At 39.4% G+C, this 280436-nt stretch overlaps 2 protein-coding genes across 5 annotated transcripts; both read left to right on the top strand.

Moving 5' to 3' along the window:
- Positions 1 to 63246: 63246 nt before the first annotated feature.
- ITPRID2 (ITPR interacting domain containing 2) lies at positions 63247 to 106581 on the top strand. Of its 4 annotated transcripts, XM_060177619.1 has the most exons (18): positions 63247 to 63606; positions 63994 to 64039; positions 67737 to 67786; positions 68606 to 68662; positions 71306 to 71345; positions 71430 to 71528; positions 73292 to 73500; positions 74981 to 75672; positions 81927 to 81999; positions 86661 to 86749; positions 88871 to 90124; positions 92667 to 92744; positions 92832 to 92959; positions 93716 to 93860; positions 96001 to 96066; positions 97036 to 97500; positions 104858 to 104975; positions 105391 to 106581. In XM_060177619.1, the coding sequence occupies exons 1-17, from the start codon at positions 63393 to 63395 to the stop codon at positions 104960 to 104962; spliced, it is 3810 nt and encodes a 1269-aa protein (XP_060033602.1). In that variant the 5' UTR covers positions 63247 to 63392; the 3' UTR covers positions 104963 to 104975; positions 105391 to 106581. The 4 variants fall into 4 exon arrangements, with proteins under 4 accessions (XP_060033602.1, XP_060033604.1, XP_060033601.1 ...); XM_060177621.1 differs by lacking the exon at positions 96001 to 96066; XM_060177618.1 differs by having other exon boundaries at positions 104858 to 106581.
- A 42494-nt stretch (positions 106582 to 149075) lies between these two features.
- On the top strand, positions 149076 to 279112 carry PPP1R1C (protein phosphatase 1 regulatory inhibitor subunit 1C). The gene is made up of 5 exons (XM_007522147.3): positions 149076 to 150021; positions 151713 to 151773; positions 218731 to 218768; positions 222785 to 222845; positions 278769 to 279112. The coding sequence occupies exons 1-5, from the start codon at positions 149941 to 149943 to the stop codon at positions 278855 to 278857; spliced, it is 330 nt and encodes a 109-aa protein (XP_007522209.1). The 5' UTR covers positions 149076 to 149940; the 3' UTR covers positions 278858 to 279112.
- Positions 279113 to 280436: the final 1324 nt, after the last annotated feature.

The following is a 280436-nucleotide window of genomic DNA, read 5'->3' as shown; positions in this document are numbered from 1 at the left end:
TGCAAAACCCTTTGCTTATATTACTTTAGATTTTTATGTAAGGATTACATAGGATTTTGAAAATCCTAGAACTGAAAAGTACCTTGAAAGTTATTTAGTTGAGGAATACTCACAACAATGGTATTACTAAAAAAAAAAAAGCTAAACTTCGAATGCTAATCTTCTGCTAGGTACTATTTTAAGAAATTTTACCTATATAATCTTAGCCAATCCTTCAATAGCCCTATGATATAAATATTATTAACCATCTGACAGATAAGAGAGCTGAGACACAAAATGTTTGACAAATCTGCCCAACGACATAGACTCACCAAGTGGGAGAGTCAGTACTAAAGCTGAAGAAACACTTGTAAAATTATCCCCGCCAAGTCTACACACGGAAAGTGCACATAACTGTCAAAAGTGTGATTTGAAGGTGCCGGAAGGTCTATCCAAGTGCATCCATTATCTTCAACAGTTTGCCACCTTGCCTCTGATCCCACCAATAAAGACCCATGTGTGAAGAAAATGCCTCCAAATGGCAACAAAGGTATATGTGTGGGGGGAGGCATAGATAGCATAATGGTTATGCAAAGAGATTCTTGTGCCTGAGGCTCCAAAGTCCCAGATTCAGTCTCCCTCCAACCCCTATAAGCCAGAGCTGAGTGGTTCTCTGGTAAAATAAATAAAATATTACCTAAGAAGAGTTGCTCAATAATGTTAGGAGGCTAAGTCATATACAGTCTAGGAAGATTTGGATGATGAAAGAAAAAAGAAACAAAAGAGAACTGTTGAAGGTAAAACCCATAATACACACTCTTGCCAGACTTTGGCAGAATAGAGGAAGGATAAAGACACAATTTATCCAAGTTGGCTTTGGTTGAATATGGAAATTATTGAACTCAAACTGTTTTGTCATTTGGAAGTTATAGTTATACTATACAGATAAAAGTTCATCACTTGCAATCATGAAGTCTAGTTAACAGCAAAAATATTTGTGTGTAATTTATATTTTCTTTACCACTTGCCTTTTTGAGTAGAGATTGTTAATGGGAGGAGGTGGTGGTGGTGCACCTGGTTGAGGGCACAGTGTGCCAATGTGCAAGGGCCCAGGTTCCCACCTGCAGGGGGAGAACTTCACGAGTCGTGAAGCAGGGATGCTGGTGTCTCTCTGCCTCTCTCCCTCTCTATCTCTCTTCCTCTCCATTTCTCTAGATTTTTGACTGTCTCTATGCAATAAATAAATAAAGGCCAAAGTTGAAAAAAAGATTGTTTAATCTAGAGTACCACATATGAATCACTATAAATATATGGAATTAAATACACGTGTGCATCATACTATCTTAAAAAATTGTCCAACAATTTCATCAAATTCAGGTAGTGTAAATGAATTCTCCACCACACAGGTAAGATGTTCAGCGTGAAGTCAGCTTCTTTATATTAACTTTAAAATTACTTTCCAGCTGAGAGGAGGTAACATACAACCTCTTTGAATTTTGTAGCCTAATAAGCATTCAGTGCTACATTCATGCTGATATTTTAGAAAGCAAAATATCATATGTAAAATTATCAAGGCCAGGATAATATTATAAAATGTTGTTCTGCAAGAACCATCTTTGACCTGCGTACTGTGATTCTGCAACAGCAGAAATATTCTGGACTGGAGTTTTAAGTAAGTAATTCACAACAAGGACGTAAAACAGGTGTGTCAATAAAAGAACTCCAGGAAGGGTCAGGCAACTGAAATGCGCAGTCCATTAATTAATTAAAAATGTTTTCAAAGTAAATGAGCTAATTTGACTTTTTGGGTCAGCTACTGGCAGGTTCAGAGGAGGTTTTAAGACTTCTTTTCCCCCTGTGTTGAAGAATAAATGTGGGGCCAATTGCTGTGAGTTTATTGAAAAGGATTGTTTTCTTGTTGCCAAGAAACAGAGCTTTCTTACATGATGCCATTATGCAGGCCGATATGTGCACAGATCAAGCCTTCTGATTTTTTCATTTAGGGTTTAAGAACATAGGCTGCTGTGAGAGTTCGCTGTCCCCTGAGGAGAGGAGTGAAGATCAAGAAGGCTTTCAGAGGGCTGTTTCATTTCAATTTACCAGGTAAGATTAGGACTTGAAAGTGCTACCTCCCTCCCCATGCTTAACTTTTCCTAAATTGCTTAACTGGTTTTCTATGCAGTGAAAGAGTGGATCTGAAATGATGGCTTTGCTTGGATATGCTCCTGTAAAATCAGGATAAACTAATCTTTCAGGTGAAGTTTCTGAGAGAAAATGTAGAAATGAAAACAGGTGACTGAAAGAGGTTTAGAGTTTGTTTCTTTTTGACTTTGGAGTAGTAAATGCTTTCAAACTAAGTTGTGAGTGTATTCAGGGTTTGGCTATTAAGATAATTGTTTTGGAAGAATTTGTTATGCATTTCAAATCTTGTTTAGCAGGCTTAACAGAAATGGGTTTATACTTTGTTAATTTCAAAAGGGAGACTTTATTATGTGCATTGCACTTACTTGTCTCTTAACAAAGGAATGACAGACTATATGCTTTTATTTTTAACATTTTCCCCTTTATTGGGGGATTAATGTTTCACAGTCGCCAGTAAATACAGTAGCCTGCACATGCATAACATTTCTCAGTTTTCTACATAACAATACAACTCCCAATAGGCCTTCTGTCATCCTATTCCAGACTATATGTTTCTATACTTTGTTTTTGTCAACAATCTTCTGGAATGTGTTTTCAAGAGGAAGCTCAAACCTGTGTTTTGTATTCAGGGGAGATTACTAATTAAAAAACACACAGGAGCAACAACAAAATACTGTACTTGCAAGGGAAGAAAGTAAAAAAAAAAAAAAAAGAATAGCACTTTTTGGATTCAACATTAACAACTGTTCACAGGTTTTGCAAAGCAGTGTTTACTATAGGCAATAATAATTAGGTTGTGGCAAGTGCTTGAAAAAAAGACTAACTTCAGTTTGTTAGGTCACATAATTTTCTGACTTTCAAGGAGTTCATACTTGTATGGGCTTAGCTTGAACTGCAGTCTGGAGAACTTACATCACACAGTTTGGATAAATTATACATGAAAATAATAACTGTTGCCAACTTTGTGCAGGATAATAGCTTAGTGTTACTGATCTTTTCTTTCAAAGTCATGTTTCACCTTCTCACTCCCATGGCTTTGCAACTGACAGGAATCTCCCTTCTTCACAAGAAGTTCATCTAAATGGATATACGTCAGGCTAAATGTTGGTTGTCTCATTAGGCAAGTTTCCATTTGTTCAGTTTGAAGACACTTGAGTGTAAATATGACCTATAAAATGTGAACCATAGTTGATCTGGTAAGAAATTATTGCAGCATGCCCTTACCTGGTAATATGACTTACGTTTTTCATGACTAAAATCAATATTTCACTATGACAATGGAGTAAAGTTGAGGAAGAAGAAGATAGCATGCTATTTATTCATTTATTTTAACTTGTCAAATTGGAGTCACCCTTCTTGGATTTCTATACATTTTTAATTAACTAACACAAAGAATCTTATATCCTTAACTTTAATAAACTCATTATACTATAATTTTATCTACTTACAGAGTAGCAAAACTGAAGCGATCCATTTAAATATGTGATTTATGATCTGTGCTGGGTGTGGCATTGTCTTTTAATGGAACTGTCAATGTGTTTACAGGTAAAACATGATAAAAATTTTTTTCTAGTTCTAAAAGTATTTTTTGTATTATTGGTATTATGGTGCTTAAAACTGTTATTTCAAAGGAGTCAGGCTGTAGCGCAGCAGGTTAAGCACAGGTGGCGCAATGCACAAGGACCATGTAAGGATCCCGGTTTGAGCCCCCGACTCCCCACCTGCAAGGGAGTCGCTTCACAAGCGGTGAAGCAGGTCTGCAGGTGTCTATCTTTCTCTCCCCCTCTCTGTCTTCCCTTCTTCTCTCCATTTCCCTCTGTCTTACCCAACAACAATAATAACTAATATATATATATATAATTGTTATTTCATTAAATTTTATTTAGTTTTTTTTTTCCTCAGTTGTAGGAAGGTGACAGAGTGAGTATATAGGTTGGGTGCTGAGGAGTAAGAGTTAGAATGATATAAAATCCTATAGTCAGATTTCTTCTTGTATCTAGAACATTTCTTATTCAGCATAGCAAAGTGACTATGATATTAACAAAATAACTCTAGGAGAAACATTTAATAGTGCAACGAAATCTTTGTTGTATTATTCAGTACCATTTTTATTAAATTTTATTTTTATAACTTTTATGCCACTGAGAATATCTCTTTTAAAAAAATTATTGAGGGGATTAATGGTTTACAGTCAAAAATAAAATACAGTAACAAAAATGAAAAAACAGTAGTTTGTACATGTATAACATTTCTCAGTTTTCCACATAACAATTAGCCCCCTCTAGGTCCTCCTCTGTCATCATGTTGCAGGACCTGAACCCTTCCCCCCACCCCAGAGTCCTTTACTTTGGTGCAATACACCAAACCCAGTTCAAGTTCTGCTTTGTGTTTTCTTACTTTTTGACTTTTTTTTAAAATTTATTATTTGTGATTTAATAATGATCGACAAGATTGTGGGATAAAAGGGGTATGATTCATATAATTCCCACCACCAATGTGTCATATCCCATCCCGTCCATTGGAAGGTTCCCTATTCTTTATCCCTCTGGGAGTAGGGACGAAAGATCTCTAAGGGGCACAGAAGGTCGGAGGGCTTGCTTCTCTAGTTGCTTCTCCACTGGACATGGGCCCCTGGCCCCCACCTGCAGGGAGGAATCTTCGTAAGTGGTGAAGCAGGACTCTAGGTGTCTCTCTGTCTTTTTCCTTAATTTCCTCTCCCTTCTCAAATTTCTCTCTCTATCCAATGATAAATAAAGATTAAAAATAGATCTTTAATAAAAAATAATGTGACTGATTGGCAGTTAAAAAACACAGGTAAATATGAGATTGATACACCTCATAGTGACCCCAAGAAGGTTTTTGATAACAGTTCTTCTGTGGTCACTGTATTTTTTCATTGTTCTAAAATTAGGGGTCCTTACCAAGTAGGACATATCAACCATTTTTAGTATCACCTTTTTTTAAGAAGATATTTAATTTATTTTTATTTTAATGAGTGATACAGAGAAAGACACAGAGAGGAAGACCAGAGCACTACTCAGCTCTGGCTTATAGTGATGCTAGGACTTGAACTTGGGATGTGGAAGCCTCAGGCATGAAAGTCCTTTTGCATAACCATTGTACTAGCTCATCAGCCACAGTATCACCTGTCTTTATTGGACTTAATAATCTTGTGACATATTTCAAATATCATTTCCAAGATTTCTAAAATCATTGTATCTTGGATGTTAATCTTGGTCTTTTGACATACCACTGACCAAAAACCCTAGCAATTCAGAAAAATATATAAATAAAATGTCTTTACTTTCTATTTAACTAAAAATGGTTTCATTATAATATAAAAATTATTTACCTGAATGAAGTATATTCCAAATATCTTAGTAATTCTAGTTATCCTGTCATTTATATATACTCAGTACTAAACTTTATCTTATTCTTATAAGCCCTGAGGGACTTTCTTTTGTTCTTAAAATTGTGAAATTGAAACTTTAAATTCTCAATTGCAAATGGCATGGCATTGGAACTATTCATACATTTATTTTTCTACATCTGCTGACAAGCATTTTTAATTTTTTATTGGAAGATTAATGGTTTATAGTATAAATTAAAATTTGAGGATGTTGTATCTAATTTTTTTTATTTTGGGGGGGAAGTTGTTATTAATTTGAAAATGCTATAGTTATATTGTGATTACTACAACAGAGGGATATGACATTCCTTCTCTATAGGGAGATATTAAAAACCACAGACACAGTGCCATGACACAGAACGAGATCCCACATGGCATTATGATTATGCTAAGGCTGAGAAACAGTGCCTTAAAGGACTCACACATCTTACAGTGACACATATCATTAAACGGTAGATTTTGTTTGCTTGTTTTCAAAACATTCTGAAGCTTTGTGCTTTTATTCCTTTAACTTATAAACGTCACTTATAGGATCATACTAAATTTTTAATACTATTTTTATGGTGATTTAACAATGGTTTCCAAAATGATAATATTACAAGGGAATGGTTTCACACATCCCCCAATGCAATTTATATGCCCCTTCAAGCTCTTTTCTGATACCTAATATAATCTTCACAAAATTCAGTTTAGTTCCTTTTTTGCAAATTCATATGCTTTAATTATATATACTCCACATATGAGTGAAATAGTTCCTTAGGTTTCTTTTACTTTCATGTGTGTGTGTGTGTGTGTGTGTGTGTGTGTGTATAATTGCAGAGTGTATGTCTATATGTGTGTGTGTGTGTGTGTAATGGCAGAGTATATGTCTATGTGTGTGTGTGTGTGTGTATAATTGCAGAGTGTATGTCTGTGTGTGTATGTGTGTGTGTATATAATGGCAGAGTGTATGTCTATATGTGTGTGTGTGTATAATGGCAGAGTGTATGTCTATATGTGTGTGTGTATAATTGCAGAGTGTATGTCTATATGTGTGTGTGTGTGTAATGGCAGAGTGTATGTCTATGTGTGTGTGTGTATAATTGCAGAGTGTATGTCTATATGTGTGTGTGTGTGTGTGTATAATGGCAGAGTGTATGTCTATATGTGTGTGTGTGTGTGTGTGTGTGTATAATGGCAGAGTGTATGTCTATATGTGTGTGTGTGTATAATGGCAGAGTGTATGTCTATATGTGTGTGTGTGTGTGTGTGTGTGTGTGTGTATAATGGCAGAGTGTATGTCTATATGTGTGTGTGTGTGTATAATGGCAGAGTGTATGTCTATATGTGTGTGTGTGTATAATGGCAGAGTGTATGTCTATATGTGTGTGTGTGTGTATAATGGCAGAGTGTATGTCTATATGTGTGTGTGTGTATAATGGCAGAGTGTATGTCTATATGTGTGCGTGTGTATAATGGCAGAGTGTATGTCTATATGTGTGTGCGTGTATAATGGCAGAGTGTATGTCTGTGTGTGTGTGTGTATAATGGCAGAGTGTATGTCTATGTGTGTGTGTGTGTATAATGGCAGAGTGTATGTCTATATGTGTGTGTGTGTGTATAATGGCAGAGTGTATGTCTATATGCCTGTGTGTGTATAATGGCAGAGTGTATGTCTATATGTGTGTGTGTGTATAATGGCAGAGTGTATGTCTATGTGTGTGTGTGTGTGTATAATGGCAGAGTGTATGTCTATATGTGTGTGTGTGTATAATGGCAGAGTGTATGTCTATATGTGTGTGTATAATGGCAGAGTGTATGTCTATATGTGTGTGTGTGTATAATGGCAGAGTGTATGTCTATATGTGTGTGTGTGTATAATGGCAGAGTGTATGTCTATATGTGTGTGTGTGTGTATGATGGCAGAGTGTATGTCTATATGTGTGTGTGTGTATAATGGCAGAGTGTATGCCTATATGTGTGTGTGTGTATGATGGCAGAGTGTATGTCTATGTGTGTGTGTGTATAATGGCAGAGTGTATGCCTATATGTGTGTGTGTGTATAATGGCAGAGTGTATGTCTATGTGTGTGTGTGTGTATAATAGCAGAGTGTATGTCTATATGTGTGTGTGTGTATAATGGCAGAGTGTATGTCTATATGTGTGTGTATATATGTATAATGGCAGAGTGTATGTCTATATGTGTGTGTGTGTATAATGGCAGAGTGTATGTCTATATGTGTGTGTGTGTATAATTGCAGACTGTATGTCTATATGTGTGTGTGTGTATAATGGCAGAGTATGTCTATATGTGTGTGTGTGTATAATGGCAGAGTGTATGTCTATATGTGTGTGTATAATGGCAGAGTGTATGCCTATGTGTGTGTGTGTGTGTGTATAATGGCAGAGTTTATGTCTATAAGTGTGTGTGTGTGTGTGTGTGTGTATAATGGCAGAGTGTATGTCTATATGTGTATGTGTGTGTGTGTATAATAGCAGACTTTATGTCTATATGTGTGTGTGTGTGTGTATAATGGCAGAGTGTATGTCTGTATGTGTGTGTGTGTATGATGGCAGAGTTTATGTCTATATGTGTGTGTGTGTATATAATGGCAGAGTGTATGTCTATATGTGTGTGTGTATGTATAATGGCAGAGTGTATGTCTATATGTGTGTGTGTGTATAATGGCAGAGTGTATGTCTATATGTGTGTGTGTGTGTATGATGGCAGAGTGTATGTCTATATGTGTGTGTGTGTATAATGGCAGAGTATGTCTATATGTGTGTGTGTGTATAATGGCAGAGTGTATGTCTATATGTGTGTGTATAATGGCAGAGTGTATGCCTATGTGTGTGTGTGTGTGTGTATAATGGCAGAGTTTATGTCTATATGTGTGTGTATAATGGCAGAGTGTATGCCTATATGTGTGTGTGTGTGTGTGTGTATAATGGCAGAGTTTATGTCTATAAGTGTGTGTGTGTGTGTGTGTATAATGGCAGAGTGTATGTCTATATGTGTATGTGTGTGTGTGTATAATAGCAGACTTTATGTCTATATGTGTGTGTGTATAATGGCAGAGTGTATGTCTATATGTGTGTGTGTGTGTATAATGGCAGAGTGTATGTCTATATGTGTGTGTGTGTGTATAATGGCAGAGTGTATGTCTATATGTGTGTGTGTGTGTGTATAATGGCAGAGTGTATGTCTATATGTGTGTGTGTGTATAATGGCAGAGTGTATGTCCATATGTGTGTGTATGTATTTCTTTGCCTCGTCTTCTGCTAATGCATATTTGGTTTTCTCATACTGTGGCTATAGCTATTGTGAAAAATGCAGTCATGATAATAGGTAAGGGTACATATATCCCTTTGAATTAATGTTTTTATGTCCTCTGAATATATGCCCAAGAATGGTATTGCTAGATTATGAGGTATTCTCATTGCCATTTAAGGACTCTCCCATAGTGTTTTGCATAGGGGCTGAATTCCCACCAATGTTGTGCCAGAGTTTCTTTTTCTCCACATCTGGACAATACATATCATTTCCTGTTTTGTAGATGTAGGCCACTTTTTTTTCTTTATTTGCAGACATGAGGCAGTAACTCACTGTGGTTTTAATTTATATTTCTCCAGTGAAAAAAGAAGTGGAACATCTTTGTATTTATCTGTGGGATATCTGTATGTCTTTAGAAAACTATCTTTACCAACCTTTTGCCCAGTTTTTATTGAACTTCTTGAAATTTTTATTGTTGAGCCATATGGCTTTTTTATATGGTTGCTATCAATCCCTTGTCATATGTGCAATGTACATATATCTTTTTCAAATTATTGGGTTGCCTTTCTGATATATTTAACCAATGTCTTTTTTCCTTTTCTTTCTTTACCTTTCTCTCTCTCTGTCTCTCACTCTTTCTCTCTTTCTACCACCAGTGGATCCACAGAGTGTGCTCACTATATTCTCTTTTCCTGATATTCTCTCCTCTATCTCATTAATGCTATTTCTTAGACTTCACTCAAGACTTCACTCAAGCCCTGAATGTATTTCTTTACCTTAAGTTGAAAATATGGAATTGTTCTTTTATTATTTTCTAAATTCCTGCCCTATTAAATTCTCCAATTCTCCATATCTCTGGGGCTTTTCTTTAGCCATTCTCTCTGTGACTTCAACCTTAGTATTGCTTAGTGAAGTTGATGCTTTCCTCTGCTTGAGCAGTTAGCATGGCTCTACTGTTGAGCCAACATGTTGGGCTAGTATCGCGGAAGGAAGGGAGAGATGATCCAAGAACTAAGTTCATGGCGGTAGCAATACAAATCTTTATTCATGTGGGTGCCCCAGAGTCGGGCATGTAGGCACCTGGTTAAAACCACTTGGAGCCAAGAATCACAATGGCCGGCATCTGCCTCCCCCTGCATGCCCTCCCCTTTCTCCTCCCCCAGGACCCGGAAGAGCCAAGCCTGCCCCCCAGAAGTGGCTTCACCATCCATACATAGTTGGGAGAGAGGAGGAGAAAAATGGGAGGGGCTGGAAAGGTAGAACCTCCCCAGCAACTACTAGGGATTCAACTGGAGGGAATTAGCAATACCCTGAGGGGACTTAGGAAGGAGACCTTCAGTCATGTGTAAGAGGAGGCAGGAGACTGATATGTAAATAATAAAGTGATGGGCCATTAGGAGCATGGAATGTAGCCTGCTTTGAGGATGGATGTCCCCTCAAGTCAAGCCCTGCCAAGCTCAACCACATGCTCACAGTTTCCCAACACCAACAGGTGTTTATGTGGCTACAGAACTGTATTTCCTGGCTGTGGGAGGTTTTATCAGTGAGGTAGTTTGACTGTATTGCCATCTAAATGGCAATGTATTGCCATCTAAATAATTCTGGACTCAGAATTATGTGGACTAGCTGTCTAGAAGTCATTTCTGGTCTTTTGTTCTGTTTTGTTTTGTTTTGTGAATACTTGAAGGAGTATAGCTTATTTCTAAGCCACTGGCAAGGCACCATTTCTCTCAAACCTCCCTCAAGGCAGGGATGGTCTGCATGATGTCACTCTCAGTTATTAATTAGTTTCCTGCCACACCAGTGATTCTTTATGAACAATCTTGCATTGGATTCCCCTGAGGCCAAGCTCTAGAAGCTCAGAGAATCTTAGTTCTAATGCATAAGATGTGTGTAGCAGTTAAGATGGCAGTGGACACGCACATTTCTCTATTGGGACTCTCCCTTACTCCCCTTTTCTTCTCACTGATCACATGTGCATGTACCTACCTCTGGTTATGTTGTTTCTTCGAAAGTCTCAGCTGTAGTGTGATGGAATTGGTGTATTATTTTGTTGGATTTCTAGTTGTCTCAGAGAGCTAATCAAAAGCTGCTTCCACTTCATAAACATGTCTCCAGACGTCTCTGGGTAGAATGACCATTTTAGTAGTATTTATTCTTTTAATCCATAGACAAAGAAGAATATTCCATTTCATTGTATAATTTTTTCTTTAAAACAAAACAAACAACGTTCTATAGTTGCATTGTACAGGTCTTTTACCTTTGTTAGAGTCACTCCACGATATTTTATCTTTTTCAATACAATTGTTAAATGAGATTGCTTCCTTGATTTTTCCTTCCTCTGACTGGTCATTTATGTGTAGAAATACCACAGATTCACATATATTGATCTTTTACCCTGCAATCTAACCATATTTATTGATAATTTCTAGTAGTTGTTTGTTGTGGAAAATATCTAAAACCATGTTATCTGCAAATAGTGGTAACTTTTCTGATTGCACTGATAAGGAATTCCAAGACTATACTGAACAGTAGTGGTGACAACTTTCATCCCCGTCTAGTTGCATGTTAATTATGGACGTGTCAAAAATGACTTTTATTATGTTGAGAAATATTCCCCCTATTTCCTGTTTAAGACTAGCTGTTTAGCCACTGTGTTCTTGCTTTGCTTTCATCTTCAAAGCCACGGTTTAATAATCATTTGTTGATCTTATTGCTATTTACTGGACACCTATCATGTTCCAGAAAGTATTTTGTGTTGAAAATAAGCTGTGAAGGAACTGGTGAGATATGTCACTTGGGAACATGCTTGCTTTGCTATGAGTACAGCTCAGGTAGGTGTTCTAGTTACCGTGGCACTGGTGTAAGCTCTAGTGCTGTGGTCTCTCCATTCTTCATGTGTATGTGTGCATATCTGAAAATGATCAACCTGGATCACTGAAGCCCAGCAGTGACAAAAAAAAATTAAATGTTATATAAAACACAACCATTTCTTTGTAGTGATTATGTTCTGGCAGATAAGAAAATACAAATTCCCTTTATCTTCAGCCATTTTTATCCATTCGATTAGATGTTTAAAAACAAAATCACCTCCCAGTTCGAGCCCCAGCTCCCCACCTGCAGGGGAGTCGCTTCACAGGTGGTGAATTAGGTCTACAGGTGTCTAGCTTTCTCTCTCCCTGTCTTCCCCTCCTCTATTTCTCTCTGCCCTATCCAACAATGACGACATCATAACAACAACAATAAAAAACAACAAGGGCAACAAAAGGGAATATATATATATATATATATATATATATATATATATATATATGTGTGTGTGTGTGTGTGTGTGTATCCATAGTAACAGTAGAATCTGGTGCCTTTTAAATCATAGAAGGGGTTTGCTCATATAAATATTATTTTTATATGAAGACTCTGTTTCTTAGGGATTGAAAAGAATTTTTTATTAATGTCTGAATTTCTCTTTCTGGCTGAAATCTCTAGTTCTTCCTTGCTTGATTATTAAATTTGAAATAAATCTTGAGTGAAAGGAAATAAAATATTTGATGAATTTCAATAATATGAAAATTGTCAAAAATAGTTTAGAAATAAGCAAATATCTGTAATAATGAAAAATTGTGAGAGAAATGAGGCCAGTCTGGTCTGAAATATATCTTACTTTCTATGCCAAGAAAAAAAAGGAAAGAAAAGAAAGCGGTAAAAAAGAGAGAGTGTGTGTGAAAGAAGTAGCAGTGTGTCTTTCCACTGTAACTGTAACTCAGAGTAATTCTGTCTCTGGTGAAGTCATTACCATTCCTTGAAACACATACACACACACATTTTTAAAAAAAAGGAGAAAGAAAGGAAGACACAAATAAATTGTTTATTAATGAAAGAAGAGATCACAAAAGACACTACAGAAATCCAAAATATAATGTGGGGTCGCTTTCAACAGCTAGATGCCACCAAACTAAAGAGCCTGGAAATGATGGGCAAATTTTTAGAAGCATACAGCCTCACAAAAATGGAACAGGAGGAACTGGGAAACATGGACAAAACAATTACAATTAAAGAAATTGCGATAGTAATAAAAAAAATCACCCTACAAACAAAGTCTATGCCAGACAGAATTCTACAAGAACCTTAAGGAAGAGCTAATATCTGGGAATATGGACTGAAGATCATTATGTAGGTGGGAGGTGTGGCTTCTGAAATTGCTTCTCTGGTGGACATGGGCGTTGACAGTTCAGTTCATACCCCCAGCCTGTTCCTGTCTTTCCCTAGTGTGGCAGGGTTATGGGGAGGTGGGGTTCCAGGACACATTAGTGAGGTTGTCTGCCCAGGGAAGTCTATGTCTCGGAGGAAAAAAATAGTCCTAGACATAGCAATTAATCAAGAGAAAGGAATTAAAAGGATACAGATTGGAAAAAAGCAAAACTGTCAAATAAAGACAACAGTGAGATACTATTTTATGCTTGTAAAAATGCCACACATAAGAAAGGACAGACACAAGTGTTGGAGAGGATGTGGATAAAAAGGAATCATGTCACACACAAAAAGGTGCACAAAGTCACTGGTCATCATAGAAATGCAAATAAAGACAAGAAGATACCATTTTACACCTATGAGGATGTTATACTTTGCTTATTTTGAAGTTATACTTTAAAAGGGACAGTAATAACAAATGTTCGAGAGGATGTGGGAAAAAAGGGACACACCTGCACTGCTGGTGGAGGTGTATGTTGGTTCAGCCCTTAAGAAAAACAGTCTGGAGGTTTCTCAGAACACTAGAAGTGGACATACCTTAAAACCCAGAAATTTCTCTCCAGGTGATTTATCCAAAAACACCCAAAGAGATTTATGTACACCTATGTTTATAGTGGCACAACTTATATCAACCCTAACTTGGAAGCAACCCAGATGCCCAAGGACAAATAAGTGGCTAAGAAAATTGTTATATATACACACAATAGAATACTAATCCATTGCTAAAAAATGATGATATCATCTCCTTTGCCTCTCCTTGGATGGCACATAAAGGAATCATGTTAGGGAAGATAGGCCAACAAAAGAAAGATGAATACCAGATGATCTCCATTATAAGTGGAGCTTAAGAAACAGAGACAAGGAAAACACAAAGTGAAACTTGGACTGGTTTTGCTGTATTACAGCAAAGCAAAGGACTTTAGGGAAAGAAGGCAAGGGGAGGGTGGAGAGAGTGGTTCAGTACTGCTGCATGATGGTGGAGATGGAACTAAATTGGGGGTGAGAGTGTTGTGCAGACACCTATCGCAGGGAGATGAGAAATTATGCCCATATGTCAACAACTGTGCTGTAAACCAATAACCCCTATAAAATGTTTAAATAATAATTCATGGGCTGGGAAGACAGCATAATGGTGATGCAGGAGACTTGCATGTATGAGATTCTGAGCTCCCAGATTCAATCCCCAGCACCACCATAAACCAGAGCTGAATGGTGCTCTGGTATCTCTCTCTCTTCCTCTCTCTCTCTCTCTTTAAAATAAAATATTAGAGAAAGAATTTCTTATCCATTTTAAACTTAATTCCCTCAGTAGTCATGATGAAGTGCTTGGTTTATTCTTTAGGTAAGAAATGGAAGTTCAAATGAAGCATAGTTTTGTAAGTTTAATATTATGATATAGATTTTTTTCCATCTTGAAGTTTCTTTTCCTAATGCTAGTTTTCTATAGAGAATTATCTTCTTAATTTATTTAGGAGTTAAGTGTTCTACTAACATGCTAAAATAAAAAAAGATTTGATGCTCTAAAATTTTAAGACTTTATAAAGATATCAGTTTAAAGTAATCATATAGCTTACTGAGGTTACATTTACCAAAAGTTATGATACCCACCCAACTTCTTCTATTTATTATAATAAATAATTATTCAAATAAGAATTCAACAAATAATTATTCAACTAAGAATTTGTTGTTGTTTTTAATATTTTATTTTATTTTTATTATTTATTTCCCTTTTTGTTGCCTTGTTTTTTATTGTTGTTGTAGTTATTATTGTTGTTGTTGATGTCGTCGTGGTTGGATAGGACAGAGAGAGATGGAGAGAGGAGGGGGAGACAGAAAGGTGGAGAGAAGGAGAGACACCTGCAGACCTGCTTCACCGCCTGCGAAGCGACTGACCTGCAGGTGGGGAGCCGGGGTTCAACCCCAGATTCTTAATGCTGATCCTTGTGCTTTGCGCCACGTGCGCTTAACCCACCGCGCTACCGCCCAACCTCTAGAATTTGTTGTTCTAAGAATTTCAAAAAAACAAATATGATTCTAAATAATGCTTAAGAATCACATGATTCTATTTTCTGGAGCCCATTAAGAATAAGAAAAATATCACAACTGTCTTTTCGTAGCAATGACCTGAAAACAATAATTTTTTCTTTAGAGTTTTAATAATAGTGACAGCATAATTTTGGTTGTTATTGTTATGTGTGAGTCAAACAATGAAGAATTGTTTCTTTTTTTAAAAAAAAAAAATTCTTTGCTGAAGACTAGGCCTTGCCATTTATTAGTGATTTCAATTTAAGAAGATTATTTTGGGGGCCGGGCAGTAGCGGGTTAAGCGCACATGGCGCCAAGCCCAAGGACCAGTTTAAGGATCCCGGTTCGAGCCCCTGGTTCCCCACCTGCAGGGAGTCCCTTCACAAGTGGTGAAGCAGGCCTGCAGGTGTCTGTCTTTCTCTCCTCCTCTCTGTTTTTCCCTCCGCTCTCCATTTCATCTGTCCTATCCAACAACAGTGACAGCAATAACAACAATAATAACAATGATTACAAAAAGGGCAACAAAAGGAAAAAAGGGGGCTCCAGGAGCTGTGGATTTATAGTACAGGCACTGAACCTCAGCAATAACCCTGGAGGCTATATATATACAGTCTGTGATCCTTGATTCCTTCACTGCAAACTGAATAACAATACTTATCTCCAAGTCTCATTATAGAAAAATCATGTAATGATATGATGACTCCCTACGTTTATAATTTCAGCTCCAGACTACCATAATACATCCCATTGCACAGATTCTGAAGGAACTTTAAAAATCATCTGGTGTGTCAAATCTGACGCTTAAATTGTTTATGTAGTGTTCTCTGGGTTAGTAGCCTATATTTTGATAGTCTGATAAAATGTGTTACTTCCTAAGGCAACAGACATTTATAAACATTATGTTGAAGCCTGGAAAATTACCACTTTTATAGATCAAACAGCCCAGTATTGGCAATTTTCTTGAGTCAACTTAAGATATATAATATAAAAACCCAATCTTAGTTCCCCAGACATAATTTTATATAATACAATTGACATACCTTGACAATGCTATAATATAATGTAGTTCTAAAAGCCACTGAGAAATACTATAAAAAGATACTAAAGGAAATATCCTGTAGACATTTAGAGCCTTGAGCAATGATTAACAAACTAGTCTATAGACCAAATCCAGCCCGCCCCATGGTTTTATATAACTCATGGGGTAAGATGTTTCCACTTGTTTTAAAACTTGGAAATTATCAATTAAAGGAAAGCACTCTGCAGCTTGTAAAAGTGGAATATGGGGGATCAAGTGCTAGTGTAACAGTGAGAGCACACACATTATCATGTGCAAAGACCTGAGTTCAAGCCTCCAGTCCCCACTTGCAGCAATAACCCTAGAAGAGGAAGAAAAAGAGAAAAAAGAAAGGAAGAGAGACAGACAGGAAGGAAGAAAAAAATACATATTCCATTGCTCACAAGTAAGACTTTTTGGAATAAACCATGCTTATTATTTCCATATTATTTTAGGCTACTTTTGTCCTGCAAATAGTAGTGGGTTGTGCTGGGTGGTAGACTACAGGTCTTGAAAAAGCCAATGCATTTTATCAGGCCCTTAGAGAAACAGTTAGATGTCCTTTGTCCTTGAATCTGTATATATTTTAAATGTCAACGAACCCACTTCTTGGATCATGATGAACTCTAGTTAACTTCTATCAACCTTTATTTCTTCATCTACAATGGGTACATTAAGAGTACTTATGGCATATGATAATTATGAGTGCCTTACAAATCTCAAGTACACTCAAAAACAGTCTTTAACATTCTTCTATAGTGCTACAGTTTCAGATATAAATGGGTAAAATAAGAAAAATCTATAAAATTTTGAAAAGCTCAGATGAGATGCAATCTTGACATAATCATCTCATGATGTAACAAGCCATCAGTTTTCTGTGGCTTAATAGTAAAATGTAAGGACTTGTTCAGATAAGTGATCCTCATATTTACATGTCTCATACCACATAGATCATTTCAAGTTAAAAATATTTAAGCTCTTAAATTCACGCAAATGCTTAGCTGCAAAGTAGAGAATGTTTCCTCAGGACAATGACCATCTGCTGAAACAATTGGTCCAATAGCAATCGGACCTTTTTTTTTTTCTTGGAATGAGAAAAAGGATCATTGTTTAACTTCAACTCTCATCTCCTAAAGTAAGAAACATTTTCTTTTGGGACTAGATATTTCTAGGATTTTGAGAAGTATACAAAATTGAGTTAATGATTTATTTCTTTTCTTATTTTCAAGTAAGAATAAGTAAAATTTTGCCTCGCATGCCATGTCCTTTTCCCATTTTATGGGAATGTTGTTACATACTTTTCTAAATGATTTAAGATTCCTGTAGTAAATCGATCTTCTCAGTACTTTGTAAGTCTCAGAGAGCAAGATGTGGGGTAGCTGCTGTCACTGAGCAGAAATGGGGTCAAGTTTTGAATGAGAATGGCTTCTGAGAAATAGCTCAGCTCTACTTCTTTTTGTCTGGAAAGTCAGGTGGGTCTAGAGGGCAGATATCCAAAATCTTGAAAATAGAATGCTCCCAAAGCTAAAAATAAATAAAGGAAAATCCAATAGCATCCTAGAGATAATGGGTGGTTTAGAAGAACTACTGATAAACTTCAAGTCCAAGATTTACCAGGTAGGTTACCTCTCCAGCTTTTCACCATTGGCTTCCCTAGGGAAAACTGAAGAGAGGATACTTTGGGCACTGGGCTTTAAAATGTGTTCTTAGGAAGTCTGTGAATAATAACTACTAGAATTCTCTGGGTAAACCAGCAAGAAATCAAAGGTGCTTCTTTTGTTTTCTCACTTTGAAGTAGAGTTTCATGCCCTTGGGGATTACATCAAGAGCAATGAGTCACATCTGAAAGGAGGAAGTGAAAGTGCTATCAAATTTCATGCTGATTCATAAACACAGGCACCAAGAGTTGCTCACAGTATTCTAGAGGGGCAGGGAGGCATAAGGAGAGAGCAGAGAGTTAACATTTGAGCACTGAACAGTTTCTAGTCGCTATAAAAGATGGAAGGACTTTGTTTTCAAACAGTGATTCCTAAATATAAAGTATTTGTATTCCTGGTATTTCACTGTTTTTTTTAATTCATATTTTCATGAAATAGTTGTGTGTAAATAAAGAGAAAATTTTCAGCAACCAAGACCAAAATATTTTTCCACCTGCTATTTCTCTATTTTGCTAGTCCCTTAAAATCTTTAGCATTCTTTGGTAGAAAGCATTAAGATAGTTTATAGGGGGAAGGGATGTTTTCTTCTGGATGAACTGTCAAAGTCTTTTGGATGATAGTCAAACACTTCTATAGTTTCCTTCACCATTTTTAGTTCTGTTTGGAATCTCTTATTTCAAGTATTCCTCAGGAATGTTGAGAAGAGTCCAGATATTATTTTGAATATTTTATTTTAATGTAACATCAAGTTAAAACTGTTCCTAGAGATTTCAGAAATAAAGGTAGAGCTCTTCTTATCTTTTAACAAAAGGTTAAGAATGGAATTAAAACTTGGTCAGTTTCCTACTTATTTTATGAATGGGCATTTGAAAGGGAGATTTGTTCTGCGGCTTATGCTTGTATGGAAGGAATTGAGTAGGAAGGAAAGTAACAGTTGGGGAGCGAGTGGTGGTGCTCTCGGTTGAGCACATATGTTACAGTGCACTAGGACCCAGGGTTCGAGCCCTGGATCCCCACTCTCTTTACAAAAGGGCAGAGCTTTGCAAGTGGTAAAGCAGTATTGCAGGTGTCTATTTGTCTCTCTCCGTCCCTCTCTGCCATCCCTTTCCCTCTCAATTTCTGGCTAATACAAAAAAAATTTTTTTTTAATTTTTAGAAGAAAAGTAATAGAATTATCAGTTGAGTTAGAGCATGTGGTTCAAATATTTGCTTCACGGTCATTGATTCTACTGGTATTATTTTGTCCTGAATATTGACACTGTCAATATTGAATAATATTGAATAATAATACTGGTAAGATTTTGGAAAAACCAAGAATCAAGAAAATCAAGACTCGTTGCAATATCAACTTCATGGTTATTTCTCCAGTTGAATAAGATTACAGTTAGAAATTCTGCCATTGTGAACTACTCTAATTCCCTTCTTCTTCTTCTAGCGTTTGCCCTTCTTCCGTAGCCAGTCAACAGCGTCCGGTTGAGCCTCATGTAAAGTTTCAAGACCTCCTTTGAATCTGGAGAGGTGGCAGTCGTTGACTATAAACAAGTATGTCAGGCTTAGTACATTGGTGCCAGTAGGGAAAGAATGATAGTGCCACCCTCATGAGATCATACTAAAAGCATTTAAAACAGAAGACTCTTTAGTCCAAAGTTTCAAGGAATTTGTTACATTGTCCATTGCATAGGACTAGGATCATAATAATAAAAGAGGCTTGCTTGCTTGCTTTACTGATCAAGAATCACTGCAAAATCAAAGGATGAATTCTTTCCTAAGAAGCTTATGATTAATTCTCATCTCTACAAGCATTCCAGGAACAAGATTTTTTTTTTTTTTTTTTTTTTACCAAGATCATCGTTAAGTGTGACTTCGGCCTAGAAGCTTAAAAATCAAAGCACATATTCTGTGTCTCACTTACTCTGTGAGCCATTTCTGTTTTCATTAGTATCAGCGTGGCATTTTTTTTTTTAAACCCTTGTTACATTAAGAAATGAGGGCAAGGGAATCAGGTGGTTAAGCACAGTGGGTTAAGCACAAGGACTGGCTTAAGGATCCTGGTTCGAGCCCCTGGCTCCCCACCTGCAGGGGAGTCGCTTCACAGGCGGTGAAGGAGGTCTCCAGATGTCCATCTCTCTCTCCTCCTCTCCGTCTTCCCCTCTTCTTCCCATTTCTCTCTGTCCTATCCAACAACGACGACATCAATAACAACAATAACTACAACAACAATGAAAAACAACAAGGGCAACAAAAGGGAAAATAAATATAAAAAAAATTGAAAAAAAATAAATTAGGACAAGTATTTTCAGTGGGCTTACTTGAATTAACCTCTTACGGGGTTAATGTGTTTAGCAAACACACACACCCAGAGGGAGAAAGAGAGAGAGAGAGAGAGAGAGAGACAGAGAGAGAGAACACTGTAATGCCCTATATTTTCTAGCTTCTGTCCCATTATTTTACACTTTGCAATCTTTGACAAGTAATTTAAATTCTTTGGGACTCAGTTTCCTCTCCTGTACAAGACAAGACAATGAGTCTAGATAGCTGAGCTCAATAGTTTCAACCGTCTATCGTGCAATCTGTCGTGAAGCAAAAGCGAAACAGCCCTGTGACCTTTATCATGAAGGAAGGACAGTGGGAGGGAAACATGTTAGGAATTTAGTTTTTCATTTCTCCCACTCTCAGAAAGACTGCAAAGAGCTAAGCTGGTGACCCAAAACTGTCACAGATATTTAATTATTTGAGTAATCTAAGTGCTAATCATGTAATATATTTGTATTTGAAGTTAAGAAGCAAGTGATTCTAAGCTATCGTCTTTTATTTTTCTCATTGTATCAGTTTCAAAGCTTAAAACTTCTTCTGTCCTATAACAGAACATTTATAGCATATCATGAATTCATTTTCAGGAAATAATAACTACAGTGAGTCAATAATTTAGTACTAGTGGTGACCTCTTCCTTCTAGTTAATAAAATACAACTGTCATATTTCTCTATTTTTTTCTGATAAAGGTACTTAATCCCACAAAACTTTGTATTTCTAACGTCTCTGTGGAGCTTCTCCAAAAGTCATTGAAATACTCATATTCCAAAGAGAAAATATTGCTAATGATTTACTTTTATTGATTCCATTGCATACACAGAGACAGAATCCTTTTTTTTTTTTAACTTTTATTTATAAAATGGAAACACTGACAAGACCATAGCATAAGAGGGGTACAGTTCCCACCACCAGACTCCATATCCCCTCCCCTCCCCTGATAGCTTTCCTATTGTTTAATCCTCTGGGAGTATGGACCCAGGGTCATTATAGGGTGCAGCAGGTGGAAGGTCTGGCTTCTGTAGTTGATTCCCCGCTGAACATGGGCAATGACAGGTCAGTCCATACTCCCTGCCTGAGACAGAGTCTTTTCTCTAAGAACTCAACTACTTGTCTACTATTTTGATAGTGGGAAGAGGAGAATATTTTATTATTAAAAGTTCCTTTTGCAGTCCTTCAGGTTGTCTTAAATAGCAGAACAGTTAGTTAGTAAAGACTAGGAAAATACAAAACACAAATTTGGTTAAATATAACTAACAGACATTAGAAAAAGGAGCTAAACACAGGACTAGCTATGTTTCATTTCCTGAATTTTAATATCTAGAAATAGGAACATTATGTACACTTCCCATTTTAATGGAGTTATTACAGAAATTTCCTGCTATCACAAATCTTAGAAGTAGTAAATTTTACTTAAAAGTTGTATATGGAAATCACATAAATCTATAATAAAATACTATGAATCTTGGTTTCATGCAAGAGACTTAGGAATTATGCACATTGTGTTATTAGATGGTATAATTAGAAACTAGCATTACTGGTAAGTTAAATCTTTTCAAGATAAAAAAGTTGTCAAAAATATTTACTTCTGGGGGTCGGGCGGTGGCGCAGTGGGTTAAGCGCATGTGGCGCAATGCGCAGGGACCGGCGTAAGGATCCCGGTTCGAGCCCCCGGGTCCCCACCTGCAGAGGAGTCGCTTCACAGGCGGTGAAGCAGGTCTGCAGGTGTCTATCTTTCTCTCCCCCTCTCTCTGTCTTCCCCTCCTCTCTCCATTTCTCTCTGTCCTATCCAACAACAAAGCAACGTCAATAATGGCAATAATAACCGCAACGAGGCTGCAACAACTAGGGCAACAAAAAGGGGAAAAATGGCCTCCAGGAGCGGTGGATTCATGGTGCAGGCACAGAGCCCAGCAATAACCCTGGAGGAAAAAAAAAAAAGGAAAAAAATATATTTACTTATTTGCATATATGAAAATCACAAATGAAAGGGTACAATTAAAAAAATAACCAGTGAAGATAATTTATAGGTTTTTCATTTATTTTCCCAAGTTTGATGCTAAGTCAGAGTAATTTTCTGGTTTGTGTTCTCTCTCTCTCTTCTCTCATTAATAAATAAATATTTTAAATGTTTAACTTCATTTTCCCAAGTTTGATGCTCAAGTCAGAGTAATTTTCTGGTTTGTGTTTTCTCTCTCTCTGTCATCAATAAATAAATATCTAGAATGTGTAACTATTCATCTATTTTCCCAAGTTTGATGTTCAAGTCAGAGTAATTTTCTGGTTTGTGTTCTCTCTCTCTGTGTCATCAATAAATAAATATCTAGAATGTGTAACTATTCATCTATTTCCCCAGAGCACTGCCAGCTTTGGCTTATTGTGGTGAGGGGGATTGAAGCTGTTTCCTTAGGGCCTTAAACATGAAAGCCTCTTTGCATAACTATTATGCTTTCTACCCCCACCCTTAAAATATTTCTCTATTAATGCACGAAAGTAGAGGATTCTGGAGAGAGGAAGGGTTGGAGGATATGGGGAAAGTGTTGGTGTGCGTGCTGTAGCCCTGGTGCATGGTAGTTGAAAAGGACCAAAGTTAGAAGTGAGAGGAGTTTGCACCTATAAACTGGCGATGGGAAATGGTACCCAGGTGTCAACAAATGTGTAAGGGAACCCCCCGAAGTAAAATGATATGAAGATACAAAAAAAATAGATACAACTCTCTAAAATATTTTCACAGTCTTAGTAGATATTCCAGGCATGAAATACTACTTTTATATTAGAATGGAGACATTTCATTATTTTTTTCATTTATTAGTGAGTTAAGGGTGTTTCATAAAATTATAAGACTTAAGCGTGTAATTTCACACCCGCATAAGGTGTTCATAAGCTACCACAACCTCCATTAAAGTTCCATGACTCCAAAGCCAATCCCATAACAACCAAAGTTCCCACAATGCCCAGCACTTGGGTTATCATTTGGTTCCCATTATTTGCAAATTCCCAATTAAGATAAACCTTTTTTAGAAATGAAACAATCTTCACTTCTTTTATTTTTTAAAAATTATCTTTATTTATTATTGCATAGAAACAGAGAGAAATTGAGAAGGGGAGAGGGATATAGAACAGGAGAGAGGCACCTTCGTCACCGCTTGTAAAGCTTCCCCCTGCAGGTGGGAACCAGATGCTTGAACCCAGGTCCTTGCTCACTGTAGTAGGTGTGTTTAACCAGGTATGCCACCGCCTAGCTCCTTAAGATAAAACTTTCAGTTGATTCTGTAGAATCACTAGAAGCACTAGTAGATCTAGTAGAAGCACTAGAGTTGTAAGATTTTTAAATGCCCAATATTCTTTATATATATAAAGGAACCCCCTGACAAAACCCTAGGATAAGAGGGGTACAACTCCACACAATTCCCACCACCAGAACTCCGTATCCCATCCCCTCCCCTGATAGCTTTCCTATTCTTTTTTTAAAAAACATTTATTTCCTTTTTGTTGCCCTTGTTGTTTCCGCCGTTGTTGTAACTATTATTGTTGTTGATGTCATCGTTGTTGGGTAGGATAGAGAGAAATGGAGAGAGGAGGGGAAGACAGAGAGGGGGAGAGAAAGATAGACACCTGCAGACCTGCTTCACCACATGTGAAGCGACTCCCCTGCAGGTGGGGAACTGGGACTGGAACCAGGATCCTTAAGCCGTCCTTGCGCTTTGCTCCACGTGCGCTTAACCCTCTGTGCTACCGCTTGGCTCCCAACTTTCCTGTTCTTTATCCCTCTGGGAGTATGGACCCAGGGTCATTGTGGGATGCAGAAGGCGAAAGGTCTGGCTTCTGTAATTGCTTCCCTGCTGAACATGGGTGTTGACAGGTTGATCCATATTCCCTACCTCTCTCTTTCCCTAGTGGGGTGGGGTTCTGGGGAATTGGAGCTCCAGGACACATTGGTGGGGTTGTCTGTCCAGGGAAGTCTGGTTGCATCCTGCTAGCATCTGGAACCTGTTGGCTGAAAAGAGAGTTAACATATAAAGCCAAACAAGTTGTTGACTAATTATGAACTAAAGACTGGAGTAGTGCAGATGAAGGGTTGGAAGGGGGAAGTTCTCCGTTCTGTAGATAGCTAGTAGGCATATTTTAGTTCTATTCCAAAGGGCCTGTGGCTATACTAGCTTTTTTGTTTTTTTCCCTGAGCCTGAAATCTGATATGCAGGTGGATCCAAGTTACTATCTGGGGAGATGATGTCATTTCTAGAAAAAGGACCAGAAAGCTGGATCAGGGAAAAGAGTAGCTCCCAAATATGGGAAAGGTATATAAATACTGTAGACCATAAACTCCATTGATTTGATGTGATCTGGGGCCCATAGTCAGCTTAGGAGCCTGTGTGACCCCAATATTCTTTTTAATCCCACAAAATGATTGCCTTGTGTTCCACCACTCAGTGCTTCCATTTCACTGACACATTTCATAGATGATGCAAGTGAGAGTTTTTTCAGTATTGTGAAACGTTAGGTGGAGGTCCAAAATAGCATATATTCGCAAGTAGAAGACTATGTCTCCATAGACATGAAGAATAGGAAAACTTAGCAGTCATAAGTCTGTGAATTCTTTAGCTATCAATATTTTCTCATGGATCATGAAAAAAATAAGTACCTGAGTGACCCCTAGTTATCCAGTTTGCTCAAATCTGTTATCTCTTAAAATAATGGAGTGAAACTCACATTTGCACCTACTCTGGGTTTCACATGAAATATGAAACCACTTTCTTAATTTCCTGATGCCACACCCACACTGCCCTACTTCCCTTTTAGATATATTTATTTGTTTATCCATGTATTGGATAGAAACAAAAAATGAGGTAGAAGAGGGAAACTGAAGAGAGGAGAGAGAGAGACCTGCAGCACTCCTTCACCACTCATGAACTCCCCCTTTTTTTTTTTAGATATTCAATCAATTTCCCCCTCTCATATTAATTAAATAGTGATTTGTATGACTGCAAATTGATAGGCATGTACATAAACACCATTCCCACCCCCAAAAGACTGTGTCCCATCCCCTCCCCCCCACGACCGCCCCCCCCCCCCCCGGCCAACCCCCCTCCATGAAGCTGAACATTCTCCCTCACCCTCCACCCTGGGTTTTTTCTTTGGTGCCCTACTCCAAATTCAGTCAACTCCTGCTTTGAATGAACTCCCCCTCTTGGGGTGGGGGTGGGGCTCGAACCCAGGTCTTTGTACATAGTAACACACGTGCTTAGAGGCGCACACCATGCCCCAGCCCCACCACCCTACTTCCTGAGTAGATGTGGTGATGGTCAAATTTTTCATTCCTACTTTACTTTTTTGTTCTCATTTCCTAACACTGCTGAAGTTTCTCATTCCCATGTTACTGGGGTTTCACTGCTTTGGTCTGGAAGTTCTTCCCCCTCCAGGGTTATTGCTGAGGCTGGGTGGCTGCACTAGGAATCCACTGCTCCTGGAAGCCATTTTCCCCATTTTGTTGCCCTTGTTGTTGTTGTTATTGGTGTTGTTGTTGTTAGATAGGACAGAGAGAAATTGAGAGAGGAGAGGAAGACAGAGAGGGGGAAAGTTAAACACCTGCAGACCTGCTTCACTGCTGATGAAGCGGACAGCCTGCAGGTGGGGAGCCGGGGGCTCGAACAGGGACCCTTACTTACACCAGTCCTTGGGCTTGGTGCCACGTGCACTTAACCCACTGTGCTACCACCCAGCTCCCTTTGATCTGGATTTTTCAGATAGGAGGAGAGACACAGAGATGGTGGGTGGAGACATCACAGCACCAAAGCTTTCTCCAGTGCAAGTCCAGGCCAGGTTGAATCTGCACGTGACAAATCACCCTCCCATGTGAATTGTCTTATTGGTCCAGGAAAAAAAATCCAAATAAATGGGAGAACACCCCATAAAAAGAGACTCCTCCAAGCACCAAGAGTAAGGACTTATACACCAACTTTAGGAAGTGGGGTTGGGGCTGGGAATTTAGAGCTTCAAAGAATGGAAGGTTCTGAAGAGGCTTGTTTTCACAAAATATTTTGGAATGTCCCAGTGCCCAAGGCCAATCAACTTCCTGACTAGAGACTTTCCCAGAGAGGTTGCTAAAGGCAGGTGATTCTCATGACGTTTTGCTTTCGTCAGATAAGGGAACTTCAGATAAGATTACGCTCTCCATGAAAGCAAACAAATAAATAAAGCACTTAGAGGGTTTTCATTACTGAAGGATAATGATTCTAGATTTATGACTTGTCTACTACTAAAAGTCAATGAACAAAGAATAAAATCACATAAATATAACCTGTATGATCAGAGTTGATGTATATGGCTAGAAAGGTAGAGCAAGTAGGTAACGTAATTTATGACAGAGTCCTTAGGGCTATCCCATATTTTGTGTATTTCCTAGATTTTACTTCTTTTTTTAAGCTAGTGGTTGTTTTTTATTGTATTATTACTATCTTTAATGATTTTTTAACATTTCAATTTTTTATTTGGTAGAACAGAGAGAAATTGAGAGGGAAGAGATGGAGAGAGACACCTGCAGTCCTTCATCACTCATGAAGCTTTCCCCCTGCAAATGGAGACCGGGGCTTGAACCTGGATCCTCATGTACTGTAGTGTGTGTGTGCTGAACCAGATGCACCACTGCATGGCCCCAGATTTTATTTATTTTTTTCCCATCTCAAAACTCCATCTTTTCTTTTTTTTTAATTTTTTAAAATTTATTTTAAAAAGGAGACATTAACGAAGCCATAGGATAAAAAGGGTACAACTCCACACAGTTCCCACCACCTGATCTCCGTATCCCACTTCTAAACTCAATGCCTACTGATGAACTTAATATAGTATTTATAGGTGCCGATTTATAAATATAATCTCCTGAATCCTATAGAATATACAATATAATGTTACTTCAAAGAAAAAAGTAGCATTACTTCAGGCAGTATGCTCAGGGCTAAGTTTCCTTAATTTCCTTGAATTTTAATTAACAGTTTGTTTCTCTCAGGTCTTACTGAGATGGTTGACTAAGTGTATAATTGTTATGACTGTTATTTAGTGAATGTACGATCTATTTCCACTCGAACTTTTTAAAATTTCTTTATTGGGAAATTAATGTTTTACGTTCAACAGTAAATACAATAGTTTGTACATGCATAACATTTCCCAGTTTTCCATATAACAATACAACCCCCACTAGGTCCTCTGTCATCCTTCTTGGATCTGTATTCTCCTCCCCACCCACCCACCCCAGAGTCTTTTACTTTGGTGTGATGCGCCAATTCCATTTCAGGTTCTACTTGTGGTTTCTTTTCTAATCTTGTTTTTCAACTTCTGCCTGAGAGTGAGATCATCCCATATTCATCCTTCTGTTTCTGACTTATTTCACTTAACATGAATTTTTCAAGGTTCCTCCAAGATCGGCTGAAAACAGTGAAGTCACCATTTTTTATAGTTGAGTAGTATTCCATTGTGTATATATACCACAACTTGCTCAGCCACTCATCTGTTGTTGGACACCTGGGTTGCTTCGAGGTTTTGGCTATTACAGATTGTGCTGCCAAGAACATATGTGTACACAGATCTTTTTGAATGGGTGTGTTGGGTTCCTTAGGACATATCCCCAGGAGAGGAATTGCAGGGTCATAGGGTAGGTCCATTTCTAGCCTTCTGAGAGTTCTCCAGACTGTTCTCCACAGAGGTTGGACCAGTTTACATTCCCTCCAGCAGTGCAGGAGGGTTCCTTTGACCCCACACCCTCTCCAGCATTTACTGCTGTTACCTTTTCTGATGTTTGACATTCTCACAGGAGTGAAGTGGTATTTCATTGATGTCTTTATTTGCATTCTCTGACAATCAAAGACTTGGAGTATTTTTTCATGTGTTTCTCGGCCTTCTGGAACTCTTCTGTGGTGAATATTCTGTCCATGTCCTCTACCCATTTTGGATAGGGTTATTTGTTTTCTTGTGGTTCTCAGCTATTATGTCCTGAAGGATGTTTTCTTCCCCACCCTCTCTTTCTGCTTCTGTTAAGCCAATAATGCATATATTATTTCTTTTGAAGTCATCCCATAGGTCTCTGTTGTTTTCAGTATCTCTTAATCTCCTTTGAGATCTCTTATTTCTTTTTTTAGTTGTCTCTAATTTGTCCTTGATCTTGCAAATTCTGTCTTCAGCCTCATTTATTCTATTCTCTCTCCCCTCTGCTGTTTTCTGGAGTTTATATATTTTGTTACCCTATTCTGATACTGTTTTAGCTTGTTCAGCTAGTTGTGTTCTTAGCTCAGCTATTTCAGCTTTCAGCTCTCTAATAACCTTGAGATAATTAGTGTTTTCTTCCAGAGTCTCATTTGTTGTTTCTGCATTTCTGATGACAATTCTTTCAAACTCTTTCCTCACTCCTGTGATTATTTCCTTAACTAGTGTTTGGATGTTGACCTCATTATTTTGTGGTTCAACCTTTAGTGGGCTTTTAGCTGGACTCTTGTCCTGGTTCATTTCTCCAATATTTCTTCTTGTTGGTTTAACCATTTTATATAGTATGTTATGAGGTCTCTCTCTTTTCTATGAATAAATCATCAATGCTTATCCATTTATCAGTTAATGGGCATTTAGATTACTACCACTTTTTTCTATCATTTCTATGATAATACTACTGTGAACATTACTGTACAATTTTTTTGGGTATGTGCAGATATGTATCCAATTTTTCTGGGTATATTCTTTGTTATGCAATAGCTACTTCATATTCTGAGTTTAACATTTTGTGGCACTTCCAAGATGCTTACAAAGTGGCTACACCAGTTTATATTCTCATAAGTAATGTATGAAGGTTTCAATGTCTCCACATTGTTGTCAACATTTGTTATCATCATCTTAGTGGGTGTGATTATGTTTTGATTTGCTTTACGAATGACTAATAAAGCTGATTGTGCATGAGCTTCTTGGCTATTTTTAGATATTCACTGAAGACATTTCCTTTTGCATACTTTTCTGACTTTTGTGTTGTCTTTATATTACTGAGTAGTAAGTTCTCTATATATGCTGTGGATGTAATTTATTGAACACATGACTTACAGATATCATTCTACGGGTCATCTCCATTTTTGTTGATTTATTTTTATGTAAAATGGTTTTAGTTTGAGGAGGAGCTTCAAAGCTCATTGGGAGTCTTCTATATGCAAGACAACACTGCCTGACTCAAGGTTACAAAATTTTATTCTTTTCATTTATTTATTTTACTAAATAAAAGGTGGGATTCCTGCAGACAACATCTGATTGGGTTCTGGTTTTCTTTTTCTAATTGGGAGGATTAATGATTACAGTAAATACAGTTGTTGATACATATGTAAATTTTCTCAGGTTGCTGCAAACACTCCCAGCCTAGGTCCTCGTCCACCATCATGCACCAGGACCTACAACTCTCTCTCCCCTTAGAGTCCTTTACTTTGGTGCTCCTATGAGCATAGGTACACACAGATCTCTTTGGATGAGTGTGTGTTTCTGAGCATATATCCTCAGGAGAGGAACTGCATGTTAGACCAGAAACTAGCAAGTACTTAGAGGAAAATATTGGCAAAACTCTTTCCCAACTAACTTTATAGGCATCTTCAATGATACAAATCCAATTACAGCACAAGGTTGTTGGTGGTGAATTCCTTCAGTTTTTGTCTGGGAATCTTTTGGTTTCCTTTTCATACTTGAAGGGTAATTTGGCATGATATAGTACACATGATTGATAATTATGTCTTAAGATTGTAAAAATGACATTCCATTCCCTTCTTGCTTCTCGGGTTTGTGTTGAAAAATCTGGTAATAGCCTGATGGTTCTACCTCTGTATAACAGCTTCTTCCTTTCCCCCAAAACAAACAAAGAAAAATAAACCCAATTTCAAGGAAGACTAAAACCAAAATAAACTATTGGAATGACATCAAATTCTGAAGCTTCTGCACAGCAAAAGAAAGAGATTTCTTATAGAGTAAGAGATCTTTATTTGTCATACATCAGACAAAAGGCTAATAACCAAAATATATAGCTTATCAAGCTCAGAAAAAAAATGATCCCATCCAAAAATGGGAAGAGGATATGAACAGAATATTCACCAAAGAAGAAATCCAAAAGGCAACAGACATGAAAAAAAATGTTCCAAGTCATTGTCAGAAAAATGCAAATAAAAACAATGAGTTACAACTTCACTCCTGTGAGGATGTCATATATCAGACAGACAGTAACAAATACTGGAGAGGTTATGGGAGCAAAGGCACACTCCTGCACTGATGGTGGAAATATAAATTGGTTCAACCCCCCTGGAGAGCAGTCTGGAGAACAAATATTTATTCTTATGTTTTCATCTAAGGGATTTATAATTTCAACTTTTATCTTTAGGTCTAGGGTCCATTTTGATTTTTTTTTTTATATACAGTGTGAGGTAGAATCTTGATTAATTTTCTGCATTTAGATATGCAGTGTTTCCAGAATTATTTATTCAAACTACATGTGCTACTATGTCACACATCACTGGGAAGCTATTATACTAGGAGTTATGTTATTTGCCATTGAGGATAATGTAAAACAAATTCAATTCTGAGAGGACTCATATGTCAGTATTTGTAGGTTTATATACACAGTATATCTATGTCTTTTTGCTTCTGAATATTTTTTGAGGTTCTTTTCTGTCTAATGTAATGGGCATTTGGATGTACTGATCTTCATTAATGTAAATCTATTACTTTTCATATTGAAGGTAAAAACTGGGGAGAATTGTTTCAAGCACTTAATTGTGAATTACAAGAAGCCATAAATCCATCCTTTATTTCCTCAAGAAAAATGTACTTGCTGTGTGGGATATAATGATGGCTGTATAATAACAAAATATAATTCTTGTTCTTAAGAAACATTCTAAAGTGTGCACATTCACAAATAGGTATGTCCAGTGTTCATACATGCTGGAAAGAAAATTAAAGCACAGTTAGAGGTTAGAGAATGATACATAAAGTGGGGATAATTTACATAGAATGGTCAAAGAAGGGTTTGTTTTCCTTTTTTTTTTTCCTCCAGGGTTATGGCTGTGGCTTGGTGCCAGCACTATGAATACACTGCTCCTGGAGGCCTTGGATAGGACAGAGATAAATTGAGAAAGAACTACCCAGAGGTTTACCCCACTAGAGAAAGATAGAAACAGGCTGGGGGTATGGAACAACCTGCCAATGCCCATGTCCAGCAGAGAAGCAATTACAGAAGTCAGAATGCCTACCTTCTGCTCCCCCAAAATATTTTTGATCCATACTCCCAGAGAGGGAGAAGCAATTGGATGAGGAGGATAAGAGGGCCCTGAACTCCAGCTCCATCAGGACTCGAAGAGAGAGGAAGAAAAAAGGAGGGATATTTGGATGTAGTAATAGGGTTATGAGTGACTTGGAGAAGGGAAAAAGGACAGGACCTGGAATAAAAAGGGGGACTTGTGTACAAATGCAGAGATATAATTGTAAATGATAGTTAACCTTTGTTTGCAAGCTTAGGAGAACTGCTATGGCTTGCAATGGAAGGACTGGGGATTCAGAACTCTGGTGGTGGGAACAGTGTGGAATTATACCCCTATTGACATATAATTTTGTAAATTAATATTAAATCACTAATAAAAGGGAAAAAAGAAATTTAGGGGGGAGAAGAGATAGAAAGGGAGAGAGAAAGAAAGAAGGAAGGAAGGAAGGAAGGAAGGAAGGAAGGAAGGAAGGGAGGAAGGGAGGAAGGAAGGAAAGAAGGAAAGAAGGAAAGAACTGTTAAGGGCTGGTGCAATAGCCACTTGAATACTGTGCTGTTTTGTTATGGGCATAGCCCAGGTTTGAATCCAGCCACCCTCACACTGAGGGGTGGTTTCTTCAATGCTGTGAAATTTTGCACTCTTTCTCTCTCTGCCTCCTTTTTCTATCTAAGAAAAAAAAAACTAAATTCATTGAATTTTTCATTGAAAATACATCTTCTCTGTGGCTATTGATTCACAGTTAGAGCACAGTACCTGATCTCCTTATCTAACCTCAGTGAATCATTGAATTGCAATGTGATAAATGGTGTAAGTAATGAACTTACGGTGTAAGTGGGATGGTCTCATTGATAAGTGCCTTGAGAGACAGCAGTTGATGATTGTCACAGTTGATGATTCCCAAGGTAGACGACATGCTGTCCAGATTCCTCAGCATAAATCCCCTTAGCATGGTCAACCTGGTGGTATACACAGCTTTCTTTATAGTTACTATTAACATGCAATTATCATAAATTACTAAGACCTATTATTCACTTTAATTACTTTCAAGTCTCCAAGGAATGCCCCAAAATACAAATTTGGTCCACAAATTGATTTCTTTTTATTTATTTATTTATTTTAAATATTGATTTAGTTCATTTTGTTGCCCTTGTTGTTTTCTTGTTGTAGTTATTACTCATGTCGTTGTTGTTGGATAGGACAGAGAGAAATGGAGAGAGGAGGGGAAGACAGAGAGGAGGAGAGAAAGATAGATATCTGCCGACCTGCTTCACTGTTTGTGAAGTGACCCCTCTGCAGGTGGGAAGCCGGGGGTTGGAACCAAGTTCCTTACACAGTTCCTTGCGCTTTGCACCACTTGCCCTTAATCTGCTGCGCTGTTATATAAAAACAGAGTGTCTTTTAAATAGATAAACTAAATAAAGCAACGACTATGAAACCACTTAATGGTTACCAGAAGGGAAGAGGGAGGATGTGGTGGAGGATTCTAAGGAAGGAGAAATCAGGACAAACAGGAACATATATGTTGATTTTTAAGAATGCACACCTGAAACCTATATAATGTTACAGTCCAATGTTGCATCAGTAAAAGAACGGATGTATGTCAGAAAAAAAGATAGAAGAGAAAGAAAAATTTTAAATGTCATTCTTTTAAGAACATTTTCCTTTGAGGTTTACTTGCCCTGTGATCAGAAATATAATTCAACTTTTACAGAAACCATTGTATTGAATTCTAGTGGCTATTTCCTTTAAATGAGGCTGAAGTGACGGTCTTTAAAGGGTGTTACCAGACTAAAGCTTTGCCAAGGAAAGAAGGCAGAGCTGTGTGGGAATCAGGCTTTGTTTAATCAGGTTGTATAATGTTTTGCTGAGACATGTTGGGAAAGCAAACCTATGTGGACTTTGTATGAAGTCACAGGCAGAAGCACACCTTATAAAAGTTAGAGATCCTCTGTTATTCTTGAAAAATCATCTAGCTGAAATACTGTGGAAATCTTTTCTCTACATGGTGTATCAGACATATTATATAGACACTACATTGTGTGCATATGTATATTCTGTTTCATATATAACGTGTATGAAGTTGGTGGGACTTAAAATAATTCAAATAGAGGTCTGAATGCAATAATAAAATAATAAATCATAGTAAATATCTTGAAATAAAGTATGTTCTACCTTTAAATTTATTTTCATATTTGGATTCTTTGCTACCTTGGAGGTTCACATTTAAAAGGTGGGAATCCTGGTGGGAATCTTGTGACAAAGAATATAGTCAATCCCCCATTTTTTAAGTTTTTTAAAATAATTATTTATTCCCTTTGTTGCCCTTGTTTTATTGTTGTAATTATTGATGTTGGCGTTGTTGGATAGGACAGAGAGAAATGGAGAGAGGAGGGGAAGACAGAGAGGGGGAGAGAAAGACAGACACCTGCAGACCTGCTTCACCACCTGTGAAGTGACTCCCCTGCAGGTGGGGAGCCGGGTTCGAACTGGGATCCTTACACCGGTCCTTGCACTTTATGCCACCTGTGCTTAACCTGCTGCACTACTACTGGACTCCCTATCCCTTTGTTTTCTTTTTCTTCCTTCCTTCCTCCCTTCCTTCCTTCCTTCCTTTCTTTCTCTTTCTCTTTCACTTTCTCTTTCTCTTTCTCTTTCTCTCCCTTTCTTTCTTTCTCCCTTTCTTTCTTTCTTTCTTTCCCTTTTTTTATTGGATAGGATAGAGAGAAACTGAGAGGGGATGGTGATAAAAAGGAAGGAAGAAAGAAAAACACCTGCAGATCTGCTTCCTTGCTCATAAAGTGTTTCCCCTGCAGGTGGGAAACAGGAGCTTCAACCCCGTCCTCACACATGGTAAGGGGTGTTCTCCGCTGGGTGTGCCACCACCTGGCCTCCTCTGTTGTTTTCGCAGCTACAGTTCCCCATTCAACAAGGTTAGAGGTCTCAACAGTGTCCAGTCACATGTACCCACATAACTAGATCAGATCCATCTGCAAACAGTTGTCGTATCCCTCAAGCCAAGAGATATTTCACACAGAAAGAAAAATCCATTCCCAGGAACAGACCCAAGAATAAAGTTGAAAGCAGACTCATGACCATTTTTGCGGTAAATTCGGATACTCCAGGAATCAGAGGAGATATAAAAGGGTCAGAGCTTAGAATGCCTAGAGATGACTTACAGGGAGGATTGTACCTTGCTATGTTGTACTTTTTTTTTTTGCCTCCAGGGTTATTGCTGGACCTAGGTGCCTGCACTATGAATCCACTGTTGCTGGAGGCCATTTTTTCCCTTTTGTTGCCCTTCTTGTTTATTGTAGTTGTTATTGTTGTTATGTGATGCACAAATTTTAAGCTGTGCTACCACATAGAGATGCCACAATATGGTGAGTATCTTGATGATGTGATGTCCCTCCATCTCTGGGTCTATTTGGAGTAAAACAAATGAAAAAAGTCACATTGGAAGCAGTGAAAAAGTCACATTGGATGCATATGTGTTCTGGTGCTGCAGGAAAGGAGAAGGAATATGACTTCAACTCTGAGTGGGCTCAACGCTTTGGCCCTTGCTTCTTTGTTTTGTGCTAAAGGCTATATATAATCAGTGGAAGGACAGAGAGATTCTTAGTAGCACATTGGCCCAAACAAAGACTTCTTGCCTGAGTTGAATTCAGAGCCATATTCACATGTATAAAGAAATTTTAGTATATAATCAGGCGGTGTAGCCCTATATATAATCTAGAAGAGTACACCCTACACTTGTCATTGGATATACTACAGTGATGAGCTCATTGTGGCTATCTGAGTACTTCAAACAAACAAAGTTACATTCTATAATAATGAGGCTGAAGCTCATCTCAGAAATACCTAGAAATCTGTTAAGTTTTTTGTACCTCATTTTATTAACTACTGGATGGGATCTTCATGGGTGTGTGTGGAGGGGATGATGAGAAATATTAATCTCCTAGGGAACGGAGTCTAGCAGGGACTGACAGGAACTCTCCTTTGGATAGACCCTCTTTGCACTGTAGTTTCATTGTCCATTCCTTGGAGTGTCCTTGCTTCTCTTGTACGTACTTTAGAAGGGATATAAGAATTCATAACCATGGAAATTCAAGAGTTACCAGCTATATTTGGCAATAGAATTGAAACTCAAATTTTTGGTTTTCTAAGTAATAAATATGAGTTTTAATGATACTCACTTTTTAATATGCAGATATTGAAAAGTGATAATACAGTGAAGTGTGTAAATTTAAAAAATAAGAAAAATGACTTCTTTATGTGTGGTTATGACTTACTATGTATTTATTTGATTTTTTTATTGCCACCAGGATTGTTTTTGGACTTTGGTATTTGCTCAACAAATACACTGCTCCTGGCAGCTATTTTTCTCTCTTTCTCTCTGTCTTTCTTTCTTTCTTTTTTTCTTTCTCTCTTTCTTCCTTTTCCTTATTTCTTTCTTTTGATAGAGACAAGGAGAAACTGAGAGGAAAGAGGGAGGTAGAGGGGGAGAGTGAAAGACACCTGCTACATGGCTTCACCACTCACGAAGTTTCCCCCAGTGGGTGGGGACTGGGAGCTAGATTCCTGCTCCTCCAGCACAGTAATGTGTGTGCTTTACTTGCTGCATCACCAACTGGTCCCGATTATTATTAATTTTTTTCTTTTTTCCTTTTCCCTCCAGGGTTATCGCTGGGTGCTGGCACTGTGAATTCACTGTTCCTAGTGGCCATTTTTTTCCTATTTTGTTGGAAAGGATAGAGAGAAATTAAGAGAGGAGGGGGAAGGAGAGAGAAAAATAGACACCTACAGACCTGCTTTGCCACTTGTGAAGTATCCTGCTTCAAGTCCAGGGCCTTGAACCTGGATTCTTGTGCAGGTCCTTATGCTTAGTACCATGTGTGCATAACTGGGTTCACCACCCCCAAGCCCCCAGCTATTTCAATTTTAAAAGAGCTAAGCCTCATTTAACATCTATTTCAAATGTGTAATTCAGGACCAGGACATGGTACATCCAATGGAGTGTGCATGTTAGCATGTGCAAGGACCTGGGTTCAAGCCCCCAGTCTCCCTATGTAGGGTGGAAGCTTTAAAAGCTGTGAAGCAGTGCTGCAGATGTCTCTTTCTTTCTCCCTTATCTCTCAGATTCTCAATGTCTCTATCCAACGATAAATAAAGATTAAAAAGTGGAGAAGTCAAAGACTGAGTATCAATAAAAGGAAAAGTCATATCCAGGTATGTAAGGCACAGAAATGTAATTCTTAGTAACTGGAATCAGATGTCTGAGTAGATATTAGGAATGGGCTATCCAGGCATAATACTGTATTTAGTAGTGTTGGATAAGTTGAAGTAGTGAACTTTATCTGTCGTGACTTCATTTGCTGGAATTTGTAATAAGATAAGGCCACTTACTAGTATTTCAAGTGATCTATACCCTAGATTATGGTAATTAAAACTGTTAGTGAGTTTCCTTACTATCTAGCCAAGTTCTCAAGCATTCCTTGACTTTTTGAATGAGAAAGTGGGTAAATGTCACACTTAGAATAAGGAAGACAGTGTGCAAGTTCCATAAGGACAGAGACATCTTTGCAGGGTCACCACCCTCTATCCAGAACAGAGACTCCAGAGTGACGCACAGCAGGGAATAAGGGAAATTATCGCAGCTCATGTGTCAATTCGCCAAATCTAGTCCAGGGATTAATCTTTGCATATGGTTAGTGTTTTGTACGCAGTCAGGTCTTAGTTTTTCTATCATATGTGACTAAAATGAGGGTCAGTGAAGTTAAATAACAGCCTCAGATAACACAGCTTGCAAATGGTGAACTCACCTACCACTACTGTCATTCCTTTATTTCTATGACCTCACAATATCAATACCCATCACAAATGTAAATATGGTTAGTCTTGCTTGCCATATCAAGAGTGTGACAGGTATATATGATCAGTAACTTCCTTTCAAAGTTAACAGCACAGGGGGTCGGGAGATAACACAGAGGGTTAAGTACACATGGCGTGAGGCTCAAGGACCGCAGATCCTGGTTTGAGCCCTGGCTCCCCACCTGCAGGGGAGTGGCTTCACAAGCGGCGAAGCAGGTCTGCAGGTGTCTGTCTTTCTCTCCCCCTCTCTGTCTTCCCCTCCTCTCTCCATTTCTCTCTGTCCTATCCAACAACAACAACATCAACAACAACAATAATAACTACAATAATAATAAAAAGGGCAACAAAAGGGAAAATTAATAATAATAATAAAGTTAACAGCACAGTTTGAAGTACAGAAGTAATCCTTGATCTAAATTGGCAAATGTTGTACATTAAGTGCTCCTGGTTCTTCTGCCTCAACAAAAGAAAGAATTTTTGATAAGACTCCTGACCTCTTTCTGGCAACAATCAATAATTAGGGAGCTGTAATAGTGACACATAGGCAGAAGAACAGAGTGTCACCTGTTCTCCAGAATCTCCCCAACTCAGTTCACTTCCTGGGCTCTGGGCCTTGGATACCTGGAACAATGGCCCTTGCCTGTTGCACTTGGCCTCACCTGACTTCCCGGAACTCAAGCCTAAAATGGAACAGCTTTGAGTTTCTCCAAGCCTTGTCTCTGCCTCTCAGAGCCGGCCCGATGCTCAAGAATCACATCTGTCAGAACCCACCTGGCTAGTTAAACTCTTTGCTTATTCTTTGGGCCAGGCTAACCTCCTATCTACTTAAGCAGGAGAATGCAGAAAACCTTACCAACTCTAAAATACGACTCGAAAGTAAATTAGCTACAAGTCTAAGCTGTATGCTCAGTTCTTACAGTATTTGAGTCTGTTCTCTGACCAGACAGACCTGAGATAAGCATTTAAGAATCCAGTTAAAGGAGGCAGGCAGTGGTACACCTGGTAGAGCTCACACGTTACTGTGAGTGAGGAGCCAGGTTTAAGTCCAATATCCCAACCCATAGGGGAGAAATTTCACAAGCAGTGAAGCAATTCTGCAGTTCTCCTCTCCTCTCCCCTCTCCTCTCCTCTCCCCTCCCCTCCTCTCCTCTCCTCTCCTCTCCTCTCCTCTCCTCTCCTCTCCTCTCTTCTCCTCTTCCTCCCCCATTCCTTCCCCTCCTCTCTCTCTCTCTCTCTCTCTCCCTGCCTCCCTCCCTCTTTATTCATTGTTTCTATCAAAGAGAGAGAGAGAAAAGAAAAACAGTTACTAGGAGCAGTGGAATTGCCATGCAGGCACTGAGCCTCAGCAATGACTCTGGTGGCAAAATAAATACATAAAAAGAATACAGTTAATATCTGGACATACTCAACAATTGAGCAAGAAGCCATGAACATGGAATTATCTTTCCACTTCTTTGTGTCTTTTTCTATTTCATTAAATAATGACTCATAATTTTCAGTATATAAGTCTTCCACTTCTTTGGTCAGGTTTATTCCTAGATATTTTATCTTTTTTGTTGTTATACTAAAGGGAATTGATTTCTGGATTTCTTCTTCTTCCAACTTAGTGTTTACATAAAGGAATGCCACTGACTTTTATATGTTAATTTTGTAGTCTGACACCTTATTATATTGCCTGATTTCCAAAAGTTTCCTGCTGAATTCTTTAGGTTTTCCTATGCATACTATCATATCATCTGCAAATAGGGAGAGTTTAACTTCTTCTCTTCCAGTCTGTATCTCTTTAATTCCTCGCTCCTGCCTCATTGCTATGGCAAGAACTTCCAACACTGTGCTGAATAGTAGTGGTGATAGTGGGCAGCTCTGTCTAGTACCTGATCTGAGGGGAAATGCTTCCAATTTTTCACCGTCGAGTATGATGTTGGCTGTAGGTTTGCTACATATAAACTCCAATATTTTGAGGAATTTTCCATCTATTCCCATTTTTTGTAGCATTTTGATCATAAAAGGATGTTGAATTTTGTCAAAGGCTTTCTCTGCATCTATTGATATAACCATGTGGTTTTTGGACTTGCATTTATTGATGTGGTGGATCATGTTGATTGATTTACGTATATTAAACCAACCTTGCCAAGGTCCCTGGTTATGAAGAACAGTCATTTTAATATACTGTTGTATCCAGTTGGCTAGAATTCTGTTAAATACTTCAGCACCTATAATCATCAGAGATATCAGTCTGTATGTAGTTTTCTTCTTTTGATGTATTCCTGTCTGCTTTTGGTATCAGAGTGATGTTGGCTTCATAGAAGCTGGAAGGAAGTATTCCCGTGTCTTCAATCTTTTGGAAGAGTTTTGAAAGTAGAGGGATTAACTCTTCCTTGAAGGTTTTGTAGAAATCATTTGGAAAACCATCTGGTCCAGGACTTTTATTCTTGGGAAGGTTTTTGATAACTGTTTCAGTTTTGTTGGCTGTGGTTGGCCTGTTCTTATTTTCTCGTTCCTCTTTATTTAATTTTGGAAGTTTGTAGGTATCTAGGAACTCATCCACTTCTTCCAGGTTCTCTAGCCTGGTGGCATATAATTGTTCAACAGGTAGGTGTGTGTGTGTGTGTGTGTGTGTGTGTGTGTGTGTGTGTGTGTGTGTGTGTGTGTTTGAATCAATTTTGAGTTTTGCTGTTGTTAAGATATTTTCATTTTGTTTCAGCTATTTATTTTGTGGAAATGGGGCCTTGTGTATTTTGATTTTACCACCCTCGGATACTTTTTCATTCAGATAGACAGGGGGAGGGGTGGGGGTAGATAGCGTAATGGTTATGCAAAGACATTCTCATACCTGAGGCTCCAAAGCCCCAGGTTCAGTCCCCTGCACCATCAAACACCAGAGCTAAGAAATGCTCTGTTAAAAAAAAAAGTCATGGAGATAAAAAGAAACAGAGAGGGAGTCGGGCTGTAGCACAGCGGGTTAAGCGCAGGTGGCGCAAAGCACAAGGACCGGCATGAGGATCCCGGTTCGAACCCCGGCTCCCCACCTGCAGGGGAGTCGCTTCACAGGCGGTGAAGCAGGTCTGCAGGTGTCTATCTTTCTCTCCTCCTCTCTATCTTCCCCTCCTCTCTCCATTTCTCTCTGTCCTATCCAACAACGACAACAAAAATAATAACTACAACAATTAAAGAACAAGGGCAGCAAAGGGGAATAAATAAATAAAATAAATATTAAAAAAAGAGACAGAGAAAGGGAGAGACACCATAGTAAGCACAGCTTCCTCCACTGCTAGAGCACTTGCCCTGCAGTGCCAGGACTCAAGCCTGGGTCATGTGCATGTAAGCCAAGGCACAGGCCCTACCTGATGAGCTATTTTTCCAGCTTAGATGGTATTTATTTTTTAATTTTTATTTATAAAAAGGAAACACTGACAAAAACCACAGGATAAGAGGAGTACAACTCCACACAATTCCCAGCACCAGAACTCAGTAGCCCACCCCCTACTCTGATAGCTTCCCTATTATTTATCCCTCTGGGAGTATGGACCCAGGGTCATTGTGGGATGCAGAAGGTGGAAGGTCCAGCTTCTGTAATTGCTTCCCCGCTGAACATGGGTGTTGACAGGTCGATCCATACTCCCAGCCTGCCCCTCTCTTTCCCTAGTTGGGCGGGGTTCTGGGGAAGCAGGGCTCCAGGACACATTGGTGGGGTCGTCTGCCCAGGGAAGTCTGGTGGCATCATGTTAGCATCTGGAACCTGGTGGCTGAAAAAAGAGTTACATATAGAATCAAAAAAAATGTTGATTAATCATGAACCTAAAGGCTGGAAAAGTTCATATGAAGAGCTGGGGGGGGGGGTCTCCCCTTTGTAGATAGTTAGTAGTCCTATTTTAGTTATATTCCAAAGAGCCCATAACTATACTAGTTTTTTTTTTCTTTTTCCCTGAGCTTGACATCTGATATGCAGGTGAACTTAGATAGGTAATTTGCCCCTAGTTTTTTTTCCTCTGTAAATGAGGAATTAGACTCTGACAACTTTTTTTTAATTTTATTTACTTTTAAATTTATTATTATTTTTTAAAATTTTAATTTCTTGGACTCTGACTTCTAAGGTCAATTAATGCTATGGAATCCTATAATTTTTCTACAAGGACTTTCACAGAATACACATTTCCTTTTTTTTAAATTTATATCTGACTCTAGCCTAAAGATATTACTGGACTTTATCCAATCATAGCTTTAGCAAACAATATAGCCACAGAGAAGTTACTTGCGTCATTTGATTTTATTTTTTCACACTCAAACAATACCTGGCAAATAATGGTTCCTGAATTGTGATCGGCACTGTGATACATGGCCAACTGCACTAAGAATTTAAATGAACTATATACACTGTTAAGGTGTACTATGAAGTCGGGGGCTAATTTGCATCTGTGAATGTAACCACTATTTCAACTCCTTGTGGCACCTAAGTTCACAGATGCAAATCAGCCCTCATCTTCATAGTAAACCCTAACAATGTATGTAGTTCATGTACATAATATACATAATCACCCATCTTTTCTAGTCCTTTTCCCTCTTAGATTTTTCCTTTTGTTGGCTCTCATTCTTTATTCCATACCTTCTATCTAGTCCTAGTTTGTAATATATTCCTAGACCTTTTGCTACAGATGTTATTACTTTAGTTTTCTGAACTAACTTTCACTAATATGTGGACAGTTCTAAAACTGGCATCTTATTTATTTATTTATTTAAATTTTTAAAAATATTTATATATTTCCTTTTATTGCCCTGGTTGTTTTATTGTTGTAGTTATTGTTGCTGTTGTTATTGATGTCATCGCTGTTGGATAGGGCAGAGAGAAATGGAGAGAGGGGAAGGGAAGACAGAGAGGGGCAAAGACAAACACCTGTAGACCTGCTTCATCGCTTGTGAAGCAACTCCCCTACAGGTGGGTAGCTGGGGGCTCGATCCAGGATTCTTTTGCTGGTCCTTGAGCTTTACACCAGCTGCGCTTAACCCACTGCACTACGGCCCAACTTCCCACTTTTACTTTTTTAACCACCTTAATACAATGAATACTGTTTGCACACTTGCTACATTCTCTTTTACTCATTCATTCATTTAATAGAGCGCCTATGATGAAGGGATAATTTTAAGTTCTAAGGGTATTTGAGAGGTAAATTATGTTAAAGTATGTTATTTCTAGAAAGAAGTGGGTCAGTTTCTGACTATTCAGAAAACATTCTTAGTTTTGAAAATTACTGGATTTAGATCCTAAATGCCATTTTTATCATTTTTAGGACGAAAACAATTTTAGAATAGAAAATTTGAGTCTTTAGAATATGTTAACTTCAAATCAAAGTGTCTTACTCTTGTATATAAAATGTTAAATATGAGATATGTCTGCAAATGAATTATTATTTTATTTATTTATTGGATAGAAACAGAGGAATCAAGAGGGAAAAGGAAGATAGAGTGAGAGGAATTGAGATTGGGAGGAAGAGAGAGAGAGAGAGAGAGAGACCTGCACCACCATTTCACCATTTCTGAAACTATGCCCATGCAGCTCTGGACCAGGGGCTTGAACCCAGGTCCTTGTGCACTGTAATATGTGTGCTCAATCAGATGAGGCACCACCCAGCCCCATGAAAATTAATTATTTGTCTTCTTCATATCCAGTCCTGTAAATCATTCTCTATGCCCCCTGCCCAAGAGAGAGACCTTCCCCCCACACCATGACACTTCCCTTTTCGTCCTCCTGTGGATTCCTATATCCTGTCAGGCTTTGAGTAGGTTCCTTAAAAAATTATTCTAGTAAAGTCATAGGCCCTTTGCAATATACCTAAAATAACCCTTCTAACTATCTACAAAATGGATACCCCAAATCTTCATCTGCATTAATCCAGCCTTTAGGTTCATAATTAGTCAACAATTTGTTTGGCTTTGTATGTTAGCTCTCTTTTCAGCCAACAGGTTCCAGATGTGTTGTTAAAATTCGGTGGCTCTGGCCGGGCTGGCTTGCTTCACGGCGGGTAACAGAGACGCGGAGACAACGGCTGGGCAGGGAAGCTGTATTTCTTTATTCAGGAACAACGATTCATAAACTAAGACAAACTAATCACCAAACAGAACTTTGCTGTCTCTTTGCGGCGGCACAAGCACTCTCCCTTACTCTCGAACTCAGAAACCGTCTCTTACTCTGGAACTCTGGTACTGGGGAATCCTCTGAAACTCTTCCACTGTGGAACTCTCTCTTCCTCTGTAACCCTGAAACTCTCGAACTCAGGAACTCTCTGACTCAGGAACCCTCTCTCGGGGCTCCTTGGGGTGGGGCCAAGCAGGCCCGTGAAATTAACAGGACTGATCCAATTCTCTTGGTGGGGGAGGGCTAGAACAAACCAATGTAAAGCATACGACACAGATGCTAGCATGATTCCACCCAGACTTCCCTGGGCAGATGACCCCACCAATATGTCCTGGATTTCTGCTTCCCTAGAGCCCTGTCCCACTAGGGAAAGAGAGGGGCAGGTTGGGAATATGGACCAACCTGTCAACACCCATGTTCAGTGAGAAGCCTTTACAGAAGCCAGACCTTCCACCTTCTGTATCCCACAATGATCCTGGGTCCATACTCCCAGGGGGATAAAGAATAGAAAAGCTATCAGGGAGGGGATGGGATACAGAGTTCTGGTGGTGGGAATTGTGTGGAGTTGTACCCCTCCTTATCCTATGGTTTTTGTCAGTATTTACTTTTTATAAATAAAAATTATTAAAAAATAAAATAAAATCAATGACCACTGCTGCTTTAACAAATAGTTTAAGAAAAAAAATGTTTATAGAAATACACAAGAGAAGCGTGGTGGGGGCCAGCATATAACAGCAGAAATTCAGTTACCAGAGGTGTTGTGGCTGGCCTCTCGGCAGATTCTCACTACACGTCTGTTTTCTGTCTTACTCCTTTTGCCTCAAGAACACCCTTTATCTACAATATTACAACAGCACTCCACGGTTGTAGTGTTAATCCCTTAACTCCTTTCTAAACCTCTCTGGAAACATGACAGCTGAATCTCTGTAAAGAATACTTTACAAATGACATCACTGTATCCATCTCTCAGTCTTGTACATTCATGAAACACTACAGATTGATCTCTTCGAGAAAAGTTAAATGGTTTGAAACAGGGAGTTTGTTTTATTATCTTTATTTATTTACTGGATAGAGACAGTCAGAAATTGAGAGGGAAAGGAGCGATAGAGAGGGTGAGAGACACCTGCAGCACTGCTTCACCACTTGTAAAGTTTCCCCCTGCAGGTAGGGACTGGGGGCTCGAACTTGGGTCCTTGTGCACTCAACTAGGTGTGCCACCACCTGGCCCCAAGAGGAGTTTTTAGAACTGATAATTTTAATAAAATGAAAGTTTTGATCCCTAGCATAGTTTGCTTACTTGCTTAGTCTCCTTTCTTCAATACTGTAAGGAGATAATCTTTATCTGTAAATAGAAATAAAAGCTAGCAACTGTGGGAATAGATTTTTAGAATAAACAAATTGAGAAAATGAATCACAAGGGCAGAAAGCAGAGGGATTCGGCTTCCTGCTTTTATGAGTTGGGGGAATTCTAATCACTGCAGGATGCTTGGGCAGCCTAAAGAGGTAATTTTTTAAATAACCACATTTAGTATCAACATCAGACTAGAATTTAAGCAAGAATTCATGGTATTTTTATGGATAAAAGTCTACGGGAAAGAGTTATGTGTAAAGATGAAAAAACTGTAATTAGTGTAGTTACTTGACACTACTTGTAAAAATTGATGTAAAATAACAATGCAAAAACAAAACTTAAGGGCTTGTATTCATTACCACCTCTGATGGCGAATCTATGAAATTCACTCTATAGAAAATACTAAATTACTACTTCACATAGCTTTCTGAAAGTTAAATATACGTGAAAATGAAGGTGTTCAGATATTGTATCCTTCTGTCACGTGGAACATATGAAAGCATTATTATTTGTACCATATTCTAGAAGCAGTAAAATCAGTAAAATTAAACAGAATTTCCGAATGTTCTGGAATCAAACTGTCCAAGTTCAAGTCCTTGTTATCCTTTATTATCTGGGGTCTAATAACCATGTTACCTAATCTTTTTATGTTTCAGTTTCCTTCACTATAAAATATGAATAACACAACCTCTCTGATAGGGTTATGTAGTATGATAAGGATGCTTCCACCTTCCCAACATGCCTTTTGCCTCTCTCCACCCCCTTTCCTAGTCAGTCCCATCCCAACTTGCCACTTCTGGAATTCTCTTATAAAAGCCACTCCTATTTCCACTTTTGCTCTCTTTTTATTATAATATTTATTTATTTATTCCCTTTTGTTGCCCTTGTTGTTTTATTGTTGTAGTTATTATTGTTGTCATTGTTGTTGTATAGGACAGAGAGAAATGGAGAGAGGAGGGGAAGACAGAGAGGGGGAGAGAAAGATAGACACCTGCAGACCTGCTTCACCACCTGTGAAGGGACTCCCCTGCAGGTGGGGAGCCAGGGGCTCGAACTGGGATCTTTACCTGGGTCCTTACGCTTGGCGCCACATGCGCTTAAGCAGCTGCACTACCGCCCGACTCCCTCCGCTTTTGCTCTCTTCTCTTCTGTGACCAGACCCGGAGAAGGGATGTTGGGCCTAGTGGAAGCGGCCATTTTGCTAGTGGCCTGAACCGCTGTGCTCACACCCAATTCTGGCGCATCCTTGTGAATAAAAATTTGCGTTCACGCTCTGCCACAGGTTCCTGGTCTCTTCTCTCTCTCTCAGGATGCAACCCAACATCTTCCCTCTCGATTTCTGGCTGTCCCTATCCACTAAATAAATAAAGATAATAAAATTTAAAAAATTAAAGTAGTTCCACTTCTAAAAATTTAGTATTTGAAGATAACAGATTTAAATAGTTAAAATCAAAGTATTCACAGCAGTTGGGGGGGGGGTAGCTCAGGAGGCAGAACTGACGACTTGATGCATTGAGGCCTGGGTTCGAGTTTGAGTCCCTCAAGTACATACGTCAGGAATGTCACGCTGCCCCTCCCACTCTCTCTAGCTCTCTCTGTCTCATTAAGAAAATCTTTACAAATTTCATTACGTGGGGCTGGGCAGTGGCGCACCTAGCAGAGCACGTACATTGCCATACAAGGACCCAGGTTCAAGCTCCTGCTTCTCACCTGCGGGGGGGGGGGGTACATTTCATGAATTTCTCCTTATTAAATAAAATATAGAAGGGGGGGGGAATGGCCACCTGGAGCAGTGGATTGGTAGTGCTAGCACCAAACTCCAAAAAACCCTGGCTGCAATTAAATAAATAAATAAATAAACAAATAAATTAGGAAGACTTTGATGGTGAAAGTAGTGTTTCCATACCCCTATTATCTTACACTATTTTAAATTATTAATAAAAATATACTAATAAAAATTAAGACTTAAATTTTCTTTTTAAAAAATTTTATTATCTTTATTTATTTATTGGATAAGAGACAGCCAAAAATTGAGATGGAAGGAGGTGATAGAGAGGGAAAGACAAGAGAGACACATGTGGCCCTGCTTCATCACTGGCAAAGCCTTCCCCCTCCAGGTGAGGACCTGGGGACTCGAACCCAGGTCCTTGTGCACTGTAATATGTGGCTCAACCAGGTGCACCACCACCCAGCCCCGACTCAAATTTTCTTAAGAAGTAATAAAATATGGGTTGTTTGGGCACCTTAGAAAATTTTAGCCCAGTACCTTCTTTAATCCAAAAGATTCACCCCAAATTTGTCCACATAATGCCTCCCTAGACAGTTTGTACTGTAGACATATTATTTGCATAGTGCTGGGCTATTGAGAAACCAATTTCTTAATAACGTTTCTATCAGTGACAGTGAAGCTCCCTGTCCTAGCCTTTAATTGAATTTAACTAATAAAGTGTGACAAAGTGGCAGGCGCTGAGTTGAGCAGTAAGGATAACATACAACTCGACTCTTAAGTAACTCAGTTCATATGTAGGAAGCATGGATCCCTACGATGTAAGAGAAGTACTAACACAGACATATGCATCCGAATTTATATCAGACTGAAAATCTACAGAGAAGAATAAAAAGAGAAAAAACTGTAAGTGAACATTTTGGTGATACTTTCTTTTTTTCTAGTAGCTGACTGTGGGCAGGTTGAATCATTTTATATAGGTCAGAAAAACGTGATTAGCACTAACTTGTCTAGCGTTTGCTCTGAATTTAAGTGAGTGATAATGTGACTGGAATTGTTCCCTAATCTCTTAAAGCATCCCGGTCTCTCTTTTTGAGTGCTGTAAAATGAAAATCATCCAAGATACACCTGCTTAGCTAGATTCACTAGGTTTCCTAAAGGATTATGCAATAAAGCACACACAAAAAAACATTTTTAGGGAGTCGGGTGGTAGCACAGCGGGTTAAGCACACGTGGCGCAAAGCGCAAGGACCAGCATAAGGATCCCAGTTCTGGCCCCTGGCTCCCCACCTGCAAGGACATCGCTTCCCAGGCGGTGAAGCAGGTCTGCAGGTGTCTGTCTTTCGCTCCCCGTCTCTGCCTTCCCCTCCTCTCTTCATTTCTCTCTGTGCTATCTAACAACGACAACATCAATAACAACAATAACTACAACAACAATAAAAAAGACAACAAGGGCAACAAAAGGGAAAATAAATAAATAAAATTAAAAAAAACATTTTTAAAGTCACTATCTAAAGTATGATAGTATTCCTAAAAATACTTAATATACGTATCGTAACTTGCGGCCAGGGAGACAGCAAAGCAACAGCGTAACCGGCTTGCATTCTGGAGGACCCAGTTTCCATCCACAACACCACTAGTAGCTGGAGCTGAATAGCGAGAGCTCTGAACAAAACACAGACACGAATATAGAGATCAGTAGTTGCAAAACGAGATTCTTCTGCAACTGAAAGTTACAACGCATTGCTTTAAGGTGTTCAAGTCCGGCTGGTGAACAAGTCCCCTTGGATAGTGTATTTGGCTACCTGCATAGTCTAGGTGGAAGCAGTGCCCCCACATCCCTGAAAGGGGTTTTGCTCTTGTGAGCTCTTTCTTATTCTATCTCTATAAAAAATGACTAATACAATTTTTGTTGTCTTTGAAGCTGGCAAGTTTATATGTGAAGCTGTGAGCTACGTGTCACTGTAATCTTTTTTTTATTTATATAATTTTTATTTATGAAATAGAAATGTTGACAAGGCCATAGGATAAGAAAGGTATATTTCCACACAGTTCCAACCACCAGAACTCTGTATCCCGTCCCCTCCTTTGATAGCTTTTCTATTCTTTTTATTAACTTTTTAATCTTTATTTATTGAATAGAGACAGCCAAAAATCAAGAGGGAAAGGGGTAATAGAGACAGACACCTGTAACACTGTAATCTTAAGCCTTTAATATCTTGTAGATAATTTATTGTAGATAAACCATAATTTAGACACTGAACAGAATTCACATTAAAATAAATTAAACAACTATCTTGTATCTGGCCTGAGTCAGAATTTATATTTCCCCACTTACATAGATTAGTTCATGTTTAACATTTCCTCTAATTTTCTTGGTGAAGGTGACATAAGCTTCCATAGTCTACAATGCTGTTACTATCATTTTTTTAGCTAATTTCCTTCTTCCCTAAAATATACATTTCTAGAATTTATATGCTGTGACACTGATTTTATAATAAGTTAATGGTATTATTGGATGTGGGATTTATATTTCATTTAAAAAACAGTACCACTGGGCTGGGAAGATGGCATAATAGTTATGCAAAAGACTATCATACCTGAAGTTCCTAGGTTCCAAGTTCAATGCTTAGTACCAAGATAAGCCAGAGTTGAGCAGTGACCTGTTCTCTTTCTTTCTATTCTTTCTTTCTTTCCTTCTTCCTTTCTTCCTTCCTTCCTTTATTTCTCTCTGTATCTCTCTCATTAAAATAAAATAAAATATTTTTAAAATAATAGCCTATTAAAAAGTAGTCCCACCCTAATTTTTTCTGGTGTAGAAGAGGAAGGAAATGGTGCTGAAGTTATGTATTTGAAATGTCAAAATATAACAGTTCTGCTTCAAGCCAATTCCCTATCTACAGTAGAATTAACTATTGAAGATAAATGATAGGTACTTACAAATCACTCCTCCATTTTAGAGCATGAAATAATTTTTATGTGGGGCCACACCTGGTGAAACACACATATTATCATGTACAAAGACCTGGGTTTGAGTCCCTGTTCCCCGTCTGCAGGGAGGAAGCTTCACAGGTGGTAAAGCAAGCACTGCTGCTGTCTCTCTGTCTCTCTCACTCTATACCTCCTTGTTCCCTCTCAGTTTCTCTCTGTCTTGTCAAATAAAGGGGGAAAAAACAGCAAAAAATGGCTGTGAGAAAGGTGAATTCAACGTGTAGGCACTGAGACCCAGTGATAACCCTGGGAGCAATAAAAAAAAAATTAAGTAAAAAAATGTATTTATATATATATATATATATATATATATATATATGTAATACTAGTTTTACATATGAATATTGAACATCTCATGTTTATACCATGCTGACTTCCACTTATACATAGAAATGCTTCTAGTTTTTATTTCAAATTTATCGAGATATAGCTGACATAACATTATTTTAGTTTAATGTCTATAATATGTTGATTCGACACATAATACTGTGAAATGAATTCATAGTACTAGCTAACACATCATTGTAACATCATTGTCATTTCCTGAGTTTGTTGAAACTATGTAAAACTTGTTTATTTTTATTTATTTTATTTTATTTATTCCCTTTTGTTGCCCTTGTTGTTTTATTGTAGTTACTATTGTTGTTGTCGTTGTTGGATAGGACAGAGAGAAATGGAGAGAGGAGGGGAAGACAGAGAGGGGGAGAGAAAGATAGAAACCTGCAGACCTGCTTCACCGCCTGTGAAGCGACTCCCCTGCAGGTGGGGAGCCGGGGTTTGAACCTGGATCCTTATGCCGGTCCTTGTGCTTTGTGCCACCTGCGCTTAACCCGCTGCGCTACAGCCCGACCCCCAACTTACTTGTTTATAAACCTGCATTATCGGGGACTGGGCGGTGGTGCACTTGCTTGAGCTGGTTGAAAGCACGAAATTACAATCACCCGCATTATGTAGTGCAGAATGTCTCAGCTGTAAAAAGCACCATGCTGAGCACAAGGGCCTGCGCACGTGGAGCAAAGCGCAAGGACGGCTTAAGGATCCTGGTTCCAGCCCCAGCTCCCCACCTGCTGGGGGGTCGCTTCGCAAGCGATGAAGCAGGTCTGCAGGTGTCTATCTTTCTCTCCTCTTCTCTGTCTTCCCCTCCTCTTTCCATTTCTCTCTGTCCAATCCAACAACAACAAAAGCTATGACAACAATAACAACTATAACAAGCACAACAACTAGGGCAACAAAATGGGGGAAAAATAGCCTCCAGGAGCCGTGGATTCATAGCGCAGAACCTGAGCTCCAACAATAAGCCTGGAGACAAAAAAAAAAAAAAAAAAAAAAAAAAATCACCATGCTGACAATTTCCCAGGAAAGATCTCTATTTGGAAGTTTTTACCTTTGGCAGTACTTCTAGTTTTAAATTGTTTTTTTTTCTTTGCTTTTAATAAACCTCACATAAATATAACAGTGTGAAATGTGGTTTGATCTTTGCTAAATGGATAACATGTAAAAAAAAAAAAAAAAGAAGAAGAAAAGGGAAACTTTTGTGCACTGCAAGGTCACCAATCTATGACCTGGAACACAACACATCATCTGTTTCTGAAAATGGAATTTTATTGAAAGACAATCTTGCTGCTTCATTAACATAATTCATATGGGCTGTTTTTATGCTACATGGGCAGAATAGAATAGTTGTGATAGAGACCACAACTCAACCAATTGGAAAAAACTCAGGTTTTTCACCTATCGAGGGAGAAAACCACTCTTCCCTACTGTGCATTTCTTCTCTGTAATTTTCATTTACTTTCACAGAGAACACAGAGAAGTTTCTCCCGAGACTTCTGCTTACCAGTTGTATGGAGATTTTTTTTGTTTTTGTTTTTCTCTCTACAATAAGCAAATATCTCTATAACAACTGGATATCTTACAATTTAACTCACTTTTATAAAAAAAACATATACCTGGAAATTGCACCACATCCCATAGGTTGACTGCTCTTATTCCTGGATTTAGATGCCAATAGCACCCAGTAGTCAACTATGCATTTTCCCCCCAAAGAACGGCTTAGTTCTGGCTTTCAGGGGTGCAGGGGATTGAACCTGGGACTTCAGAGCCTCAGGCACGAGAGTCCCCTTCCCCTTTTTTTCTTTCTTTTTTTTTGTGTGTTTGTTTTTGTGTTTGTTTTTATGTGTGTTTGTCTTGCCTCCGGTGTTACCCCTGTGTCTGGTGCCTGCACTGTAAGTCCACTGCTTCTGGTGACCATCTTTTTTTCACTGTTGTTGCTGCTGCTGGATAGAACAGAGAGAAACTGAGAGGAGGGGAAGACAGAGGGGGAGAGATAGACACTTGCAGACTTCGCCCTCTGTGAAGCGACCCCCAGCTGAGGGCTTGAACCAGGATCCTTGCTCTTCATACTATGTGCACTTAAGTCGGTTGTGCCACCTCAGGACTCCCTATTTTGTTTGTTTTTGTTTATTGACACCAAGGATATCGCTGAGGCTTGGTGCCTGCACTATGAATTCACTGCTCTTGGAGGCCATTTTTCCATATTTTTTAATTTTGTTATTATTTTTTTTAGATAGGACAGAAAGACATTTTGTTATTATTTTTTTTAGATAGGACAGAAAGAGAAGAAGAGAAGGAGAGAAAATTAATCACCTGCTTCACTGACCCTATTGAGGTGGAGACCAGGGGCTTGGTAATATGTGTGCCACTGTCTTAGTACCAGGAGAGGCTCTCTGCATAACCATGATGCTATCTACAACCCCTGCCATGCTTCTGGGCAAGTGAATGCAAATCAGAAATTCCATTTATCTCCATTGTGGGCTAGATGAATTTGCTAAAGTAACAACAATAACAACAACAAAAGAAATTTCAGGAAAACAGTTACTTGCATTCACTAGCTTTTCAAACAAAATGGTAAAGACTACAGATAAATTGCCAATGAATGGAATACTACTCAGTTATTAAGAATGATGAATTCCCCTTCTCCGCTTCAATTTGAATAGAACTTGAAGGAATCCTATGAAGTGAGATCAGAAAGAGAAGGATGAATATGGGATGATCTACTCATGGATAGAAGCTGAGAGATAGGAACAGAAAGGAGAAACACAATGTAGAACTTAAGCTGGGCTTGGTGTATATTGTATCAAAGTAAAGAAAGGACTGGGGGGGGTTCATGTTCTGATGGGTGATGGTGGAGAAGGACCTAAGCTGTGGGGTGAGACTGTTTTGCAGAAACCTGAGAAATTTTACACTGTAACTATAGTAAACCAGTAATCCCCTTACTGAAGACAAAAAAAAAAAAAAAATAGCCAACTAAATGAAATCAAGGTGAATTCCATGAACAGGGGTTTCTATGTCCATGGGGAAGTGTGAGTCACCATCAGTGTGTGTGTGTGTGTGTGTGTGTGTGTGTGTGTGTGTGTGTGTGTGTGTGTGTGTGTATTTATTAATCTGTAAATACAATTCCATACTTTCAGCATTTTTTGAAGGTTTTCTTATATAGACATGGTGCACACATTTCTCTGTTCTCAGCCACTTTCCACTATCTGAAGTTTTGGGTGAAGGGAGACAAAGATCTCAAGGTCCTAACCATGACTGGACCCTTCAAACTGTGAGTGCTCATACAGGACTCATCCAGGAACCCACCCAGGACCACCTCAGGTAGCAAGAGATGATTCTAGTGTTCTGACCTCTTAAAAATTTCAAGGGGGGGGGGGCTGGGCGGTAGCACAGCGGGTTAAGCATACATGGCATCAAGCACAAGAAGTAGGGTAAGGATCCCGGTTCGAGCCCCAGCTCCCTACCTGCAGGGGAGTCACTTCAAGAGCAGTGAAGCAGGTCTGCAGGTGTCTTTCTCTCCTCATCTCTGTCTTCTCCTCCTCCTCTCTTGATTTCCCTCTGTCCTATCCAACAACAGTGACAGCAATAACAACAACAACAACAACAAAACAACCAGGGCAACAAAAGGGAAAAAATGGCCTCCAGGAGCAGTGGATTTGTAGTGCAGGCACCGAGCTCCCAGCAATAACCCTGGAGGTAATAAATAAATAAATAATAAAAAATTCAAGGGTTTCAGGTGCTCAATCCATGAACTAGAGGCAGAGAGCAAAACATATATATTTTTTCCTGTTGTCTCATCCTCAGAAAACTTAAACTATTTATTATCTGACCTCTCAATGAAAACAAATTTACACAAAAACTTTTTCATAAGAATCATGTGGAAATCATCAGTTTAAAAACTCTTCTTGCCAGTTTATGATGCTTACATGGGTAGCATGATATGCCGATATTGTATGTACATTTTCTATAAGAAGCCTATATGTTAAAATAAACAAAAGATAGAATTTCCTTTCATTGTGTGATGGCATTTTGTTTTAGTATCTACAAAACAAAGTAGCATATCTAAATAGATACATGCAGACAATGAAATAATTAAAGAGATTTTAGTTTACGGAAAGTTGTGTGCACTGAGACAATGCAGAAGAATCTATTATTAAAGTGAGACAAAAAGCTCCAATACAATATAGAATCAATACAAAAGAATCGCGCCTCCATTATATTTCCACTTAGTTTGCACTTCGCGGGGTACCCTATTAGAAGCAATCACTAAATAATCTTTGCAGCCCTAACATATATACTAAAACTGATTTAGCCTTACTTTCAAATATCATTCCTATTAGGAAATTTTATACTCAAGCAAAATATGTGTTTTTCTCTGAAGAAAATCCTCTACAGACAATATATAATAACATGATATGTAGTATAAAATTGTATAAGCGATAATAATTTCTCACTAGTTGAATTACAAATGGACTAAATACAGATTTCCTAGAAGCTATGCACAACTTCAGGTTAATGCTTGTCCCTGGATTTTCTACATTGAAAACATTTCATTTAGAAGAAATTGGAAAGACAAGCCAGCTTCCATTTATTATTGCTAGATATTTGAGAGAAATTTAAATTGGAACACAAAATAAATCTCTTAATTTTGTTAGATTTGGGGAGGCCGATTTCACTGCATCTGAAATAACTAGGATATTTTTTACTGAGTACTGTTAACTAAAAGGAAAATACGGTTACGTTACATATTTCCTCATCATGCTCCTGGTTTCTTCTGATTATTTAATTTCTTACATTACCCAAGGGCCAAACTACAACTCAATTTCCTGTGTTCCCTTTTCCTTCTACTCTCCCACCTTTTAAAGTTTCTCCATATCCTTAGGGCCCTATTTATACTTGAGTGATACTGTTTTTAATGGGCACGATAAACTAATCTGTGTTAATATTTACTTTGCTAATGTGTCAGACCTCTGAGGTAATTTAAGGCTTTAATCTTTGAAAAAGTCCAACCTCTTTAAAAAGTACTTTAGGAATGCCGCCAGTTTTGACATTTTAGTAGCATGATGCTTTCAGCTTCCCTGGCATACTAATGGAGGCAGGGAGATACAGAAAAGAATACTGAGGTGATTCCACTGACTGGAATCCCTTCATCATGTCAGCCTGGTTTCTCCAAGGACGCCATCTTTCACACCCTCATCGAACTCACACGGCAGTTCACGGCAGCTGTTTCCTCCACCCTGTTTGCTGTCTCATCTTGAGTGATTCATACGTGACTTCAGTGTTTATAGAGGTGCCCCACCCAGTACCCTAGACTCTTGATTTCATTACCTCCTCTGGTCATGAGGTCTTTAACTGCTTTGGTCTTCAGTAATCTACTGCCAGAGCCACACCACGGTGCTACCTACTCATGCCTGCAACTCTTCATCTGTCATGATCACATTTCAGAATCATATAGTCTTGGTCTGAGTTCCTGCCCTTTCGATGAATCTTAATTCTAGCCATTGAATTTCTTTTCTTTTTTTTTTTTTTGCCTCCAGGGTTATTGCTGGGACTCAGTGCCTGCACTACCAATCCACTGCTCCTGGAGGCCATTTTTTTCCTTTTTTGTTGCCCTTGTTATTGCTGCCATTGCTGTTGTTGTTGTTGTATAGGACAGAGAGAAATCAAGAGAGGAGAGGGAAGACAGAGAAGGGAGACCTGCTTCACCACCGCTTATGAGGTGAGGAGGAATGAGGGTCTTGAACTGGGATTCTTATACCAGTCCTTGCACTTCATGCCATGTGCATTTAACCCACACTCTACCAGGTGAGCCACCTGATGGTTCCCAAAATATCTTTTTTTTTTTTTTTAACATGAACATGATTCTCCTTGAGAAAGTTCTTGGTGAAAGAAGGTGTCCAGACCAGGGATGTTATGGTCTTGACTTAAAAAAAAAAAATCTATTAGTGATGGAGTGCAATCCTAGAACTCAACCAAAAGTTGAATAACATGCTCAAACTTATGAAAGACTCTCACTCCAACACTGAGTCCCCTCTAGAAATATAACTAGTTAGGGTCGCCAACCTGTGACCCAAAGCACCGAATTTACTGAGAAATTATAATATTAAATCCAGGTAATAAGTATGAAAGACTGAATAATATGAAAAGTCTTCTTTTTGCCTTGATAAGTCTTCCTTCCTACCTTCTTTTCTACCTTCCTTCCTTCCTTCCTTCTTTCTTTCTTTCCTTCCTCCCTCCCTTCTTTCCTTTCTTTCTGTTTCTCCAGGGTTATTGCTGGGGTTCGGTGCTGACACTACGAATCCACTATTCCTGGTGGCCATTTTCTCCATTTTATTGGACAGAGAGAAATTGAGAGAGGATGGGGAGAGAGAGAGGGAGAGAGAGAGAGAGAGAGACAGAGAGAGAGACAGAGAGAGAGAGACCGAGACCTGCTTCACTGCTTGTGAAGCATCCCCCCTGCAAGTAAGGAGAGGGGGCTTGAACCTGGATCCTTGCTCAGGTTCTTGCACTCTGCACTTAACTAGGTGTACTACCCTCGGGCCACCCTCTTTGGTAAGTATTTCTACAGCTGTTGAGATATGCATTCGTGTTCTCTAATCGGCTCCGTCTTTAACAAGATAGACAATCTTAGCTAAGCTAGACCTGTACATTGCTAAAGGAGGGAGATACCACATGTAACTGCCTCCATGAAATTCCTTCCGCTTATGGGTCACACTGACTCTGCAAATCAACTGCAAGGGAGAGCTTTCTTTATTCTGATGAGAATGGCTGCTAAGATTTCTTTAGCGATAAACTGGGAGAACTGTAAGTCAATCATTCACACATTTAAATAAAGAGCATAGGTCTTACAAGAAGGAAAGGTCTGGTTTTACCCCGTCACTTATTAGAACGCCACCTGGGGTAAATATTAACCTCTCTGAAGCTCAGTTTCCTTCTATATAAGATTGTAGTATTCAATGAGATGCTGTAAGTCCACTATAAACACAGTGTCTGGTACAGTACACGTTTCAATAGAAAGTCTCAATATTAGGAGCTGGGTGGTGGTGCACCAGGTTGAGCACATATGTTACAGTGTGCTCAAGGGCTGGGGTTCAAGACCCCGGTCCCCACATGCAAGGAGAAAGCTTCACAAATGGTGAAGCAGGGTTGCAAGTGTCTCTCTGTCTCTCTCCCTCTCTACCTCTCCCTTTCAATTTCTGGCTGTCCCTATTCTATAAATAAGTAAATGAAGATGATATATTATATGTATCATATATGTATCATATACATATGATATATTATATGTATCAAAGTCTCAATATTAAACCTATTCCTTAGGTTTATTGAAGTAACTGCTTTTCTCATGGCATCGCTCCAAACTGAACACCAGCACTATTCTAATTACAGTATTTATGATTTTTAAGATATCAACTTGGGCTGACTTATTAAAAAAAACTAGACAGATGTAAATTTATGGAATTAAAAAAATAAGCAAAGCAATCTGTGTGCTGGCCAATTCTTTGTATTTCTCTTATTTAATAAGTCTATTAATAAATGCAATATTTAACTATTTGATTAGTACTAGTGCTTTCTGGGGAAGATATGCTACCTAACAATTATAATAAGTGTTCTTGCCCTAAAGACAAATTCTAATAAAAGTTTTCTTTGGTTTACTTTGAGACAAGATTGTGGGGGTTGTTCTTGGTTTTGAGTTCATTTCAATAGATGTTTAATCTCTTTAATTATGGGTCCTAGCTGGATCATTCTTAAATACAACTAACTGAAATGAAATCATTCTTAGGTAGGAGATATAAACTTTGTATGATGTATAAGTATTTATTTTATAACTTGACAACAATTGCTTCATTAAAAAAGAAAAGAAAGACATTTTCCTCAAATGTGGGAAGTCCGAGTTCTTTCTTATTCTCTTAAGTACAGCAGGAAATATGTGTTTGTTTATAATGACCCTGATGCTTCCATGGCCAGATTAACTTTCAAACAGTTTTCATTCCTTTTAAGCAACAGTTGTCACCCTGGCTTGGGGAGTTCAAGGAGAACACTTGCATGATTATTTGTTCTAGATCTACCTTGCTTAGAGATGATATTTCTGTATGATGTTGTTAATACTATTATTATTATTATTATATTTGGTGGTTAATTGTTTATAGTCCATGACACACAGGCACAACTCCTAACCTCCCACCCCTCATAATAGGCATCTAGATGTCAGGGAAGCACTAGCTCCCCCAACCTATGTGCCCTCCCCCATAGTACACAGGACCCTAATGTCCCTTCCTTCCATCCTTCTTCTTCCCCAGAGCTCTTTGCTTTGGTGCAACATATCACACCCAGTCCAAGCCTCACCTACATTTTTCCTTACTGTTCTTTTTTTAAGTTTCACAACTGTAGGGCATCCAACAAGATGTGTTAATTACTGGACAGTAAAATGTGTGTCAACCTACATTAAATGTTTTTAGGGATCATTGAGTTTAATAACAAAATAGCTCTGAGTTACAATATATGTTCAAGAGGGAGTCTTTATTGATTCTGGGCTTCTTCTCATTCATGAGATATGAGTCCCCAACTGGTCTGTGGCATTTTATAGGAGATTAGTCACTTGGGCTACAAGCTCCTCCAGGTGAGTGATATGTCTCATAGATGAGTAAATGTGTTCTGATTGGAAATAGGCAAATTATAGAAATTTTATCAAGTCACTGTGTGATTTCTATTTGTATAATTTTGTAGTTTCTTAGAAACTAGTATTTTCTATCTCTATAGCTCTAGTTCTTTTAAAAATTATTTCTGATTAATTCATGGATGTTCTTTTAGTTTAAAGGCAAACGTAAAGGACTGAATTTATGTACAACTTCCCAAAAATGTCCCTATGGATAGAACTAAGTCATCAAAAATTGATTTTATCACAAAGAGATTACTAAGTATATATCTTATAGATTTTGAAGGAAAGAATAATGAAATAGGATTTTTAAATTGATCTAAGATATAAGGGATCTATTGGCTCCACATCACAGTGTTGGCTAAAATGAAATGTCCTTTTTGATGTCTTACCTGCTTGATCTTGTATATTTTAGTTAGTGATTATAATAGAAATCAGTGGAGTTGGGGCCAGGTGGTGGTGCACCTGACCAAGTAGACATATACAAGGGCTGGGGTTCAAGTCCCTGGTCCCCACCTACAGGGGGAAAGTTTTTTAAGTGGTGAAGCAGTGCTGCAGGTGTCTCTCTGTCTCTCTCCCTCTCTAGCACCCCTTCCCTCTCAATTTCTGGCTGTCTTTATCCAATAAATAAATAAAGATAATATTTTTTAAAGTTTGGTTTTTTTTTTTTTCAGAAAGAAATCAATGGAGTTGAATACAAAAACATATATAAAAATGTTTTAGCAGAATTTAAGTTTGGAAAAAAACCAAACCAAACCCTGTTCTTTCCCCATTTTGTCTAGCCTCAACCTTGCCAAGCCTTCTTCACTTTGGCTTTACTTTTAAAAATGCATTTCTGGTGAGTGAGAAAAGGTTTTGTACTGTGTTTTCAATGACTCACCAAAAATAACTCCATTCAACTTGTAAATGGCCCTGCTCTGAATGCAGATTGTGTTTGTTCTGAGATGGGTATGAAGGAGCTGCAGGAGGGAGATTAGAGAAGGGAAATGTGGTGGGAGAGGCCAGTACAGGTTGTATTTATTCAGGTTCAGGCATACACCACAATTCTTTTCAAAGGGGTGTGTGTTTGTGTGTGTGTGTGTTTGTGTGTGTGTATGTGTGCTCTAAAGAGTTGTTTATGAAGTCTGTACCATTTAAATCCTTTAAAGAAACAGAAATGTTTCTTTAGATACTTAGTTTATGTATTTATCAACTTCTTTTCCTGTTCTGATGAAATGCAGAATATATTCTGGCTAAATGCAAAATTCCATGTATGTGTGTATAAAATAATACATTTTTAAAGTTCTAAATAGATCAAATAGGAAGCGGTTTTATATATATATATATCTGTATATATATATATAATTAATCTGTAGTTAGAGAAAAGTTGTATGCCAATAAATTGATTATGGAATAAGACAGTGTTAAGACCAAAAGTTGCAGTGGCAATGAAAAAGAAAATTAAAATGCTTTTATGATTCAAAACATCAGAGATCAACAAAAGCAATTATTTTTGTGCTTTGTTGAGAAAAAAAATAAATGATTAGTCTAGTCTTAGACATTAAGGCTTCACAGGTCAATTAAAATAATTTTGTGTTCTCAGATATAACTATCTCTAGTTAAAAGTATTTGAAAACATTCTTTGAGCTGTTTCATGAGTTCATAAAGCAGAGCAAATACTGTTTATTCCCTCATATAAACTTGTTTCACTGTGTTGTTGATGAGGAACAGATGAGCTATTGTTACCTACTGCTCAGAAACATCAGATAATTGAGCTACTGAAAGGAAGACAAGTTGTTGCTAAATGTTGCCAAGGAGAGAGCCAGGAGAACAGCAAGTGTGGTCAGCTCAAGAGTCTGAGCTGGGGATGGTGAGATGGGTGATTAGCTGACAAGTTTGGAGCATTTGCATCATCAGAAAGTGTATGAGCTGTTAATTTGCAAGGCAAAGCTCTTGTTGCATTAACACCTGCTTCTTCAGCTTGGAAAAGAAGGAAATCAAAGTAACACATTGCTACGCTGTATCAGTGCTTATGTGTGGGAATGACAAATTAATCTAATAGGCCTTGAGGTTTTGCTAATACAGCTTAAAAATTAAAACAAGTAGTACATGCAAATTATAGATCTCAAGTATTCAGTTTTATTCATTTAAAGTATGTATTATAACCAGAAATACTAAATGTAGATATCCTTTAATGAATAAAAATGCTGTAGAGGAATATATGTAAAAACTAAGAAAGGTTAACCACCATTCCTCATAGTTCAATTAATGACCTAGAAATACATGTTTGAATGCTTTTGGAAAACTCACTTGCTGAGTAACATTTTTTATAATATACTATTTTTTTAAAAAAATTTATTTATTTATTAGTAGATAGAGACAGCCATAAGTCAAGAGGGAAGGGGGTGACAGAGAGGGAGAGAGAGACACCTGCAGCCCTGCTTGACCACTCACGAAGCTTTAATTTCAGTCTGACACTCCAAACCCTACCATTGCCACTACACCAAACCAATGGAATTATCCACATCTATTTTAAATGTTTCTTCCTCTACTTTTAAAATATCAGACATTATTCTTCACACAGAGCATCTAAATGTAGGTTTATAGTTGGTTTGTAAATATTAAAAAAATTAATTTAAGCAGCAAAACTGATAAGACTTTGGAGAGACAACATGAAACAGATATTTTCTCCATATGACTGACCATTCTGAAAAACATAAAGAACAGAACATTTACTTCAGAAGAACTCCTTGTTCCTTGTGTGTCAGCACTGCATTAAAAGTCTAAGGGCTTCAAGGAGATTTCTGAGAAAAGTTCAGTTCTACCTTACAATCTACTATCTGACTGGGAAGTAAAATATATCTTCAGAGATCAGTTATATTATATTCTGTACAATTTTGCCCCAAGACAAAATGATAGACACATTGTGCTGTATATCAAGGACTTCTGGAGAGAGATCTAACAGCAATAGTGGAAAATAACGGTTCAGAAAAAGTTCTGGCTCTGATGGATCCTGAAAATCGAGACCATATTAGATAGAGAACTGAGAGAAGTAGCCAGGACAGACAGCAACCCCATGTGGAGGCAGAAGACCTGAAGCTGGAGTCACAGAAAGACAGGACAGAGTCCGCTGGGGTCTGCTATTTTCTCTCACATACTTTCTTCTCTGTGGCTTTTCATCAGCTCTTCCAGAGCTTCTTCCTTAGGGGACTACCACTGATACAGGCCCCCTGGGCCCAGGCCTGTGATGGAGGTCCATGACACTGTTGAGCTGAGTCTAGCTATAAGGTTCTGTACATTCGCGGAAATGATGAAATTTCGAGTTCTTTTTATTTTAGGAGTATTGTTTTAGCTCTTATTTTTCACAGTATAGATTAGGGCCAGGATAATATTCTGAAGGATTGGGAAAGTCAGCATGGATTTTGGATCTTTTAAAAATTAAATGTAATTATTTTTTTACAAAAAAAAATTGTACAAAAACTGTTTTCGTGACCCACAAAGACACAGACACCCCCCTCCCCAACATTGCTCAGCTACGGCTTATGGCAGTGCCTGAACTGAACGTGAATCCCTCACCTGGGACCACTGGCGCCTCTAGTATGAGAATTATGGACTCAGGCCCAGGTGGTGGTGCACCTGGTTAAGCGCACACGCTACAATGTGCAAGGACCTGGGTTCAAGACCCTGGTTCCCACCGGCAGAGGGAAAGCTTCCCAAGTGGTGAAGCAGAACTGCAGGTGTCTCTCTGTCTCTTTCCCTCTCCCTCTCAATTTCTCTCTGTCTCTATTCAGTAACAGTTAAATAACAGATTTAAAAAAAAAAAAACGAAAAAAAATCATTAAGAAAATTTCTGGACTCTAACAGGTAGAACTATCTCCCTAGCCCTGGAAAAAAAAATTATGCAAATCATTAGGAGTTTCTGTCTGATTTTAAATAAGACATCATAGTCTTTCTACCAACGAGATTTAAAGATAACCAAAGGAAATGCTCACACTTAATTTTACGATAGTTCCACATGTCGTGCTTCTTATCGTATCTCGTAGTAACAAAATACAAGCAAGGGTTCTACTTTTTCTCAACCATTCCCTGCCTTTCTTTCAGGCATTCCTTCACCTATGTCCAACTTCAGTATGGACATTACGCACTAAATACTTTTTTTTTTCAGTGTCATTCATAACACAACCACAAAAATAACGTCTAACTATGAAAGTTAATATCCCACATTGCGTGGCTCCTTTTCTTTTCTTTCACTTTTGACATCCTGGCCACAAGCACCAACTATGCGTCTCTTTCTTTCACCTTTATCCACAATTCCTCGGACACTAAGCAGCCTGCATCCACTTAGGAAAAGTGTCAAGGAGTCCCCGCTGGCATTTGCTTTGTCCTGGCGAGGGCGTCAGGGAGGGTTGGCCTCCCCCAGCCCCCCTTGTCTTTTTTTCTTTTCTTTTCTTTTCTTTTCCCTCCAGTTGGACCGAGGGAGACGTCGAGAGGAAGAGGACTAACAAACAAGTCAACAAATCTCGTCCAGGGCACTGGCTGGCTGCAGCCAGGAGGCGGCCCTCCGTCCTCCGCGCCCGCGGCGCCCCGCCCCGCTCCGCCCCGCTCCTCCCCGCGCGCCCGGGGCCGGAAGGGGGCGTGAGACGCCGGGCGGCCGGGCGGGCCGGAGGGAGCGCGGGAGGGGCGCGCAGACGCGCAGACTGGCCGCCGGGACCCGCGCGCCGCGGCCGGGGGCGGGGGCTGGGCTCGGCCGCTCCTGTGCTCGGCTCCCCGGTGCTGCCGCTCTGGCCGCTCGAGCTCCCGCGCCGCGCCGGGCCGACTTCATGTGAAGCGCCCGCCTTCCGCCCCTCCCTCCCCTGCCTTGCTCCCTCCCTCCCTCCCTCCCTCCCGTCCCCTCCTCCTCCTCCTCCTCCCGCTCCCCGGGGCCCCCAGCCCGGCCGGGCGCTGACAGCAGGGGCCGGGGGTCCCCACCGCCGCCGCGTCTCCCGCAGGCTCGGGCGGGGGCCGTGGAGCCCCCGGTGCGGCCATGGAGCGACCCTTGACGGCGGAGGCGGAGGCGGAGGCGGAGGAGGAACTGGAGTGGCAAGTGGCGAGTCGCAGGAGGAAGGCCTGGGCCAAGTGCCGCGGCTCCTGGCAGGCTTCGGAGACCGAGGACCTGTCCACCGAGGCGACGACGCAGGACGAGGACGACGACGACGAGGACCTCTCGGGCGCCAAGCTGCCCACGGCCGCCGGGAGAGGTCGGTCCGGGCGGCGGCGGCGGGCGGGGACCCCGGGCGGTGCGCGCCGCGGGCGGGGAGCTGGGTGCGCGGTGCGCGGTGCGCTCGGGCGGCCGCGCGCGCTGGAGACCTGGGCTCGCCGCCCCGGGGCGCGGGGACACTTCCGACCTTTCAGCTGCGCGCTTGGCAGAGGCGTCTCCGGCGTCAGCGCGACACCCCGTGCCATCTCATGTGCCTGCAGATGGCCGTGTAAGGCGAACGGCTGGGCAGCGCTGGGCACCCCCGGTAAACCTGCCCCCCGCGGTTGGAGTGCTCAGATTGACTCCGTCGCGTCCGCGTGGCCCGCGCGGTGATAGGTGGCCAGCTGTCCGGGTAGGTGACCGGCTGTCCGCTCGCTTTGCCCCGCAGGGAACGTGCCCAACGAGAAGATCGCGATATGGCTCAAGGACTGCCGGTGAGTCCTGCCTGGCGCTGGCTGCGCGGCTCCGGGACGCAGAGCCGGCCTGGGACAGAGGAGCGGGGCGACTCGGGTGGCTGGCTGCAACCCCCAGGGTCCCAGGGCCCTTGTTCACGATCAACCGGAAAGCCGAGCGGCTATCGCTTCCTCCTTTAAGCCATTAGAAATGGAAGCGCCGTGACCGCTGGTTATTTGGGGACCTTGTTGACTTTGCGTTTGTGGGGACTCTAGAGCTCCCTGACGTTTCTTAGCATAAGAGGTCAGGGACTTAACACGTTTCTTTTTCCTAACTTTAACTCCAAAAGGATTTTCACACTCTCCCCCTTCCCCCCCACACCACACACAGTATTTTATTGGGCTTTTGTTTTGACATGTGAACATCTGGTATCTTATCACTTCTCCTGTTCAGAGTTGTTTTGGGGTGAGTTGTTTTTCTTGCCTGAACTAACGGGAAGGAGGGAGGGGGGGCTTTTATTTCTCTTCCTTCATTCGGTTTGGCAAACTATTATAATAGTTTGTTCTTGTAGTTTTATTCCTTGGGTATTCATTTGTCAGATGGCACTGGGATGCGCACAAGAGAACTGGGACTTGGAAGGCTGTACATTATCTATTTACTTGCTTTGGCAACTGACACACACGTTTGATAAAATACAGAAGCAATGAATCATGTTGCAAGTAAATCTTGCTACAGTAAAATTTGCTTCTCCAAACTTATTTGCTACTTGTAATTCTCTTAGGAGAATGCTTTTTTTTTTTTTTTTTTACTGAATGTTAAGATTTCTGCCTCTGCACATGTTTTTTCCTATCTCAAACTTTGTTTCCATTGGCATTTTTGTTCAAGTATCAGAGTTAAGGAAGTTTTCTTTTTTTCTTCCTTAAGGAGGATTACTGAGTGGGGGTGGCGGCGCTAGAAGTAATTCTTACACATGCCAGCTTGTTTTTCTCCTCCAAAGGGATAAACTACTAGCTGCTGTTCCTGATGCCCTGTGTTGTTGAGTTGCCTTAGTGAACAAAATCCCCTTCACTACAAACTCCATAGCCTTTTTGGGCTGTATTCCTAGCCCTCTCTGAAATGGGTTGAAATATTAATGTAAGGGCCTTCTATTTAAAGATGCACATAGCAGATAGACTTTTGAAGTCCTTGTCCCCCAGATGATGCTTTTGCTGTTATGCAAGCCTGATTTTCATTCTAGGAGAATATGGAACTAGATACAAGATGCTTCCACAGAGCCTAAGTTATCATGCCGGCATCACACTGGCTCCTTTTAGTGTCAGACATAATAATGGAGAGATCAGCTGAAAGTTTAAAGAGGCATGTCCGGGAATGCAGGATTTTCAAAGGAGAGAGATTGTGGAGTCAGTACCTTTCAGATTTCCTTTTTAATGTCTCAGAAGGAATTGTTGCTTTTAAATATTTTCCATCTCTTGAGTTAAATACAGCACTGAATATTCACATGCTCTTGGAATCTTCAGATAGATTTAGCATTCAAAATTATTTTGAGGGTTTTGTTGTTGTTTTGTTAAACTCAGATGTGTGTTCAGAGGAATTTAAAATAAACATTTAAGAGTCAGAGAAGATCACAGTGTTGCTTTAATATATATAGGGCTGAAAATTGTGGAAGAGAACATATATATCTATACCTAAGAGGCATCAGATAAGTGCATCTTTTTTTTAAGATAAGTGCAAGCAGCAAATGCCAGCACTTATCAGGACACACCATCCCCAAAAGGCCAAGAAGTTATGTTCTTTACCTTGACTTCCATAGGCAGACTGCTGTTCTTTCTTGTATGGGGTTTCCTTCCCATTCCCTACAATCGCTCCTATTCTGTACAAAAGGGGCATTCATTAGTACCAGGGGAGATGAGAACAAATAGTCTTTTAATGTTGACTATATTATCACAGATTTAATTGCTAGAATAAATGGCATTGTATTTTTCATAACAAATAAGAATTATTTCTAGAACTGGGCATCTGCTATCTTTGTGTAAATCATCTGAAGAAATCATTTCCCCCCCAACCCCCAAATAGGCCTTACCGATTGTTTTCCTTCAATATTCAGAATAAGGATCCATATTGTTTTCTCCTTAGAGAGATTTTGTTGTTGTTGTTTTCTTTTTTTTTTTTGTTAAATGAAAACAAATGGTCTGAATTAGCATAGAAGGGTTAGAGTTTTTGACAGAATTTGTAAGAGAGCAATTAGAAGAGTGATAGGCTTGTGCTTACTTGTCTTTTTCTGATAGTGCACAGATAACTAGGGACATTTGCAGAAGGAATGACAAAATGCTTTGACCCAAGAAAGTAGATGTCAAGGAAGGAAAAAGAATACTTTCTAGAGGCATAAGTTAAAGTTTAATTTAGATACATAGGAACATTTTAGGTTGTGTTTTATTAATATCTTTATTCATGTGGTAACCCCTTGTGATGATTTTTGTTTACTAAATTTTTTTTTAAAGAAAGTATTTATTTATTCCCTTTTGTTGCCCTTGTTGTAGTTATTGTTGTCGTCATTGTTGGAGAGGACAGAGAGAAATGGAGAGAGATGGGGAAGACAGAGATGGGGAGAGAAAGAGAGACACCTGCAGACCTGCTTCACCGCCTGTGTAGCGACTCCCTTGCAGGTGGGGAGCCTTGCGCTTTGCGCCACGTGCGCTTAACCCTCTGCGCTACCGCCTGACTCCCTACTTAATTTTTTAAGACTGACACTGCCCATATATTTACTTTCAGAAAGTTTTAACATTTAATTAGCATTTAAATAGTTCATTGAAACTGTTTTTTAATATTGATGTGAAATTTGAACATAAAAATTGTTACCATTGAAAGATTTTTATCAGTGAAATTTTCAAATAAAGTTTTATTTCTTTTAGCTTTGACAGGGAAATGAAGCATTTCACCTTTATCAAGTTAAGAGAAGTTACCTGTTTGAACTGTGAAATTATGAAATGAAGCATAGCTATTTCTAAATAATGATTTTCAAGTTGACTTTAATGTATTATTCTTGTCAGTATTAAACAATATATATTAGCTTGATAGTAGACATTGTATGTCAAGCTTCTTCATTTGTATAAAAATATAGTGACTTAATGTGTTAAACTGATCTAAAATCTTAGTGATCATTTTAACACGTGATGCTTAAGACAATTTAGTTGTTTCTAATTAGACCATGACTTTTAATCTTAGGGTTGGCAATGGTTTATTTTCTCAAAAACTTCTTACCTGTTTCTAGGAAAGGGATGGAAAGGAACAAACATTTTCTTAATGTCTGTTGTCTGTCTGTGTAAAGACAGTGCCAATCATATAATGTGTTATTGCTGGAGATGGGTGCTGGTAGGCATTATAATCCGATGATCTGGGAGCTATCCCCCCCCCCCTTTTTTTTGGATAGGACAGAGAGAACTTGAAAAAGGAGGGGGGGGGAGATAGAGGGAGAGAAGACCTGCTTCACCACTCTAATGCTCCCCCCTACAGATGGGGAGCTGGGGACTCAAACTGAGATCCTTGCGCTGGTCCTTGCACTTAACCCCTGTGCGCCACCATCCGGCCCCTACCTGCACCTGCTTTCCTTGTATGTTTTGAGACAACAGTATATGTGCTAAGAAGGCTGCTCACATTTAACCTTGTAAATACAAGGCTGTGAAGTGACAACTCTCCAGGCAGCTCTTCAAGACTAACGCTTCTATGCTTATGTGGTTTTAGTACCCCGTTGGGAGCCTCGCTGGATGAACAGAGCAGTAGTACACTCAAGGGTAAGAGAAAGTTGCTGTTCTAAATCTTTTTTTATATAGTTACTACTTGAGTTTTCTCTGAGTGAAAGTATCTATGTAAACTGTGATAGTTGTATTTATAAAATATATTTTTTTCTGAACTAGAAACTGAAAGTGAGATTCATAACTGGCAGTTTAAGAAAAGCACCTAACGCTTCAGTAATATGAGTTATAATTTTTCTCATCCACTTAGCTGTTATAAAGTTTAATTAAATATAGAAATACCTGTAAACATAAGAAAAATATATGTTCAGTGAACTAGGTCAACTTTAGTGCTGTGTTTCCTTGCTTACATTAGCTGACATTGCCACACCTGAAGTTTTACCATCTGTGCAAGACAGAATTCTAAAGTTCAAAGTACAAGAATGTGCAGGCAGTGGCAAGGCATATAAGAAATACTTACAGGATCTAGACGCTCTCTCTCAAGCTCCTGACTTAATTTGAGGGGATAAAAGGAATGATTGCTCCAGGATCTAGTTGTCTGGGAAGCTCTTGGATAAAATCTATTTTCTAAATGAGAATCTTCCAAGTCATTATAGGTATATCAATATCAAGTAGCTAGCAGAATGCCTTACAACGTTCTTTACCTCGATTGTAAGATCATGGTTGATTTATGGGGAAAAAAAAAAAAAGGAGATACTTGTTTCTTGAGATTTAATAAATCAGCAATTTCTGAATGTTTGTATCTACAGCACTTTATCTTATAAAATATGTTGTTAGTCCATTTAACTAGAAGAATGATTTTATATGGGAACTAGGAAGAACAGAGCACTGGAGTGAACTTGCTGATATTTCTTACAGGAGTGCTGGTGAGGAATGGAGGAAGTTTTGAAGATGATTTGTCATTGGGAGCGGAAGGTATATGTTTAGATGAATTTTATTTTCATATAATCTTATAATTTTAAAAAGGAACAGTCCAAGTGCTTTCATTTTTATGTCCCTCAGGGCTAAATTTAAAGCTTTTGAAAATGGCTTGTGCACATTTTATGAAATCTTATTATGCTAATAATTTAGTCATACCCTGTGTGTGTAGAGGGGGGGGGGGATCATGTAAGAACGACTCTGGAAGAGAAGTGCCCATAAGTCATTCTTGGACTTAAATGTTTAAAGAAACTAGAGAGGAGAATGGTGATATAATGGCGGGCGAGGGGAGGGGGTCGGGGTGGGGAGAAAAGTCCACAGAAGGAAAAAATAGCTTACCATTTTTATACTGAAACTAAACTGAAGCTTCTTTTTACTGTGAGATAGCCTTATGTTGTGTCAGTAACTACAGCATGTTTTTCTCTTTACATGTGTCCCCAGTCATTGTCCCCTTTCCTCTTACCATACTTTTGTAAGATTAAATAACAGTGACAAACTAGTAGTGCTACTAGAATTTTAGAAATCATTATACTGTTGCCAGTCCCAGGTTTCATTTGCCTTTTAAAAGTATATTTTGCTTTTTGTCTTCATAAACTGCATGTTTCCTGTGGAATCATAAAACTTCCCCAATGTAAAAGTAAGATTTAAAAATTGCCATTTTATTTAACTGGCATTGAGAGGTTATTGCTAGGTGTGCATTTGTGTTTTTAAGGCATTGTTTTAAAAGAGAATTTAAGGATTTTATTAAGTACTTTATACTTTATAATTTATCTACTGAATATAGTATCCTGTAGCTTTTTATTTTTTGTAATTAATCTGTATAATAGAAATTTATTTAGAACTCAGAGATATTAAGGACTCCTCAATATCTGACTATTTTAGTTTTTATTATTTCTGTTAATATCTTTATAGCGTGTAAGCTTATAAAGAGTTTGCTCAGTGAACATGTTGATCTCCTTTTTAAAATGCATTAGTGTATTTTCACAAAACCGTTTGTTTTTTTTTTTAAACTTTTATCTTTTGAGAAGTTTCGATTCAAAGACTAATTGAGAAGTTATGGAGATTGTCCGTACTCTTAGTATGTCTCACTAGAGTAGTACATTTAGTATGACCTAATTAAAGTGCCCTAATTACTCACAAAGTCTAGTTTCAACTATGGTTCACACTTGGTCCTGTACTTTGTGACTTGAGGCAACCTGCATCCATCCATCATACAGTGTATTTTCCCTACCCCAAAATTCTCTGTGTGTTACATATACATCCATATTGTAAATCTTTTTTAGAAGTCACAGCTTGTTGAGCGCACGTGTTGCAATGCGCAAGGACCCAGGTTCGAGCCCCCAAGTCCCCACCTGCAGGAGGAAAGCTCTGTGAGTGGTGAAGCAGGGCTGCAGGTGTCTCTCTGTCTCTCTCCCTCTCTGTCTCCCCCTTCCTCTCGATTTCTGACTGTCTCTATCCAATAAATAAGTAAAGATAATAAAAAAATTTTTTTTTTAAAGTCGACTCAATAGGAAGTCTCTTTAAAGGGAAAAGCTATTAATGTTGTTTAACTGAGATTTACTTCAAGGTTATTTTCAGTGATAAGAGCATATACTTATTGAGTGAGATATATCAAGCACTTTTTTGGCGTATATACAGAGAAATTTAACAGGTCTTCATAATTTTGCACATCACAAGTGAAAAAAAATCTGATGTGCTAAAATTGATGTATTTTTAATCACTTGTATTTGTAAAGATTAACTGCAGTAAAATTAAGCCTACTGTGATTATCAACAACATTGATTTCATTAAGACTTGTAAATCTAGGGTAACGTTGGAAAACAATTTTTAAAAGAAAACATGTTTTCTCATGCAGCGAGAAATTTTCAAAATATGGGATAAATTGATGGGAGTTGAAGTGAATTTTGAATCTTACAGAATCCACATTAGAAATTTCAGTGTCTACTACTGTTACACTTGAATAATGAATAATGCTACCTCATGTTTTGCATTTGAGGCATTTTTAAACTAGCAGATTTAAAATTTAATAGTTAAGCCACATATGCCACATGTGCTGAATAGCTTCTTTCTCTGTATTCATAAATTGATAGAGAAATTCAATTAGTTATCTGTATGCCTTTATTTTAAGTCTAGAAGTAGAATAATTAGTGTTACATTGCTAAAAAGCACAGTCATCCTCTGAAAGCTACTTGTTCTAGTCTTATCGATGCGTAGTTTGTTGCTTTTATTTATTTATTTATTTTTTATATTTATTCCCTTTGTTGCCCTTGTTGTTTTATTATTGTAGTTATTGATGTCGTTGGATAGGACAGAGAGAAATGGAGAGAGGAGGGGAAGACAGAGAGGGGGAGAGAAAGATAGACACCTGCAGACCTGCTTCACCACCTGTGAAGCGACTCCCTGCAGGGGGAGCCGGGGGCTGGAACCGGGATCCTTATGCCGGTCCTTGCGCTTTGCGTCACATGCGCTTAACCCACTGCGCTACCGCCCGACTCCTCAGTTTATTGCTTTTAATGATGCAGATTTAATTGAGTCAAGACAAGAGTTAAGTGTCTTACGCTGTTAACGCTAATACTGTTGTCCTATGCTTCCTTAGCGATTGTATCACAGTAGTCACTGTCCATTTTTTTTTCCCTCTAGCCAACCACCTCCACGAAACAGATGCTCACATTGAGAACTGGTACGTAGCTGTGCTTGTCCTCTTCCTTTTAAGAAAGGAATGTCTATGAAAATAAGATTTTACATGATTCATTTGTCTTTGTAGCAGTAACATCTTGGCCAAAGAGAGGCGATTACAGTTTCATCAGAAAGGGAGAAGTATGAATTCTACCGGATCTGGAAAGAGTAGTGGGACGGTCTCAAGGTAACTTACTCTGAAACGATGTAATGACTTACACTGTGTCATGGTTGACCTACGTGCTCATTTTTATTTTTGATTTTTTTTTCTTTCTTTGATATGACAGAAATTGAGAGCGCAGGGGGAGATAGGAAAAGAGAAAGAGAGGCACCTGCGGCACTTATTCATTGCTCATGAAGCTTCTTTCCTACAGGTGGGACCAGGGGCTTGAACCCTGGTAACCTGTGCACTCTACCTGGTGTACCATCACCTGTCTCCTTAGTAATTTTTAAATGTTGGGTTTGTCCAGATATTGTGACATCAAAAGGCATCCAAAGCGTTTCATGAATAAGCATAACGAACAAGAGCTCTTCCTTTTTAAAGGTAGTTAAGATTAAGAGCATCAAGTATGTTATGATGCCACTGGAATCCGTTAATGATAATTTTGAACCCGTCAACAATTTGAAAGAAGAACTTCATAGCGAAATAACTTCTCTTTTACAAATTCTCCATAATTCTGTTAGTCTTGACATACAAAGAGTGAACCTTTCTAGTTTAAAGTTTGATAATTAAGCACATATAAAACCAAAGCTCTTTTTTAAAAATTATTTATTTACATTTTGGATGGAGACAGAAATTAGAAGGAAGGGGAGGGTGATAGAGAAGGAGACAGACACCTGTAGCCCTGCTTCACAGCTTTTGAAGTTTCCCCTGCAGGGAGTGATTGGGGACTTGATCAGTCAGGTCAAGAGCCCACCTTCTCCTTAACCCAGAGATCTTTTAAAGTTTATGTTACACCTGGTTAAGGGAATACATTGCTGCGCACCAGAACCAAGGTTCAGGAGCCTAATCCCTTCTTGCGGGAGAGAAGTTTCAGAAATGATGAAGAAGTGCTGCAGGTGACACTCTTTCTCTTTTTCTCTCTTTGACTCTTCCTCCCATTTTTTCTCTTGATTTTTCTGTCTTTAGCCAGTAAAGTACATTTTTTACACTTACAAATATATATTAAAGTAAATAGATATCTATGGAACCAGTGTAAACTATATACAAGTTAGAATATTGGAACCTGAACTTTTTTTTTTTTTCTGAAGCAGGTTGAAATTCACTTCTGCTTAAGCTTTATCTCTAATGCTCCTATTCTACTCAGTAATTCTGAGAAATCTTGGCTTATCCTTGGTATAAGTGAAGGAGTAATTTAACTTCCTGGTAGAATTAGAGCCAGACTGCTTTTGTGTGACCCATACTCTTCTTACCTTCCACCTCCTACTTCCTGGGTGGAAGTGCTTAGTTAGGGTAAGCTCCTCCGTCACTTGTCTGAGATCAGCTTGTCACCTGTCCAGTGTCTCCTAGGCAAGGCAAGGACGGCAGGAAAGCTCGAGTTCTACAGCACACCCTACTCTGCTTCCCTGTTTTCCTCTTTACTTTCTTTATCTTTCATTCTCAATCTGCCCTATAGGCTGTTGAAGTGGGCATCTTCTTAATATGACCAAAAAAATAAGGTGAGGAATCAAGGTTTTCTTCCTGTGTTCTTAAGGGGTAGCTTTTTCTCCCATAGAAACAGCTCAAGAGAACCTACTTTTAAAAGACTGTGTATCATATGTAGATTAGTTTATAAATATGCCACACTGAGTAATGGTTTAACGAGCTGAAATGATAGAAAAGGACGTTTATCACAGGAAAGCAAGACTGTTATTTATGATGTAATGTGGATGCTAAGCATATATCTTGATGTTTACTCTATTTTTTTTCCTTTTTTTGTCTTTTTTTTTTTTTTTTTTTTTTTTGTCTAGTGTTTCAGAATTGTTGGAACTTTATGAGGAAGATCCTGAAGAAATTCTTTATAATCTTGGATTTGGGAGAGATGAACCAGATATTGCTTCCAAAATCCCTTCCAGATTTTTTAATTCATCATCATTTGCCAGAGGGATAGATATTAAAGTATTTTTAAGTGCTCAGATGCAGCGGATGGAAGTAGAAAATCCAAATTATGCTTTGACAAGTAAGGGTTTTAAATGTTGACATGTTCTTTTAAAATTACAGCCTCCACGGCCAGACTGTCTTCCTTTCTAGGAACAGCACTGGGACTTGAATTACTGAGATTAACACAACATATGCTCACTTTGTATGCCGACTGTATGTAGATACAACTTGCTTATTCTTCCTTGATTCCCAATTCTTGATTTTTTTCTTTTAAGAAGTGTTTTCATAACCTGTAGAACCTTACATTTATCTCTAGACTGCTTTTGTTCGAGGTGGAACCTTACTGCTCTTACATGGAATCAGCCAACCTCTAGTGCTTTTCTGTAAACCTAAAATAATGCAACAAATTTACTCATGCTGTCTTTACTTAATTTTTCATTGCTGAACCAAAAACTCATAAATAAATATGTAAATAAAAAAGGGAGGAGATGGGATCCTTAGGTGTTGGGTTGGCTTTAAGAGATCTGTAGATCCAAATCTTCAACCCATCTCACTTAATAAAACATAGGAGACTGGAGGAATACTCAGTGGGTAAGGTGCCTGCTTGCCATGCTCGTGACCCAGGTTAAGTCCAGGTCCTACTTGGCTTGCTCCAGCACTGTGGACAGCTGTTGTGATGCCTTTCTCTCTTGTCGCTTCTCTAGTTGAAAAAGCAATGAGGAAACCCTAAAATCGCATAGGCGTGAGACCCTGGATTCTAAAGAATGTTAGTAAATAAGACACATACTAGGTTGGTGGGAAAGTCAAAATGCTTTTTTGCATAGAAAAATAACAACGTGGGGAATCGGGCTGTAGTGCCTCGGGTTTAGCGCATGAGGCAGAAAACGTAGGTGGTGCAAAGCGCAAGGACCGGCAGGCGTAAGGATCCTGGTTCGAGCCCCCAGCTCTCCACCTGCAGGGGAGTTGCTTCACAGGTGGTGAAGCAGGTCTGAAGCTGCCTGTCTTTATCTCCCTCTTTCTGTCTTCCCCTCCTCTCTCCATTTCTCTTCTACCTAACAACGACAACATCAATAACAACAGCAATAACTACAACAATAATAAAAAAAAAAGGGCAACTAAAGGGAAAAGACAAAAAATAAAAATAACGTAATGACGTCTCTGGCCACCCAGTACTTATGGACTGTTTAAGAGAATGCTTGGAAGAGTCTTTAGTGGCTTCAATACCTAAAAACAATTCAAAGCAGTAGAAAAGTAGCTAGTCTTTTTCAATTTTATTCAGTGTTACTCTGCTTTGTAACACACTTTTTTTTTTTAAACATAAATTCTAGTGTCTGTACTTAAACCTTCTTTTCCCAGAAAAGTTTCATGTGTTAGATCAGGGGAAAAAAATTAGTTTCATCATCATTGTGATAAGTTTAGCCACTGGAGTTCTAAATAATAGGAGCAAAAAGTTAACGTATGTGTAAATAAATATGCATATATGCGTGCATAATTGTGTAGACATCACATATATGCACACACACATAATTTTCTTCTTCTTCTTTTTTTTTTTTTTGTAGGCCGTTTTCGTCAAATTGAAGTGCTTACTACTGTGGCCAATGCATTTTCTTCTTTATACTCCCAAGTCTCTGGAACTCCCCTGCAGAGAATTGGAAGTGTGTCCTCAGTGGCCTCTAACAAGGAGACAGACTCACCTCCACCTCTGACCCGAAGTAACACTGCAAATCGTTTAATGAAAACATTATCAAAACTAAATTTATGTGTTGATAAGACAGAGAAAGGAGAAGGTAGTAGTCCTTCCCCGGCAGTTGAAAAAGGGAAGATCATGAATGCTTCAGTGACTGAGGAAGGTGGGAATAGAAATGATCCAAAGACTCCAAAAATCATAAAGAAGAAAGACTCATCCCCTATGTTGGCTACAGTCAAAGAAGAATCAAGCAGCTTGGCCTCTGTCATAGAGAATGTTGCCCCAGACAGACTTTCTGAAGAAGAAAGCAGTAATTCGAATCAAGAAACTGAAAGTGAACTACGTCAAGAAATTCAAAGTTTTGAGAAGAGACTGGTTGAGGGATCTGGTATTGGAGAATGCAGTCCCAGTGGAAATTTGTCCAGCCACAGTGAGCTCGACGATAGCAGTGAACTGAAAAGTACTCACATGTCTCCACCTGAAAAAGAGCCGTGTGCACCACTGACAATCCCGTCCATAAGAAATATAATGGTACCACAAAAGGACTCCTTTGAAATGGAAGAGGTAGGTAAAAGACTGCTAACAGTCATTTTAAACAGGGAGTTGCGGGGGTGGAGGAACCACCAGACATAGTTATGAAATGATAGGCCACTAGTGTACTAGAAAAAGTTTTGACTTGCCAGTTTTGTTTGTCTGACAAACCAAGCACTAGTCCCAGGATTATGTGACAACAACGTCCTGTGTTAGTTCATCAGCTTCTCTGGGTCCCTATCGATCACTGGTTCTACTAGACCTTTAACACTCTTTTTCTCTTCATTTAAGACTTTGATGTCCCAAGAAAGCCCCGGGGAAGATGTGCGATTTAAAACCAACATTGCATAATAGTTAGAAAACACAGGTTCTGAAAATGAATCTGGTTTATGTTCTGTCTTTGCCACTGAATTACAATGTGTCTTTTGGCAAGCCTTTTGAAAAACAGGCTCAGTGGGAAAAAAATACCTGTGTAGAAAGTTTTAAAGATCAATTTGTATATAGGATTAGAAAGAACAAGGAGATCTGTACCTCAGGGTTGTGTTGGGGGGAGGTAGGGAGGGAGCCTCAAGGAAGATTTGAAAGACCACTGAGAGGCATCTTTGTCAGACCAAAACACCAATATTGGGTTTCTCTTTATTTCCTATATGGCAATACTAGGTTCTAAATACTTTTCCTTCAGTTCAAGGCATTAATTGGTATTCTCTAAATTATTTATTCATCATTTTTTTAAAAAAAACTTAATTTTGATAGGACAGAGAGAAAAATTGAGAGGGAAAATTGAGAGATAGAGAGAGGGAGGGAGAAACAGACACCTGCAGAAATCTTTCACCATTTATGATGCTTCTCCTCTGCAGGTAGGGACCGGGGGTTTGAAGCTGGGTCCTTACTCACGGTGTGAACATCTGTACTTAACCAAGTGCACCACCACCCAGCCCTGGTGGCCTTATTTTACACACAAGAAAATAGATATTTAGAGAGGTAACATAATGGATTGCACAACATACTGAGGTTTCCCTTGTAGGTAGGTCCCAGAGACTTGAACCCAGGTCTTTGCCTGTGGTAATGTGTGCATTGTACCAGGTGTACCACCACCTGGCCCCTAATATATTTCTTTTTATAATGATTTTGAAAACTGCTACTTTTACTAAGTGTTATATTGATCACTTTTTGACCAAAACTTGTCTTGGTATTGATAATTCAAGTATCCAATTTTGCTTTCTTTTTAAGACCCCTTTCCTGTTACTATCATACATGGCAGTTCCTTGTTTTAATACAATAGCAAAGCATAGACATTTGAAAAAATTACACTACATACTTGTAAAGCTTTTATCAGTGAAGATGCTCACATTTCTTTTTAATTTCTAGAATTACTGAATTCTAAACTGTAAAGGTTTTTAAGTACTGATCCCATATAAACACTCTTAGTGTTTATACAGTAATAGGTAGCTACAAACTAACACCTAATTTAAAGAAAACAACAACAAAAAAACCTTTTTTGTTCCCTCTGCTGACAAAAGCAATTAATGAAAAAAGAAATCTGACATTGAAGTGAAAATTTTGGTAGTTGAAGAATAATGGCTTTTTGTTCTAAAATATAAATTATATATATATATATCTGACCATATGGCAAATGAGAAAAAATTTAAGGTTAGTAAATCCTTCATCTTCTTATATATTTAAGAAACAGACAAATAGATCTGTATTTTAATCTCTTTGGGGACTTTAAAGAGAGCATGTTGAACAGTGGATAAAGAAGGGAAGTAGTGTGTTTCTTTAATTTCCTCTCCCAAGCCTGATTCAAATCATATTGACACATAAAGAGAACAGTCTTATTGAAACAAACTTTTATATCCCATTGAAAGTCTGTTGTTACTGTTTCTCTTTTGGATTCTTTTCCCTGGAGGTTTGATTGTATTAGGAACTTGCTTCCTGCAAAAGCAAGTAAATGCATATAAGAGCACACATTCTCTCTTGGTAACCCAGTTTTCAAATAGATTAACAGACTGCCAGCTGTTTAAGGCAAGTATCAATTGTTGGAGAAAAATGTTGTAGACATGGCTCAGTGAGTGAAGATGCCTGGTCCTGAGGCAGGAGGTAAGATCTGACAGTGAGTGACTGGAAGCAGAGAGGGCACGCGGAAATGTTCAGAGATTCAGATAACAGGACGGGGCCAGGTCTTGAAAATGAGATAACCATATCTTTTGTTTGTTTTCAAGGCCAGAGACTTTTTACATTAAAAGTCAGTTTGCTGTATGAAACAATGTTTGTTGACCACATAAATTATTTCAGTGCTTGTAAAAATTATAAGGCCTTACTCTTTTCATAATGACTTGCCTAATAATTCTTGTATTGGTTAAATGTCATGTGTGTTTATGTGTGTATATAATGATACTTTTTTGAACCATAGATTAGTATTAAATTTGACCCTACTCAGCATTTTCCCCTCCTTTATATATAAAGGAAGTTTTCATATTTAAAGTTAAAGCAAGGGTGGTGGTGGTTCACCTGGTTGAGTACACCTGTTACAATGTACAAGGACCCAGGTTCAAGCCCCCTGGTCTCCACTTGCAGGGTTAAGCTTTGTGAAGTGGTGGTTATAGGTGTCTGTCTGTCTCTCTCTATCTCCCCCTTCCTCTCTTATTTCTGACTGTCTCTATCAAATAAATATAATTTAAAAAATAAAAGTTAAAAGAATTTTCATCAGCATTTTTTCTTTGTTCACTTTATAAATGAACTTATATTCAATTATAACTACTATTAAACACATACATCATTTTTTAAAGGACTGAAGTTTTATTAACTTGCTAATCCGTTGATTGATTTTATTAATGTACCTCATATTTGTTTTTCGCTATTTAGTTTCAGGATTCTTTTCTGTTTATAGACTTATGTTCAAATAATTCCAAACTAACCAAATATTTAACAGATCATTTTGTTGTTCTTTTTGACCTTTCAAATGTAACCATACTTGAAGTCTGGGAGTATGTTTGCACTAGAATATGAATCCTAACATAAAATGACATGAGCTGATATCTGGTACTTAGAAACCCAATTAGCTACTAAGTCTTGTGATTTGATATTTATGGAACGACCTAACTTTAAGTTTATTTACCTGTCATTAAAAGTAAACCAGGTGTGTAAAAAATGTGAGAGATTTCTTTAAAAGATGCCAGTTTTGCAATTAATTATATAATCATAAACTAGTGCAAAAAAGACTCCTTGAATTCATTTGTTTCTTTGCAGAGGAGGAATAATCCTCCTGCCCTGTCCTCGGTAAGCTTTCTGAGGAATATAACATCCCCTTGGTTACCAGTCAGTGCTTCACTCTAGGACTAGAGAAAGAGGGATGTCAGGTTAGGGAGTTCTGGGATGGAACTTGGCTGAGAGAAAGAATCTTATGAATCTTTACAGTTTCGAAATGCTTTACTTGCATTAGTGGTAGAACATCTGGTGAGGGAGGCAGTTAGTCTTTATTTTTCAGTGAAGAAAACTAATACAGTTACTACAAATAATGCAAATACTTGTGTAACAACATTTAGTCAGTAATTGGCATGAGTAAGACTTGAATTCACGTCTTTGACAAACTCGGTATTTTTGACTTGCAAAAAGGTGAGAGTGCTTGACAGAATCAAGCATTGGGCAAGAACTCACGTCACCTGAGGAAGACACTCACCCTCCCACCCCCAATATAGTCACCTTGGAATAATAATGCTTTCTTTTGAATGTTCATAAGAGATCTCCTTAAAATTAGATAATTAAAATTTCTGAAATTCTTTCTTTAAAAAAAAAAAAAACTCGTACGATATGTCTTTAAACTTTAGTTAAAGTGAGGATTATTTATGTTAGAATATTATCTGTTGCATGGTAGGCACAATAAATAATATTGTGCCTAGCAGATAAATCATAGTCAAGATCAATGTTATAAATGTTAAGGGGAAAGAAAAGTATTTTTCTGACATGTAGCAGGACATAGATTCAAAAGGGACTGGTGGCTGCCTAATAAGAAAGGGCCTAGTTTTAATAGTTTCATTTGTAAAATGCAGCTGTCTCATCCTTTTTTTTCTTAAGGATCCTTTATTTTCAATTAACTATGTAGTTTGTAGTGAAAGGAGAGAGCAGTTTTTCTTTTTCTTTTTTTTCCCCCCCACATAAAGTAACATCTTGAAGGTGAGAATAAGTATTCATTAAAAATCAATGTTATTTTGAAATGGGATACATTGTAATTCTTTATATTTTCCAAGTTTTTAGGTAGTTTTCAGATAGACAGACACCAGGATTCTGCTGCGCTTGGCATATGTGGTGGCAGAAATCAAGCCCAGGGCCTTGTGCAAGGCCTGCAGGCTACCTTCTGAGTCACCTCCCCAGAAACTGATAATTATTTTTAAATGGGAGGTTGGCATTTGTGTGTTGTAATGTTCTGCCTAAGCTGAGATTCTTAGAATATAATTGAAGAGATACTTGTATTCCTGTAATACCTTTTTGGTCTGTTTGATATTTACAGAAGTATTTTTAAAGTTGGTTGAATAGAGACTAATAATAGATCTTTTGTTAAATATAAAAAGAAAATGCCCTTTGTTTCCTTACACATAAAACAATGGGTTTCCTGTCGGACTGGTGTCTCTTGCTTTAAGGAATATACTTAGTTTTTCAGTAATAACAAAGTAGAGTAGAAACTATATATGATTTGTACATAGGCCATGGTTTTAAATGACCAGTATGCTTTCACTTCTCAAAAAGGGCATTTATTTGGGTTCATAGAAACGTATAGAATAAAGATATCATGATAGAGCAGTTTTTAAGTTGGATATCCTTAACCTCTGAGGGTTTTATTTTTCTTCGTGTTGCCACTTTACTTCCATTTCTGTGAACTGTTTCTTATTCTTGAATGGATTCATAGTTCAGAACTCCCAGAGTTTTACCTGAAATATGCCCTCTGCTTTCTCTCTCTGTTCAAGGTTGAAAACCTTTATGCTTGGTTAGTTTTCACATTTTATTAGATACTTGTATTTTGAGCGCTAGTCGTTACTAAAGCTTTGATGATTAATAGTATCTCCCTTCCCCTAAATATTTAATTTTTATTAAAAAGAAAGTGAGGTTTGTCAGATGAAATATTTAGGGCAGAGATGTGGTAAATAAAGAATAGAAGAAGAAGAAGGAATCTAAAAATTCCTAATCACATAGTTGCGCAGATAGAGGGGGAAGAAAAACAGCAGAATTCAACTTTTATAGATACCCTTCTTTGAACATAGTTTTTGGGGAGAATTTATAGTTAACTTTTTTTTTTTTCCAGCACTTTAGTTCTGAAGTGGAACCTGCTTTTCCACTTATAACTACCTAGCTGTGTTTTAAAGGAACATTTGTGTCAAGACAAAGCAGTTCTACTTAAGTGGCTTTGATACCTGAAAATCTGATTTTCTTTTTCAGATTTCCCAGTGGCAGCATTATATGCTGTTAGAAAATACAGGATTTGTTTGTTTCCAGCTGTGTGTCATTCCTTGTGCTGTAATGAGGTTGTTAGCATTTCTCCTGGGCTCAGTCATGTCCCTTGAATATTTTTCATTTAGTGACTTTTTATAATACGATATTGATGAATGGGAATGAGCCATCGAGCATCCTGTTGTTCCAGTTTCTACATTGTTTGCTTGTTTGTTTGTTTGTTTAGACAGAACCTAACAAGTAGAGATGGAAGAAGTAAAAATACCACGGTCCAAGCCCACCACCATAAATGGAACTGTGTCTGCCACGTACTCCCCCCTCCCCCAACCCCCAGTGTGGTCTAACTTTTTTAAAGTTCATTCATGTAGTCATGGTTTTTTGCTAATCATACACATGCATTTCTGTTGTTAGCTGAAACTAGCAGATAAAAATTTGAGATGTATTCTAACAATTTTGCGATGAAAATGTCTAAAATTTTTTAAATTTATTTATTCTCTTTTGTTGCCCTTGTTATATTGTTGTAGTCATTATTATTATTGATGTTGTCGTTGTTGTTGGATAGGACAGAGAGAAAGAGAGGAGGGAGAGAGAAAGATAGACACCTACAGACCTGTTTCACTACTTGTGAAGCGACTCCCCTGCAGGTGGGGAGTCGGGGCTCGAACCGGTATCCTTACACGGACCTTGAGCTTGGCGCCACGTGCGCTTAACCCGCTGCGCTACCGCCTGACTCCCTTAGAATTTTTAAATACCTAAAGCTTTGATAGGCTTTCATCTTGATTTATTTAATAAATGCTTTCCTCTGCCTTAGAGTCTTTTGGTTTTAACTACTTCAAATTCTTCTTTAGGTTCAAAGTACAGAGGGAGAAACTCCTCATGTCCCAGCCACTTACCAGTTAGGTCTCACCAAATCTAAAAGAGGTAAGTAGTTCAATATCCACTTGTTCCCTGAGCTCAATACCAGGGTGTCATCAGCTGACTTTGAAAAGTAGTCTTACCTCTCAGTAGTGTCAGTACCTGTAAGTATAAGAAAAACAAAAAAACATGCCTAAGCATGTATCTTTATTGTTTGCTTAGAGAACTTGTATCTTCTGAAGACTTCGGTGCTAATTAAGTGATGTTACATTGCTGATTCTCTTATTACCTTGTTCTGACCACAACTGTATCTACTCTAAATGTTTTTCAGAGCTATGTTATTCAGTTCTGTATTCTATCCTGGTCAGATAGAAAGTAATGGGAAGATTCAGGGCTCTCTTTCTTTTTTTTTTTTTTTTTTTACATTGTCATAATGTATTATTTAATTGAGTTTTTACTACTGAATTAGGGCTCCTTAGAGCACACAAATGTGCAGAAAGCCACACATCTCTCAGCAATAATGAAAGCTAGTTAGATTAAATTCAAAGTATGGATCAAAGGTGAGTGCCTGTAAGTAGCATTCTTACATTCTTCTCTGAATTATTAACTATTGACCAGAGAACCTTTGAATCAGTTCCATTTACTTTTCATTTGTAACAACAAAAAGACAAGTCTGCTCTTCCTTAATTTCACAAAACTTTGAGATTTAAAGAAAGAGGTTCAGATGACAACATAAGGTAGGCCTGTTTATTTTTAAAACTTTACACATGCTGAACCACCCTGTTTTTTTTTTTTAATTCATATGCATGTTCCTAGAATAGGAAATTACATGTTTTCTTCTGATTGCCAAAATGACTTCAAAAGAGACAATTTGCATGTATTCCCCCCCCCCCCATTGGAATCTAGCACTAAGAAATAAGAACTCTACTCTTAACTAGGTTATTATTACAGCTGTGGTCAGACATGAAAAGAACTTCTCTATTCGATTTTACTTTTCTTGAAAATCACTATGTGTATGTATTCCTGAGAGAGTATAGGTTATAACTATTATGGAATCTTCTAGATAGGTAGACAGAGAATATTGGAAAAAGCAGTTTGCTTTTTTTAAAAGGATGGTAAGATTTTTCAAGAGCAAACTATTTCTGCATTCTGTTGTTATTTCTAGGGGCATGATTAGTTAGCACTTTAATGAATCATATTTTGTAAGTTTGTGAGTGGTTTTGTGTTGTTAATGAAAGGAAGAGAAACCATGACAGTGTTTTATTTATTATTTATTTATTTATTTATTATTTAAGAAAGGAGACATTAACAAAACCGTAGAATAAGAGGGGTACAGCTCCACACAATTCCCACAATGCAGTCTTCATATCCCATCCCCTCCCCCGATAGCTTTCCCATTCTCTATCCCTCTGGGAGCATGGACCCAGGGTATTGTGGGTTGCAGAAGGTGGAAGGTCTGGCTTCTGTAATTGCTTCCCCGCTGAACATGGGCATTGACTGGTCGATCCATACTCCCAGCATGACAGTGTTTTAAGCATTATTGTAGGTGGCCTTTCAGATTTTAGCAGTGCATTGTCTTAGACTAAAATAATTTCACAATTAGAATCACTGGAAATATACTCATTTTGCAATATTAGTAAAACTGCATGTATATATATTGTACTGATCAGTGGGATTTTTGAAATTATAAGATCTTACTTTCAGGGGCCGGGTGGTGGTGCACCTGGTTGAGGGCACATGTTACAACGCTCAAGGACTCGAGTTCAAGCCCCTGATCCCCACCCGCAGGGGGAAAGCTTTACAAGTGGTGAAGCTGTGCTGCAGGTGTCTCTCTGTCTCTCACCCTCTCCACCCTTCCCTTCCCTCTCGATTTCTGACTGTCTGTAGCCAATAAATTAATAGATAATAAAATTTTTTTTTAAAAATCTTACTTTCCAGTTTTAACCTGAAGTTTACATACTGAAACCCAGAGAGGCTTAGTGATTCAGCATGTGTCACAAGTAAACATTCAGTAGCTATTTTGAGGGCAATCCAACATACTCTTTTTTAAAAATATATTTTATTTACTTTAATAAGAGAGCTACAGCAAGAAAGCTACAGACAGAGACTAGAGCACTGTAGATACTTTAGTCAAGCAGATTAGAAAGAGGCTCTGTATTGTTTATGAGATTGGGAAAATACTGTTTTCAGGTTTTGTTCTGTTACTGCTTAAATGTTTATTCTCTTTTCCTAGTTTTTGTCTTTTTTCTTTTGTTTTGTTTTCTTAATTTTGGAAATGGTGTTTTTATCTACCATGAAGGCAGAAGTCTAATACTTACTAGTTGAATCATTTTCTGTGGAAAACTGTTTTCTCCTTGGTTTGCTTGCTTGTTTGTATGTTTTGTCTGAGACCAAAATGTCTGACTTAATTTAGGAGCCTAGGTTATGATGGATAGTTTAAAGAAGAATTTCACCTACATTGTATTTAGTTCCTAAAGTGGACTGTGAGATAGGGACAGACGGTCTCTTTCTGGGGGAGAAAAGTTATCCTTTAAAAAGTGATAAAGCAGGAATTCCAGCCCAGGCCTGCCTTCCACTGCTCACGGCACCTGCTCTGAGATCTACGCCGTCTGAAGTCCACTTTAACCTGAATAAATGCAGACAGGACTCACACAGACAGTTGACATTGGCCCAGATTACTCACCCTTGTAGATAATATAAACCTTAGCATAAACACTCGGATAAAGTCAGTCATGTCAGCTTCCTTGGACTCTGGCAAATGCCCAACCAGATGGGCTCTTTTACTTTAGAAATCTTTAAAGGACTTACTTAATACTGTTGCCTTAGTGAAATAGTTACATTTGACTCATTCAGCAAACATGTTTAATGGTTAGCTTGTTCTAGGTCCTAGGATAGGAAGAAGAATGAATAGAAGTCCTGTCTTCAGGAAACTCACAGTCTGGTTTTTCTTTTTAAAGCCATGCAGACACAAAATACAGTGATAACTGCCAAGATAAGATAGTAATTATTGGGGCCAGGTGGTGGCTCACTCAGTTAGTGCACATATTACCAAACACCTGAATCAAGTGTTTGGGGGTTTCAAGCCCCCCCATCCCTGCCTGGAGCAGGGAAACTTTATAAGCAGTGGAGTAAGTCTCTCTCTCTCTCTCTGTCTCTCAACTCACTTTCTATCAAAAAGAAAGACCGGGGGGGGGGTGGGGGGGGGAATAACCATCAAGCATTGAGCCGCTGCAACAATGCTGTGGACCAGAAAAAAATAAAGTTATTTTCTCAATTAATATAATATATAATCAGTACTTAGATAGCATTTGAGTTTCATGGCTATTGCACTTTACCTAGGTTTATCAAGAATATGCATTGATTCCTCATGTTTTGTTATGCTGCTCTGCTAATTTTGAAATAATACTGCAGAATTTGTCAAGTTTTAAGGAGACAAAAATGGCTCTGTTGTATTGAAGCTGCTTTGGAAGTTGTACAGAAGTACACTGTCCTTGTGAACCTTCCTTAGTAAATTCAATCATTGTGACATCTTTCCCCCTTGGCTACTTGGAGTGCATATGTATGTATCGTCATCTCTGCCTTCAGTGGATTTATTTTTTAAGTCAGTTGGTTTCGAGGCAAGAAAATAAATGGGTTTTTAGTAAGATTTTATTAGGTACCAGTGGAACCTAGCTGAGTTTCATGCAACATCGTAAAATTACTGTTTTATTTTTTTAAATTAACTTTTTTTAATATTTCTTCCCTTTTGTTGCCCTTGTTGTTTTATTGTTATAGTTATTGTTGTTGCCGTTGTTGGATAGGACAGAGAGAAATGGAGAGAGGAGGGGAAGATAGAGAAAGGGAGAGAAAGACACCTGCAGATCTGCTTCACCGCCTGTGAAGTGACACCCCTGCAGGTGGGGAGCCGGGGGGCTCGAACCGGGATCCTTACATCGGTCCCTGCGCGTTGCGCCACCTGCACTTAACCCGCTGCACTACCGCCAACTCCCAAAATTACTGTTTTATAAAAACTCAAGAATGTTTGCATCAGGTCCAAGTCGTGACCGCCTAGTTGAGGGCCTGAGTCAACCTGTTCTCCGCCTGTGAGGGAGAAGAGGAGTTTCACAAGTGCTGAAGCTGGGTTGCAGGTGTTTCTCTCTATTCCTTTGTCTCTGCCTTTCCTTGTGTGTTTCTCTCAGTCTAACAAAAATGGAGACGAAAACCACTGGGAAGGTGAAGTGGTCTTACAGACACTGAGCTACAGTAATAATAATCCTGATTGCCCAAAGAAAAAGAAATGTTAGCGTCACCTTGAAATATCAGAGATATTAAGTACCCTTGAAAGCAAGTAACTTAATTTATGGGCCTAAAGTGTATTCTTAATTTCTTACTATGAAGATGCCAGAAGTTTTTGCATTCTCTTTCAATTCCATGTGTCATCTAAATATCTTTACATGGTAAAAATGATAGGCTTTGTGACTTTCATGTTTATTTCAGAATGTTAGTAAATTCTTGGACTTACCAAGATTTATTATAAAGCTTAATTAAAAACTACACATGGAATTTCTGGTAGGCTGCTTTCACAATTTGTTTGAAATTGAATTCTGTGTTATGAAGCCTCAGTTTTGCACAGCTCATAACATACTTGAAAACATAAATAAATGCCTAGAATCACATATGTAATAAATCTTGTTATCATTGAAGTTATAGCGGCAGTTGTATAGAACCACTTTTTTTTTTTTTGGTAGATCACCTCTTACGTACTGCAAGTCAACATTCTGATAGCAGCGGTTTTGCTGAAGATTCAACAGACTGCCTCCCACTTAATCATCTACAGGTAAATTGTTCTAGTATAATCGGAGCTGTATGAAACCCAGGACTTTGCTCACTGCTCTGGGCTCCTTTCTCACACAGATAGAGAGAGACACCAAAGCACTGAAACTCCTCTCCTGTGGGGTCAGGGCATGGGCCTGGACCAGGTGTGCATTCCAGTTATGACCCAGCTCTCTGACTTGACCAGAATCGCAGATTTCACACCGAAGGCTTGATGTTTAAGCCAGTGATCATTAGGTTTTTCTAACCACCGACTTCTTTACTTTTTACTGTCATTAAGCTTCAGCATTTTATGATTGTTTATCACGGGCATTAAGTGTGGATCCCTAACTGGCTGAATCACGGGATTTCTATGTCCGTGTGCCAGCTGGCTCAGAAGGTAGGCATGTCTGCATCTCCAAGAGGCTTGCAGTCTGCGAATGAAGTATGCGAGAAAGGTACACGAAAAGCATCTTAGTACATACAGAAACAAATTCTAAAGAAAAGCCGAAGAACTCACAAAAAAAAGAGCTTTTAGGAAATAGCATTTAGGGACCAGGTGGTAGCACACCTGGTCAAGCGCACATGCTACAGTGCACGAGGACCCGGGTTTGAGCCCCCGGTCCCCATCTGCAGGGGGAAAGCTTTGCAAGTGGTGAAACAGGGCTGTCTCTCCCTCTCTGTCTTCCCCTCCCCTCCCAATTTCACTCTGTCTCTATCCAACAAATAAAGATAATTAAAATTAATTAAAAAAAAAAAAAAAAAGAAAATAGCATTTAAGGGGCCAGGCAGTGGTGCACCTGTAGAGACCACATCTTGTTACCATGCTTGAGGACCTAGAGTCAAGCCTGAGTCCCAACTGAATCAGGAGGGAAGCTTCAGGAGTGGCAGAACAATGCTTCCCATGGCTTTGTCCTTCTTTCTGTCTCTATAAAGAAGAAAAGAAAGGGAGGGAGGGAGGAGCGAGCAGTGGAGTTGTATAGGCTCCAAGTCTCAGTGAAAGACAGAGAGAGGATTTTAGAGATGCACAAAAAAAAAAAGTGACTAAGGAGACTAGAAATAACAGTTGTGTAAGCAGGAAAAGTAGAAGGTAGAGACTTCGTAAAGGAAAGCTGTGAGTGACCCTAAGGGTGGAAAGATGAGAATTGAGGAACCGAAGAGCTCAGTGAGTAGGTCTGCCACACGTGCTGACAATCACATCTGAAGAGTCAAAGTGAAAAAGAAGAGCTGACGGTGTGAGTGTTGACTGTTCACAAGTGTCTAAATGAAAACATACGAATGCACGTGAAGTGCATCTGATAAAGTGAAAGTGATCAATGCGTTTGTTTTTACCACCTGGGGATGGCTTAGCATGGAGTTGTGTGGCTAGTGGAGGAGACTTAAGAGCAGGGCTTTAATGCAGAAAATGTTGAGATGAGGGAGTCAAGTGGTGGCGCAGCGGATTAAGTGCATGTGGCATGAAACACAAGGACCGGTGTAAAGATCCCGGTTCAAACCCCCGGCTCCCCACCTGCAGGGGAGTCGCTTCACAGGTGGTGAAGCAGGTCTGCAGGTGTCTGTCTTTCTCTCCCCCTACCTGTCTTCCCCTCCTCTCTCCATTTCTCTCTGTCCTGTCCAACAACAACGACATCAATAACAGCAATAGAACAACAAGGGCAACAAAAGTGAATAAATAAATATAAAAAATATATTTTAAAAAAAGAAAATATTGAGCTGAAACCAAAGACATACTGTAAACCTTAGGAGGCCATAAAGAGTGCACGTTGTAGGGGTCAGCTTTGGGAAAACAACAACAACAAAAAAATGATCATCTCCTCTGAGAGAAGAAGAGCAGTAATGATAAAGAGAATGATGAGTGAGTTTCTACCTCTGGGGAAGAAAGGAAAGAAACTTTTGCCTGTTTTTTATTTTTTTTTCCCCTCCAAGTCCATATCATGTTGTGTGAAAGGGAGATGGATGATAAAAAAATAAATTTAAGGAAAATAGTAAAAGCTTTGGTACAATCTTTCTGAGAAACAGAGGCTGAGAGAGAGCAGTTAAGGGTCTCGAGCAGCATGAGGTGGGAGACCCTGAAGTCGCTTGCGGGTGAGGTGCCTGCTGAGGTGCCTGCTGAGGCCCTGTTTGTCCGTCACTCCTCCTCACGCAGGTCCACGAGTCCTTGCAGGCCATGGGGAGTAGCGCTGACAGCTGTGACAGTGAGGTAACAGTTACTTCATTCGGAGAAAACCTTGGCACCCCAGCAGCACCGCAAGACCAGCTGTATTTTGACGAATCGGAGGAGGAGTCTCTGGTGCCTGTGCAGCAGGGCGGAGAGAAGGCCGCGCCCTTCGCCGACAGAAGCAGGTCAGGTAACCAGGATCTCTCCCGGGGCCAGACTGGCGAGGAAGCACAACAGCCACCCTGGGCCGGCAGTGCGGCGGGGCACGTCGCCGAAATGGCGGGAGGGAAGCCCGCGGACCTGCTGAGGGAAGCCAGTGCTGAAAGCGACGCGGAGCGAAGCAGCGAATGCGAGTTTGCTCAGTACACCACCCACCATATCCTTAAGTCGGCGGCTTCCATGGAATGCGCTGAGGAGGCCGCTGAGGTGGCCGCGGGGCCGCCCTCCTCCTTCTCCTCTGCCGACAAAGTCAGCACGGCCTTGCGGAGAGCTCAGAGGAAGGACTGCGGCCTGTCCGGTCCCAGAGTCGGCCGCAGCCTCATCAGGTCCAAAGATCTCTTAAAACAGAGGTACTTCTTCGCGAAAGCGGGCTACCCTCTGAGGAGGTCTCAGTCTCTGCCGACCACCTTACTGAGCCCCGTGCGGGTCGTCTCCTCCGTCAACGTCCGGCTGTCTCCGGGCAAAGAGACCAGATGCAGCCCTCCCTCCTTCACCTACAAGTTCACACCCGAAGAGGAGCGGCAGTCGGAGACCCAGGTGATCGGGCAGGACGGTCAGTCTCTGGTGAAATCGACCATTTTCATCTCTCCGGCATCTGTGGAAAAAGAAGCTTCCTGTCAGAGTGAGGCGCGCCCGCCGGAGGAGTGCTCTCACTGGAGAGCCTGCTCGCTGCTGGCCCCGGCGCCCAGGTCGCGCTCCACCTGCTCGCTGCACTCGGTCCCCTCTGAGTGGCAGGAAAGGCCCTGGTGTGAGCACACGAGGACGCTGAGCACTCACAGCGTCCCCAACATGGCCGCCAACATGGCCCCCAACATGGCCGCCAACATGGCCCCCAACATGGCCGCCAACATGGCCCCCAACATGGCCTGCGGTGCCCTCTCCTCCCCCCTAGGCTGTCCCTTCTCGCACAGACACGCCGCCTACCCTTACCGAGCGTGTCCTGTGAACCCCCCTTCTGCCATCGAAATGCAGTTACGAAGAGTACTACACGACATTAGGAACTCCCTGCAGAGTCTTTCACAGGTAGGCAAGAAAGTGTATCTTTACGGATTTTTGTTTTTGACCTTGAGTATCTTTGAATTTACCGAGAACCCAAGACCTGGAAGACATGAGTCCCCTCAGCTTTGTTTTCTTACCTGCCTAAACTCAACTGCTACCTCTCCTGCTTCACACTTCCCTCATCTCTGAGGGGGAGACGCCGTCACTAACCCAGAACAAAGTTAATTTCTCTGCCTGTGCTTTTCCCTCCCTTCTGGATAAACTTTTGTTGGCTAGATGTCCTTCCTTCAGCTCCCCCCCCCCTTTTTCCTTTGTCTTAGCCAATTTGTCACCTGATGTAGAAGTCTTCTTCTCAAGGAACTCTCCTTCTCTCTGCTGTTTGACAGTACTCACCACCTCTTTTCTGAGTTTGCCTCCTCCTGGTCTCTGGCACCGTCTCCTCCTGGTCACATCCGTAGCTCTCTGACTAAGCTTTCCCCTCCACCTACTGAATCCTGCTGCTGCTCTCGTGGCCCAGAAATGGTCTGCTGCCGTTGGGTTCCAAGACTGCAGCTACCCCCAAACGGTAATCAGGTAAAAGTGCAAATTTAACTGTAAGTGTGGTCTTTGTCTTAGCACAGTAAAATACAATAGTTAGTACGTGTGTAACATTTCTCAGTTTTCCACATAACAATTCAGCCCCCCCGCTAGGTCCTCCTCTGCCATCATGGTCCAGGACCTGAACCCTCCACTCCCACCCCAGAGTCTTTTACTTTGGTGCAAAACACCTAGGTTGGATTTTTGTTTTCACTAAAAGCATCTGTTCTGTCCTAGTGCTATAATCATTTATTTAAACCTCTTCTTTTTCTTTTTTCTTTTTTTTTGTAATTGCCACTTGGGTTATCACTGGGGTTTGGTAACTGTGATGAAGCCACTGCTTCTGTTGGTCTTTTTTTTTTTTTTTTTTTTTGCCTTTTATTTGGTTGGCAGGAGAGAAATTGCGAGTGGAGTGGGAGATAAAGACAACACCTACAGACTTGCATCACACTCGTGAAGCTCCCCTCCCCCCCCCCCCACTGGTGGGGACCAGGGGCTCAAACCCTGGTCCTTATGCATAGTAACGTGTGTTCAATCACATGTCCCATGACCTGACCTTGTTTTCTTCATTTCACTGTGAGAACACTTTAAAGCTGGCTTTTCCCCCTCTTTTTTTATATCCCTTTTATAGTTTTTCCTTCACTGCCTAAGGTAATGAGATAAGCAGTCTTTTTAAGAATGAGTGTCATACTGTTTGCCTCTTGTCATGATAGACTCTCAGCCAGACCAGTAGTTTTTTGCTTCAGAGTGACATTTTATCTTGCTTCTAAATGTTTGAAGAGTGAGTGTGTGTGTGTGTGTGTGTGTGTGTGTGTGTGTGTGTGTGTATGTGTTCCCTGCTTTCTTCTGTTGGTTTATTTTTTATTTATAAAGTGGAAGTGTTGACAAGACCATAGGATAAGAGGGGTACAGTTTCACACAGTTCCCACCACCAGATCTCCCATCCCCTCCCTTGAAAGTTTTCCTATTCTTTAACCCTCTGGGAGCATGGATCCAGGATCATTATGAGGTGCAGAAGGTGGAAGGTCTGGCTTCTGTAATTGCTTCCCCGCTGAACATGGGCATTGGCAGGTTGATCCATACTCCCAGCCTGTCTCTCTCTTTCCCTAGTAGAGCAGGGATCTGGAAAGGTGGGGTTCCAGGACACATTGGTGAGGTTGGTGTCATGGTAGCATCTACAGCTTGGTGGCTGAAAAAAAGCTTTAAAAGATATAAAGCAGGGGGCTGGGCGGTAGTGCAGCAGGGTAAGCACATATGGTGCAAAGCACAAGGTCCAGTGTAAGGATCCTGGTTCGAGCCCCCAGCTCTCCACCTGCAGGGAGGTTGCTTCACAGGCAGTGAAGCAGGTTTGCAAGTGTCTTATCTTTCTCGCCTCCTTTCTGTCTCTCCGCCCTCTCTTGATTCCTCTCTGTCCTACCCAACAACAACAGCTATGACAACAATAACAATAACAGCTACAACAAGCACAACAATAAGGGCAACAAAGTGGGAAAAATGGTCTCTAGGAGCAGTGGATTCATAGTGCAGGCATGAAGTCCCAGCGATAACCCTGGGACTAAATAAATTAACTAAATAAATATAAAACAGAACAAATTGTTAAATAGTCAGGAACCTGATTATTTAAAAAGGCAGAATGTAGCAGACGAGATTTGGGGGTCTCCATTTTTGGAAAAAGCTAGTAGGTCTATTTTCCTGCTTTCTTAAGGGAAACGGGGAAGGTCTGGTGTGGCACAGATGTGAACTCCTGTCCCTTTGCCTTTTTCTCATTCTAAATGTGTTCACATATACCAGAGACATGGGATTAAAGGTAGCATTCGGATTTCTTTCTTTGGTTCTTGCTTAGGACAATCAAGTCTGTTGAGGGGGGAGGGAAAAAGGGGCTTGTAGTCCCTAAATTCTCCCCTTTTTAATGCTCTTTTTAACACCGTAGATGATTTGGAAACCAGCCACTTTAACACTGAATTTTAATCATGCTTTAACTCTTTTGAAGTACCCTATGATGGGAGGACCTGGACACATAGCTGCTCCCTACAGTCCTCAGAAATCGTCTGTTCTACCTCTTTATGAAGTAAGTTGTCACTTAGATATACGTTTGCATTACAAAATAATTTTTGTGATTTGGAAGTATAATTTCCTTTTAATTTTTGAATTTTAGAATACTTTTCAGGAGCTCCACGTAATGAGGCGGAACCTGAGTCTGTTCAGAACACAAATGATGGATTTGGAATTGGCAGTGCTGCGCCAGCAAACCATGGCCTACCATCACATGACTGAGGAGGAGAGGTACAAGTTCATTTCATCTAATTTTCACAGAAAAAGCATTTTTCTATTCGAAAAAAAGTATCCATTTTATAAAAGCCAGCTTACAATTCTGCCTTTCCGGACCCTGGAAACTGTCAGATGTGAAGAGAAACAAAGGCAACAGTGTTAGTTACTAAGTGAACTTGCTTTTACCTTCATTGTATTAAGGAAGATAGTGCTTACACTGTATGTGTGAGTGTGTTTAATTTTTTTTGTTTGTTTCTGTTTTTCAGGATTAGGAATACTTGTGAGAGGACATAGAGGAAGAAAGACTAATTATCCTGATTAGTTAGACCCAGCTATCGTTGTCATTGTACTAATGTATAGAACATGAAATTCAGGGAGTCGGGCTGTAGCGCAGCGGGTTAAGCGCAGGTGGCGCAAAGCACAAGGACCGGCATAAGGATCCCGGTTCGAACCCCGGCTCCCCACCTGCAGGGGAGTCGCTTCACAGGTGGTGAAGCAGGTCTGCAGGTGTCTATCTTTCTCTCCCCCTCTCTGTCTTCCCCTCCTCTCTCCATTTCTCTCTGTCCTATCCAACAATGACAACAACAATAATAACTACAACAATAAAACAACAAGGGCAACAAAAGGGAATAAATAAATTAAATAAATATTTAAAAAAATTAAAAAAAAAAAGAAGATGAAATTCAGTACTTGGTGAGAGTTTTATTGTTAGGTCTCCCCAGACTTTTATTCCCCCCCCTAAGCATTTATTTTGCATTTCATCATACCTAGGTATGAAGTTAATCAGCTGCAGAGTTTGAGAAATTCAGTCCGAATGGAACTTCAGGATCTGGAACTGCAGCTGGAAGAGCGTCTGCTAGGGCTGGAGGAACAGCTGCGGGCACGCACACCTTCTCCCTTCCACTCCTCACTTATGGTATATTTCTTTGGGGGGTTTTCATAGTTTCTACCGAGGATACACTCAGTTCTGTTTAATTTAGGACATACCTCTTAATTTTAAAGCACCTGTCTTAATGGCAGTAGACTTCTACAGAATGCTCAGGAGCCCTTCCCACAAGTCAGTTGCCTGTGTACTTTGTGACAAGTGTCTTAAGTGCCCAGTATATTTAAAAATACCTTGAAAATTGTTTTTCATAATTTTTAACAGAGCACAATAAAAAGATAAATTTATTTATTTACTTTTTAAGGAAAACTGGTAGTGGGTTAACATGGATAACTAGACTTCAATTACTGTCCGTAACTAACTACAGAGAGCATAAATATTTTCTTTGTTTTTAAATTTCTTGTCTGTGACTAACTAGCCGTTCCCTTTAAATTTTTCCTTTATTTTGGATTCTTTTTACATAATGGGTTTTTTTAAAAAAATATTTATTCCCTTTTGTTGCCCTTGTTGTTTTATTACTGTAGTTATTATTGTTATTGTTATTGATGTCGCTATGTTGGATAGGAGAGAGAGAAATGGAGAGAAGGGGGGAAAGAAAGACACCTGCAGACCTGCTTCACCGCCTGTGAAGTGACTCCCCTGCAGGTGGGGAGTCGGGGGCTTGCACCCGGATCCTTAACACCGGTCCTTGCGCTTTGCGCCACGTGTGCTTAATCCACTGTGCTACCGCCCGACTCCCTACATAATGGTTTTTAAGGAATCAGATGACATATTCGTAAAGACAGAAAACATACATATGGCCAGCCAGTAGAATGCAAAGAAACACTTCTTCCTTTTTATACATTTAGTTGCTATTTTTTATTTGATAGGACAGAGAGAGATTGAGAAAAAGAAAAGAGGGTAGGGAGAGAGAGAGAGAGAAACACCTGCAGCCCTGCTTGTGTTTCACCACTTTTGAAGCTTCCCCCTTGCAAGTGGGGACCAGGGGCTTGAACCCACGCCCTTGTGCATGGTAATGTGTGTGCTCAACCAAGTCTTCCACCGCCCAGCCTTTTTCTTTTGATTTTGTATCATTTTTATGCTTTAAATATTACTTCTCAGGAATTTTTTACTTGAGTAGTAGTCTTATAGTCTTCGTAGTTGTAGAATATATTGTTTTTAAATGTTGAAGTTCTAGCTTTTTTTGTTGTTGTGGTTGTAAGTTGAGCAACATACTTTATTTTGCTAAAATTAATTAGTACAGACACATTTATATGGACACAGAGGAAGCAGAATCATGAAATAAGGATGTGTGTGTGTGGCCTGAGAGGCGGTGCATCAGATAGACTGCATGCTTCCCAGGCATGAACCCCTGGGTTGTAGCCTTGATACCACAGAAGAGACCAGCAGAGACAGGTTCCCAGGATAGTGGAGCCTGGCTTTAGTCTCTCTCGAGCTAGAAAGTAAAAATGGGGCTTGTGAGGTGGTTGCGAGGCGTCATCTGTGTTAGCGGCTCATGGTTTCATTCTCTTCACTGGGGAAAAAAAAAAAAAAGCGCCCTAAAAAAAAGCTTGTTTATACATATTTGTAGACCTTAGGGTAAGAGTAGCCTGTATAATTTTTAAAATATCTTTTTTTTTTTTTTTTTTTTAGTTAAAGGTTTTGATTCATTTTGAGAAATTTGTGTTGGTGACAGCCGAGAAACACTACATCCTTTGCACGTTCGATGGCAACAGCACATTTTGTAGGATTCTGTGACCATTGAAAGTTATGTTTGTGACATAAAGGAATACTGGAGGCAAGAATTAGCCTAGTCGTTTTATAATAAAACACAATTTGAAAATACACATATGGGGGCCGGGTGGTGGCGCACCTGGTTGAGTGCACACATTACAGTGCACGAGGACCCAGGTTCAAGCCCCTGGTCCCCGCCTGTAGGAGAACCTTCATGAGTGGTGAAGCAGGGTTGCAGGTGTCTCTGTCTCTTTCTCTCTCTTTTTAAAAATATTTATTTTTTTATTTATTCCCTTTAGTTGCCCTATCGCTTTCTCTCTTTCTCTCCCCCTCTGCTCTCAATTTCTCTTCGTCTAGTCAATAACAAGAAAAAAATATATATGTATATATATATATTTAAAAAAGAGAAATACACGCATGCATTCACATACGTAAGTATGTACTGTTATTGCTTTTCCAGGGGATGTGTAGCAGTGGAAGTGCTGATAACTTGTCATGTCCTTCTCCCTTGAATGTCATGGAACCTGTAAGCCTCTTTCCTTTGAAGTCATTGGGGAAAGAATGTATTTATTTCTTCTCTGTGGAGGTTATCTTCTGATACCTCCAGTTAAAGACCTCACCTATAGTGTTTTTCCTGAATATACGTAGTTTTGTTAAAGTTTGATTTTTAATGAGATACAATAAAAAAAAATCAGCATCAATAGCTAATAAGTACACTGGGCAATTGCTACAATAAATTCTGTATTAGGATCAGTGTGGCTGTGTTTTCTCAAAGTATCTTTCTGTAGCAAATACATTCAGACCACTATTGGCTGGGTCACTGAAACCACAGATAGGGAGCTGCAGATACAAGGGGACTCCTAGAACAGAAAATAACTCACAGGAGCAAGTTGGGTGGTGTAGTTTAAATATAGAGTTCAAAAGTTAAATTGATGAGAAATGAGTTTGCCCTTTCTGAAAGCCCACTGCCATTTTAAGCCACTAGGAAGCCAGCATAATTGCAGGAGCTTATCCTTATGTCCTCGTAGAAATGATACGTCATAAGAAATACTTACTTTATAGCCCCGGGGAAATGTGCTTTCACAGTCTGATTACAAGTCTATGGGTCTGTGTCGAGTTTGTGAACAAAAGTCTGGTTTTTATTGCACCTTAGGTAAATGGATTTATTTGGGGCAAAAGCAGTATGATTAACTAGTTTGTGCTTTACTAATTGATCTCGGGTATAAGAAATTTGGGCATCTCTGGTGGTGGCAAGTAATATCACATCCGACTTAATATTCAGTTATGCATTTTATGACTCGATTTTAATATGAATTTAGTTTTTTTCTTGGCTGATTTTGGAAATGAAATGACTATTTAATGAATGTGCTATCATCATGGCCTTGAAAATTGAATAATTTTGGCAGTAGTCACATAGGGGACTTTAATCTTTTTAGCTGCCATTCTTAATTTGGAGAAAGAAAAATTAATTTTTTTTTTTTTTTTACATCTCCAGGTCACTGAGCTTATGCGGGAACAGTCATATTTGAAGTCTGAATTGGGCCTGGGACTTGGAGAAATGGGATTTGAAATCCCTCCCGGAGAAAGCTCAGAATCTGTTTTCTCCCAAGCAACGTCAGAGTCATCATCTGTATGTTCTAGTCCCTCTCATGCTAATAAAAGAACCGGAGTATCTTCTAGTGACTCAGCCCGCAAATCCAAGACCCATCCGATACCGAGGAAGAAGGTATTCCGAGCATCGGTCGCCCTCACACCAACTGCCCCTTCTCGAACAGGCTCTGTTCAGACGCCTCCAGATGTGGAAAGTTGTGAGGAAGTCGGAGCTGCTGAAGAAGCCGTAAAGGCTGTGGGCCCTAAATCTGAAGTGGAAGAAGGACACGGCAAAGTACCGTCAGTGCCGGCGGCTGATGAAATGCATGGAGACGTAGAGCAGGACGAGCTGCAGCAGGTTATACGGGAGGTGAGTAAAGGGAGAAGGACATGACAAGTTATCAGCACTTCCACTGCTACACATCCCCTGGAAAAGCAATAACAGTACATACTTACGTATGTGAATGCATGCGTGTATTTCTCTTTTTTAAATATATATATACATATATATTTTTTTCTTGTTATTGACTAGACGAAGAGAAATTGAGAGCAGAGGGGGAGAGAAAGAGAGAAAGAGATAGGGCAACTAAAGGGAATAAATAAAAAAATAAATATTTTTAAAAAGAGAGAGAAAGAGACAGAGACACCTGCAACCCTGCTTCACCACTCATGAAGGTTCTCCTACAGGTGGGGATCAGGGGCTTGAACCCACAGCAGGGTCCACAGCAGCCTGTCCTATTCTCCCATGGGCACAGCCATCTTGGCTAGCCCGAGCGGGTGGTGGTGGTGGTGGTGGTGGTTGGGAGGGAAAGAGAGACCTGGAGCTCTGTCCCACCAATCGTCAAGCTTCCTATTATGCAGGTGGAGACCTTGACTTGAATCCAGATCCTTGCACATGATATTGTGTGTGCTTTACTAAGTGCACCCAGCCTGAGAGGTTTTTAAGCCAGCTAGCCATCAGTAGAGTTCATGTTTATTGAGGTGCAGTCTGAAGGCACTATTGTAAATTTTATATTCTAGTATGAGGTAATTGCAGTTCTCTATATTCACTTTGGTGAGGAAAGAATTGGAAGAGTTCAAAATAAATACACATGTGACAACTCGAGACCTTGTTTTCTTGCTGGTACAGTGAAGAATTACAGTTTAGATTTCTCCCAGTACTAACAGCTACTATTATATGTTTGTTGATCTAGGAGAGTGTGCTGTAGTTTTAATAAAGCATTTGATTGGAGTTAGTGGGAGGAGAAATGTGGAAGCTTTATAAGTTGTTGAAAAATAGCAGTATTTATATTTGATACAGCTTGAAACATTTAACCATAGCTCTAGGATATTAAAAGGACCACCACAAATTTAGAAATGTTAATAATAGCTAGGGGGTCTAAGGATAATTGAAAAAAGTAGTAAGATAACTATTTTTGAAATTAGGATAAAGTAGTAAGAAGGATATATGTGTGTATGCATTTAAAAAAATTTTTAGCTATCTTTTATTTATTAGGTAGCCAAAAATTGATAGGGAAAGGGGTGGGAGAGGGAGAGAGACAGAGGGACACCTGCCACATTGCTTCACCAAAGCTTCGTGAAGCTTTCCCCCTCCAGGTGGGGGGGACCAGTAAGTGATTTCCTAGGAGCAAAGAATTCCTAAACTAGACAACTGATTCTTTGTTGCTAGAACATGGCGTGGAAGTCATAGTTCCTGACAGACCACCTTAGTCCTGAAGACTAAGAACCTTCAGAAGAACCTCCAATCTAGATAAGATGCACTTTAACAATTTAAGACAGCGATAATTGCCGTACAAGGCAAGTGTGTGAAGAATGTTAGATAGAATTTATTATTAAACCCACTAGGTAAAATCTCCCTGATGTAGAATTTGAAGAATTTGGAGGAATTTGGGATTAATATTTACCCTTTTACTGTCTACAAAGAAGGGCTTGTTACCAATGGGGGGGAAAAAATATATATATATATATATATATATATATATATGTCAAGAAAGGCATAAATGTACTGAAGGCAGTCAGCTTTTAAAAACACTTTAGACACGTGCTCATATTTAATACCATACAAGATAGGACTTTTTCTATGTGTGGCGCCAAAAAAAGTTGAGCTCACGCTTCATTTTCTATGTTTTTGACCCAGATGTGAACCTGATCTCCACCACACTGTGGGAAGCTTCAGTGCTGGGTTTTCTTTCCTCTCTCCCTTTGTCTCTCTCTGTCTGGAGACGTTGACCCAGTGTGGTGAAGTCCACGGTGATGACAAGTGTGTATGCATGTAAATTTCTATCATCACGGCTCAACTGCGGTGGTGTTCTCTTAAAATTCCTTTACAAAACATTTCAGAGTTCAGACTAGTCTTTATTCCTTTAACCCTGTATGCTACTCGATTCCGTCTTTTAAAGCTTATGGTGGTATAAACTATCAAGAAAATTAGATTCTGCCTTCCCAGTCAGTTCTGGGCCTCTAGGCCCACTGACAAAGCTCCTATTCAGGGAGGCGAGATTTAATCTTGAACTGAACGGTTTTGCAGGTGAGACTTAAGTGTGTTTGGCAGACACTGTCAGAGAAGTCTCCTTACTGCACTCACTAGTGGGTGCATGAAGACAATTATGTCTCTCAGGCTTTTGTTTCCATCATTTCACAATTGGTGGATTTTTTTTTTTAAAGAATCCTTTCAACATTTATAATGTGTTAATACGATAGAATAGAGAGTGACAAATATTGAACAGCTTCATTCAATAGTTAAGTTTTTGTCAGATTAGAAGTACTGCTTTTCTGTACAGATTGTTTATGTTATCATGAGAAAAAGTATCCTCTTGGGGCTTACCAGGTCGTCTGTGCATATGTTTGTAATTAGTGGCCTTAAACCATTGACAGTTACTTTAAAAGTAGGTAAAAAGATTACTTAGTGGAATGAATGTGTGCCATATAGCAAGTTTAACAGAATTAGACATCAAAGTAAACATAAACCTTTTTTGAATGGGAAAGTAATATTGTTTGGTGGAATAGTCAGGTTTCCAATCTCTTGAGCATTTCTGGAATTTTTTAACTGTTACTTATTTATAAAATAAAAAATATCAACAAGACCATAGGATAAGAGGAGTACAATTTCACACAGTTCCCACCACCAGAGTTCCATATCCCATTCCCTCCCTTGAAAGCTTCCCTGTTCTTTATCCCTCTGGGAGCATGGACCCAGGATCATTATGGGATGCAGAAGGTGGAAGGTCTGAGTTCTGTAATTGCTTCCCTGCTGAACATGGGCGTTGGCAGGTCGATCCATACTCCCAGCCTGTTTCTGTCTTTCCCTAGTGGGGCAGGGATCTGGGGAGGTGGAGCTCTAGGACACATTGGTGAAGTCGTCTGCCCAGGGAAGTGAGATTGGTGTCATGGCAGCATCTGGAACTTGTTGGCTTGAAAAACATTAAGATATAAAGCAGTACAAATTATTTGAATAGTCAGGAACCTAAAGGTAAGAATAGAGCACATGAGGAGTTGCTTTTTGGTTTGGATACTTTGGTGACCTTGAATATTTTTGGGAGTGGAGGGAATGATCTCCTCAGGGACTGGCAGTTCAGGGAAACACAGATAGATTCTTATGGAATTTCTCAAGGCTGTTCATTGTACTGTTATAACTAGTGGAAGTCATCTAGGCAGCTGATACTGAATCTCAGGATCTTTATGTTTTTGTTTGTTAAGTTCCTACCCTTGATCTGTGCCTTTGAGAATCTTTGTCCCCACCTGCAGGGGAGTCGCTTCACAAGCGATGAAGCAGGTCTGCAGGTGTCTATCTTTCTCTCCCCCTCTCTGTCTTCCCTCCTCTCTCCATTTCTCTCTGTCCTATCCAACAACGATGACATCAATCACAACAATAATAAAACAACAAGGGTGACAAAAGGGAATAAATAAATAAATAAATAAAAGAATCTTTGTTTACTCAGGCTCTGTGCCTACAAAAACTTACTCCTGGTAATTTTCTTTAATTATTGGATAGAGACAGAGAGAAATTGAGAGGTGATGGGGAAGATAGAGAGGGAAAGAGACAGACATCTGCAGTCCTGCTTCACCACTTGTGAAGCTTTCCCCCTGCAGGAGGAAACCAGGGGCTTGAACCCAGGTCCTTGTGCACTGTAATGTGTGTGCTTAACCAGGTGCATCATCGTCTGGCTTCTTCTTGTAATATTTTTTTTCCCTTTTAAATTCAGAAAGGGAAGGGATTGCAAAGGATAGATACCACAGTACCATTTCATTGTTCATGAACCTCCCAGGCACCATGCATGTGGGGTCAGGGGCTTCAGACATGCCAAAAACCGTGCATTCTGCTGGGTGAACTCTCTCACGCTCCCACCTTTTAATATCAGTGTGGCAGGCAGTTCACCCAGTTCACCCGACATCCTTGAAACATGCCATTTGGTCTGTAGCACAACTTGCCTGACTTCTTACCAGAACTGCTGTCAGCGGTCACTTGCTATATCATACAGACTTCCAGAAGAATAGATAAGGTTACGTGGATGTCACCTCACACGTCAGATGTGAAGCCAGTCTGCTTATATGGCCAGTGAAAGTTTTGTCTTTATCTTGTATGACTTTTTTTTTACTTTATACTCAGGAAGATCCCTCCCAATAGGGTTTTCTCAGTCCTGATTCTTTCAACTTGTCTGCAACCTAAGAAACTTGAGAATGAATTTATTTATCCAAGCATTCACCTCGTGGATAATGTATTCAAGTCACTTTGTCATTTACACAGCCTGTTTGCTTTTCTGCTTTCACTTTCTGTTTGTGTTTGATATTGATGCCTTCTCACTGTCTCACACCAGCATTGAGCACTTCCCCCACCTGCCTGTGGGTTAAAGGAAAAGGTTACTAAGTAGATGCAGCGTGGAAGAGAGGCTAAAAACAAGAGCAGGCCCAGCAAGGTAGCTCACTGGAGAGAGGGCCCGCTTGGCCATGCAGGGGACCCAGCTTAGAGCCTGCCCTCTACCTGGCTAGGGAAGGTGCTACCATGTGTCTTCCCCTCTCTTCACTTGTCTCTCTTCCTATTTGAAAAATATGGCTGGAAGCTTCAAGCTCCAGCAACAACAACAACAAAAAGAACAAAAAACAAAAAGCAAGTAATGACACACCCCTCAAGGGCCAGGCGCCGGCAGACTGGCAGACAGGGTCTGTGGAGTGCTTGGTTTATGTCAGGATTCACTCAGGAATAAGGCCTGTTCCTTCCCCACAAGTTCAGAATTCGTCAGATTTCTTTCTGCTCCTGTGAGGAGCTACTTCGGTCCATTCAGCTCGTTACCGCTTCTCTTTACCCAGTTCTTGCTGCTATAGTTTTTCTGTATTCCCCAACCATCTGAAATTGGAGTTACTTTTTTTTATTATGAAGTCTGCTGTGCTTTGATGATTTACTGTTTTTCACTCCTTTTTTCCATGAGTAGCCCCCAATTTTTGAAGTGCAATCTTTTCTCATGTCACTAATGAATTAGTAATTTTTACACTATATGATAGCATTATTATTTGGTCTTCTAGATTATGACACCCTTGGTAGAAAGAGACTTTTTTTTTTTGGTAACTTAAATTCCTTTTTTAAAAAAACTTTATTTCATTTGATAGAACAGAAAGAAATGGAGAGGGGAGGGGTAGAGAGGGAGAGAGAGAGAGAGAAAGAGAAGCACCTGAAACACTGCTTCAAGGCTACTGAAGCTTTCCCCCCTGCAAGTGAGGACAAGGGGCTTGAACCTGAGTCCTTGTGCATGGTAATACATGCACTTAACCAGGTGCACCATCAGCCGGCCCCCAGGACTTTTAACTCTCACTCCACTAATGTGTGTACTCCTCAGAAACGGTGCCATACATTTTTGGTGTGTGAAGAACAACTTTTGGCTAGTATTTTTTTTAATATGTATTTATGTATTTTCCCTTTTTTGCCCTTGTTGTTTTATTGTTGTAGTTATTATTGTTGTTGTTACTGATGTCATCATTGTTGGATAGGACAGAGAGAAATGGAGAGAGGAGGGAAAGACAGAAGGGGAAAGAAAGATAGACACCTGTAGACCTGCTTCACCTTCTGTGAAGTGACTCCCCTGCAGATGGGGAGCCGGGGGCTCGAACTGGGATCCTTACGCCGGTCCTTGCACATTATGCCACCTGTGCTTAACCTGCTGCACTACTGCTCGACTCCTGGCTAGTATATTTTTAGAATGATGAGTCACAAAATTTAGTATTTCAATACAGTCATTAAAGAGCATTCTTTCTTTTGAATACTTATGTATAAGTTCATGTATCATGTACCACTTTTTCCTGGCAGATTACTGTAGAGTTATTTTCTGAAGACTTCAACTGAGATGCGTTCAGGATGTACTTAAGAATATTTTAGGGGGTAGGGGGAGTCGGGCTGTAGCGCAGTGGGTTAAGTGCAGGTGGCGCTAAGCACAAGGACCGGCATAAGGATCCTGGTTCAAGCCCTGGCTCCCCACCTGCAGGGGAGTCGCTTCACAGGCAGTGAAGCAGGTCTGCAGGTGTCTATCTTTCTCTCCCTCTCTCTGTCCTCCCCCTCCCCTCTCCATTTTTCTCTGTCCTATCCAACAACAATGACAACAATAATAACTACAACAATAAAACAACAAGGGCAACAAAAGGGAATAAATAAATAAAAATAAATATAAAAAAATATATTTTAGGAAGTAGATCAGACTAACAGGAAGTTGTAGGGATGTAGAATTTCTAAAAGCTTCTTGAGAGTATATGAAGTGCTAATTTGGGAAGGCATTACCAATTTATTTCTGGAAGTACACATATAAAGCACTCACAAAGGGTTATTAGTATGTGAAGCTATATCATAAGAAAGAACAGATGTGGATAGGCCTGCACAGTGTGTGGACATCTGGAGGAGGGCATCGTGATGGAATTGCCACTGCTCCTAGATTTGTTTGCGTTTTCCGATGTAATATGAGATGTCTGTCCATAGCGGAAGTGAAAGAATCAAGCACCTGGCAGATATCCCACACAACTTTAAATATATATATATGTTTCTTTACAATTGATGATTACTTAAGAGGATGTTCTTCATGTTTTAAATATATTGTAATAGGGACCACTCACTCTTTTCACTTATGATGTGCATGTTAAGTTGAAACAATATATGATTTTTTAAAAAAATATCTACTTTCATTTGATATTCGTAGGCAAAATACCTATATAGCTTTCTGTCACTGGCAGGTTTTCTCATGAGGACACTGAATATCTGTTGCCACAGAAAGGGTAGGCCTATCAAAGACATAAAAGTCTTGTATTTTTAAAAAAGAGCCTTGCATTTCATTATCTCTACCAGGTTTTTAATGTTATAAAGCAAATTACATGATAGAAGTATTTTTGAAAGACTGACTTACTCAAGGAAACTGACTAGAGCACTGCTCAGACCCACAGCATAAAGTGATTCAGGGTATTAAACCTGCAGACTTGAGGATCTTCACATGATAGCTGTGTGCTTTAACAGGCTAAGCTGCCTCCTTGTCCCCTGTAGAAGTTTTTAATCTAGAAAATAAAAATTCCTAATGCTATCAAATTAAGAACTGTGAGTTTTGTTTTTTTTTTTCCATGAGCAATGAATCAAAAGGTGAAAACACTGCCTGGTGTTGCCAGGGATTCCGTAGAATTAAATCCTACTAGTTTTTCTGAAGACAGGCAACAACAGTGATTGCCATATGTTAAGTTCTTTGCTTTCTTTCTTTTCATTCTAGATTAAAGAGTCTATTGTTGGGGAAATCAGACGGGAAATTGTAAGTGGACTTTTGGCAGCAGTATCTTCAAGTAAAGCATCTAATTCTAAACAAGACAGTCATTAAATGGAACTTAGAGGTAATTTTTTCTGAACGTCTTTATTTAGCCAAGTGTAAATTAGTACTTTACAATGCATTGTTTCCATCACACGTGATGAGTTAACTTTTGACTTGCACATTGTAACACGTGCACTCAATCAGGCACGCCACCGCCCGGCCCCAGAAATCATTCTTAAAAGTTATTAAAGAATGTATAATGTTAGCTATAGAATATCAAAACATACTTCGATAAATTATGTCATAAACTACTAACATTTTTGAGATACATGATAAGAGAATTAAGGAATTCATTTTAAGGCATTAAAGAAGATGTATGCAGATCACAGGAGAATCTAATACACACGCACACAGACTTTTCATTCCCATTACAAAGAAAATCTGACTAATAGCCACTGACATGTGGTTAATGTTCCCTTCTCTTCCCTTTATTTAAGGTTGCACGGATACTCTTAGCTGAATGATCCCGGAGTAGTGAATGATACACACTGGTGGAGGTATTTGTGCTTCAGAGGATAACTTGCTGCTAGCTGGGCTACTGTAACCGGTGTGCAGTGTTCTCTTCCTCTTTGCCTATCTTTTATCATTTTAAAAAACACACATAGAAACTTAGGCACTTTGCTGGCTTCATTTTTTTCCCCCTAAACTGTAGTCATTTGAGAAGTCTAATATTTATTTTGTATGTCAGTACTTTCCAGTTGATTCCCTCTGTAGAATTAATTTTAAAACTTGAAAACTTCTAGATCTAACCAACTTATAAATAACATATTCTTTTAGACTAGCCTCTTAAAACACTGACCTCTGTGAGGTATTTACTGTGCAATAACTGATTCATTTTTGAGAGCTTGAAACAACCAATGATTTTCCCTCCACTGCTGTTAGTTAGTGTCACTTCCAAGAAGAAAAATTGTTCTGTTGTAAAAAATTGCTCTTAATTCTTGAGGAGGTTACTAATAGCAGTAGGATAGACTTGTACAAGGAGATCTACAACTACTTAATGTTCTTACACTGTAAACATTGTTACTTTACCCAAGACAATTGTAATTTTATTATCGTTTATTTAGTATTTTTCTTTTGGAAATGTGCATTACATTAAACACTATGTACTTTTTTTTTTTTTTTTTTTGCATTGTCTTAACTTCTTTATAGTAAGGAGAGATTCCTTCTTTTACTTTTAGACTAAATAGTGGAGTATTGCCAAAATAATGGGACACGTGACTTGAATGGATGGAAATGAATAAGCTGGGGGTTAGTTTTTTTTTTTTTTCCTCCAAATTGAAGTAATTTAGACTTCTTTTACTCATGATGGATGGCTTTTAACTCACTTTTAACCAGCAATAACTGTATTGTTTTCATGGTGGGGAAAAAAGGAGGGTGGCTTCCTATTTGGTTTTGTATGTGCTAAGTAAATACAGAAAGTAACAACCAAATGTCATTGAAATTATTATTTTAGCATTTATAATTATAAGCTCCTGTATTTCTTTGTGTGAAATTTAAATCAAAAGTGGTTTAAATAGTAACAATATTCTTTGAGAGAATAGCCAAAAGGCTTGTAAATGTTTGAATTATCACACAAAGACTGATTTCTAAAAGAAAAATTAAAACAATAAAGTATTTATTTTGCCTAATTTGTCTTTAGTGGCGTCTTTTCTGGATCGACAACAGGAAGATTTAGATTGCATTAGATTTGACGAGTAATAAATAAGCTTCAAAATAATTGAAGCATAAAATCTAATAAGCTGATTCTCTTTTCCTGAAAATGATTATATGATGCTTTCAAACGTGCAGTATTATTAGACCACCCAGGAGGAAAAACATATACCAGTGACTATTACTCTCCTAGTCTTGTGCCATCCAAGACCAAATAAAGCTTTCCTTTAAAAACGGTGTGAAAGTACAAAGAACACACACTACACTATTTTCTTATTCTTTAACTAGAGTATGCGGAAATTTTCACTTCTAATGAGATTAAGGATAAATATAAATAAATTAAATACTAAAAGTAACATAGACATGAATTTTTTTAACTATTTAGTTTTGCTTGCATTTTTACTTTACTCTGGCAGTATAAATTATCCAGATTTTGATCAAGAAGACCTAGAAATACAGCCAGTGAGCAAATCAATTCAGTATTGGGCAAATATTTTAATTAGTACCTACTCTGGCTGCATTCTAACTATAATGTTAGGAAATTCACAGCCTTTCACACAGAATGGGGGGGGGTTTATGGATCTTTGTGCTCTTATCTTCAAGATTAGTGCTCTGTTACTAACTGAATAACTAATCACTCCCTTACAGAGTGCCCGTCTGCTTACCAGAATACATTTCTTAAATATCTTTAAGAGTACTGCAGAAATACATTATTTAGAACTTTCGATCAAAGAAAACATTTTGGAATTAAATCACATTTTTTGTTCATTTTGAAACCCTCACAGGCTGTTGAAATGGGGGGAAAAAACAGGGTAGGTAAAGTGGGTGAGAATGAATATGTGAAATAACATATTTTGAAGAGCAGAGGACATGACAAAGTAATTGCTTTATTTTATAAATAAGATTTGAAGTGATGAGAAAATATTTTGCTCGGACCTGTGCACTGCACTAAAAGTAAAGTGTGGGAAGGAGTGGCAGGGAAGAGGCTGGGCTAGGACCTGGGGTGGGGGGTGGGGGTGATGAAGGCTGGTATCCTAGTGCATGATGATGGACTAGGACCTACTGGGGCTGAGAGTGTTTGCAGACACCTATCAAAGAGGAGAGTATGTAACTATATGTTAGCAGCTGTAGTACAATAATTAGCACACACACACACACACATATATCTGTTTATGGAATTTCACTGAAAGCAATACTCTGAAAATGCCGTTATTCATAAAAATCAAATTACCTGGGAGTCAGGTGGTAGCACAGCGGGTTAAGCACAGGTGGCGCAAAGCTCAAAGACCGGCATAAAGATCCCGGTTTGAGCCCATGGCTCCCCACCTGCAGGGGTGTCGCTTCACAGGCGGTGAAGCATGTCCGCAGGTGTCTATCTTTCTCCCCCCCTCTCTATCTTCCCCTCCTTTCTCCATTTCTCTCTGTCCTATCCAACACCGACTACAACAATAATAACTACAACAATAAAACAACAAGGGCAACAAAAGGGAATAAATAAATAAATATTTTAAAAAATCAAATTACCTGATATTTTATATACATGAATATTTGATTGACTAGGTCTGGAGTTTAAATGTGTGTGTTTTCTGAAAGTTCTCAGATGAGGTATACTATGTTTCTAGTCCATAACTTGAACTATTAGCATATAAATGCAGTTAGATAAGTAGGTCCTGCTTCCTGCTTGCCTTCAAAGGGGTAAGTTTATTAAGTGGGAGAACGTTTGTTTGTTTGTTTGTTTTTGCCTCCAAGGTTAGCCCTGGAGCTCTGCCTGCACTACAAATCCACTGCTTCTGGTGGCCATTATTTTTTTTTTTCCACTGTTGTTGCTGTTGCTGCTGCTGTTGTTGGATAAGACAGAGAAAAATCAAGAGAGGAGGGGAAGACAGATGGGGGAGAGAAAGACAGACCTGCAGACCTGCTTCACTTGTAAAGCGACCTCCCCCCCCCCCCCCCCGTAAGTGGGGAGCCCGGGTCTCAAGCCTGGATCCATGCGCTGGTCCTTATGCTTCGCACTATGTGCACTTAACCCAGTACACCACTGGAGAAGGGTTTTTTAACTTCAAGAAAATCTTGAGACCCTGTTCAGGGGTAGTTTTTATAACCCAGAGTTCAAATTTGAAAACAAGTGGAAGCACAGCATGTAAAAAGGGAACCAGTACTTCATGGAATGGTAAACCAGATGGTCAACGAGAACGACATGGCAGCAGTAACATTAGTGAGGAGCTGCTTGGTAGCTAGCAGGTAGTAAGTCTTTGTACCATTTTGTCCGGATGCTGAGAAAATACCAAATGTCTTGTGTTTTGAGTCTGCTAGTGTAGAACCAGAATGAAACCACAAAAAGTTCACAACTAGGAATATTTCAGAAGGAGTCAGCTCTGGTTTGGGGTTTGTTCTAGTCATTGGTGTTCGGAGAGTTGTGTGGGATTTTGTTTTTTCACATTCCGTTTGGGAAGAGATTAACAATAGCACCTGTGTCAAACACAGTATAATGTTATTTTGTGTTCTTGAGTTAATTGTTTGGCAAATCCACCTACCAGTGAGTGATTCATGGTTTGGTTTTGTTTTGGAACATTTCTAGTAATTCCTTTTATTCTTCATTTCAAGGTGAAAAAAAATCCCCTAAGAAATTACAGAGCAGATATTATCCAATGAGACAGTTCGCAGATGAGTCTGTCACCCACCTCTGTCCAGAAATGGAACTTGACTGAGCCATGGAGGACATCCGATAAATCTCAGTTGCAACAGGCTTGATCTATCCGTCTTTGGTTAGAAAGTACTGAGAGCATTATTAACCAAGTGAGATGTGTAAGCTGATCTGTGTAAGCACTCGATAGAATGAAAATGCAGGGCCTGCACCCCAACAGCTGGGGCCCTAGTCAGGGAGTCCTGAGACTCCTAAACAAACATGATGGGCATGGGGCTGGGTGGTGGTGCACCTGGTTAAGTACTCACATTACAAACAGGATGGGCCTACACCTCAAATAAATCCTCCTCTCCATTGTTACCGGTCATCTCTATCAGGAACAACAAAAAAGACCCCTTGGTGAGCCCCCCATAGGACCTTGCCCTCAACTTGGATTAACAATGGTAGAGAATGTTCCATCCTCCGAAGGGAGGCTGGACAGCACACTGTATGCTACGCCTGAGGAAGATGGGTCGATATTGGGGCAGCTTGGAACATTCTTACTCATGACCACAGAATGTGAGCTCAGATCTACAGGGATGCAGAGGTCACATAGGCTCCTAAGCTGAATATGGGCCCCAGATCACATCAAATTGATGGGGTTCACAGTCAACAATATCTGTACGCCTTTCCCATATTTGGGAGCTACTCTTCCCTGATCCAACTTTCTGATCCTTTATGTAGCCATGACATCATCTAACTTGGATCCACCTGCATATCAGGTTTCAGGCTCGGGGGAAAAAAGAAAAGAAAAAAACTAGTATAGCCACAGGCCCTTTGGAATATAACTAAAATATGCCTGCTAGCTATCTACAAAATGGAGGACCCCCCCCACCCCTTTCATCTGCACTATTCCAGCCTTTAGGTTCATGATTAGTCAACAATTTGTTTGGCTTTGTATGTTAACTCTCTTGTCAACCACTAGGTTCCAGATGCTAGCATGATGCCAACCAGACTTCCCTGGACAGACAACCCCACCAGTGTGTCCTGCAGCTCCAATTCCCCAGAACTCTGCCCCACTAGGGAAAGAGAGAAGCAGGCTGGGATGGATCGACCTGTCAATGCCCATGTTCAGCTAAGCAGGGAAGCAATTCCAGAAGCCAGACCTTCCACCTTCTGCCTCCCACAATGACCCTGGGTCCATGCTCCCAGAGGGATAAAGAATAGGAAAGCTATCAGGGGAGGGATGGGACACAGAGTTCTGGATGGTGGGAATTGTGTGGAGTTGTACCCTTCTTATCCTATGGTTTTGTCACTGTTACCTTTTTATATATAAAAGAAAAGAAAAGAAAATTCAGGGCCTCTTCAGACCTCCTCAGACTGGGAGGACAACTGAAACTGCCCGGATGGAGGATGGTTCGTTTTGCAGAATTGTGCATGATTATGCCATTGCTCTCGCTCTCCCTCCCACCCCTCGCTTTTTTTTCTTGTGAAGCTAGGAAGTCATGCTTGTACTGTTTCACCCCTCTGTTTTTTTTTACACAGACACACAGAGAGAGAAGACTATAGCATAGTCTGTGAAGCTTCCCTCCAGTGCCACAGTGCTCCTATGAGGTGCTGAGGTCCAAACCTGGAGCCTCCTGTGAGTGCCCTTGTGAACACACAGTCGCCTAAGCACCATGATAGACATTTACACCTTTTTTCTGGAGCAGAAGGATAGAGAGCTCACTTGGTAAAGCTCACGCATTTCCGTGTGTGAGGATTCAGTCAAGTCCCCAGTGGTTAAATGCAGATCACCTGCATAAGGAAAGCTTCATGAAGAATAAAATAGGAAAGTGCTTTGGTAGCTCCCTCTCTTGTCCTCTCTGTCACTATCATTTGTATCTTTTTATTTTATTGTGACCAGGATTATCTCTGGGACTTAGTCCTGGCCCTCTGAATCCACTGGTCCAAGGGGTTAGTTTTCCCTTTTTTTTTTTTTTTTATCCTTCCTATTTTATTGGGTAGGGAGATAGGAAGAAAGTGAAAGACAACCGCAGACCAGCTTCACAACTCATGAAGTGTCCCCTTCCAGGTGAGGGGCAGGGGCTCAAAGCCCAGTCCTTATGCACGGCAATATGTACACTTAACCCAGTATGCCACCACCCAGCCCTTATTAATTAATTAATTTTATTTATTTCTACTAGGACTACTGGAACTCCAGTCTTTGCAGTCATTATTTTTTTTTCTTTTTGATAACAGTAGAGAAACAGAGAAAAAAGGAGAATTTTTTTTTTTTTTAAATTTAAATTTTTAATTTAAGAAAGGATTAGTGAACAAAAGCATAAGGTAGGAGGGGTACAACTCCACACAATTCCCACCACCCAATCCCCATAACCCACCCTCTCCCATGATAGCCTTCCCATTCTCTAGCCCTCTGGGAGCATGGACCCAGGGTCATTGAGGGTTGCAGAAGGTAGAGGGTCTGGCTTCTGTAATTGCTTCCCCGCTGAACATGGGCGTTGACTGGTCGGTCCATACTCCCAGTCTGCCTCTCTCTTTCCCTAGTAAGGTGTGTCTCTGGGGAGGCTGAGCTCCAGGACACATTGGTGGGGTCTTCAATCCAGGGAAGCCTAGCCAGCATCCTGGTGGCATCTGGAACCTGGTGATTGAAAAGAGAGTTAACATACAAAGCCAAACAATTTGTTGAGCAAACATGGATCCCAAGATTGGAATAGTGGAGAGGAAGTGTTGGGGAGGTACTCACTGCAAACTCTAGTGTAATCCTGCTTTCAGGTATATATTTTGCAGTAGTTTATGGATACGTGTGCGCATACGCTCTCTCTCACAGAAACTGGTGTATGTCTAGGTTATGGGACTTTGTTAGAAAGTGAACTACCTGAGATGAAATTAGAGTGTACTATAAAAGGAAAGGTCTCACCCGAGTAATGAAGCTGAAGGGTTGTCATTCCACACGTGAAGTCTCTGGATACACTCTGAGGTGAAGCATGTTGAGATGGCAATCGTTGCTTTGGTTAGAAAGGAGAAAAAAGGAGAATATTTTTTTAAAAATTTTTTTAAATTATCCTTACTTACTTATTGGATGGAAACAGAAATCAAGAGAGAAGGGGGAGACAGAGAAGAAGAGAAACAGAGAGAGTCATTGGAATACTGCTTCACCATTTATAAAGCTTTCCCCCTGCAGGGAGGGACCAGGGGCTTGAACCCAGGTCATTGCTCATTGTAACATGTGAGCTCAGCTGGGTGTGCCACCACCACCCAGCCTGGAGAATGACATTCTTCTTTTACAGTGTTTCTTAATTTCAACATTTCTTTTTCTTTTTCTTTGTCTCCTCCTTTTTAAGACTGGGAAGTTGTTTCCCAACTGAAGTACTTACTGAATCTCACTTCCATGCCTTAAAAACTTTTATCTGTATCGATTTTATTCTGAGAGGTGAGTAAGCATTGAACTGGAATGTGTGTTTAATTTTAAACAGTAGCAAATTATGTATTTTTAATTATAAAATTTATCATGTCTAGCCACTAAAAATAGTGTACCTGTGTTTGAGACTGACAGTCCAGAATTCATCCTTTAGCTGCCTTCAGGTCTTGGTCTTTTGGGCAGACATGGGACATTTTGAAGTACTCTACTCTGCTTAGTTAAAAAAGCAATTTAAATGAAAAATGGAATGTTTTTAAATGTTATTCACAAAGAATCTTCAGTGGGCTAGTGTCCATCACTAACAGACTAACAGACAGGAAAGCAGTAGGAGGAGCAGTAAGGGGAGGCTGGAGATAAGTCCCTTATGGGGAACAAGATGATGGTTAGATAGACATGATACCTAATCTGGGAAAATGTGGAAATACAGTCTTGTGAGGACAAAAATCCTGTAAATCAACATTTTCTCAGTAAAGTGACACTGATTTTTTTTTTTTCAATTTTTCCCTAAAGTCTGAGCATCTATGGAGCTGGATGAAAAGATCCTACTTTATTTTCAAAGTTCTGTTAAGTGCAGTCTTTATCTGAACATCATCTGGGCTTCATGCCGTCAAGCCTGTCATTGCATCTATGTTGAATTTTCTAAAAGCCTCAGACATTTATGTTTACTTCTTTTTACAAGACAATACTAATCCTTACTCTTCAATTTGTATCAGCCTGTTACAAGAAAATCTTGCCAGACATAGTGTAACGAAAGGGAGAAGAGGACCACCACAGGAAGAGCTCTTAGTTACAGACCAGCAGGTCTGCATAGGCTTAGCTCTGCCATTCTCTTGCTTTGGCTCCGATCTCCTATAATGAACCACACCATCTGCCTCACTGGTTTACTGCGGAAAATTAATAAGGTTTAACAACAGAGGGATAGTTAGCATACCTCCTCACTCACATATGGTAAGGACTCAAGAAAAGCTGGCTATTAGCAAGAGGTAATAACCAGATAATAATGGTAAAAAAAAAATAGAAAGCAAATATACATAGTGGTGCATAAAACATCAAGATGATGTACTGTATTGATTATCTAAGTCAAAGGTCGGTGAAATACATTTAATAAACCACTATCAGAATCACATGGTTTTAATGCAGGAAAAGGCCAATGTTGGGTACATTTATTGAAAGTTTATCTTGTCTGTCATTTGTAAGAATATGCTTAGCTGGCACCACAGTAAGTGATAAAATAGGATGACAAGCAATAATGAACTGTACTGTCTGTCCTGTATCATATTTAAAGGATTAGAAGTTTCTGGAGACTGGGAGCCTTAGTTTTGACTTGTCACAGTGCTTTTACGTTTGTTTTATATGTGTATACAATATTGCCAATGCAAGGACTGTAACTTTCTCTTAATGTAACCTTCCCATTCCTCTTCTATGTTTCTTATTTAAAAAAAAAAAAAAAAGTTAATGAGAGGCTGAAATCACTTTCTACAGATGGTGGAGCAGTGCTATGATGTCTCCTCTCTGTCACTCTGTCTCTACCTCTTTGTGAAAATAAACAGACTGAAAGTAACTGACCCAGGAGAAGATGAAGTATGTGTGTGTGAGGCTCTGGAGCCACAGAAAAAATTAAAATTGAATAAATACAAAACTAATAGAATTGCAAATAATTTTACAAAATAATATTAAAAGTTTTTTATATTTTCCATTTTGTTGCCCTTGTTTTTTTATTGTTGTTTTTATTATTATTATTATTGATGTTGTCATTGTTAGATAGGACAGAGAGAAATGGAGAGAGGAGGGGAAGACGGGGAGAGAAAGACATCTGCAGACCTGTTTCACCGCCTGTGAAGGGACTCCCCTGCAGGGGAGCCAGGGCCTCGAACCGGGGGCTCAAACCGGGATCCCTATACGGGTCCTTATGCTTTGCACCATGTGCACTTATCCCACTGCACCGCCCCACTCCCGACAAAAATAATTTTTAAGAAGCTACAATGGAAAATCAGCATCTAGTTTTTGGAGAGAAGAATTTATAGCTCCAGGTAACAATTACTAAAGGAGTCACACGTATTTAATTGCACCTTCTATAATTTAATACTGGATTGCTAGAAAATTCATGATGCATTTTTGCATCCAAAGACATTTAAAATATATATGCCATCGGGCCACGTGATGGAACACTTGGTTGAGCGCACATGTTACAATGCACAGGAACCTGAGTAGGAGCCCCCAGTCCCCACCTACAGGGAGAAAGCTTTGCAGGTGGCAAAGCAAGACTGCAGATGTCTCTCTGTCTCGATCTCTCTCTACCTTCCCCTTCTATCTCAGTTTCTGGTTGTCTATCCAGTAAGTAAGTAAAATAATAAAAATGATGCAAAGCACAAGGACAGGTGTAAGGATCCCACTTCGAGCCAGCCCCCGGCTCCACACCTGCGGGGGCGGGGGTCGCTTCACAAGCCGTGAAGCAGGTCTGCAGGTGTCTTTGTCTCCCTCTCTGTCTCCCCTCCTCTCTCCATTTTATCCAACAACAACGACATCAATAACAATAATAAGCACAACAACGATAAAACAACATGGGCAAAAAAGGAGAGAAAGTCACCTCCAGTGGATTCCTGGTGCAGGCACCGAGCCCCATCGAGAACCCTGGAGGCAAGGAAAAAAAAAGATAATAAAATGCATTAAAAAAAGAAAAAATATGCCGTGACTTTTGTGACAACCCAACAGATTGAGAACCAGGTAACTTAAGGGTTAGATGGTGGTGCACCAGGTTGAATGCACATATTATAATCCTGAAGGAATTGGTTTGAGCTCCCATTCCCCACCTACAGGGAGAAAGCTTTGTGAGTGGTGAAGTAGTGTTGCAGGTGTCTTTCTGTCTCCTCTCTCTCCCACATCCTTCTCTCTCAATTTCTGGCTGTCTCTATCCAATAAGTAAACAAAGATTAAAAAAAATTTTTTTAAGAGAACCAGGTAGTATAGACATTGGTATCGTGTGACCTTGTCATCTCATCACAACAAGGAAAAGAAGCAGCTCTGAGAAGTGACCATCATTGCCAACTCCCTGGTTTCGTCTTCAAATAAGAAACAATTAGAAATCTGCAGAAATATTTTGGCACAATATTTTAAAATGTTACATATTCAACAGGTACTTCTTCCGACCTATTTTTATAGCTACTGGTATGAAAACTCATAGTTACTGCTCTGGAAATTAAGGCGTTCATAAACAATGCTGTGCTATATAAGGAAACTTTATGGTGTCTATACTAAGGCCTAGATTTATTCAGATCATTAAGATATGTACATAGATTTAAAGATACATACATCATTAAGATATATAAGATACATGTCAGTATGTATCTTATATACATACATGTTATGTCAGTAGCAGCATAACAGGTTGAGTTGATTTAGTTGAGATCAACACAGACAGAATAAACAGGGCAAGGGATCAGAGAGAAGAAACACTAAGAAATATGGGCATAGTCCTAGAGGTTCCAGGACTAGGAAAATAAAATAAGGATCTCAAAGAGAATGGGGAAGAGTTCCTTGTAGTCTTAGAAAGAGGCAGACCTTTCTAACTGGCATTACTTTTATTAGTGATTTGATATTGATCTACAACTTTACATGTCAACAAGAATTTAATTCCATACCGTTCCCACAGCCAGAGTTCTGAATCCCCAATCCTTTCATTGCAAGTCACAGCAGTTCTCCTATGGTTGTAGACATGGGTTAGCTATCATCTCTACAACTCTGTCTATATTTTTGCATAATTTCCCCCTTTTTCTTTCAGGTCCAGTCCTCTCTTCCCCTCCAATCCACTATTACTACATTACCCTATTACTACATCCAAATTTCTCTCCCTCTTTCCTCCTCTCTCTCCTGGTGTGGATGGAGCTGGAGTTCAGAGCCCTCTTCCCCTTTTCCTCCTACCACTTCTCCTCTACTGGGAGTAAGGATCAGAATTAATTTGGGGGTGCAGAAGGTCTGGCTTCTGTAATTGCTTCTTTGCTGGACATAGGTGTTGCCAGGTGGATCCATACCCCAGCCTGTTTCTGTTTTTCCATAGGGCTCTAGTGAGGTCCTATTCCAGGACACATTGGTGGTGAAGTTGAGGTTGGTGTAGTTGTCTACCCAGGGAAGTCAGTATGGATCATGACAGAGTCTGCAAGTTGGTGTCTGAAAGATGGCAGGATATAAAGTGAGACAAAATGGTTAATGATCAGGAACCAAGAGGTAGGAACAGAGCAGATGAGATTAGGCATCTTAGGGTGGAAGGAAGCTAGGAAGTCCATTTTAGGCATGTTTCTAGGGGCCCATGACTATGGTAGTTTTTGCTTGAGTTTGATGGCTAATGTGAAGTTGGATAAAAATATTGTCTGGGGAAAATGGTGTCAGAGCAGAGAAAAGGGCTAGACAGTTGGATGAGGGCAGAGTAGCTCTCATTCTTGAAAAAAAATCTGTGAATAAAATGAACTATTTACCTCTGCCCACCTGACCCAGGGCCCATATATATATATATATATATATATATATATATATAGAGAGAGAGAGAGAGAGAGAGACATCTAGCACCAGAGCCTGTGTAATCTCTGAGTCCCTATTGGTCAGAGCTGGCTGCAGCTCATGGTCACAGCTGGGGACATTGCAGGCTGCCCTCATTTCAAGACCATTGTTCCTTGAGTGGCAGGGCAGGATACCCCAGCTTCCCTTCAGAGACTGAGGCTGTCCCTACTATCACTGCTTTATAGTGATGACAAGGTCCTGGGAAGGCCCCCAAAGGGGTAAGTTGAAAATTTCAAGTGATTTTTGATACACTGAGATTGAAAAACACTAATTATTTCTCTTATAATGAGTGTGTTTCCTTCTACTCACTACCCACCATCTGCGTTCCTTCAGTATCTTATAGTTCTCTCTCATTTCCATCTTTTTTTAAAAAAGTATATTGGTCAGATTCATGCCTAGCATTTCAGAGATGTGTCATGCTTTTAAAGAAATACATATTAACTTATTTTGGATAGAGGCAGACAGAAATGGAGAGGGAAGGGGAAGTTAGGGAGAGTAGACACCCCCAGCACTGCTTTACCACTAATGAATCTTTCCCCCTACAGGTGGTGGCCGGGGGCTTGAATCCAGGTCCTTATGCATTGTAATATGTGTGCTTAACCAGGTGCACCACCATCTGGCCCCATGAGATGTATGATGCTTTATTTATTTTAATTTTAAAATTCATTAATAAACATTCATTACATATCATCTGATTCTTAGGACAGACTTAGGGCATGGAAAGTCATATACACAGAGTTGACACCGTCACAAAGATTTGATTCTAAGGTAATTATTCAGATAATGTAGTATCTCCTCTCATTGAAGTCGTGAATCCACTGCTCCTGTGGTCATTTATGATTTTTTTTATAAGACAGAGAAAATTTGAGAGGGGAGGGGAAGATGGAGAGGGAGAAATGCAGACTGCTTCACCACTTATAAAGCAACATCCCCTCCGCAGGTGGGGAGCTGGGGGCTCAAACTGGGATCCTTGTGCTTCTTACTATGTGTGCTTAACCTGGTGTGCCACCGCTCGGCCTCCCTTTGTGCCTTTCAAATGTAATCCTACTTCCTCAAGGGATATAAGTACTGCGACTCAAAAATGTAGCTCTCGAGGGAAGGGTCAAAGGAAGTCATGAAACCAGGTTTCAATGGAATGGACTAAATTGTTCTCTTTCTTTTCTTCTTCTTCTTCTTTTTACTTTCATTCAAACATCTTCTATTTCCTGTCACCACAATATGAGCTCCACTCGATAACTATATAGTGTTTTGCATGCCTTCCATGCCTGCTTTGGAAATAAACAGGCAACAAGATTAATGTGTTTAGAATCTCAGGATTGGTTCGCTCCTAACATGAAGAAACAACCAGTCGTCGTGTTTGATGACAGAGAGACTTGTGTGCTGTGGACTAGGGTTTTGTTGGAATGAATATGTCCATGTGTGAACAAATGAAAATAACTATAGTTTAGATATGCTAGCACACTAGAATCTACTCACAGGAATTGCCTTTAATTCCTTTCACAACATTTTAACCAGCTGTTTTTTTTTCTTAAATCAGGAATCATTTACGAGCACACATGCTTGCACTTCCCCCGATTGGTCAATTCTTTTCTGAGATTAATTTGAATGCCCTATCTAAATCTATATAAGACCCTCTTGATAATATATTCTAACATGACTTCAGATATCTCCTGTCACCTCAAGTTCAATAAGCCCAAACTTGTCACTTGTTTCTTTTGAGTTGAACTTTATATTCATTTTCTCATAAAAACAGGGTTCTTATAGAAGCATTATGCTTCTATAAGAAGGTGACATCAATTATTTGGTTTCTAGAATCAGAGAGCCTGTAGGTCCAGCCCTACCCTTCTCTCTTGTAAAACATGACAAAACTCTGCACTTTGCATCCCGAGGTAAAGCAAGAATAATAACGACACCCACACCCAGAGAACTAGACCAGTCCCACACTTCAAGATTGCTCAGAAAACGTTAGCGCTTATCTCCTCCCTTGATTTTTAGTTGGAAATAAGTGATGTAGACTATACAAATAGTCTTTTGATTCATTCTAAATGAAATGTTGGGGGTTTCTTCTTCAAAGCCACCCTATGGTTTTTACAAAAAAAAGTTACATTTTATTTTCCATCAGGGTGAGTATTGCGCTACATGTAAAGATCAAAATAAGGTTATGTCTTTGCTATTTTTATCACAATACCCTTCTTGGTAATCACAGAGATAACTGAACTTTACAAGTTTGAAAAATACTTGTGTTTTTAGTTGCCTCCAAGGTTATTGTTGAGGCTTGGTGCTGTCACTACAAGTCCACCACTCCTGGTGGCCAGTTTTCCCATTCTTTTCTTTTTTCTAATTTTTATTAGGATAGAGAGAATTGAAAAAGGACAGGGAGATAGAGGAAGAGAAAGACACTTGCAGACATACTTCCCACTTGTGAAGCAGATCCCATGCAGGTGGGGAGCAGGGGTTTGAACCCAGGTCCTTGTACTTGGTAAGAGATATGTTTAACTGGGTGTGCCACCACCTGGGCCCCCGTTTGAAAAATACTTAAAAAGGGAAAATCACATAGGAAGCAAATACCTTGTCAAATGTAATCAGCAGAAGCAGCACATATTAGTATAATCTTATTTGAATAGTAGTACCACGTGGTTCCTTTTGCTCAATTAAGCTGCTGAAAGAGGTGAGCTGCAACGTAAATGTGTCTGATAGACTTTTCCTTACATTTGAATCTGGAGGCTGGGAGCTGCTCTTACAGGAGTACATATTTGGGATTGTCTGGGTGAAGCACATCTTTCCCCGGGCTGTATTTATGGGCAGTGTCGACAGTAACCAAGTACCAGTTCAACGACATTCCTTATAAAACAATCTCATTATACTGAGTCTTCCGACCTTAGCGCTGATGACGATTTCCAGAGTGAGATGTTCACGGGATGAAATGGAGAAAAACACACCAGCAGCTCATCTTCTCCCTGTCATCCTTGTTTATGGAAACCGAAAAAAAAAAGTGCTTGAGCTTCACTTGTCTGTGTTTCCCAACCTTCAGAAAGACATATATGGAAGTCAGCCCAGCAAGTAAGCATTGCTATACAGGTTCAAAACATTGTTTTTCTACTGTTTGAACAGCTAGTCACCTTTTCTGAATTCAGTTAATTGATTTACAAAGAAACAAAGCCATGTTGTATAAATCATTTACTTAACACCTATCACAGGAATGGGAGAGACTGTGTTAATGTGTCAACAACTGGCTTCTAAATCACTGTTTCTCCATAAAATTATTTTTAAAAAATGCTGATTGATGGTAGTATCTCATTCTTTCAGTTGTTTATCATTTGATTATTCCAGTTTTATGGAGTGTAATGGAGTCAATGTCTCATGTCTTATTATTATTATTTATTTTAAAAAGGAGATATTAACAAAACCTTAGGATAGGGGTACAACTCCACACAATTCCCACTACCAGATCTCCGTATCCCATCCTCTCCCCAATAGCTTTCCTATTCTCTATTGCTCTGGGAGTATGGACCCAAGGTTATTGTGAGATGCAGAAAGTGGAAGGTCTGGCTTCTGTAATTGCTTCCCCGCTGAACATGGGCGTTGACTGGTCGATCCATACTCCCAGTCTGCCTCTCTCTTTCCCTAGTGGGGTGGGGCTCTGGGGAATCGGAGCTCCAGGACACATTGGTGGGGTTGTCAGTCCAGGGAAGCCTGGCCGGCATCATGCTAGCATCTGGAACATGGTGGTTGAAAAGAGAGTTAACATACAAAGCCAAACAAATTGTTGAGCAATCATGGACCTAAATGCTGGAATAGTGCAGATGAAGAGTTGGAGGAGTCCTCTATTTTGTAGATAGCGAATAAGCATAGTTTAGTTATATTTCGTGATGAGCAATCTTTTTGATATACTGCTGTATCCAGTTGGCCAGGATCTTGTTTAATATTTTGGCATCTATGTTCATCAGAGATATTGGTCTGTAGTTTTCCTTTTTTGTTGTGTCCCTATCTGCTTTTGGTATCAGGGTGATGTTGGCTTCATAGAAGGTGGAAGGGAGTGTTCCTGTTTCTTCAATCTTGTGGAAGAGCTTTAGAAGTATAGGTATTGGCTGTTTCCTGAAAGTTTTGTAGAATTCGTTTGTGAAGCCATCTGGTCCAGGACTTTTGTTGTTGGCAAGATTCTTAATAACTGTTTAAGTTTTGGAAGGGTATACGTTTCCAGGAATTCTTCCATTTCTTCCAGATTCTCTGGTTTGTTGGCGTATAGTTCCTCGTAGGTCTTTATTTTTTTTCCTAATATTTCTATTTATTGGACAGAGACAGAAATCGAGAAGGAACAGGGAGATAGAGAGGAAGTGAGACAGGGAGACACCTATCGCCCTGCGTCACCATGCGTGACGCTTTCCTCCTGCAGGTGGGTCCCAGGGGCTTGAACCCGGGTCCTTGCGCACTGTAACATGTGCGCTCAACCAGGTGCGCCACCACCCGGCCCCCCCCCCCCCCCCCGCTTCTCATGTCTTTATACTTGACTTAAAAGGTCTTTTTTTTTTTTTTCATATAAGCCTGTTTATTTTCTCAGTATTTTTTAAATAGCCTGAGCTTATAATTTCCTGGTTCATGGTTACAGTGCAGGGCTGATTCTCCATACCAGACAACAAGAGGCAGCTGTACTGGGCCTTACACTTTAGAGGACTCTAACTTTCACATTTACTTCCAGGAGAGAAAAACCCATCATCACCACGAGACAGAAATGACAGCCAGACTTCCTGTAGAAATGGGTGTGATGTATTCTGGGTATTCTAACTTCAGATACCTACTATAATTCTGATGATATAGCAAAGAAAGACTTCTAAAAAAAACAATAATCATATGCCCTTTGTAAACTTTAAGTTCGTATATATAAGTCAGCAGGCTAATAGAATTTCTACTACTAGCTCAGATGAAAGTGGGAGACTCTAGACAAAATATCATGTTTGAAAGAATTTGGGGGGGAATTTCTTAAGTTTGTGTTTTCCTCATGATTTTTGCTTTTTTTTTTTTATGTCCATCTGTTTTGCTAACATGAACATCAATAATGTAATGGCTAGGAGCAGTGGATTAATAGTGTAGGCACTGAACCCTAGCAATAACCCTGGAGGCAAATACATAAATAAATAAAAAGGTGTGCTCTTACTTAAATAGCATCTTTTATACAATCACTCTTCTCAAGTTGGAGCCAAAACTTTCACATTACCATAATGAAAGATCAAAAACCTTTTTCAGAACTTATAACAACTTATATAAAGGCAATCTTGCCACTTAACTAAACCAGTATTCAGTCGCTTTGTTTCCCTTAAATACAGCTAACAATTGAATACTATTTTATCTCACGATAAAACAAACTTTAAGCATGTTTAGTTCTTCTTAAACTTTGACCTGCTCATTTATAATGGACAGATAATGTATGTGGCACCTGTATTTTTGTAAATACAAATGTAAATTTACATTTCAACAATATCTTCTTCATCTTATGTGCTTGCCATTACTGTTGTTATAGCTGTTGTTGTTCTTGGACAGGACAGAGAGAAACTGAGAGAGAAGGGAAGACAGAGAGGAGGAGAGAAAGATAGACACCTGCAGACCTGTTTCACCACCTGTGAAGCAACTCCCCTGCAGGTGGGGAGTTGGGGTCTCAAATCAGTGTCCTTACGCCAGTCCTTGTGCTTTGCGCCATGTGCGGTAAACCCGCTGCACTATCGCCCAGCCCCCCTGAACACACCTTTTTTATGGACAAATACAGAGGCATGTCATGACTGCCAGTTTCTCAAAATTCAAGTAACACCAACACCATTCCTTACCCTTCAGTACTGTTTTTTAAGATTCTCTCTTTAATATTGTCTTTTATCCATCTGATTCCAATTTCCTTTCATGTGGTTTCTTTGAGGAGATTTTTGGACATGTGTGCAGGTTTACATAGTCATCAAATTCACAAGTACTTTTGCAGCTATTTTTCAGACTTTTTTTTTTCTATTCTCCTGTCTTTCCTTTCCTTCTATATTGTCATTTACATCTATGCCAAACTTCTGATATCGTTCTTCAGATCAACGAGGTTGTGTCTTCCCATGCTCATCTCCTTCGATTTATTTATTTATTTATTTATTTATTTATTTATTTATTTATTTACCAGAGCATGGCTCAGCTCTGCTTAATGATGGTGTGGGGGATTGAACCTGGGACTTGGAAGCCTCAGGCATGAGAGTCTCTTTGCATAAGCATTATACTATCTACACTCCACCCTCCTTCTTCAATTTGAAGAGTCTTATATCCATACCACCAAGAGCCTTTAACTTTGGCCCCCAACCCAGAGCCTTTAACTTTGGTGCAATACACCAACTCTACTCCAAGTTCTGCTTTGTGTTTTCCCTTCTGTTCTTATTTTTCAACTTCTAAGAGTGAGATCATCTCATATTCTCCCTTCTCTTTCTGGCTGATCTCACTGAACGTGATTCCTTCAAGCTCCATCCAAGATGTGCTGAAGAAAGTGAATTCATCATTTGTTATAGCTGAGTAGTATTCTATTGTGTATATAGTTCATAACTTACTCAGCCACTCATCTGTTGTTGGACACCTGGGTTGCTTCCAGGCTTGGGTTATTACAAATCGTGCTTCTATGAACATAGGAATGCACAGATCTCTTTGGATGGGTGTGCTTGGTTCCTTAGGATACATCCCCAGGAGAGGAATTGGACGATTAGAGAGTAGGTCCACTTCTAGCCTTCTGAGAGTTCTCCAGACTGCTCTCCACAGAGGTTGGATCAGTTGACATTCCCACCAGCAGTGCAAGAGGGTTCCTTTGTCCCACAGCCTCTCCAACATTTGTTGCTGTTACCATTTCTGATGTATCATGTTTCCTCAGGAGTGAAGTGGTATATCGTTGTTGTCTTTATTTATATTTCACTGACAATCAATGACTTGGAGCATTTTTTTGTGTTTCTCAGACTTTTGGATCTCTTCTATGGTGAATATGCTTTTCATATCCTCTGCCTATTTTTGGATGAGGTCATTTGTTTTTTTGTTGCAATTTTTATTTTTAAAAGCTTCTGAAAAAATGCTTCTTTAGGGAAGAGTGCTTGAAAATCAGCTTGCTACTTTTAGGGATTATTGTTAAGTTTTTCATATTGCTCTGTAGTTTACCATTAAACTTGTACCTCTGTTGTTTTTTGTTTGTCTTGTTTTTATTTTTGTTTTTAGGGTGGGGGAGATAGAATAATAACTATGTAAAGAGACTTTTATGCCTGAGGCTCCAAGGTCTCAGGTTCAATGCCCCACACAACCATAAGCCAGAGCCAAGCAGTGCTCCGGTAACATAAAATAAAAATTAAAAATTAAAAAAAAGTTTTTAAAAGAAAGTAGGGTTTTTTTTAATGGTTTAGTTCAGTTTTCTAGTTATTTTCAGTGAAAGGCAAGTTCTATGAGTGATTGTACTTTCATAGAAAGTTATATCAATTTTTTGAAAAGCCCAGGAGAATTTCCTACCAACAAAATCAACATGTTTTCTTATTTTTACAGCTTGGTACATAGCAATAGTAAAATGTCAGCAAATGGCTAAAGCAGCCATTTCTGGAGAAAGTAGATCAGCTTCTGATATGAGTTAGTGTACTTCAGTTCTTGCTTAATTTCAAACCCTATGAGAGTTTCTGTGATTTATTATTATTATTATTAGTCAGTATCTGACTCTCCCTTTCTTTCCTCTGCTGACATCTATAACCACTCCAACTTGAGCATAAGGTACTTCCTGTAGATGGTACTTCCTGTAGTAGACACTCTTTGTGTCTGTCTCTAGGTAGAATTTCATGCTTGACTTCCCTGGGCAGACAAACTCACGAATGTATACTGAAGTCTCACCTCCCCAGAGCCCTACACCACTAGGGAAAGACAGAAACAGGCTGGGGTATGGATCCACCTGCCAATGTCCATGTCCAGAAGAGGAGCAATTACAGAACTGAGACCTTCCACCTTCTGCACCCCAAAAAGAATTTTGGTCCATACTCCCAGTGGGATAAAAAAATAGGGAAGCTTCCAATGGAGGGGATGGGACACAGAACTCTGGTGGTGGGCACTGTGTGGAATTGTACCCTTATTATCTTACAATCTTGCTAATCATTATCAAACTACTATTAATTTTTTTTTTTTAAAAAAGAAGTTTGTGCTTAAAACGACTGTGAAATTCTTCTGTGCATGAGTCTCAGGTATTTAGAATTTTTTGCCATTTAAATTACTGTCTAACTTACTTTCCCTCTTCATTTGGGTATGGAATGAGGTAAGGCCTTCTCTGAAATTTACTCTATGAATCACTTACTAGATCCTCACCTCAGAGTTCTTCCTTCATGATTTGGACTGAATAGTGCCTCCCCATCTCCTCAAGGCTTTTAATTTATATGTGAAGTCCTATCTCCTAGTGTGGCAGTATTTGAAGTAGGCAAGTAATTAATGTTAAAAGAGAGTCAGGAGGAGAGCTCTAACTAGGAAACCTGTTGGCACTTTGAACTTCATAGCTATCAAAAATATTAACAAGTTTCTGTAATTTAGCCACCCAATCTGTGGTAATTTCTTAAAGTAACTCAAGTAATCTAAAACACCACACCTGTAGAAGATTTTGTTATTTCTGTTTCTTCTCTTTGAGTTAAAAAAACTGTCTTGCTGTAATCTTTTGAAAACATCACACCAATTTATTTTATTTTCAATTATTACTTTTTTTACTAATTTACTAATGATTGACAGATTGTAGGATAAGAGAGGTACAATTCCACACAATTCCCACCACTAGTTCCATATCCCAACCCCTCCATTAGAAGCCTTCCTATTCTTTATCCTTCTAGGAGTATGGACCCAGGATCATTACGGGGTGCAGAAGGTGAAAGGTCTGCCTTCTATAATTGCTTCTCCCCTGGACATGGACATTAGCAGTGGCTCCATATTCCCAGCCTGTTTCTATCCTATGGGGTAGGGCTGTGGAGAGGCGAGGTCATCTGCCCAGGAAAGTCAGATTGGCGTCATGGTAGCATCTGCAACTTGGTGGCTTAAAAGCATTAAGATATAAAGCATAACAAACTGAAAAAGTTCACACCGATTTTAATAAAAAAAAAAACAAATGGGGCTTGTTAGTGCTGGGAACTGAACCTGGGCATACGTCATGCAAGGCCTATGCACCGCTGTGAACGCTGTGAGATCTCTGGCCCAATCAAAGGTTTATTCCTTGGCATTTACAGGAGAAATATGGGTTATAAAGTAAACAAAAACCTTTCTTTTACTTTATCTCTTTCCTGCCTCTTGAAAACTCAATATAAGGCTGACTTTACCAAAATTGATTTTAGTTACTTGATGTTGGAATCCAAAAGCCAAATGTCAACTACAGACTTTATTTTACCTTCTCATTCTAATAGTCCTTAATCTCCCAAGAGGTAATGAATAACTCTAATTGAATAGGAATATTATTAAAATATGTATCAGGAAGTGTTGAAAGTAAAAACATACTGATATATTTCAAAATATTCTTTCACTGTACAAATATAATACAAGATTTTCTACTCATGCCTAAAATAGTAATAAAAAAGAACTATGTAACAACAAACCAGTTTGTTGTTACAGTCTAATCTCTCTCTCTCTCTCCTTCACTAGAACTCACAGGACAAAGTACAATACATCTCTTCTTTGGCAGAGTCTCTGCAATGGAGATCTTATGACTAGTCCTTGCCTGGCTTACCATACTGGTTACACTATTACCTCCTATTTGGCATTTTCTTTCTCTTACCTTGAACTGTAAGCCTAATCATTTGGTTCAGTCTCACCATTTACTCATGGTTCATGGGTGCTGGTGTTCAGGAGATACTCTAGCTGGCTATATAAATGGTGACACAAAACCTATTCTCCCCAAGAGTATTATCATTATTTATTATTTTAAACAGTTACTAGGTAGAATAGCCTTTTGAAAATTTTATTAGTGACTTAATATCTATTTATAAAATTATAACACTAGTATAATTCCACACCATTCCCACCACCAGAGTTCGCTATCCCCGTTCCCTCCACTGGGAGCTACAGTAATTCTCCTAAGGTTGCAGATATGGATTGACTATTATTTCTATAATTATCTGTCTCTATTTCTATATATTTGCCCATTTTTTTCATGGTTCCATCATCTTCTCTTCCTTTCTACTATACCTATTACTACTTCTGAATGTCCCCCCCTTTTTCCTCTTCTCTCTCTAGGTCCTGATGTAGTTGGAGTTCATAGTTGATCTTCCCCCATTCATTTATTTTCCTCTGGAGGTATGGACCAAGATTATTTATGGGATGCAGAAGGTAGGAGTTCTATTTTCTTTTTTTTTTTAATTTTTTTATTTAAGAAAGGATTAATTAACAAAACCGTAGGGTAGGAGGGGTACAATTCCACACAATTCCCACCACCCAATCTCAATATCCCACCCCCTCCCCCAATAGTTTTCCCATTCTCTACCCCTCTGGGAGCATGGACCCAGGGTCATTGAGGGTTGCAGAAGGTAGAAGGTCTGGCTTCTGTAATTGCTTCCCCGCTGAACATGGGTGTTGACTGGTCGGTCCATACTCCCAGTCTGCCTCTCTCTCTCCCTAGTAGGGTGTGTCTCTGGGGAAGCTGAGCTCCAGGACACATTGGTGGGGTCTTCAATCCAGGGAAGCCTGGCCGGCATCCTGATGACATCTGGAACCTGGTGATTGAAAAGAGAGTTAACATACAAAGCCAAACAAATTGTTGAGCAATCATGGACCCAAAGCTTGGAATAGTGGAGAGGAAGTGTTAGGGGGGTACTCACTGCAAACTCTAGTGTACTTCTGCTTTCAGGTATATATTTTGCAGTAGTTTATGGATACGTGTGAACATAAGCTCTCTCTCACAGAAGCTGGTGTATATCTAGGTTATGGGACTTTGTTAGAAAGTGAGCCACCTGAGATGAAATTAGAGTGTACTATAAAAGGAAAGGTCTCACCCGAGTAATGAAGCTGAAGGGTTGTCATTCCACACGTGAAGTCTCTGGACACAGTCTGAGGTGAAGCATGTTGAGGTGGCAATCGTTGCGTTGGTTAGGTTGTGGTCGGCGGATGCAATATTATTTGATATGGATTGGGAGGGGCATACGGGAAAGTGGGCCCTATCCAAGGGTTCCAGGACTGGGGGAAGTAGGGGTTCTATTTTCTATAATTGCTTCTTCACTGGACATGGGCATTGGCAGGTTGATCCATACCCCTAGCCTGACCAGTTAGAATTTAGGGTGAGGGCCGGGTGGTGGCACACCTGGTTGAGCACATGTATTACAGTGTGCAAGGACCCGGGTTTGAGCCCCCGGTCCCCACCTGCAGGGGGAAAGCTTTACGAGTGGTGAAGCAGGGCTGCAGGTGTCTCTCTATCTCTCTCCCTTCCTATCACCCCCCTCCCTCTTGATTTATGGCTGTCTCTATCCAATAAATAAAGATAATAATATATAACTGTTTAAAGAAAAGAATTTGGGGTGAATATATGAATTAACTCTTTCTGGAATCCAGTATAAACTGTCTTAAATAATAGGATTTATTGACTTAGAAGTTTACATGTAATGTGGCTTCGTGATTTTATTACCCACTAGCTTCTTTTTTTTTTAAATTTCTTTATTGGGAGATTAATGGTTTACAGTTGACAGTAAAATACAATACTTTGTACATATATAACATTTCCCAGTTTTCCACATAACAATTCAACCCCCAGTAGGTCCTCCTCTGCCATTGTGTTCCAAGACCTGAACCCTTCCTCTCACCCCAGAGTCTTTTACTTTGGTGCAATCCATCACATGACTGTTTTGAATCAGTTATGGACAAATATTCAATTTGCTGTTCTCTCCTCTCTGTCAGGGTTACTTCTGGGGCTCCATGCTGGCACCATGTCCATTATTTTTTATTGGATAGGACAGAGAAAAATAGAAGTGGGAAAGAGAGAAAGACAGCTGAAGGCCTGCTTCATGGCCTGTAATGTGTCCTCCCTGCAAGTGGTGAGCAGAACTCGATCCTAGTGTGAGTCCTTGCACTTCGTACTACGTGAGCTTGACTGGATGTGCCAGCACCCAGCCCCAGTTCAGCTTTTTCCCAAGTTTAGTTTTACTTTGTGGTCACAGGTGGTTGTGTCACACTTATGTAGGGAATGGAGTAATTTTTTAAGAGTGTTCTCAGAAGGGTAAGGATACTTTTTCACCAGAAACTACCAGACAGTCTCTCTTCTTTGACCTCAAGAGCTTAACATCAGTCATTCTGAAACAAACATTGACCAACGAGAGGGATTACAGTTATTAGTTTGGGCTTTGGTCACGTGCTCACTGCTAGGGTAAAATGCCTAGGGAAGGTGAAGATATTAATTGAAAGGGAAAGTAGTGTTGGAGAGGCAGCCCTTAGATTCAATATATTTGACTGCTCAGTTAAAAGGGAGGAAAACACACTAGGCATTTATTTGTGCTAAAATTTATACCAGACAATATATGTGTTTCTAACACTATTGGGGAGTGTCTATCCAACCTGCTTCCTCCTTTCTTTGAGAATTACACCACCCTCAAGGATGAACTCTAATAGTCTGTTTGATAAACAAAGATGATTGGATCTGGTATAGACTGGTCTCTCTACTGTGGTAATGTTGAAGTGGGAATCCACTTAGGTAATTTCTACTGATCTGTGGGAGCAAAAATAACATGGGAAGCTGTGGTGTACTTTTGTATATGCACAAAGAAACAAAGAAAACCAGTTTGGGGAGAGAGAGAGAGAGAGAGAGAGAGAGAGAGAAAAGTTTATTATAAACAGGAAGAAGCAGAGTTATAGTAATTGTTTGACCCTAGAGAGGCAAGGACAGAGAAAAACCTTCCTTTGTACCTGGTAGTGTGTGTTCTCTCTCTCCTCTCATATTACTGGATTTCACTGTTCCAGGCTCAGTTTTTAGATGGAATGGGGGGGGGTTTTAAATATATTACTCTCTCCGTGAGGTGGGCGTAGATTGGGATCTGGCCACAAGCATAACAAATACTCTCCTAGGTGAGCTATCTTGCAGACCATGGTTCACATACTCTTTAAGCTCATAATCAGAGTAACAAGTTGTTAAAATAAGACACAGTAACAAATAAAAATTAGAAATTTCCATAGAGGTCTATCCCTCTGTGACCTAATGTCTCAGTATTAAAATGAAGTGCTGAACTACCAGTGTAGGATAGATATACAAAGGGCTAACCAACTAGTTTCACCAGGTTGATTCTGTCCCCCCAAGTGGTAGGAGGGGAAAAAAAAACTGGAGAGAAGTTTCTTCCTGTGAGCTTTGTCTGATAATTTCTAACCCTTCCTCATGAAGATTGAAGGAATTTCTCTACTTTCACTTCAAACCAGTGAGTAGATTTCTTGAAGACTAGTAGGATTTTTTTTTGACACCTGTGTCCTAGTGACTAAGGAAATTTGACAATAGTATTTGACTTACATCTGTGAAGTTTAAAGCCAAGAAGTATAAGACAAGTCAACTGAGTAATACGTACTTCCACTCAAATTGACTCATGAAGGCAAACTGACACTCACTCGTATAGGTCAAAAGTGAGTTGGCCTGATGTTATCTGAAAAGAGAATTTTCTTACAAAAAGAATGTGGCAGTGGATGACGATACACGAAGGGGTGGTATATTTCTGACTGCTCAGCAGTGCTACCTTGAGGGAGGTCTTGAATGAAAATGTGCCGTGCAGGAGTCAGTCAGCTGTACATCTTCAGTCCACAGAATTCTGAAGGCAGATTATATTATAATAGTAATATAACCTGGTCCATTTGCTCTACTTCTTCTCTTGTTAGACTGACTTCCAGGAGGTTAGGATGGGACTTACATTGTGGTAGAGTTAGGAAATGCCTATAAATTCAGCCAAACTCTTTCCCCTCTAGTGGGCTTTCATTCTGGGAATGGGGAAAGATGAACCCAGAATATTTTAGTTTATTTTAATTTTTTGCTGGTACATTCCAGTTTTAGGTTTATTAGACTGTATTGTGATGTCAAATGTCAAAATGTAATCTATGAATGTCTGTAGAATTGGGGAGCACACACCCCCAGGGAACAGAACTATGAGGGGAAGGTGACTAGAGAGCTCTGAAACCCAATTCCATCAGGACCCAGAGAGAGAAGAGGACAAAAGGAGAGACATTTGACATTAGTAATAGGTGTAAGTGTGACTTAGAAAGGGAGAGAAAGCAGGATCATAGGAAAAATGGGCAAAAATATAGATAGGTAGTTATAGAAGTAATAGTCAACCAATATCTGTGCCCTTGGGAGAATTACTGCAGGTTCCAATATTAAAAAAAAAAAAAAAGCAATGGTGTGACTTGAAGAAGTTGCAATAACTGAGGCCTTGACCTCCCATTTTGCTTATCCCATTGTTATTTTGTTGCCTTCCGGGTTACCACTGCGACTCTGTGTCTGTATTAGGAATCCACTGTCCTCTGATCCTGGAGGCCATTTCTTTTTTCTTTTTCTTTTCTTTTTTTTTTTTTCCACTTTGTTGGACAGGACAGAGAGTAACTGAGAAATGAGGGGGAGGTACAGCGGAAGAGAGATAGACACCACTTGTGAAAAGACTCCCCCTGCAGGGGGGGTGGGTGGGGGCTCAAACCAGGATCCTTCTGCGGATCCTTGTGTTTCATACTATATGCGCCTAACCCCGTGCACCACCGCATGGGCTCCTCCCATTGGATTTTCAATCACACTTCTTATATTTGAAGTCTATCACAGTTTAGATGTTTCTTTATGCAAAATAAGGTACTATTTTCTCATAAATACTAAGTAAATGTCAAGCCTAATATTTTTATGTGTCCAAAATTAAACCTTTTGACTTATTTATATAGAAAAGATCCTTAAATGGTGATATTTAAGTTGGAAATTATATATTGGACCTGAAAAAAAAATAATGGCTTTTTTAAAAAAATGAATAGAAAGGTACTTAAAGAAGGTAACAGTGTAAGTTTTCTTTTCTTAGGAAATCAATACACATAAAAGGTTAGGATTGAGAATTAAAAACCACAGTAAGTTTACTTTAAAACATGTAGTCTATCATCTTGATTTTCCCTTTGGATCACACAGTGTTTATGCCCTGAGGTCTATTAATGTTGCAGTAACTTTTCACTGACTTTGAAGTGAACTTCACATGGTGCTAATCAGAACATTAGGGCTTAGAGATCATGAGTCCAACTCCTTGTTTAAAAAGACTACATTGAAATCAGCAGAAAGTATATTTCCTAGACAGATCATCTGTTTCCTCTGAGTCCGAGTTGTATGCTGCAAACTCCTGTTGTCCTTAACTGCCAACTCTGTGAGGATAGGAATTTTCTTTTCCCTTTTTATCCCCTACCTCTGGTCTTGATCTGCCACTAAAGCCAGCAATGTTTGCTGCTTAGTGGACAGTTAATCTACAGTTTTTGGAAAGGGGAATTACATTGAGCTCAAAACAGATTTTTTTATTATTATTATTTTTTTTTACCTGAGTCTTGTCAGAAATTCCCTGGTGTGGCTGGAGAGACAACAGAATGGTTATGCAAATGACTTCAAAGGACTTTCAAACCTGAGGCTCTTAATTCTCAGGCTCAATCCCCAGCACCACTGTAAAGGAGAAATGAACAGTGCTCTGGTAAAAGGAAAAGGAAAAGAAAAGAGAAAAGGAAAGAAAAGAAAAGAGTAAGAAAGGAAAAAAAAAAAAAAAGGAAAGGAAAGGAATCCTTGCTATTTTGATTGTGACTTTTTCTTTCAAATAGATTATTTTATGAAATTGCCTATATGAGAGGGAATCCCATACCAAACTAATGCAGTTTGAATTCTAATAGTAAAACTTGTCTGTAGATTAATACAAAACTATCATCTTCTCAGTCAGTAGCATTTTATTGTGCCCGGCACCTCTCAACCAATTAACCAGCACACAGGTTATCAAAAGTTACTGTAGAGGTAATCAGAGGACTATCTCTGGAGTTCCCCCTTCAGAGTTCCCTCCAAATGAACTTAGCTTATCTTCATATTTTAAGTCTGGTCACCCCAGAGTTTTACTATCCATAAAAACTTGGCTTAATTCTTTTGGTGTGGTTCAGATACAAACAGAAACTGATTTATTTGTACAGTTATCATTAAGGTTATATGTACTGGAGCCTGATTCATCGACAGTGAAAAAATAAAAGGATGAATAAAGAAATCTCACTTAGAGCTTTTCTAGTTTTGCAGGATTTGTCTGAAAAGAATACAGCTAAATCTTCATATAATACGGCTTCTTATGAGATCTATATAGGAGAGACACCTTGTTTCTGTTTGTACTGAGTCAAACACAGTAGTAATCATTCTTAGTATACTGTAATAAGCATCTTTATTAGAACCAGGCTACTCTCTGGTGTCACAGATACCTCCACGAAATCCATTTCTCTTTTCAAATCACACCTACTAAGCTCAGTTCTACTCACTGTCCCTTGTTCATGTGGTTTCCAGACTAAACCCAGGTGTCCAGGAGTCTCTTCCCAGTGAACTGCCTACAGCACTGAATGCACCGAGCCAAAAAGTGTAACTTTCACAGGAAGCACATCAGCTATTATTAATAAGTTATTCTGTCCTAATTAAATAAAACACCACTATATCACTGCAGTGTGTGTGTGTGTGTGTGCATATGTATTTATATGCATGTATATACATATATATTGTCTTACTAGTATTGTGAAAATTTTACAGAAACTCTATGGATCCACAAATCTGGAACATTTGGAATTCTTTGAAGAAGAATTAAGAGACATCAGAAAGACAACAGTTGATCAAGGAATTAGATTGACAAATATCCCAAACATTCCACCTTCCTGTTTATTGCATGCAGACTTCTCTGTTCTGTTCTCAGCTTTGTAAACAAAGGCAGACATTCATGGCCAGGAGTTAGACTACCTGTTTGTTATTAGTTTTCTGCCACTTTTCTTACTATGAGGATATCCTATGTAGATCTTCCTATCTGTATAGATAGGTTTTTTTAAATTATGCATATATATAGTCTCCCTAGAGATGTTTCCATAAAAATCAGTTTAAAAAAGTTAAAGAAAAACATAAATACAAAGTTGAAGATGTAGATGTCATGCTATAGAATTTGGTAGAGTGAAAACTGTTTTGGTCAAGTTCTAGTTGAAGACTGTCCTGCTGAGAGATACTGAGATGGAATCAGTGGTATCCTAGGTGATCTCTGTCGAATTCACCAGCAACTTGATAGTTTATCATTCCATTTCTAAAACAACAAAAGTAATGCAAATACCATAGAGATTTCATGTGTATAAAATGTAGCAAGATGGCCTATGATGAAACTGTAAGTCACAAGAAGTTACAAGAATAAGGTAAAACATCTCACAGGTTCTCAGCTAACCCATTTATTCATGATAGAAACTTTAGGTTTGATAACTCTCCTGGTAAGAATTCTATGCTCATAAGCTGTTCATTTCTTTCCTGAAGCTCTCCCCAGTTTTCTCCCCCTTTTCCTGTATCTTCTGTTGCTAACATTTATAACCTGCAAGGGAGTCACTGAGCAATAACTAAAGAGAAACCTGAACAAATAGAATCTCTCATCCATCAGGTAAAGGTCATATCTGTGTGTTGAAGTGTGCCTATCTCTTCCATTCCAGGATTTTTCCATGAAGGAAATAGATGTCAGGAAAATGCTTGACTATCAATTTTGTCACTACAGATGAAAATAATTATTTTGGTCTGTGATGATCCCTTCCTTATTATAAAATGTTTTCTAGGCACTATGTGGCCTAGAAAATCAAGATCAAGGTGAATATTTTCAGCTAGTGTGACACAAAACTTTATGCTAATGTAGTTCCATAACATGTCCATGCTCAGGTGATGTGCACTAACTAGACTTTTATTGGTGGGAAATTTGAATTGGATAATTGAATTTATATTGAATGACTTATACTTAAGTATTTCAGCAAATAAAATGATCCGCAGTTCAATTATACAGAGGTAGTCAATGGTGTATTTTGGGCTAGACTGCTGACTGTGCTTAATTTTATATTTCACTCACTTTTTTTTTTTTTTTACCTCTAGTCATTGGGGCTTGGTTGGAGCAGGCATTATATACCCACTGCTCCTGGCAGTCATTTTTTTTTTCCTCTCTGCCCCTCCTCCCATTTTATTCAATAGGACAGAGAGAAATTGAGAAAGGAAAGGGAGATAGAGAGAGAGATAGACACGTGCAGACTGGCTTCACCGCTTCTGAAGAGTCCCAGCTGTAGGTGGGGAGCCAGGGGCTCAAACTTTGGTCTTTCTTTGCTCAGGTCCCTGTGCTTAGTAATATGTGCGCATAACCAGTGCACCACTGCCCAGCCCCCTCATTTACTGGTTTCATACATCTCACTTTATGTAACACGGCTGTTTTGGCAATATGAGTTGTCATTCACTCCAAATAACTAAACTATGTAATAATTTTCTTTTTGAACAAGCTGCTTAAAAAATGTTGATTTAAAATGATTTCTGATACAAGTACATCGAAATTGTGAACTATAGATTTAAAATACATTACTTTAAAATTTCCATCTGAAGTGTTATATAAACTCATATTTATTCGCTTACTCTGTTGTTAATTTTGAAGCTCATAACATCAGCTGTTCATATGATTAAACCTTAGATGAATTTGGGGCAAAAAAAAATAAGCTTTTTGAATGGCAGTAAATATTATGAATGTACTTTCTCACTGGTTAACTGCCTTAACTCTCATCAAGAAGAGTTTTGAAATCCCACTCAATTCAAGAAGTAATCTGGGTTCCATCTGTAAAAGATAATGATTTTTCCATCTCAACCACTTAGGATATTATATATCTCACTTATTGAATTTTAAGTTAAACTCAATTGTTTTTTTTCCTTTCCAACACCAAGGTAATGAAAGTCTGATATTGTCACCATAACCTTAGAAATGTGTTTCTCAGGGGTCGGGGTGGTGGCACAGCGGGTTAAGTGCACATGGCGCTAAGTGCAAGGACCAGTAACAATCCGGGTTCAAGCCCCCGGCTCCCCACCTGCAGGGGGTCGCTTCACAAGTGGTGAAGCAGGTCTGCAGGTGTCTATCTTTCTCTCTTCCTCTCTCTTTTCCCCTCCTCTCTCAATTTCTCTCTGTCCTACCCAACAACAATGATGTCAAAAAAAATAACAATAACCACAACAACAATAAAAAAAAGGGCAACAAAAAAGAAAAATACATGTGTTTCTCATGGCCGTACTCATCTATTTTTTCACACAAGATATGTACTTACCTTTTCTGAATTTCATTCCTTAGCCCCATAATCACTGGCCAGTGGCAGATTCATTGATGCTTATGGTCTTTGTAATTTGCTAATTTTACCTTTGCATTTTGCTTAAGTTACAATCATTGACAAATGCTTCAGCAGTCGTGTCTCCCAATGTTCTGTCCTCATGTAATTAGTGGAAGGAAGCCTTAGAAGACCTTACTCCTTACATGGACTATTTGGGTTACAAATTTCAGGCAATAAAGAAACCAGTGTGGAGTATTTTGAAGGGTGTGGTGTGTTTGTTGAGAAGAAGCAACAATAATGTGATACTGGGCTTCCCATAAGGCTATTTTAGGTCTGATTCTCATAAGTTGCCTTTGATATCTGTCTGTTACCAAGAGGTTTGTTGATATTCTGTGGAAAACTTAGTAGAGATGTAAAGCAAGTCATGTTGAGGAGGAAAAGAAACATAACAAAAGAACAGTCTTAGATCAAGCCCAGTCTAGGCCTGATAACATTACATTTTAGGTTTGTTTGTTTGTTTTATCTTGGGGAAAAGCGCTTGGACTTACTCCTGGATATTTCATTCATTGTATTAGGATGCCTTGTGATGGAGACTTAATCTCCTTGGATTTATAGTCATTCTACAAAGGGACGGCCAAAGGGGCTCCAGTGCCCAAGAATGGTTCTTCTAAGACTACAGCTGGGACCTCTCAAACATACTCCCGCTGAGGGAAGAGCCACAGAACTCTTCAGGATGGCACAGGGGAGTGGTGTGGATCACTGTCTGCATCACTGTCACGGTAACCTTGTAGGGAACTAAGTGATGAGCTTTGTCTGTACAGGCAGAACTTGCGTCGTTAATTCTTCTTCATGGGAGTAATTGCAATACCAGATCAAGATACAAAGCAAAACAAATACCCGCTGAGGTAGTCCTTTCCCCCAGTTAGTATTCAATGACAAGGTGAACCTTCTCTAGTTTATTGAACAGTTTTATTTGCTGTTTGGTCGTATATGATATGAGCAAGTCATTAATATATACTGTTTCTACATCTATTCTTTAAACTTTATTGTGAGATTCCTCTATCTAGAAGTAAGTAGCTCAGTCTTTTTGATTGCTCTTCAGTTTTCCATCAAATAACTGTTTCACAATTTATTTTACTGCTGTTAGGCATTTGGGTTGTTTCCAGCTCATGACTATTTGAGTAATGGTGTTGTCAGTTTTTGTAAGTCTTTGTGTGTGTGTGTGTGTGTGTGTGTGTGTGTGTGTGTGTGTGTGTGTGTGTGTGGTCCTAGTATTTACATTTCTGGGAGGTATACTAGAAAAATGCCTGAGAATAGTGCTGATACATAGACTGGTTCTTTTTATTTGCAGGGAAGATTAGGAAATGGAGGGAGGCCAGGTGGTAGTGTACCCGGTTAAGCACACATAGTAGCACAAGAACCTGCCCAAGGATCTGAGTTCAAGCTCCCACTTCCCACCTGGGGGGAAGCTTCATGTTAGGTGAAGCAGATCTCTCTCTCTCTCTCTCTCTCTCTCTCTCTCTCTCTCCCTTCTTTCTCAATTTCTCTCTGTCCTATCTAATAAAATGAAAAATGACTGCCAGGAGCAGTGGATTCATACTGCTGGCACCAAGCCCAGTGATAATCCCGGAGGCAAAGAAAAAAAAAAGGAATTGGTGCACTCTGAAGTCAGAATTCTGTCCCACATTACTGCCAGAGTGGGTAATGTGCTCGGTAATATACAACAGCTAGCAGACCTGGGGGGGCCTTCGCATCTCCTTCCCTAACAGCCAAGGTAGGTTTCTATATTATGAATATATATATATATATGCACTGACTGTAAGATAGATTCTCATGTGATTAGATGAGTTACATTCAAATAATTCTGTTTGATAAGAATTATAAATTTAGGGAGTCGGGCAGTAGCACAGGTTAAGCATAGGTGGCGCAAAGCACAAGGACCAGCATAAGGATCCCGGTTTGAGCCCCTGGCTCCCCACCTGCAGGGGAGTCGCTTCACAGGCGGTGAAGCAGGTCTGCAGGTGTCTATCTTTCTCTCCCCCTCTCTGTCTTCCCCTTCTCTCTCCATTTCTCTCTGTCCTATCCAAGGACATCAATAACAATAATAACCACAACAATGTTAAACAACAAGGCAACAAAAGGGAAAATAAATAAATAAAAAAGAATTATAAATTTAAATAGCAATTCCCAAATTTAAACTAATTGGAGAAACAACAGGATGTGAATGAGTCATTCAAAATACTAAAATGATCCAAAAGTTGCTGGGTAGCGTCAACAGAAAAACACTACCCACACATAGACACACCTAGGGTAGTTTTAGTGTGCTAAACACGAAGATAAAAATCCTAAACCTTTCTCAAGAGAAAAAAAAAAAAAAGATCTACAATGAGTTATCTCCCAGTTGAAATCAGGAACAACGATCTTTTGGTCAGCAACATGACAGAGGAGAAATATAATAAAATTCTGAAAGGAAAAAAAGTACGTTAACCTGGAGTTTTACCCAGCAGCCAAGCCCTCTCCTATGGGAGGGCAAAATTAAGATTGGCATGATTAGATGTGAAAAAAAAAAAAAAACCACCTTAGAAAGGTATAATTAGATATGGAAGAAAGAAAACTTAGAAAGTTAACTTTCTCTGAAGGACTTCTGAGAAGAAAGTTTAGCAAAGGGCTAGGCAGCGGCACACCTGGTTGAGTGCACGCATGACCATGCTCAAGGACCCAGGTTCAAGCCCTCATCTCCATCTGTAGGGGGTAAATAAAGAAGTGGTGTGAGTGTCTCTCTTCCTCTCTCCTTTTTTATTATCCCTCCCCTCTTAATGTTTCTCTGTCCTATCAAATAAAAGAAAGGAAAAAAATAAAGACAGAAAGAAGGGAAAAGAAGAAAGAAGGGAGAGAGCAAAGGGAATGGAAGAGAGAGAGAGAGAGAGAGCACAGGCACCCACTCAAGGATCCCAGTTCGAGCCTCTGGCTCTCCATCTGAAGGAGGGTTGCTTCACACGCGGTGACGCAGGCCTGCAGGTATCTATCTTTTTCTCTCCCACTCTCTCTCCCCTCCCCTCCCCTTTCAATTTCTCTCTGTACTGTCCAAGAAAATGGGGGAAAAATATCCACCAGGAGCAGTGGATTCATAGTGCCATCACTGACCTCAGCAATAACCCTGGAGGAAAAATTAAATTAAATTAAAAAGACACAGAGAGATAAAGGAAGGAAGGAAGGAAGGAAGGAAGGAAGGAAGGGAGGGAGGGAGGGAGGGAGGGAGGAAGGAAGGAAGGAAGGAAGGAAGGGAGGAAGGAAGGAAGGGAGGGAGGAAGGAAAATAAATGACTGCCAGAAACAGTGGATTCATCATGCAAGTACTGAGTCTTAGTGATTACTCTGTTAAAAAAAAAAAAAAAACATAGCAAAACACAATTCAATAAGACAATACATCTAGGATGAAGTATAACTTACTAATAGTGGTGGGAAAATCTACAAAATGAGATAATCAAAACATACTGTAAAAAAAAAAAAGAAGCTTAAATTTAAATGATTTTGTCAAGTCAGGTGAGTAAACTCTGAGGAAAGGGACATAGAGTTTCTGGGTGAATGTGGAAGGTAAGTTTATTCACTTACCACATTTAATATCAGGGCAATTATCTTTTACCTGAGCAGTAAACAATGTGCGTGCAAAACCCTGTAAGACCCCGAGAAGTTCAGGGAATCATTGTATTCCCAAGGACAGGTGTTTGCCTGTAGCAAAAAGTGTAGCTTTGCTGTGTATCCCAAGGGTGTCACATCATGAAAGGACTTGAATTACTCATGATAGAGTAAGAAGTTCAGTAGTGCCCAGTATGTGGCCTGAACTAAGTTTCACATTCATTTATTTTTCTCTCTAAAGGTCTAAATAATGATCTAAGTCATCATCCTTATCTTTTTAAAAATTTTATTAACTTTATTTATTTATTGGATAGAAACAGCCAGAAATCAAGAGGGAAAGGGGTAATAGAGAGGGAGAGAGACAGAGAGACACCTACAGCCCTGCTTCACCACTCGTGGAGCTCTCCCCCTGCAGGTGGGAGCTGGGGGCTCGAACCCGGGTCCTTTGTACATTGTAACCTGTGCGCTCAGCCAGGTGCGCCTCTCCACCCAGCCTCACCTCACGGCATTTCTAAGTCACCTGCTTTTATAATCCATTTTGTTCTATGACTCATTATTTTCACTGGAAAATAAGACTCAGCACATTACATCCTGCTAGAAATTTCATGTTCTCTTCATATTAAGAATGTTTTATTTGCTTCCCAAATCATTGTGCATATATTGCACAAGCAGTACAGTGAGTCATATGTCAATTATACTGTTAACACTAGATGGTTAGGAAATCATAAAAAAATAAGGTTTATAACATTTTGAACTCTTAAAAAACATAGTCTAAGGAGTAACACCGATGTTCCCTTATAAGTTGGTATGAAAAAATATATATAATAAACAACTCTGACTTAAAATGACTAGGCTGGAATCACTACAGACTAGCAAGACCAAGGAACAAGGGTGAACACCCTCTGACATTGAATACAGGTTTCATGTTCTTACTAAGAGGTTTGCTTTTACTGGAAGTGAGTCATCTTAATCAGTAAATTATTCTGTTTTTTAAATGTTCCATTACTTAAGCTTATTTGTGGATATGAATAAGCCTGTGTTATACAGGGAAACATATAAAAACACTCAAGAATGGCTGTCACATTCCTTTTTTTGGTTCATTCAGAGCAGGAGACTGTTAAATTGCAGTCAATAGGAAACCAAAAGTTTCAATCATCTTCTAAAGAACTGATTTTTATAACTTCCTGGTACTGGAACCAAAGCATAAACATAGAGCAGTGGACTAGATTTGAAACCTCAGAAGGAAGCCCCCACACCTTTGGACAGCAAATTTTTGACAAGAGGGCTCAAACCATTAAATGGAGGAAGGAGAGTCTCTTCAACAAGTGGTATTGAAAATATTGAATTAAAATGTGCAAACAAATGAAATTGGGCCACCAAATAGCACTGCGAACAAAAGTTATCTCCAAGTGGATCAAAGACATGGATATTAGACCAGAAACAATCAAATACATAGAAGAAAAATAGTAGCAGAACAGTTCACAATCTGTGCTTCGAAAAGTTCTTCAAAGACTCAAATCCAACAGCAAAGAAAACAGAAACAAAGATAAATCAGTGGGACCACATGAAACTAAAGCTTCAGCACAGCAAAAGGAAGTACCACCTTAATAGAAAGACACACTACTGTGTAGAAGATCTTTACACAACACACACCAAATGAAGGACTAATACCCAAAATACATAAAAAGCTGAGTAAATTTAACACTAAAAAAAAAAAAAATCTCGTTACAAAACAGGGCAAGGTCATGCACAAAAGCTTCACTGAAGACATTCAGAGTGTCAACAGACACATGAAAAGGTGCTCATAATCTGAGCATCATCGGAATGCAAATAAGACAATAAGACTCTATACCTTTGAAAATGTCATAAATTAGGAAGGACAAAAACGACAAATGCTGGAGAGGATGTGGAAAAAAAGAGACAATCCTGCACTGCCAGTGAGAGTGTAAGCTGGTCCAGCCCATATGGAAGACAGACTCTGGAGATTTCTTTTTTTTATTATTTTATTTCTATTTATTTATCTGATAGAGATAGTCAGAAATCAAGAGGAAAGAGGGAGATAGAGAGGAAGAGAGACAGAGAGACATCTGCAACACTGCTTCACCATTCGCAAAGCTTTCCCTATGCAGCTGGGGACCAGGGGTTTGAACCTGGGTCCTTGTGCACTATAACAAGTGTGCTCAACCAGGTGCCTTACCACCCGGCCCCTGGAGATTTCTCAAAACACCAGAAATGGACTTATCCTATGACCCAGCAATTGCTCTTCTGGGGATTTACCCAAAGGAGACAAAAACATTTATCAGAAGAGATCCATGTCTACCTATCTTCAAATTGTAATAGCCCAAACCTTGAAGAAATAGATTTCCAAGGACAGATGAGTGGCGAAAAAAGTGTGGTATATATACACAATGGAAAGCAAAGGACTCTGGGGGAGGAAGAAGATGGAGGAGTGGAAGAGCATTGTGGGGTCCTGGTGCATAAAGAAACTGTACTCATATGTCACATGTCAGTGTCTACACTGTAAAGCATTAACTCCCCGAAGTTAGTTTTGTTCTAAGAGAAGTTAATACAAGAGAACACAGGAAACAGAAAATATGCTGCTATAAGAGTGAACAAAAGGGAGTCAGGCGGTAGTGCAGTGGGTTAAGCACAGGTGGCGCAAAGCACAAGGACCTGCATAAGGATCCCTGACTGAACCCCCGGCTCCCCACCTGCAGGGGAGTTGATTCACAGGTGGTGAAGCAGGTCTGCAGGTGTCTGTCTTTCTCTCCTCCTCTGTCTTCCCCTCCTCTCTCCATTTCTCTCTGTTCTATCCAACAACAACGCCATCCATAATAACTACAACAATAAAACAACAAGGGCAACAAAAGGGAATAAATAATAAATATAAAAAAATATCTTTAAAAAAAGTGAACAAAAAGCCAACCAAAACAAAAAAGAATGGAGTTAGCATGTTTGTTGATAGTAATTCAAAAGCAAACTGATTTGCACTAAAAGGTCAACTTAGGGATGAGTCTCTCTGTAGAGTGCACGTTACCATGCAGGAGGACCTGAGTTCAAGCCTCTTGACCCCACCTGTAGGAGCAAAGTTTCAGGAGGATAGAGTAGTGCTACAGGTGTCTCTGCTTTCTCTCTTTGCTTTCTCTATTTCTTGCCTTCTACCACCCTCTATCCAAGAAAGAAAAAGAAAGACGAAAGGAAGGGAGGAAGGGAGGAAGGAAGGAAGGAAGGAAGGAAAGGAAGGAAGGAAGGAAGGAAGAAAGAAAGAAAGAAAGAAAGAAAGAAAGAAAGAAAGAAAGAAAGAAAGAAAGAAAGAAAGGGAAAGGGAAAAAAGCCAGTACCAAGAAGTGTGGAATCAGCTTTTTTTTTTTGCCCCAGAGTTATTCCTGGGGCTCAGTGCAGGCACTGCAAATCCACAGCTCCTGGCAGCACTTTCCCCCATTTTATTGGACAGGACAGAAAGAAACTGAGAGGAGAGGGGGAGAGAGAGAGGGAGAGAGAACCATAGATACCTGCAGACCTGCTTCAATGTTCGTGAAGCATCCCTTCTGCAGGTGTGGGGCGATAGCCTTGAACCTGGATCCTTGTGCTTAGTACTATGTGAGCTTAATTGGAGGTGTCACTGCCTCGCTCCCATCACTGTATAGGCACTGAGCTGCATAGATGAACCTGGTGGCAAAATATCATTTTTTGAGATTTAAGTCGGAAGAAAAGAGATTTTTTTTTTTTTGGACAAAATAGAAAATTCTGACACAGTGTATAGGCAAAAAAGGCTTCTTTCTATAGAAATGTTCTAGTCAGATATATTTCTCTGAAAAACAAAAGCACAGTTAATATGAATATGAATACAGTAACTATATAATATATAGCCTCAATGTAGAAAAATGTTCAAACAATACATATACTTACATTTTGTTTTCTTAAAAACAAACAAACACACAAAAAAACTCTTTGAGAAAACTGTCCAATCAATTCCTATTTCTGGTGATAAAATGTGGTGACCCCAGCAGGAGTTTGGGACTATCAGCACACAAATGGCATCCCCCTGAGGAGGTGCTTCAGAGAAGGGAATGTATAAAAGCACGGGACTTTGAGCACATGAGGCTCTTATGCCTGCGGCTTCTTCTCCTGGTCAGAAGCATCTCGGTGATGGTGCTCCAGCATCCATCCGCCATGTCTACTTCTCCTGGGAACTGAACACGTGGGACTCTGCTAGCCGGTAAACTTTTGGACCCCTTTACAGCCATGAGCAACCTTTACCAGAGCTGATCATTGTTTATTTTATGGGACTAAACTTTGATAACCATATTCAGACTTTATAGACCTAGCGTAGGCTTAACCCTTGATGATAAGTGCTTATTTTGCCTATTACCTGTTTCAACCTAATAAACCGTGTATTGTTTCAACCAATTCCAAGACCCCACAGTGAATCCTTTTAGGCGCCTCAGCAGCAGCCCCCAGCCTAACCCCATTTTGTTTTAAGTTAATTTACAACAATAAAATTGCTGGGGCTCATATGGAGTGACTCCAACCAGGGGGTAAGCCTCTGACCCTCCCTTACCTGCTCAAGAGACTGCATTAATCAGAAAGAGGCATTGGGGAGCATTCTGGTACGAACATTCATTTATTGGGAGAAGAGTACAGGTCTTTATAATGAGTTAAACAAAGAACATTTTTCACATACGTCAGAGATTACAGGTTTCTTAAAGGTCAGCTTGCCCCTATGGTAGGGGGTTGGTATGACAAGAACTGATGAGATATATAAAGGTCAAAATGATTAGTCTCCATGATGCAGGCGAGTTGATTATCCAAAGGTATGTGAGAGAAGCATAGGGGTTAAACCAGTAAGGTGAGATAGAGAAGAAAAACAAAGATTGATGTAAATCACAGATATCAAAGGACACAAGGAAATAGAATATGGGGTCTCACTGCCAGGGTGTATGATGGAGTGTGTTCTCCTATATGATCAAAGATAAAGTTATAGTGGATGTGTGAACTCTGAGTGAACCCTCAAGCAGGCAGCCATTTGGTGTGAGAGGCTTGTAGGCTTTCTGTGAGCTTGAGAGATTAACAAGGAGAAACTGAGTCTGGGAGACTTTTCCCTCTTGTCTCATCTCTATAAGGAGAGAGGCTAACAAGTGGGGTGTCTTTCCAGACCTCCATCCAAGGATGGGAGAGCTCCCCTAAGCTCTACCAAGTTTTCACATAGTCCCACATAAAATAATTTGACTTGAGCAGATATTTACTTTTATTTTTTATATTTACTTGTTGACTGGAGTCTGCATGTGACCTCTCTGTGTGACCTGGACTTCTTATAGCTTGGGTACTAAATGCAGTGGTATGTACAGTAGTAATCGCTGTAGCACTTTTAACATTTAGTATAATAACACCTCTCTAGCTCAGGGGCGGACTGAAGCTAAGGGGGTGTGGATATCATCACACGATGCTGGAAGTGACAGTTGTTTAAAATTCTGTGTGTGAAAACAAAAATATCTGGGGCCTAGAGTCTGCCTTTCCACTTCTACCCGGGTTCCCTATTTCCTATGACCACTTTCTGCCCATAGCATCTTTACGCCTATATTGTTTACATATTTAAAATTCTTCCCTTTTCCCTTAAATAGAATTTTTTTTTTTTTTGCATTTAGGACTCTATCCTACTTCTAACTTGGTGTAGAATATGTTACTCAACACATATCTATTTTAATGAATCTGGCTTGTGAGAGTATTTTGTAACTTAATACCCTTCCTTTATACCTAAACTCAATACTTATAATTTCAGTATTTCATAAAACATATCTTTCTCTAAGAAAAGAGAGAAAGTCTAAAGTTAAGCTATTAAGTGAATAAAAGTGAAAGTTATCAAAGTAATGAAAAGAGAGATGGGTAGGGCAAGATCCCAAATTATCTTCCTGTTATTTCCTTGTCTCTGCTAAATAACCTTTAATATTATGTAAATATTGAGAGATGACCTCCCCACCCCCCATAATGTCCCAAAGGTGCAGTGGGCTGTGATATACTGATTTCTTATGACTCTCCTTTGCCTGATCTGTTTTTCTTCCCTTTCCTTTTTTCTGTTTCTGTTTTCCATATATAAAATTCTTATTCTATGCCATCTGAATAATCTGAATTTTTAGGTAGCCCCCAATACCAATGCTGTTGAAATTCAAACCTCTTAAGTTCATGATATTAAGACGTGAAGACTCTGTGAAGTGAATAGGTCATGAAAGTGAACATAACATAAATGGAATCAATGCTTTACATAGGAACCCCCAGGGAGGGAAAGGTGACCATTCAGGAAGTAGGACTTCATCAGGCACTGAATCTGTCACCATCATGCATCTCCTGGGTGTTTGTTGTTCTAAGACTCACAGCCTTTGTATTTGTTTTGTTTTATTTTTGTCTGTTTTTTTTTTGAGATAACAGCTCTAATAGATTAAAAGAAGTAACAATTTAAATAATTACTGCTAATAGTTATAAGACGAATAAAAACCTTAAAATCATCTAAAGAACTCTGCATCTATGGATTATAGAGACAGGTAAGGGAAAGAAGAAATAAAAATTATTTCTGGTGATTATATATGACAAAGTATTATAACTGATCTTTTTAAATCTCTGCTAATATTTTCATTTGTTATTGGATAGAGGCTGAGAGAAATTGAGAGGAGAGGAGGAGAAAGAAAAGGAGAGAGATCAACTTGACAGATCATCCAGGCAGAAAATCAATAAAGAAATGAAGGAGCTAAATGAAGAGATAGCTAAACTAGAACTATTGAACATTTTCAGAGTAAAAATGGTGATTTTACCATTTTCAGTCCATCTGGGATGGAGCTTGAAGAAATCATGTTAAGTGAAATACGTCAAAAACTTAAGGATGAATATGGGATGATCTCTCATTCACAGGCAGAAGTTGAAAAACCAGATCAGAAGAGAAAACGCTAAGCACAACTTAGACTGGAGTTGGTGTATTGCACCAAAGTAAAAGACTCTGGGGTGGGTGGGTGGGTGGGGGAGTTTAGGTCCTGGAACAGGATGGCAGAGTTGGGGGGTTGTATTATTGTGTGGAAAAATTAGAACTGTTATGCATGCACAAACTATTGTATTTACTGTCGACTGTAAAACATTAATCCCCGAATTAAAAAAAAGAAGAAGAGGGAGAGAGAGAGATATTGAGACACTTGCAGCCCTACTTCACCACTTGTGACGCTTTCCCCCTGCAAGTGGGACCAGGGGCTTGAACCTAGGTTCTTGTGCACTGTAAAGTGTGCGTTTTAACCAGGTGCATCACTGCCTGGCCCCTATAACTGACATTTCTATGATCATCACGAAGCAAGAAAAAAGCAAGAATTATTCTTGACATATACTCTTTTAAAACACATGGAAATACTGACTTTATCTTAAGAATCATTAAATCTTAGAATAGAAGCAAGGTGTGCTGCTTAAAAGAATGGGGCATGGTCTTTGGGCAAATTCAGTACATAGGAACATATTGTTTCCTAGAGAGTATTAACAGATGAAGTTTAGTCAGAGTTATATTGTCTTTTCTCTTTGTATAATTTGAAGATATATTCAGAGGAAAAAATTCATGGATATCAACTCAAGTTTTTGTTTTTTCTTTTTTTCTGGGAATGAACTTTTGTAAGCTCTTATGTATGTAATTTATAAGTTTTTCTTTGACGTTACGGAGATAAACCCACCCCAAGATTTCTTGCTGGTCAGCATTGTTCCCAGCTGAAAGTGCTTTTACATCTTCAGATCTTTCCCCTACTGAGTATAGAAAGCTCATTGAATAATGCATATTTCTATAATCTTTCATCAGACTCTTGCATACTTACATCATCCTTTGGATTCCTGGTATGGAAACAGAATTTTAAAAATGCTTCATTATGTTAATATCTGGATTATTGTCTTTTTAGAATTTATTTTATTTCTGATTTCTATCAGTAGGGCAGAGAGAAATTGAGAGGGGGAGGGGAAATAGAAAGGAAGTGAGAGAAACATATGCAGCACTGCTTCAGTGCTTGTGAAGCAACCCCCCTGCAGGTGGGGACTGGGGGTTTGAATCCGAGTTATTGTTGACAGTTAATGTGTGTGCTCCAACAGGTGCAATGATCAAACGTACAGTATAAATTCCCAAACATAAATGCTTAGTTTTTCACAAACAATAGCTTTCAAATAAGGAAGTAAGGGACTACAATTATTTCTTCTATCCTGTAGTATCATATTTAAAGTGAATTCACAAAGGGAAACAAATGTATGATGGTCACCTGATTGTTTATTCTTGGAAATTAACAGATATGAAAATTAAACCAATATCTTTCTGCTTTAATTAGCTAATTTGACCCAAGCTCCTTTATTGTGATAGAGATTATTTCTTCTATATTTTCCCAGCTACTTATGTACATTATATACGTTTATGCATGCAATATTTATTTATGTATAACACTCATACATAGAGTGGGATGGGAGAAATGTCATGGCACATTTTTCATAGAAAAATGCATCGTGACACCTCGAGTATATAGAAATTGACAAAAAGCCACAGTGTACTCATGTTTTCTGGTCACTTCTGTATTCATCTCATCAGAGGATTTACCTGGCTCCACGAGGAATTAGAAGAGTTTATTGCAGCAGTGATGACTTCTAGGCTGTGTGCTAGTTACTTCTTCCATACTTTTCACTCTATTGAAACTCTGAACTATAGTTAAAGAAAGTTGAAACAGCACAGGAGTTTCAGGTTCATTGAGTCTAAACCCCTTGCTTTTTTGGCAAAGTATAGGGGCCTAGACATAGCCTCTGATTTTTTTTTTATACAAAACATTTTTATTTAATTAATTAATTAATTAATTAATTCCCTTTTGTTGCCCTTGTTGTCATAGTTGTTGGATAGGACAAAGAGAAATGGAGAGAGGAGGGGAAGAGAAAGACAGACACCTGCAGACCTGCTTCACCACTTGTGAAGCAACTACCCTGCAGGTGGGGAGCCAGGGGCTCAAACCAGGATCCTTATGCTGGTCCTTGTGCTTTGCGCCACCTGCACTTAACCCGCTGTGCTACTGCCCGCCTCCTGCCTCTGATTTTCTTGATGCTGCAAAACCTGATCTAAGATCTGCTCAGCCCAGAGTGATGCTGCCTTCATGATACCACAGCTATGTTCAGTCCTACCTAACCAGAGCTTACAGAATAAATTAGTTAATATCACTGGTTGTGGCTCACCCTTGAGACCATTCATCTGTTTGGTGGCCGGATGTAAAGTAGCGAAGGTGTCTTGAGTTATAAGTTGCTACAAGAGGAATGAAATGAGTCTATAGCCAAACCCTGCCCCCTCCCCCCCCAAAAAAAAAACAAAAAAAAAACCTCCTGCTTTATGTTCATCAATAATGAATAGCCCATCCCTGCAATACTCAGAGGGAGCTTACGTTGCACTTTTGAGCAGCGGGTTAGTAATGTACAGTGGATAGAGCCTTTCTTTCAAATCCCAGGGCAGCGGGCCCTTCAAGGCTAGCATTGCATTTTCAATTAGCCTCTGAGTGAATGCTTGGCATGTGTCTTAGTGAAGAGGCACACAATTAGCTTATTGTTCTTCTCTGTGTTGTGCTGAGAGGATCTAAGGGGTTGGTGGGGGAACAGGAAAGCCAGGCATCACTGTGGATGTTGAAGAAGAGAGTTACTCACCTCAGCATCTTCACTCGCTCTGGAATTACAGCTATTTCTTACCAAGCACTCTGTGAGGTTGGGAGGAGTGTGGCTGAGGAAACACATCCCAGACAACCACTTGGGGTTAGTCTTTCGGAGTCTTTCACATCTGTCTCTGATTCCGGTCCTTATCATGGAGCCCAATAGTCCCAAAAAGATACAGTTTGCTGTGCCTTTATTCCAGAGTCAGATTGCACCTGAAGCAGCAGAGCAGGTAAGAATTGGGTGGGGGGCCGTTCCTGTATAGAAGGGACGAATATTCATTCTTGTGACTAATTGAAAGTTTTTCCTTTTCAAAAAATATCTTAAATACGCCTAATTTTGTGAATTCCTAGAATGCAGGAATGAGAGGTAAGGTGACTTTCAAATGTGCCCTACATGGATTGCTTTAGGGAAGCCACTGGCTAAAATGTAGCACTTTGTTGGGGAGTAAAATTAGCAGCCATTAAGAAAAAAGTGCCTAAAGGTGTAATTCAGATTTGGATACAAAATTTTGTTTGTTTTTCCTTATTAAAATATGGGTTCTGTTTTTTAGGGAAATAAGCAAATAACAACAACAAATCCTTCAAAATGAACAAACTTTTGTTTTGTTGTTCCTAAAATGAAATGGTTGATTAAAGAAAACGTTGAAGCCTATAATAGTTTCAGATCATAGGCTGACTATTTTTCTTCAATGCTTTTCACTGTGTATCCAAAACTGTTCATTGATGTATATAGAATGTAATATATGACATGTAGGAATTGGAAGTCTCTGCATAGTTTAAAAAGACAGCATTTTCACATTTTCCTTTCTATGTCCTTTCTGTTAGCAGCTTTCTACCTCTCAAGTGTGAGGCGAATTTACATCTGTATTACCTTTCAGATTTAGATTTACTTGGATTCCTGAGCTAGCCACTTTAAAAGACCATTTGTGGTACAAGACAAAGGCACAACAGAAAAATAAATAAATAAATAATAAATAAATACATAAAGTAAATTTATGTGGATCATCAACTTAATTTATTAGCTTCACAGGCATGTTATTTCCGACTCTCTTTTCAACATCCAACACCCTAAGAACATTATGTAGGAAACAGTAGTTACTATGAGAATCATAACAACCTGGGATGTTTGATAATCTGAAATAGATTGATCCACACACAGGCCGGATTTATTCAACCTTGACGAGGTATCTATGTCAAGGGAGGCACTGATTCTAGCATGGTCTAGGGGACATTCACAGGTCATCCTGTTTTGTACTGAAAATTATTGCAAGGATTTACCAATATGCTTAAGAATCAGAGTGACATTAGAGAGTCTAATTATGATATGTTTCTGAAATTCTAAATGTAAGGGAAAAAGAAACCTGCAACAAACCCATTATTTTAAAGTGAACCATGTATTCTCACAGGATCCATTAGTTTGTTGACTTGTTCCAAATGCTGTGCTAAAAAATAAAAAGCTAAAGCTATTACATGTAAGCTGTGAGAATCCTGTTATTAAAGCTTCTTTTATCTCACTTCAAAACAAGCGTAGTCAGTCTCATAACCCCAACATGAGGGCCCCAAGTCTTAAGAAGAGCAAGTCATCTCATACTTGCACTGTTTATTCATTTTAAGTGGCAGGATTTAGCTACATAGAACTAATCCTCTCTCTCTCTCTCTCTTTCTTCTGTTATAGAAATGCAGGGTTTTTTTTTTGTTTTGTTTTGTTTTTCTTTTGGTCAAAGAAGGTAGTCCTTTTACCTGTCAAATTTTCTATTATCCAGAATATAATTAATGAACAATGAACAACAAGCATTGCCCTCCAGAAATGTGACCTTGTGTGTGGGGGTGGGGGGAAGAATGAGAGGACAGATCTGAAAACTGTAAAGTGCAATGGAACACTGACTTTCTCTGACATTAGCTGGGCCTTTGTTATTCACAGATTAGGAAAAGAAGACCCACACCAGCATCACTTGTAATTCTCAATGAACATAATCCCTCAGGTAAGAAAGTATCATGTTTATCATACTGATGGAGCAGAATATACTTGCTTGAGGAACACCAGGGTGCATGTCACTGCCTAAAGATAACAAGTAGCAATAATCTAACAAGGTAGTCCATGAAATAAGTATTATAAGAACTGTCTTAGCCAACAGTGTACTTTTCTTTTAGAAGGAGACATCGGTGATTATATGCTATGAAGTGTTTCATTGGCATTTGCTATCAAGTACACAGCATTTTTTCTTTGTTTGCTTTTGTGAAATCTGGTTCAATGCTTATTAATGAGGTTGTTGGAAAGTTATAAATCAAGCTCAAATTACAGTCATAGAGATGCTTGTTATCTTTACAGAATATGTTTTTATTTATGAAAGGTTGTTATAGGGTAGGCAATAAGCCATTATTGGCTTCAGCTTTCCTACTGATGTCATCTCTGAATAATGCAATTGACAAGTAACCAGATCAATTTTCAGCACTGCCCACTGGAGAGACATTCTGGAGGGCTGCGTCCGTTTGTTGAGGTTTTATTGCCATTTCCTGTAAAAGTCAAGCTGCATTATTCTCCCCGATAGAGGACTATGCTCTGTAATGCTTGTACTTTTACTTATTGAGTTGGCGTGGCTTCAGTCTCGTATTTAAGTGCTGCTTATAGAAAGACCACTCAGACAGCAAAGGTCATGGCATTCACTTGTCACCAAGTAAAAGTTAGTTTTAGACTTTTTGAAAGTCTAAATAGTAAGGCAGGCAAAGGGAGTTTAAGTAGTGGAAACTGAATAAACTTACATATAGGTTGCAGTAAATGGTCAGTTTTAAGAATGCCAGAACAAAATTGTCTTTGGCTTTCAGATTCCTTCCTAAATAGAACAGCACATATCTGATGAGAAAGAAATTCTAATAGATTGTTGATTGTTGGTCCCAGATAGTTTCCAAAGCAAACAAATTAGCTGACTTACTCCTGATAAAACCAAATAATTATACATTGATCCTGTTGTCATGAAACTTAACTAAGTTTTTTTTTTTTAATTTATTTCTTTATTGGGGAATTAATGTTTTACATTCAACAGTAAATACAATAGTTTGTATGTGCATAACATTCCCCAGTTTCCCATTTAACAATACAACCCCCACTATGTCATTTATCATCCTTCATGGACCTGTATTCTCCCCACCCACCCACCCCAGAGTTTTTTACTTCGGTGCAATATGCCAATTCCAGTTCAGGTTCTACTTGTGTTTTCTTTTCTGATCTTGTTTTTCAACTTCTGCCTGAGAGTGAGATCATCCCATATTCATCCTGTTTCTGACTTATTTCACATAACATGAATTTTTCAAGGTCCATCCAAGATCGGCTGAAAACGGTGAAGTCACCATTTTTTTTACAGCTGAGTAGTATTCCATTGAGTCTTGCTCAGCCACTCATCTGTTGTTGTACACCTGGGTTGCTTCCAGGTTTTGGCTATTACAAATTGTGCTGCCAAGAACATATGTGTACACAGATCTTTTTGGATGGATGTGTTGGGTTCCTTAGGATATATCCCCAGGAGAGGAATTGCAGGGTCATAGGGTAGGTCCAGCTAGCCTTCGGAGAGTTCTCCAGACTGTTCTCCACAGAGGATGGACCAATTGACATTCCCACCAGCAGTGTAGGAGGGTTCCTTTGACCCCACACCCTCTCCAGCATTTGCTGCTGCTACCTTTTCTGATGTATGACATTCTCACAGGAGTGAAGTGGTATCTCGTTGTTGTCTTGATTTGCATTTCTCTGACAATCAGAGACTTGGAGCATTTTTTCATGTGTTTCTCGGCCTTTTGGATCTCTTCTGTGGTGAATATTCTGTCCAAGTCCTCCCCCCATTTTTGGATGGGGTTATTTGTTGTCTTGTTGTTGAGTCTGGCAAGCTCTTTATATATGTTGGTTATTAAACTCTTTTTTTTTTTATTTAAATTTTTAATTTAAGAAATGATTAGTGAACAAAAGCATAAGGTAGGAGGGGTACAACTCCACACAATTCCCACCACCCAATCCCCATAACCCACCCTCTCCCATGATAGCCTTCCCATTCTCTAGCCCTCTGGGAGCATGGACCCAGGGTCGTTGAGGGTTGCAGAAGGTAGAGGGTCTGGCTTCTGTAATTGCTTCCCCGCTGAACATGGGCGTTGACTGGTCAGTCCATACTCCCAGTCTGCCTCTCTCTTTCCCTAGTAAGGTGTGTCTCTGGGGAAGCTGAGCTCCAGGACACATTGGTGGGGTCTTCAATCCAGGGAAGCCTAGCCAGCATCCTGGTGGCATCTGGAACCTGGTGATTGAAAAGAGAGTTAACATACAAAGCCAAACAATTTGTTGAGCAAACATGGATCCCAAGATTGGAATAGTGGAGAGGAAGTGTTGGGGAGGTACTCACTGCAAACTCTAGTGTAATCCTGCTTTCAGGTATATATTTTGCAGTAGTTTATGGATACGTGTGCGCATACGCTCTCTCTCACAGAAACTGGTGTATGTCTAGGTTATGGGACTTTGTTAGAAAGTGAACTACCTGAGATGAAATTAGAGTGTACTATAAAAGGAAAGGTCTCACCCGAGTAATGAAGCTGAAGGGTTGTCATTCCACACGTGAAGTCTCTGGATACACTCTGAGGTGAAGCATGTTGAGATGGCAATCGTTGCTTTGGTTAGGTTGTGATCGGCGGATGCAATATTATTTGGTATGGATTGGGAGAAGCATACGGGAAAGTGAGCCCTATCCATGGGTGCCAGGACTGGGGGAAGTAGGGGCTCTATAGTGAAGATGTGAGGTTCCTGCTGTCTTAGGGTTCAAAAAGACAATCAATAGTTAATATTATCATCACATTATTTGTTAATTGGGTTAACTTTGAAAAGTCCCTTTGTTATGGTTTGCTGTACAGTACCCAGTATCTTGTATATAGCTGTGCTATTGGAAGCCTCCAATCTACTTGGTCTAGGCTTTTGAGAGAGTCCGCATATCAAATACGTAGCCTATCTATTAAAAAGATTCAGTTTGTCTCCTGAGAACCTTTGAGACATACAATTGATTTCCCCCTCTCATATTAATTAACTACTGATTTATATGTCTACATTTTGCTAGGAGTGTACATAAACACCATTCCCATCACCAAAGGACCGTGACCCATCCCTCCCGCCCATTCCCACCCCCCACTGGCCCAGAAAGCTACATGTCTACCCCTCACCACTGGGTTTTTTCTTTAGTGCCCTACTTACAATTTGATCAGGTCCTGCTTTTAGTTTCCCTTTCAGATCTTCTAAGTCAGCTTCTGTTGATGAGTGGGATCATCCCATACTCATCTTTAACTTTCTGACTCAGTTCACTTAACATAATTCCTTCTAGCTCTGTCCAAGATGGGTCAGAGAAGGTGGGTTCATTGTTCTTGATAGCTGCATAGTATTCCATTGTGTATATATACCACAGCTTTCTCAGCCATTCATCTGTTGTTGGGCACCTGGGTTGCTTCCAGGTTTTAGCTATTATGAATTGTGCTGCTATGAACATAGGAGTACACACCTCTTTTTGGTTGGGTGTTATGGAGTCCTTGGGGTATAACCCCAGGAGAGGAATTATTGGGTCATATGGAAGGTCCATGTCTAGCCTTCTGAGGGTTTTCCAGACTGCTCTCCACAGAGGCTGTACCAATTTACATTCCCACCAGCAATGTAAAAGGGTTCCTCTGTCCCCACATCCTCTCCAGCATTTGTTGCTGCTGTCCTTTTTGATGTATGCCATTCTTACAGGAGTGAGGTGGTATCTTAGTGTTGTCTTAATTTGCATTTCTCTGACAATCAGTGACCTAGAGCAGTTTTTCATATGTTTGTTAGCCTTTTGGATCTCCTCTGTGGTGAGTGTTTTGTTCATTTCCTCTGCCCATTTTTGGATGGGGTCATTTGCTTTTTTGCGGCTAAGTTTGCTGAGCTCTTTATATATTTTGGTGATTAGTTTCTTGTCTGATGTCTGGCATGTGAAGATCTTCTCCCATTCTGTGAGGGGTCTCTCTGTTTGTTTAATAGTTTCTTTGGATGTGCAGAAGCTTTTCAATTTGATGTAGTCCCATTGGTTTGTTTCTACTTTGGTCTTCCTTGCAATTGGGTTTGATTCATCAAAGATATCCTTGAGGTGTAGATGGGAAAGTGTTTTACCAATGTTTTCCTCTAAGTATTTGATTGTTTCTGGTCTGACATCTAAGTCTTTGATCCATTTGGAGTTGATTTTTGTTTCTGGTGAGATAAAGTGGTTCAATTTCATTCTTCTGCATGTTTCAACCCAGTTTTCCCAGCACCATTTATTGAAGAGAGCCTCCTTCTTCCATTTAATCCTTTGGGCCCCCTTATCAAAGATTAGATGCCCATAGGTGTTGGGATTTACTTCTGGGCTTTCAATTCTGTTCCACTGCTCTGTGTGCCTATTTTTGTTCCAGTACCATGCTGTTTTGATGATGATGGCTTTATAATATAGTTTAAGGTCTGGGAGTGTGATGCCTCCATTTCTGTTTCTTTTCCTCAAGATGGTTTTGGCAATTCTAGGTGTTTTCAGGTTCCAGATAAATGATTGTAGTGTTTGTTCTATTCTCTTAAAGAAGCTTGGTGGAACTTTGATGGGTATTGCATTAAATTTGTATATGGCTCTGGGGAGAATGTTCATTTTGATGATATTTATTCTTCCAATCCATGAGCATGGGATATCTTTCCATTTCTTGGTATCAGTTTCTATCTCCTTGAGTAGCGACTCATAGTTTTCAGCATACAAGTCTTTCACTTCTTTGGTCAACTTTATTCCTAGGTATTTGATTGATTTTGCTGAAACAGTGAATGGGAGTGATTTCTGGATGTCTTCTTCTTCAGATTTAGTGTTTGCATAAAGAAATGCCACTGATTTTTGTACATTGATTTTGTAGCCTGATACCTTGCTATATTGCCTAACAACTTCCAGTAATTTTCTACTGGATTCTTTAGGTCTTTCTATGTATACTATCATATCATCTGCAAATAGTGAGAGCTTGACTTCTTCCCTTCCAATCTGTATCCCTTTGATTTCTTTCTCTTGCCTGATTGCTATGGCAAGAACTTCCAATACTATGTTGAAGAGTAACGGTGACAGTGGGCAGCCCTGTCTAGTCCCTGATCTGAGGGGGAATGCTTTCAGCTTCTCTCCATTGAGTATGATGTTGGCTGTAGGTTTGCTATATATAGACTCCACTATCTTGAGGAATTTCCCATTTATTCCCATTTTTTGTAGAGTTTTGAGCATGAATGGGTGTTGGATTTTGTCAAAGGCTTTCTCTGCATCTATTGAGATAATCATGTGGTTTTTGGCTTTGCTTTTATTGATGTGATGAATGACATTGATTGATTTACGGATGTTGAACCAGCCTTGCATTCCTGGGATGAATCCCACTTGGTCATGATGAACAATCTTTTTGATGTGTTGCTGTATCCGGTTGGCCAAGATCTTGTTTAATATTTTGGCATCTATGTTCATCAGAGATATTGGTCTGTAGTTTTCCTTTTTTGTTCTGTCCCTATCAGCTTTTGGTATCAGGGTGATGTTGGCTTCATAAAAGGTGGAAGGGAGTATTCCTGTTTCTTCAATCTTATGGAATAGCTTAAGAAGTATGGGTATTAACTGTTTCCTGAAAGTTTTGTAGAATTCGTTTGTGAAGCCATCTGGTCCAGGACTTTTGTTGTTGGGGAGATTCTTAATAACGGTTTCAATTTCTTTGTCTGTGATTGGTGCATTTAGATTTTGTAGTTCTTCTTGGTTCAGTTTTGGAAGTGCATAGGTTTCTAGGAATTGTTCCATTTCTTCCAGATTCTCTAGCTTGGTGGCATATAGTTCTTTATAGAAGTTTCGCAGAATTCTCTGGATTTCTGTGGTGTCAGTTGTGATATCTCCTGTATCGTTGACAATTCTATTAATTTGAGTCTTCTCTCTTTTTTGTTTGGTGAGTCTGGCTAGGGGTTTGTCAATTTTGTTTAATCTTTCAAAGAACCGACATTTGGCTTCATTGATCTTTTGTATGGTTCTTTTATTTTCGATGTTGTTTATTTCTGCTCTAACTTTAGTGATTTCTGTCCTTCTGGTTGCTTTAGGGTTCCTTTGTTCCTCTTCCTCTAAGTCCTTGAGGTGTGTAGTAAGTTCGTTCATTTGGGCTTCTTCTTGGTGTTTAATATGTGATTGTATAGCTATAAGTTTCCCTCTCAGTACTGCTTTAGCTGTGTCCCAAATATTTTGATAGGTTGTGTCTTCATTTTCATTAGTTTCCAGGAACATTTGAATTTCCTGTTTGAGTGAGTGTCTGACCCAGTGGTTCTTAAGGAGCATGTTGTTTAGTTTCCAAATTCTATGTCTTTTAATAATTTTCTGTTTGTTGTTAAAAGTTAGTTTTACTCCACTGTGGTCTGAGAAGATACTTGGGATGATTTCAATGCTCTTGAATTTATTGATGCTGTCTTTGTGACCTAACATGTGGTCTATCCTTGAGTATGTGTTGTGTGGATTTGAAAAGAAGGTGTATTCCAGTTTTTTGGGGTGGAGGAGTCTGAAAATGTCCAAGAGGTCTAGTCTGTCAATCTCTTCATTCAATTCTCTTATATCTTTATTGGTTCTCTTCTTTGTTGATCTGTCTAAGTGTGAGAGTGGGGTATTGAAGTCTCCCACTATTATTGTATTACTATTGATGTATTTTTGAAATTCTTTCAATAGGTGTTTAATGTATTTAGATGGTCCCTCGTTGGGTGCATAGATGTTAATAATTGTTAAGTCTTCTTGGCTGATTGATCCTCTTATCATTATGTAATGTCCTTGCCTATCTTTTATTACTTTATTTAATTTAAAATCTATCGTGTCTGAGATGAGAATGGCTGTTCCTGCCCTTTTTTGTGGACCGTTAGCCTGTATGATAGTTTTCCATCCTTTCACTTTAAGTCTGTGTTTATCTTGTTGTGACAGATGGGATTCTTGCAAGCAGCATATGGTTGGGTTATGTTTTCTGATCCATCCCCCCACCCTGTGCCTTTTGATGGGTGAGTTTAAGCCATTGACATTTATTGATATTATGGATTTAATGTATTGTAGTGCCATTGTTCTAAAAAACAATTTGTTTGCTCTGATATATTACAAGTATTATAGTGATGTTCTTGTTTATAAGAGGTCTTTTAATACCTCTTTCAGGGCCGGCTTGGTGATAGTTGCCTCCTTTAACTGTTGTTTGTCTAAGAAGGTTTTGATCCCTCCATCTAGCTTGAATGAAAGTCTAGCAGGATATATAATCCTTGGTTGAAACCCTTTTTCATTCAGGGCTTGATAGATATCTTGCCACTCCCTTCTGGCTTTTAGAGTTTGAGTTGAAAAATCTGCAGAAAGTCTTATGGGTTTTCCCCTGTATGTGACTTTTTGTTTCTCTCTTGCAGCCTTTAGGATCCTTTCTTTATCCTTACTTCTTCTCATTGTGACTATGATGTGTCTTGGTGTTTTCAGGTCTGGGTTGATTCTGTTTGGTACTCTCTGGGCCTCTTGCACCTTGATATCCTTTCTGTTATTCAGGTCTGGGAAATTTTCTTGTATTATTTCCTCTAGGATGTTTGCTTCCCCTTCCTCTCTTTCTTCCTCTGGCAGGCCAATTATACGAATGTTACTTCTTTTGAGATCATCCCATATGTCTCTGTTGTTGTTTTCAGTGTCTCTCAATCTCTTTTTAAGCTCTTTCACCTCTTTCTTAGTTTTCTCTAACTCATCCTCTGTCTGACTAATTCTGTTTTCTGCTTCTGTTAGTCTGCTTTCCCTTGCCTCAGCTTCTTTCTTCATTACAGCTATTTCAGCTTTCAGTTCTCTAATTGTCTCAAGATAATCAGTATTTTCCTTGGGGGTCTCAACTGTTGTTTCCCTAATACTGCCATTTCTTTCCTCCAATGTTGTTTTCATTTCTTTGCCGACGATGCTATCAGAGCACTCGCTGTTAGCGACTTCTCAGGCCGTCGCCATATTACCTCCCTCGGTTATTAAACTCTTATCTGATGTATGGCATGTAAAGATCTTCTCCCATTCTGTGAGGGGTCTCTTGGTTTGGGTAGTGGTTTCTTTTGCTGTGAAGAAGCTTTTTAATTTGATGTAGTCCCATAGGTTTATACTTGCCTTAGTCTTCTTTGTAATTGGATTCGTTTCATTGAAAATGTCTTTAAAATTTATGCGGAAAAGAGTTCTGCCAATATTTTCCTCTAAGTATCTGATAGTTTCTGGTCTAACATCCAAGTCCTTGATCCACTTGGAATTTACTTTTGTATTTGGTGAAATACAGTGATTCAGTTTCATTCTTCTGCATGTTTCAACCCATTGTTTCCAACACCATTTGTTGAAGAGACTCTGCTTTCCCCATTGAATAGTCTGGGCACCTTTGTCAAAGATTAGATGTCCATAGGTGTGGGGAGTTTTTTTTTTCAAATTAATTAGCTGATGTAATGAATGATAGCTCACTTATATTTGATTGAACTTGAGTGCAAGTAGTATGCACTTACAGCTTATAATAAATAACAACCATAATGATAAAATATAGGAGGCTCCCCTAAAAATGACCTAGAAAATAGCAACTAAACTATAATACTTTTGACACTAAGTCAAAGCAAAACCTGATCCTAGTCTTTATTAATTATGTAGATTTGGGGAGCATACATAAGCTCATTTTCTCATCAATAAATACAGATGGTTATGCTCACCCTTTCTCCTTGACAGAGTTGTATTGACTCTGTCATTACAAACCTTAAGAACTGAAATGTTTGACAAATGTCAGGTGTCCTTAGTCGATGAAATACACCCTTTATATGTGGTATTTAACAATTAAGGTGTAGCAAGAAATATAAAATTGTTATAATTTCATTTGTACTGAATATGTATGCCTCATTCAACAATCCTTTATATATCTAGTCTTATATATGAATGTTCTCTATCACATACAACAAAACAAATAGCAATAACAAAAGCCTTGTCATTTTTTAATGACAGTTTCTAAGCCTTTAAAAGCATTCCATTCTTCTTTCTTTCACGTCCCTTCTTTCCTCTTTCTTTCTGTCTTTCTTTCTTACTTTTTTTCTTACTGGATACAGACAGAGAGAAATTAAGAGGGGAGAAGGAGCACACAGGGAGAGAAACAGAGAGACATTTGCAGCCCTGTTTCATAAGTCATGAAGCTTTCCCCCAGCAGGTGGGGACCAGGTACTTGAACCTGAGCCCTTGCACACTGTAACTTGTAAGCTTAACTAGGTATGCCACTGCCTGGCCCCTGAAGCAATGCATTTTTTGAAAAAAATTAGGTTCATCAATTAACTTTAGTAAAATAAACAAATCTCTTTAATTGCCCAGTAAACAACTGAATGTTCTTGAACTCACTAGTGAACTATTGCCCAAGTATTGGCATTTCTGGATTCATCTGCCCCATGCAAGTTCCATAACCTCATTTGTGCTAGGAAAAAAAAAAAGCATTATTAAAAATAGTCACAACAGGGAGGCGGGCGGTAGTGCATCAGGTTAAGTGCACATGGCGCCAAGCCAAGAACAGGCGACAGGATCCGGGTTCAAGTCTCGGCTCCCCACCTGCAGGGGAGTCGCTTCACAGGAGGTGAAGCAGGTCTGCAGGTGTCTGTCTGTCTCTCCCCCTCTCTGTCTTCCCCTCCTCTCTTCATTTCTCTCTGTCCTATCCAACAACAATGACATCAATAAAACAATAACCACAACAATGATAAAAAAAAAAAATCAAGGGCAACAGAAGGGAAAAAATGGCCTCCAGGAGCAGTGGATTCACAGTGCAGGCACCAAAGCCTCAGCAATAACCCTGAAGACAAAACAATAACAACAATGACAACAAAATAGTAACTATAGCAGTTCTATTGAGGAAATCAACATTTCCTCAATAAAGTGATATTGGAGTTAAATTTAAGAAACAAGAAAAATGCTTGATTAGTATAAAAAGTCATAAATACTGTGCGATCTGAAGGCAGGACTACTTCACTCCGAAACTACCTTCCCGACCCTTCCTGATGTCCTTTTTCACTCGCTTTTTAAAAATGTTTTTAAATATTTATTTTACTTATTTTATTTATTTTCCCTTTTGTTGCCCTTGTTGTTTTATTGTTGTAGTTATTGTTGTTGTTATTGATGTCGTCGTTGTTGGATAGGACAGAGAGAAATCGAGAAAGGAGGGGAAGACAGAGAGGAGGAGAGAAAGACAGACACCTGCAGACCTGCTTCACTGCCTGCGAAGCGACTCCCCTTACAGGTGGGGAGCCGGGGTTCCAACTGGGATCCTTTCCCTGGTCCTTGTGCTTTGGGCCATGTGCGCTTAACCTGCTGCACTACAGCCCGACCTCCTTTCACTCACTTTTTCAAAGATTTCAGGTGGCTGTGACTTTCAGGCCATGCACGTCCATGCTATGTCGCTTTGTAAATTCCATTATTGCCTTTGGGTGTGGAGCTTGATGGGTTGGCTCCCATTGACGAGGTCCTTTCCACTACTTGTTGCAAGTGTCCATATCCTGGGGCCAGGTGGGCTCCTTTCAGGTTAATTACTTACTGTTTCCCCAGAGGCTTAGGTGGGGTTGGAAATGCCAGTTTGCAGGACAGGCTGGCTCATCTCATGTAAACACCTTGCACTCTTTTTCAGGTGTGAAAAAGAGTGCAAGTAGTTTGCCAGTAGTTGCTAATGTCCCCTAGTAGTAGTTTGCCCCTAGCAAAACCATGGCTACAACAACAAAAATACAAATAACAATAATTTTTTTTTAAGGGAAAGAAGAGAGAAACTTACAAGGTACTTAAACTAACCCAAGCTCTTGAGGTTTGCTCTAGGTTATCTGTTTTAAAGAAAATCTACAATCATCCCTATAAAAACATCTCAGGTGGAACATACAGTATGTTGTCCAGCCTCCCTTCAGGGGATGGAACATTCTCTGCAGTTGTTGATCCAAGTTGAGGGCAAGGTCCTATGGGGGCCCACAAAGGGGTCTATTGTGTTGTTCCTGATAAAGATGACTGGTAACACGGAGAGAGGGATTTATTTGAGGTCTAGGCCCATCATGTCTGTGTGGGAATCTCAGGACCCACCGACTAGGGCCCCAGCTGGTGGGGTGGCCTGATAGTGACTAAAGAGTCATCATTAAAGTATGCCAGTCTCTTGCCCTTATTCAGCTTTTGCAGTCCTTGCTTGATTAGGTTAGCTTGGGAGTGACTGAGGGAAGTATAATAGGAAGTAGGTGAGGAGTGTATTTAAGTCTTAAGTAGACACTATTTCACTATGAACTTTATAGTGTCTTTTTAGGTCTTTCTACTTGCAAGTAGACACTATTTCATTATGAACTTTATGGTATCTTTTTAGGTCTTTCTTGCTTGCTTGCTGCATATACTGGCTCACTGCAGACTATTGTGCACTTTTCCTTTCTGGTATATATTTTGCCCTAATTTATGGATACATGTGAACATATGCCCTATCTCATGGGACCTGGGATGATGACCCTGCGTCCATACTCTCAGAGGGATAAAGAATAGGAAAGCTATCAGGGGAGAGGATGGAATAGAGAGTTCTGGTGGTGGGAATTGTGTGGAGTTGTACCCCTCTTAGCCTAGGTTTTTTTTTGTCAGTGTTTCCTTTTTATAAATAAAAGTTAAAAAAAAGAAAAAATAAATAAAGAAAAGAAACATTTCAGATCTTATTTCTGATGTTAGAAAATAGAGGTGCTTGTATCAAACCCATTTTACTTAAAAAAAAAAAAAAACGCTTCATTTAGTCTTCACTACAGGTTTATTTACTCACTTCTTTTAGTACTGGTTTCTCTCACTATCCAGAAGGAGAGGCCTCCCATGAAACTTTTTAAAGTGAGGAAGCAGATTCACCATTTATTTAGAAAAATATTTACCACTGCTAGTCACCCCAAATAACACAGCAATCATACCAATAATATAAATTCTAAAACAACACCAACATATAGTAAAAACAGGTATGATATGATAAGCACAGAGCATATATGAATATGTAAATAAATATTTTATATAAATATCTATGTATTATAGGGGCTGGGTAAGCTTCACAAGTGGTGAAGCTAGGCTGAAGGTGTCTCTCTGTCTCTTTCCCTCTCTATCTACCCCTCCCCTCTCAATTGCTCTCTGTGTCTATCTAGTAATAAATAAATAAACAAGTATATATAGAATAAGTATACTCAGCAGTGTATCACTACTTCTTGCTCAGAGTATAGGGTGGGTGTTTTGTTGTTGTAGAACTAACTATAAATGTTCTTTTATTTTTGCATTTTGTCATAAAGGGAAGTATCTTTTGTCATAAAGGAAAAATAAAATCAAAATTTTTTTCAGTTATTGAAAAAAGGCAGTGGTGAGATCTTTTATAAAGGCAAGATGATGTTTTGGAAATGTGCAGCTACCTACATCATCTATATTTTTTCTGGATTAAATAACCCTCATTCCCCACAAGAGACTTAATAACCTCTATCCAAATTCTTGCATCTTGACCTCTGGAGTTCAGAGTTGTACACAGTCTTCCAGTAAAGAGCCAACCTAGACCAGGCATTCTGAATATTAAAGCTTGTGGCATCAATTCTTTTCCACTTACTGTTAAGCAGAGCCAATATGGCAACAATTAAATGTAATGGATCTGATGCTATTAAACATAAGAGACCTGGAGCTAAGTGAGGATTTGGGTAAGTACCCAGTTGTTTTGATAGCATTTAAAAGCTTATACATCTAAAAAAAAAAAAAAAAAAAAGAACAAGAGGTACAATGTAAAACATTTTCCTCCCTCTGTGTCTTCCCCTCCCCTCTCAATTGTTCTCTGTCTCTAGCTAATAAGTAAATAAAAATTTAAGGGGAGTCGGGTGGTAGCGCAGTGGGTTAAGTGCATGTGGCGTGAAGCTCAAGGACCTTCTCAAAGAACCTGGTTCGAGCCCCAGCTCCCCACCTGCAGGGGAATCGCTTCACAGGTGGTGAAGCAGGTCTGCAAGTGTCTATCTTTCTCTCCCTCTCTCTGTCTTTCCCTCCTCTCTCCATTTCTCTCTGTCCTATCCAACAACAACATCAATAACAACAATAATAACTACAACAATAACAAAAGGGCAACAAAAGGGAATAAATAAATATTTTTAAAAAAACTTTAAAAATGGGGTGGGGGGGTCAGGCAGTGGTGCACCTGGTTAAGTGCACACATTACAATGCACAAGGACCTAGGTTCAAGCCCCTGGTCCCCACTGCAGGGGGTAAGCTTCATGAATGGTTTCTCCCTCTCTATCTTCCCCCCTCCCCTCTCAATTTCTCTGTCTCTAATAAATAAATATTAAAATATTTATTTTAAACATATTAAAATGATTTGGGTGTATATTTATTGAACTTCCTATAACAGCTTAGTTCACAAGAGATAGACTGCCTTCTTAATATTTATTGCCCAAAACAGTCTCAAAAATTAGTAATGCAAGCCAAAACATTTCTTTCACGTGACTCACAATCCTAAATTTTTTTTAGCATGATGCATATAGATTAAATATCACAGTACATCCCTTTAACCTTGAGAGTGCATCTACTCTGTAGAGTGAATTATGACTTCCCATTGATTTGGGCTATTCTGCTATGCAAACAAAAAAGAAGTCAGAGTCCATTCTGGATGTGATATATGACTTTCAAAATGAGGCTTCCATTTAGAACTTGATGCTAAGTTCATAGAGTTCTGAAGACTGTATTTATAGTCGTAATGGGTTGGATGATAGCTAGAGAATATTGCTGGACTCCGAGTTGTTCAAAATAGGGGACCTCTAACAATTTCTCTCGATGGAAGGTTTTGTAGTATCAACAAAGTTAAAGATCTATTTTTGGTATTTGGACATTCAAATGTAACTGATAATGGATGGAGACCTATTCTACAAACTCAATGATGATCTAGTCAAAAAGCAGGGCAAACTTTAAGTAGAAATCTCAGGAACCAACTAAACAATCTCCTGGGACTTTTTAGGTTGACTAAGATGTTAGCCCTACACCTGCAGCTCCCTGTCACCATTAGGGACCTAACTCAACTGTATTCTAGTAAAATCTCAATCGGACCCAATGTCTTTATAGTTTTGCTACCTTATCCTTGCAAACTGGGGGTGTAGTTTACGCTACTAATTTAGAATCTGTGTTTATTATTCAGTACTTTATTTTGCCATAGCAGTTTTATTGATGTATAAAACAAAGAAAGATTCTCAGCAGGACCATTCTAGAGCTAAGAGGCATTACTTTCTAAGGAACTTGCAAAAGAGGCATTTTTTTTTCTTCCTAAGCTTTTCTTTCAAGTTATTGAGTGCCGGTCCATGTTGAATGACTTAAAGACAATGATGCATGTTGCTTTTAGAGATTCTTGTCTGAATATATGAGTGACAAGCTTCCCAGTAACTATTCGCTTTGTGCAGTCAAATAGCTTGATTTGTTTGTAGGATGTATTTTGAGACTTTGAGTAAAAGTTTTTTTTAAAAAAATCCATTTTATTTATTTGCTTATATTTTAAAACTTGTTTTTATATATTTTTTCATTATTTACTTTATAGATACAGTCAGAGAAGGAAGGGGGAGATAGGGAGGAAGAGAGACAGAGCAACACCTGTGGTATTTGCTTCACCACTCACAAAGCTTTCCCCCTGCAGGTGGGGACCAGGGACTCGAACCGGGGTCCTTCAGCATTGTAACATGTGTTTAACCTGGTCCCTGAGTATAAGCTTTGAAGGATGTAATATACCATCCTTAACCCTTAGAAAAGTATTCACTGGGGGCTGGGTGGTAGCGCATGGGTTCAGTGCACATGGTGCAAAGTGCACTGACCAGCGTAAGGACCTGAGTTCGAGCCCCCGGCTCCCACCTGCAGGGGGGTTGCTTCATAAGCAGTGAAGCAGGTCTGTAGGTGTCTATCTTTCTCTCCCTCTCTCTGTCTTCCCCACTTCTCTCTATTTCTCTCTGCCCTATCCAACAGCAACAACAGCAATAACAACAACAATAACAACGATAAACAAGGGCAACCAAAGGGAAAAAATAGCTTCCAGGGGTAGTGGATTCACAGCGCAGGCTCTGAGCCCCAGTGATAATCCTGGAGGGAAGAAAAAAGAAAGGAAAAGAAAAAAAAGAAAAGGAAAGGAAAGAAAGGAAAAGTATTCACTCGCATCTCAGAAGGAATCTGTGAGGACCAGAAGTGTTGGGAGAGGGATATCTTAGAGCAAATGTTCAGTTGCAAAGAGTAGAGAGAGCAGAATCCATTTCTTTCTTCTTCATCCCTTATCCCTTTCATCTTCTCTAATATTTCAGGGGCTCCCAGAACAGAAATATTCTCTATCTGCTCATCGTCTATGTATTTTGGTACACAGTTATTCCTGATTTTCACTCATGACTTTGTATCATCAGAGTAATTTGATATAATAGCAATTATAGTGCTTAGCAAAGCGACTTGTGTCATAAATCACCTACATCTACATCATCAAGGGGAGCTAATTTGACTGTTTGGTTAGAATGCAATTACAGCTTGGCAGTGATGCTGAGGAAAGAGCACTGTGTGAAAAACAAGGGAATCTGTCATCTCTCTTTTTTCATCATTATCTGGGAGCACTATTCCACCATTACAGGAAACAGTTTTCACAGTCTTTACAGATAAGTACATATTGATCTACTTGTAGAGAAATCTAAATACATAAATAGAATCATGTGAACAACAGGTGCAAACAGCATGTTATGTTTTTTTTCTATTTGATGAAAAATATATTAGAAGACATGGATATCTCTTTACGCAGACACATGCACGGATACACACATGAGTTGGATGCCAAGGATGTGTAAAAATATTACTATAGGCTGGCCCATGGGGTAAATACACTTCTACTAGTTAATCTGGTTTGCAAAGGCGTTGTGAAGGTTTTAAATGGAATGACATCTGTAAGAATTATTTAAATTTCTATTCCTTTTGAATCTAAAATACATAGATAAAAAAGTCACACTATTTTAAAAATCATGACTAGCATGATTTATTAAATTAGATAAATAATGATAGAATTCCTTAAATTATGTTTTAAGTCAGAAGATTATTTTAAGAAATAATAATATTTATTGAATATAAATTACCTTAAGACTATCTTCTTATTTGGGTAGGTTGCCAATGCCTATTTTTAAAATTGATGAAATTGTAAACAAAATTATACTTACCTAGAAAAAAAATGAGCTCTTTATGCTATCACCTGTTTAGCTACACTGTATCGTTCAGTTTGAAATCACAGTTTTCAATTTGACCTTGGAGTTTCTGTTAATAGTGCTTCTCACATTTCAACTTGCTTATCCACACAACAATGGAATAATCTGTTTCTCCCTCTCTGTTCTGCCTTGCCCCCTTAGTCCGTTGATGTCCTTTTGCTGAGTCTGTTGTAAATGTTAAGTCTGTGTACTTATTGCTTCTGTTCACCCTAGGACACTTAGCAACTTATGCTAAACTCCAACAATAGCACTCACAGTAGTTTACCATGACTCTAACACTAAGAGGTGCTTTATGTGGCCCTAACTTCAGAATAGTGAGCATGACATGTCTTAGTGTCAGATGCTGGCATGATAGTGACACTCTAAGTCTCTGCTCCCAGATTTATGAAAAAGGATTGCGGTAACTTTGCATGAAGAATTTATGTATGCACTATAATTTGTACATTACTCCAAGTTTTCTTTTAAATTAAGTCAGCCATTTCCTCAATAGTCTATGGAATTTTTATGGTAAACATTGTTAACTCTATTGGGCTGAAATTTAATTAAGAAAGAAATGGATGGAGGAAAGGAAAATAATTGTGTTAGATTATGATTAGAATTGTTGTTTTATCATTTCTTTTGCATTTCCTTCATATTTTTTTTACTGGAGCTCATAAAGTTACATACTATAAACTTGCTCATTTTTTATAAATACATTCTTATTACAAATAACTTTTGACTATGTCCTGGGGTTTCAGACATAGCAGGACAGAACTCAGGTTGGATTTACTTTTCCAAGGACTCCTAGGATGATCGATTTTCCCTTCATGGGCCTAAGCACTGTCCACTGTTTCCCCTCCCCCTTGACTGAAGAGTGTATAAGAAATAATATCAATGGCTGGGGAAGCAACTTAATGGTAGAATGCAGGGCTTGTATGCTAGCTTCCTAGGACTGCGTATTCTCTGATTCTCTCTCTCCCTCTCCTTCTCTCTTCACTATTCATGAATCTTACCCTACAGGTGGAGAACAGGTGTCCAACCCAGATGCTTGCACATAACATGTGTGATAAGCCAGCGGTGCTACTGCCTACCTCGATCCTGTCTATCCTGGCTAAACATATTTTCCCTATATTAATAACCCTTCCTCCCTTCCTCTCTCCCTCCCTTCCTTCCTTCCTTCCTTCCTTCCTTCCTTCCTTCCTCTCTTCCTCCCTTCCTCTCTCTCTCCCTTCCTTCCTTCCTTCCTTCCTTCCTTCCTTCCTTCCTTCCTTCCTTCCTTCCTTCCTTCCTTCCTTCCTTCTTCCCTTCCCTTCCCTTCCATTCTCTCTCTCCTCTCTCTTTCTTCTTTTTTTCTCTTTCTCCTCTCTCTTCTTTTTTTCTCTCTCTTCCTCTTTCTTTTCTTGGCTAGAGGGAAATTAAGAGTGAAGGGGTGGTGAGGAGAGAATTGAAGACCTGTTTCACTGCTCAGGAAGTTACCCCTCTGCAGGAAGGGGCTGGGGGCTTGAACCCAGGTCCTTGCTCGTTATAACATGTGTGCTTTATATGGGGTTTGCCACCACCTGGCTTCACATTTCCTTTTTAAGAACCATAATACCATGCTGTTTTGTTTTTCTTTCTCATGAAAATCAGGATAAGTAGGTTTTTCATTGCAATCGGGCCAAGTGGAGTTCTGATGGATGTGATAATCCAGATTTTAATTCTTTGTATCCCAGTGTGAATTTGCTCTGGAGTGTGGTTTCATTCCATTTTCTTTTTATTTCCGTTATAATTTATTAGATAAGATGATTTTAGAGGTATCAGTACCGTATTTTTTATTCTAGAGGTGAATTTTTTTAAAAAAAAAAAAAACATCATTAGACGGAAAAGCCTCACTCACTATCCATTTTTTTGGAGTTAGACCCTATCATTTATTCATGTCTCTGTTTTCATACCTATAAATCTACACTTAAAGAAAATCATTACCCTGACTTTAAAACACTTGTTGAAAGTCTAATAGCATACTTGGATTCTAGCTGAACCAGAATGTAATTGATTTGTATATGTCATCTTCCATTTCCTTCTGTGATCATTAATATCCCTAGACTTTTGGATCAAATCTCTCTTCCTCCATGAAACCTTCACTGACAGCAAGTACCAGGTGGAGGCTTTGTCCTAGTAGAATAACAAGTTTCTGCATTTGTTACACATTTGCTTAAACTACTTTCCATCATTCACCTAGCAATGTCTAGAAGAAATGAACCATAGAATCAATACATTTTTATTGATTTAATAATGATTGACAAACTGTTGGATCAGAGGGGTTCAGTTCCTACCACCAGAGTTTTATATCCCATCCCCTCCATTGGAAGCTCTCCTATTCTTTATCCCTCTGGGAGTATGGACCCAAGATCATTATGGGGTGCAGAATGTGGAAGGTCTGGTTTCTGTAATTGCTTCCCTGCTGGACATGGGAATTTGTAGGTATCCATACTCCCAATCTGTTTCTATCTTTCCCTAGTGGGGCAGAGCTCCGGAGAGGTGAGGTTCTAGGACACATTAGTAAGGTCGTCAGCCAGAGGAAGTCAGGTTGGCATCATGGTAGCATCTGCAACTTGGTGGCCGAAAAGCATTAAGATATAAAGCAGAACATATTGTTTAAAAATCAGGAACTTAAAGGTAAGAATATAGCAGATGAGATTTGGGGTCTCCACTTTGGAAAAAGGTGGTAGGTATATTTTATATATATTCCAAGGAGGCCATGACTTTATTAATTTTTGCCTGAGTCTGACAGCTAAAATGCAGGTAGACTAAAGGTATTGTTTGAGGGAGATGTTGTCAGAGCTGGAAATAGGACTAGAAAGCTGTATTAGGGCAGAGAGTAGTTCCCAAATATGGGAAAGTATATAAATATTGTTAAGTATAACCCCCATCAATTTGATCTGGGGCCCATATTCAGCTCAGCAGCCTGTGTGACCTCTGCATCCCTGCAGGTCTGAGCTCAGGTTCTGTGGTCATAACTAAGAACATTCTAGGCTGCACTCATTTCAGGACCCGTCTTCCTCCAGTGGTAGAGTATGTTGATCCAACCTTCCTTCGGAGAGTGGGGTAGTCCCTACCATTGTTGATCCACATTGAGGGCAAGGTCCTATAGAGGCCCACAGGAGGGTCCATGATGCTGTTTCTGATAGAGATGACTAGTGACAGTGGAGAGAGGGATCTGTCAGATCTAGGCCCATCATGTCGGTGTGGGAATCCCAGGACTCCCTAACTAGGATGCCAGATAATTGGTGGCCTGGTGGTGACCAAAAGAGTCATCAGTAAAGTTCTACTACAAAAAGAAAGAAAGGAACAAAGAAAGAAAGAGAAGAGAACTTACACTGAACCTGAACTGGCTGTTTCCTTGTTTAGTATAGACACATTATGAATTATGTACCAGACGAAACGAGTTCCTGCAAAACACAGACAACTTTGCATAATGATGTTTTGTGAGTTTATGTTTTTTTATATTTATTTATTTTGTCGCTCTTGTTGTTTTATTGTTGTAGTTGTTATTGATGTCGTCATTGTTGGATAGGATAGAGAGAAATGGAGAGAGGAGGGGAAGACAGAGAGGGGGAGAGAAAGACAGACACCTGCAGACCTGCTTCACCTCCTGTGAAGCAACTCCCCTGCAGGTGGGGAGCCGGGGATTCGAACCAGGATCCTTATGCCTGTCCTTGTGCTTTGCCATGTGCACTTAACCTGCTGCACTACTGCCCGACTCCTGGATTTATGTTTTAGAGAGCGAATTTTAAGCTGGAACATATGTTGTCTAATGACCAATTTTTTAAAAATTGATTTAATAATGGTCGACAAGACCATAGGATAACAGAGGTACAGTTACACACAATTCCCACCACCAGAGCTCTGTATCTCATCCCCTCACTTGAAAGCTTTCCTATTCTTTATCCCTCTAGGAGCATGGAACGAGCATCATTATGGGATGCAGAAGGTGGGAAGTCTCTCTTCTGTAATTGCTTCTCTGCTGGACATGGGCATTAGCAGGTCAATCCATACATACAGCCTGTTTCTATCTTAAGCTAGTGGGGCAGAGCTCCGGAGAGGTTGGGTTCTAGGGTACATTGGTGAGGTCGTCTGTCCAGTGAAGTCAGGTTGGCATCTTGTTAGCATTTGCAACTTAGTGACTGAAATTTCCAAGTTTAAAGCCGCCTCCTTACAGAGCAAATGTCAGGTGTTGTCTTCAAGCCACCATCTTGGCTCCGCTGACCAATTTTATTCTTCTGTGGTTTATAAATTATTTAAATCTGATTTTAAAAGGTCAATAAAATGGTGATGGTGGAAAGCTGAATATGTAGTCCATTTCATTGCTTTTCTAATAGGAATATTGAGAGTTCAATTCAATATGTGTCAAATAGTCGTATCCTACTGTGCCATTTCCTCCTGTGAGGAAAAGCTTATGGGTCTAGACAAATGGGGTTCAGGATTTGATTTCAGCATCTCATTGTTTTGAATTATGAAGCAAGCATTTACTCAGTTATTATGAATTCCTTTAGTTAGCAGTATGTTTTAAAGCAATAGATAGTAAGTTCTAGGCGATACTTTCCAATAAGCCTGTTCATTGGATCGACCTTCTCGTGGTGCATCCCGTGAGTACCCATTCATTGGGGAAACTGACGATCCTTCCTAGCTGACTGAATCCACATGGATCCCAGTCACTTTCAAAGCCAGCAACAAGCAGCTCCTGACAGCTTTCAACCTGACGCTGTTGACTGGCTACGGAAGAAGGGCAAACGCTAGAAGAAGAATTATACAACGTCACCTAAGATTCTATTTGACTGAATTGCTTATAGTATTTCTCTGTCAGCAGAACTTAATGACAGGAAGAGTAATAATTTTAAAGTGCACCTTGTACCTTACCCATTCTTTCCCTCCACTTTATGGGGGGGGGTGTCAATGGTTTACAATATAGTTGTTGACACTCAGGTATAACTTCTTGTCTCCCCAACAACAGATATCTGCAAGACACAGTCTTTCCCCATCAAGTTCTTTTCCACTATCATGGCCAGAACCCTTGAGCTCCTCCTTTCCATTTCTCTCCTTCCCTAGAGTTCTTTGCTTTGGTGCAATACCTCATACCCAGACTTAGTTTTACCTTATAATTTAATTTAATTTAAATGACATATTTGGATAGAAACAGAGAGAAATTAAAAGGGAAGGGGAAGATAGAGAAGCAGAGAGACAGACACCTGCAGCACTGATTCATTACTTGTAAAACTTCCTCCCTTCATGTGGGGACTGGGAGCTTGAATTCTCAGGCTTTTTAAGCAAGGAAGCCATAGATACAACTGATTTGGGCCCTAGTGACTTATTTGCAGTGACATTTATATATAGCATCACATTATAACATTCCAGCTGTTTTATTATTTTCTTACTGAGTCACATCAGATCGTGTTCTGTGTACTTCTGTTATCTGGGTACTTATTAACGTGCCTGCCATTGTATGGATACTGCTGGTTTATTATATGAAAATGAGCTCATCGCAAATATCAGTTCCATTTCCTTCTTCTTCATTTTTCTCCCTTTTGTTGCCCTTGTTGTTGTAGTCTTGTTGTGGTTATTATTGTTGATGTCGTTCGTTGTTGGGTAGGACAGAGAGAAATGGAGAGAGGAGGGGAAGACAGAGACGGGGAGAGAAAGACAGACACCTGCACACCTGCTTCACCACCTGTAAAGCGACTCCCCTGTAGGTGGGGAGCCGGGGCTCAAACTGGGATACTTATACCGGTCCTTGTGCTTTGTGCCACATGAAATAAACCATCAGAACTTAGCATAAGTGGAATTTATCATAGAAAGTATGCTCAATGCCATGTGCCTTCCACTAAGTCTATCCTCTTTAATTATGTTTCTATTTAAAAAGTGTTTTTTTTTTTTTTTGCCTCCAGAGTTATTGCTGGGGCTCGGTGGCTGCACTGTAAATTCACTGCTCCTAGAAGCTATTTGTTCCCTTTTGTTGCTCTTGTTGTTATCTTTGTTGTTATTATTATCATTGTTATTGGTGTTGTTGTTGGATAGGACAAAGAAAAATCGAGAGAGAAGCGGAAAACAGAGATGGGAAGAGAAAGATAGACACCTGCAGACTTGCCTTACTGCCTGTGAACTGACCTCCCTGCAGGTGGGGAGCTGGGGGCTTGAACCGGGATCCTTATGTTGGTCTGTGTGTCATGCCATGCATGCTTAACCTGCTGCGCTACTGCCTGCCTGCCATCCAGTGTTTTGTTTTGCTTTTTTAAAATTTGTTTTCTTTCTTCTTCTCCTTTTTTTTTTTATCCAAGCACTGCTCAGCTCTGGCTTGTGTTAGTGTGGGGGATTGAACCTGGGATTTGGAGCCTCAGGCATGACAATCTCTTTTCATAACCATTATGCTATCTACTCCTGTCCTAAAAGGAGTACTTTTTGCAAATAGAAGCAAAGAAGTATGCAGTAAAATTGAAAAAAAGTATGTTATTGGTTCTAACTCTGTGCTCTCTCTGGGAATCCCAACTGATTATTAGTCAGACTGTAACTGATGATGAGTTTAGTTCTTTCTGGTTATGATGAGACAGCTATAATTGTTAGAAATTTTTTATATGTCTAGTTGAAATATCCTTCTGGGATCTTTTAACTATAAGTCTTTTTGTTTGCCCTAAATTCTCTCCCGTCTAAATTTTAGAATTGCATTTAGATATATAATTATGATGATAAGATTTCTTTACGTAATATCCCAAATTAACTGTGTCTTACCTGATGATTGCTGAACCTCCACTGTAGGTGTACCGAGCATGGGGGGTTCACAGTGAAAGGTAGTGGGGTTTGAGGCTGCAGACAAGAGACTTCAGAAGCACACAATAGGGTCACATAGCCTAGTCAACCAAGGTTTCATGGAGAAAGGGTTTTTGTATTGAAACCTGAAGAAGATGGCTAGGGAGACTATTCAAGAAAAAAGGAAAAGCAGGCATCAAATTAAAAAAAAAAATTTTGAGAGGAGACCACGAAGTTTCAAACAGCTGAAAGCAGTTTAATATGACAGTTTACAGTGGCATCAGGTGGGTGCAGATGGGGCTTTGAAAACATTTTTATATTGATTTAATTATGAACAAGTATGCTGGATAAGAGAGGTACAATTCTATACAGTTCCCACCACCAGAGTTCCCTAGCCCATCCCCTTGATTGGAAGCTTTCCTATTCTTTATCCCTCTGGGAGCATGGACCAGGATCATTATGGGGAACAGCAAGTGGGAGACCTGGCTTCTGTAATTGCTTCTCTGTTGGACATGGGCGTTGGCAATTCAGAACCGCTAAATGACTTCAGGCAGGAGGGCTCATATGCTGATGTTTTACTATGAAAAGCCCTGAGTCTACAGATACAGAACGGGCAAGAGGGAAAATGTCCAAATATATCAGGAGTCAGTTGACTTGATTGATTGTGTAGCAAAGGAGGAGATGATGATAAAAAATGTTTTCTGGAGTGAAGTGTGGAGTTTTTCCTAAGGAGATAGTGCACATTGGTATAGCAGTGAGGGAAAGGTGATGGGTTCAGAATAAAAGACATTAGAGCCCTCATTCTATTACTGAATGAAATATTTATAGCATTCCTGGAAGTAATGTCTCAATAATGGAGCCACTGGAATTAAAAACCAATTTACTAGAGCCTTTTAAGACTTATGTGCTTATAAAAAGGAAATGTTTACCTAGAAATATTGCCTTAATAATGTTGGCAATATGTCTACTGTATGCTCAGTGTAACTACCTGCAAAACGGTTATTATTATTCATTAAAGAACTCCAATTAGACACAGACGTTCATTAGCCATAATCAAGATTAGCTGCTCACATCTTTGGTCTTCTGAGTCAGTAATATGTTGCCCGCTAATCCAGGCACGGATATTATCCAGCCTATGGCAGCTGTTCCATAGGTACTGATACAACAGAATAGCTAAGCCTGAATTGCATTAATTTTTTTCTTTTTTATTTAAGAAAGGATTAATTAACAAAACCATAGGGTAGGAGGGGTACAATTCCACACAATTCCCACCACCCAATCTCCATATCCCACCCCCTCCCCTGATAGCTTTCCCATTCTCCAACCCTCTGGGAGTATGGACCCAGGGTCATTGAGGGTTGCAGAAGGTAGAAGGTCTGGCTTCTGTAATTGCTTCCCCGCTGAACATGGGCGTTGACTGGTCGGTCCATACTCCCATGCCTCTCTCTTTCCCTCGTAGGATGGGTCTCTGGGGAAGCGGAGCTCCAGGACACATTGGTGGGGTCTTCAGTCCAGGGAAGCCTGGCTGACATCCTGATGACATCTGGAACCTGATGACTGAAAAGAGAGTTAACATACGAAGCCAAACAAATTGTTGAGCAATCATGGACCCAAAGCTTGAAATAGTGGAGAGGAAGTGTTAGGGGGGTACTCACTGCAAACTCTAGTGTACTTCTGCTTTCAGGTATATATTTTGCAGTAGTTTACGGATACGTGTGAACATATGCTCTCTCTCACAGAAACTGGTGTATATCTAGGTTTTGGGACTTTGTTAGAAAGTGAACCACCTGAGATGGAATTAGAGTATACTATGAAAGGAAAGGTCTCACCCGAGTAATGAAGCTGAAGGGTTGTCATTCCACACGTGAAGTCTCTGGACACAGTCTGAAGTGAAGCATGTTGAGGTGGCAATCGTTGTGTTGGTTAGGTTGTGATGGGCAGATGCAATATTATTTGATATGGATTGGGAGAGGCATATGGGAAAGTGGGCCCTATCCAAGGGTTCCAGGACTGGGGGAAGTAGGGGCTCTATAGTGGAGATGTGAGGTTCCTGCTGTCTTAGGGTTCAAAAAGACAATCGATAGTTAATGTTACCATCACATTATTTGGTAATTGGGTTAACTTTGAAAAGTCCTTTTGTTAGGGTTTGCTGTACAGTACCCAGTATCTTGTATTGAATTGTATTAATTCTATTCAATAAAGACTTTTAAATTCAAAGTCCAACTGGAGCATATTTTTAAAAAATCATTTTGATGAGTTTTATATCCTCACATTCAATGTTTGTCAAAGTAAGATTGTGTGGCTGAACCAATGGAATATGATCATGAACAACTTGAACCTGAATCCTTGTGCACTTAACCAGGTGCATCAATGCCAAGCTTGAAGGGCATTTATTATACCCCATATCAAATACACTTTTTAATGTTACTGATAGTGCTGTTTTCAGTTCTCATGCAAATGACCACACAATCTATACTGTTAATCTCTTAGTCTAAGTCTCTTCCTGATCAGTTTTAGAGAAACTTTATTTCTAGAAATGTGTTACTAAGGAAAGAATCTTTGGAATCAGAAAGAGCTCAGGCTAAATACCACCTCTGACACCAGTTCTGATGATTTAAATAAAGCACCCAAACTGAGCTTCAACTTGCTAACATCTGAAAAATAATCATTTCTACTCCAGTGCTGTTTCAAAGATAAAAGTAGTAAGTGAAAATGTCTGGCAGTCTAACATGACCAGCCAATAGCAGTAAAAACAATATTTTGGAAATTACTGAAGCAAAAGCTATGTACTATTTCCTTTTCTCTTCTCTTCCTCTTTCTTTCTTTCTTTCTTTCTTTTTTCCTTTCTTTATTTCTCTCCTTCTTTCTTTTTTTTTTTTTTTTCCCCTCCAGGGTTATCTCTGGGGCTTGGTGTCTGCACTATGAATCCATAGCTCCTGGCAGCCATTTTTTCTTTTTTTTTTTTTTTTCTTTTGTGTTAGATGTAACAGAGAGAAATTGATTGAGAATGGGGAAATTGAGAAGGAGAGAGAAAAACAGATGCCTACAGACCTTCTTCACCACTTGTTTGTAAGGTAACTCACTTGCAGGTGGGGAGCCAGGGTCTTGAACCGGGATCCTAGCGCGGGTTCTTGTGCTTTGTACTACATCCGTGAAAAAAAAGCACAGTACTACTGAACCACCCTCCAAACTCCTTTTGATTATGTTTGATGGTGATTTTGTTGTTGTTGACATTGTGGGTGTCTCACCACTCCGGGCCAACTTTTTCAGATAGATGATGGATAGACAGGCAAAGAGAGGGAGGAAAAAGACATTTGACTGTGACTTCCTCCAGTGCATTATGCATTTGCTTGTGTGCGTAACGACGCAGGCACACTCTCTAGATGAACTGCTTTGTCAGTGCTCATGGTGATCTTATGAATCAGAAGTGTCTTCAAAGACCACTAGTTGGAATTAGGAAACTAACAGCTGAAAAACTGTTAAGAGGAGGTTTGGCCAAATTTTGTTTTTTCTTACATATGGTCTTTAAGTTTTGTTTTTTCTTACATATGGTCGTTTCAGTTTCTTTCTTTCTTTTTTGCCTCTAGGGTTACCACTGGGGGTTGGTGCCAGCATTAGGAATCCAATGCTCCTGGAAGCTATTTTTTTCTTTTTTGTTGCCCTTGTTGTTTATAGTTGTTATTATTGTTGTTGTTATTAATGCTGCCATTCTTGTTGGACAGGACAGAGAGAAATCGAGAGAGATGGGGAAGACAGAGAGGGAGAGAGAAAGACAGACACCTGCAGACCAGCTTCACCGCTTGTGAAGCGAACCCCGCGCAGGTGGGGAGCCGGGGGACTGGAAGATCCTTGCGCTTGGTGCTATGTGTGCTTAACCCGCTGCGTTACCACCCAGCGTTTGTTTCAGTCTCTTAAGTGAAAAATATGAATTAGGTGGAAGACGCACTAAAAGGGGGTTTCAAGTTAATCACAGCTGTGAAAATGACCTAGAGCATTGATGGAACAAAAATAAAACTTCTTTAAGAGAGCAATGTGTACGTTAAGTATCTGTAACGTGCTGACACCTGTTGATTGATTCTCAGAACGGCAGGATAAGTGTTCGTCTCAGAACGGCAGGATAAGTATTCGTTTGAACAATGTTACTTATTTCATGGACTAATTAAAAAAAAAATGTCCTAACAACTTTTTTTCCTGCCTAATCTTTTCCTTGCTTTATAACAGCCTTGAGTTTTCAGTGATCTCCTCTTAATAAAAACAGATGTGTTGAAACATGTTAGGAGCCCAAGTGGCACTGTGAGTGAAGCACAAAGAAGTTAAAACAGAATCCCACACGTACAATTACTGAAATGTTTGGACCATTATTGAAATATTTGAGGCATTATATTATTTAAGTAAGAAGCTTAAAATCTTGAGCAATGATCAAAAGGAAAACCACACACTGAAGAAACATTGTGATATCAAAATTTTGAGCTGATTAACACAGCTTCTTGCTGCTTGCTGAGAGCTTTTCCAAGTGTTCAACGTGCTGGCCTTGAAAATGAGTGTATAGGGCAGTGGCTTCCTTGTTTTAAAGGTTAAGGTGGTGTATTGCACCTAAGCAAAGGATTCTGGGAAAGGAAGGGATAGGAGAAATGAAGAGAGTTTGAGGGTCCTGCCACATGATGGTGGAAATTGACCTAAGTTGTGGTAAGAGTGTTTTGGAGATGAGAAATTGTATCCATGTGTCAACAGCTAGACTGTAAACCATTAGCCCTCACCAATAAAGGGAGGTGACAGGGCAGAATATTATCATTTTAATCTATAGAAATTTTTTGTTTTTCTTCCTTAATTATGCAGTGCTAGGAAAATTTTTTTTTAAATTTAAACTTTATTTTTATTTGGTAGGACAGAAATTGGGAGGAAAGGGGAAATCAAGAGGGAGAGAACTCTGTTCCTAAAAAAAGGGAGACATACACACACACACACACACACAGAAACACCTGCAGCACTGCTTCACTGCTAGTGAAGTTTTTCCTCTGCAGATGGGGTCTGGGGGCTTGAACCTGATCCTTGTGCAATGCAATGTGTACACTAACCAGGTGCTCCACCATCTGGCCCAGTAAAAAGCCTTAAAAAAGTAGTAACAGGGAGTCAGGCAGTAACACAGTGGGTTAAGCACATGTGACAGAAAGCGCAAGACCGGCATAGGGATCCCGGTTTGAACCCCCGGCTCCCCACCTGCAGGGGGTCTCTTCACAGGAGGTGAAGCAGGTCTGCAGGTGTCTGCCTTTCTCTCTCTGTCTTCCCCTCCTCTCTCCATTTCTCTCTGTCCTATCCAACAACGATGACAACAATAATAACTACAACAATAAAACAAGGGCAACAAAAGGGAATAAATATTTAAAAAAAGAAATAATAAATAATAATAACCTCAATCTCCCATACCACCATAAACCAGAGCTGAGCAGTGCTCTGGTGTTTCTCTCTGTGTCTTTCTCTGCACCTCTCTCAAAAGTAAATAAATAAATAAAATAAAACAAAGTATCCCTCAAGTCAGTTTTTCTTTTAAAAAAAAAAATAGCAACAACCTGTGTACTGGAAGTGAGAAAATAAATTTTCATTTTAAATATTTCATGATTTAATGTCATGATAGAATCACTTTATGTCATTGAGTGTCATTTTTTTTTAATTGCCACCAGAATTATTGCAGGGGCTCAGTGCCAGCATTACAAATCCACAGCTCCCAGCAGCTACTTTTTAAAACATTTTTTCCTCACTTTAAAAAAATATTTTTATTATCTTTATTTATTTATTTGGATAGAGACGGTGTGAAACAAGATCGAAGTGAGAGATAGAGGAGAGAGACAGAGAGACACCTGAAGCGCTGATGTACCACCTTACAGGTGGAGGCCGGGGGGCTCGAACCCCGGTCCTTGCACACCATAACACGCACACTCAACCAGATGCACCACCACCTGGCCCCTTTCCTAACTTTTTAATTAAATAGTACTGAGAGAAATTGAGAGAGGATAGGGAGATAGAGATCGGGAGAAAGAAAGACACCTGCAGACCTGTTTCTCTGCTCATGAAGTGTTCCCTTCCCCCCGCAGATGGGGAGTGGAGCCTTGAACCCAGGTTCTTGCATCTGGTAATATGTACTCTTAATTGGATGTGCCACCACCCAACCCCCTTAGTGTTATTTTTGAATCTATGAAACAAAGAATTTTGATGAGATAATATTGTTAATCTTTTCCTAGATTGAAATGTAATGATTGTGTAGTTACTACGGGGTATTTCACACACACACACACACACACACACACACACACACACACACACACACACACACACACACACACACACACACTTTCTATTTGCATTGCTATTTTGAGCACTGTATAACTGTTTATAATGTCCCATTGTCCTGTGATCTCATATTATGGCTACTTTATTTATAAATTACCAATACTAGTAACATTACCCTATCATACTATAATGACATCTCATTTCAAATCTAAACTGCATTTAATATCCTGCAGAAAGGATAGACTACTTATCTATACCCTCCCCCAATTTCCTTGTATGTAATACCATATATAAAAGTTATTGCTTTGGGGAAAGACATCAAATAGAGTCATGCACCAGTAAAATGAAAGAAAACGACACAATAGGAACATTTTTCCAGACTACTGCTAACGAAATAATCTAGGCATGACTTTGCCTTTCTTTTCTTATAGCCACTATCCCCCCCCCCCCCCACACACACACCCCACCAGGAGTGAAAAAAGACATGGTGTTCAGGAAATGAAACTTTTATCTGGACCTACTGGAAATGCAGTGTTCAAATATTTTTATCAGGAAGCTGGCCAAACAGCTCACCTGGATAGTGTGCCTGTTTTGCTCTGTATGACTCAGGGGTGAGTCAAGTTCTTACTGCATTGGAGGTCATTTTGGTGCTGTTATTTCTCTCTTCTGTGACCTCCCCTTTTTCTCTGTCTCTGTCTTTCTGTGTCTCTCTCACTACCTGAAAAAGTCAGCCTAGGACAGTGAAGGAAGCTACAGTTATAACCAAAACAAAAATGTTTAGCAGATTTAAAATATTTCAAAATTAAACCCTTCTTCTCTCTCTTTTTTGGGACATAATGACCATAAAGTACAAATTAAACTAAACACAAATTATCAGGCTCTGGGGATGTGAGGTTCCAGGACACATTGGTGATGTCCTCTGCTCAGGGAAGTCAGGTTGGCATCATGGTAGCATCTGGAACCTGGTGGCTGAAAAGCTTTAAGATATAAAGCAGAACAAATGGTTTAATAGTAAGGGATCTAAAGGTAAGAGTATAGCAGATGAGATTTGGGGTCTTCACATTGGAAGGAGCTAGAAAGTCTGCTTTAGCTATATTCCCATGGGCCTGTGACTTTATAAATTTCTGCCTGCGCCTCCCCTGAGCCCTATCGGACTAGGGAAGGATAGATACAGTCTGGAGGTATGGATCGACCTGTCAATGCCCATGCCCAGTGGAGAAGCAATTACAGAAGCCAGATCTTCCACCTTCTGCACCCCACAATGATCCCAGGTCCATACTCCCAGAGGGATAAAGAATAGGGAATCTTGGGATAGGGGGATGGGATATGGAGTGGATGGGATATGGGGATGAGATATGGAATTCTTGTGGTGGGAATTGTGTGAAATTGTACCCCCTTTATCCCACAATCTTGTGTATTATTAAACCACGAATACAATAAAACAAATTATATTCAATGTGAGCTACAGTATAATGTAGGACAGGCCTTCACCAAGGTACTGCTTGTGCTGTTGGGTTTGTGCACTGGTTGAAAGGGCAGAAACTATGATTTGAAACTATACTCTCGACATTCCACGATGGCCACCTTTAGACATGCTTTTATTTAGTTCTTGATGTTTTCAGTGAATGAAAACTTAGAAAGTGTATTTTTGTGATAAATTTACTTTATAAGGCATTAGGGCCAAAATAAGGATTTATTTATTTATTTCCCCCTTTGTTGCCCTTGTTGTTTTATTGCTGTAGTTATTATTGTTGTTATTATTGATGTCATCATTGTTGAATAGGACAGAGAGAAATGGAGAGAGGAGGGGAAGACAAAGAGGGGGAGAGAAAGACAGACACCTGCAGACCTGCTTCACCTCCTGTGAAGCAACTCCCCTGCAGGTGAGAAGCCAGGTACTCGAACCGGGATCCTTATGCTAGTCCTGGCGCTTTGCGCCACGTGCGCTTAACCCGACTCCCTAGGATTTTTTTTTATTAAAAAAAATTTTTTTTTATTTATAAAAAGGAAACATTGACAAAACCGTAGGATAAGAGGGGTACAACTCCACACAATTCCCACTACCAGAACTCTGTATCCCATCCCCTCCCCTCATAGCTTTCCTATTCTTTAACCCTCTGGGAGTATGGACCCAGGGTCATTGTGGGGTGCAGAAAGTGGAAGGTCTGGCTTCTGTAATTGCTTCCCTGCTGAACATGGGTGTTGACAGGTCGATCCATATTTCTAGCCTGTCTCTCTACTTTCCTAGTGGGGTGGGGCTCTGGGGAAGAAGAGCTCCTGGACACATTGGTGGGGTTGTCTGTCCAGGGAAGTTGGGTCAGCATCCTGCTAGCATCTGGAACCTGGTGGCTGAAAAGAGAGTTAACATACAAAGCCAAACAAATTGTTGACCAATTATGAACCTAAAGGCTGGAACAGTGCAGATGAAGAGTTGGGGGGGGGGTGTCTCCATTTTGTAGATAGCTAGTAGGCATATTTTAGTTATGTTGCAAAGGGCCTGTGGCTATACTAGTGTTGTTGTTGTTGTTGTTTTTCTTTTTTCCCCTGAGCCTGAAATCTGATATGCAGGTGGATCCAACCTATTGTCTGGGGAGATGATATCATCGCTGGAAAAAGGACCAGAAAGCTGGATTAGGGAAGAGAGTAGCTCCCTAATATGGGAAAGGGGTATAAACCAAAAATAAGGATTTTGAAAGAAGGTAGATGTAGGTTGATAATTTTAACAGTTTTAACATTCAACACTTTTAAGGATCCTGAAAAAGTGACAAGATTTTCCCAAATTCAGTGCCTTCATCTGTGGAACAGTAAGCATTGCTTACCTCATGTAAATCCTAGGTGAAGCTAAGTAGATAATACAATTATTCACACATGGACATTCTATTTTAATTTACATTCATGTTCATTATAAATATGTAGCTTGACTTATTTGATGTTTTACTGGAAACATTTATGCATTTTGCCTTCCTTATGGATCAAACAGTACTATTTCTGCTTCCTTAAACTACAAGTTTGGGCCATATATTTATATTAAGTGTCTCATTTTATCTTTGCTTCTCATCACTAGTTGTAAGAGACCATCTATGGGGTCATACGCATTTTCTCCTCTTTTAAATGCTTAAAAAAGTAGCTAGACACCTATTTTATTTTTGTGTCACTCTTATTGGCTGAGCCCTAATTATTAAATTTGTGTGATTCATAGCCAAATTTCCAATTACAGAGTTAAAGTTTTGATCTTACTTTTATCCATGATCCACAAGAAATCTTTTTTTGTCATTGCAAATACATCATAGTTATTTATTCTACCTGCCTTTGAAGAGGTGAAGCCACCTTTGAAATCTTTGCCAAGTGCTTGGTAGGGAAACAGATTTTGTAAATTTCAAATAACTAAGGGTAGATATCCTGAACAGAGTAACTACATCTTTAGAATATATATATATATATATATATATATATATATATATATATATATATATATATATGTGTGTGTGTAAATGTAACTTTAAATCAATAAATGGAGTAAGAAAAAGTTTGCAAGGGGCTGGGTGGTGGCACACCTGGTTGAACGCACATGTTACAGTGTGTAAGGACCCAGGTTCGAGCCCCCAGCCCTCACGTGTAGCGGAAAAGCCATGCAAGTGGTGAAATAGTGCTGCACATGTCTCTCTGTCTCTCTGTCTCTCTCCCTCTCTATCACCCCCTTCCCTCTCATTTTCTGGCCATGTCTATCCAATAAGTAAATAAAAATTAATAAAAAATTTTTAAAGGTTTGCATTTCGGAGAAGTACACACACAGTATAACTATTCATTTCTGTATATGTAGATAAATAGATATATGTCATCAAGATATGTCAAGGATTTTGGATATATTAATTTACAGTTTGTAAACAATGGAGTCTAGTTTGAGTCTGTTTCCAGTTTGCTGTCATGCTTAGCAGGATGATACAACTTTCTTTTTTATTTTATCTTATTTTTTAATATTTATTTATTTTCCCTTTTGTTGCCCTTGTTGTTTTTTATTGTTGTTGTGGTTATTATTGTTGTTACTGATGTCACCATTGTTAGATAGGACAGAGAGAGATGGAGAGAGGAGGGGAAGACAGAGGGGGAGAGAGAAAGACAGACACCTGCAGACCTGCTTCATCACCTTTGAAGCAACTCCCTTACAGGTGGAGAGCCAGACGCTCGAACCCGGATCCTTATGCTGGTCCTTGGGCTTCGCACCACGTATGCTTAACCAGCTGTGCTACGGCCTGACTCCCGATGCAATTTTCTAAACACTTGATTTGCTGAGATGTAAAATGACGGAATGTCTGTCTATTCTTTACAAGATGGGACTGGTGTCTAAATCCAATTCATGGTCTGCCTAGGGATTAAATGCTAGGTGAGTGTGAGGAAGACATTAGCATTGCATTAAACAGAATGCACTGGAATAACAGCATATATGAATAACAGTAGCTAGGAAAGCAAAGCCTTTATGCTGATCTAGAATTAGGCATAAAATGTTCATGCACACTGCAAACTATGAGGCCCATCATCAAGGAGTTTGCAGAGATGGCCAGAGCCCAGAGCTCTCATCTGGGACAGTGAACAAAAGTGCATCCTAGGTTTGCAGGAGAACCCTCCACCCTTATATCAGGGAGGTTAATAGTTTACAGTTTGCAGTTGTTGACACATGAGTACAGCTTCTCATTTCCCCATAAAGAACTTCTAAAAGCTCCATGACCCTGTGCAGTGTGAACTTGCAGGGTCTCTTTTTGGAAGTTTTTTACATAACGAAATGTGACTTTCGGACAAATCAAAGCTAATTTTAGAAAAATAAAAAATAAAGTAACACTGATAAAAGACTTGCCAAATTAAGCCACAGCCTATTAATATCTTACCATGCATTTCCCCCCTTGCTTTAAAAACTGCATTTTTAGAATGAGATAGGTCTTTCTCTTGCTGAAATCTCATGACTAAAACTAGACCTCAGCCAACTAAACATAAGTGTAAACTTCTGAAAAGCAGTTTTGGGTTTTATTCATCATTGCATGTGTTCTTTACAAAGTCTAGTGCTTTGCTTACTCATTTTAATATTAACATTCAAAGACTTTAGGACTGAATGGCATTTTTTTTAGTTATAATATTTATTTATTTATTTATTTGCCTCCAGGGTTATTGCTAGGGCTCAGTGCCTGCACTACAAATCCACTGCTCCTGGAGGCCTACTGTTCCTACTTTATTGCTTAGGACAGAGAGAAATCGAGAAGAGAGAGAACTAGAAAGGGAGAGAGGAAGAGAGAGACCTGCAGAGCTTCTTTGCTGCTTGTGAAGCCCCCCCCACTCCCACAGGTGGGGAGAAGGGGGGCTTGAACCTGGATCCTTGTGCAGGTTCAGTTTTTCATTTATCCAATGCATTAATAGGCACTGAGCAACAATTATATGTTTGAGATACCTGAAAACACAAATTCTCCATTATTTCAGTGCACACATTCTAATAAAATTAGTGGGGAAGACATCATGAATTGCAAAGTCCTTACATCTAATATTAAAGGTTTCATGAATTTACGTTCTATCAGGTAAGAAAAATAAGTTAAAATGTATGGTTCTGTATTTGATAAAACACATGCAGGATAACAATAAAAATAAAAATGTACTCACTTACCTCCAGGTATTTAATATTTGTGTTCTGCTATTGAATGCATTGTTTTCATGGCAATTATCATACCATTAACCTTTGTAGTCTCAAAATAGATCTGTAATGCTGAATTTCTGTATCCGGAATAAGTTAACAGAGGGAGAAAGGTCATACTCTTGTTCAATACCATGAAATAATGTGTTATTTTTATCCATGCAATCTCATTATTCTAAATTAAGGCCAATTAAAAGAACATAGCAAAAGTTCATGTTTTTCTCTTTTTTGAGACCTTGTCCATTCATTCTAATCAACAATAACATTTCCCTCAAATTTTTTTAACCCCATTTGTATTAAATAATAGTAGAGAAGTAGACCATCGCATGTAAAATTGCCACTATATTATGTATCTCTTAACTGTGATGATATACTTAAATCAAACTAAAAGTACTAAGACCAAATTCTGGGCTAGATAAGATAGACTTTATGAATTTAACTTGTGAGCTTATAGTCTAGTTTTAGGAAACAAAAATAAGAAATTAAAAGAATCAATAGAAGGAGGAAAACAAAGAAGTTGCTTAGTGACAGTGTTGGCTCCTTATACTATGAGTACAACCAGTGGCTAAACACTGTACCTTCACAAAAAAGAAAGAATTCAGAGGACCGATGAATCTCTACATATATATTTTAATTTATTTATAAAATAAAAATATCAACAAGACCATAGGATAAGAGAGGTACAATTCCACACAATTCCCACTACCAGAGTTCCGTATCCTAGCCCCTCCCTTGAAAGTTTTACTTTTCCCTGGGAGCATGGACCCAGGGTCATTATGGGGTGCAGAAGGTGGAAGGTCTGGCTTCTGGAATTGTTTCTCCGCTGAATATGGGCGTTAGCAGGTGGATCCATAACCCCCAGCCGTCCCTACCTTTCCCTAGTGGGGCGGGGCACTGGAGAAGTGGGGTTCCAAGATTCATTGTTGAGGTCATCTGTCCAGGGTGGTCATATTGACATCCCAGTAGCATCTTCAACTTGGTGGCTGAAAAAACATTAAGACAGAAAGCGGAACAAATTGTTTAATAATCAGGAGCCTAAAGGCAAGAATAGAGCAGATGAGATTTGTGGTCTCCAGTCTGGAGAAATCTAGTAGGTGTACTTTAGGTATATTTCAAGGGGCACATGACTTTACTCATTTTTTGGTTACACAGGCTCCTACACTGAATATGGGCCCCGGGCCAAACTGATGATTTTTTTCAGTTAACACAATTTATATGTTTTTCCCATATCTGGGAGCTAGTCTCTGCCCTGACCCAGCTTTCTAGTCCTATTTCCAACTCTGACACCATCTCCCCAGACAATACTTTTGGTCCACCTGCATGTTAGCTGTAGGGCTCAGGCAAAAAGAAGATTGGTGATTTTAGAATTGGTTTTATGGAAGACTTGGTATATCTTCCCTATTATACCTTGTGAAAAAATCATGGAAGTAGAATGTATGCAGTTTTTCTTTTGCTTTATTTATAAAATGGAAATATTGACAAGACTATAGGATAAGAGGGGTGCATTTCCACACACACTGTCCACACCTACATCTCCATATCCAATCCCCTCCCTTGATAGCTTCCCTATTCTTTTTTTTCCCCCTTTATTGCCCTTGTTGTTGTAGCCTTGTTGTGGTTATTGTTGTTGCTGTTGATGTTGATGTCGTCCATTGTTGGATAGGACAGAGAGAAATGGAGAGAGGAAGGGAAGACAGAGAGGGGGAGAGAAAGACAGACACCTGCAGACCTGCCTCACCACCTGTGAAGCGGCTCCCCTTTCAGGCGGGAAGCTGGGGGCTCCAAACAGATACTTATGCTGGTCCTTGTGCTTTGCACCAGGTGCGTGTGCTTAACCTGTTGCGCTATCGCCGGACCCCCACCTTCCCTATTTTTGATCCCTCTGGGAATATGCAGTTTATTGCTCAAGCCACTCAGACTCGAGCAGATGCTTCACATAGGAAACCAATGTTAATTTAGATATGTGGCAGCTAATGCATTTAGGGGCTTTGATTGCATTTGGAATTTGTGTTGCAAAGTGGAAATTAGTGACACCGTATGAGCTGGAGCATGCTGTGACCAAAGCTCAGTCTCAGGACACACTGTGTGCATAAGGAGTGTCAGGAGAAGAATGGAATCGTCTGTAAGTGAGGTGGAAGCATCGAAGCTGGTGGATGGCAAAGTGAATGGACTGTAAAACAAAATCCTGAAGTATTAAGACTTGGACCATTGATTGGGTGGGCATGAGATGGCGTTACTGAGATTAAAGTATGACATCAAACATCATGATATTATAAGGAGAATGGGAAGCCTGAAGGAGAGTTGAGATGAAGTTAATCATAGATATAAAAATAGTGGTTATGTGACTATGTAGTAATATATTAAACAAATTCATATCACATGTCTGACATATACACTACTCAGAGTATTATGCATTTCATAATTTTAACTGTATTTATGACATGAAAAATGCTTATAAACACAAAAAAATCTTTAAAAAATTATAGAGTATTTAAAATGACAAAGGGTCAATATCAAATTATCTTATTTAATAATGTAAAATTATTTACTTAATTACTTAATGATGTAAAACTTAAGGTGCAACTTGAACTGGGTATAGTGTATTGCACAAAGTGAAGGACTCTGGGGAAGGAAGAAAGGAATGGGATGAAGCAGGGGTAAAAGAAAGAAAAGAAACTGGCAGAATAGGAAAACACAAAGCAAAATTTGGACAGGATAGGATGTATTGCACCAAAGCAAAGGATTCTGGGGTGGGGAGGGTGTGAAGAGGGCCTTGGGGTCTTGATGTACCTACCCATTGTCAACACTGTCCTATAAACCATTAACCTCTCACTAAGATGAAAATAAAGAAGAAAACTGAAAGTTAAAGGTGTAAAGGGAAAAAAAAAAAAAGCTAGACACTTGTGTTACCGATAAAGCTTGACTTTCCTGAGTCTGACAGCTAACATGCAGGTGGACCCAAGGTATTGCCTGAGGAGATGGCATCCAAATTGGAAAAAGGACTAGAAAGCTCCCCCAAATGGGGAACGTATATAATATTGTTGACTGTAAACCCATCGATTTGATCTGAGGCCCATATTCAGCACAGGAGCCTATGTAACCTCCGAATCCTTGTAGGTCTGATCTCCTATTTTGTGGTCATGGCTAGGAACATTCCACATTAGGTGTCTGTCTTCCTCTGTTGCAAATCTCACTGGTGAATTGACTGCTTACTAAAATTAAAGAGCAGAGAAAATGCCATACCAAAAAAAAAAAAAAAAAAAAAGCTTTCAAACCAGTAGTAGACTTACTGACTTACTTCTGTCTAGTAGTACTGAATCATCAATGAGCAGATCTAAACAATAAAGAATTTGGAAACTTCTAATGGAGGGGAGGGGATATGGAACTCTGGTGGTGGGAATTATATGGAATTGTACCCCTCTTATCCTACTTGTCAATCATTAGTAAATCACTAATAAAAATAAATAAAAGAAAAAATAATCTTGACTTTCTTTTTTAAAAAATATTTTAATATTTATTTTTATTTATTTATTCCCTTTTGTTGCCTTTGATGTTTTATTGTTGTAGTTATTATTGTTGTCATTGTTGTTGGATAGGACAGAGAGAAATGGAGAGGGGAGGGGAAAGACAGAGAGAGGGAGAGAAAGACAGACACCTGCAGACCTGCTTCACCGCTTGTGAAGCGACACCCCTGCAGGTGGGGAGCCAGGGCTTGAACCAGGATCCTTATGCCGGTCCTTGTGCTTAGCGCCACCTGCGCTTAACCCACTGCGCTACAGCCCGACTCCCAAAGCTTGACTTTCTTAGGTATTAACAGACTATAAATTAGATGTCATCTTTTTTGCAATAACTGGAAAGTCCCCTTGTGCCCTACTCATTTCCCACTAATACAGGCTCTCTAGCCTCAACCAAAATATTTGCCTAAGTCAAATCTTTTTTAATCCCCTGGATGAAGTGTCACATATGTACCAGTTCTTGTTATTGAGTACAGACATTGCTACTTGCAATTGGTTCTAGTACCAGGCGCGTCATTTTTCAGTTTGTGGTCACCTTCAGTCTTGCATGCTCTGGTGAATCTCTGACACTGTATGCTGGCATCAAAAACGACTCCCTTTTTGGTGTTAATCCCATTATGGGACAGGGGCTGCTTCAAAACATTTAGGACATCTTTCTTTTTCCTCCCTTCCTCCCTTCCTCCCTTCCTTTCTTTCTCTCTCTCTTCCTTTCTCTCTCTCTCTCTCTTTCTCTCTTTCTCTCTTTCTCTCTTTCTCTCTTTCTTTCTTTCTTTCTTTCTTTCTTTCTTTCTTTCTTTCTTTCTTTCTTTCTCTTTCTCTCCCGAGCATGGTAAAGAATCTCTTTCAGGTATTACAGTTCCTTTCCTGGTTTTTGAATCAGAAAACGAGCTTATAGAAGTTAAATAATATTTCTGTTATCATCTGACAAATCCGTGAACATTGTGGGATTTGAAACCATATCCGTCAACTGCAAACTATGTTCCTAACCACATCATTGGAAGAAAAAAGTCATTATGACTAGAATGTAGTCTAAGAAGGTAGTATGGAAGAAGCCCTAGGGATCAGATTTAGAGGTTTATGAAAGCATCAGAGCGTGGGCAGACATCTCTGAACAGAAAGCAAGCTCAGGAGCTAAACGTTTTGTTTTTTTCAGAGTAGATGGTGACATCGAGAACTTTATAATAGCAGCTTGAACATATCATATGTATTCAATGGAGATGCTTAAGACGTCTGTTGCCTGGAAATATGAGCATGCTTCAACTAGTTTTAAAAAGTGACATAGTTGTTTGACATTTAGTACTGAGGATTCACTGAAAACATAATTAGTTCTCAGATAAGGTGACATTGGAATCAGCGGAATGAAATATAACAATAAGATACATGTATTTAAAGCCAAAGAAATATAATTTCTGATTTGTTGAAAAGCTTTACTGTATTAATAAATATTCATGCTATGAATCATGGTAAGATTAATTAAGTAGACTAGATGTCATAATGTCCATATTATCATTGTAAACAATTAGAAAACAAAGAATATCTTTGTAATAAAAGTCAATAGGATGGAGCTTGAAGAAATCATGTTAAGTGAAATAATTCAGAAACAGAAGGATGAATATGGGATGATCTCATTCACGGGCAGAAGTTGAAAAACAAGATCAGAAGAGAAAACACTAAGTAGAGCCTGGACTGGAGTTGGTGTATTGCACTTCTTCTTCTAGCGTTTGCCCTTCTTCCGTAGCCAGTCAACAGCGTCAGGTTGAAAGCTGTCAGGAGCTGCTTGTTGCTGGCTTTGAAAGTGACTGGGATCCATGTGGATTCAGTCGGCTAGGAAGGATCGTCAGTTTCCCCAATGGATGGGTACTCACGGGATGCACCACGAGAAGGTCGATCCAATGCATCCCGGCGTATTGCACTGAAGTAACAGACTCTGGAGGGGGATAGGGGAGGGGGAAGAGTACAAGTCCTGAGAAAGGATGACAGAGGACCTAGTCGGGGTTGTATTGTTATGTGGAAAACTGAGCAATGTTATGCATGTACAAACTATTGTATTTGCTGTTGAATGTAACACATTAATCCCCCAATAAAGGGGGAAAAAGTCAATAATTAGATTCTTCATATATTTTGGACTTGTGGAGTAAAGAATGAGAAAGGCTATATTACCTATACATATATAACCTATTTTTATAACTTAAAAATCAAGGAGACATCTAAGGCAAATACCTGAAGAGAACTATGAAGTGTCCTCGTGAGGCCGTCCCACTCAGCACTATTTCACATCTGTTTGACCCAGCAGCCCGGGAAGAAGCAATAACTGCTCTCAATATGTAGTCTTCCTCTTAGATTCTTTGTCTTTTTGCTCCTATTTTTCCAGAAGTTCTTAGTTTTCACCCCCTCTAGGACCCTTCTCTTCTTCTGCTTTGGAATCATGACTAGGAACCTGTATCTTAAAGAGAACCTTCAACAGTCTTCCTTTATGTTTTAGATTTTCATTGGTCTCTCAATGCACCTCAGTTTGAACTTCAACAGCATTTCCCTCTGAACTGACTCTATCGCAGCACATCTCACTTGATTTCTTGGTTCCATTTAAAATTGCTCTCGGTTTCCTTCTGGACAACTTTCACCTTCGTGATTCTATGTCGTTATTCTTCTCTCAGTTACTTTTCTTTTTCGAAGCTGTTTCTTGGTGAATTCCTGCACCCCTGCTACTCTCAGTAAATGGTAGTTTCCAAAGGCTCAAGTATTCACTCCTTATTCTGCTTCAGAATTAGTTACCCAGTGCATGATAGTTAGTGCTAGCCTGTACTTTGCTTTCTAGCACCCTCAGATGCATGGATGCTCACAAAATACTTAAGAAATGAATTTTAAAATCAGCCTTCTGAGTGTATTTACATAATACTCAAGCGTATAGCTGTATATATACATAGTTATAAATATAGACAAGTCCCCAATAGTGGCGGTAGCTATCAATATTTTGTTCCACAGAGGTCCGTGCTGACTTACAGCTCCGACTGATGCAGGTCAGTCGGAGGCCTGGGGAGTCCTCTGCTAGACAGCAGTATAGACAGCAGTATTTATCTTTGAGCTGAAAGAGAGACAGATTTATATGCCTTGGACTCCTGGTTTGATTCCTGGTGCTGCATATGCTGGACTGATGATGCTCTGGTTTCTCTTTCTCTTCTTCATATGACTTAAATAATAATAAAAAATAAACATTTTAGAATATTTTAATAAGTAAACTAGTAGCATACCTAGAAATAGGAAACAAATGAGCTTTTTAAAAAAGTTTGGAAATACCTTCTAATCATCTAAAATGCATATAGCTCACTTTTTTTTTTTTTTACTTTGCAAGACTGATGCTTTTCACATGTATAACTTCACCCATTCTAACCTGCATGTTTTCTTTTTTCAGATAGAGAGAGAGAGAAAGAGAGAGAGAGAGAGAAAAAGAGAGAGAGACAGAAAGAGAGAGAGAGAGAAAGATAAGATAGATAGAGAGTCAAAGGAGAGGCATCACATCAGTGCCGTGGCAATGCCCACATGGAGCCTGGGCTCTACCTGGACTGATAGATTAAGATGCAGGTCCTAGCCACTGACCTCTCTCTCTGACCCAAATGTGTATAATTTATAGTAATGCACATAATTATAGCACAAACCCATATGATTTGTGGCTATAAGGACATTCATTTTAATACAATGCAAAGCATTATATTATAACAAAGTCTCCACCAGGGGAAAGATGAACTGCAATGAATCTTCAGTAAATCAGCTGTTTCTCTTAGCAATGTCTTTTGAGTCTTTTGGGAAAGTAGACCATTGAAAAGTTTCTTCTAAATGTAAAAATTTGTTAATAAGGCCCATGTAATATCACCTTGCTTGTTGAATGAATTTTTTTTGTCATAGTATATGAATAGGCATTTTTAATTCTTTAGTTTCTGAAAGCATTGAGTAATTTTCTTTATTGAGGGGTTAATGATTTACAGTGGATTCATTACATAAGTATATTATTTCCAAGCCTCCCAAATTTTCTCCCTCTCTTCTTTCCCCCTCCCTCCCCAGAGTCCTTTGTTTTGGTGCAATACACCATGTCCAGTCCAGGTTTTACTCTGTGCTCTCCCTCCACATCCCTACTTAATATATTAAGTTCCACTTCTTCTTCTAGCATTTGCCACTAATAAGTGTGATCATTTGCTATTCAACCTTCTCTTTTTGGCTTATCTCACTCAACATGATTTCCTCAAATTTCAAATTTCATCCAATTTATTTATTTATTTATTTATTTATTTTTTCCTTCAGAGTTATCGCTGGGGGCTCTTATGCATCCACAAGGCCCCAGCAATGCTCCCCCCCCCAAATAAAAATAAACAAGTGGCACAGGTGCAAGTGGCTTACACATGCACTACGAATCCACTGCTCCTGGAGGCCATTTTTTCCAGTTTTTAATGGGTAGGACAGAGAGTAATTGAGAAGGGTGGAGAAGATAGAGAGGGAGAGAGAGAAATAGACACCTGCAGACCTGCTTCACCGCTTATGAAGCACCCCCCCAAGTGGGGAGCAGGGGCTCGAACCTGAATCCTTGAGCGGGTCCCCTTGCACTTAGTACCATGTGTGCTTATCTTGGTGCTCCACTACCTAGCCCCTTCATCCAAAATGTTTACAGTAGGTATTCTTATTATGATTTTTAGGGGTAGATATATATCTGCCATGTAATCATAATGACAGTGCTTCTCTTCTATCTACATGTGGCAAGAAGTTACTAATTTCCTGATCTAAGTTCCTATCTTCACTGTGGAAAAGGGAGAGAGAGGGACACGGAGAAGATGGTTCTTGACTTGCAAAAGTAAATTGTCTCCATCATCACCTTAATGAGCTTAAATGAAAACCAAGGTTAAGTACTTAGTACATGAGGAACTCACTGTCAAGATGAACAGAAATTATGTGAACGGCCTACATCTTCCTTGATTACTTTTTTTTCACTCGTTGGTATTTCTCATCCACTGACTCCAGAAACCTATATGAATCTCCAAATCCTTTCGAGTCTACAAATCATATTCTCTTTTTAAAAATCATTTTCTTTCTTTATCATTTTATCAGGGGTTTAATAGCTTACACTGCAGTTGTAAATACACAGGTGCAGGTCTTCTTCTCCCCATGACAGGTGTCTGAAAACGCTCCCGCCTCTAACTTCAGTCTACTGACGTCATCATGTACAGGACTGAACACCTCTCCCACTCCTTCCCATCACTCTGTTCCCTGGAGTCCTTTGCTTTGCTGTAACACACCACTCCACTTTGTGTTTTCGCTTTCTGTCCTTGTTTCTTAAGTTCCACCTAAAGTGAAATCATCCAGTATTTACCCCCACTGCCTTTTCTTTTCACTTATCTCCCTTGCCATGACTTCCCCAAGTTCCATTCAAAATGAGGCAAGGTGATGACCTTGAAGTTAGGTATGCAGCTTCAAACAATGAGACTAGTAACAAATGACAGAAAGAATTAATGGGCAAACAGTGTAACAACAACAACAAAAAAAAAAACCCACAGATCAGCGTTTTTTCAGTTCAGTATTTATAGAGTTATATTTAGATCAATGAATGATATGTTTTGGCCAACCACTTCATAATTAAATGTATGTATGTGGAAGTAAATTTGAACCATCTGTTCATGAGTTATATTTCTAAGCCACCATTTTATTTTACAAGGACTAATTTTCAAGGAGTCTTAGGATATGCCAGACGTCATGCCAAACCTACTAAAAAAAAAACCAAAAAACTAAACTAAAATATGGTTTATACTACACCTCTTCAAATATATGGTATTTAATTAAAATAAGCAAGGAAGAAAAGGAGTTTCTGACTTATCTGCGGTAAGTCCATTGCCAAATTCAAAACTAACCATGCGTACGAGATAGCTACAGCACCTGTATTTAGTTTATATCTACATAGTTAGATATGGTATAACGGGAGTACTGTACTTAGACAACAAGCCATGTGTAAGCCATTTGCACCTGTACCACTTGTTTATTTTTATTTTTTGGGGGGGGCATCGCCGGGGCCTTGTGGATGCACAATTTCCCTGCTCTGGGTTGACTTTTACAGAAAGGGAGAGACAGACAGAGAGGAAAAGAGGGAGAGACACCACAGTAGCAGGGCCTGCAGCCATGAAACGCCCTTGGAGTATGCTGAGCTTTCATTTCGATGCCCTGAAGCTAGTGCTGCAGGTGTCTCTCTCTCCCGTGATACCAGCCCCCCTCTTTCCCTCTCTATTTCTCATTGTCCTTGAAAAGGGGGGGGGATATTACGTGTGTCTGGAGTGTTTTAATACATATTCTAAAGATTCAAGCTTGTCTTAAGCTGGCTCTGGATTTTCTTCTGGTTCTAAATGGCTGTGACTCAGGCTCAGGGCGCATGTGGTGGAGTCTCAGCTCATTTAACTGTCTGTGGACCTAGGATTTTAGAAATTGAATTAATGTCAAAGAAATCAGAAAATTTCCCATAACAGTGAGAAACGTATTGTATTTCATTCCATGTAGAACTTTAGATTCCATCATGGCACATGACTTACGTTTCTTGATTTTATTATTTATTTATGTATTTAGAAGGATTTATTTAGGGGGCCAGGCAGCGGCATACCTAATTAAGCACACATATTAGAAGGACCCGGCCTTAGCGAAGCAAGTCTGCAGGTATCTATCGTTCCCTCTCTCTGTCTTCCCTTCCCTCTCAACTTTTCTCTGTCCTGTCAAATAAAATAGAAAGAAAAAAAGTAGAAAAGAAAAAAAGATGCCCACTGGGAGTGATGGATTCATAGTGAGAGCACCGAGCCTCAGAGACAGTCCTGATGGGAATATATATTATGATAGAGACAGAGAGAAATTCAGTGGGGAGGGGAGGGATACAGAGAGAGAAAGAGACACTCGCAGCCCTGATGCACCACCTGGAAGTTTCTCCCGCTGCAGGTGAGGACCAAGGGCTTGCCCTTGGGTCCTTGCACACTGGAACATGTGTGCTCAACTAGTTGCTCCACCACTTAGCTCCCTTTCATGATTTTTCAAGATTTGAAAGATGTGAAAGAAAAACCAATCAGGGGTGTCCTAGCACAGTGGATAAAGCACTGGATTCCGAAGCATGAGGCTCCAAGTTTGACCTCTGAGCAGTCATGTGCCAGTGCCACTCTCTGGTGCTTTTCCTCTTTCACTCCCTCACTCTTTTTCATAAATAATTAAGCCTTTAAAAATGATGAAAACTTGGAAGTCAGGTGGTAGCGGCAGTGGGTTGGGCGCATGTGCGTGCAAAACGCAAGGACCAGCATGAGGATCCCAGTTCGAGCCCCCAGCTCCCCACCTGCAGGGGAGTCACTTCACAGGCAGTGAAGCAGGTCTGCAGGTGTCTGTCTTTCTCTCCCACTCTCTGTCTTCCCCTCCTCTCTCCATTTCTCTCTGTCCTATCCAACAATGGCAACATCAACAACAATAATAACTACAACAATAAAAACAAGGGCAACAAAAAGGAAATAAAAACATATTAAAAAATAATGAAAACTGTAGGTCTTTTGGTTCTCATATAACTGGATATATGGTAGTAAAACATGTTTCATAAGAGAAGCTAAGTTTATATAAATTTAGGTTACTAATGAAAAACAGGCTTTTGAGGTTTCAAACGATCTGGTTTTCTGTTCTTTTACTGTGTTTGGAAGTGTCAGCAAAAAGTGTGCAGTGCAAGCATACAGGGCATTTGGAAGATCTCTAATTTCTATCACCAATCGTTCGCCAGTGTGACTTCCCAAGGAGAGTGCTTCGTACCAGGTTCTAATTGGTTATCACTAAACTGAACCACATTGTAGGGAACTTTAAGAGCAAAATCTATTTGGTAATATGGTTGTGTGTCGACTTTGTACAATAAAAATGGAAAGCTACAAGTAGCATGACAAGAAGAAAAATGCAGCTGTATGAATCTTGGCTTAACAGAGAGAAACTGTTCCTACTGTTTGCTGCTATTCCCTCTGTGTTCCTGACTGATGCATATAAATTCAGTGTTCTGGCGGTTTCAGTTTGGGACTTAGTTTTGACTAGATCTAAGAACCCAAAGAAAAACACAGCTGAAACCACTGCCTAGTGGTTTGACTCAAAGCCCCAAATGATAGGCTTCCAACAGAGGCCAGCAGGCTTTCAGACAAAGTGATTTATGGCTAGAGTTCATTTTGGAAAGTAAAGAGCTTGATAAGTCAAAAAGAGAAATATAACCATGACTGTTTTGGGAGATTTTGCAGAGTCCTGTGAAAATGATAGAGTGAATATGTCAGCCTTTTACCATATGTAAGATACATGTGATAAATTTCTGTGACAGTTTAAACTATCCGATTCTGTGCTAGAATGCTTAGCATCACAAGGGAGCGAGAAGTTTACTTACAAACAAAGGACTAAGGTGTGCATAGCAATTTCCTTCACTTATACTAGACCTACTTTCTCTCTCTCTCTCTCTCCTTTCTTTATTAATATTTGTCTCCAGGGTTATCACTGGGCTCAGTGCCTGCACTACAAATACACTGCTCTTGGAGGCTATTTTTTCCCTTTTGTTATTGTTGTTTTGTTGTTGTTGTTGTTGTCATTGCTGTCATTGTTGTTAGATAGGACAGAGAGAAATGGAGAGAGGAGGGGAAGACAGAGAGGGGAAGAGAAAGATAGATACCTGCAGACCTGCTTCAGCACTTGTAAAGTGATTCCCTTGCAGGTGGGGAGCCTGGGGCTTGAACCGGGATCCTTACCCCAGTCCTTGGGCTTTGCGCCACCTGCACTCAACCCACCGCTGCGCTCCCGCCAGAGTCCTTTGCTTCTACTTTTTAAACAAAATTTTAACAGGGACCTGTGAGATAGCTCATATGTCTCACAAGATGCAAGCAATCAGGTTCTAGGTTCTAGGATCCTTACGCCGGTCCTTGCGCTTTGTGCAACGTGTGCTTAACTCTCTATGCTACCACCTGACGCCCACTAGACCTATTCTTATTCAATTCTGAAGGTTCATGGATCCCTGGTTGAAGCTTCTGACATTTTTTTTTCCATGTCCTTGCTATCTCCCCTTCCAGATGCTAGCCATAGATGATCTTGCGATAGATACAATGGTCTCTGGGAAGAAAGGTATTTTACTTTCAAGAAAGTTACAGAAAGACACTATTCAACTGTGATGATTTAGATCTCATTGTTGATTTTAGAGATCTGATGGTAGATTCCTAGTGAGGCTGTCAAACTTGGCACCAATGATTACATTTCTAGGGCATCTCAAACAAATAAGGTTAGAGATCACTTTCTCCCTTGCTATAACCTCACACACACAACAGAATTTTTTACACAGTAAAGAGTAAAAAGATAACTGAGTGAAAATGTGCTGACGATTTATTATAGTATCTCTTGTTCTCTTCCAAAGTGCATAATTCCATTTACTAAAGAGAGAAATGCGGTTCCAGCCCTCGTCTCCCCACCTACAGGGGAGTCGCTTCACAGGCGGTGAAGCAGGTCTGCAGGTGTTTATCTTTCTCTCCCGCCTCTGTCTTCCCTTCCTCTCTCCATTTCTCTCTGTCGTATCCAATAATGATGACATCAATAACAACAACAACAACAATAACTACAACAATAAAAAAGGGCAACAAAAGGGAAAATAAAGTTTTTAAAAAAGAAAAAGAAATGGAATATATGTCTGACAGATAACATAGCATTCTTAAAGGTGTCACACAAATCAAGTTACAACAAATTTATCAAAAATCAATTTCCATAGCCTCATACAAGGGGAAATTAGTTTTAGGGTGATTCTAAAATGCATTTTGAACCAGATTCCATGCAGATATAGTTTCTAGCTGCTTTTATTCTGTTCCACTTCCAGATTAGAGAGAAATTTTCTGGCTGATCACTCAGTTCAGTGGATCAAGAGGAGATTTGTGAATGGATAAAGGGAAGATTTAGGTTGATGAAAAGAGCTGATGAACAACAGAATTTTAATGCCAGAATCTAGGCAAAAAGCATTCCAAATACAAGTGCTTCCTAGAGAAGGAAATAGACCATGGATACTTATTTTAAAAGGGATACCAGATGTTTTTCCTAGTTCAGCTTCATTTTGGTAGGATAGCTCCACTTCATATACAATTCTTGACAGACAAATATTTTATCTCTGTACCTAATTAAAATGCATTTATTTATTTGAGATGAGAGAGATAGAACACATTTGTTGTGCTTATGGTGTCCCACACATGTCAAGAATGAACTTCACCTGCGGATTCCCTTTCCTTGGTCACTTATTTTGGTACTTTAAGCTTTATTTCATTGTCTTTTGCATTCTATTACTTTAAACCATTTTGCTTATACTTTAAAATTTTTTTTAATATTTATTTATTTTCCCTTTTGTTGCCCTTATAGTTTTATTGTTGTAGTTATTACTGTTGTTGTTATTGATGTCATCGTTGTTGGATAGGACAGAGAGAAATGGAGAGAGGAGGGGAAGACAGAGATGGGGAGAGAAAAAGAGAGACACCCGCAGACCTGTTTCACCGCCTGTGAAACGACACCCCTGCAGATGGGGAGCCTGGGGCTCGAACTGGGATCCTTACCCCAGTCCTTGGGCTTTGTGCCACCTGCACTTAACCCACCCGCTGTGCTCCCGCCAGACTCCTTTGCTTCTACTTTTTAAACAAAATTTTAACATGGACCTGTGAGACAGCTCATATGTCTCACAAGATGCAAGCAATCAGGTTCTAGGCTTTTGTATTCTCGAATGGAATATACAAAGCTGGAGGAGGCTTCAGTGCTATGTAGTCTCTCTCTCTCTCTCTCTCTCTCTCTGTGTCTCACTCTCACTTTCCCACATCCCTCTCACAAAGTTAACCCTAAACAGTGTAACTGTGCATATGGAGACTCCAGAGACAGGAAAACCAGAAAGGAAAACAAAAAACAACTGCTTTTAAGATTTCCTTCCTATAGCCATACAAGCACACGGTAGGAAACAAGAAAAAGCACAAATAAACAGCCTGATTGCACATCTTAAAGACCTAGAAGAAGAAGAACAAAGGAATCCTAAAGCAACCAGAAGGACAGAAATCACTAAAGTTAGGGCAGAAATAAATAACATTGAAAATAAAAAAAAATTATACAAAAGATCAACGAAAGTAAACGTTGGTTCTTTGAAAGAGTGAACAAAATCGACAAACCTTTAGCCAGACTCACACAACAAAAAAGGGAGAAGACCCAAATAAATTCAGATTGTAAATGAAAGAGGAGGTATCATAACAGACACCTCAGTTTCAGATGACCGTAGTTTCTTTTGTCCTTCTGGAGTTCTAGATGTCTTCTTTTATTTTATCTTGTTTTTCTAGTTCTGATAGGTGACGTCATTGGTTTGCTATGAACAGAGCCATTTTACCCCAAGCAAAACCTCAAAATTAATATTCAGGCAGGTTTTATTTCCTGTTTACTTTCCTGGCTCTGTGACTTTCCCTTATAATCACCACTCATAACTTTTCTCACAGCCCAGGTTTTCAGTGAATCCTGGTTTTTATGTGGGTTTCATGAAAGGGGGTCGATGTTCACGACTATACAACTCTGCTAGCTTGAACTACACTTTGACTTCCTGACGCTGGTCTTTATGAACTTCTGAACTGGTTCCAGTGTTTGATTCAAGATCAGTGTCTCTGCTACTGCCTCTATACTCTGCAAGCCTTCGCCTGTGCTGCATGCTGGGGTTGCCTGCTCAGATGCCAGCCTAAGCTGCTTCTCTGATCAGAGTGACACTCTCTGCTGATGTCATGCTTTGAATTCCATAATCTTTTTAATTAGTTTATTTTCTGAGACCGCTGACGAAGTAAATGCGATTTGCCATAGTCTGTGGTGACGGGGATGAAACCTTCGGCCTCTGGAGATGCAGGTGTGGAAGACGTGCTATAATGCATTAGGCCAGTGATTCTAGGGGAAGTAAAAATAGCCAAAAGCACGAGTCACCATTTTCTTAGGAACCAAACATTAGCTGTTCTATTTTTGTTGGTGAACTTTTGCAAATAAAAGTCTGCCACTAGATTACTGTTTTCTCACAGCACTTCATGAAGCTATAGAACTTCTATCTTTCGATTCAGATTTTGGGAAAGTTTGCCAAATCCTGAGAGCCATGCTAGATGATTCTCACTGTTTTGGAAAACACTCTGATATATATGTTCTTTTCTTACTGCCTTCCTGTAGGTTACTTAGATGTTTATTTCTGATTTGCCTTTAGTGTTTTGAGTATATCTCTTTGTATGGACTCGTTCATGATTATTCCACTATATTTGCATGTATATATGTGTCACACATCACAGTCTCTGATGTTAATAGTTTGCCAGTTTGGGCGAAGTGCACAACTTCATCTTCCTTTGAAATCTCTAGTCTTTCTTGTTTTTATTATTATTATTTTTTTTTTTTTTCAGGAGTGGTAATGCAGTGATGCAGGTATCTATCTTTCTCCCTCTCTATCTTCCCCACCCCTCTCAATTTTTCTGTTTCTATCAAATCAAATAAATTTTTTAAAAAGAAGAGTTGTGTCTTCTTTTTAATTTTTTTAATCTTTTTTTTTTCTTTTTTTTTTTTATTTAAGAAAGGATTAATTAACAAAACCATAGGGTAGGAGGGGTACAACTCCACACAATTCCCACCGCCCAATCTCCATATCCCACCCCCTCCCCCGATAGCTCTCCCATTCTCTATCCCTCTGGGAGCATGGACCCAGGGTCATTGTGGGTTGCAGAAGGTAGAAGGTCTGGCTTCTGTAATTGCTTCCTCGCTGAACATGGGCGTTGACTGGTCGGTCCATACTCCCAGTCTGCCTCTTTCTTTCCCTAGTAGGATGGGTCTCTGGGGAAGCTGAGCTCCAGGACACATTGGTGGTGTCTTCAATCCAGGGAAGTCTGGCCGGCATCCTGATGACACCTGGAACCTGGTGACTGAAAAGAGAGTTAACATACAAAGCCAAACAAATTGTTGAGCAATCATGGACCCAAAGCTTGGAAAAGTGGAGAGGAAGTATTAGGGAGGTACTCACTGCAAACTCTAGTATACTTCTGCTTTCTTACTTTGGTGCCATACTCCAAACTCAGTCAATTTCTGCTTTGCGTTTCTACTTCTTTTTTTTTTTTTTTACATGCATAACATTCCCCAGATTCCCGTTTAGCAATACAACACCCACTATTTCATTCATCATTTTTCATGGACCTGTATTCTCCCCACCCACCCACCCACCCACCCCAGAGTCTTTTACTTTGGTGTAATACTCCAATTCCATTTCAGGTTCGACTTGTGTTTTCTTTTCTAATCTTGTTTTTCAACTTCGGCCTGAGAGTGAGATCATCCCATATTCATCCTTCTGTTTCTGACTTATTTCACTCAACATGATTTTTTCAAGGTCCATCCAAGATCGGCTGAAAACGGTGAAGTCACCATTTTTTACAGCTGAGTAGTATTCCATTGTGTATATATACCACAACTTGCTCAGCCACTCATCTGTTGTTGGACACCTGGGTTGCTTCCAGGTTTTGGCTATTACAAATTGTGCTGCCAAGAACATATGTGTACATAGATCTTTTTGGATGGATGTGTTGGGTTCCTTAGGATATATCCCCAGGAGGGGAATTGCAGGGTCATAGGGTAGGTCCATTTCTAGCCTTCTGAGAGTTCTCCAGACTGTTCTCCACAGAGGTTGGACCAATTGACATTCCCACCAGCAGTGCAGGAGGGTTCCTTTGACCCCACACCCTCTCCAGCATTTGCTGCTGCTACCTTTTCTGATGTGTGACATTCTCACAGGAGTGAAGTGATATCTCATTGTTGTCTTGATTTGCATTTCTCTGACAATCAGAGACTTGGAGCATTTTTTCATGTGTTTCTCGGCCTTTTGGATCTCTTCTGTGGTGAATATTCTGTCCAATTCCTCCCCCCATTTTTGGATGGGGTTATTTGTTGTCTTGTTGTTGAGTCTGGTAAGCTCTTTATATATGTTGGTTATTAAACTCTTATCTGATGTATGGCATGTAAAGATCTTCTCCCATTCTGTGAGGGGTCTCTTGATTTGGGTAGTGGTTTCTTTTGCTGTGAAGAAGCTTTTTAATTTGATGCAGTCCCATAGGTTTATACTTGCCTTAGTCTTCCTTGTAATTGGATTCGTTTCATTGAAAATGTCTTTAAAATTTATGCGGAAAAAAGTTCTTCCAATATTTTCCTCTAAGTATCTGATAGTTTCTGGTCTAACATCCAAGTCCTTGATCCACTTGGAATTTACTTTTGTATTTGGTGAAATACAGTGATTCAGCTTCATTCTTCTGCATGTTTCAACCCATTGTTTCCAACACCATTTGTTGAAGAGACTCTGCTTTCCCCATGTAATAGTCTGGGCCCCTTTGTCAAAGATTAGATGTCCATAGGTGTGGGGTCTCATTTCTGGGCTCTCAATTCTATTCCACTGGTCAGTGTGTCTGTTCATGTTCCAGTACCAAGCAGTTTTGATGACAATGGCCCTATAATATAGTTTGAGATCTGGCAGTGTGATGCCTCCGGTTCTGTTCTTTTTTCTCAAGATTGTTTTGGCAATTCTAGGTCTTTTCTGGTTCCAGATAAACATTTGTAGCATTTGTTCTATTCTCCTAAAAAATGTGCTTGGGATCTTGATGGGGATAGCATTAAATTTGTAGATGGCTCTGGGTAATATATTCATTTTGATGATGTTAATTCTTCCAACCCATGAGCATGGAATATCTTTCCACTTCTTTGTGTCTTTTTCAATTTCTTTGAGTAGTGACTCATAATTTTCAGTATACAAGTCTTTCACTTCTTTGGTTAGGTTTATTCCTAGATATTTTATTGTTTTTGTTGCTATAGAAAAAGGAACTGATTTCTGGATTTCAATTTCTTCTAACTTAGTGTTTGCATAGAGGAATGCCACTGACTTTTGAATGTTAATTTTATAGCCTGACACATTACTGTATTGCCTGATGATTTCCAAAAGCTTCTTGCTAGATTCCTTAGGTTTTTCCATGTATACTATCATGTCATCTGCAAATAAGGAGAGTTTGACTTCTTCTCTTCCAATCTGTATTCCTTTAATTCCTTGCTCCTGCCTGATTGCTATGGCAAGAACTTCCAACACTATGTTGAATAGTAATGGTGATAGTGGGCAGCCCTGTCTAGTACCTGATCTGAGGGGAAATGCTTCCAGTTTTTCACCATTGAGTATGATGTTGGCTGTAGGTTTGCTATATATAGACTCCACTATCTTCAGGAATTTTCCATCTATTCCTATTTTTTGTAGTGTTTTGATCATAAAGGGATGTTGTATTTTGTCAAAGACTTTCTCTGCATCTATTGATATGACCATGTGGTTTTTGGTCTTGCTTTTGTTGATGTGGTGGATCACATTGATTGATTTACGTATATTAAACCAACCTTGCATGCCTGGGATAAACCCCACTTGGTCATGATGAACAATCTTTTTGATATACTGCTGTATCCGGTTGGCTAGAATTTTGTTCAATATTTTCACATCTATGTTCATCAGAGATATTGGTCTGTAGTTTTCTTTTTTGGTTGTGTCCCTGTCTGCTTTTGGTATCAGGGTGATGTTGGCTTCATAGAAGCTGGCAGGGAGTATTCCAGTGTCTTCAATCTTCTGGAAGACTTTTAAAAGTAGAGGTATTAGTTCTTGTTTGAAAGTTTTGTAGAATTCATTTGTAAAACCATCTGGTCCAGGACTTTTATTTTGGGGAAGATTTTTGATAACTGTTTCAATTTCATTAGCTGTGATGGGCCTGTTCATGTTATCCACTTCCTCTTTACTTAGTTTTGGAAGTTGGTAGGTATCTAGGAAATCATTCATTTCTTCCAGGTTCTCTAGCTTGGTGGCATATAGTTGTTCATAGAAGCCTCGCATGATATGTTGAATTTCTGCGGTGTCTGTTGTGATATCTCCTCTTTCATTTACTATCCGATTTATTTGGGTCTTCTCCCTTTTTTGTTTTGTGAGTCTGGTTAAAGGTTTGTCGATTTTGTTTACTCTTTCGAAGAACCAACATTTACTTTCATTGATCTTTTGTATGGTTTTCCTATTCTCAATGTTATTTATTTCTGCCCTAACTTTAGTAATTTCTGTCCTTCTGGTTGCTTTAGGGTTCCTTTGTTGTTCTTCTTCTAGGTCTTTAAGATGTGCAGTCAGGCTGTTTATTTGTGCCTTTTCTTGTTTCCTAATGTGTGCTTGTATAGCTATGAACTTCCCTCTTAGGACTGCTTTAGCTGTGTCCCAAATATTTTGATAGCTTGTGTCTTCATTTTCATTGAACTCTCGAAACATTTTGATTTCTTCTTTGATTTCCTCTTTGACCCAGAAGTTGTTAAGAAGTGTACTGTTGAGCTTCCACATTTTGGCACTGTTACTAATCTTTTGTTGATTGTTAAGTGTTAGTTTAATTCCACTGTGGTCTGAGAAGATGCTTGGGATGATTTCAGTGCTCTTGAATAGGCTGATGCTGTCTTTGTGGCCTAACATATGGTCTATCCTTGAGAATGATCCATGTGGATTTGAGTAAAATGTGTATTCCAGTTTCTTGGGATGAATGACTCTGAAAATGTCCAATAGTTCTAGTTTATTTATCTCTTCATTTAGCTCCCTTATGTCTTTACTGATTTTCTTCCTGGATGATCTGTCAAGTTGAGATAGTGGGGTGTTGAAGTCCCCTACTATGATTGTGTTACTGTTAATATATTGCTGTAGCTCTTTCAGTAGAAGTTTGATGTATTTAGATGGCTTCTCATTGGGTGCATAGATATTAATAATTGTTAAGTCCTCTTGATTGACTGATCCTCTGAGCATTAAGTAGTGTCCATTCCTATCTTTTTTAATCTTATCTATTTTAAAGTCTATCATGTCAGATATGAGAATAGCTGTTCCTGCCCTTTTTTGTGGGCCATTGGCTTGAATGATAGTTTTCCATCCTTTCACTTTAAGTCTGTGTTTGTCTTGTTGCGTTAGGTGAGTTTCCTGTAGACAACATATTGTTGGGTTGTGTTTTCTGATCCATCTTCCTACTCTGTGTCTTTTAATAGGTGAATTCAGGCCATTCACATTTATTGATATCAAAGATTGAAGATATTTTAACGCCATTCTTGTAGAGTTTTAGAGTGTTTTGATATATGTTCTATTTGTGGTGGTCTGGTTGTTTATAGGAAACCTTTCAGAACTTCTTTCAAGGCAGGCTTGGTGATGGTTGCTTCCTTCAACTGTTGCTTGTCTGAGAAGGTTTTGATGCTTCCATCTAGTCTGAATGACAATCTAGCAGGATATAGTAGTCTTGGCTGAAAGCCTTTCTCATTGAGCACTCGATAGATATCTTGCCATTCTCTTCTGGCCTGTAGTGTTTGTATGGAGAAGTCTGCTGCTAATCTTATGGGTTTTCCTTTGTAGGTGACTCTTTGTTTTTCTCTTGCAGCCTTGAGGATCCTTTCTTTATCCTTATTCCTTTCCAATCTAAGTATGACATGTCTTGGTGTCTTTAGGTCTGGGTTAATTCTGTTTGGGACCCTCTGGGCTTCTTGAATCTTTATGTCTTTGGTGTTGTCTAGACTAGAGAAATTTTCAGCTATTATGGCCTGGAGAACGCTTTCTTCCTCCCCTTCTCTTTCTTCCTCTGGTAAGCCAATAATGCGTATATTGTTTCTTTTGAAGTCATCCCATAGGACTCTGTTGTTGTTTTCAGCATCTCTTAATCTCTTTTTGAGATCTCTTACTTCTTTTTTAGTTGTCTCTAATTCATCCTCAATCTTGCTAATTCTGTCTTCAGCCTCATTGATTCTATTCTCTCTGCCCTCTACTGCTTTCTGGAGTTCATCTATTTTGTTGCCCTGCTCTGATACTGTTTTAGCTTGTTCAGCTAGTTGCCTTCTTAGCTCAGCAATTTCAGCTTTCAGCTCTCTAATAACCATGAGATAATTAGAATTTTCTTCCATATTCTCATTTGTTGTTCCTGCAGTTCTGATTACAATTTTTTCAAATTCTTTACTCACTCCTGTTATTATTTCCTTAGCTAATGTTTGGATGTTGAACTCGTTGTTTTGTGCTTCGCCCTCTGGAGGACTTTTAGCTGGACTCTTGTCCTGGTTCGAGTCTCCATTATTTTTTCTTGTTGTTTTAACCATTTTATATAAGTTAACAGTTTTTTCAATCCCTGAGTTGGAGTTCAGTGGTGTAAAAGCCTTTTTTTTTTTCCCCTGTAGGCTATGGTAGCCTGAGGGCTTTTAAACTATCAATAGGCTTCTTGGCTTAATCAATGACTCCTGACCAAGAGATAAAGCAGGGTGTGGCAGAGATAATCCAGTGGTTATGCAAAGAGACTTTCACAGCCCTTCAGCTATGCCACTGAGGTATAGGTCTTCTCCTGAGTATCCCGGTTAGATCTCTGTGCCCTGGTGTCTCTCCCTGTTGCTGCTCCAGATTCTGAGGGTAGTAGCAATGGAGACTCAGAGTTGTACTTGGTGAGTCTCTGGGGAGTCCTTTCCTCCCTTCAGCTGTCCCCTTGTTGGTGGAGCAGACTGGAGGTGGTGTCTCCACTGACAAACTGTCGAACTGTTAGCAGTCACTTAATCTTTCCTTAGGCCCCTCTCTCCTCTCTGTCACCAGCCACGCGTGTTTGTACTCACGGGTGATTTACTGGGTTTCTGTGGTCATTCTAGTCCTGTCTTGTTTCGGTCCGGGTGGTCTCCTTTGGTATTCCTAGTTGATCCGGGAGAGGAGAGGAGAGGAGAGGAGAGAAAGCGATCTGCTGCTCGTAGCTCCGCCTCCCTTTTATTATTTTCTTCAGTACTTCTACATACATTGAGAACTGTATCAGAGAGTGTTGAAGATAGTTGTGCCAACTATCAAACATAATGTAGAAAATTCAGGACAAGTGAATTTTGTCATCTTGACATCATTTTTGTCTTCCCATCATTCCCCCTTCCTGATGTTCAAAAGTTTCTTTTAAAGCCCATTCACCTTGAACCAGAACACTTTCTTCAGTCATTCTTTTAGAGTAGAGCTGTTAGTAACAAATGATCTTAATTTACTTTCATCTGAGGTTATCCTTATTTCTCCTTAATTTCTAAAATATAACTCCACTAGCTGTGTGACTGAATAATTCATAGATTTGTTCAGTACTTAAAGAAACATGCCACTTCTTTTTTACTTTCAAGCCTTCTGGTGATAAAACTGCCATTATTCAAATTGCTTTCCTGTGTTGGTAAAATGTCCTTTGTCTCCTATTGCCTGTTAAAGATAATTATGAAAGCACCACCCTCTCAAGGGACTCCCTCAAATACAGAGGAAGAAAAGCCATAAATATTAACTCTCTCTCTTTAGCTTAAATGTATTTATTAGACAGTACTAGATATCAGAACAACTCATGAAGAAACATTTTCAGAGAAACCAACACAACGTTGGAAACTCATTGCTAGGAAACGACAATATAACTGCATACTCAAATATACACAACAGTTCCCACTCATAGAAATAACACTTAATTTCTCGTACCATCTTCCAAAGAAATAACACTCAGATTTATGGCCAAGTCAGTTCAAACTTTTCTACAGAACTTTCAAAGTACATCTTGACTTGGTCTTGGTATATGACCAATACTATTGGTCAGTGGTCTTTTCTTGATTCTGTCAATAGAAAAATGTCTTCTTTCGTTATGACTTTAAAAAATGATGTTCTCTGTGTTTCAAACATTTTCTCCATCACTTTCTTTTGCCTGATTTAGAGTTTAGCAAGAGTTATCCACAGAGAGATTTTTTTTTTTTTAACTCCCTAGTAAGATTTTTTCCTCTTCCCATCACTCTGATTGTTTCACTGTTCCAGTCACAGTCAGAGGTCTGGATTGTTCCTTTAAAGCACTTAGTACAATTCTAATGATGTAAATTATCCTCTTCCACCACATTGAAAATTCAGTGAGGAGAACTCTCACCTCCCACTGTCAGGGCCCCTATACTGCAAACACTAAATACTCTCTTGTAGCACAGTCTTGTAGCTCACAAATCTGTAATCAGCTCTCCAAAAGGAGTCATGGAGAGACACATGAAACTTGTGAGCTTGCTAATGGAGACAAAGGCGAAGTAGTGAGAGAGATGAAAGAGTTCAAGACTGGTTGTGTGGGGAAGCAAAAGGGAGGAACAGGGAGACTACATATTCTCATTTTCTTTCTCATATTCTCATTTTCCTGCACTGTCTCCCCTTCCAAAAGGAGTCCATAAATGATTGCCTTGGCACAAATGTCTAGAGAATGGCATAGCTAGCAAGTTACAAAACCCAGGCAGAAATAATTCTGCAGAACAGGAATTTGTCAAAGAAAATGGTCAAAATTTAGGCAGATGATATTTCACCACAGAGATGATGTGTGTCCCTCCAGCTAACCTGTTCAGACATTTTACCATCCTCCAGAATGTGGAAATATGAGCATGTTTCGTTCTGCTATGAGTTCCTGAGAAAGATACCTTCTTTCCGCTTAACCTCGAACTACTTTTTCTCTCTCCCATTTTTCCTCCCTCCCTCTCCCTCTCCCTCTCCCTCTCCCTCTCTTATCCCTCTTCTTGCTGGTCTTTCTCTCCTTTTTTTTTTTTTTTTTTTTTTTTTTTTACCAGAGTACTGCTTAGCTCTGGTTTATGGTGATACAGGGAATTGAAACTGGGACTTTGGAGCCTCAGGCATGAGAGGCTCTTTGCATAACCATTATGCCATCTACACCCCCCCACCCCCCGTCTCAGTTTCATCTTTCCACAGAGATTCTATAGGTCCACCTGCTCATCCTTAATGTCCTTGTTCTTCTCTGTAGAGGCCACGGTATCCCAATAATGGCAAATTGAGTGTCATGATTTTTACACTAGTCATAAGTCTCCTTCCTGTTGGCCAAAGGCTGTTGACTAAACAGCTTCATAGGTTCATAGGTTTGGAATTAGTAGGCCTGACAACTTCACCAAACAGCCAGGCACTCAAATGAGTCATGCACAGGATATATCTGAAAGTGAAGACATTTCTTGGGCAGCAAAGAACAGCAAGCATCTCCTGAAAGGAAGCCATCTTTTAATTACTTTGGGGTAGTCATCATTGTTCCTTTTCTTCTTAATTTGATTTTTTTTTTTTTTTTTGCCTCCAGTGGACAGAGAAAAACTGAGAGGGGAGGAGGAAGATAGAGGAGGAAAGAGAAAGATAGACACTTTCAGACCTGCTTCACCACTTTTGAAGAAGCCTCCCTGCAGATGGGGAGTGGGACTTGAACCTGGGTCCTTGCACTGGTCTTGTATGCATTGTAACTACTGTGAATGCTTTACCAGATGTACCACCACCAGCCCCCTGATATTTTAATTTTCAATTCATCATGAGTGAGAATTTGCTAGCCTTTACCACACATTGACCATTCTTTGCTAATGTCTCTGAATCTTTCTCCATTCACTGATATAGAGTCTTACTCTAAAATCAGGCCTTAATTGGGACATCAGTACTCTTGGCCCGTGGCAATTTAAACGCAGAGCACATATAGTCAGTGAGTTCGTCTTGATTTGTCCCAAGTTGTCTGCTTTTTCCTTGTGTTTCCAGACGCACGAATCAGTGCCCTTTCCAAATATAGGTGAGACAGCCCTTTTCCAATCAGTCAGCAAGACTGTCTTTTCCTTTACCTTCTTGTGAAGTGAGTTTGGTTAGTCAGGGATGAAGGACATCAGCTGCCTCCTTCTGTATCCAAAGCCTTTCAGGCCCTACTCGCTCCCCTGCTTATTGCATTTTGACTTTTTATGTGTGTGTGTGCTGCACTGAAATATATCACTGATTCTTCACTATGACCATGTCATTTAGTGATTTTTTAAAATATTTTTATGTCACTGAAATTGCTTTTGAGCTGAGAAGCATTCAAAGCATGTGCTTACAACATTCTTTTTTATTGGAAGTGCTCCAGTTTCTTCTAAATTGAATCTCCCGTTCATGTTTCCAAAATAAGTGCCTAAAATGCTCAAATGACTCCTCTCTACAATCATGATTTTTTTTTTTTTTTTAGTTTTTATTCTTACAGATTGGATTGCTTCTTAGAAAAGTAGTCAACATGTAGATATGTGGTCTTTTGCAGCCAATAATCTAAATAAATCACCCACTTTTTATGGTTTAGCTATTTTTAAGGCTGATATCTATGAAAGAAAACATTAAATTTGACTTTATGTATTCTATTTTTAAATTGTCCCATGTATTGCACTTTAATTTTATTTTATTTAAATGAGGAAGAGAGGAAGAAAGAGAGAGGGAAACAGCTGAACACTGCTCAGCTCTGGCAAATAGTGGTGCTTGAGATGGAATATTAGAGCCTCAGGCATGAGAGTTTTTGTGTAACTATTATCCTGTCCTCCCAGCTCCCAACTATATGCTTTCTTGAATCCAGATTTCCTTTCCAATCTCTAGAAACAGAGCAAAAGCATATATGTTTGTTCCTTTAAAAGATTCCTTCTGGAATGATTTAGACAATAATTAGAAGAAAGTGAGAACCTTGCATGGAATAAACATCCCCCCCCCCACCATTTTATTGGAGAGTTAGTGATCACAGTAAAGTCACTGATACACAAAGAATTTATCTTCTCCCTGTGATAGGTGTCTGCACAAGGGTGAGAGTGTCCTGAAGGGACACTGTTCTTAAGAAAGAGAAGTCATGACACCAGTGACAGCACACCAGCTAGGGCGAGTGCCTTGGCATTCATGTGACCCAAGTTTGAACCCTGAAATGCTATGAGATTCCATGGTCCTGGGGGAAGCTTTGGTGTTTTGGTATCTCTCTGCCTCTTTGTCTCTGAATGAAAAAGTGGCCTGGAATAGATAAAATCATGCATGAAGGAAAAAGATATAGAAGTTATTGTCTCTACCTTAACAAGCTTACAAATCACAAACTCATTTGTATGAGAACATAATTGCTCAGGTGGGAGAGATAGCATAATAGTTATGCAAAAAGACTCTCCTACCTGAGGCTTTGGATCCCAGGTTCAATCCCCTCCCCTGACTTGCCCTCCATCCCACCCTATGGTAAAAATAATAATAACAATAATAATAGTAATAATTGCTTTACAATTATAGTTTGTAATAGTAGACCCAGCAAACGAAAGATGTAATCTTTCAGATATATTTATTTCACAAAGTGATAAGATGTATCAGCACTGCTGCTGTGCTAACAACTATGGAAGAATCAGTCCTGAAGTCTGAGGCGAAAAACCTCAGTGACCATTCTGCAGTTCATGAAATAATGATGGCACCAGATAGACATATGGTAAGTGCTGTAATGTTGAGTGAATGAGATGACTTTCTGTTTGGGACAGGGCAGGTAGGAATTGGAAGAGGTTTCTTAGAAGTGATGTCATTTGAATAGAACTTTGAAGGATGGTAGTACTTGTCATGACAAAATTATTGCACTGGATAGAAAAAATATATAAATCACTAAATACAATTAAAATCACCCTCCCTAGAAATATGTTTTTGCTAATCCTGTGAGAATTCTGTAAGCAATTTGAAGAACACTAAATGTATCATCATCAACATCATGATTGCCATCAATATCATTCGGACTGCTCCAGATTGACATTTTTGGAGAGAGAGAGAGAGAGAGAGAGAGAGAGAGAGAGACTAATATCAAAACATCCTGGAGGGCAGTGGAGGCTGGGTTCAGACCTGGGTCATGTACAGGGTAAAGTCGGCAGAATATCAAGGTGAACTATTTTGTCAGCTCAAGAACACTAGGTCTTAAAAATGTAATTAAAGTAGCTGAAAACATGTTCATAAAAATGACAATTGAAAAACTGTTATATGGGCCAATTAAAAGAGGATTATGGTCATGAAGGGAACATTTCAAAGCTTAATTAATATTGTTGAAAGCTGGTGCATACAAATACCTATTGGTGGGAAAAAAAGATAACTGAAATAATTTCCAAACCAGTCTAACAACAAGGAGTGCTCTGGCACTATTTACTGACCAAATGCGAAAGAGAACACAGGCTACGTGACGTCAGTAGAAACCTCTGTGGGATCACCCACATCACTGCGCTGCTTCAGCGATGACTCAATATCATAAAAAGATATAGTGTTCTTCAAATCAGTTACAGAATTCTCAAAGTATTAGCCAAGCAGATTTACAGATAGGGTGATTTTATGTGTTTAGTGATTTTTTTTTTTTTAAATTAGATGTCATTGTTATATTTTGCTCAAGGTTTTAGTGACAGACCCATTTTTTTTTTCCCTCCAGGGTTATTGCTGGGTTCGGTGCCTGCACCATGAATCCACTGCTCCTGGAGGCCATTTTTTCCCCCTTTTTGTTGCCCTAGTTGTTGCAGCCTCGTTGTGGTTATTATTGCCATTGTTGACGTTGCTTTGTTGTTGGATAGGACAGAGAGAAATGGAGAGAGGAGGGGAAGACAGAGAGGGGAAGAGAAAGATAGACACCTGCAGACCTGCTTCACCGCCCGTGAAACGACTCCCCTGCAGGTGGGGAGCTGGGGGCTCGAACCGGGATCCTTACACCAGTCCCTGCGCTTTGCGCCACGTGCGCTTAACCCACTGCGCCACCGCCCGATCCCCGACAGACCCATTTTTAAGAAGAGTTTGAAATTTACAAGTCAAAGTGCATACAGGGTACTTTGATTAATCTCTGTCTCACTTCTTTTCCACATTCTCTCCTATTATTCTCTGGGAAGAAGTTGCTATGCATATCCCATACTTGAAGAAGTTCTATTCTAATTTTTAATTGTTAATGACAAAATAAATAAATAAATAGAAAAGCATATGGAGAAAAAGTAAAACAGAAAACGAATTCTGTTTTCTCAGTGCCATTTCACAAATGGGAAAAAACTGGGCATTTTTGAATATTGAATTTTTTGCCTGGGGTCAAAACAGAGAAGTAGGAGGTGGGGGCAGGCAGTGGCTCACCTGATACAGGACATACTTTACTCTGTGAGGTCCCAGGTTCAAGCCCACAGTCCTCCCCAACTTCACAAGCAATGGAAAGGACCCCGTGTGCCTCTCTTTCTCCCCTTACCCTTCTATATCTCTATATCTCTCCGCCTCTCTATAAATAAAGACAGAAATTCCCTTGCCCACCTCAGTCAATATTCTTTAGGCTTCTCTTGATGTTTATCTCTTTATATTCTGTACATTTTCGGTTTGGAGATTCTTACTCGGTTCCAGTTCACAAACTTTTCCTTTTCTTTCACCAGGAAAATTCCTTTAGCTTTCACTTTGATGGGCATTTAATTTTTTAAAGATATTTATTTACATTTTTTTAAACAGAAAGATTGAGAGGGAAAAGAGGAGAAAGATATATATATATGTATATATATATATATATACATATATATATACATATATATATATATATATATAGAGAGAGAGAGAGAGTGAGAAGCATCTCCAGCACTGCCTTACCGCTCATTAATCTCCCCTCTCTGCAAGTGGGAACTGGAGTCTTGAACCCGGATCCTTGAGCACTGTAATGTGTGGACTCAACCAGGTACACCACATCTGGCCCTGGCATTTAATTTTTTAACTGCAACTGTTTTTTTTTTTTCAAAACCTCTTTCATCTTTCTAAGGCAATAAAACAATTGTACTTTCAAATTATGTATATATCCACTCGATTCTAGATCATTTCTAAGGTAATAAAACAACTGTACTTTCAGATTCTGTAAATATCCACTCGTTTCTAGATCTTGTCTTGTTCCCATCATGAGTTTCATAGCGAAAGAGCCCTCTGATACACAAGCTACTCTACAACACTTAAATCCTTGCAGTCAGCTTTAGTGATGACAACAGGCCTTAAAATATTATGATTAAATTGGTTTTATATTTTTCTCCCAAATTTTCACTCTCTTTTAAAATTTCTGTTATTTTATTTTATTTGTCTCCAGGGCTAGTGTCACTGGGACTTGTTGCTGGCACTACAAATGCACTGCTCCTGGCTGCCATTTTTTCCATTTTATTAGATAGAACACAGAGAAATTGAGAGGGGAGGGGAGATAAACAGGGAGAGAGAAACACACCTGCAGACCTGCTTCACCCCTGTGAAGCTTTCCCCCTGCAGGTGGGAAGCGGGGACTAGAAAAAACTGGATCCTTGTTTGTGCTTTGTATTGTGTGGGCTTAACGGGGTGTGACGCCACCTGGCCCCTCTGTTTATTTTTTACCAGATTACTATTCAGCTCTGGCTTATGGTGGTGTGGGGGATTGAACCTAGGACTTGCATGAAAATCTCTTTGCATAACCATTATTCTATCTACCCCCACCCCTTCACTCTGTCTTATAGAACAAATTACCTTTGAGAGAAGAAACACTATAGATAAAGATAAAATTGGATTCTATGCAATAACTTATTTGAGAAACGCTGTATTTTATTGTAGGCAATCAGTCAACAGACTTCTTACGTATTTTATAGTTGTATTATTCTTACTTCATATGATATTCTTCTCTTTTATGGAGCATTCAGTATTTCCAACGTTCTTTAATACTTCTGGGGTTAGCCATGGGGGTCACAATTTAAATTCAAACTTTGAAGAGGATATATTAATATTATGAAGTCATTTTCATGTTTTTGGGTTTGACAAACAGCTTCAATTACTCTTCCAATCATAACCTTCTAGTTACAAATTAAAGAGAACACAGTGTTCATTTCTATGTATTGTCATGCTCTGCGTGTGTTTGCCCTGTGAGATTGTAGAATGGGCGTATATGTCTGTGTTTGTGTGTGTGTTTGCCCTGTGAGATTGTAGAATGGGCGTATATGTCTGTGTTTGTGTGCGTGTTTCCTTGAGGTGCTTGTGAGGCTAACAGGATGAACTTTTCCAAGTTAGCAAATATCTACTGTGGGAAATACTATTCTATTCTCATCAACTGATCTGAATAAACCCGAAATCTATTCTTGTCCTTTTGTATGAGTTGTTTTGACTTGAAAAAACATTTAGTTTTCATTCTATAATGTTAAGATAAGGACACAGGACTAATCTTAAATTCTCTAATACTTGTCTTTACTTCATCATAGTCTGTTTATGTCACTGGAGTTCAACAATAAGAATAAAAATATTTTTCACTGAATGCAATGCACTTGCTGTGGCAAGGCTGTGTTTCGATTTTTTTGTTAGGACTGGGCAATTTAAAAGTGCGAAGCTGGGTGATGAGTCCAGTTTTGTCCTTTGCCATAAATTGTAATATCTGGGTTGAATTCAAAACCCCTAGGACAAAAACAAAACACTGAATAACCCACATTGTTAGAATGTATCCTATTTGATATTTGCTTTAAGCAAAATGTTTTACATTGATAGACAAAACTTAATTCAGTATATTCTCAGCTGCCTGGTAATGAACTAGGTACTTGTAGTGACTGCAATAATTATGATCTTTATCCTCAACTAACAGCCTCAACTAACAGAAAAAATGGTCTCCTGGAGCAGTGGATTCATAGTATAGGCACTGAACCCCAGCAATAACCCTGGAGGCAAAAAGAAAAAAAGGAAAATCAGACAGTACAGATGGGGGTGAGACAGAATGTGCTATCTAAGTATCAAGGAGTTAATTATGGTTAGTTAACACATTGGCATATATTTTTGGCACAAGTAGGCATATCTCTATCAAGACTAAATCTGTATTTTACATAGCCATTATAAAATAAAAATGCCATACATCCAGTTTTGAAATATTTTCATTGATATAGTACCTGTCAATATATGCAGATTTCTGTTATTATCTTCAAGCAGACTTTCTTTGACAAATTCCTTGTTTGGTTTTGGGCCACAGTATCAGTCTTTCAGTTTGGCAATTAAACTAATATTCAGAAAAGTATAACTGGGTCAGATAGTCAAGAGGATGAGTATCTATGCAAAGCAGGAGTTAAAAAAGCTCACCCTTCCTCTGGGGAAATAGTTGTGTGTGACCTCTCCCTCTTCCTCGACAGTGTTTTTCAGTCAGTCTGTGTAGAAGTTGCTTTAGTCAGGTCATAAGAAATGTCACAAAGTAACCATTTATCTTTGGGGCATACAGAAGAGAGGGTGTCCCTTCTGTTTATGTCTGAGTGAGTGCACTGAATGGAAAAAGAGATCTGCTGTGTTTCATGGAAACCATGAAGAATTTTGACAGAGGCACAGTAGATATGACAGTGCTAGCCAAGGTTGTTTATGTCTTAGCACCGTGAGGCTTCTAAGAATCACTTCTCTGGTCCTCTTTCAGACTTTTGGGGTGTGGGCAACTTAGGATTTTAAGGAAGACACTTTTAATCTTTGGAAGAAGGAAATGTTGTTTTCCTGTCCTCCTGTTAGTCATTAGACAAAGCCATAGATGCTATTCAGGTGTAAGGAAATTATAAACCATCTTTGATCTGTAGTTTAGAACATGTGATTTTGCATTTTTACAAGGGGGAAAAAAATCACCTTTCTAATATATTATATCTCCTTCTCTTGTAGAAATAGATGACAAGAGAGTGACCAACACACAAGAAGAAGTAAGTTTTTCTATGTTTTCTAGAATATGTATTCAAATAAATTAAAACAGTTTGATGTGTTGTAAAGCATATCATTATAACTGATAAAAATTAGTTTGTGGTGTTAACTCTTTGCCTTTAGGTTTTCTGATTTTTTTACCTATGAAAAACTAACCACTGGGAGTCGGGCTGTAGTGCAGCGGGCTAAGCGCAGGTGGCGCAAAGCACAAGGACCGGCATAAGGATCCCGGTTCGAACCCCGGCTCCCCACCTGCAGGGGAGTCGCTTCACAGACGGTGAAGCAGGTCTGCAGGTGTCTGTCTATCTTTCTCTCCTCCCCTCTGTCTTCCCCTCCCTCTCTCCATTTCTCTCTGTCCTATCCAACAACGACAACAACAATAATAACTACAACAATAAAACAAGGGCAACAAAAGGGAATAAATAAATAAAATAAATATAAAAAAATTAAAAAAAAAAAAAAGAAAAACTAACCATTGAAAAAAGCACGCAGAACAAACTTTGCTTTTAGCCTTTTGTCATCAGATACAGTGTAAATCATTTCACTGACAGGATCAGTTATATCTGACCATCAGAGGCTAAGGCCAGCTATTGCTGAGGTCTCTGAGTTGGGTGTAGGCAACTGCAAAAAGATCTTAGCATGTGACTCCAAGATCATACTTAAGGCATTTCCGCATGCACATGGCAGAGTTCAGGTAGAAAGTGGGAACAGGGAGAGCGCGAGCACACTGATAATTTAGACTCTATAAAATAAGGAAATTGAGTAGATATGTCAGAAATGAGCTATATATTGAATTAAGAGGCATGCAGAGTTACTTATCAATTCTTATGAATCCATGAACTGGCAGACAGCAATACTTGGAACATATAGGAAGAGCAAAATGCCATATAATATCTCTCAAGACTTAACTAGAGAGAGAGAGAGAGAGAGAGAGAGAGACTGTAAATCTGAAACTGCTTTGAAAATTAAACTCAGAGAGAGAGAGACAGGCTGGATCGACCTGTCAACACCCATGTTCAGCAGGGAAGCAATTACAGAAGCCAGACCTTCCACCTTCTGCATCCCACAATGACCCTGGGTCCATGCTCCCAGAGGGACAAAGAATAGGAAAGTTATCAGGGGAGGGGATGGGATATGGAGATCTGGTGGTAAGAATTGTGTGGAGTTGTACCCCTCTTATCCTATGGTTTTGTCAGTATTTCCTTTTTCTAAATAAAAAAATTTTAAAAAAGGAAATTAAACTCTTCCATAAATACAGTCTAGTTTTATTATTTAATAAAATTCAATACTACTACCAAACAAGCAAGTTTTTCTTAGAATTAATTTTCTCTTGATCTTCAAATACACATATGAAAGTAGATGTATAAAAAGTCCAGGAGCCATGGCTTCTCAAGAGTCAATCAGATGTACCTGAATGCAGCTGAAGAATTACCAGCAGTCCCACCCACACCTCCTCCAAGCATGTGACTCACCCTTTCTACACCTTTGCACAATAGATTGGCATCAAAAGATCCTATTTTGGAAAAATTTGGTTGTACCATTTGCTTGGTTGATGTGGATCTGGCAACTATTTGAATTTTTAACTTTTTTTTAAATTTATTTATTTTTTCTTTTTTTGCCCTTGTTGTCTTTTTGTTATTGTTGGTGCTGCTGCTGCTGTTGTTATTGATGTTGTTATTGTTGGATAGGACAGAGAGAAATGGAGCGAGGAGGAGAAGACAGAGAGGGGGAGAGAAAGATAGACACCTGCAGACCTATGAAGTGACTCCCCTGCAGGTGGGGAGCCGGGGGGGCTCGAACCCGGATCCTTACGCTGATCCTTGCGCTTTGCACCACTCGCGCTTAACCCACTGCGCTACCACCTGACTCCTAGAATTTTTAACCTTTTAACAGATTGTTTTCCATCAAGTAAATATCACCACCTTGGTGTTACATTTGAAGGCAATTAAGTTTCCACATGTACATGAGAGATGCCAGGAGTTTTCTCCAAAACATTGTGAAACAGTTTCTTGGTATTTTTTTTTCCTACATTATATACTTTCTGTTATGCATGGAAGACATAGGATAGGCCCCCCTCCCCCTCCCTGCAACAATCTATAGTTATTTATGCTGGAATCTTTTAGAGAAAAAATTTTGTTTCAGATACAAATTCATTAAGATCCCTAACTTTGTCATGTTAACAAATGTATTGGCTACATTAGATGGGTCCTGATATTGAGGCAGCTTGGAACATTCCTACTCATGACCACAGACTGTGAGCTCAGATCTACAGGGAGGCAAAGGTCACATAGGTTCCTAAGCTGAATATGGGCCCCAGATCACATCAAATCAATGGGGTTTACAGTCAACAATATTTATACACCTTTCCCATATTAGGGAGCTACTCTCTTCTCTAATCCAGCGTTCTGGTTCTTTTTCCAGCCATGACATCATCTCCCCAGACAGTAACTTGGATCCACCTGCATATCAGATTTCATGTTCAGGGGGGAAAAAAAAAACTAGTATAGCCACAGGCCTATCTACAAAACGGAGACACCCCCCCCCCAACTCTTCATCTGCACTACTCCAGCCTTTAGGTTCATGATTAGTCAACAACTTGTTAGGCTTTATATGTTAACTCTTTTCAACCACCAGTTTCCAGATGTTAGCATGATGCCAACCAGACTTCCCTGGACAGACAACCCCACCAATATGTTCTGGAGCTCCGATTCCTCAGATCCCTGCCCCACTAAGGAAAGAGAGAGACAGGCTGGGAGTATGGATCGGCCTGCCAACACCAATGTTCAGCAAGGAAGCAATTACAAAAGCCAGACCTTCCACCTTCTGCACCCCACAATGAGCTTGGGTCCATACTCCCAGAGGAGGGGATGGGACACAGGGTTCTGGTGGTGGGAATTGTGTAGAGTTGTACCCCTCTTATCCTATGGTTTTGTCAGTGTTTCCTTTTTATAAATAAACACACACACAAATGTACTGACACACTATTAAAAAGGAGAATTTTGGGGGCCAGGTGGTGGCACACTTGGTTGAGCACACATATCACAATGTACAAGGCTAGGTTCAAGTCCCTGGTCCCCACTTATAGGAGGAAATCTTTGGGACTGGTGAAATAGTGTTGTGGGTGTCTCTCTTTCTCTCCCTGTCTATCACCTCTTCCCTCTTGATTTCTAGCTGTATCTATCCAGTAAATAAATAAAGATAATAAAAAAAAATTTAAAGAGAATTTTGGGGCCAGGCATTGGCGTGCACCTAATTAAGCATGTGAACCTAATTAAGAACATACATTATAATGTGCAAGGACCCAGGTTCAAGCCTCTGGTCTCCACCTGCAGAGGGAAAGCTTCACAAGTGGTGAAGTAGGACTGCAGGTGTCTCTCTGTCTCTCTCCCTCTCTATCGCTCCCTCCTTTCTCAATTTATCTTTGTTTCTATCCAGAACTAGGTAAATATATATATATATTTTTAAGAAAAGGATAATTTTTTTACACTAACCTGTTAGGGTATAGGGTATATGTGTTACTTATGATAAGTAATAGTATCGTATTTTCTACTTATAGGTTTATAAAGAAATTCATATCATTATTTGAGCATTTGGTCCTACTTTGTGTTCTCATGACCAGTTTTTATTGTTTTTCATGCAAAAAATAACCTTTTTCAATAATTCAACCCTTATCATAGTAATTTCTCTCCAAATACTTAGGTTAGAAAGTCAAAATAGCAATTTTGTTAAGAAAGTACTAAAAAATTGTGTTTTTATTTATTTTCGATGTAACCTTGGTTTACAAGACACTCTACATGTTGTAAGAAGTACAATTTCACACCTCATTAAAACGCGTTTCCACTCACTCCATCCCCATCTTCTGAACATGTATAGGATTTCTTGTTGATTAGAGTTTCATTTCAAGGCAAGGGAGGAATCTGAAAGTGCTTTGAAATATGGTACAATGTTTGTTTCTCTTTCAGATGACTAATAACTTACCTTGTATCCAAATGTGATCCTTCCACTTTTTTCTTTCCAGTCACAGAATGCATCCCCAAAGCAGAGGAAGCAGAGTGTGTACACACCACCAGCTATAAAAGGTACTGTTGAGGTCCTGTGTGGGGCTGTTGTGAGTGGAGAGTTCAAAGCTGGCAGGTTGTCTGTTCTGAAGAACCTTATGTTTGATTATAAGGTGAATCTATAATGGTTACAGTTCTACAATTCAACAAGGAATTTCACAGAGATACACTGCATTCATTTATAATTTGGTTTTATTTAAAGTATCAATAGCTAGATGAAGAAAATATAAAAATGTCTCAGAAGCTCAGTTTGGATATTCAGAATTTACCAAAATAATGACAAGGTTTTTCTTTTTACCTTTTACTACATTTTTCATTAAAGGGACTTTCTCAGTGTCCTGAAATACGCTTGCCATTACTGACACACAACTGTCTTATTGTTATTATTATTATATTGTGGCTGAAGCTAAGTGACATAGTTGAAATTTTAGACCAATTTAATGTAAAGTGTTGCCTCATTGTCTTAGGAGCAGTGCCAAGAAATCCCATCAAACAGTTATTCCCTATACAAGTAACAGCTGCTGAAGTAGCAGTGGAGAATGTGACTCCATGCTCTGGCATTTCCTCAGTTTTCCCCTCAAATTTGGAACTGCTAAAAGAATATCTAAGTGTATAAGAACTTTTACCAATATCATTTCCAGGAAAGACTCTCTCTCTCTCTCTCTCTCTCTCTCTCTCTCTCTCTCTCACACACACACACACACACACACACACACACACACACACACACACACACACACACACACACGTTCCTGACATGAGACAGTGTGTTCATGACATGAGACAATGTGTCCAATCCAGTAGCTCCTGTTCCAGTCTGGTGCTCAGGTCTTTGGCCCGAGGTCCATTAACATTAACACGCAGTCACACAGCTCCTTTGCAACAGCACAAGTTGCCAGCTGAGCAGCTTCCTTTGGAGTCTGGAGAGATGTCTAAATCGGGAGTGAAATTTTCCACTCTGTATTCTCTCTAGTTAGGACTTTTTCAGGGAGCTGGGATATAAATGGCCACATTAATAGCTACTTGCAGTAAACTTCCTTCCTGTGCAGCTCTAAAACACTGTGTTTTCTTGTTTGTAAGAATGCAGTAAACAATACAGTCATCAGCATTATGGTTCGGTTCAGAATAATTATTGAAATCTCAGGCATCCCTCTCTGAAAGTAAACATCACTCCTTTGAAGATATTTTCTCTATTGTACTTGCAAGACATGACCATTTTGGCGTGTATGGGCAGAAATGATAGATATATGTTGACTAATTGAATGGTTTCCTCTGTTCTATTTTGGATTTGCTTAACTAAATAAAGCAATATTGTTTTTGTGTCCTCAGAGAATAATAATATTATTTAGAGAGGAAAAAAACCTTAAAACTAAGATCCCTGGGTACATGGCTTTTGTTATGTTTAACTATCAAATATCATTAAGAATGTGGGGTCCTTATGTGCTAATGAGCCTGTTGTAATAATGTGGGGTTTGATTTTAGGGCATTTCATCACACATTTTACATATATTCTTACTATTGTGGAGTACCCCAAACAAAAATTATGGACATTTTTGGTGATAAGCTAAGACTTGAAAAAGCTCCCTGATTCTTTCAAAGGGCTTCCAGAGTATTATGACAAGTCATTTATCTCTTTATGTATGACCAGGAAATATCCAAGTTAGTTTCTAGTTTGGGATGAAAACAAAGAAAATGTTAAGTTTGCATGTTTTAGTCAGTGTGTGTCTGTGAACTAGAAGTATTTTTTTTAATTTATAAAATGGAAATATTGACAAGACTGTGGGATAAGAGGGGTATATTTCCACACAATGCCTACCCCCAGAGCTCCATATCCAGTCCCTTCTTTTGACAGCTTTATTTGTAAATAGCATTAAATGTCATGGTGAGGTCTTGTATGGTACAGCAAATCTTAAGCATGGGATTTTCAAAGTAAACCAAATTCCCAATTAACTTGGTTATAACAAGAACTATCTATTGCCTTCTTAAACGCTAAGATAACAGGAACCTTCCTCAATCTCTAGAAAACCCATATTTCTCCCAGTCCTGGGACCTCTGGACTTTGCTCATTTTCCTGCACGCTTGTCTTGGTCCGTGCCATTTGATACTGCAGCTGCTGAGCTCAACCAAATCACTGCTACCAGTATGACCTCAACACGTATCACGTTGGATTGTGTCCAGAGACACCAGGCTTGGAATGTCAACCTTTTAGCTCTATTACTCTGCCACCAAGTTCCAGGTGCTACCATGACACCAATCTGACTTCCCCTGGCAGATGACTCACCAGTGTACCCTGGAACCCCACCTCTGCAGGGCCCTGCCCCACTAGGGAAAAGCAGAAATAGGTTGGGGGGGGAGGTACAGATCCACCTGCCAATGTCCTTGTCCAACAAAGAAGTAATTATAGAAGCCAGACCTTCTGCACCTCATAATGATCCTGGGTCCATGCTCCCAGAGAGATAAAGAGTAGGAAAGGGGAGTCGAGCGGCAGCGCAGCGGGTTAAGTGCACGTGGCACAAAGCGCAAGGACCGGCAGAAGGATCCCGGTTGGAGCCCCTGGCTCCCCACCTGCAGGGGAGTCGCTTCACAGGCGGTGAAGCAGGTCTGCAGGTGTCTATCTTTCTCTCCTCCTCTCTGTCTTCCCCTCCTCTCTCCATTTCTCTCTGTCCTATCAAACAATGATAACATCAATAACAACAACAATAATAACTACAATAACAATAAAAAGACAACAAGGGCAACAAAAGGGGAAAATAAATAAATAAATAAATAAATAAAAATTTTTTAAAAGAGTAGGAAAGCTTCCAATGGAGGGGATGGGACATGGAACTCTAGTGCTGGGAAATTCTGCGAGATCTTATGGTTTTATCAATCATTATTAAATCAATAAAAAAGAAGTGATTATCTCAGAACAAAATTAAATAATGGTAAAAATTGGTGCATTGTGAGAACATTAAGAAGCTTCAGTCATAAGAAATGTAAATAAGCAAAGGGAATGCTTACCGAAATATGATGTCATGGAGGTACAAGAATACGATATTCTGAAACAGGTAATTCTTCAGACTGCAGCGGGACATACTAGTATTGTTGCATGCAGAAAGTTCACCAGAGAGAAAAGAAGCAACAGATGGGGTGAACACTTTCCAAACATTTACTCTACCAAAAAAAGCCCATAAGCCTTCATGAAGGACCCTGAGAGTAAGAAGCCAGAAAAACATAAGGAGAAACAACCTAGTCAGACTCTTTTTTTTTTTTCTCCCTCTTTTTCTGACTGGCTGAGAGGAATTATTGAGTACTAAGGTGAAAGTGGAGGGCATGGGGTCAGATGTGGTGTGAGGTGACCTCTTACCTGTATTGTTTCAATTAATCCATAGATGGAGAGTTCTCCTATGTTTGTTGACTATTCACTCTTTTAATACTTGCTGTTAGCTGTGGATTGGCGTCACAGGAAATACAGACTTGTCGAGGTTCCTCCTGTGACACTGACTTTGTACAGGGATGAAGAAATAGAGCAAACTGCTTTATTTCATTGCATATTACTTTTTTCATTTTATTGGGGCATTGATGGTTTACAGTAACATTTTTGACACATGGGCACACTTTCTTTTTTTAATTAATTTAATAATGAGCAACAAAACCATAGGATAAGAGGGGTACAACTCCACACAATTCCCATTACTAGAACTCCATATCCCATCCCCTCCCCTGATAGGTTTCCTAGTCTTTATCCCTCTGGGAGTATGGACCCAGGATCATTATGGTGTGCAGAAGGTGGAAGGTCTGGCTTCTGTAATTGCTTCGCTGGACATGGGCATTGGCAGGTAGATTCATGCTCCCAGCCTGTTTCTATCTTTCCCTAGTGGGGCAGGGATCTGGAGAGGTGGGGCTCCAGGGCACATCAGTGACACAGTCATCTGTCCAGTGAAGTCCCGTTGGCATCACAGTAGCATCTGCAACTTGGTAGCTGAAAAAGCATTAAGATACAAAGCAGAACAAACTGTTTATTAACCAGTAACCTAAAGGTAAGAGTATAGCAGATAAAATTTGGGGTCTCCATTTTGGAAAAAGCTAGTAGGTCTATTTTAGGTCTATTCCAAGGGACCTTGACTTTACACTTTCTTATCTCCCTGTGATAGGTGTGTGCAAAATGTTCTCATCCCCAGTTTAGGCCCTTTTCCGCCACCATTCACTAACGCCCAAGGTACTCATCATCCTCTCCCACTCTCTCAGTCCCCAGAGTCTTTTCCTTTGGTGTAGTACCTTCCACCCAGGCCAGATCTCATTTGCTGTTTTCCCTTTTTGTCTGCTTGAACCGGCATCATGTTGGAGCTGAAGCGTGATTGACTCTCAGATTTGGCCCTTTAAGTTCTAACATAACACTTAAATTTCACAATGCCTTTTTCCAATTCCTCACTGGATTTCTTTACTCAAATAGTTTAGATCTATCAAATTTAGCATACCCCCAACCAAAAGTACTAGTTTATTTTTTCTAGCTTCTCCCCTTTCAACAAATTGTATGTAGTGATTGAGAACAAAAGCCTTCGTATGATTCTTGCTGTCTCTCCTTGACCCTATTTTCTCCTCTCTTTGGCTCTGATTTCAAAATGCAGCCTCCCGTGTCCCATTACTACTGCCTTCTCCAACTCACCATTCTTTCTTGCCTGTACTGCTGGTATAGATTTTTCCCAACCTTCCTGATTTTGCTCTTTTCTTTAAAAAATTTTTTGTTATTATCTTTATTTTATTTATTGGATAGAGACAACCAGAAGTCTAGAGGGAAGGGTGATAAAGAGGGAGAAACAGAGAGATGCCTACAACACTGCTTCACCACTTGCAAAGCTTTCCTCCTGCAGGTGGGGACTGGGGCTCAAACCCGGGTCCTTGCACATTGTCACATATGCGCTCAACCAGGTGCACCACCATCTGGTCCCCTGATTTTGCTCTTGTTCTGTTACAGTTCAGTCTCTACCCAGATACCTGAGTAATCATCCAGCTTACAAACACAGTCAGGTCAGTGTCCCAGTGAAATTTGTCAGTGACTTCATGACACATTCAGTATAAAATGAAAAATTCATCTATGGTTTCCAAGTCCCTGAACAACTTGCACCCATCTTCCTCTATAACCTCAGCTTCTTTCAAAAAGCTCCTTCAAGGGGCCGGGTGGTTGGCGCACCTGGTTGAGTGCACAGGCTACAAGGCTCAAGGACCCAGATTCGACCTCCTGGTCCCCACCCGCAGGGGGAAAGCTTTGCAAGTGGTGAAGCAGGGCTGCAGGTGTCTTTCTGTCGCTCCCTCTCTATCACCCCCTTCCCTCTGGATTTCTGGCTGTCTCTATGCAATAAATTAATAAAGGTAACAACAAAAATTCCCCTTCAACATCTGAGTCCAAGCTCATGATAGAATTCTTTTTGTCTCTTTAAACATCCCAAACACACTTAATTTTAGAACATTTGCGCTTTCTGTTTCCTTTGCTTGGAGTAAAATTTACCCAGTAACATGAAGGGACTCAACAAATGCTACCTCCTCACAGACTCCTGCCTTTTCTGATAATTTCTTCTCCATTATCTTTCTCTTTGGACACTACCTTATTTTTTCCCATAGCACTCCTATTATATATCTACACTGAGGTGTTTATGACACCATTTTTATCTGAGATCTCCAGCACTTAAAACAGTGATTGTCTCATACCAGGTGCTCAGTAGTATTTGTGGAAGGCATTCCTCTAAATTACTTTTACTGCTACCATCATATCAAACACAAAAATATGTTTCTTGGGATATAATTAGTCTCTTTCCATAATTGGTTTCTCTTCTCCCAGATCCTTCTGTTTTCTTCACTCCAGCAGAGTGAGTTAGTTTGCTTATCTGTTTGTTTGTTCCTCTTATTGCCATGAGGGTCAGTGCTGGGGCTTGGTGCCTACACTCTGCATCGGGTGTTCCTGGTAGCCATTTTGCCCTTTTTAAATTTTTCCTTCCTATTTTTTTATTTGATAGGACAGAGAGAAATTGAGAGGATAGGGAAGATACAGAGAGAGACAGAGAAAGAAAGACACCCACAGACCAGACCTGCCTCACCACTAGTGAATTGTCTCCCCTGCAGGTTCAGCGAGGGCTGGAACCCGGGTCCCTGAGCATGGCTCTGTGTGAGCTCAGCCAGGCGAGCCACAACCTGACCCCCAAGCCAGAATGAATTTAGTTTTTGCCTCCAAGACTATCACTGGGGCTGGGTGATGGCAGTAGGAATCCACTCCTCCTGGCGGCCATGTTTTTTTCTATCTTACTGGATAGGACAGAGGGAAATTGAGAGGGGAGGGGGAGATAGAGAGGGAGAGAGAAAGATAGATGCCTGCTTCAATGCTTCTCTGCTTCACTGCTTGTGAAGTATCCTGGCTGCAGTGAAGCAGGGAAGCATTGAAGCAGGCCCGAGTCGAGCCTTGAACTCCCATCCTTGTGTTGATCCTTGTGCTTAGTACTACATGCACTTAACTGGGTGTGCCACCCAGAATGAATTTTTAAAACAATAAAGTGACTATGATATTTTCTTGGTTAAAATATCTTCCATATGAGACTAACCCCCACTGCACTGAGGGCATTGCAGTGCTATGGTATCCTTTCTTCTCTCTCTCTTTAGTTTATTTGTTTTAATTAAATAATTAATTTGGATAGAGACAGAGAGAAACAATTTGGATAGAGACAGAGAGAAATTAAGAAGGGAGGTAGAGGTAGAGAGGGAGAGAGATCTACCCCCCAACAGACACAGGCTCACTGAAGCACTGTTTCACTGCTTATAGAGCTTTCTCCCTGCAGGTGGGAACCTCTGGCTTGAACCTGAGTCCTTGCACATTGTAATGTGTGTGTTCAACCAGGTGCACCAGTACCTGGCCTTTTCTCTCTTTCTGTCTGAAAAAAAATTGGTCGCATGCATACGTTCCAAGATAGTGTTGTCTTCCCAGTTGAATTTCCTCTTGTTTTATGCAGGCTGTCACATACACTTTCCTATTTTGCCTGTGAACCTGAGTCCTTGCACATTGTAATGTGTGTGTTCAACCAGGTGCACCAGTACCTGGCCTTTTCTCTCTTTCTGTCTGAAAAAAAATTGGTCGCATGCATACGTTCCAAGATAGTGTTGTCTTCCCAGTTGAATTTCCTCTTGTTTTATGCAGGCTGTCACATACACTTTCCTATTTTGCCTGTTATGTGCCTATCATCTAATCTGTCTTCTATTATCTTGTGTGTTTAACACAGATAAGATAAACTTAACTTCAGTATTTTTTACTCATGTCTGTAATAAATATATCAAATAGAACAAGAATAAAAGAGCGTTTAGCAAGAGATTTATCTCCTTCTAGTTGACATTAATACCCCTGAGAGTCACCATTCAGCCAGTTATCAAATAGGCTTGTAATGTCAGGATGCTAGACTTTAAATCTAGAGGACACTGAGCACTTGTGTTAGAAGAACTTTTGTATTTCAGATATCCTGTACAGATAACATTTATTTTATCAGTGAAAATGAGACATAAATGTGTGGTATATATTATGCATAAAAATGACCAAGTTGAAGTTCCTGGAGAAAATGAACTTATTTTTCCATTAGCCTGTGGAATATAGTGCTTTGTAATCACGTAAGTAGCACAATCTGAACATTATCAGAAAAATGATAGCTGACCCCTGAACCCACGTGCACTTCTCTGCTCTTTCTACTCTGTAATTTATGGAAGAGCCAATTAAATTATTGTTGGGTAGTTTGAGTCATGTTTTCAGAGAGAGAGAGAGAGAGATCTACTGAACTTTAAATGTATTCAGCTGAAGCTTGCAGAGAAAGTATTATTGATTTTAAAAGGAAATCTGAACAGGTAATAAAGCCACTGACTAAAATGGTTCTGTGTAGTAGAGCTTATTAGTATTATATTACCGGTCTTAATGCACAGGAAGTCAGATTTTCAATGAACTTCTGAAAAGCATTTCCTTCTCATTCTTCATAATTTCTTTACAAGGAAGTTTTAGTTACTTCAATCTATGTTGTGCTTATAGCATGTCCAATAGGTTTCTTTTGAATGCTTTTGTTAATGTGCTGGTTACATTTCTTTTTTTCTTCATCAGTGATGACTATGATCTGGACGGTGCCTCTACTTAGTTTCCTTTCATAGTAAAGCAGTAGATTAAGGAATCACTCAGGGAAAGAACTAAATCAAATGGATCCAATAAAAGCACTTATTTTTAGAGAATGTAGAAGACAGTGTCTAGGATATGACATGTATTAGTAACTGATGGAGGATCTCCATACGATATGCTGTTGATCGTCATAATTTCATGGAACTCAGCACGTAAGGACATAGACTTTGGACAGCTGAATAGGGTTTAACTCCCAGTATCACTGCTTATTTGTTCGTCAGCTCCAGAAAGCCAGTGAATGTAAGTTGTCTCTTTTTTCATTGATAAAAAATGGATGATTTCTACCACTTAGGGTTGATCTAGGGACAAAATAAAACAATCTGTATCAGAGAATTCTCAGAGTAGACGCATGATTTGTGGCAGCCATCTTGGGTAATATTTGAACGTTGACCAAGTGGCAAGCAAAATGGTCCTATTTAAATAGTTAAGTTTTGCAGAACGATGGGATAGAGTCAGGTAAATATGGGAGAGAAGGTAGAATAAAAGGGCTTAGAGAACAGTAAATACCTGGGAGAACCTAGCTTTCATCCTGGTGGGAACTGAAAAGGAGCAAGTCTTCAGGTAGGCCTGTGGATTACCAGCCTTTGTAACTTTGGCTCTGTTCTGATTTGTACCAGACTTATGTAGATTTATGGAGTTAACCTTTAGTCTTTCTCTTCTTTTTAGCAAAATCTGGCGTTTCTCTTTTGCTTCCTTTCATCTAGCTTCTCCTTGCCATACATATTGTTTCTAGTTCCCAGATACATAATAGGTCTCTGAGAGGCAAAGATTTAAACTAAATCTTCTATTTCCAAAAAGAACAAAATTATGGCTGTGCTCGAGTAGATTATGCAATTAACATCTCTAGCCAGAAGGATGAACAGGAAGTTGTATCATATAAACTCAGCCTATAATTTGGCAATATAGATAAACTCACAATGACTGTATTTAATTGTAACCAATACATTCTTCCTGCTTTCGAGTTCTTTATAATAGTGACTTGAAAATACAAACAAACAAAAAATGGACTCATCACTTCTGTGCACATTGAAAATCAAAGATAAAGAAAGTTGCAAGATTTTTTTTTCTCATGAGACCATCTCCACCATCATGATTTTAAAAAATTAAAAAAAAAAAAAAAAAAAAATCTCTGCACCTCTGTAACGGTTCAGGTATTTATCACATTTGCACTTCTAAATATTGGGCTTTTTGTTGTTATTGTTTCTTTTGTAGAATGGGTCTTATTTATGCAATTCAATAAACATTTTAGCAGATTTCTAGAAACTGAGGAACATTCTAAATAAATCACACACACACACACACACACACGGACATTTTAAGTATCCTTTTATTTTCAGATTCACTTCCTCCAACTTGTACCACTAAATTGTATGTTCATTTTTCCTTCTATCTTTGGATATAGAGGGTGAGCCTAGATTGGAGACCGATATAAAACTTTATTTGAAGTGGCTAAGATGCCTTTTTTTTTTTACGCACAGACCCAAATGGGTTTTTTTAAAAAAATATTTATTTATTTATTTATTCCCTTTTGTTGACCTTGTTTTATTGCTGTAATTGATGTTGTTATTGTTGGATAGGACAGAGAGAAATCGAGAGAGGAGGGGAAGACAGAGAGAAGGAGAGAAAGATAGAGATACCTGCAGACATGCTTCATCACCTGTGAATGGACTCCCCTGCAGGTGGGGAGCCGGGGGGCTCGAACTGGAATCCTTGCACCGGTCCTTGTGCTTTGTGCCACCTGCGCTTAACCTGCTGCGCTACAGCCCGACTCCCAAGATGTCTTTTTTTTTACTGAGATAAACATGGAGTAAGAATGACACAAGTGTAAGTTGCATAGCAATGACTGTAATTCCTATTTAGTAAATTTATCAAACTTTTTCTTTACATTATAGGAAACAAAAGATCTTGAAATGAATAAATCACAGTTTTGAAATTTAGGACAAAAACACTGACACATTGGGACTACTTACAATTTGTTCAAAGAGATTACTTTTGTCAATATAATTCAATTTGTCCATCTCTCTATCATTTAATTAAATCTTTAAAATTATTTTTTGTTCTTTTGTTTGATGGGACAGAGAGAAATTGAGTGGAGAGAAAGAGAGGGAGAGAGAGAAAGACATATGCAGCATGCTGCAGTGTTCATGAAACGTCCTCCTATGCAGATGGGAGCCAAGGCCTTGAACCTAGGTCCCCGTACATGGTGACAAGTGCACTCTGCAGAAAGCTGTACCATTTAGCAACTGGATGGATTCTTTTTCTTCCTTAGATAGAAATACAAGGCAAAGAGTGTGAAAGAGACCACAACACCAAAGCTTCCTTCTATTCTGTGCAGGCCTGGCTGGAACCTGGCTCACATACATGAAGAAGCAGTACACCCCCCCCCCCCAATAATCTCATTCACTCAAATCCTACCTTTTAGTTCTTGTTCATTAACCATTTTGTCTTAGCTTAGGTCATGCCACCTTCCAGACACCAAGTTACAGATGCTACCATAGCTCCATCCCGACATCTCTGGGCAGATAGCCTCACCTATGTGTCCAGGATCCTCATGTCTCCAGAGCTCTGGTCCATTAGGGAAAGATAGAAACAGGCTGGGGGTATGGATCAACCTGTCAATGCCCATGCTCAGTGGAGAAGCAATTACAGAAGCCAGAACTCCTACCTTCTGCTCCCCCCCCCCACAAAAAAAAACAACCTTGATCCATACTCCCGGGGGGGGGGGGGCAGCGAAGTGATAGGATGAAGATAAGAGGACTCTGAACTCCAGCTCTGTCAGGACCCAGAGAGAGAGAAGGAAAAAGGAGAGGGACATCTGTAGGTAGTTATCTTGTCATGAGTGATTTGGAGGGGAAGAAGATTGATCAGAAAAAAAAAGGGGGACAACTATGTATAAATGTAGCTGATACTTGAGATGACCGTTGGCTCATCTGCATAGGTGGAAGTTTCATGAACAGTGGAACATGGCTGCATAAGTCTTTCTCTCTCTCCCCCTCTATTCCTCCACTCAACTTCTCTCTGTCCTATCAAATAAAAGAACAACCTTAGAGGAACTGTGGTGGATTGCAGTGGGGAGACTGAAGATTCAGAACTCTGGTAGTGGGAATGATGTGGATTTAAACTCCTGTTGACATGTAATTCTGTAATAAAAAGTAAATTAATTAATTTTAAAGAAAGCAGTACACTAACCAAGTCAGCCATTTCTCCGGCCCAGGATGGATTCCTAAGTGCATCTGTCTCTGATTTGTAGGCAGATAGCTCCAGACAGTAGGCAGTAGCGTGGGAAACAGCAGAGGGCCTTATGACTTCACTTGCGGCTAATTAGGCTGTTTAATTTTTTACTTAGAAGTCAGAACAGAGACCCTAGAGACACAATGAAATCTCTTTGAGTCAAGATGGGTTACATGTGGAGTTACTCTCAGTATATGAGGAGACGGGGCTAGACTGCGGGGTAGGAGGGTGCGGCCACATTCAGATCATAGCCAGAACAGTTATGTTTACACACGTGTCTGCAGTGTAAAATGAACCAGGTCGTAGAAAACTGGAGTACGTCGCTCAACGTTTTCAAACCTCCTGCTTCTGTAAACTTGTGAGACATTTAAGATGACACCATAACGCGGACAGTTAAGTCCCACAGGGGTCACCACAGAATCCTTCGCTGCCCTACAGTCTAAATAGGTTCCACTAATGGACTAAATAGGCATCACTTTTCAAAGCATTTGGAAGTCTTCATGGATTCGATTCCATCTTAAAAGTTCTGCTTTATATCTATGTCTTTCTTCTTAAAAATATTACTTTTACAACAGAGTAACTTTCAACTCCAGTTACACTTTTAAAAGTAAACTTTATGTTTTAGAACAGTTTTAAATTTACAGAAGAATTTCTGACCATTGTCCCAAGATTTATAGAGAAATTCTGAACATAGTACAAAGACCCATATACTCACCATCTAGTTTCCTCTATGATGTATATGACTGGCACATGTGTCACAATTCCGAGTTGATATTGATACATTATCATTCACTAAAGACCATGTCTAATTTATATTCCTTGAGTTTTTGCCCAGTGTCCCTTTTCTGTTCTAGAAGCTATGCAGTAAATTGCATTTAGTTGTCATACTTTCTTGTGTAATCTTAGTTGTCACAAATTCTCAAAAGTTCCTTTGTCTTGATATCCTTGAATGTTCTGAGGAGCATAGGTTGGACATTTTTCTAGCATATCAGCCCCCCCGACCCCCCCAGGCTGTCTAAATAGCTCACTTGGGTTGTTTGGCCATGTGTGCAACCCAAGTTCAAATGTGGCTCCCACTACATTGAAAGAAGCTTAGATGCTGTCTCTCTCCCTCTCCCTCTCCCTCTCCCTCTCCCTCTCCCTCTCCCTCTCCCTCTCCCTCTCCCTCTCTCTCTCCCTTCTCTCTCCCTCTCCCTCTCCCTCTCCTTTCTCTCTCCCTCTCCCTCTCCTCCTCCCTCCCTCTCCTCCTCCCCCCTCTCTCTTTGCCTTTTTGTCTTTGTCTCTGTCCAAAAAAGTTGAATGCCCCTCTACTTTTTTTTTCTTGTTTTCTCCTCTCATACCTAGGATATGAGTTTTTTGAAGATGTTTTCAGATAAAAGAGACTCCTTTCATCATATGATTTCAAGGCATGTTCTTTCAACATGACTTATCATGGTTGATTCAGACTTTAATCACCTGACTGAGGGAGTATTTCTCAGTATCATACACTAGAAAAGTGATTATTTTTTAATATCAAAAAAAAATCCTTTCCATACTGTGATCTTTGTCTTTTAATTTTTAAAAAGATATATATTTATTTACTTACTGCAGGATACACACACACACACACACACAGATGAGTTCCACAAGAGACAGAAAAAAAAGGAAAAAAAAAAACCCAGAATGCAGTTACATGTGGTGCCAGGGATAAAACTGGTAGCTCGAGGCATGAAGTCTGAGGATCTGCCAGTTGAATTATTTCCCCATCTGTGCTTACTGTATACTGTTTTCTAAGAAAATCACTTATGTAACTCAGACTCAGGGGTAGGGAAGTTCTAGTCTACCTCCTTGAAGTAAATGTGTCTACATAAATCACTCAGCATTCTTCTTTATAGGAGATTTTTTTCTCTATTTAATCATTTAATGGTGTGTGTGTGTGTGTGTGTGTATGTCCTAATCATCTTGTGGTATTTCTTGGGGAATTAATAACTATTGTTGATTAAACTGGGGGAAAACTTGGTGGTTTTAAAATAACAGAGATTAATTAAATAGGCTCCAGTAAAATTTGACTACTATCTCATAGGCTATTGAGAATATTAACACTGAACAATGGAGATTTATTATGCAACATACAAACAAGTTATTCTGGGAAAAGATAATGTCCACATATTAGAAAATGTCAACATATAAACGAGATAAACCATAGCTTTCCGGATCTTTAGTAGAATTACCAGGCAGAGTGAGTCTCCTCTTGATGTCCCCAACCTCTTTGGTGCATCGTGTTAACTTAGGGACATGGTAACAAGTCCAAAGAAAAATATAGGAAGTAGGCATCCATCAATAACAAATCTGTGCATGAAAAACTTAAGAGGTTTATCATCTGGGATGAAGATCTCCAGAAACTAGAAAGGAATTGTGAAGACAGCAGGGCAAACTGGAACTAACTGCTGCCAACAGCTCTGGTGATGTGTACTGTAGTGTGTGCGCTTAACCAGGTGTGCCACCGCCTGGCCCCACGATGCGTGTTGTGATGTCAGTGTTTTCACTGAAAGCAGTTAGGTGGTTCTTTTTCTAGCCCTCCATTGCTGTCCTCAGTTTTTCTCCCTGTCACTTGCTCTGCTATCCTCATCTTTTTGTTGTTGTTGTTATTTATTTTAGTTTTACCTGTGACGTAATATTGATTTACAAAATTGTAAGATAACAGGAGTATAATTCCACACTGTTCCCACTACCAGAGTTCTGTGTCCCCATTCGAAACTATAGCAGTTCTCCCAAGGTCAAAGATAAGAGTTGACTGTTATATCTACAAATACATATCTATATACATCAAATTTTAAAAATTATCCTTATTTATTGTATAATAAATTGAGAGGGTAGAGGGAGATAGGGAGAGAGACAGAGAGACACCTGCAGACTTGCTTCGCCACTCACAAAGTTCCTGCCAGTGGAGACCGGGAGCTCAAAGCGAGGTCCTTGCACACTGTAATATGTAATATTACATGTAATATGTTCCCTCTGTATTTACATGTATTTGCCCACACTTTTTCATTGTTCCATCTTCTGTTCCTTTCCAAGTCACACCAACACCTATTGATACTTCCAAATGCCCTTTCTATTTCCCTCTTCTCTCTCCAGGTCCTAGAGGAATTGGAGTTCAGAGCCCTCTGGTCATCTTCCCCTAAAATTTTTTCCCACCAGAAGAATGGACCAAAATTCTTTTTGGGGGGTGAAGAAGGTGGAAGGTCTGGCTTCTGTAATTGCTTCTTCACTGGACATGGATGTTGGCAGGTTGATCCATACCCCCAGCCTGCTTCTATCTTTCCCTAATCGAGTAGGGCTCTAGAGAGGTGAGGTTTCAGGACATCTTGGTGAGGTTGTCTGCACCAGGAAGTCAGGATGGAGTCATGATAGCATCTGCAACTTGGTGACTGAAAGGTGGTAAGATATAAAGCAGGACAAATGACTGATGAGCAGGAGCCAAAAAGGAAGAACAGAGCAGATGAGAATAGGAATCTTAAGGTGGAAAGAAGTGTATCTTCATCTTCAGAAAGCAGCTCTTGCCTTATTCTAGTCTTTTGAACCATCTCTAACTTCTTCAGTCCCTTTCCTCACCCCTAAAATTTCCTCCTTCTCTAACTCTCTGTACTAATTTAAGCCTCTGGGAGTCTGCATCTCAGCTTCTTTATGGAATTTTCTTTTGGAATCAATATGGACTCATGGATATATTTTTTGTACTTTTTAGTATAACTCAACACTACCTTATTTTGTTCAACTTGTGAGAACTTGGCCACTAGGAACATGTTCAGTGAGCAGCTTTGCCTCTTGCCCTGCCACTCAGGGAGGGCTTTGTTTACTATAGCATGTCTTCATCTTCTGCCACCATGAGATACTACAGATCACTTGTACATTCCCTATTGTAGTCTTGAAAATGCTCATTTCTGCAAAAATCCCTAGCATTTCATCTTTAATTCCTACTTGAATTGGTGTACTGTAAAAATACATGTGGCCTGGAACCCCACTTCCCCAGAGTCCTGCCCCACTAGGGAAAGACAGAAACAGGCTGGGAGTATGGATCCACCTGCTAACACCCATGTTCAGTTAGAGAAGCAATTACAGAAGCCAGAACTCCCACCTTCTGCTCCCCATAACGCTCCTGGGTCCAGACTCCCAGAGGGATAAAGAATAGGAGAGCTTCCAATGGAGGGGATGGGATATGGAACTCTGGTGGGGGGAATTGTACCGCTCTTATCCGACTTGTTCAGAAGTAAATAAATGATAAAAAATTACATACAATAGAATATGTAGTTACTAAAAATAGATGAATCTATCTCTTGCTCTGCAGAAAGGCTTGCGCACCATGTCCATTAGTGTTTAGCCATATTAATGCTACACTGTTGGTCTGCTGTGCTCAAACTCCACTATTATTAACCTTAATGTGAGTTCCAGGAAGAACAAGCAGTGCTTAATAGTGTGATGGGCAGATGTCATCTTTATGTACTTGCTTTTCTTTATTTAATAGCTAATAGAGTGTTCTATAATTTTCCGGGAATGAGATTTGGAATTTGTAACAGGCTGGCAGACTTTGGAGATTATCTGTTTGCTTTATTTATTTATTGCCACATGTACTATTTGTGTCCACATGATTTCTTGCTCCTGCTGAATTCCTTTTTTTTTTTTTTAAATACCAGAGAAGGCGCCAGCAGGTGGCACACCTTGAAGGGTGCACACATTATCATATGCAAGGACCTAGGCTCAGGTCCATGGCCCCACCTGCAGGGGGGAAGTTTCATGAGTGCAGAAGTATTGCTGCAGGCATCTCTCTCTCTCTCCCGCTCCTTCTCTCTCTCTCCCTCTCCTGCCCTCTCTCTCCCTATCAAAAAAGAGAGAGAGAGAGAGAGAGAGAGATCATTGCATTTCACAACATTGCTCCATCGCTGGTGAAGTTTCCCTTGTGCTTGTGCTCCAGAACTGAGGGTAAAGTGTAAACTCACTCCCCACATGAGTTACCTCCACAATCCTGGTTGATTTATTAAAGCATATTTTAAAACTATGTTTTGCTATCTTATCCTTATTCAGTACTTGAACATATGCAAAGAGCTTCTTATACTTTAATTATAGGGTCTTTTATTTCGGAGAAAAGTGAGGCTTACAGAAAAGGCAGGTTTCTCTGTTAAATATCACTTCCCTTTATAATGGCATGTTGTATATCAGCAATACACCTCATTCTGTTCATTTGACCAACTACCCAAGTTAAAATCCAAAAATCCTTTAATCTTACAACTCAAGAGAAAGGTTTTTTTGGTTATTTATTTATTTTTTTGTCATCATGAGGTTTCACTGCCAGACAGGCATATACACAGACAAAGAGAAAGAGAGAGAGAGAGAGAGAGACACCACACCACTGGAGTTCCCTCCAGTCTGTCAGAGACCAGGCTCGAACCTGAGCAGTGCAATGGCAAAGCAGAAAACTATCCAAGTGAGCTATTTGGTCAGCTTTTTGCAATATATATATATTGACTCCAGTATTGTCGCGGGGGCTCTGTGCCTGCACTTCCTAGCCACTGCTCCTGGAGGCCATTTTTTCCATTTTATTGGATAGGACAGTGAAGAATTGAGAGAAGAGTGGGGAAGAAAGAGCAGGAGAAAACTGCAGACCTGCATCAGGGCTTGTGAAGCTTTCTCCCTGCTGGTGGGGAACAAGCGGCTCCAACTGGGATCTTTTTGTGGGTCCTTGAACTTTGTACTGTGTGTGCTTAATCTGGTGACCACCCCCATGCTCCCCGCAATACCCTTTATACCAATTCCTACAAAATGCTTAATATACTGTTAACAAGTAAAAACCAGACCACCATCCGCTGCAGGGAAGCAAAGATGTTTATTACAAATTCGAATCTGGGCCGAGCGGGGGACTGCCAGCAGTCCACCAAGGCTCGACCCCGAACAGAACTCAAGCCACACAATTTATAGGATTCTAGAGTACATTCTGGGTGGGGAAATATGCAAAATGAGGATTCTTCAACATATTCAATAACATTTTACAAGAAATGCGGGATCTAGTCATTTCAGACATTACAACACACTAAGCAGCCTATAGGAATTTTCTAATTTCAAGCCTCTATGCAAAATAGGGTTGCCGCACTTTCCCGTTATCAGCTAAGACCGCCTGGCTATCAGCTCCCTCGACCCTGAGCAAGTGGTTAGGTTTCAAGGACTTGGGTTTGCAGTTAAGCTAGCTACTTTCTTTTAAAACAAACAGCAAGTGGCTTACATCTTAGTGTGGTTTTTGTCTAGCCCCGTTTTCACAAACGGGAGGTACAGGAATTTTCCACTTCACATATACGTCTTTGTTCTTAATCCCTTTTTTAAATAAATACAATCTTTTTAAAAAATTTATTTATTCCCTTTTGTTGCCCTTGTTGTCTTTTATTGTAGTAGTTATTGACGTCGTCATTGTTGGATAGCACAGAGAGAAATGGAGAGAGGAGGGGAAGACAGAGAGGGGGAGAGAAAGACAGACACCTGCAGACCTGCTTCACCGCCTGTGAAGCGACTCCCCTGCAGGTGGGGATCCAGAGGCTGGAACCGGGATCCTTATGCTGGTCCTTAACACTTTGCGCCACCTGCGCTTAACCTGCTGCGCTGCCACCTGACTCCCCTTAATCCCTTTTCTATGTTAAACTTATAAATTTAAATTTATAACAACAATTCTGTGCTCAGATCAAGCTTGTCTTCAATCTTGTCTCTCTCCAGCCTACCTTACCACTACTCCTGACAGCCAGTCACATAAATCCAATTCTGAGACTCGTTTTTATTACCCTGCAGACAACAATTCCTTTAGAGCGCAGACCTGGAAATACTGTGCAGAGGCAGTTTATGATCTGGCTCTCTGTCACATCTGCTTAGTCCTTATCCGCTGCTTGCCTCTTTTTGATTCATGTTTAACTGTGTCCCCTTGTGGAGACTTTTTTTTTCCCTTTTGTTGCCTTTGTTGTTTTATCATTGTTGTTATTATTATTGTTCTTATTGCTGTCGTTGTTATTGGATAGGACAGAGAGAAATGGAGAGAGGAGGGGAAACAGAGGGGGAGAAAAAGAGACATCTGCAGACCTGCTTCACCACTTGTGGAGCAACGCCCCCTGCGGGTATGGGGGGGGCTCAAACCCGGCTCCCTTCCCTTGTCCTTGGGCTTTGCGCCACGTGTGCTTAACCTGCTGTGCTACCACCCGGCCCCCTTTAATACTGCTTCGTATGTGAGATGGCTGACTGGTAATACCCAGCCTCAGATTTTTCTATCTTTTATTTTAAAAAATATTTATTTACTTATTTATTTTTCATAGAGACCGAGAGAAATTGAGAAAGAAGGAAAAGATAGAGATGGAGGGAGAGACACCCACAGCACTACTTCACTGCTTGTGAAATGTGACCCCTGCCCACGGGGCTTGAATCTGGGCTTTGCACATTGTAATGTGTGTGCGCCCCACCCAGCCCAGCTGTCCCGACCTTCTATTTTCTTCAGTTATCTAAACTCTCTAAATAATGGTTGTGGTTGTGATTTGTGAGAAGTCAAAATATTTATCATATTGACTTGCGAAATAAATTAGTGGAAATTTAGTTAGAAATATGTTATAAAATTTTCAAAAATAAATGGAGCATTTGTTTCTTAGTGGAACAATTTTAAGATAAGATTATGTTCTTCACCCATTTATAGTGTTCTGTAAAACTTTTCTAAACATTTTTTTAAAGTTTGATCTGAATGTAAAACATTAATTCCCCAATAAAGAAATTAAAAAAAAAGAAAAAAGAAAAAAAAAAGTATGATCTGATGAGTTGGGCAGTGTACACACCATTGACCATGCATGTAGCCATACACAAGGACCCAGGTTTGAGCCCCTGTGCCCCACTTGCCAGGGGTGAAGATTCACGCACAGTGAAGCAGGTCTGCAGATGTCTTTCTCTCTCCCTCTCAATCTCCCTTGACCCTCAACTTCTGTTTTCCAAATAAAATAAAATAGAAAGGGAAGGGGGTAGGTCAGTGGCACACCAGGTTAAGCGCACACAGTACAAAGCGCAAGAACCCACCACTTCACTAGTGGTGAAACAAGGTGTCTTTCTCTCTCCCACTTTATCTCTCTCTTCCCTCTCAATTTCTCTCTGTCCTATCCAGTAAAATGGGGAAAATGGCCTCCAGGAGTAGTAGATCCGTAGTACAGGCACTGAACCCCAGTGATACCCCTAGAGACAAAAAAAATAAATAAAAATAAAAAAGGAAGGAAAAGAAGAAAGAAAGAAAGAGAAGAAAATGGATAAAATGTCCACCAGTAACAGTGGATTCTTGGTCCCTGCATCTAACACCAGTGATGGTTGCAATTAAAAAGTCTGATATGGGAGATATATATATATATATATATATATATATATATAGAGAGAGAGAGAGAGAGAGAGAGAGAGAGAGAGAGGGGGGGGGAGGGGGGAGAGGGGAAGGAAGGAGGAGGAGGAAGAGGAAGAGGAGGGACAGAGAGTCACTGCTCCAACTAGAGTGGTGGAGATTCAGCCAGGCGTCTCATGCATACAGAGCTTATATTCCACCTACTAAGCTATTATCTTCATCATTACAAAATAGTTTCAGACAATTTCATTGATTCCTCCTCAAAACTACTTCTTGACCAAAAATCCCATATTTCTTATGTGCGAGAACTTGCATTTTTTGTTGTTGATGCTGTTGAAGGTTCATTGTGGTGTAGAAAAGCTATCCATAAAGCAAACATTTAAAGACTTTAAGCTCCAACCAGCGTGTTATTTTAAGCAAATGAAATTCCAAGTCCTAAAACACCTTAGGGCTTATTTTCAGGGAAATGTGCAAGTTTACAGTTTTTATTAGGAAAAAACAAATTACCAAGTGTGACCAAAGGCTACAATTTCAGGAAATTACCAGACCAGCAAGATAAAAATTCCACGACAAACATTGAATTTATGATCTATATTTCCTTCCTTTCTGGCATAATTACCAATTGGAGCCGTGCTGTACTGTTCTTCTCCTGGGCAGCTAAGCTGAAGATGTTTTATCTGGCAACAGAAATTGTTCACTGCTATCCTGGGTAACTGCAACATCTTATACCCCCAGACAGACAGATGTCTCATCTATCTTCATCACATTAACAGCCAAAAGGGGGGAACAACTTTAGATGCAGTTGGACTAGACTCAATAAAGGATTTGAAGAGTTTGAAACAGCACCATGAAATGTCTGAATCTGAGGTTGCTGCTCAGTCTATTATCAAATACTTAATTATTTTTTCATTTTCTAACCTTGGTTTGTCCATTTCTTAATTTTATTGTATTTTTAATTTTATTTTACTGTTTTATTAGAGTTTAATATTGATTTACAAAATTATAAGATGGGGGCTGAGCAATGATGCACATATTACCGAGTGCAAGGTCCCTGGTTTGGGCCTCTGCTCCCTCCTTGGAGGGGATCTGCTGTTCAAGTGGTGAAGCAGGTCTGCAGGGGTCTATCTTTATCTCCCTCGCTCTATCTCCTTTCTCTCCATCTTATCCAGAAAAAAATAAATAAATAAACAAGTAAAAGGAAATAATGGGGCTGGGTGGTGGCATGCCTGGTTGAGCGCACATGTTACCGTGTTCAAGGACATGGGCTCCAGCCCCCGGTCCCCATCTGCAGGGGGAAAGCTTTGCAAGTGGTGAAGCATGGCTGCAGGTGTCTCTCTTTCTCTCTCCCCCTCTATCTCCCCTACCCTCTCAATTTCTGGCTGTCTCTATCCAATAAAGATAATTATAAATTTTTTTTTAAAAAGTAAAAAAAAATGGCCATAGGGAGTGGTGGATTTGTAGTACAGGCACCAGCACCAAGCCCCAGTGATAACCCTAGTGGCAATATGTGAGTGTGTACATAATTATATATATATATATATATATATGTTAAGATAACAGAAATATAATTCCACACCATTCCCACTGTTACTTGAAAAATATAACTAATCTTATGTCAACTGCAAGACCAATTGATTTCATATGAAACTACTAAATCTAATTATGCGCGCGCGTGCGTGCGTGCGTGCGTGCGTGCGTGCGTGCGTGCGTGTGTGTGTGTGTGTGTGTGTGTGTGGTGTAGACAGGCCTCACAACATCACACTTTGGGCCACTTTCTCATTCAGATGGATAATGGGTGATATATGTAGAGATGGTTGCTGGATAGAGATGACAGAACCAGTAAGGCTTCCTCTGAGGTCATAGCATCTCCTGTGTGGCTCCAAGGCTGCAATTGTGGCTAGACATGTGCCTTCTACCCCGTAGCAATCTTCCCAGCCAGTCGTTGAAAATAAGAAGTATTTCCTTTTTTTTTTTTTTTTAGTTCATTTATCGATCTCTAAATTATCAGTTTTATTCAATTTACACTAGTTCAATGGCAAATTAATAGTTTTCTTATATTGAAATTTAACCCTGGATGGCAGCATTTATACTGTAGAACAGTACGTCTCAGTGATAGATTTTTGAATAGTAATAGAATAAAATTTTAGAAAGGTGATTTAAATGCGTCAGTGACTAGAGAGCTTGGCAGGTAAATTCTAAGAGCTGCTTGTGTAATGTCCTGGCTTTGAGTCCTAATAGGACATATGCCAAAACGGTGTTCTGGTTTTCTCTCTCATCAATAAGCATTTTTGCATTTTTTTTTGCCTCCAGGGTTATTGCCGGGGCTCGGTGCCTGCACCATGAATCCACTGCTCCTGGAGGCCATTTTTCCCCTTTTTGTTACCCTGTTTGTTTTACCATTGTTGTGGTTGTTATTATTGATGTCATTTTTGTTGGATAGGACAGAGAGAAATGGAGAGAGGAGGGAAGCCAGAGAGGGGTAGAGAAAGATAGACACCTGCAGACCTGCTTCACCGCCTGTGAAGCGACTCCCTTGCACATGGGGACCCGGGGACTCTAACCGGGATCCTTACGCGGGTCCTTGAGCTTTGCGCCACGTGCGCTTAACCCACTGCACTACCACCCAACCCCCAAGCATTTTCTTTTAAGGTGTGCACTGATGAGGAATACTATTATATTTCTACGTTTTTAATTTATTTCCGTTATTTCTGCTTTGAAATAGTTGTTTTATCATGGAAGCTAGTCTATAATTTTGGGACACTTGTTAAAGTCTCTAAAATATTTATAATCAAGGATATAAAAAATTATTAGTTATTTACAAAATTATAAAATAACAGGGGTACAATTCCACACGGTTCCCACCACCAGAGTTCTATGTCCTCACTCCCTCTATTAAAAACAGCTATAGTTCTTCCATGGCTATAACTATACAAAAAAAATATATTTATCTCAGAGATCTGAAGGGATTAAAGTGTTTTTCTGGAAAACCAGGGATGCTGATATAAGTGCAAAAAATTCTTTGGTTTGACCTTATGAGTAAGACAGCTGTGGTGATACAAATAATTAATTAATCTTAATCTTCTTCTAGCGTTTGCCCTTCTTCCGTAGCCAGTCAACAGCGTCAGGTTGAGCCTGATGTCAAGTTTCGAGACCTCCTTTGAATCTGGAGAGGTGGCAGTCGTTGACTCTGTGGGTCATAGTCTGTCTGGAGCCACAGGGGCAGTTCAGGTCGTCTCTGGCTCCCCAGCGATGGAACATAGCGGCGCACCGGCCATGGCCTGTTCGATAGCGATTAAGCAGGGCCCAATCATAACGTGCCAGGTCAAAGCCGGGTTGACGCCTGCAGGGGTCTGTGATGAGGTGTTTGTTCTTGACCTCAGCTGACTGCCAGCTCTGTTTCCAAGAGTCTGGAACAGAGAAGTTCAGTGTAGGCGTAGGGGACCAGATTGGGTGACGAGACGTCAAGCGTTGGACAGGGTGGGCGAAGATATCCGCGTCTATTGGCAGGTCCGGTCGAGCGCAGACGTGGGAAATGAACTTAGATGATGCCGCATCCCGACGAATATCTGGCGGGGCGATGTTGCTAAGAACTGGCAGCCATGGAACCGGGATGGAATGGATGGTTCCAGAAATGATCCTCATGGAGGACTATAATTTGGAATCAACCAAGTGGACATGGGGGCTACGGAACCATCCTGGGGCACAGTATTCTGCAGTGGAATAGCATAATGCCAGAGATGATGATCGTAGTGTGGAAGCGCTCGCGCCCCATGAGGAGCTGGCCAGTCTTGCAATGATGTGATTCCTCGCGCCCACCTTTGCTGCAGTTTTTATGAGATGTTCGTGAAATGACAGGGTGCGATCGAGAGTAACGCCAAGATAGACTGGCTGGGCTTCATGCCGGATTCTCGTATCGCCAAGCTGCACATTAAGCTCACGCGAGGCCGAGGCATGGTGTAGATGGAAAACAGATGATACGGTTTTTGCGGTGCTAGGGATTAGTCGCCATTTTTTACAGTCATCAGATATCAGAGACATGTCTTTTGTGAGTGTTTCCTCGAGGATGTCGAACTTGGATGCCTGAGTTGCACAGCAGATGTCATCGGCGTAGATGAACTTCCTTGAAGAAGTTTCTGGAAGGTCATTGATGTAAATATTAAATAGCGTAGGAGCCAGAACAGAGCCCTGGGGGAGGCCACTTGAAACAAGTCTCCATCTGCTAGACTTGTCACCCAGATGCACCCGGAATCTTCTGTTTTGGAGAAGAAACGATATAGTGTTGGCCACCCATGGAGGCAGACATCTTGAGATCTTGACTAGGAGACCATGGTGCCAGACCGTGTCATAGGCTGCTGTGAGATCAACAAAGACAGCACCCGTCTTTAAATTCTTCTGGAATCCATTTTCAATGTAAGTTGAGAGGGCCAGGACTTGTTTGCATTAATCTTAATGAGATGAAACTAAAAGACCTTGACATTGACAATAGGCCTTGTAACAGTGACTTATTTCTATAACTATCTGTCTATCTCTCTATTTATATTTCTCCATATTTTTCCATGGTCCTGTCTTCTCTTCCATTTTAAGTCGCACTACTATTATTTCTGAATGTCTTTCCTTTTTTCCTCTTCTCCCTGGATCCTAACAGAATTGGAGTTCAGAGCCCTCTGGTCATCTCCCCCTAACATTTCTTCCCCTCTGGAAAGACAAATCAAAATTTAATCAAGGATCTTTAATTCTAAAAGATTTGAGCAAGAAGAGAAGACCTTATCTTCCGTTTACAGATTTTTTTTTTTTAATCACAAACAAAAGGTATATTTTCCTACTTTATGTCTGGAAGAAAAATATACAAATCAGGTCAGGAGAATAAAGCAAAGAATTACTGAATCTGTAATTTCCCTTTCATGCCTTCTTCAGTCCTTATAGTTAGAAAAATCAGCCAGAACTCTCCCAAATCTCATCCTATCAACAACACTCTCTTATAGTTTCTCCTCTAAACAATAAATGAGCATTTATACAACTGTTTACTTAAAACTGTATTTACATAGAATTTTCTTAACCTGCATACTGGTGGCATCTTGCTTTTTCTTTAAATATTATTATTTTTCTTTAAATATTATGTTTTTAAACTATGATTTGATCCAACTGAATTTTAAATAACACACATGCAAATTCTAGCAATAGGAGAGAGATACATTTTCCAAATCTTAGCCTCTTTGATTCTGTTGATCTCCACATAATTTTTTGTAACAATTTGCTCATCTTAAGCACTGTGAAAAATAGGATTATACCTCAAGATTTCTTAGAAGATGATAAGCAAGTTGCAATTTAATTGCTATTAAATTAATATTCTGTAATTACTGGAGTAATCATATGCCTCCTAGGTGTCATGAAAGCTTTAAAAGCTCTAATCCTTAAATAACAAAAGAAATACAGCACAAGTATTTGTGAATAAATAAAACACCATCTCTCTTTCATGACCTTAAAAACTGCAAAGTATGGTAGAGCATGTTTTGACTTTAATGTAATTCAAATATTGTTACATGTTTTTAAAATAATAAAATGAAATAAACTTAATTTTTTTTTTCTACCAGAGCACTGCTCAGCACTGCCTTATGGTGGTACCAGGAATTGAACCTGGCACCTTTGTTGCCTCAAGCGTGAAAGACTTTTTGCATAACTATTATGCTATCTCTCCAGCCTGAACTTAATTTTTTAATTAAGATATTTTTTTCAGAGCTGTACCGAGATTACAAAAGAAAGGTACGTGCATCATCTTAATTTTAGTGCAAATCAATTTTAATTAGCTGATAAATGTATTGAAATTAAATGTATTCCCAAAGTAAATGTTAGAAGGCATTATTGTCAATGCCAAGGTCTTTTAGTTTCATCTCATTAAGATTAATTAATTGTTGTATCACCATAGGTACCCTGTCTTACTCATAAGGCCAAACCAAAGAATTCTTTGCATTTATATCAGCATCCCTGGTTTTCCATAAGAGTACTTTAATCCCTTCAGATCTCTGAGATAAATGTATTTTCATGTAATTATAGAATAACCCCATAAACCAGAACAGATCCCGTGGAGTCACTGCAGTGTGTGCTGTATAAACAAGATTTTGTTCTACCCCTAGTAGTTGGCCCATACATCACCCCAGGAGTGTTTTCATCCCTTAAATAAACACTATATGGACGAAAGGGCTGGGTTTTCTTCCTTGGCAACGGAATGAAAAAGAGCTTCACATTCAGTACTCATTACATCATTTGACAAAGAATGCCCTGCTTGTAACTGCAAAGCCCCCTCTGCTGGAGCACAAAGTTAAAACATACCAGGGAAAAACGTTACAAACTAGAGCCTCTTACAAAAAGGTTTGGTGTGCAATGGTGTTAAACTCAAGAAATAAGTGACAGAAAAATGTTTCCTTTTTATGTATGTTCATTTTTGAGGTACTCCACACTCACTGTGTGTCTTTAATCACTCAACATTAAGTGTGTTTCTCCTATTTTGCTTTTTTGCAATAGAAATTAAAATCAGACTCTAAAAGTTTAATCAAAATAAGTTTCTTGATCCTTTCAGCTTTACTTTTAATTCTTTTCCTTTCTTTTCTTTTCTTTTTTGACCATTTCAGGGATTTCACTGCTCCAGGCTTATTTTTTCTTATAGAAAGACTAAGAGAGAGAGAGAGAGGGAGAGGGAGAGAGGGAGAGGGAGAGGGAGAGGGAGAGGGAGAGGGAGAGGCCTCAGGAAGGAAGTTTCCCTCAGTGGGGGATGGGTCGGAACCTTGGCCACCTACAACAGAACAGAAAGCCTACCAGGTCAGCAGGTCAGCAATCTTGTCAACTAAGCTCCGATTTACTAGCTCCACTCTTCCTTCAGGGAGACTTACATTACTTTCACTCATTCAGAGGAGTGGCAAATAAAAGATGTAAGGATGCTAATGCCATTTTCCTTTTTATTAAAATATTTTATTTAAATGAGAGAGACTGCGAGAGACCAGAGCACTTCCCTAGCTCAGGGTTATTATGGTGTTGGGAACCAAACTTGGGACCTCAGAGCCTCAGGCATCTAAGGCTTTTGCATAATCATTATGCTATCTCTCAAGCTCACTACTATTATTGTCAAAACAATTCACTGAAATATGGTACATCTCAGGTGTATGATATTAGTGCCCATTTTAATTTGGTACAGGCAGAAAGTAGCTGTAAAGGAGAGAACAGAGACAGGAGACTTATACTTCAAACCCCAGCTTTGATGATTAAATCTGTGTAATCTTCCCCAACTCATTCATACTTTCTGATCTTCCCTGTTCATATCTAGAATTAGAGAGAGATTTCTAAGAGAATCATTGTGAGGGCTGAAGAAAACTAGCTTAACATGAAGCAGATGTATACTAACTGTATTTAACACCGTTCCTAAGAAAGCTGTGTTTTTAGCCCTAATGATACAGAGTATCAAATTACTTTCATTCTAAAAAATTCTGAAAGTGTGACCATATAGCATGTGTTCAATCATACAAAGCATATTGTTGCTGTTGAAATACATTAATGTGATTTCACTCTAGCAAAGTTATACCTTCTAGAATCCAATTGTGATTTCTTTTTGTCGTGGAGATAAGTTAGAAATATAGTCAACTCTACAAAGTTGTAAGTCTCAGAAATTACTGAAAGACCTATAGAGGAAAAAAAAAATCACTAAGTAAACACTATCTTCTGTTAGGAATGATTTAAATCCTGGCGTGTAGATGTTCTAGACAACTACAAACAAGTTCATGTTTTGGGCAGTTCTCTTTTGCTGTATATGTAAATATATTTATTTTAATATAGATTAGACTTTGACAAAACAGTAAGCAATGATTTTATAATCAAATAGCTAGATAGGGTAACCCATTTGAGGCTGGCACTTAGATATTCTGGTCTATGGTTTGCCTCCGGGTAATCCTGTGCTGCCCTGATTCTGTGTATACAGGCTAGGCCACTTTTATTATCAAGTAATACAAACAGTAATTGAGGCAGGATAGGTGGTGAGTCAGCGCAACACAGGATACCTGGGGTTGGATTCCAGCTCTGAATAGCCGTCTGACCTTGAGACGGTGCACAGGGCGCACTATCTGTAGAGGGTGGTGTAACATTTACAAATAGTGGTCTAACAGTCTACTCAATTTCATTTCCTGGACCTGCCTTAATACGTGTATACAATTTCAGCAGCTTTAAACCCACAGAAATGTATTCTCTTACAGTCCAGGTAACTGCAGGTCTGAAATCAAGGTGTGAGGAGGCTGTAGAGAATAATTTTCTCTAATTTCTTCCAGCGTCCGCCCGGTGCTTCCAACTATTCTTGGGCTGTGGCAGCATCATCCCATTTCCTGCCTTTGAGTGACCCGCCCATCTGTCTGGACCTCTACATTCTGCTATGAGGACACTGCTCACTGGGTTCAGGGTACTGGGTAGCCAGTCCAGTGTGACCTCAGATCAAATGCGTGCACTCAGGGATCTGCCAGATAGTTCCCCTCAGTGGTCCACTGTCTCCTAAACTCAAGCCATCAAAAACGTTGAAAATTCAAAACCTCAGCATTTATGATTCCTCCCACTTTGTTGTCTTCCGTCATCAATCACTTGATGCAAAGAGTTTCTCCTGATAAAATCCCACATTTCATTTTCTCACTTTTCCTTTTCTAGGTGAAGACTTCTTTACTATATGCCAGATGAGTGGCAGCATAAAATGATGACCTAGAAAAACATAGTGAACACACACACATACTAGAGAATCAAAATGACTACATTTCCTTTTATTCAATAGATCTAGTTAATCATTTATGAAAAATATGGGAGATAATATACAAATATGGCTCTCAGAACTCCGTGACTTTCTTAAAGAGAAAAGGGAAAAGATCTATTATGCTTATACTATAAAATGCCTGTGCATGCATGAGGGTCTGAAATGAACTTTGTCTAGTTATTTTACTATTTCTGATCTAGCTCATATTTATTTATGTATTTATTCCCTTTTGTTGCCCATATTGTTTTATTGTTGTAGTTATTATTGATGTTATTGTTGTTGGATAGGACAGAGAGAAATGGAGAGAGGAGGGGAAGACAGAGGGGGAGAGAAAGATAGACACCTGCAGACCTGCTTCACCGCCTGTGAAGTGACTCCCCTGCAGGTGGGGGCCCGGGGGCTCAAACCTCGATCCTTAAGCCGGTCCCTGCACTTTGCACCACCTGCACTTAACCTGCTGCGCTACCACCCAACTCCACCCCATCTCATTTTTTTAGGACAGTGTAGCTTTGGAAAAATTATTTAAATTTTCTAACCCTACAATTGACACTTTATCTTTTGTATATGGAGGTTATCCCTACCCACTTTTTACTTCTTTCTGCATTGCTTTTATTGGCTGTCTCCGAGTCCTAGAAGAGCATGGGCTAGATTAGTGCAGAATATATGCTGACCCCATGAGTAGTAGAAATATTAGAGAACCTAAGAGAAATAGCAAAAAAGAAAAAAAAAAGCAAAGGATTGAAAATGTTGTTTCAACAAAGGCATGTCAGACATTGTATAAGAAAAGGTCTGGGACATACTGAAGGGTCATAAGCTGCAGCAGGAAGATAGAAACAACATTCTTTTCTACTTTACCCTAGAGCACCCTTGGCACTGGTGTTAAGAGACCTGTGGTGACAGCACGAAGTCAAGATATACTTGTTGGCAAGGTGTAGAACTTAGTGGAGTCTGGTGACACCCAGTGGGAGACTATGGTACCTAAAGGGACAGAATCAATACAGTGTGATGAAAGTGTATTTATAAGTGATCAATACTTATCTATATCCATACCCTGTTAAACCCTGAAAACCTAGCCATGGGTCCTGTCTAGTTCGAGTTTCTAAAGAAGCCTTAGGGTTGGTCTAAGAATCCACAAGGAGATTTGAAATGCATCTAATATTAAGATGTTACTAGGAGGGCTGGAGAGTTAGGATAATGGTTACACAAAAGGCTTTTATACCTGAATCTCTGAGGCTTCAGGTTCAATCCCTAGCACCACCATAAATCAGAGCTGAGCAGTAGCCTTGTCTTTCTCTCTCTTATTAAAAAATTATATATATATATATATATATATATATATATATATATATATATATATATAGTTACTAGTAACTCAAGTTTCTAGAAACTAGGAAAATCAAGCCATAGAAACAAGGTCAATTGGAAAGATAGCATAATCATTATGCAAAAAGAATTTTATGCCTAAGGTGTTGAGTTCCTAGGTTCAATCCCCAGTAGTACATTAATTCAGAGCTGAACAGTATTCTAGCAAAAAAAGATAGTATTAAAATATATTATGTATACACAAGATTAAGATTAAAATTTCATATGTCTAATTTATGTTTTTTGTTTAAATGTTCCAACTGACTGAGTTGCCTAAATTATCTGTGAAACCAATTTTCCCTATCTATTTTATATGCTATACATTATATTATAATATATTTTATAAATTATATGGAAATATTAGATACATTTCCATATATATCTTTTTCTGATATACTCCTATCCTCATGCATAGAAATAGACATGTCTCTTTCCAACAACAACAAAAGTAACCCTCTGAATATTCAGCCTTTAGTTGTGAGATAGGAGAGCCTTACTAAAAAGTCTTTATTTTTTTAAATTTCTTTATTGGGAGATTAATGGTTTACAGTTCACAGTAAATACAAGAGTTAGTACATACATAACATTTCCCAGTTTTCCACATAACAATACAACCCCCACTAGGTCCTCTGCCATCCTGTTCCAGAACAGTCCCTCCCCCACAACACCCCAGAGTCTTTAACTTTGATGCAATACACCAACTCCAGTCCAAGTTTTGCTTAGTGTTTTCCCTTCTATTCTCATTTTCATCTTCTGTCTATAAGTCAGATCATCCCATGTTTATCCTTCTGTTTCTGACTTATCTTATTTAACATGATTCCTTCAAGCTCCATCCAAGATGGGGTGAAAAAGGTGAAATCACTATTTTTAATAGCAGAGTAGTATTCCATTGTCTCAATAGATCACAATTTGCTCAGCCACTCATTTGTTGTTGGACACCTAGGTTGATTCCAGGTTTTGGCTATTACAAATTGTGCTGCTATGAACATGGGTATACACAAATCTTCTTGATGGGTGTGTTGGGTTCCTTAGGATCTATCCCCAGGAGATGAATTGCAGGGTCATAGGGTAGGTCCACTTCTAGCCTTCTGAGTGTTCTCCAGACTGCTCTCCATAGAAGTTGAACCTATTTACATTCCCACCAGCTGTGAAGGAGGGTTTCTTTGTCCCCACACCCTCTCCAGCATTTGTTGCTGCTACATTTTCTGATGTTTGACATTCTCATAGGAGTGCAGTGATATCTTATTGTTGTCTTTATTTGTACTTCTCTGACAATCAACGACCTGGAGCATTTTTTCATATGTTTCTTGGCTTTTTGGCTCTCTTCTATGGAGAATATTCTGTTCATATCCTCTCCCCATTCTTGGATGGGGTCATTAGTTTTCTTATTGTTGAGTTAGGCAAGCTCTTTATATATTTTAGTTATTAGCCTCTTGTCTGATGTATATGACATGTAAAGATCTTCTCCCATTCTGTGAGGGGTCTCTTGGTTTGGGTAGTGGTTTCTTTTGCTGTGCCTTTTAATTTGATGTAGTCCCATCGGTTTATTTTTTTAGTCTACTTTGTAACTGGATTCATACCATTGAAGACGCCTTAAAAACTTAAACAGAAAAACGTTCTGCTCATATTTTCCTCTAAGTATTTGAAAGTTTCTAGTTTAACATCCAAGTCCTTGATCCATTTGGAATTTATGTTTGTGTTTGGTGAATTATAGTGGTTCAGTTTCATTCTTCTGCACATTTCAACACATTTTTTTCCAACATCATTTGTTTAAGAGACTCCTCTTTAGTCATTTAATGGTCTGGGTACCTTTGTCAAAGATTAGATGTCCATTGGTGGGGGAACTAAGAAGTTTTTAAGTGTCGGAGTTGTATCTCACCCGGTTAAACACACAAATTTTCATGCTCAGGGACCCAGATTTGAGCCCACGCTCCTCACTTGCAGGGGAGACACTTCACAAATGGTGAAGCAGGTCTGAAAGTGTCTATCTCTCTCCCTCTTTCTCTCCCCGTCCCTTCTCAATTTTTCTCTATCCTATCAAACAAAATAGAAAGAAAAAATCAATACAAAGTCTTTTTGAAAGTGCTATTCAATAATTGTTGTCACTCTACCCATCCCCACTCAAATATAAATATGAATGTGGGTGCCAACATGGGACTCCTGAAAGACTAAATTTTGATTCAGTTCACTCTAGAAAAAATGGGAAATGCCTTCAACTGTATTGCCTTTAGTCTCTTAACACAAAACAATCCCGAAAGAATGAATTGTGTGGAATGATTCTGCTGCCTAAGGCAGCTGTCTGTTTTGACTGTATGACAGAATCAATCCACTCCAGCTATATTTGTTGAAGTTCAAATGTATCATATTTCTTCAATGAGCAAGTCATACTGTAACAAGCCATAAGGGAAACTGTTTTAAAACAGGAAATAGACATAATAAGAAAGCTTATCACACACGAATGTTTGGTCTGCTTTGCCCTCCAGTGCATTTTAGGTTTTTTGCTCAGAAGGCAGTGTACTGACAAACACATTAAAAGTAAGTCCCGCATGAACCATGGAATACAATGTTTAGAATTACCTGGCAAAATGGCCTGAAGATGTGTGGATACAGATGAAATACTGAGTCTGAAATAAAAGGACAGAGGCAAAATATATTTGAGACAAATGCCATGTTAAAGTCAGAATTACGAATTAAAAAAATATGAGAGAACTGTATAAAGGGAAAATTCTAAAATTCCCAACATTGTTGAAAGATAAGTGGGGGCCAGGCAGGGGCACATCTGGCTAAGCACACACATCACAGTGTGCAAGGACCTGGGTTCAAGCCGCTGGCCCTCCCACCTGCAGGGGAAAAGCAAGTGGTGAAGCAGAACTGCAGGTGTCTCTCTGTCTGTCTAGCTCCCCTCCCCTCTCAGTTTCTCTGTCTCTATCCAATAATAATAAATAAATAAATAAATGATAAAAATAAAGATAAGTGGTAGGTTGGAAAATGTCAGGCAAAATTATTTCATTATCAAGAGCACTCAGAAATAAAAAAATAATATGCTAACACTTTAAAAGGATGTATGCATGCTTTATATAAATAACAATGTCAGTGAACACAAACCAACAAAGAAAAACTTCCTTTTAAGTTGACGGGATATAGATTTAAAAGACTTTTTTTTTTCCAGAACTGAAAGGATAATGTTCAAACTTTGTGAGAGTGTAGTAAAAGAAGTAGTCATACATTGTTACTGGATTATACATTGTCCCAGTTTTACAAGAAGCAGAAAAATGCTCAATTTTCTTGTTATAAAATTTTGCATTTATGAATCTGTCACAAATAAGACTCGAAGGTAATCATTACAAAACATTAAATGAAAAAAAGTCATAATAGGTACTTAAGAAATATCTAGGGGTCAATCATGGCATACCTGGTTGTAGTCATGATTACCATGTTCAAGGATATTGGTTAGAGAATTCTCACCCCACCCCACTCCTCACCTGCAGGGGGAATGCTTCCTGAGCTGTGCTTAACCCACTGCGCTACTGCCCGACTCCCAATAAAACACATTTTAAAAGAGTTGATTGGTTATCAGAGTTCATGGGTATCAGCCAGTCAAGGTAATGGGTACACAAAGTGAGATTACAACCATGGAATATGCATTTCCCCAGGGAGAAACTGGCGGGCAAAGCTGACTGAGGGTTTGACAGCCTTCTTGTTACAAAATTTCTTTCACGACTGTTTCAACTACATTAGTTATTTGTCTATACTCTCTTGTAATCTGATCTTTCCTTAGCTCTGAGTGCTTGGTTTAATGTAATCAAGACTAAGCTAAAAACAGACTTTTTGATAGAGATACTAGTGATGATCATACTATAAACATACTCTAAGCTATTTGGGACCATTCTTTTTTTACTTTTTTATTTTTTATTCTTTTTTATTTTTAATTTTTATTTTTTGCCTCCAGAGTTATTACTGGGGCTCAGTGCCTGCACTACGAATCCACTGCTCCTGGAGGCCATTGTCCCCATTTTGTTGCCCTTGTTTTCATTATTATTCTTGTTGTCATTGCTGTCATTGTTGTTGGACAGGACAGAAAGAAATCGAGAGAGGAGGAGAGACAGAGGGGGCAGAGAAAGATAGACACATGCAGACCTGCTTCACCACTTGTGAAGAGACACCCCCCCCCCCCGCCTGCAGGTGGAGAGCCAGGGGCTTGAACCCAGATCCTGACACTCGTCCTTGTGCTTCACACCATGTACTCTTGACCTGCTGCGCTACTGCCGGACCCCCTGGGACCATTTCTTGATACCCAAAGCATCTTTTATTTCAGTTCATTGACACAGATAGTTTCACACATGTATAGTCTAAAAAACTGATACATATGAACTTGTGAAAAAACACCCCAAAACAAAAGCAAGCAAATTCTTTCTGAGAATGGTGAAAATTACGGTGACTAACTTTGGATGCTAGGAGGGTGGGAACACAGGACTCTGGTTGTGGACATGGTGTGGAAATATACCCTGTAATCCTACAACCATGAAATGTGATTTTTTTTAAAATAAAAGAAATAATCAATGCCATTGTAACAAAACTAGATCTTTAAATCTTTCTAATAGATTGAAAAAACCTCACAGTCTGGAAAAAAGAGAATGAGCAGGCAGTTGGACTACTTTATATCTTATTAGAAAATCAGGTCAAGCTGGCCCTATGTAGGAATACCAGTTACGTCTTGGTTTTGTAAACTAACCTCTAATTACAGTGACGTTGCAGTTCTGATTTTTTTTTTTAAGGCATGTCTAACTGGAGCCAGACAATTCTGTAATAGATCGCAGCTGTTTAGATTATCTTAGTTTAAGAACGGCTCAGTGAAACAGTGCCTTGGAAAGATCTGTAGTAAATTTGAGTTTAAAGTTTTAGGTAGATAGAAAGCCAAAAACTTAAAGATCACTCCTATTCAGCAGTAGTCTGGAAAGGACAGTAAGAGAGATAGAGATAAATTCTCAGTTGGAACTCCAGCTCCATCAGGGCCCAGGGGAAGAGAGAGAGAGGGAGGGGGAGAGTGAGAGAGGGAGAGGGAGAGGGAGAGGGAGAGGGAGAGGGAGAGGGAGAGGGAGAGGGAGAGGGAGAGGGAGAGGGAGAGGATCCAACTAGCATAAGTTTCTTGGTCTCTCCAATTGTTCTTCAGTAATCATATTTTTGAATTATGTTTTGTCTCACATTTAGCTTTCTTGCCTTTTATAAATGCAAGCAGCCGTAGCTACTGTTAAAAATATTTATTCATTGAAAGAGAGAGAGAGGAATTGACCTTGGGACCTTATGGGTCCTTGCACTTTGTAACAGTTAAGTTCAACTGAGTACTCCGCTGACTGACTTTATCACGATTCCTTGCCCTGAATGAAACACTGAATGCAGTTAATCAAGATAAGGATTAAGAATGAATGAAGACGTGCACAGTATGTTAAGATGCCTATATTCACAAGGATCTTTAGAAATCCTTAAGTAAGTAATAAATTTCCACAGAAGGATATTAACACTTAAGTAGAAGGTATTAATAGCAGAAAAATAGAGGGTAAAAGAGTATGATTTTTTTTCTTTGTACTTTGATAGCTACATTCATTTATGTTATGTTTATCTTACTCTCCTGACCACTTTAGGAAGATGGGTTTACAATCCAGGGTGGCCATACTACTCACCTAACAATACTGACATCTCAGAAATCAAGAGAAGTTGGACCTCAAGGAATTGAGGATGTCTTAGCAATAGTAAAGACTGAGTAAATGTAAAATAAGATTAAAGTTTAAGGGATGTCTATTGAGCTAAGGTAATCAAAGGTCACCTTTAACTTTGGTAAAAGATTGAGCAGGGAGTCGGGCAGTATAGCAGCGGGTTAAGCGCACGTGGCTCGAAGCCCAAGTACCAGCATAAGGATCCGGTTCGAGCTCTTGGCTCCCCACCTGCAGAGTAGTCGCTTCACAAGTGGTGAAGCAGGTCAGGTGTCTATCTTTGTCTCCCCCTCTCTCTTCCCCTCCATTTCTCTCCGTCCTATCCAACAACAATGACGTCAACAATAACTACAACAATAACAAAAAACAAGGGCAACTTAAGGGAAAATAAAGAATAATAATAAAGATTGAGAAGATTAGTGAATAGGAGATGAAAGGGGAGGAGGCTAGAGAAAGTTTCAATTAAATGCTAGAGGACAGAGGCAGGTCCTTCCTGGTGCATGAATGTGGAAGAGGACTTATGCTGGGAGAGAGAGAGTGTTGCAGACACTGCCCGGAGAGAGATGAGAAATTGTGTGCATGCAGGAACAGCAGTGCTGCAAACCATCCTCTTAAAATGGCCACACAAAAAAAAGTAAAAGTAAATAAAGTTTTAAATGAATAAAATGGAGTCTGGATTTGTGGGTGTGAATGGAAGACTAAAGCACTTCAAAACTTTCTTTTCTTTCTAGTACTCGTTGCCATCAGTGGTAGGATCTCAAGCTCAGATTTGTTAAATCTATCACTTGCCTTTACCTTTCCATCTTCAGATTTCTCCTCTTTGTATTTCCTGCTGCTAATCTAATATACTGTTTATTCACGTTTACTTTTATGAGAGAGGGAGAAAATAAAAGGGAGAGCAAAACGTTTTTCTTTTTTAACCAGAGCGCTGTTCAGCCTGGCTAATGGGGGAGGGGAGGAGATTGAACCTGGGGCCATGGAGCCTCAGGCATCAGAGTCTCTTTGCATAACCATTACGCTATCTACCATTATCTAACCATTATGCTATCTACCCCCACCTCCAAAGCATTTTTCTATCTTAAAAGTTTGAAGTCGTTGTTCTTATGTAATGCTAGATACTGACCTTAAGGTCTTACTCAAAGTCGGTGCTTCAACACCAAGCAACTTCCCCACCCCCTCTGTCCTCTTTGTGAGTGGCCTTTCAGGGCTTTAACAAGGTCAAAATGAGAACTTTGCTTTTTGCTGAATCATATATACTTAAGCACTTAAAACTCACTATGCACTCAATAAGTACCTGGATAAAAAAATGTTGGGCTGAAGAAATTTAGAAACCTAAGGTTTGGAAGGCTAATACTCAGCACAAGGATTCGGGCTTGAGCCCCGGGGTCCTCACTTTGCAGCTGGAACTTTTCACAATAAATAAAATGGGAAAAATATCCGCCAGCAACAGTGGATTCGTAATACCGGCATGAGCCGCAGTGATAACCCCGGAGGCTAAATAAATAAATAAATAAATAAAGTTAGCTTAAACTTCTTTTTCTCTTGGGAAAGTAAGATCTGCAACTTATAAGATAAGATAGATCTGCAACTTATAAGAAAGATGTGGTGATAAGAGATTTCTATTTATTTTTCTGCCTCCAGGGTTATCGCTGGGGCTCTGTGTCTACACTACAATTAACTGCTCCTGGAGGCTATTTTCCCCATTTTTATTGCCCTTGTTATTGTTATTGATGTTGTTGAACAGGACAAAGAGAAATTGAGAGAGGAGAAGACAGAGAAAGGGAGACAAAGACACCTTCAGGCCTGCTTCACCGCTTGTGAAGCGACTCCCTGCATGTGGGGAGCAGAAGCAGGATGGGGTGGGCGGGAGGCTGGAACCCGGATCTCTGCGCTGGACCTTGCGCTTTACGCCAAGTGCGCTTAACCCATTGTGCTACCACCCGGACCCTTGATAAGGCATTTCTTAAGTACTGAAAGTAGTCATGCGCTTTTATAGATTAGTTATTCATGGATACCTGAGTCATGATTTGCCTATGTCACATTACAGTTTATTTTCTTTTAAACTAGTGTCCACACCATTTAAGTATTCTATTTCATAAGAAGGTCCGGGTGTATGGCTCACCTTAGAAAGTCAGACAGTGTGGAGGGTAGACAGCATAATGGTTATGCAAACAAACTCTCATTCCTGAGGCTCCACAGTCCCAGGTTCAATCCCCCGCACCACCTTAAACCAGAGCTGAAAAGTGCTCTGGTTAAAAAAAAAGTAAAAGAAAAAAGTCAGAGGGTGAGGCAGCTCTTGATTCACCTGCATAGCACAATCAGCTGGATCTAATCGGAAGGTCTCTTCACTCAGGTGAAGCTCATGATTTTAATTTCCAACAGTCTCCACCATCCACGAATGACCTTTAGTTCTACCTCCAATTACCATTTGGAATTGAACCTAAGCTGTTAATCTTTTTTTTTTGTTTTGTTTTACAGTTTGACTGCTACTTCTATATATGTTACTCGACGGACCATTTTAGGCATATGTATTTGTAATCCATGATGACTATAGCATTCACCTAAGGAATAGTTTGTGTCCCAATATTACTAGTAATAGATGAAACTCTTTGCTCTGGCTTATCCGGTCCTGCAGGAACTGGATCCTCCCCTTGTCTCATCTCTCTTCACAAATCCACACTTAGCTTCAGAATTTGCCCTATTTTATGCCTTCAGTGGTCTTCTTTCTGCTTTTTTTTTTGTCTCCAGGGTTATTGCTGGGGCTCGGTGCCTGCACTACGAATCCACTGCTCCTGGAGGCTATTTTTTCCCTTTTGTTGCCCTTGTTGTTACTATTGTTGTTGATGTTGATGTCGTTCGTTGTTGGCTAGGACAGAGAGAAATTGAGAGAGGAAGGGAAGATAGAGAGGGGCAGAGAAAGACAGACACCTGCAGACCTGCTCCACCTCTTGTGAAGCGACTCCCCTGCAGGTGAGGAGCCCGGGCTCAAACCGGGATCATTATGCCTGTCCTTGATCTTCATGCCATGTGCTCTTAACTCGCTGCCCTACCTCCCGGCCTCTTTCTTTCTGTCCTTTAAACACATCAAGCCCCATCTAACCTTCATGATTTTGTAACTAAGATTCCTTTCCTTGAGAAAAATCAGTGTGACTGAATGTCAAGTTTGTCTCATGTGCAAGCAACTTCTTTATTCAAAGTCTATGAATCATTATAAAACCTCATTGTTTTTATGCACTATCCTTGGAGGTTGCCCAAGAAGAAATTTTATTGAAAAAGAGTGGACAGTTTCTTATTTGTACAAGTCTTTTAATCTTCTGGTCAGAATCAGATGATAAAGACTGTGCACAAAATAAATCATATTTCCAAATACTAAGTTTCACTTTAAAAAATATAATTAGGGCAATTAAGCCTACTGGACTGTTAAACTTTATTCATGCAAGTGAAAGAGTTCCTATTCAAGGCTTCTAATCAATACACAGGTCTGACATACTGCTGATTTCCCCGAAGAAAAATCATTATAGCATATCGTCTATTAATTAATAAACTGTCTGCTGTGATTGGAGTTACAAATGGTGTTCTTCTGAAGTAGCTTTTTCCATTAGAATTCTTCAAATGTCCTCTCTAGTGCTAGTTCTGATTAGCATACTTGAAATATTAGTCAACTATCCCAAAGGGGTTGACAAAAAGTTTATCACACATTCATATATGTATATATATATACACACATATATATATATTTACATATCATGTTCTATACTCTGATGTGCTTTAAAACAAATCATAGGGGGAAAAAACTAGGAACTTATCATATACAGAATAAATACCTGAGCATCCCACAATCCCTCTTCCCCAGACATGACATGTACACACATGACAACTCTGGAGAAGTGAGGCAAGAATAGAATGTTAGTTTTCTACTGAGACTGAACACCTGCTATTTCTTCACTCTTTCCACAAAGCCAGTGATAGTTTCATAGATAGTTTCTGGCATCTATATTTGAAATATAAAGTGTATTTGATCCCAGACACAAGGCTAGTCTCAATTTGGCTTAAAATGAAAGTGCCAGCGCTGCATTTCGGGGTCTTTATGGGTTAGAAGCAGGTACTGCAGGCTTCTCTAGTCAACTATCTTGAGTCCCAAATTACATCCCTTCACTGCCTCTTCCTGAATCCCTGAAGGCATTTCTTGTACGCAGGTTCAAGTAGAAATGTAGACTTTACTGACGATTTCATAAAGTAAACCGAGGAGAGGATGAAATGTCAAGCATCTCAAAGTAAAGTCTCTGAAAATCCTCTTCTTTCAAGTCTTTTCTACTTCTCATTTAACCAACAGGTTCCTCTCTTCCTACTAATTTCTTCTCATTTCTTTCAGGTTTAAAAATGTTTTTTTTTCTCCTGTCATATGCACATTATCTCTGAATCCTAGATGCCAACTAATAGCACAGGTTCCATTATCCAGCCTTTACTCTGAGTTTATCAGGATAATAAATGTTAAATTTTTTCTCTGGAAGATAGTTTATAGTAGTCTATGCAAACGAGACAGGCTTTCCAACACATCTCTATAGAAAAGTATATTGGGGGGGGGGGGGCTGGCTGGTGACACACCTGGTTAAGTGCACATGTTAAAGTGCACAAGGACCCAAGTTCTCGTCCCTGTTCCCCACATGCACAGGGAAAACTTTATGAGCAGTGAAGAAGGGCTGCAGGTGTCTCTCTGTCTCTCTCCCTCTCTATCTCCCCTGCCCCTCTTGATTTCTGGCTGTCTCTATTCAACAAATAAATAAAGATAATAAAAAAAGTAAAAAAAAAAGTATATTGAGTTCCAAATAGCTTACACATACACATTTACTGATAAAATATCTCTTTTTATAGTAGTATTTTATTTTTTAAATTTTTATTAGTGGTTTAATATTATTTACAAGAAAATAAAGGTATGGTTCCATACAGTTCCCACCACCAGAGTTCTGTGTCCCATCCCCTCCACTGGAAATTTCCCTATTCTTTATTCCTTTAGATGTATGGACCAAAATTCTTTTTGAGATGAAGAAAGTCAAAGGTCTGGCTTCTGTAGTTGCTTCTCTGCTGAACATGGACATTGGCTAGTGGATCCATACCTCCAGCCTGTTTCTGTCTTTCTGTAGAGGGCAGGGCTCTGGAGAGGTGAGGTTCCAGGACACATTGGTGAGGTCATCTGCCCAGGAAGTTCAGGATGGAATTATGATAGTATCTGTAACTTGGTGGCTGAAAGACAGCAAGATATAAAGCAGGAAAAAATATTTAATAAACAGGAACCATAAAGTAGGAATAGATCAGATGAAAGTAGAGACCTTAGGGTAGAGGGAAGCTAGGAAGTCTGTTTTAGGAATGTTCCTAGGAGCCTATGTTTTAGTAATCTTTGCTTAAGCTTGATAGCTAACATCAGGGTGGATTATTATAATATAAATATTGTCTGGGAAGAAAGTCTCAGAGTTGAAAGTAGAGCTTCGTAGCAGGATTAAGGCAGAGAGCTGCTCATAAACTTGAAGAAAATATATAAATGCCATTAGCTGTTTACCATAATGATCTAATTGGGGGTCCATATCTGTTCATATTTAGCACTGGGGCTTTAACAAGCCCAGAGTCACTGTCAGACCTAGCTCACAGTGCTCGGTCACAGCTGGGAACAGTCGAGGCTGCACACACTTCAGAATCAGCCTTCTCAAGTGGTAGAGTGCAATGACCTCGCCTTCTCTGGAGAGTTGGACAGTCTCTACCATTGCTAGTTCATAGCAAGGGTACAGTCCTATAGAAACCTAGTAAAGGGGTTATGATGACATGTCCAGTGGGTGTGACCAGTGACTGTAGAGAGAGGGATCTATTAGAGGTTTAAGCCCTTATTATTATTATTATTATCAGAGAAAGCAAGAGACAGAGAGCAGGAGAGAGATAGAGATAGAGAGACAGAGAGAGAGAGGAGAGGAGAGAGAGTCCTGCAGCACTCCTCTACCCACTCATGAAGCTTTCCCTCTGCAGGTGGGGCCCCGGGGCTTGAACCTATGTCCTTGCACATGGTAACATATCTTCTCTATTGGGTGTGTCACTGCCCAGTGCATAGGCCCTCATTATCTATGGGAGAATCCAAGGATTCCCTGTCTAGGACCCCATGTGACAGGTGGCCTGATGGGGACCACAAAGACCATTGTTACGTGAGCCAATCTTCTGCCCTTACCCAGTGTTTTTTTTGTCACTTCTTTGAGGAGTTTAGATTTTCTCCCAGTTTTTAAAGCATTGAATGCTGTTTGTCGCAGCCAAATGGGTATTGCGTTTATGGGATCTGGCCTCAAGTTAGGGAGGAAATAAATCTAGCATTTTAGTGGGGTCTTAGTGAGCCTTAACTTTTTCTGAATTTACTTGTTTGATGATTTAAAAAAAAAATATATATATATATATATATATATATATTAGAACTACTTAAACAATTTAAGTCCAGTGTCAGAATCTGATCATCTTACAAGTCTAAAACATTAAATACTTAAGCTAAAGAAAATATATATACTCAGAACTATGGTCTGGGCAGTTAGAGAACTTGAAGTATTAAGTCTAGTTTTCTCCCTGAGGCTACAGTGCTTCTGTGGATGTCTTGGCTGTAGTTGATGAAGTTGTTAAGTTTGAATGTTGTAAATATTTGTTGCTTAAAAAGAGAGTCTGTTCTGTTTGCTGTTACTCCATGATCATACCTTCCACAAGTCTTTAAAATCTCTTCTTAAAACTGGAGACTTATTTAGTAGTAGAAGTAGGGAAATTTTTCATTGATTTTTGCATTTTCTTCAAATATGATGAATGTTGCTTCTTCTGATGACATTTGGTTTATAGCACAAAGGAACTTTCTGTTCTGTTTCAACATCTCCACTAGTCTCTAGTTATTTGTGTAGAGAGCATTAAATTAAGCAAAAATATCTAAAATATTTGGAATATTATAATAAACTACCTAAAATAACTTTGTTGTAAATATAATGAAAAATTTTATTCTAATAGTAGACTATTCAACAGATGTAATCTGTTCCTTATGGTTCATTTGGTGGTCATATTTTCTAGAGGGGGGATAAAAAAGCAGGACTGAAATAATTTGCTATCTTGCAAAATTATTGGTGCAGGAAGTAGTTCAGAAGATCTTGGAACTCCTAAGATAGTTCATGATTTATGGGAAAAGTTCTTCACAATATTTTAAATTAGTGCTTTTCTAGAAAAATGTGCTTTAGGAAATCTTTTGCCTTATTCTTTATTTTTTTTAAGTTAACCTATACTTTTATTTCCCTTTTTTTAAAATGCCTTATTCCTAGGTGTTATCAGTCTTAAAAATATGCTAAGAATAGAAACTATAAAAATATTGTGATACAAAGAATGTTAGAAAGTTCTAATTTCTGAATCATGTCAACCCCTGTGATCTTTCTTGATGCCTGAATTAAAATTGCCACGACTCTGCCTTTCTTCAGAAGAATTAAAAGAATAGCTCCCAGATATGGGAAGAATATGTAAATATCATTGAGTGTAAACCCTATCAATCTGATCTGGGCCCATAGTCAGCACAGAACCTGTATATCATCTGTATCCCTGTAGGTCTGAGCTCACATTCTGTGGTCATAGCTAAGAACTTTCCAGGCTGTGCTAATTTCAGGACGAGTCTTCCTCAAGTGGCAGAGCATGTTGACCCAGCCTCCCCTCAGAGAGTGGGGCAGTCCCTACCATTGTTGTTCCACATGGAGGGCAAGGTCCTACAGAGGCCCTCAGGAGGGTCCACAATGCTGTTCCTGTTGGAGATGGCCCAGTGACAGTGGAGAGAGGCATCTGTTAGAGGTCTAGGCTCATCATATCTATGTGGGAATCTCACAATTCCCTGATTACTGCCTTGGGTGACGGGGTGGCTTGGTAGAGACCAAAAGAGCCATCATTAAAGTGTGCCAGTCTCTTGCTCTTATCCAGCTTTTGTAGTCCTTATTTTATCTGACAAAGTTAGCCTTAGAGTAATTGAGGAAAATGAAATAGGCAAGGAGGGTATCCAGGTCTAAAGAGAAACTATTTGACTAAGTGCTTTGTGGTATGTTTTTCAGGTCTTTCTACTTTTTGAGAGATAGTGAGAGACAAAGAGGGAGAGAGAAAGACGGGAAGAGGAGAGACACCACAGCACTGCTTCAATACAGGTGAAGCTTCCTAACGTGTAGATACCTGTATGTAGTATCTGTGAGTTCAAACCCAAGTCCTCAAGTATATGAATTATGTATTCTACCAGACAGCCTAGCTCTCAACCCCCTGTACTGTTCATACCTGATGCCTTTTTTTGTAATCCCTGAAGAATGCGACTAGTTACTATCTATCATCTGTTAGCAAGCTGTGTTTTTTTTTCCCTTGGAGTTTCTGTTACCAGAGAGAAAAATAAAAGGTAAACAAATGAAGATAAATAGACTAGGTGCACAATACATTTTGGGAATAGATTAAAATTATTTCAAATCATTTGTAACAAGTCATAGGTCTAGAGAATTCTTCTCAAACTATAAATTTATTTAGTCTTTTTTTTTAAAAAAAAAAAACTACAGCCCCACAAAAGGCTCTGTAATTCTTTCTTTCTTTATTTATCTATCCCCTTTTATTGACCTTGTTTTATTGTTGTAGTTATTATTGTTGTCGTTTTTGTTGGATAGGACAGAGAGAAATAGAGAGAGGAGGGGGAAGACAGAGGGGGAGAGAAAGATAGACACCTGCAGACCTGCTTCAAAGCTTGTGAAGCAACTCCCCTGCAGGTGGGGAGCCAGGGGCTCAAACCAGGATCCTTACACTGGTCCTTGTGCTTTGTGCCACCTGCACTTAGCCCACTGTGCTACAGCTCAACTCCCCCCCCCCCTTTTTTTTTTTACCAGAGTACTGCTCAGCTCTGACTTATGATGGTAGGATTTGAACCTGTGACTTTGGAACCTCAGGCATGAGAGTATCTTTGCATAACCATTTTGTTGTCTACCCCCCACCCTATTTAGTCATTTAATTTTAGATAGATGGGGAAAGACAGAGACAGAAAGAGACCCTACAACACTGAAGCTTCCTTTGATGCAGTGGGGCCAAGTTCAAATCTGAGTCATATTTATGGCAAAGCAGTGCATATAGTAATAAAGAATGATTAATAGAACCACCAGATAATATGGTTCATGATCAAAATGTGCATGTGGAGTTATATGAGAGAGCTATTTCACTGACCCTTCAAACTGTGAGTTTTTTTATATTTATTTTATTTATTTATTCCCTTTGTTGCCCTTGTTGTTTTTATTGTTGTAGTTATTATTGTTGTTGTCATTGTTGGATAGGTCAGAGAGAAATGGAGAGAGGAGGGGAAGACAGAGAGGAGGAGAAAAAGATAGACACCTGCAGACCTGCTTCACCGCCTGTGAAGAGACTCCCCTGCAGGTGGAGAGCCAGGGCTCGAACCGGGATCCTTATGCCGGTCCTTGTGCTTTGCGCCACCTGCGCTTAACCCGCTGTGCTACAGCCCGACGCCCCAAACTGTGAGTTTTTATGTAAGTTGATAGGGACTTTTTGATAAAACAATAATTTTTAGAATTTTTCTAATGCAAAGATTGCAAGTGCCCTTTTTTGTACATGCTCTGCAATGTGAGTATCTTTTCTTTACAGGCTAATTCAAATTCAGCCACAATTTTAGAAAAATTAATTTATAATATCTATGCTGTTGGAGTTTATTATCTAAGTAGTTTTGATATTAAAACTATTTAAGTGGATAAGTACAACCCTTTTCTACCTCCTGTATTAAAAATTATAGATTAGAAATGACAAAAAATTATCATTTTCAGAAAAATTTCAATTAATATTACCCTTCATGTAAGCCAGCAGTATTACCACTCACTGTGGAATCTGAAATGTAATTGCTCCTTTTCATAAAATACTCCTTTTAAATAGGATGATAATTATTTTATATTTTATTTATTTGTTTGTTTGTTTGTTTATGTGCACTTAACTGGTGTGCTACCGCCCAGCCCTATCTGTTTACTTTCTAAGGGAGAACTGCTCAACTCTGGTTTATGTTGATAGCAAAGAATGAACTTGTGACCCCAGAGCCTCAGGCATGAAAGTCTTTTGCATAACTATTATGCTGTCTCCCCAGCTCTCAAAGACTGTTAACAAAATAAAAAGTTCAAAAGAAGTTAAGAAGAGGTGCAAGAAATGGCATCAGTTCACATATTGCTAAATATCTCTGTGAACAGAAGAGAGATGACTGTAACAGACCGCTTGTAGGGCAGTAAATCAAGGAACAAAGTAGGTCAGTGAGCCTCTTGAATTGCTTAGGAAGGGTCAGAGACTAAAACTGCCCATGAGCAAGAATGCCTAAGAGGATAATACTGTATCTGAATAGCAAAGGCAGGGCTGCAGTAGAGCAACACTGTTGCAAATCTGAGGGTGAACTGCATGTCCTTGGGTCAGAAGAGAAGAAAAAGCAGAACCATCTCCTCATTCAGAAACTTCCTAGTGGTCAAACAGTAGAGCTGAGTGAAGCCCTTCCTCCACAGAAAGAATTGAGGAAAATCATTTCAGGTTATGGATAGAACTAAACAGATTGTTCAAAGTAGATGTTAATAATGGACTCTCAGGACCAGCACTTTCCAATAAAAGAAGTTTTTTTGTTTTTGTTTTTTTTTAACCAGAACACTTCAGTTCTGGTTTATGGTGGTTTGGGGGATTAAACCTGGGACTTTGAAGCCTCAGGCATGAGAGTCTTTTTGCATTATGCTATCTACCCACCACCTAAGAAATGTTTTAAGTGAGACCAAAATACTCAAGTGTATTTACATGGTTTATGTTGTAAACCCATATACCCAATGGAATTCATTAACAGTTTCTTAATCACAGTAACTGTTTAATGGGGAAAATTCCATTTCTTGTTTCTATTTTTAAGATTTACTATGTGTTCTTAACACTGGGTGGAATTATGGGTCCTGATTATTAACTGAGTTTAGATTGACAGTCTACAAAAGTACAGGAGACTGAAGTCTTCAAGAATGGCATCAGAGTAGTAGCATGGTGAGGAACAGCTGTAATTGTTAAATAAACTAGAATATTCTAAGGTTGGCAAATGGCTGCAGACAGGAATGACAAGTTAATAAGGGAATAAATAACACACTAAAGCTGAATCTATACCAATGTGTAGATGTGCCTTTTTCAAACTTTAGTTTCCTTAAAGAAAGTTGAACATTTTGGGAAGCTCTGGTGAAGGTAAGAGCTATAGAAAATTTTTGTCATTTTTTTTGTTGTTGTTGTTCTCAGATTGAATATTACCCCTTTCTGCCATTGTTTAAAATACTAGTGTTGCTATGTATGTATGAACTATTATATTTACTGTTGACTGTAAAACATTAATCCCCCAGTAAAGAAACTTAAATAACAAAAAACAAGAACTTAATAAACAAGTAACAGTACATAAAATAAAATAAAATAAAATAAAAAAATACTAGTGTTGGGGCCATGTGGTGGCACACATGGCTAAGTGTATGCACTACAGTTCACAAGGACCTGGGTTCAAGCCCCTGGTCCCCACCTGCATGGAGAAAGCTTCACGAGTGCTATCTCTGCTGGTGTCTCTCTATTTCTCTCCCTCTCTATCTTCCCCTCATTTCTCAATTTCTATCCAATAATAAATAAATTAAATTTAAAAAAATACTAGTGTTCTTATGTAAAAGGTATTCTTGGCTTATTTTTTCAGGACATGATGGGGAAAAGTGTATAAAAACATTTAACAAATAAAATACTGTAGAGATGGTATAAGAACAAATTGACAAAATTTTTATAAGTGGTAAGACATGGCTTTGACCTGCTCTACCCCTGATCCCAGGCAGCTAATTTAAACCTCACTATCCAGTTTTACTTTGAATTCAGGACTACAAATTTTTAGTGGGTACTTAAAGTTTTCTGGCAAACATGTTGTGATTCTCAACTTCATTTTCTCTTCTACTCTTTTAGATGACTATTTTACAGCATGTCCTTTCTCAAAAATCTCTGAACTGTCCAAAATTCCCTCAGTCTTGCTTATCTGAATTGAAAAAACTAAAACCATCATAGCAGAACTTCCAACTCCCATCAGGAGGTAGGGTAAAATAAAAAGAGGCCATGGAATTGGATATTTTCCTCCCTTTAGTAGTTTTAGACTCAGATAAAACCCACAAAGTTAGACTGTGGTAAAATGGGAGAGGAGCGCAGGTTTTAGTGCAGCGGGTTAAGCTCAGATGATGCAAAGTGCAAGGACCAGCTTAAGAACACCGGTTCCCCACCTTCCCCGGGGTCGCTTCATAAGCTTTGAAGCAGGTCTGCAGGTGTCTATCCTTCTCTCCTCTTCTCTACCACCCCCTCCTCAATTTCTCTCTGTCCTATACAATGACAATAACAGCAACAACAACAATGGAAAAAAATGGCCACCAATAGCGGTGGATTCATGGCGCAGTCACAAAGTTCCAGCGAGAACCCTGGAGGCAAAAAAAAAAAAAGAAAGGAAAAAGAAAGACGTTTATCTTGAAGTGAGGCTTTGTCAAGAACAGAATATTCCAGTATACTTGACAATGTCCAGTGCCCCTTCCTTAGTGAAGATATCAGAAAATTCCTTTTTGGTCTTCATTGTGAGAGCCTAGTTGAGCTACAAGAGGTAAAACTTACAGTTGCAAAGTAAACACCTACCACAGTTGGCATTCATGGAGGTTTTGTTCACATAAAACCTCCAGCCATTCGGGAGTGGGGCGGCAGTGCAGCAGGTTAAGCGCACAAAGCCCCAGGACCAGCTCAAGGATCCTGGTTGAGCCCCGGCTCCCCATCTGCAGGGGAGTCAACTTCACAGGCGGTGAAGCAGGTGTCTGTCTTCCTCTCCATCTCTCCCTTCTCTCTCAATTTCTCTCTGTCTCTATCCTATAATAAATGACTTAAAAAAACAAAAGGCAGGCTTCTGCTCTAGTAAGTTGTGTTTCTTTGGCATCTTTCCATTTGGCTTACAATATTTGGGGAGTGACCACATTTCTCCAAAGGCTATAAAAAGAGTTGCTCCTTATTGTACTACCTAAGTGACACCTTCTAAGCTAGAATTAAAAAAAAAAAAATGAATGAGATCATGTTGCTACTCTACTAAAAGCAACAGGAACAAAACAATCTTCTAGTTTCCCTAGATAAACAGCCAACACCCTTAAAAATGTCTGATACATGATCAAGCATGTATCAGTCTGCCTGTGTTCATTTCTGAACTTCTCCTTCTATGAATGTCCACCGTTCAGTCCTGACACCAGGAGCATTGCTGTCCTTTGACCATGAAACTTCCGGGATAGTCTTTTCTCATATAGCTTCATGAGTCATCCTTACTTTTTTTTTTTTTAAAGTCTAGTTGGGGTTTTATTTTGTCAGCGAACACTATTGTTATCTAGAGGGTTTCCTTTGTGATCTTCTAATCAGAGCTAGTTGATTTGGTTATGTAATTGAGTATACATTAGCCATGATAGCAGTAAAGGACCCTGCTTGAGGGTCAGAACCTTCTAAAATGCCAGCACATTACAACTTCCTGTCTGCTTAACAACTCCACACTAAGCATCTGCTGTGAATGTAGCCTTTCTTTTGTTACTTTATTCTTAGTGCTTTCAAGGGTGAGCTCTGACTTGTGCTGATTGGTAGTCTTTATTTTAGATGTGCTTTTGTGTTCAATTGATGGCAGTCAAGTCTTAGAGCCTAGGAGCCATTCTGTCTCTTTCTAAAGTAAAACTGCCCAACACTGTTTAGTTCCATTATTTGCAGACCTAAAAAAATTAACTCTACTTCTGAGTCCCTGGGGAATGCACTGGCTTCAAGTGAAGAAGGGATGTTAGAAGAACCCTTGACCATAGAGAGAAAAATAAGCCCTCAGTTCGTCAGTGTAATTCTTCTCCTAGGCTGTTAACAGGATCTTCACAGGATTTTGCCTGATTTTGACCTCAGATGTAGTGATAAAGATGTGGGAGATTTATATATTCTCTCTCTACTAGAGAGCAGTGTTCAGCTCTGGCATATGGTGGTACATGAGACTGAATATGGGTCTCTGGAGGCTTAGGAGAAAAAAAATTTTTTTTGCATAATTACTATCTCTTCTGTCTACCATTTTACATTTTTTATTCTGTACAATTTAAAAGTATTAATCTCCCACCCCACCCCACCCCTGGGACAGAGAGAGCTCACCAAATTCTATTAAGATTCAACTATAAGATTTGGAGTTAGCTTATGCAGTAGAACACAAATCTTGCTGCCAATTAGGCCCTGGTTTTTGAGTCTTGACATGAAAAGTGAGTACCATGGACAGCACTAGAGAAACCGCATGAGTGGCAGAGAGATGCTGTGATACCTTTCTCTCCTTTCTGTCTCTCCTCTCCAAGAAATAATCAATAGAAAATTGGGCTGCGAAAGATGCTCAGCAGTCATGTGTATAAAGAACCTGGGCTAATTCTTCATCAACACACTGAAAGAAAGTGGTAATATTGTGGGTCCAGGCAGTGATGTGGACTGCAGAGAGCACATATTGCCAAGGACCTGGGTTCAAGCCTCTGGTCCCCACTTATGTGTGTGTGTGGGGGCAGGGGGAAGAGCAAAACAGTGCTGTATATGTCTTTCTTTATCTCCCCCTCCCCTCTCAATTTCTCTTTGACCTATCAAATAAAAGAAAAATAAAAAGAATGGCCACTGGGAGTAGTGGATTCTTTGTGCAAGTACTAAGCCCCAACAATAATCCTGGTGGACAATAATAATAATAATAATAATAACAACAACAAAGACTCAACGTTAAAGCCACATATATCAGCAATGCAAATTTTAAAATGCCAAGTACTTTATTACTGGCGCAGGGTTGGGGGTGGGCAGTAGCACATCCAGCTAGGTGCACATATTACACGGGTTCAAGCCCCAGCTCCCCACCTGCAGGGGAATCCTTCATGAGCAATGAAGTAGGTCTGCAAGTGTCTGTCTTTCTCTCTTCCCCCATCGCTCCTCCCTTCTCAATTTATCTCTGTCTGGTCAAGTCATAGTGTTGGCACCGGGCCCCAGCTGTAACTCTGAAGGCAATTAAAAAGAAAAAAGTACTTCATTATTTAAGTATTTGTATTCAATTTCCGAGTCGAGAACAATTGTAATCAATAATAGCAAAAGATTGAGTCCTAGGATGTAGACAATAGTGATAAAACTTTGTGCTCTAGCTCAACCACTGAAGGCTGTGTAAATATATGCAAGTCACTTTGTCCTCTGAAAATGTCCTTTAACTTTAAATGGAAAAGAGTAGACTAAGATTCATATTCATAAATATTTGAAGGTCACAGACTGGTCTGCAATTCTGCTGAAACATTCTTCCCTAAAAAAAAAAAAAAAAAAAAAAAAGCATGACTACAACTATAAAAGAACTCCAAGATGGTCAGGAACACTCTAACATCTACTCAGAAGTTCCTGAAAGGACTATAAAATTATTTCTGAGGTCTGATGTATGTGGTTGAAAAGAAATGTCCATTGTGGTCTGGGAGGTGGGACAGTGGGTAAAGCAATGGGCTCTGAAGCAGAAGGTCCTGAGTTTATCTCTGGCAGCACATGTACCAGAGTGATGTCTGGTTCTTTCTCTCCTACCTCCTATCTTTCTCATTAATAAATAAAGTTTAAAGTTTTATTGTTGTAGTTATTGATTTCATTGTTGTTGGATAGGACAGAGAGAAATGGAGAGAGGAGGGGAAGAAAGAGAGGGGAAGAGAAAGACAGACACCTGCAGACCTGCTTCACTGAAGCCTGTGAAGCGACTCCCCTGCAGGTGGGGAGCCGGGGGCTCGAACCGGGATCCTTCTTCTGGTCCCTGAGCTTTGTGTCACATGCGCTTAACCCACTGCGCTACTGCCCAACTCCCTATTCATAATTCTTAACTGTTATTTCACACCTTCATCCAACTTACATTTCATCTCCTGGCTTACTGAATAGCGAAGAAGAGGACTATCTTGTATTCTGATTGGTAATAATCTTTCTTTTTCTTTTATTTATTCTTGAATTACCTGCAACTTCTTCACACCTTTATATAGCATAGCTTTGCCTTACATATGATTCTTTTCTTGTGTGTTTGTTTGCTGTAAAGAACCTTCATTATTTTGTGGTGAATCTGTTTGTCTTCAGCCTGCTCTGCACAGGCTCAGTGCTCATCTCCGAGCAGGTGAGCCAATAGCTTGATCTTCCTTAACAGCTGGCAGAGGCTCAGAACTTTATTGCCGCTTTCAGACCCTACCTCCCTCACAACTGCTCAATAGCCAATGAGGTGTCACAGAAAATGTATGTGTATTTGGGGATTGGAGGTGGGGACTTGGAGAGAAAATGACTAGATGGTTCCGACAGGATTTCACTCCTGAATGTCAGCATTACTGCATCTGTAAACACATAATCTTGTTTATAGGAAAAATGGAAAAGTTAGTAGCATGAATTAACCATACATTATTCAATGGGAAGTGAACTTTAATATGATCTGCATTGGGGACTAAGGAATTTGAGGTTTCATGAAGATGTTCTGTTGAACATCTCTGTGGTAATGTATCACAACACTTGCCTCATCAAAATACTTCACATAGAATGAGTTGTGAAAAGGGAAATAAAAATACTTGAATAAATGAGCTATTTCTCTTTTTGTTTTTGGCCTCCAGGGTTATCGTTGGGGCTCAGTATGAATCCACTGCTGTCAGAGGCCATTTTTTTTTGCCCTTGTTGTTTATCATTGTTGCTGTTCTTATTGTTGTTATTACTGTCGTTGCTGGATAGGACAGAGAGAAAATGAGAGAGGAGGGGAAGACAGAGGGGGGAGAGAAAGATAGACACCTGCAGACCTGCCTCACCTCCCGCGAAGTGACCCCCCTGCAGGTGGGGAGCTGGGGGTCAAACTGGGATCCTTGAGCCGGTCCTTGCACTTCATGCCACATGAGCTTAACTTGCTGCACCACTGCCTGGCCCCCATGAGTTATTTTTCTTTAAAAAGACTTTCTTGTCTATGTTATCTATTTTGTTATAAAATAATCCAAGTGCAGATTTTAGTAAACTAGTAGACTTAGTTTTAATCTGAGAAACAGTTAAGTAACAACTTGAGCAGTGTGGTATTTTGATTATAATTTTTTACCTTATTATATTTATTTATTTGTTTATTGACTAGAGACAGCCAGAACTCAAAAGGGAAGGGGTGACACAGAGAGAGAAAGAAAGACATGTGCCGCACTGCTTCACCACTTGCCAAGCTTTCTCCCTGCAGGTGGGAACCAGAGGCTCGAACCCAGGTCCTGGGCATTGTAACATGTACGCTCAATCAGGTGCACCGCCACCTGACCCTGATTATAATTTTTTATGTTTGACTTTTAAATAAAAAAATAATGTTGATATTAAAATATAAACCCCCAGTTTAAGAAAGTCTTCGGGCCAGGTGTTGGTGCACCTGGTTGAGCTCACATGTTACAATGAACAAGGACCCAGGTTTAAGCCCTTGGTCGTGGCCACCTACGTGGGGAAAGCTTTGAAAGTGGTGAAACAGTGCTGCAGGTGTCTCTCTGTCTCTCTATTATCCCCTTCCCTATCAATTTCTGGCTGTCTCTATCTAAGAAATAAATTAAAAGATAATAATAAAAAATAAAAAGAAAGTCTTGAACTAGACTGCATCTCTTTGATACCTTGTGAATAAAAGGGAATCTACAGAACCTTTGTGAAGGAGGAAGTACAGAGAATTTCAGTTCAGGAAAGAAACTTGTGGCAGGTTACTGAATGATTACTTGGTTTTAATATTTCACAAGAAATTTCAAGATCCTATAAAGAAGGCTAATTGGTTCTCTAAAACAGTGATAAATCCTAGAATCTTGATAAGAAAAATCTTGGTCAGAGGGAATTGGGTGAAGTACACGTGGTGCAAAGCGCAAGGACCAGCCTAAGGATCCTGGTTCAAGCCCCCGGCTGCCCACCTGCAGGGAAATCGCTTCACAAGTGGTGAAGCAGGTCTGTAGGTGTCTGTCTTTCTCTCCCCCTCTCTGTCTTCCCCTCCTCTCTCCATTTCTCTCTGTCCTATCTAACAATGACGACATCATAACAACTACAATAACTACAAAAACAATGAAAAAACAACAAGGGCAACAAAAGGGAAAATAAATATAATTTAAAAAAATTTTAAAAAAAGAAAAGAGGGAGTCAGGCGGTAGCGCAGAGGGTTAAGCGCAGGTGGCGTCAAACGCAAGGACCCGCGGAAGGATCCCGGTTTGAGCCCCCGGCTCCCCACCTGCAGGGGAGACGCTTCCCAGGCGGTGAAGCAGGTTTGCAGGTGTCTGTCTTTCTCTGCCCCCTCTCTGCCTTCCCCTCCTCTCTCCATTTCTCTCTGTCCTATCCAACAACAATGACATCAACAATAACTACAACAATAAAACAACAAGGGCAACAAAATAAATGAATAAATATAAAAATTTTTAAAAAGCCAAAAAAAAAAAAAAGAGAAGAAAATCTTGGTCAGCATGCCAAAAGCTAATGATCAAAATGAGTTGGGCAGGCCAGCAAGATACCTCATGTGGATAGTAGGTATCTGGATAATCATTCAAACATGAGTTAAGCTAAGTAAAATTTGAGGTGTATTATTGGGAAAGTGTCAAAGATATATACCAAGTTGTTGCTTCACTAATGTGAAATTAACAAATGTTAGTGAAAATATTTTTTCTCATTTATGAGAACCAACTGTTTGCCAAGCACTGTGCTTGGGACTCTAAAATAGAGTTACATAATCTTGACATTAAAATTTTTGCCTAAAGGGAGTCTGACAGTAGCGCAGCAGGTTAAGTGCAGGTGGCGCAAAGCACAAGGACTGGCTTAAGAATCCCGGTTCGAGCCCCGGGCTCCCCGTCTGCAGGGGAGTCCCTTCACAGGCTTCAGTGAAGCAGGTCTGCAGGTGTCTGTCTTTCTCTCCCCCTCTCTGTCTTCCCCTCCTCTCTCCATTTCTCTCTGTTCTATCCAACAACAACTACAACAATAAAACAACAAGGGCAACAAAAAGGAATAAATAAATAATTATTTTTTAAAATTGCCTAAAGAGCAAGACATGCAAATAAAGTAGTTGATACAAGAGAAGATGATCCAAGAATAATAGAGAAATAGGACCAAGATTCATCTAAGTATACTTAGTGAATTAAGGAGCCTTCAGGGAGGAGGCGAGCTGAGACCAGAAAGCTGAGTGAGAGATTGTCAAGTAGGTGAGTAGGAAGACAATATTTGGCAGTGAGAATAACAGAGAACAGCATGGAGACTTGAAGGAGCCTGGAGTGATCAGGGAACACAATTGGTTAGGTTAGCATTGCTAAAGCTTAAATTACTGTAAGAAGGGTAACAGGAAATGTAGTGATAACGAGCCCAAATGGGACAAGATTAGATCATATAAATCCATAAAGCTGGCGATAGTTGCCAGTTTATTTTCTCTGTAGATTGGGGGTAAGGGTGGTTGAAGAAGTTTTCTAATCAAATGGGTATGTTCTGATCCCAAAGAAGACTCACAGTTGGTGAACCCGTTGTTTACAAGTTCAGAAGTGGTGTGCATACACACACACACACACACACACACACACACACACACACCTTTGCTCCTAGGAATCTCAATGGATTTCTCTGTAATAGAGTTCAGGATGCCTAAAGGAATATTTGAACTAAATGATATATCATAATTACAGTAAGAGACTGTGAACAGCTGTAGTATATCTTAATAGACTGTCATGCAATTCTTTTTTAAATATTTATTGATTTATTCCCTTTTGTTGCCCTTTTCTTTTATTGCTGTAGTTACTATTGTCGTTGTTATTTGATGTCATCGTTGTTGGACAGGACAGAGAGAAATGGAGAGAGGAGGGGAAGACAGAGAGGGGGAGAGAAAGATAGACACCTGTAGACCTGCTTCACCGCCTGTGAAGCGACTCCCCTGCAGGTGGGGAGCCTGGGCCTGGAACCGGATCAGATCCACATCTTTAAATTGGTCCTTGCGCTTTGTGCCACATGCACTTAACCCACTGCGCTACCGCCCAACTCCCTGCCATGCAATTCTTAATGGAGAAAATTTAATTATAAAAGACAACCTGTCTCTAATGGGAGTTTGGTTGTGTGTGTTTTCCTTCTTCAGTGAATTGAAGAGTTTTTCTAGGATTATATTGTTGAGAGTCATAAAGAGAAGCACATATATACCTAGGGAAATTTTCTATTCATTTTCAATCTGTTACAGCAAAGCAGTGGATCTATCTGAATTCAATTCAACTTAAATCAAGCACTATCTATATATTTTCCTTTTTAATTACAGGGGTTAAGCATCTGAAAGGCCAGAATGAGTCAGCATTCCCTGAAGAAGAAGAAGGTGTAAATGAGAGAGAGGAACAGTGGGATCACTAATTACAGATCTGCGACAAGATGACTTCTCGGGAATAACTGAACTATCCACTTTTTGAAATCTAAGGGAGCGCCACTGCTCACCGTCCAGAAGCACTCTCCATCCCTGCTCTCCACACACATGCACTGTTAGTAATCCACATCCAGGAAGCCTACCTTGGTTGAACTTCAGAACCAAGTACAAATGATTCCATACTGCTAAACAATTAAAGAATGGGTGTTTATTTTACTGTGGTTTTCTTTTTAATGACACAGAAACTTGCACACATGTGCATACTGCAAAAGCTTAGTCCTGGCTGTCTGACTGATATGGTTTGCTTTCTAAGGTCAAATGTAAATATTATCACTAAGAGTAAGAAGTAAGTTCATTTAGTCATGAATGTCTGAATTGAATTTACAGAAAAATGGCTCGTGTAACTTTTAAATCTGCATTTATCATACTGACATATACAGAATGGGATTGAGGATTTCAAGATGATGAACAAATACCAAATTTCTTGATTCAAATGACCACAATATATGAGTGTATATATATTAAACATTTTTTTCTCCAACCTATTAGTTGGTTACTTAAGACCACACAGTTCATTTCATTTTCTAAGCTGTGAGAAGTATATTTTCCAGCATTTCTTTTTGTTATTTGAAAGAAAAATGCTAAATCAAAAATAAAATCAAATATGGCAAATCTCTTCTCCTTTGCTTTGTGTTCGGATTATTTTCTTGAAATCAGAGATAGCTATTTCCTACTGGATTTTAATGGATCACTAACATTTTATAACTCTACAACCAAAAAATAAGACATTTCATTCATTCTTTCATATTGCTGTTCAATAATCCAACAGCTAGTTTTTAGGAACCTGTTCCTTGCAAAACACTTTGCTGGGAGCTATAGAACTGGTAGAGAAGGTAAGAATTAGTATGAAAGAAGGCTTTCAAAGACAGAAGACATCTGTATGAAATATGGCTATTAATCATTCAACATTTAGACCTCACGAACAATGTATATTTCCATGGCATTTTAAAGTAAAACATGCAAAATTTATCAAGGATGGTGGAAATGCCAGAACTATTCCCCACTCTGATACATTAATGAGATTCAAGTATTTCACACACTTTAAAAAATAGAGATTTCTCAGAGGTCAGTAAAGAGAAAAATTAATACAGGAAATAATCAGACTTGGGAGAAGTAGGGTAGTGGTTATATAAAATGCCTTTCATCCTTGAGGCAGCAAAAGTCCTAGGTTCAATTCTCAGCACCACCATACACCAGAGTTGAACAGTGTTGTGGTAAAAGGAAAAGAAAAAAAGGGTTTTCATATCAAGATTTAACTATGTCAAGCATTTATTTTAAATTTAAATACAAGTTTTATAGGATTAAAAAACAAACGTGGCCCCACAATACAATGACAGTGACAATCATTTTCCTTAGTATATTTTCCCCCAAGTAAATAAATGTAAAACTCATTGGTAAATGACATTAATAATATTAATGAGTTTTCTAGATTGTTCTTTTCCTTTCTTTTAAATTTTTATTTATAAAATGGAAATATTGGGGAGTCAGGCAGTAGTGCAGAGGGTTAAG

The sequence above is a fragment of the Erinaceus europaeus genome, chromosome 18 (genome assembly GCF_950295315.1).
Source record: "Erinaceus europaeus chromosome 18, mEriEur2.1, whole genome shotgun sequence".
Taxonomy (NCBI): domain Eukaryota; kingdom Metazoa; phylum Chordata; class Mammalia; order Eulipotyphla; family Erinaceidae; genus Erinaceus; species Erinaceus europaeus.
Note: the sequence above shows the minus strand (reverse complement) of the source record. Positions and strands in the feature narration are given on the sequence as shown.

Excerpts from the sequence above, each read along its gene's own strand:
- PPP1R1C (XM_007522147.3), top strand. The coding sequence starts at position 149,941 with ATGGAGCCCAATAGTCCCAAAAAGATACAGTTTGCTGTGCCTTTATTC. Across the intron at positions 150,022-151,712 it reads CACCTGAAGCAGCAGAGCAG|ATTAGGAAAAGAAGACCCAC; the intron begins GTAAGAATTGGG and ends TGTTATTCACAG. Across the intron at positions 222,846-278,768 it reads CACACCACCAGCTATAAAAG|GGGTTAAGCATCTGAAAGGC; the intron begins GTACTGTTGAGG and ends TTTTAATTACAG.
- ITPRID2 (XM_060177619.1), top strand. The coding sequence starts at position 63,393 with ATGGAGCGACCCTTGACGGCGGAGGCGGAGGCGGAGGCGGAGGAGGAA. Across the intron at positions 71,346-71,429 it reads GATGCTCACATTGAGAACTG|CAGTAACATCTTGGCCAAAG; the intron begins GTACGTAGCTGT and ends TTGTCTTTGTAG. Across the intron at positions 96,067-97,035 it reads CCTTGAATGTCATGGAACCT|GTCACTGAGCTTATGCGGGA; the intron begins GTAAGCCTCTTT and ends TTACATCTCCAG.